The sequence below is a fragment of the Nipponia nippon genome, unplaced genomic scaffold, assembly GCF_047370975.1.
Source record: "Nipponia nippon isolate SJK-2023a ecotype South Korea unplaced genomic scaffold, ASM4737097v1 scaffold_3, whole genome shotgun sequence".
NCBI classification, from domain to species: Eukaryota; Metazoa; Chordata; class Aves; order Pelecaniformes; family Threskiornithidae; genus Nipponia; species Nipponia nippon.
Window position 1 is genome coordinate 70,135,504 of NW_028262347.1, and position 288,358 is coordinate 70,423,861.

Sequence of the window (288,358 nt, forward strand, 5' to 3'; positions counted from 1 at the left end):
ATATCAGTCTAGCTTGAGAACTGCAAGCCATTATCTCTTTATAGCAACTTGTATATTTGAGAGTGAGCAGAGCTCAACTGAGATTTCTAGTCTCCAGTATTTACCACTTTTAGAGTCAAAACTAGAATATTATTGGAGAAATGTTCACATTTATTAAAAGTTTATTTTTTAAAATAAGTTTTTATATTTTGGTAAACTTTGTTCAAAGCTGTTGTGACGTGAGGTTGATCTGATCCCTTTTTCATGCTGAGCCTTTCCATCTTTCTCTGCCATCCTATTTGAACACACTCTGTCTTAGCACTAGAGGTTACCATTTTATTATGAAGAGATTAATAGAAAGATCTGTTTTGTAGATTTTGCCTTGTCACAGGTTTGCTGCTGGACTGTAACCATGTGTAGAGGCATTTAAATTGGCACATGTTCGTGAAATACCGTACTTCAGTAGTATATTTGCCATTTGGATGGCTGCTGCATGATCAGTTAGGTGTTTTGTAGGGTTAGTTCAGTTTGTGGAGGTAGTGGTGTCTGTCAGACATCAATGAGCTCTGAACAGAAGTCATGGTGATGGCGACTGGGTAATGAAAGTCATTTGCTTAGAAAAGCACAACTGAAGTCTGCCGTATGTATATGGATATTTTTTGATGGCGCTGCCTAGTAAGGCTGTGACCATTGGTATCTTTAAGGCTGCTGACCCTGTGGAATTCGCTTGATGTTATGTGACTGCTGTGTGCTTAGAAGACCAAACATAGTTGAAGCTATCTGGTACTTGAGATAGTATGAACCAAAAGTTCCCTTTTTGTCCTGGAGCTTCTGTGTTGCAGCAAGCTGCCAAGTGCTAAAGGGAGAATTTGACTTGTGTTTTGTGTGTATATATTGAACCACAGTAACTGACCAAGCTGGGGAGACCCAAGGAACTTCTCTGTATGTTGTCCTGGTCTCTCTCAGGGGATGTGATGGCAGAGATTCCCAGGGAGGCTGGCATGGCTGAAGTCTCACGGTCTTGCTAGTGATTTGGTTGAAGTAATCGTTTCACCTTTTTGGAAGGGAACTTTGTCTCTGAAAACTGATGAATTCTGAATACTGCCATTATAACGAGCTTTTGAAAACTTACAGGAAGAAGATATTAGTGTTATTGCTAACCAAACATTCCTACCCTGGGTGACAACTAAAGCTGATTCCGCTGGCCCAAACTTCATGAAAAGCAGAATAACAACTGCCAATATTTTCCAAAGTCAATAGTGAAAGTTATCCTGATGTTCAGAGGTGTCAAGTGACCCCAGGTCCAGTATTTTCCACCTTTCAGACTCTGATCTCACAGGTGCATACCACATTTTCGAAGATAGTGGTGGCTGTACTTATATTTTGTTGGATCCTTCCTAGAGTGACTAGATTACTGGAGACGTACGTGATCCCCCTGAGGGGCCATAGTTGCATAAAGTGCTCATATCTTATGTAACCCAGTCTGGATTCCAGCCACCTCGATGGTACTAAATACCTTTTCTTATTTTTTTTTTTAACTTGGCACCACTGAAATGAATGTGATTTATTTGTGGACTGAGGTAAGCATGAAATCTGGTATCAGAAATCTGGCTCTTTCAGTAGTGGTGAGAAATGGAAAGAAATAAACATTGCCACTTTCTCATTAATGCAATTACCATACCCCATCAAACGTGCTGATAAATTTGAGAGACTTATACTACTCATTAGGCATATGCATTCATTAGTGTAGCCATCATAAAATAAACAGGGGAGTGTCCAGCATGAGGAAAATTTCGGAGAACAAGAGCTCACATTATACAAAGCTATGATGATAAATGTCTCCTGTGGTATAACTTTAACTCTTACCATCTGTGATTCCCTGTTGCTATAGCAACTTAAAGTAAATATTAAAAATAGTCTGAAACCAGGAAAAGCACAGCAGGGAACGTCTGTCCTGAAAGAAAACAAGCCCTCAATGTGACCAGGCAATGGCAGGAAAAAGGACTGATGAGAACTTCAGGAGTTTTAGCTCAGAGAATTTTCAATATGCAGGGATGGGTGAGAGAAGGATCCCACAACAGTATTTATAAGCGGTTTTAGCTGTGCTACCAAAAGGTTATCAGATGCTCAGTGCTGTACTTGTCATCTGTTTTCAACTTTGGGCTTGAGAAGTAATTTTACTGTAACTGTTAGGAGGTTTGTATATATATATAACAATAAATACGATTTTACATTTCTGACAGATGTGGTTTTGATTTTTTTGTTGAGCTAGGGAGGGATGAAGAGCCCTTCTGATGCAGTTTTTAAAAGCTATGAGCACTGCAGTGGTGTTCATCAAATGATGCCATTCAAATAGTATTACAGCTGAGTGTTTAGGCCAAAGGCAAGGCTTAAAAGGAGAGCTGCACTTTCATGCCAGGCCAGCACAGGAGCTGCTTCCAGTGGCTCCTTTCTGGAAAACAGAGGAGCTGAGCCCCATGCAGCAGGAAAAACTGACCAGGAAAAGAAGGAAAAAAAGAGTGAAAGACTGCATTTAGTGGGAGGGGCATGAAGAATTGTTTAAATAATTGAAAGTGCTGCAAAATGGTGGAGTGCTTCAAGAACCTAGGAACTTCACTCTTTTTTGGGGGGACTAAATTAACTGGGGATGCCCTATCTGAAGAAATCCTTGGCTGAAGAAAAAGCTTTGCATGGAAAGAAAAGCCCTGCTTGGGGGAATCGTGAACTGTCTGGGTGTGTCCTTGCTTTAGTCTAATTGTAATGAAGATTTGTTTAGCTTCCTTGGTGAGTGTTCCTGTGTGTTTTTTAGTGTTCCCTTTCATTCATTTGGAAGTTGCTTCAAGAGTGATTTATGATAAGAGATGAGAAAACAAACTCAGATTTGATATTAGGCAGTAGCCAGGGAACTTGGATGTAATTGCTGCTGCACAACATCCTGTGCAGTTCTGTGTGCAGCGCGTGCACCATGGTGGACTTAATGTGCAAGATCTCATTTGAGCCTGCAAACCAGCACAGCCTGGATATACAAAACAGCTTGGGAATCCAGGTGCCATCAGCACAAATTAAGGGTCTGTGACTGGGCTCAAGGTACCTGAGACCAGAGGAACATAAATCAGAAATTTTGTTTGGCCCTATTATCACTGACAACCTGATAGGCAGGTTTTTATCTGCAGCCTTGTGGTTTGCTCTGTGACAAAGATAATGAATGCAAATTCTAAAAGGCAGCCAAATGTAGATGCTTTGATTTGTGGGAAAGCTCTGACGCACCAGAACTATAACTTTTGGGGAGAAAAGTCACATGAGTTCCAATTACAGCTACTGTACATCTGAGATTTCCTAGACGTGTCTTTCCTTCCCCTCTTTCATTCTTTGCCTTCTCAGAAACCTCAGTGTAATCTGAGAGTTCTCTATATTTGGCCAGAGTTGCTGATCAGTGCTGCCCTTAGCCAGCTGTATATCTAGAAATTGTGGACACTTCTATGGCACAAAACCAGGCTGACTGCACAGCTTCTGTGCAATGAGTCAGCTGCTCTGGAAGTATTGAGAGCTATTGACTATGTTCGAAACAGCTGCCGTACATATGCAATAATTCTGATGCACCTCAAAAGCCTTAGGCTTACCCCCAAACCCACTTGAGGTAGGTCCAAGATTTCTCACAAGGCTGCATATTCTTTCCGACAAGTAAATCAGGACAGAAATGGGGCATTTTGTGTGTTGTGATGTGGAAAAATCTTTCCCAGTCTTGCTGTGATCTGGGAGAGACCTATACCACTTTTTCCTCACTGATACAGCTTTTCCCTGGCTTGCTGTCCTAGTCGCTAGTCCTTGCTGGAGAGCCCCCAGAAGGCTTTCCCCGAGACCTTTGTTTTGTGAGGTGGTAAAGGGAACCAATGCATTGCCCTATTAGGATATGTCATACGATACAATTTCAGTCTTTATGTTGGCATTCCTAATGTGTCCCTGGTGGATTCCCACACCCACGACAAACCAAAAATTCCCCAAACCCCATCTGAGTCTACTTCAGCTAATCAAATAGTTTATCCGAAGCTTCACCCATTTCGTCTGGGCTGCAAGTATTCGTTGTGCAAAAGGGCTTCTTTGGAGCCTTTAGAAGAATATTGTGCAGTCTTGTGAGCCTCACTCTTAGCCTTTTTTTCTTGTACTCCATTTCTCTCTGCTTAGTTTGTGGGGAATCCATGCTCATACTGAAGTGTTTTCTGGCATGCTGCAGGAAGGAAGGGTTTTCCAGGAGTTCTGGGAACAAGCCAATTGCTTGGAAGTCCTGCTGGAAACACTGCTTGGAAGTTGCCTAGAAAATAATAAAACTTTCATGTATCTGCTCAAAATAGGTCATTATTCCATAGTATATCTAGTTGGATGTGGTAGGGATGCATACATACACATGCTTTGTTTGACTGTATTCAGTGTGCATATTACTTAACACAGACCGTGTGCTTGGCAGTCTCTTCTTACTACAGAAGATAAAATGTTTCCTGCTTTGAGGAATTTACAGCCTAAACGGACACTTCAGGAAGACAGAAAATCCAACAGCAGCTCAAGATGGAAGAGTTCACTTTAGGAAGTTTATCTCCATTTCATGATGGTGATGACATAATTTTTACTTGGAGGAGTAGGATTTATGCTGATGCACTTTCAGCTTTTATGCCAATCTCCTTATGTATTGCATTAGATGGTCCCTGCTGCAAAGGTCCGAAATCTCAACTAGATTAAGATATCTGATCTCTGCTTCCTCAAAATTCCACTGTGTTGTCAAAGGAAAGCAGAAAGCCGATGGAAGACATAGAAGTGTGCAAAAGGCCTGCCATATTTCACCAGGATTTACTCTGACATCTGTATGTAGCTAGTTGATTTTTTCATTTTTCCTTTTGACCCAAATAGCAACATAAATGAGATCAGCAGTCAGCAGCACACATTCTTTAATGTATCTAGAGAATTCAAATTATTGTTTTATGGGGGAAGTGATAGCCATGCAATTAGGATTTCCATCTGTGCGATCCTCTACATTGGAATGGTGGCAAACATGTAGCATTAAATAAGTTTATTGCAGCTGTGGGAGGAGAGCTAAGGGCAAACTTACTCCTTTTATAGTTTTGTTGTAAAACTTTACTTTTTTGGAAACTTTGCAGATGTTTACAAAACTTCCTGCTGCTTTACAAAACTTCCTAGCAGCTTCCTGAAGCTACGCCTTCTCTTTCATCTAAGCATTCAGCTGATCCTGAACTCCCTTTTTGCACAGAAACCTCACTTCAGTTAGCTCTGAACTTGTGCTGTCCCCTTAATGAAAAGCCCTTACTGTGTCTTGTCATAGTCCAAGGTTTTACAGCATAGATCCGTGTATGTTTTCAAGCAAACTTGAGCCTTGTTTTGCATGATTTGAAGTTTAGTTTGGAGCCAATTTAAACCTCTCTAGTTTTGTGTTTGGGCTGTAAGGAATATGTGGTTTTGCGTGTATTTGAGAAACTCATACTAAATTTAGGATTTTTTTTTTTTACTGAATTTTGTTTTGCAGTCAGAAGCCATGCTATGCTGTTTGTCTTCTGTGCTGGAGATGTATTATTAAATTGTAAACCAAGTTCCAAAAGGCATTTTCTTCCTTATTCCGTCCCCATAACTTTCCATCTTGTAGAGGCTGCAATAGTTTCCATGCTCACTGTTCAAGATCCCATAGATCTGGAAAGCTCATGGCAACCATCATTTTATTCTGCTGAGTATTTTAAAAGTTGTAATGAGACTGTGTGGTAAAGTTAATAGAGCCTCCTGGTTATTTTCAGAATACTTGTAAAAAAATTACTTGGTGTCATGACTTCATATCCAGATGACTGTATAAAATTAAGAATACTCTTAATGCCTGTTCTCCGAGATATATATTTTTTTTTAATTTATTGGTGCCATGAAAATGCAATAGTTTTATCAGGGAGATAACCCAGAACTTTCCAGACACTGATGAATAACACACCAAGTCTCTTCTGTGTTCAATAATAAAGTTCAAGGCATAACACACTGGACACATGGGAAAAGATCCTTTTTGCTTGCAGATGATTGATGTGCCAATCTTTCATTCTGCTTCCAACATGCTTGTACTTGGAGATGCAGATATTTTTTTTTTTTTAAGAAAAAGGTTACAGGCCTTTCAAAAATTTTGATTCAAACTATTTAGAATCTTAATGTTTTATCAATTAAAGTTCATGAAAATTAAGTTTCATATCATCTCTTGCAGGATATTCTTAAGGGCCTTGTGGAATAAACCGTTCTGCTCAGAAAATGCTGACCACCTAACCCATTACCTCCTTCTGGTCTGTAGTAATTAGTGTTGTATATAAGTAGTTTTCCTGTTGCATTGTATTTTTTATTAATCAAGAGAGGGGAGGAAATGAAGTGCTAGCATGGTTTTAATCAAAAATGGCTCGTTGCTTTTGCAGATGTTTACTGCTTGCAGGACTTAATACCCTTATATTGTCTTACCAGTTTATTTCAGGTAATTTGTTATGATTAAAAAAAGTGATGGGAGAGGCATACTCCAATTATTTGTGAACCACAGCACTGAGGCATGCACCCGTAATAAAAGGTCTCTTCCTAGCTTACAGTAATTCCTTCCTGTAAGGCCTCTCTAGCCCTCCTTTCACCATCAGCATTCATCCCTTTTTTTTGCCTGAGAAACAAAAAAGGAAAAACGCAATGAATGTGACTTACTGCGCTGAAATAATCACGCTGCAAAGGTCAGCCTTTCCCTGGAGCTGGCTTAATATTCCCACGCTAAGGGTAATATAGCCTGTCCTTATAGAACAGTAATAACTGCATGATCTCAGATACCCTTGCGTGCCAACAGGGGAAGGGATGGCTCTTGTGCCTAATCTCCAAGATGCGTGGCTGTTTCCCTTTAGAAACCTATGTCATCTGGAGCCTGACCATGATTTGTTGGGTAATACTGGGGAAACTGCTTCTTCTTTTAATGTGTTGGTCATTAACTCCTTTGGCAAATGAGAAAGCTGATTCTTTCAAGTGCTTGAGTGATACTGATGAGGCATGTGGCACAAAAGCCAGGTACCACATTTATCTCATAGTGCTAAAATGCAGTGCTTCGTAGAGATGTCCAGTGGTGATGGTCTGTTTGTGTAGGTAAGGTTCCAGGAAATGTGGGTGCTTTAACAAATAGACTTACTGGGCCTGATAATCCCTGATATTTCAAAGTCTATCTGTGGAACAAAGCAAGTATTATATACAAGATCATGCATATATATCTGATATGCAATCATATGTAATCAGAAGCAAGTGTCATATTTGGTCTGAGTAATATGCTGCTGTAGCTTAACTCAGTTGCAAGAGGTACTGAAGTTAATTGAAATTTTTTTAAATCTGGGGTTCTTCCCAGCATGGCTGTCTGGTGCTGTGGCATCATTAGAGGCCTCATGGTACGTGTTTGCCACCTTGCAAAGTATATGTCTGTGTCTATTCCTCATGAAAGATACATGTTTACAAACAATAGGTCTGTACATGTGCAACGTGGATTCCTTACAGATGGGCAGATCCTTAGTAGATGCTTGGTGATAATGCAGTTGCCAGCATCATCAGACCCAGATATAATGGACCGAGTGTCCAGCAACAGACCTACTCAGGGTGGGAATTTTGACTCTACATCGCACATGCCATGGAGTCACCCAGAGCATGCATTGCAATCTTTTGCCTGGACACTCAATGGATCACTAATCAGTGTGAGGACAACAGATCATCTCTCACAAAGTAGAGAGATACTAATAACTGATAATTGAGACTTGTGACTTGTTTTTACTGTGAACAGGAGAAACTGGTGGGGTTTTTGGATGGTAATTCCTATCCCTTAGGGATGCTTTATACCTATTTTTGTCCCTCCATGGTTGGGTTGCTATGCTGGCCCAGAGGACACAAGTACTCTCTTGGCAGTCTCTGGGCAGCGTTAGTTGCTTCAGGAGGAGGTGGTATGCGCTCTGGCCATAACAGCAGCTGCAGAGTTACTCAGCAACTTGACTGTCTGAGAGGCCCAGGTGTTTGGTTGTTTTTTTTTTTTCCCCCAAGAGGAATAACTTTATAGTAAATGGGATAGGCTTAACATTTCCACAATTTATTAGTTGTCAAATGAATAACCTCTTAAGAAAAAAACCCTAAGTTTTTAGATGTTAGCAACATACAATCATGTAACTGAGGCTAAGTACTTTTGCAAAAGGTCATAACAGTGCTCTGCTAAAAACTAGTAGTCATATTTCACTGTAATATTTTGTTGATGCTAATGGTACCAAAGAATTACTGAGCAAAAATAAATGCCTTGGAAAAAAAAAAAATCCTTAACAAGGCAGAGAATACAAATGGCATCTATAAATGTCTGATGTTTCTTCTTTATCTGAAAACCTAGACAGGGTACTTAATCACAATGTTCTCTTCTGGAGATACAAAACAACATAGCTTCTGGACCATCTATCTAAAATATAGGCAAGGGGGAAAGCTATTTTGTAAGGTCAATGTTCCCGCTAACCGACAATTTGGCAAGCTGGTGATGATTATCAACAGCATGAGAAAAGTGACAAGGTGATATCTTCCACCTACACAACTGCTTAGGCTCTTAAGAATTCTGTAAGTATTCTGATGCTACTCCCTCAAAATACCTCCCTCTTGTTTTGAATTTAAACCCTCAAAGATATGTGAGAGCTGCAGAGTATTTTACTACTGATATGATGTGCCTGTAAGTTGTATTCTATGCCAAATTATGCAGCAATACTTCTGTATAGCATATATGGTAATTAGATATGGAACCCAAGCCTAACGTTTGGCCTTAGGGAGTTCAATTCAGTTGATTGTAGTGTTGGTGGGTAAACGAATTCCATAATTGAGGCTGAGATCTGATGTCCCCCACAGTATTTGAGTATTCAAATACAAGGTTTTGGGAGAAGTCCATTTCTAATATTCACACTAATTTATCATTTTAACCAACATACTTGGAGCCCAGTACAGTTGTAGGTTAAACAAAAGGAAAACAGGATATTAAATGATCTGATGGGTCGTATCCAAGTTTGGTGTGAGTCCCTCTCTCTACTGGCTTTCATGGAATGCGGCCCACTGTAGAAATAGTTCTTGAATTCTTTTCATTGGAAACACTGACAAAAATTAATATGCCCCTAAAGTGAAACAGACCTGGGAAACAAAACAAAACTCAGCCTCTTATAATTGTCCAAGCCAAAGGAAGTGCAGAAGCTAAACAAATACCATGAGAATGTAAGAGAAGATTTATGCTTTCAGTTTTAAGATTTTAACGTATGAATAACAAAGATAAGGTAATGGTGGTCTATCTGCTAATTAGAATAGTGCTGGAGACATACTGAAAATGGAAATTTTAAATGTTCAGAGCCTTATTGGAATTTAGACAGTATGTATTTGAAAGAGGTGATTTTTTTAGAATGGTCCTGGAATGGCCCAGGTTGCATTTGGACCATGGTGCTGGAGTTTGTCTGGTTGCAGCAGTTCACCCCTAAAAGCTGGCTTCTTCAGAGCTGCGGCAAGTTCTGAGTGTGCAACCATGAGTAGCAGAAATAAGACCTTTACGGATTGAGTCTCAAAAGAAAAATCTAGTGGGATACACCTCTGGTGGGGTAAAGTCACCTTAAAATGGATGTAACTATTCTTAAGGCCCATTTATGGATCCATTAATACTCCTTTAAATATGTTTGCTAGCTGGTTTGGTAACTTGTCACACTTTAACAAACCTGTCATGTTCTGGAGTGGGAGGATAAGTAAATTGAGAGGTTACTGAGGTGTATCTCTTGTTGAAGTAACAGCCCTAAATAAAACAGAAGTGTGAAAAATTCACTGTGAAATGGTTTTTGGAAAGCTCAGCGCATCCACCTTTCATTGGGAAGGAACTGCTCCTTAGTGAATGTCGTTTTCCTTTGCTATTTTCATTTGTGTGGAGCTGTTTCCACTGTGAAAGTACAGTGTGATGTGATTTTTGTAGTAATGTTGCTGGTTTTGCAGTGTCATGCAAATGGCAATTGTCAGGATATAAAAATGGGATCCTGGAAGTCATCCTGAAAAACATCGTGAAAAATATTTTGTCTTTTTGTATGCATTAACTGCAATGATTCAATTGAGGCTGAATCCCTGCTTGCAGGCTGATTCCCCCCCAACTCCCTCTTCTTTCTTTAGAGTTGAAGTTATTCTGGGTACAAATTTATTGTGGGAAATCCTCACTTTTCAAGATGAGAATAGTTTTTCTGCTGACTTAAATGGTGCCAGTCAATTTAGCTTTAAATGTAATGGGCTTAATCCTGCAGGAAGACAGTGCTTTGTATGAAAGAAGACATAACTTCAATTCTTCTATGGAAAAAAGTACTGGTTTAGGTGGACTGTGATAGTAAGTATTGAAAGAATATATTTATCTATTTGAGGAGCAAAACAGCTTCTAGAAACCTGCTTTTCAGAATGCAACAATGGGCATCTACATATATTTTTTTAATTTTTTTTTTTTAAACTTGAATTGTCCTCTGATTTCCACTTAGCAAAGAGGGCCTGAAAATGTTTATTCTGAATTCCTCTCCAGCTGTGATTTGTAGCATAAGGTACAAAGTCCAGAACTTCTCTTTGAACAGGTGGAGGCCTTATGTGCACGCTTGCCCTGGTAAGTAATGAGCACTTAGACCTCTCAGTACATGGTACTATTGAAATTGTGCTGGAAATAGTTTCTGGACAAAACCCAAAAATCCTGAGGGTTTAAGTCAAGGAAAATCCCTCTTACCTTGCAAGTAACTTGCAGGAATAAGTGTAAAACGAGGTCTGCATTAGATCATTCTAGCTACTTATTGCAGTACACCGCGGTTAGGAAGAGGAACGTATGATCTATTCCTCCACTGTATACATTCCAGAAAAAATGTATTTGTTGAGTTTATTTATAGGCACTTCTGTGGTGCTCACCATCACAGTATTTTTTCATTGCTCTTAGGGCATTCATGCCTTTAATGGAAAAAGACAGCTGTTTTTCCTCATTAGAGTTTTGCAAGTGAGGGCACAACACTGAAATTCAGTTCAGGCCTAAATTGTTACTCTAAAATAATTCTTTTTTTCTTCAGAATGCCACTGTTTTGCACAGTTTTTGGCAGGTTTCTTAACAGAAATGAAACAATGAATATATTCTTCACATTTCTTTAAATGCATTGAGTATTAATTGTGAAATCAAATTGCAATAAAACTCTGCTATGCATAGTTTTCCTGACTTGGAGAAGTGTTTGTTTATCTAGACATTTGCTTATTCTGCTTTAGGGCACATGTGATGGTGACTACAGCTGCTTGGAAAATATTAGTCCCTGTAGTGGCCTGCTCTTCTCCCAGTCCCCAAAATGCTGATGACAATGAAAAGAATTTCACTTTTAACAAGGAAATAGTTTTGAAAGTTCAATTCAGGAAAAAAAAAAATGTTAACCATAATTTTTCAAGTGAAATAATAAAAAATTGTGCCAAGCAAAGTTCTCACTTAAAATTTGACCACTGCCATCTGCCCCTGCAGTCCTTTGGAACCCTAGGATGTAGTACAAGCTTTTTGTTAGCTGGGCCACAGGGCAGTGCATCATGAGAAAGCCCAGGTCAGTTGAAAAACTTGGCCTCAAAACAGCAATGTTTTGAGGCATTTGTCTTAGAAATCTTAAGGCAATGTCTTAGCATTTCTGAAGGGAAGTCTTCCAGATGAAACAATAAGTCTATTTTGATTTTGTGATTATTTTGGTCCAAAAAATTATCAGTTCTCAAAGAAAAATGTGATTTTTTCATGGGGGGAAAAAACAAGTCTTGCTGACACCCTATTTTCTGTATCAGTTTCTCTAACTGGCATTTTTACTTAGGCCAAGAGGAAAAAAAAAAATTGAGACGCCTGATGCCCTTATCCCTCTGCTGCTACTAATTTTGCTGCTTAAAATAAATTTAATTTCTCTTATTTTAGATAATACGATTGAGCCACCGACTGGAGAAAAAAGTATTTATGAAGATTTATATAGTACAAAGTATAAAGGTTTAACTCTTGATAGAACTTTGCATACTTGAAACACTATACATAATTTTTAATGTTGTTATCTCTGCTAATCCTTTGGGCCAAAATTATCTCTGGAATATGATCCAAAATGAGAACAGGAAGCTCATTTACAAAAAATGTTGTAACTGTCAAGTCTTTCATCTACTTTATTAGTACACCATGTGTGGTCTTGCTGGAAATTTAAAAGCAAGCTGAAAACTTTGACTCTTGTAACTCATATGTACAATGAGTATGTCTTCTGGTGTATGTTTCATAAAGTGTTTGCCAGTCTTGAAAATGTTGCAGCTTGCAAAAGAGCCTGAAGCTAGAAAGAATGTGCTAAGTAAAGAATACAATGGAAATTCAGAGAAACTCACAGGAAGAGAAGAAATCTGATCCTGCAGAGCTTTCTGCAGACTTCAGTCTGAGGAGGTGGTATATGACTCCTCAAAGCCATAGTTGATAGAAATCAACTATTCAAAGTGAAATTCCACTGAGCAAAAAGAACAGGAAGAGAACTGACATGAGGGGAGAAGGAACTTTTTTGGTCAAAGAGGTGTGAGGGGCAAAGCTTGCCCTGGCTCTGCTGAGCTGTTGTGGGGACACTGCCTTTGATCAAGAGAAAAGTTGCAGGAGTAGCTGGCCCTCCAAGAGCAAGAGATGGGAGAAGTGATTGCCCTGTTGAAAGGCAGCTGAGATGAAACCGCCAAGGATGAGCTTTTCCCATAAGTTTGCTCTGAAGTAGATTTTTTTTTTTCTTATACTTTTGTTGTAGTGTTTCCAATTTTGTAATAAGGTTGCTAAGTTTTACTCTTTTTTCAAAGTGAGAACTTTTCTATAGTGAGAATTAACTTTGCTTATTTTTGTCCTCCCTCTACTGTAAGAGAGGTTTCGGAGGAACCTGGACACTCAGGGGACAGTCAGACTTTGGAGTCCTGAGAACTCAAAGTGCCAAGTGTAAGGGAAGACTTCCTTGACACATGTAGGCCTGTGCCCTTTTGGCTAGCAGGAGACAGTGGGAAGATTGCTTGTGACTGTCAAGTAGACCTCACCACACTGTTGGCTCACACAGGAACAAACTTTGTTTATCCCTAATGAAAATATTCTGTTTCTAACCCTGGGCAACTAAATGATAGCAACTATCATTTGGCCTAATCTTTGGAGTTTTGATGTATTTAAAGACAAAATGAGTATCACAGATGTAATGAAAGTTTATATTCCCTTCCACATGCTCCATTTGATGCTATACTAGTGAGAAATCCCTTCTGAAGGCAGAAGGTTTCTGTGTCTGGATGTTACAAGAAGTTCATGTGCATTGTTTAGTTATAGGAGAAAAAAAATTCTGCTCATTGATAATATCTCATGAGCCAACTCTTGTGTAGCAGTGTTGTAAGCACAGAAGACAAGTACATTAGAATTACAAAGTAGAGCCTCTCTGTAAAATTGGTGATACTGGTTATAGTGCTCAGACTTAAAAGCTAGATGTTACTGATGCTTATTCATTCCAGTTGGGTGGGTGACTCTAGAAGTCTTGATTGAGTCTGATGCACTGGCTATTGAATTCAAGCTTCAGTGGAGCAGAAGTTTCTTACTTGCTGTATGAGAAACTTTCTTGGCGTCCTAAGAATTACTTCATTTCTAGCATACTGGATGCCTCACACAAAGAAAGAAAAACCTGCTGCCTAGCACTGTGTTCTTTCTCTATGGAAACAGAAAAGCAAGAGACTGTTTATGGCTAGAGTGATATGTCCTGATTATTGAAGGTTTTCATGCATTCATCTACCTACCTGTAAGCTGCTGTTACAATTTTCAGGTCTTCAGAAACTCATCAGAAATGGGCTATCTGAAACTGTTTGGATGGGAGACATCAAAGTCATAGGAAGCAGTCTTGGTCAGTAGAAGATACTCTGGTTTCCAACTCGGAAATAAATGTCTCGGTACGTTGTTGGGGGGCAGACCAAATCAAATTGGTAGGGGATACGGTGCTCAGGGAGAAACAGTCTGTTGGATGAGTTGTAAAACTGAGCTTATAACATTTTTCTCTGACATAGCAGTGTAATGTCTCTATGAAGGAGAAAATTCCAATTCACTGACTTATGCTCCTCCTAGCTAAAACTATTCCTGCGTCTTCTTTTGCTCCGCATTGCATCTCTTTCAGTGGTAACTGAGGCGATTCCTATATGTGTCTGTGAAACTCACTACAAGGAGAGATAGTGTGTAATATAAGATCTGTTTAGAACAAGGGTTTATGCATGTTTTCAGTTCAACAGGTAACCTCTCCCTCTCTATCGCAAAAAATCCATCAATTCAAGCTTCTATTCTGTTCAGTGGTTTTTATTCCTTGTCTTCCAAATTCATCCTCTCTGCTAAGAAACAGTAATGTGTCCCGTTATGTACCTCAGTTACACTTCAGTGATTTCCTTTTGGAGTATTTGCAGAAATGTCAAACAAGAAAGTCAACTGTAACATCAATATGTGCCTTACCGAGACCACCAGCTCATTTCACAAAGGTCATCAAATCGCTTTCAAAGCACCCACTGCCTTGGACTGGTTTCGAACCATTGACTTAGGGTGGAAATATTTCATATCCATTACTAATCCCCTGAGCCAGCTGGCCTCCCACCCATGTGGTCATTATTTTTTAAGGAAAACCAATTAAGTGCAGAAATTCAGCTTTGTGTTCTTTCACTTAGGTCTCCAGTGTTCTGTGCTATGTCAGGGAACCTTTATGAAATCTGGGAAAAACGTAGAATAGTCAGGAGACTGCAAAGGGGTGAAGCTTGCTTTTCTTTCTAACTGCAGCAAAAAAAAAAAAAATCATACACTTAACTAGCAAAAATGACTCATAATGTCGCACGCTAATTACAACGTTCTCGGCGCTGCTTGAATTCTGTTGCTCCTCTCCAGGCTTGCTGGGCTATTTGGTTTCAAGGGTTTTCCTGGTTTTGTTTTTTTCATTTTTGTTAAAGTGTAGAAAGAATTGTGCTCTGCAGCTGAGTGTGTATAAAACAACATATTAACTCCCTTTGAATCTCATAGGGAGCATTTTAATCTGATGAGTCGGAGGAGCAATAAAAACTTGTCAAAGGGTGTGGATATCTAATCATTGCAAAGTGTAGAATTCAGTAAGAGATTGACAGTCAGGGTGTTTTTGATGAAAATAAAATTGCTGAAGAATGATTTAATGGTTGGAATAAGATTCCTAGTGCTGGCAGGTTTTTACTGTGTTCAGTAGTACTTAGTGTTAATGTAACTCTTCTTCAGCCCAGAATGTTACCATGTACTTGCAGAAATGCCAGTGGTGATTTTGCTTCAAAGGATTATGTATTTCTGACAGTTGCCATCTTTCCAGAGATGAGCAGGTCTGACAAATAACACGTGCATTTATACCTTGAGTCTCCCTGCTGCTACTTCCACATTTTCTTCTCAATAAAGGTCATGAAGCTGGCATTTCAAGTTACCTCAGTATTTCAGGTAGCTACATCCTTGAATATGAAGGTAGAAAAGGAACTGCAAAAGTATGTAGAACAATATTACGGGAACTTGACATGCTGTCTGGAAAATACGTCTGGAAAGCTGTGGGTTTCCTTTTTACTCATATGCCTCTAAGTGGCTTTGCTTTATTGCAATGCCAATAAATAATTTAAGCCATTTATATTAGCTTGCGATCCCATCCATTAGGCTAGGATTTTTTTCTGTTATGATGGTAGAAATTTCATCTTTTTTTTTCATCTGGCAATTCTCTCATGCATAGCATTGCTCTACAGTTTTTTTAGTCTTAATTGGATGGATGTCTCATGCCTTACCAATGCTCTTGTAACTTCTGCTGAGCAGAGCACCCATAAGTCTGTTACCATCTGTAGTGGAAGAGATGAGTAGTCTCACTGCCATGGTACACAAGTTAGGAAAGTGATAACTTGTTCCCAGTTCTAATAAAGACTTCAGGAGTAGTCTTTAAGCTCTTTCTGTATCTGAAGCTCTTTTATTTGCAAAATGTGTATAGGATCTTTACTTTCTAGAGATATTAGAAAAACTTTCTGGAGAGAGGTTAGGAAACTGCTGAAGAATGCTCTTGAGAATCTCTTCTGGAAATTGCTCTATCATTGCAAAATACAAGTTATTTTTCAAAATTGATATTGCTATATAGTGACCTTCCAGCATTTTATGTTGTTTGATTATATTTTTTTTCTTTTTTTCCTTGCTTGTAGCCTATTAAGGATCAAGTGATAGCAGTATCATCCCCAGCATTCTTTTTTGGTTTTTTGCTTGCTTGTTCTGTTTTGTAACAGTTCAAAAAAAAGTTTCTCTACCAACATCCTTCTTCAGTAATGAATAAATGTTGGGGTGGTTGTAATCATTTCTTCACCTCACATAAACTTAGCTCCTGTCTAAAGCAGGATCTTTCACCATCCAACAAATGGTCTAATTTGTTATGACATATTTTATATTTCTATCCAAGCTGCAAATTCACCGTTTTCCCCTCCTTCACACACCCAGAGAGGAGTTGTCTCTGGAAATGCTGGAATAATCTATTCTGGTTCTGGGATGGTGAGGAAAGAGGCGTTTTATTAGCTCTTTTGAGTGAGAGACAATGCATCAAAGTTGTGTTGTGACAATAAAAATATGCTAGAATTCCCAGTGGCTCTAGCTATGTCTAAATATAGCTTAAAAGCCTATGCAAGATTCGGGGCGAGCTAATTAAAGACAGTATGGTAGAAAGCGCTAAAAAGCTACCAGTCCTAAGGGAAAGAAAGTTATCTCAGTGTGTGCAATGTTCTTTGGTACTCCTGTTTACCCTGTAACTCTTAATTACTGCAATTAGGGAATTGTTTGAATTCTGAAGACCGACTTTAGGGCCTGACCTCTCAGCGAGCTTTGTGTAAGCGGATGGATCCTGCTACTTCACATGACTCCCCTGAAGTCCACAGGCTTATTGACAGCTCAACATAACAAATTCATTGGCAGTTCAACACTTTGGTTAGTCAAGCAAGTTCTAAAAGGCCATTGCTGTGTTATGCTGATTTATAAGCTGTTTTGTATTTTACTGTCTTGGAGAATCTTGTTTTGTCTATTTACCTTCTAGATGAGGTACAAATATGTGCTCTTACCTCCAGTAAACTCTCCTGTTGAGAATATTTTCCTTGTTGTTTATGTTGATAAGTGTTGTTTAGATCTCTTTGACTTTTAGCTGACCAGGAGAGTAGCTAAAGTGTGATCAGATCTCTGACTTGGTAAATTCAGTGTGTTGCTGTGAATTTGGATTTGGAGAGGGATATGAATGCAGTTGTGATCCCACAGTCTGTTCCAAAGCTCAGTGAAGACAAAAAATTTTGAATCTTTAGTCAGCTTCTGTCATGATCAGTGGGAAAAAAAAATTAAACCTACCTTCTTCTGTGAGAGCAAGACCTCTTCTGTAAAGACTGTATTTCTACATTTTTTCTTTTTTTTTTTTTTCTGACTTTCACAGTTAAATGCAGTAAGATACCCTTAAGGTACCTACACATTTTTTTTAGACATTGGATAGCTGCTAAAATAATAAAAAGCCAAAATACCTGAGGATAACCATTTTCTACTCAGGGCAATATGTGAATAAAAGAATAAATGAAGTAGGAAGGAAAGGTTGTATATCCATATAGAGCTGCTTTGGTCATCACATCTGATTTCCACAGGCAAACCAGCGTCTTCTCACCCTTTGCACAGTTTCAGGTTTGTCTCACATGTGACCAGAACAAGAGTGAGCCACTTCCAGCTGTCTCTGCTGCAAGGAGGCAGTGGGAAAAGCTCCAGCCTGGCTTCAAGAAAGCATGCTGTAGATATGTCAGTTGTCAGCAGCTTCCTTCCCTCTGATACCCTACCCCTTTCAGTCCTAGAAAGCCCTTTCCTGAATATGCGATAGTGTCTGTTCTCTCTCAAGCAAATACAAATATTGTCAGAAGCCCTGGAAGGGAGATGATCCTGTCTGTCTCCTTGATGGGCTGTTGGGATAAATGGGGGGAGTTCCTCTGAAGTCACTGTGGCTTTGCTGATTTACATGCAAATAATTTGTTGACATATTTTCATAGACCATTTCCATGTTGTGTCTGGAAATGAGAATGATTAATATGTGTCTCATATTTCCTGCTGATACTTGCTGACTTGACCTCTTCTGTTCTAGTTATGCTAATCTTCTCCCTGCAAGACTAAGCTGTTGTAACAATTTCCCTTTCCTCTTAATTTTTCTGAGTTAAAATGATCACCCATAATAAGGGCATTTTTGTTAGCACTGCAAAATGTTTTATCCCCAGTCTTATCTTTTTCTTCCAGAAGATGCTTGTTCATGTTGTTTCTTACCCTGTTGCCTCTTCCCTTCTTGGTTTATGCTTGCTAAATCCCACTTTGCATTACTGTCATGAAACAGAAGAAGCCATGCCTCTTCTCAAAATCATCCTCTTTTATTGTATCTTCCAGAATACTGAAACAAATGGTGAAAATTTTTTGGTTGATATTTCCCTTCACTGGGTAGCATAGGTTCATTGCTTACTCTGATGTTCATCTTGCTGAACTTCAGGGCCCAAATAAGTATCTAGACTGACTTTCCTGTTCCAGGATTCCTCTACAGTCAGTAGTACTTCCAGAGGAAGTCTTTATCCTAAAGTAGGATGAATAATCCTCAGGAGGTGCTGTATCTTTCTTTTAAACTAAAATCTAGGACAGCCCTCACCCTATGGGAGGGGGGAAAGAAGGACACATGTCTGGGACTTCACAGGGTAGGAAAATCCTGTGAGAGCTGTTGCCATAAGAAGTGAGTGAAAGGCCATAGGGTGGATCAGGATGCACAGAACCATTTCAGCCACTTTCCAGTATTGAAATACCAATGTGAGGCACTTCATTATCTTGGGGAAGGTACTTATAAGGTTTCCCTGAATATAAGAGTTTATATTGCTCTGCATGTAGTCTTGCTTATAACGAGGATAAAAATGCAGGGAGAAATCACTGATCACATACTCTGGAGTTAAGGCATGCTATGAGTGCTGAGCACTTGGGTCTCCTCGGTCTGCTCCATGTGAGACAGAAGCACTGCCGGCTCTCATGGCCAAAGGGTGTTACTGTGTTTGAACAGAGCATGTAGTGTGAATAATAGTGGGAAATTAGGAACAAAGAGCATTTGAACTTCTGATAAGCAGTTCAGCTATGCACCAAAATGTAAACATTTGGCAAAACTGTCTGGTGCACATGTTTCATATTTCAAAAGATGAGTTACAGTTCCTGAAAGCTTAAGGGCTTTGATGTTCTCCAGTTCCTTCAAGATGAGTTCCTCCTAAATGAATCTGTGAGGAATAGATTCTCTCTTTTAAGAACTTATGAAATGTTTTGGAATTTTTTACTTTTGTCTTTACTAAAGCAAAGTGTTGGGATGTGTGAAATGAAAAAATAGAAATATACAGAGAGTATCCAGGTTAAGGCTTACCAAAAGTTCCAGAGTTCTTGGCTGAAGACAGTTTTCATACAAACAAAATAAAATTAAAAAAGAGAATATTTACTGTACAGGATCACTGGTCCTTGTTCAAGTAAAACCACATGTACCACAATTTTGCTGATAAGCTATGCATGCATAAAGTCCTTGCTGTCCTTCATAGGAGGAATTGGAGAAATGTCTACCCAATGTTCATGGAAAAAACCCAACCACAAGAGTATTTCATATCTGTTATTTCCTCCATGAGGAAGCACTTAAAGACTAAAATAAAACAATGCCTGACTCTAGTGCTAAGCAATTAGGAAAGACCTTATATCCAGGAAAGATGTGGCATGTAGAAGTATAGGCAGCTTCTGCTCTGCCAGCATGATGGATCTGCCATCTTCTACAGGTCAGTCAAATCCAATAAATTTCGGTTGGGGTCCTTTCTCTGCCTGTCACCTTGAACCTCAAGGAATAGCCCTGAGAAAGAAGTTTTCAGTACAGTCTGCTAGTCCAGACTCTTCCCTTCAATATATTTCCAAATGATAAGGCAAATCAGTTTGACTTTGGGCCTGGGATGTTGACAGTTTCCCTGAATCTCCAAAGTTGAATATATATGGAGGGAAGTCTATATGTGGACAGCATTTTGCTGCGTTTTTTTTTGGTGATAGCTGTGCAGCGGAATTCAGGGGAAATCTATCATTATCGATATATTACAGTAAAAATACATTGCAACCTTATGTTTTACCCCTGATCTGGAGACAACACAGCATGAGACACATACTCTGAAGGCTGTAGTCCAAATATTCAGTGCAGGTAAGCTGATAGACTGAGGTGTGAAAGACTAGGCATGCCTGAAGCTTTAATGCCAGCGAAGATGTGTGTCTTCCTTTGGCGGAAACTACTAGGATCCTCTTGTGCTAGAGATCATCTGCTACAGACTTACTTAACTATTCTAGTGCTTTTAATCACTACTTGAAAATAACTCACAAAAAATACTCTGCCTGCCTCTGTAGCTTGGAAATGATACTAGTTCTGTGTTTAATGATAGTGAAAGGTTCAGGCTTTCTGTGGAGAGGAGCCACTGAGGAGTGTCTGTGGTCACACAAAAAGATGTCTGAGGTCACTCAAAGACTCCTGAGGACCCTCAACCAGAAGAACCACCCTGTCTGGCATCATGTGGTAAAGTGAGAATTGTGGTTCAGGATCGAAATGGGTTTTTTAACTTGTACTGAAATCTATGGATAATCTGCCTAGAGTAAAGGAGATATAGAAGGGGATATCCACAAAAAAGTCCAGGTGTTTAAAATGCTTGTCTCCTTTTTTAATAGGTGTGTTTTTTTGCCACAGACTTTGTGTTATATGTAGGGGACACTCAGAAGAACAGCATAGAGCTGCTCTCTTGTACAGCTTGATATGTACAATTAAAAAAAAAGTACCTCTTCTAAAATTTAAATAGCTCTTTTGCTTGGGAAGTAAGTACTCGTAAGCAGAACCCCTAATATTTAGTCAGTCTCAACTCCTCAGCAGCAGTGTCCTCTGACCACAGCCCAGGCTCGCTTTGCAGGCCTGGCAACAGAAGCAGATTCCAGAAAATTAGTTTAGCATGTCAGTCCAGCATGGACCTCCAGGCTTTGTGGGGAGGAATGAATGGAAGCACAGTTCTTGTGTGGACCACGTGGATTCAAGACTGCCCTCTGATTTACACACAGGCTGAGCTCAGGGGAGCTGCACAGGTGTATGTGAAGGCAGAAACAGGCATGTTTGTGTTTGTTTTAAAAGCAGTGCAGATCTGGACTATGCAGCCAGGTCTGTACTGCTCAGACGCATGCTTTATGTCCACCCAGTAGCTAAGTTCATACCTGAGGCTAGATTATAGAACGTTGTTAAGTTCAAAGTGACTTTGTACTGTTGCCAAACAAGGAACAGGCTCATTGCCTATTCTCCAAATCAAAAATATATTGTAAAAAGCAACATAACACAGAATTAGAGTTCCATGGTTTAAACATTAAACAGTCAGCAGAAGCAAAAGGAAAGATTTCTGCAGCAGTGTTAGCCCTAAGCCAGGCTATTTCTGTTACCGTTTTTCCAGCTAGATGTGCAGCTTGTTACCTGCACTTGCTCTTGGTAAAATCAGCAGTGACATTTTTGTGTGGTGGGAGGCAAATGGAGCCTTATAATGGGCTGGTATGAAGCAATGCCAACTTGTGATTGTAAACCTCACCAGTGCGTCTGGTTTAAAATGTAGCTTGAACTGACCTAAAACCATTTAACAATGATGGGTGTCTCTAGAGATGGTGTTTACTCTGTATGGCTGGACACGGAGGCCATGGCTTGGTTTCCTTAGGAAGATAATGCTTGTAATGTCTGAATGACTGAGCCCAAAGTATGTGTGCAGGTCTGTCTGGAAGCTACAGAAACTAATTTTTTTTCCTGTTTAAGTAGAGAGATATAACTTGGAGGTATTGAAATGCAATAAGTATGGCTCCCTGGTAACGACAGCTGCATCTTGAGCCCATCCCTACTCTTTGTCCAGCCAGATAGCTGGCCTGGCTCTGGCAACAAGTTAAATTTGAGCCTGGCAAAAGCCAGGCTGGCTGGAAGAACTAAAGACTGACTGATCTTCTTGTTCGCACCCAAGAAAGCTCATAACTGAACTTCAGGGCCTTCAGTGAATTGAAATGTACTTACATATGTTAACACAACTTGAGACACTGACAGTTCTTTTAAGTATTTCAGGTTTTTATCAGTGAATAGCTAGCTTTGCCATGAATTATTTAACATGCTTCTGAGACACATGCTCTGTAAATTGATTTAAGAAGTGTGAGCCCGCAGATTGTAGATCTTTCTCCCCAGTCACTGTAAACACTGGTTTAAGTATGCAGTCCTATAGATTTGTGGCCCTGTAGTTGCAGCTGAAATGGTCTTGAAAACTGGTCAAGAAGAGCAAGAGCAAATGCCTATGTTTGGCAAACACAGCTAAAGGCTCCACTTCACTGTTGTTTGCAGATCTTATCCCAGGCCCTATGGGTTTGACAAACTCATAATTTAAGACTCCTGATTAATGGTCCAAGAAATAATTTTTTTTTTTTCCTCTCTTCCTGTTCTGTTCCATGCTGCTTAATTTTCATTTGGAGCAGATCTTTGTCTCCTGGGAGAAAAAAAATAAAATCCCCGGAAGAGTGATGGCTGCTAAGCTTGCACAGTAGCTCTTGGAGAGGGGCTGATGCTGCAAGACTGATGTGGGCAATGTAAATGCCTTCGGGAAGCCAGCAGGCGCGTGTTGGGCTGTGCTGCTGCCCAGAGCAGCCTGTGGTAGGAGATCAGGAAGGGACAGAGATGGGAAAGTGGCAGCTTCAACACTTTCAAATCTCTGAAGATGGGATTTATTAAAAGATCTCAAACAAAAAAATCCCCAACTGTTTTGATTATCAGCCTGAGGAGATGGACCTTGAGGATAGGTGTTGGGGTAGAAGATATTACATTAACAATCATAGCTTAAGCATATCAGTTTAGGAGCAGTAGGCCTTTTCTGAGACTGGTTTGATGAGTTACCATTTTTTTGCTTTTTCTGTGCTTGCTGCAGCTTGGGCCAGGTTGTCGGAAGCCATGCCTTGTGCCTAGGGAAAGTGGTCATGAATGTTTTTTCTCTCATCACTTTCACTGAGACAATTGGAAGGAACTGCTGCATGTAGTCAGAATGCCTGTTAGCACCATGATAGTCAAACTCTCACTTGCAAGATTTTGAGTGAATTAAACTGGGGTGATTGCCCTTGTGGATGGGAAAAGCCCTGATGCGGAGTCTGACTTTCTGTCAAATGTGAAACTCCTTCTCCGAAGCCTGGAGCTTCTCCCTGAAACAGCTATAACACTTTTCATGTGGTTCAAACATTTATTGTGGTCCAACGTTTTCCTCTAACTTTTAGAAATAATAAAAAAAAAATTTTTAATTAAAGACCAAAAAACCTCAACCAAACAAAAAACCAACCCCAAAACTGTCATCAGGTAGCATGACACAAATGCATAGCATGGAAACTTCTACTCAAACAGTTAACACTGAGCAAAGTTATAAGCTACTGAAAGGGGGGTGTCCTGTGATGGAAAATGTTATACAGGGTGAACTAGACATGAAGCTGCAACTGGTACATAGAACTATAAAGCCATGGGTGGTTTGTTTTTCCTCTGCCTTCCTATCTAAGTTGTAGAAACAGCATTTGCCACCAAGGTTATTTTTGCATGAAATTTCAAACTAAAAGTAGAATTTACAAGCTAGTTTTTGGTTGTGTGATTTTTTTTTTTTTTTTTTTTTAATTACAAATATATATACTTTCAAGTGGGACCTTCTAAATTTAATGTCAGGGGAAATAATTCATACTCAGATTCTGTAAAAGGATCTTTGTGGTTTTTTTTTTTTGATGCCGTATGTAAAATGTCCACTCTGATTCCCTGATGTTGCTCAATCACTGGAATTACTCTCAAAGGATGGTCTTATCCTTTCTACCTCCAAGAAGATGATGAGTGAGAGACAGACTTTACATGGCCTATTTTTTTGGGCTACCAGTCTGCAGTTTTGAACTCTTTAGCTCTTGCCTGTGAATTCTGAGGGGGGGGGAAACAATCAAGGGCTTAGGGACCCCTCAACCCTTTCTGCCTTCCCCTCAGCAGCTCCCTGCACCACTGGACAACGTATCTAAGGAGATGGTGGCAGAGGAGCAGCCATTAGAGAGGGGGAGGAGGTCCTGGGGTAGAGCAGAGGGGCTGAGTATTTTATTTGCCAGGGAATCCAAACAGGCTTTCAGCTGCCCTGCTTCTCCCCTCTTCTTTCTTTCCCCTCTCCACCACAGAAGATGACATAATTTCTCTGCAAAGTGCCACAGTGGCCATTTCTCCAGCACGGTTCCTTCTGGGGATTTTTAGACTTTGCTTGAAGAGTCATAAAGGTTCCATTACTCTTCTAATTAGGAAATAAAGAAGGCTTGTTATTTTGTAAGGGGCAAAGGACTTAAACTTTTAAAGCAATTATTTCCATGGTGCAATGCTACCCATAATTGTGAAATGAAAATTGAAGCCAAAGAGATTAAGATCCCAACAATTGGTTTGACATGAAAAAGAAGGGAAAAAGACCACAAGATTTATGGTTGCCCCTTTTGTAGTAGTCCTTGCCAGAATGCAAAACCTCCCAAACATCTGGAAGAATTAGGTTAGCAAGAGTGAATGAAAGAATTTAGACACACATGAACAGTTACAACAACAAGCAGAAGATTATTCATAGAAACTGGATGTGCAAAATCCCCTGTGCATATGAACTGGGAAGGAGAGGAGTAAGAAAACAATGATGCAGTTTTGCCAAAATCTTCAAATTATAGGAGTGAGGAGTACAAATATTGCTTAATATCAGAGCTTTCCTAGCTTTTTTCTGCCACTGCACTAGATAAGTGTGGCTTTATTCATCTGCTGCTTCCGAGCATAGTGAGTTACTTTCATAGCAATACAGTGACTCTCCCTGACTTTAAGGGCACAGGAGAATGTAGAAATAGGTAAAAATCTGCAGGATGTATTCAAGCCTAGATGAAAGCTTGCTTTTTGATTTTATCTTTTTTCTTTCTCTGTACAACTTCCAGTTCTAAAAAGAGCTGATTTAAAATTGGTCATAATAAATTGATATATCACTAACAGATTGATTCAGGAACTAGCCTTCCCATTTTACTACATGATAAAGAAGGGTTTGGGGGTGAAAGAAGTTTTTTCTGGCCAGCCACTTCACAGTGCAAGCTGGACGGTAAAAGCTGTGCATCCACTTAAGAGAATATGGCGTAGCCAAGCAGAAACTGCTGCCCAAAAAAATCTGTAGCTCTTTAAGCTTGGAAAGACTTCCAGTTGTCTCTCTTGGGTTCAGCTCATTGCTGGGTTCAGCTCATCCTCTGGGTTCAGCAGAGCTTGAAATCCCCACTGGGGTTTCACATGCCTATTAGTATGCCTCCTTTCTTTTAGATGGCTATACTTCTCAGCACTATATGTTCAAGATAGTAAAATAAGTTGGTCCAGTAGTTGATTCTGTGATGCAGTGGATTGATGTGAAAGAGCTAACAACGTTGTTGGCATTGAGCAGAAGAAATAACATGCAATTTTATTAATAGGATACGTTTACAATAATTAAAATAATTAATCCAGGCTCTGCAAAGTCAGTTGGAAGCTTTATCTTTGCTTTATCTTTTCTTTGCAATCTCAAAGTATAGACACTTTTTTCCTTAAAGAGAGACTTGCTGAGTCTAGAGGATGGCTCTTTGTGAGGTCTGAATGATGTCCTGGAGAAATTTAAATTCATGGTGAAGTCCAAACTTTGTGGTGCATAACTCCAGTCCCTTCCATGGAGTCCTGTTGCGGCCCGCACTGAATATAAAGCGGTCTGGATGCAACAGAGGAGGAGGAGGAGGAAGTGCAGTGAGGATGAAAAATGGTGGCTGGGACACAATAAAATTGAAGGTGTGTTAGAGAGCTAATCTTTGCCTGGGCAAGATGCACCTTTTCCTAAAAGCCAAACAAGGTTTCAGTGTGGCTAATGTCTGGATGGGAGACCACCTGAAAAGTCCTACAAATCACAGATGCTCATCAAGGCGAGTTTCAAAATTAGAGTAGGCTTGAAAATCTGCATTTGCTGTTGATTTAACAGGAGGAGGAGGATATTGTATCTAGAGAATTAGAGTCTGTTTAGTTGTCATGTTTGTGTGCGTGTCTTATATGGAAAGAGTTAAAGCTGAAAATAATCTCAGGAGAATCCATGCACAGAGTATAGGGGAAGACAAAAATCCAGCTTTCCCTTCACTTAGGAATATCCTACACCTTCAGAAGAGGGAATATAAATGTCTTAAAACAACAGGGAAAGAGTTCAGCCAGTTCCTCAGAGTTATAAAATCCTTCGTCACTCACTACTGTCCCACTTGATTTACACTGCCTAAGTGTGGGCCAGCCACACTTGAGTGCTATGATAGCCAAATACATAACAATAAAAAGCTAAAAAAGTCATAAAAGTTTTACACAGAGGATGTGACCAGCATAAACAGCTCACAACATGTGTCTAACTCACAGAATAGGTGTCTGGGTCTGAGCAATCAGCGTCTGTGGAGCAAGAAAATAGCCATTGTTTTAAAAAAATAAATCATATGCTACACTACACAATCTAAATGCATAACAGTTCTGACCCTGGTGCCCCCCTCTGGTTATGTACTGGGCTCTAGCAGCACAAAACAATTTTGCGCCAAAATTTTGGAGTATTTCCATTTTGGCAAAAAGTGCTGTTTGGGGGAGACAAACTGGGTTGCTAAGGTACGGGGGAAGTGGGAGAGACTGGCTCAAGTCTCTGCTCCTCTCCTCAGGTCATAGTTTTTCTTTGCAGATTTCTCCAAACTAATTAGAACAGGGACTGGACTCTGCTTGTCTACACCGCAGCTCAGGTTTAGAGGTTTACTTCTGCTGTAGTACAGAGGAAACGCAACAACATTAAATGGAAATACAAATTTAAGCTTCACTGAGTGAAGTGATATTCATCTGAGAATTGCCCTTTTGTGCACATTCCCACTGAAATATACTATATTTGCAACCCTTCACCCCTTCCCTTGGACACTCCTTGTTGTAGATGAACTTACTGTTAGTATGTTTGGGGAGCATAAAAGCCTTTATGGGGGGAATTAACCCCATTCACCAATGTTATCTGTTTACTTGCCTGGGCAAAGCTTGCTGGCTGTAGGATCTGCTGCTGTTCTCTAGGCAGAAAATATTCACTGGGTAGAACTGGTTTATGAACAAGTGGGCTTTGGCCTGAAGTACTTGATGCCTGAAGTACTTGACACCTCATTAAGGACTGTGGTGATCTAAGGCACAGTGCTTTTTACATGTCTTCATTTACAGTGCTGTATATAGAATACCCTTGGTCTGGTTTGGGTTGCAAGGATCTCTCAGGCATTTGTCATGTCCAGAGGACAACATAGAAGAAGCAGAGCTGTGCACTTGTAAAGGGTTTAGGTAAAGGCTTTGCACCTCTGTGGAAAGAAGGAGACATGGTGGCTTAGTAGCGATGACAGCAGGAGTAAAATACTGCACTTTTATGTACTTTAAGAAGTAGAGATCAACTGTATTAAAAATGTAAGGCTTTGAAAATTGCCTGACTTGATTGACGTATTCCTATTGTATATGAGGTCTAAGGCTATATTTGTAAACACTCTCTTGTATCCACTGGAGACACTGTACAACACTATACTATGTAGCTAGTTAGTTCTCAGTAATTGACCTACAGTCTTAGTGGACCTCTTCCATCAATTGGGATATGCATCTAGCTACTATGTTGAGCTTCAGCAGCCCATTGACCTTTAAAATTATTGATCCTGGGTGATGTTCAGATTTGTTGGCTTATATGTATACATATGGTCTTTCAGCAAGTTTCTGGGGTTCAGAATCTATCTCCAGTTCCCTTCTGGGGAGCTATGACTCTGACATGTAGTTTCCTCCAATTTTGTACAAACTCATTTCTCTTATTTGTGCCATCTCCAGATGTCTACTGTTGTTGTTGTTGTTTTGGTTTTTTGTGTTTTTTTTTTTTATTATTATTGTTTTGTCCTGTGGAGACTTCATGACAAATAGTCAAAGCAAGAACCATGGGTATTTTGCAAGGCACTTTCAAACCACATATATGCTGTACTCATGGGCACAGTTCATGGTAGATGCACAACTACAGAGAAAAGCAAATACTGCTTTGCAAACCTGTGTTTGTTTTCTTCCTACTACTTGACAGGCCCCTCGAAGGAGTGTGGCTGCCTTCTTTCTCTTCCTTCTCTATCCTGATTTCTGTTAGTTTCTGGTCTTTCATGTAATGGTTTCTCTTTTAACAGCCATAATAAGACTTTTTTTTTTTTTTTTTTCCCATCTCCTCTGGGGATTGATCATGCTTAACCTGCTCCAGCCTGCACCTCTTCCTTGGAGCTTTGTCATTACTGAGTCAAGGGCTCCAGGCCAGCAGGTTCTTTGGGGCTGAGACAGAAGGACAACAGCTTTTGACAACTGCTGTTGCTCTCTAAAGACTTAATGACTGGGCCATCTGCACTTGTCATCTACCTTTCCACAAATCCTGGGGCCCAGATTAACTCCTGTGCCCATGCTGCACACATCATTACAGTAATATAATGGACAGGATGTCATTTAATATCAATAGTCTAGATGTCTTCTGCAGCCTTAGCAGGTGCTAAGGTTTTGTAACTGTCTTTTTCTATCCATGCACCCCTGGTCATATTATATGTAAACTTAATATCCCTGATTGCCATACAAGCTAAACAAAGATCAAGAATGATTTATGTTGGTGGGAACCCTGATGATCCTGTCTCCATAGAGAGTGGTTGTTTGGGAATATTTACAAGCTATAAAGCCAGGGAAGGTAACAAAAAAAGATGAATGAAAACTTAGTTTACAGAGCATATTTGTGGACACATGGATGGATACAACTATAGTATACAGTTTGGGCAAGTTTTTTCCAGAAAAAAAAAAAAAAAATCTGTAATGATGTTTGGAAAGTGGCATTGTGCGTGAATTATCAACACTGTTTAGAAATAATCAGGAATGGGTAAATCCATGCTACAGAGCAGATATCTATGGCTAAGGCATTGCTTATAGGCATATGGTCATGTACCGAAGTCATTACTCTGAGTCAAATGCCATCTCCTTCTAAGGCTGTATTACAGGCCAGCCCTCTGTGCACATACATAAGGACTGCCCAGAGTTTGTGTCTGAGCCTGTAGCAATGTGGCAGGAAAGGATGCTTGTGAAGACTTTAAGCAGGGAGGATGCACAGAAGCTGAGTGGAAACCAAGGAAGCAAATGGCATTGGAAGTCAGAATGGTTATTATTAGGGAATATAATGAAAAAGGGTAGACTCCTTTTCAGTACTTGATGCTCATAGTTTTTCTTTATGAATGAATCAGAGGGAATAAAATATAGCGAAAATGAGCAGCCCTATAATAACAGAAAAATTTGTATAACAAGACAGTAAAAATAATGATACCAGAAAATTCAGAAATGGCTTGATGATTGAACTATCCAAATACTTGGACTAGCTCAACAAATTATGTACTTTCTGTATTTACACATTCCTGCATCTAATATTTATATCTCGGAGAAAAACAGGAAAAAGAGGCTGGAGAGGGATCTTGTGAGGTTGGGATTTTTTTTTTTGAGATTTTTCTATAGAATTCGTATAAACTTGCTTACAGAAAATGTGAGGAAAACATGATTTTTTTTTTTTTTTGGTAAAAGTAGAAAGGTGGACATTTAAAAAATATCTGACCTTTTTAAAATGAAAATGCTTCTATGTGAGCAAAGACCTCTCTGATGGCATTGCCTTGTAACTGAGGAAAGCACAGCCATCTGGGTTGTTTTTGTTTTGTTTGTCTGTTTTCACCAGTCTCTCATGTGATATATTCTGAATGCTGCCAAATCCTCTGAAATCTTGGGTGGCCTGGGCCTGAAAAAATAAGCAGTCCAATTTCCCATACTGTTGCAGTATGTAGCCACTAATATATTTTTTTTTCCTGATTGAATTTGGACAGAGATTCTAAAAAAATATTCTCTTCCTTGGAGAAAATGAATCAAAATGTCTTTTGCTAATCCTTCTGAGCATATGAAGTCCATATTCATAAGCCAGAACTTGTACTGTATGATTTTTATAATCAATCACAACTAATCTGGAGGATAAGTTGGAAAAGCAATGGGGAAATCAGTCATTGTACCAAAAAGCTTAAGCAGAACACTTTTCTGGGTATTTCTCTGTTTGTGCTTCTTCACATATCTTTGGTGGCTTCAGAAGGAGACTGTGGTAGTAAACAATGAATAGTATTACTGAAGAAGCTAAAATTTCTTTCATTGCAGTCTTTTTTTTTTTTTTTTTTACAGATTCTCTGAATTTCACTGGAATGTATTTACAGGAGTTGATTTTTGTCTCTGTGATTTAAACATTATTGAAGAAATTTTGAAAGCGGCTGGAACATGTTCCAGCATTCATCTCTATTTCTGATGCTTTTACTTCAATAAAAGGTTCAGCAGGGATCTAGAAAGGATGTCTGTTGTGGTTTAACCTGTCAGCAACCAAGCACCACACAGCTGCTTGCTCACCCTCCCCCCGGTGGGTTGGGGGAGAGAATTGGAAGAGTAAAAGTGAGAAAACTCATGGACTGAGATAAAGACAGTTTAATAATTGAAATAAAATAATAATAAATTGTAACAAAAAGGAAAATCAGAGAGAGGAACAAAACCCAGGAAAAACAAGTGATGCAATGGCTCACCAACCACTGACCGATGCCCAGTCATTCCCAGAGCAGCAATCACTGCCCCCTGGCCAATTCCCCCCAGCTTATATACTGGGCATGATGTCATATGGTGTGGAATAGCCCTTTGGCCAGTTTGGATCAGCTGTCTTGGCTGTGCCCCCTCCCAGCTTCTTGTGCACCTGGCAGGGCATGGGAAGCTGAAAAGTCCTTGACTAGTGTAAGCACTACTTAGCAACAACTAAAACATCAGTGTGTTATCAACATTATTCTCATACTAAATCCAAAACACAGCACTGTACCAGCTACTGGGAAGAAAATTAACTCTATCCCAGCTGAAACGAGGACAATGTCCTTTGATGTTGTCAAGAGAAGGTACATCTGAAATTTCATTTAATTGGAAATTTTTTCTTTCTTCCAATTAAAGAATGAACTCAAGGATAGTCCTGAAATCTTGGAATTTCCTGTGAAACAGACATTTGGGACTTTGACCAGCCCAGAGAATTGTTTGAATAGAATTTTGCCCCTTCATGGTATTGTACAAATATTGTTTAATGCTCAGTGTGCCTCTGGTGCAGGTGGGGAATGGAACAGTTCACATCCACTGTGAGGGAGAGTACGGATTCTTTGTGTTACTTACATTTCACAAACAGCTCTTCATGGCTTCAGGCGGGTGCTGAGCACAACAAATGCTGGTGGGATTCTGCAGCTGAGTGCAGTGCAAATTGAGGAGTAAGCCCTGCTTATGTGGGCTGAGGAGAATGAGCAAATCCTCTCACTGTGATTTTATGAGCTCCTGATGTATGCTGGAGGCAGGATGACAATAGTTTGAAATATAGAGCTATACATTCTGGTGTCTATAGCTATCCTACTGCCTAGTTATGCAATCAGCAGCTTAATTGTTTTATAGTCTGGTTCAGGGTCTGTCAGGAACAGGTCTGGTATCTCACTGAGGGCCAGTGAATTTAACTGTGATCTGCTTAAAAATGGGAAATGTCACCAATCAGACTGTGCAGGGACTTGCGCAAGTGGCTTGTTTCTTTGATATTTTCATTGCAGGCATCTGTGTAAGGAAACCCCTTGCTATTCTGAGGAAGCATTCAATTGTGTATAACTGCTCAGAAGTCAAGTTAACTAAGTCAAGTGTCAGGTTTTTCAGTCAAATATGGAGTATATGAAACTTGCTTTGAACGCTAAAAGATGGCAACCAAACGCAGGACTGTTTCTGACCCACAATCAATTTAAAATCTCTCTAAAAACTAAGGCCACTTAGAAAACTGATCAACTATGTTGTTTGTTTTTTTTTTTTTTCTTTTTTTTGCTTGTGGTGTTATATTGTGCTAAGTTCTGGAAAAAGTCAAACTCATGATATTTCTTCTAATGAATCCAAACCATAGCTGTTAGTTAGGAATTCATGCATGCATTCTGATGCTCAGAAGCAGCTCTGACTCGAGGCATATGGTTTTTTATCTTGATGGTTATGATATTATATGTGGTAGATGCTGGCAAGGACATCCCTTTCCTTTACCCCAAAATATTTAACAGTGATGAAAAGGCCTTTTTAAAGGCAAGTGTAATTCTTTCCATATTTGTGCTTAGAAAAAGTTCATTGATTATTTTTTGTTTATGGAAGTTGTCTTTGTGGCTGAAAATAATAAAGATATTAACCATAAGCTGCTGGTGACTGGTTTACGTCATTGGTATTTAGGCTTGCAGCATGGGGAATTGCTCTTAATGGCTTGTGAGACAGTACTAGAAATGAGAAGAATGTGGTAATGGTGTTGCCTTAATAAAGGGTAGCACATGATAATCTAGAGAGTTTCATGGAAGAATAAGTTCTTTTCTTTATAGGATGTCATGTATGCTCAGCCAAATGTTCTCAAAGATGTGTCCTTTCAGTCTCTAATATGAAATAGTGCAACCTTTCGAAGACTGCTTTTTTTTTTTTGAGCTTTGTATCCTGAGATCCCTATTTTATCAAGCCAACTGTGAGATCTGCTTTGAGAAGGATACTCCGAATATGTGTTGCACGGGCATCCCCATGCTGATTTTTTGTGGTAAAACATAAACGGGGAATACAGTGCTAACGGGCATAACATGATGGCAAAAACATGCTTTGTACCCATAGAAATCTGTGACCTGCTTGCATTACTAGGTTCCCATTGATGTTGCTAAAGAAGATAAGCAGTGCTTCCTTACAGCAGTTATTCAAGGTATCTGGAAGCAATTCTTATGTCCACTGTTATGACTGCAAAAAGACAGCAGTATTGCAGTCTTCCCTGACATTGTATGGCTTGTCTGAGGAAGTGGTATCTGAGGAGATACCATGACTTACAAAAGAAGAATTCCAGAAACCCAGTAGGAACATTAGTATCACATTTCCATTCCTCCTGAAACAGAATTGGAGGAAGGTCATTATAAGCACTTAAAAAAGCACTTCAAATATAAATTCAAATGAATAAATAGGGAAAAGATGGAATTTTTAGTTGATATCAGTGCACTTCATACAGCTGGCACTTGGTGCTCAATTGCTGGGAATTATTCTTGAAGGAACAAATAAGAGAAACTTTCACTTTTTGTGATTTTCATCTGTTTTAAAGAATAGGAAAAAAGATAAGCTGTTTGCACTGAATGTGCAAGTATCAATATGCTGAAGGTTACCTTACACTAAACTTCAGGGGTTCAGAACTTGCCACAGAAGGTGAACATGGGTCATTCTTGAAAGGGAAGGGACAAAAAGAAATTGGAGCTGCTCAGGAGATCAGATATTTTAATGAGTATTTGATGAATGCTGGTCACGGGAGAGCCAGAAGGTCACAAAGTAATTTTTTCAGGTAAGCATGACCCCTGCCTAGAGAATTAAACCTAGTACTTTCAATTTCACCTTCTGACCAAAGGGCAGGCCAAAGTAGGTTTGATATAGTGTGCTTAAAGCAGAAAGCTACATTCTACACCAACCTTAATTTTGCCATAAACTGTGGCTACACCACTTGCAGAGCAAAGCACAGGGAGTTAATCTCTTGGAAGCAAAATAATTTTGAAGTGCGGAGGAACTGGAGACTGGAACTGTGAGAAACATATGAGCTGTTACTCCTCTTTCCTGTATACTTCTGTAGTTACCTCATCATGTGTTATGCCAGTGATTGGGCTTATATAGACAAATAGCATACCTGTTTGCAGTTCAAAGCCCCAGCTGCCCCCTGATACCTTCCCCTTGAGAAATTCTGTCGTGCTACTTTGTCAATAAAAACAAGTGAGACATACTGGGAATACTGGAGGATAGGAAATGTGGAATGAAATGTAATTTCAAAATAAATAGCATGGAAGCTTCTGTACCGGTCCTATTGTTTAATTCATATTTAACTTCTTCTATTTAAATGAAGCTGCTACAGGAAATTGCCTGTCAGAGGACGTTACCCAGAGCTCTTAAGAGGAAGCTGGGTGTGTCTGGATTAGGAGAGGAGCAAATGTCGTGCTGGATAATTAGCAAAAAGGCCACTATCCCTCTCTTTCCATATGAGAGGGGGCAGGGAAAGACATTCCACTACGTCCACTATTGCACTAAAAGCCATATCCTTCAGAGAAACTTGTGCTGGGGTTCACACTTTCTTAGGATTGTTGGTGTGGAGCCCTGTCTGTGCACAAATGATTGTTGGGTATGTGGAGATCACACTGGCCCAAGTGTCTCCCACAACCTGCTGCTGGGGTGTAAGGGACCACCTCATGGGAACTTGAATCCTGACTAAGATTATTAGGCAATGTTGCCATAGCAATAGTCATCATTTCAGTGATGCCTTTCTCAGCTTTGGGACAAGATGGTTTGGCAGTATGTGCTGCCAGATGAATGTTAGGGACTCGGTGCACTCCTATATCCAGTTATCAAATTTGGCCCATGGCATTATATAAGCCATATTGCTAATGTTTCTTCATTTGCTTCCTCTTCTTTCATTTCTTCTGAGGCAGATATTGCAGTTACCCTTCCCTCCACTGGATAAATCCAAGGGCAGATGGTGGTTTTGCCTTAGCAAAATGCCTGGGACTGCTGATGAGGCTCTGTCTGCTGTGCCTGCTCCTCTTTCCTATAGATTCCTTGTCCAAGGCGATGACAGAAATTTGGCTTTTCCAAGGAAATGGCAAAGGCTTGTTCTGTCCAGAGGGATTGCATGGCTGGAAGATTGAGTGAGGGGGTGTACTTTGACTGATGCATGGCTCCTTCCACAGAACGACTGAGTTACTTTGGCACAGCCACAGTCTGCTCTAGTGGGCTTCTAACTCTGGCTCTGCTATTGCATTGCACAGGCTGACAGGATGTGATGCTGTGATGCAGGGCATGAGAGATCTCATTTTAAATGACTTTGTTCACTAGCGCTAGTAGCGCTTGCTCAGCACGTGTGTGCTTGGAGCATGATACAAAGCCACAACTGGTTTATTTGTTCTGAGCTGGGACAGTGCACCTCTGCCACTCTGTGTAATAGCAATAGGAGTATGAAAATGGGGACTGGGTGCTCTTGTGTCGTCTCCCCCCCCCCCAGTCTTCACCCTCTAGTTCTGCTTAGTGCTGTGTCTGCTGAGGTTTCCAACAAGTTTCATCTTTTAGTTGTTTGCTATGCACCCTGCGTAGCAGGTTTTTTTCTATGTCCCTTACAGTGCCATATCTGCTTCTTGCCTGACACACACAGTCCTTCCTAGCCTTCTTTCAGCTCTCCAGCTTGCCCTGCTCTCTTGCTGTGAGTGAAGATGGAGAACTTCTGGGTTCCTTTCTTGGCTCTGCCAGACACTGCCTGCAAGTCACTGAGAGCCGGGTCTACATTGGAGTGAAGTCTTAAATGATGGGGGACTTTATTAACTGTATAAATACCAGCTGAATGTCTGAATACCTGTGTGGATCTAAGCTGGATCTACATAGATGTCTTCAGTATCTTGTTTCCCATCTTTAAAAAGGGAGCAATACTCCTTGCTTTCTGTCATTCTGGTTTTTACCTGTTTGGAGCTGAAGCCTATTACCATTCAGAAACAGAGGTCTGGTCCTCTCTATAGGCATACTGTGTGGCCTGAACTGGTTAGAGTTTCTTGGGTCTGGAGGAGATATGAGGATACATATGACAATAAGATATAGCATGAATAGGCTATAGGAACAGGAAAGTGGTGACTGTATTCAAGGTCTTCCCCTTATGCATGTGCTGCATGGATAAAATGGGGGCAGTAGCAGATTCACTGTTTGAAGCAAACACTACTGGAATCGGGTATTCTTGCCAGCAGCCTGCCAACTATCTCTACTTGATTTTGTTGAGGAGGCACAGCCTTCAGTTGCCTGAGGTGCCTTTCTTTCTCTGTGGCTTGCCATCCCTAGGGATATGGCCATGGAGAAGCAGCTCCAAGTGTTGAATTCTGTTACAGCAGCCAGAGCTGAACAAGGAGACCTAAGTGAAGATCAAAAGTATTGTTTGCAAACATGGGTGTGCATGGGACTCAAATAGACTTTGCCCGCTAAAGTTGTGTTTTTCATTTGAGGCCAAGTTAACAACTGAGACCTAACCTTCGCTCACTGCCAGAGCCAAACTGCTGAAGCTGAATAGTTTATTAGCATCAGAGCACAAAGGGGCCTGGTTCTCACATTGCTGTAACAATAGGATACGTCAGAGAATATTGATTTGATTAGGCTGATACTTGCTTTACCCTGGTCTAAGTGAGAGGAGAATCAAGGCCAAGGAATATGCCTCACCCTCAAAATGCCCGTACCAGCAGCTGTGCAATTTGTAACTTGGTTGCAAAAGTAAATGATGGCACCATCTCTTCTGTCTGGAAAACAATACTCAAAATAAAGCCAAATTTATAAAGGAGGAGTGTGTACAGTGCAATTGTTTTGAGCAAATGCACGGATTTTTCTCAGGCAAAGGCAAATTGAGAATGTGCACAAATTTTCTGAGCACTGCTAAATTCGTTGCGTGTAATCTTTCGTGGCTGGCAATGGAAAACAGGTGTGTTTGGAAAAAGATACACAACTGCTGTTCATAGTTTGTACGAGAGAAGTGGGCATGCCCTTCAGAAAAAGGGGTCTCCCTGAGGGCAGAGTTCCCTTACCATATGTTAGCCTTCAGAAAAAGCGTATAAAATTCCTACTTTCTAAAGCAATCCAGAAGAGCTTTTTAAAAATTATTTATTTTCTGCTAAAGAGTAAAGGTGCTGTGAAGTCTCTGCTCTTTGGGGGGCACTGTGTACTTGTAGCTAGGCTTAGTTTTGTAGTGGAAAAGTGCAGGTATTCTGTTTTCTTTGGAATATGGGCTGCTATGTTGTTTGTTTTGCTTTTAGTAAGGTAAAGTCACTGTGTCCGCGATTAATTCTTTCTTATTATAGGTAAAGTGTCTCTTTCCAGCAGGTTTTGGGATCCCTTTTTTGTTTTGATTATTCTTTTTAGTATATAAATGTGCTTTGCATATATTTATCTGGCTAAACCAAGAGAAATAAAATACCACACCTAGTAGAAATGGACAGATATGCCACACCAAAATGAATGGCAAAAATACATGATTATACACCTACTTTTTTGTTTCTTCCAAGGTGAGGGAGCACTGCTCTTGGAAACGTTGGACTGATCCCTATTCTCAGGGTGCTAGGTAAGTCTCTGTCCGCATAGCGCGGGTGTGTGTGTGTGTCTCTTCTTTCCCAATACCTTTATGCAAGTTGAATCTGGTTACCATCTTCTGCCCTGCATTCCTTGCTTGGTTATCATGGTGTGGACTGATGTGTAGCATGCTTCTTGATTCCTGCACCTTAAACAGGGTCCATTGATTTTTTTCATTTATTGCTTTTATTAGCACCCAGAAGACTCATAGTGCCTTTCAGGAAGGAAAGAAGACAGAGTCCTCGCCACTCATGGAGGATTTGTAGCACTTTGAGTGGGAGGCTGGGTGCCTTGGGTTTCCTATTTGTCAGTGCAGCTCTTCTGGATGTGCTAAACATCCGTGATGCGAGTAGCTCGTTGGAGGGCTCTGTCTCTTCCACTGGATATACGCAAGTCTTGGGGAGATTGAGGCTCGCATCTGTGTTAAGAAAAGACGTGCATCCCTCTTGGTATCTATGTTCTAGTCCTTGTTACTGTGTCTAGGCAGCACTAGCTTTTTATTTCCAGCTGACTGACATTATACTGCACACAGCCCTGCATTTGAAGAGGTGGCCGTATTCCTCTGCTCTCTTTTGTGGTCGGTTTTACACTCTCTTTCAGTTTGCGGGTGGCTTTGAAGTCCTATGGATTGTGCTGTTCCAGGCCAAAAGATATGGCCTGAAGCAGTATTTGTAAAATTTTCCTAAAAAGTTACCTCTGCCTCCTCTCTAAGAAGAAGTTTGTCTGCCCAGGAGGTAATCATAAGGATGACCAAATCTGCTCATGGTGTGTGGGCTTCTCCCTCGTGCACTTCGAAGCAATCCCCCAGACAGACCTGCCAGCTGGGTGGCTTGCTACAAATCAAGGCTTACTCACCTTCATGTCAGATGTGCACAGCTGTGAGCACCACCATCTGGGCTGTATCCTCTGTATATAAGATTAGGCTGATTTCAGATGAGCTGTGGAAATGGCATAGCCATAGCATCATTTAGAAATCATGTGCTGGGGCAGGGGGAACCCACACTGTGCTCTCTTTATGTTATGAGGGAGTATGAGAAAATGTGCAGAGCCAAACCATGCTTTCCACTCTGGCCTGGAGCAAGAGAGGAGGTGTGAGCTAGCCCAGGGTGCACGGCACATTTCCCGCCCGCTGCTCTATTGTACTAAGGGAGGAAAAAAGCAAAGTCTGCTGGAGAGAGTGCCCCTGCCTATCATCCCGTGTCTGACCAGGGTACAGAGGGCAGAGAGCATAAGTGTGAGTTGGTGTCCCATCTCCTCAGTTGTTCCTAGTGCTGACTTTTCTCTGGGTATGCTTCTCATCTGACCCATTTCCTAGGGCAGTTGTGTCCCTTGGGGGCCAATGGAGGCTTAGTCCCCCTTCATTCCTGTTCATGCAAGCAACACAGGTCTCACCCACCCTGGTATATGTAACAGGACTTCCTGCAAGATCGTGTTAGCCTGGGCATCTTGTGCAGTCTCACAACAGTTCCCCTCATCTTTGATCATGACATTCCACTTAGAGAGCACTTATATTCTGGAGGGGCTGAAAGTGAAGAATGATGCAGTTGTGACCAGTATTTCAGGGGTCCTTGGAGATACTCAACACTGTTTTGAATGCTCCAATATACAATGAGGAGCAGAAGAGGTTTGTTTAATGTTGCCAGGGAAGGCAGTCCTACGTCTCTTCTCAAGACATAGTCTTTTGATACCTCCTTTATCTCCCTAGAGAGTTTACAGGATAGGACCAAGGCTCTTCCCTGACATACACAGTCATGTGCCCCTCCATGGGCACATGATATATATTGTCATTGGAAGTGTTAAAACTCCTTTCCCTCCCTGTTCTGCTCAGAGACAAAGAATGGCAGACTTCTATTTACAATAAACAGTTGCCCTGCATAGCTGTGAAGAGCACTGTGAAGGGAACCCAAACATGACAGATAAAAGTGCTGCTGGTTGGGTCTGAGGGCGTTTGCCAGAATGAGAGTGACGTTCAGCTGTAGCTGTGATTGCCAGGGCTCAATGGATGCCGACGCTTGTTGCTGACAGGATTATAACCTTTTGTATCTGTGACCCACGCCAGCGCTCCAGTGTGTCACACCTTTGTTACTGGTACCAGGATTGCCCTTTCTTGTCAGCAGGGCTGAGTGACACATCTTCATTACCCTGGTGCAGGAGGAAGCCTGCCTCTTTGTGTCCATCTCTGCACTAGGGAATAGAGTCGGTTACTCCTAGCACAGACCTTGCTACTGTCATGCTCCTAAGCAGAGTTTTGGTGTCCCCACCTAAACACAGAGCATCCATGCTAGTTACAGGATGGAAGCTCCTTTCTAAAGACTTCTATATTTATGCTGTGAGCACTAGGACAGTTTGACCCACTGTTAGCTGCACAGACCACCGAAAAATTAGACACTGGGGATGTGAGGCAATAGCCAAATTGATTGGGTACAGATGGGAAGAATGGCCTTCTCCATGGTGTGTTTGATGCTCTGTATGCATCTTGCTGTATTGTGGGAATGTGCAGCGGTGGGGAACATATTTCCTCTTTGTTTCTGAAATGGCAGCTGAATACATTGCAGTGACAGTGGTGGGAGACTCAGTGCTACTCAGTAATGGCCACGTGCACCACGTCAAACAGAAGAAAAATAATTTGGGGAAGCTCAATAATAAAAAGCGACTTCATTTTGAAAAGCAAAAGCTTATCCCTCCTCAAATACCCCAAAGACTTTTTCCAGGCAGGGACCGCAGCTCTGCTGTCGCAGCTGCTTTAGGAAGACGGCACTTGCAGGGCTGGAACAGCAATAATCCAAGTGGCCTCTTTGGCCACTGCTGCCTGCTGAGTCTTGACGGCTTTGCCATGCCAAAATGCAAGTTCTTCAGAGTGGCTGTACGGAGCAACCAGACCTGCCACCTAGGGGATGATTTAGAGTGTACTTTCTAGAGTACAGACTTAGCTCAGCTTTAGATTGTAAATTTTGTAGGAAAAAGTGATAAACCTGTGAGAGCCACAGTCTCGACAGAGATTTCCAGGTACTTCTAACATGATTCTTCTGAGGGAGTGACTGCAGGCTTAGGCCTCCAAGAATGCTCCAACAGCCCAGCATGTACAGAGCTTTGGCTCTTATCGCAAGCAGTCCCACCCTTGCCCTGAGTTATTGAGCTCAAGAGCTTAGTGATGAGCACTTGCAGGGCCCTTACTTACCACGATAAGGTATCGATACTAAAATTGTGCTTGGTTTGTGGGGGTTTGATTTCTGCATATACTATTTTTTCTGTGTCTTATATGTGCAATCATAAACCAGGAGTTGGGTTATTCAGCCCCCCAAAATGTTTTTAGCTCTGTGCTATGACACAAAGTCTCTGATTGTCAAAGCAGAGGGGATAGGAAGCTGTGGCAAGAGTGGCAACCCTGGTGATAAGAGCAAGGACTATCATGATAGTTCCCTAAATTCCTGCTATTGTGGATTTAGGCATATTGTAACTATGTATTTGAAGCAGGCATTTACAGGTGGCTCCTAGTCATAGGATGCAAAGGAGCAGCCATTAGAAATTTAACTCTGCATTCTTCATAGCTCAGGTTTCCAGTAATATCTCCAGGAAAACTGTGGTATCTGTGCCAGTTCATTGGCTTCAAAGTTTCAAGTCATGGAATTAAAAAGTTTCTCTAGGTGAAATTCAGCTCAGCAAGAAGGATGCAAACTTTACTTTTCATGACATCATTTCCCCAAAGCAAAATTAGTCTTTTTTGCAGAATTTTAATGCAAAAGTGACTTAGAACACAAAGAGTTTGGGATGCTTTGACAAGGGAGCATCAAACTCATGGTAAGCCTCTTAAAAAAAAAAAAAAAGTTGCTTTCAATTTAACATGGTGTATAGCTGCTTGCTCCCTGTTGCAGTGGACACTGAGATTGCAGGGGTTGATGGCTATGCTGGAACGAGAACCTCAGGGTACTTCTAACATTCAGTTTTCGGCTCTGACCATCAGCATCCCTTAATCCTGTTTACTCTTCAGCCTGTATTCTTTGATGCTTTATGTTCTGAAAATCTAGGGGATGGTAGGATCTAGTAGAGATTTGTCATTTCTTCCTAAATAATGTCACTGCATCTTTTTATTTGGTCATTGATATGTAAGGTAATAATTTCTATAGTTAACGGAATGACTGAGAACAAGGATTTTGTCCTCTCTTGTTTAGTAAATCCTAAAAACCAAAGTTATATATGTATTAATATTTAAAACCAGCACAGCCACATCATGGGAGACATCTAGCATTAGATGAAGTTTCCAAAGGGTTGTTAAAATAAAGAAAAAAGTTAGCTTCCAAAAAAGTGGTGTTTGTTTTTACTTCACCTAATTAAGTTGTTAAAATGATACTAGAATAATTATGATTGCTTGCTGTAAATCTGCATAGATTCAGCTCCCTTTGATTTTTTTTTTTCCATGTTATAAAGATTAGTTTACTGTCTGTGGGCTGAGTCCTTCTTGCATTACACATGTGACTAAATCCATGGGGCCCAGTGACCAGAAAGAAAGATGGAGAAAGGCATTAAAATAGTTTAGCCCATTCAGCTGCAAAGTCATCTTGCACATATTTTCCCCCTAACTGGTTTTGTGTATATTATTGTCAAATATGAACCTGCAGAATATCTCCGGGTCTGGAATCCTGTCCCCTTAGAGCAGTCAGCAGTTCTCCTGCAGCCTTGCTTAGCGGCTGGTACATGCTGGTCTATGTATTGCGCTGTTTTCCTAAGCAATCATTTTCATATTTAGTTTCACACTTTCTTAATTATTTTATATAGCTCATTTGTTTCCAGTATCAGCCTGCATCTGCTCTTTCATTTTTTAAGCTGCCTGCACAATTTGGAAAGTTATCAATAGTATGCAATCACTAAAGCAAAACAAACAGATGAAAATTAATCTGAACTTACTTTATGGTATTGAAAGACAGTGAAAAGTATTGGTCATAATATGTAGATGTAGGGCCATCCTCATACTAAATGAACCAGTTTTAATGTCTGGATAAATAGCTGTATACTTATAAACTAAACCTTTTCATCCAACTAGTCCGACTTGCTAAGGATCATTGTCAAAATTTTGAATCCCTTTAAAAGTTATTTTTCAGAACATGGATATTCTGTATATAACTTCTGTTGTACTATTTGAAATGGAAATGGGCTGCAAAGCCTGCCAACTCATCTTTCATGTGCCTTTCCCACTGGTGTGTCTCTCTTTCTGCAGAATCAAGCTTGCACAGCAGAGAATTTCTGTGTTCCCTTTTACACGTGGTCCTCGTTAAAAAAAAAAAATACAATAAAGTTTAGCTGTGGTGAAATTATTTATTTGATTTTTTTTTAACTGGTGCAAAAAGTAAATATGTTTACTGTGCCTCCATTCAGTGTATTTCCTTTTTTAAGCTCCATTTGTGTTCAACAAGACAGCCTCTTTCTCCAAGATTAACATTTCTTATGATTGTTCCTGACAGAGGATTTACTTTCAGAGGCCCTGCTAAGGATAACCAAAAAAGGGCATGTAGCAAGACAGTTTTGGCAGCTTGCACGAATTTTCGGAGCTTTTTAGGTCTTGGTTTTCTGATGAGTGGCTTCCTGAGCATGCCTAGGGAATGACAGGCATCTCTGCAGGCAGGCTGGACCCACCTTGGCTTGTGCGTAGTCATTGGCTGCCTATTAGAATAAATTGAGGACAATGCATACCGCTGCCTGCCAATTGTAAACATAAGGGATATGTATTCACTTAGCATTGACTGTTGGGAGGGGCCAAGGAAAAGCTGTAGTTTTATTGAATAGGGCTGTGTGTGAGGCTGCTGGTGTGCCTTTCTTGCTGTGCTCCTGCCCAAGCAGCCAGTTATTCATTTCCTTCCTACTAGTTGAAAACTTTTCAGCCACAGAGGTAAGGGCTTAAGATATCTATTTGTTTGGGAGCGAGCCGGTCTGACTGCATTTGCGTTATGGCTAGAGATTAAGCAGCATGCGAAATCTAACGAGCCATGGAAATCGTGCGAAAGTGTCGGATAGTATTTTTTCCTCCCCTCCTCTCTCCGTGCCCCCTCCTCTTTCCAGATGTTCATGGGGAACTAAGGGAGATATCTGTGCCGGGTGGTGGAGGGGGGTGCATGCTCGCCCACCCCAGCAGACCCTAATGCGGAGGTGTGGGGGCAAGGCTTTGGGTGCAGGGCAGGATCTGTGCTGGTTCCGCTCTGTGTGAGATCCTGCAGCAGGCTTGTTAGTGGAGAAATAACCAATCTGTCCTTTATTTTTTCTTGTTTGCTTTTATTTTTTTTTTTTAAAGGAATTGCAATGAAAAAGTTTTTAGTGTGGTAATGGCTGGTGAATTGCTTTTAATTTTGCAACTTAATACCTGGGCTTTCAGGCAGCCTGACTGTAGAGGCAGTCTCCCGGCGTAACTGATACAGATACAGTAAAGCTCTGGTTAATGTAACTGATCCGATACTTGCTGAAGCAGATGTCCGTCATGGCAGCCTTTCATAGAAGTATTGTTGACAATAGATGGCATCCGTTTTTGTCTGCAGCCTTCAACATGCGCAGCAGCGTATTGCCAGAATGTTTCTTGTGAAGTTGTCTTTCCTGTTAAAAGGGGGAGAAAAAAATGCACTTGGGTGGGACCGGAGCTCTTAAAGGTCTGGGGCTGTGTTTGTGTCAGTCAGAGGACTGCTGGGGAGAGCCAGCGAGCAGGCTCTCCTTCCCAGCTCCTTTGACATGCTCGGACAGTTTGAAAGCCTTGTGCAAGGCTGGCTGCTGATAGCATGATATTCTGCATAGCAGGGAATTTCTCAGAGAAAAGGCTGGGAAAATGAAGGGAGGGATGGAGTTAGCTGCAGATGGATACTTGGGAGCAGCAGACATTGACCAAACTTGTAACCTCTGGCCAGACCTGCAGCAATAGAATTGATTTTTCTCATATGTTATATATTGTTTGGAAGAATGGGCAAGATAACTGTTTTAAAATTACTTTTTGTGGAGTGTTTGTTTTCAGAGAAGTATTTATTTTCAGAGTATGCAGTTTTTATGCAATCTTGCCTAGCTGAGAAGGCTTCTCTTGCTAAAAGGCGTGCGGGAGAATAATTTATGAAAAAAACACAGTCCCTCCCTGGCAGCAGCTCAAAGAAAATAAGGAGGCAGAGTGTTTCTTCTGTGAGAACTGTGTATTTATTGCAATTTGTCTATTTTAGGTACCATACTGTGAATGATTGTGCTGGTATGGTTTGCCATCAAAGAACCCTGGGACCCTGCATCCATTCTTTCTCTGTCTCATTAAATGTAGCAGTAGGTTCTGTGTGAGCGTATGCATCTGCAAACAAGTTTCGTATCTTTCTCCTGCCATGGAGAGACAGGATGGGGTTTTAAAACTACAGACACCAAAACCAATGAAATGGACTGTTTTAACATAAATTACAAATGGGGTGATGCTTCAAGGAAGTAAGTGGTCCATTTGCTTAATTAATTTGCCTTTAAGATAAAGCAGGTCTGAACTATTCTCAACATATTTGAAGAAAGTACAGGTCTGCCTTTCTTTGGGAGGCTTTCTGATAGGCAGGTATCTTAGTCAACAAAACCTGCACATGTTAATGTAATATCTAAATCATGATGGTAGGGGAAAAACACCAGATAAGGTGCCTGTGAACAAGAGACTAAATTGAAATAACTTGTATTTCCCAAAAACTCCTCTTTGTCACAGCGTGCAATGACAAAAGGATCAATTCCACAGCCTTCATTCACAGGATTAGTCTTGGTGAAATCAATACCATCATTAACGGATGCAGGATCTGATGCAAGGGGAGTCCTGTGTACTCTGAATACGCTTTGACAGTAAGTGATGTAAACACGTATTAGGTGAATAAGGGATTTTCCACAATTGCTACTTCATATGCTCACAGCATTATTCTGACACGGAGCAGCCTGAGAAAGGGGTGACTTCCCTTGTGCTTTTATTTCTTGTCCAACACTGGTATGCAATGCAATAGTGACAGTGAAAGCTAGGTGATTTGAAAGGAAAAGGGGGGCGTAAGTTCCTCTGGCTGATGTTAGAGGGAAAATTAAAGTGCATTAAGATGGGAAGACTTCTTATTTCTCAGTCTTATTCATGGGGCCACATGTGGCGTGGAGGCATGCTGGTCAGTATCCATCTGGACCCGCATGGGGTTAGGGTGCAGTGCTACTGATTTCAGGTGGTGAGACTAGAAAGATAGAGCAAGGCTTTTTTCACTGGCTGCATGCTGGGAGGTAGCCTCTGTCACATGAAAAGAAAGATGACAGGGAAGGTCTATCAAGAAGGTACTCCTTTTTTCACCCTTCCCTGCCTGCAGCTGGAGTGGCCTTGCCTATGGGGGTGATCTTTTCATTGCATAAAAGTGAGAGCCTGCAGGTCTTCCTTGCTGCAGGACAAACAGCATGTGAGTGCCCTGAGACTGTTTAAAATACTCTGATTTCTCAGTTGCTTACATGAGACCTATTCTGTTGGCTGCCTGAGTTATAATTGGTATTAAAGATCAGTGGAGTTGTTAACCCCTATCTGCCAAGGGTACAACTTGAAACAACTTGGATTGCTGCAGATGAACAAAGAGGGACAGGAAACCATATATGCATAAGAAAGAGAGGGCCAAGAGAGCAGTGTTAGCTGTCCATCTGCAGTGCTTGTATGGACTCTTTTGGGTACCAGAGAAAGCACCAAAAAAGGTAACAGGGCAGAATGGGAAGCATGATCCTGTGAACATTTTGTTGCCTTCAAGAGGAGCTTTATAGGGAGTTTGCAGGATTGGGCTCCAGGTGTACAAAGCCTGAGGCAGACAGGCCTGTGACTGAAAAGGGTGGGAGTCTATCTTCAAAGCAAGTTTTCATTCTTTAAAAATTGTCTCGTAACTACCCCCTGGCAGCTTGTAACAAGAAAGCTGCTTCCTTGCTAGAGCTCTCACCTTCAGAAATGTGCATGTGCAGAGGCTGGTTTGCTGGCTTTGTTCGTAGCTCCTGGGTGGTTTAAAGCCCCATGACCTGGTGAGAATGCATTTTGGGGGCATCTGTACTGGAAACAAGGCACCTACCTACACGCTGGCACTTACAGCTTCCCAGAAAACACCAGTGCCAAAAGAGTAACTGTTGCATGCCTCCAAATGGTTTGTCAAGGATTTGGCTAAGGCTGAAATTTGACTCAAAGGCATTTGAAGATCAGATTAGATCTGACCTTTCTGGATGAAACACTGAGGTCATAAGACAGCTGAACTATGTAACAACTTCTTTTTGCCTTTCCTGATCCTTTTGTACAGTTCAGCTAGTCCAGCAGGGAAGGATGCTCAGTACATTGTAATTTGGGATCCCTCCCACCCCCAGGGGAGCTTGCTCCTACTTTTCTTGAAACGGATTTGATTAACCAAAAAGGTTAGGGCACGTAACACCGTTACTTAGTTGCTGGCCCTGGTACGTTAGTGGTATGGCTTACATCTTGCGTAAGAAAGTGCTTCTTTTCATGTGTTTTTTCTTTGGAACTGTGCTTAGTGCTGATAAATGGTGTGGGGCTGGCAGCCTGACTGCTAAGCAGATACCAGCATTAGCAACATGGTGCCTACCGCGTCCCTCTCCCTGAGCATCACTAACTGGCCCTGTGGGGAATGCAGCCTTCTGGACTTTCTCACTTGCAAACCTCCTGGCTTCTGTCTTGCAGCAACTGCTGTGCATCCCGCTATAGCAGTGCCCAGGCTTGCTGGGGTCCCCGGCGGTGAGGTGCGTGGGCTCTGAGCTGGGGCACTCACCTCCTCCACTTATGATCAGGAACCACCACTGCTAACTGATGCCTCTTTCTCTCTCCCTGCCCCTTGTCTGCCCCTTGAGAGGGGGAAAACTGTCTGTGAAGCGTAGGGCACCTCCTGATCAGAAGATCCTGCCTATAGCAGCGTTTATGGGACTTTGGGTTGAAGCCAGGAAGAAGTGCTTGTGGGGACTGTCCAGCTGGCTTGCAGCAGGGTCAGGAGCAAATAACTGAGGAAGCAGGGGATAGAGAGAAAGGAAAAAGGCAGCTATATCTGAAGCCAGTGGAGTAGTTTTGCCTTTGAATTTTTTCGTGTGGTCATAAATACCTGGTGAGTCACTTAATGACTGTGTGTCTGTTTCTGTATCTGCAAGTAAAAGATAACCTGTGCTTTTTTATATTTAGCCCATGGGGCTGCTGGGGCTTAATTCATTAGAATTTATAAAGAATTTGTAATACCAACATGCCAAGTTTAAGCACTGGCTAAAACCTTATTTTTGACTGATTTCCCAGCAAGAACATACACTTTTTTTTTTTGTTTGTTCACACAGATATGTATTCTACTAGAAAGTAACTTTTTCTAGAGTGTGCATGTAAAACCACTGAGGCCCAGCGACTGAGGTGGAAGATGGGCCAGGCTCAGTAGTGACACTGTGCTGACATGTCTGGAGGGAATTTCTTGGGTGCTTGCAGATTTAACTGCTCTTGCTGCATCTGAGATAGAGCCTTCCTGTGAAGTTGTAGTGCATGTACCAAAAATGTGGGATGACACCTTTTACTTACAGTCCTGCCACAGTGTCATAAGCTTGGAAGAGAAACTGCTAAGCAAGCTGCTGAACCTTATCAGCTTGTCCAGTTTCATGTTGATGAGAGCCTGGGGCCAGGCCAGGCTGCAGTGGGGAAAATATTAGGGAAAGATTTCAGGCAATGGAAACAACATTACATGTTTCCACACCCTCTTGTGTACTGAATACAAAGAAAGAGCATTTCCCTTGAGACTTGCTGTGGAGGGTGTGAAGCAAAGTGGAACCCACCCGTTTGCAAATTTTCTGCTTTATGTCCTTAAATGGCAAAAAAAATCTTTGGAATTTAGCTCATAGAAGGGTTATAAATAGATTTGTGGAGATAAAGTTTTGCTGTAAATACTCTGGTTTCGGATCTATTCAGAAGAGTAACTCTGTAAGCCAACAAATATGAAAAAGGGGGGGTACTGCTAAATGCAGGAAGATGATTTCACACCTCTCTACCCGCATTGACCCTCCCATTCTTCCTTCAAGTATGTGGAGATCTAAGGGGCATGGAAATTGGTGTGTACACTTTTAAAAGTTAAGTAACTTGGGATAAGGGAGAACTAGCATTCACGATTCATCAAATTGCTAAGGGAGCCTGAACCTATGACAGCTCTGTAAACAAAGGTCCCGAGATTTGTTGGCAGCTTGTTTGATGTCTTCTCTGAAGCAGCTGGCTCTGGCTAGGGAGAAGCTGTGCGGGGCTGGACGAACCCTTGCCGAGTAAGCACAGGAGCAGCAGTTCCTGTGCTCCTTCAGAAGTCAAGGTCCGGTCCTGCAGACTCGTGCCAGTTGGATTCCAGTCATCTTCAAAGGGAGCTCTGCCCAAGTGAAGGAGTCTGTGATCAGGCCCTTGTTCCGTTCTTATTTGCAAGGCTTTGATGTTACTGTTGTCTTTCTGTGACTGCCACAGGGCATGTTACTACCCTTTTCCCACTTCATTCTTTTCTTTGACAGTAAGCTCCCTAATGGTGAAATGGTCCTCCTTCCTTCCTCTTTTTTTTTTTTTTTGAGCCACAGTGTTCATGCTGGTAAAATCTCTCTCTCATCCCAGAAGCAAAGGCAGGACCTTTTCTAATTCCTCACCTTTTCATAGGACCTAGCTGTGCTTGTTCAATAGCTCAAAGCATCACCTTCTAATACCAGTAGTTGTTCCGAAGACAATTTCTGCTCAGTCTTCTGGGATCAACTGCAGATGAAGCAAAGGCTAAGGACTTTCTCTCTGCATCTTCCTAATGACCTAGTGATAACTTGCTTTCTCTCAGCAATTTCAAATGCTCTTGAGCCAGAAGAGAATTTGGCTTTGTTCCGGCCTAGTTAAAGCTTGTATGTTTGGAAAAGAAATTCCTAGAGCTTGGCTGCAATGCGTATAAATGGGAGCAGGCTGGGTTAGTTCTGAGATCCGGGGAAGAGTTTGGTCAGCTCTCATTTACCTGCATGGTTTAAGCAGCTGGTGCTGCAGGATGCCTCTAGTCAGCATCCTTCATGGGAGGCTTTGGAGTGCTGCACCCCTGGGTCTTCAGAGAGGAAAGAGTTTGCTTCATTTTATGGCTTTGGGAACAGCTTAGCCCCATACACAGAGCCACACCCCTGCTATGAAAATGACGGGTTTCATTCAGATGTCTGATAAGCCACAGCTGTTGCTTTGCCACTTCAAACAAAACTTGGATTAAAGACTGAAGTGCAGCATTTTAATTGCTGTAAATATGAATGAGTGTTTAGGCAATCCAGATGATACTGAGCCAAGCATTTCTGTGGCTAATGTATGTTACACTGACAAAAGCAGGCCAGCTGAGAATTTCCCTAGCGCTATCCCCAGTAACTGGAAACATCAATTGTCTGTTTTCTGCTGCATTGGTGAAAATGAAGGAGAAGTTTTAACCTGGGCATCAGTTGGCCTGAATCTGATCTTGTTTTCAGCAGCTATACAGTGATATAAACTGTATTGTTAGTTTAAAAAAATATATATTGGGTTTGATCTTGGTTATCTTAGTGTAAATCTGTTTGATTTCCTTAGGTTACTCAGAATTCACAGTGGGCTGCTTGCTATCAGAAGCCGGCCCTTTTTGTTTGGCTTTCTACACATCCCCTAAAGGACAACAGCAGCAGGAAATTGGGTCAAAATCCCAGTAACGAGCATTCACTGGGAAATGATATTTCATACAAGAGAGGGCACTGCAAACCCAGAAAGTCAGGAAAATTCCATTGCTCATTTGCTCCCTGGTGATTAAAAGGCCCTGCCATATATGGGAAAGGTCTGAGCTTCATTCACTCCAACCACAATAGTAAATGGCTTATTCACTGGACACAGTATGCAATCAAGGAGCAATGCCTTATGACAATAAAAAGGAAAAGCAGCAACTTCTGCTTGCAGTTTTTGTAGTTTTCTCTGCTGTGTGTTATTAAAAGCTCTAACTTTTTTTTGTTCCTTTATTTAGATCCCTGTAAACTGCAGTCATTTTGGTTTGCCACTTAGCCCTCCCCCCATAAAACCAGACATGCCAGCCTATTTCCTCTCCTTCCCTCTATACAAACCAAACAAGAAAAAGACATTTCCTCTACCAGTATATATAAATGTAGCTCCTGTCTTCAGTGCATCTATTGTGGATTTATAGGACTAGAAGCTGGGATTAGTAGACAAAATCTTATTCTCACCAGGTATAAAGCACTAACTTTAACAAAAGCAATGATTAAATGCCAGTATTTCAGAGACAGTGATGGGACCACAGGAGTGAAGCAAATAGGAAATGTGTGTGTGTATGAATAGGGATGAGTTTTGGGGGAGGAAGGGAGCAATGTGCTTTGGATGGGAGTTGCAGAAGGGGTCCCCAGTATGCCACACACCCTTCAGGGATTTTCCTTCCACCACATAAGTTTCTGCAGTGAAACCCTACACAGATGACATTAAGACACGAAGTTTTTGGAGCACAGTTGTGTTTACATTCTTGTTTTTCAGTCTATTTTGTTTAGGGATCATACTTTCTCTGCCATCGAAATCATGGGGATAAAGTAGTTGGTCTAATTGCATTTTATTTTATAAGGAGAAAGACAGTTAAGTGACTGCAGCAATGGAGCTACATAGGGTGCTCTCCTTGCTGGAGATTTTCTGGAGTTTTTATTGTTTGTTTGTGTTATACTGAGTACCTTAGAAATATGATGTTTGTGTCATATTGGTAGATTTAGAGATGTCTGGGTTCCTACCCCTATGTAATTTTGATGAAAACCCACATCTTTGCGGCCAGAAGGGCTGATTGATCAGTCAGATCTCCCAGGCTACATGCCTCATTGCACACCATACAGTCACTTGTGTTTTGAGGCCGCTTAAGCTGACACGATTAAAATAGATGTTGTAGTCAGCCACAGGACAGGCTGGCTGGATTTGAAACTAGTCTTCTGCTCCTCCAAAATGTTGTTGTGCCTCCCAGGAAGGACCACAGCTCTGACAGAGGTGTGTGTTCAGCTTCTATTTTCATATACATCTGGGCACCTCTACAATTTTCAACAAGTGTAACTGATAATATGAGTTTTTGTCCATGCCAAGAAAGCAGAGTTTCTTGCAGGTGACCTGCCAAGATGTGATAACGGATTTACCTGGCGGTTTAGGCTAGCTATTGACCAGCAGCCTTCAAGTCGTTTGGCTTCTCAGTACCAGAGAGTTGCTTTGTGATACATGTCACTGCTTCTGTTTCTAGTGTTGAGGAAAACTGACCTTTATGTTTGGTAGTCCTTTATGTCTGATACCTCTCTTCAATGAGAAGAGGTGGGTTATGGGTTTTTTAATTATTATTTTGCTAAAGGTGAAACTGGCTCCCTTAACTGCATCTGAAAGGTCAAGATCTTTTAAGTCAAAAAGAGAGAGGATGCAAATTAGGCCTGCTTTGAGATGGTGCTGCTTTTCATCTCTGGACAGCAGTACTTCTGAGGAGATGTTATTTGACCATTGTCATGAAGTCATGCTAAGACATGCCCACTGAGGAACCCTAATGTGGCCAAAAGAAGCACTGTCAGGTTGTGACAACTGGGTAATGCAATAGTAATATATGTGAATACTTCTGTTTTCCAGCTCTTAGAAGGACCAGCGATAGCCAATTTGGAGACCAAATAACTAGATATCTAATCTCCTTCATATTTCTTCATTCAGGATTTGGACTGTGAGAAACCTTGCATTATATCAGCTTTTTAAATGGCATCTGGAGCCTCTGGAAAAAGTCCTTGAATAATAAGCACATTGAATGCAATAAATATTATTGCATGATTGAAAAAACTTTTTATTTCTTCTGATTTTACTATCTTTGGTCTTCCTGAGCCCAAATGGAAGATGTGAGTGCTTTGTTTTTCCTTTTTTCCTCTTAAAAGAGGAACGTGTAAATGATGCATGCTTTGGAGTAATTTTTCCCCCGCTTTCCCCTCCTCTAAGTGATTTGTGGCCAAGCTTGGTGTTTGCACAATCTCGTTCTGGCTACCTGTAGAGAAGTTTTGCAGAAGTTCGTGTTGTTCAGCTCTGCTGCTCTCACTGTCCACAACCAGGAGTTCCCCTTCCCTTTGTTGGGGTCCTTCAGCAAAGGCTGTCAAAGTAATCATTTTGCAAGATAAGGTTTTTGATTTGTGTTAATGTTTTTTTAGAACAACACCCTTCCCTGTTGTGCTGCTTGTGAACTGCCTTAAAGCTTCAGTCCATTGTCTAGCAAAGGACTTCAATGGTCAGTAAAGATGTTTATTGCTTCGCCTGTCAAACCAAAAAGTTAGTGTGTCATTCTTGGGCCATCTGCTCTAACAGCCCAATTATTTTCCCAAAATAGACAGTTTTTTTTTTTTTTTTTTTTTTCCTGTTCAATACCTTCTATAATAGAACTGAGCTCCTTTCTTGGAGTCAATATATAGCAAACTTAATACTAACAAGAGGGGAGGGAGTAATGGTGTGTTTGCCTTTGTATCAGTATCTGATAAAGATCAGTTCATCTTAGTAAAAAATGAAAGGAATTTACTATATGTGTAGGAAATATATTTCGTTATAAAAGAACAGATTGAAGTGGTGACAGGCTATGAATCTGACTTATATGACAAAATACAGTTATACAGTTCTGAAAGTCTGGAGACTGGTGTGATGAACTGGAAAAAACATTATAATCTGAGTACGTTATTTCTGTCTCTCCTGTGACCCTTCAAGGCAATGGAAAGGCACTGATGGAAAGGCTGTTGGCATTAGCAGGCATAGAACCGGTTTCATCGATCTTGGTTCAGTGCTTAAAGGTCACTGAGGCTGAATTTATTTACATTCATGCCTTTCCCTTGATTTAAAATTAAATACCAGAAGCTGTAGGCTTAAAAAAAACCCAACCAACCAACAACAAAAAACCACACACAAAACCAAACACAAAACTAAAAATGAAAACCTGGGAAAGAAATATTAGGTCATCTTGTCCCTTTCCTCTAGGCAGTGCAGGATGATTCCCTAAAGTATATTCAGACGTGTTTTGTCCATAAACACCTCTGTTTATTAACAAAATACAATAAGCTGTAGTTTTTCAGTGAGGATTGGGATAGTTTGCTGCACTTTCTAGTTTTTAGCAAGGGGAAATAGCTATCATTCTAAAATGTGTTTCTTGGCCCATGGATATTGCTCATGTGAATTCAAGCAAAAAAACCCTAATGAATGGAAACTTGTAGAAGAGTTAACGGCAGCTGGTTTTATTATGGACCATGGCTCTGACATGATCTCACATGAGTTTAATACAAGTGTTGCCTCACTGACTTCAATGGAACTGCTTTTCATTTGCAAGGGAGTAAATGAGGCCAAAATCAGACAGAGAGCTATGGAGACTCTCTGGGAGAGGGTTTTAGTTTGGGGAATGTGCTTTACATACATATAAAATATATGGGCATATCTGCACATTGCAGTAAATGTGTCAGGCCACCTGGGAGAAAGGGGCCAGATTCTGCTTTGAATAGCACCTGTGTAAATCCAAAACGAACCGTAGGGGTAATGTGGCAGGGAGGGCCAAAGTAATATCTGATTTTTCTGAGTGCTGGGCTGAGTTACTTTCTCATTGGATTTCTGATGTTTCCTCGATCAGATGGTTAGGAAATATGGCAGAATAAGACTATTCTGCAGGGAGCTTCAGGTTTTTTTTTGCTGCTTAATTTCAACCATATCAAATTAAAAGAGAAATTGTGTTGACTATTATGAAGCCTGCTCAGACATAAAGCACCACATGTGCAGTTATTCTGCCTTGAAACTATCAAAGGAAGCAGTGAAATAAGAACTGTATATTTCTTGAGTCAAACCTCTCTTTAGAATTGTGCAATATTACATCCTCCTTCAAGCTCAGCCTTCAGTTTAGCTAAATCTTGCAAAATTGTAGGAAGGCGACTGTACTCTATTGGTGGTGTAGCTTTGGTTTCAAAAAGGGAAAAGAGCTTTAAAACTTCTTGAAGTCCAGCAGAGTTGTTATTTAAAAGCAGGATGCTTGGGTGCTACAGCAACAGTCTGCAACTGTGAAGTGGGCTTTGCTGTTGCTCTGGATATGAGGAAACACAGTTGAAGGCGTGTCAGGTATTGATTAAGAGTGAAGAAAGGCCAGGGAGAGAGGTTTTGTCATCTTGGTTTCTTGCTTGATGTGTTTTGGTGGTCTTGCTGCTCTCTTGTACAGCAGCACCTGAGGTACAGGCACATCTAGAACCAGAGTCTGCAGCCTCTTCAGTGTGAGCTTTGAAATGTTGTGTTTTAGGGTTAGAGTTTAACACAGCTCCCTTGATTTTAGCAGGATTTTCCACCAGTGTAAACACTGTTTTCAGATGCTTTTTGCTTTGCTCAGTCTTTGGAATGGTGACGTTTACATGTGCGTGGCATAAACGTTCATTGTAATGTGGTTTGCAGTGTGAAGCTGTGCGCTCCCGGTGACAGAGGGAAAATATTTTAACACTACGGAGTTACGTAGCATTAACTTTCATTTTTACTTTACTTGAGGTCTTGAAGGAAAGCAGAATGATGGTAATTAAGCTTGATCTGTAGGCCAAAATCAAGGGGGGGAAGGCAGTAAAGTATGGGGAATGTTTTAAATGGCCCTATCCGCTTGTTTAAAAGTAAGCTCTTATGGAGTGGGGTTACAAGTCTCTTCTCAGTCTATTATAGGATTCTTACTGTTCGCTATCCGAGCCAAAGCTAATTATATTGTCCACAGAAAAAGCGCAGCAGAAGCTAGCGTCCCTGTGGTTCATACAACTGCTAATTATTCCCAGTGGTGATGCAGAAACATGGTCTTACAGAATTGGTCTGAGATCACCAACTAGTTTCACATAGGATGCTGTTCTGCCATCAGACAGAAATGACTTCTGCTAGGTGCAATGCTTTGCCAGATTCACAGTGGTATGCATGAAGTAAAGGCCCTATTGCTCAGAGGATTTGTTATGAGATTTTTAGTCCTCTCCGGATCTTCCTCCTAAGCAAATTAAGTGCTGCTGAGAGAGAGAAACTCCAGTGGGAGAGCTCTCATTTGAATGTATCACAGAAAGGTTTTCTACTGCTTGCTTCCAGCATGCTTCTGTCCTAAAAAAACCCCTATATTCCTATTTTAATACTGTTTTTAGCTGAACAGACCTTGTCAAATTCAACCTGACCTGTATATGCTAAATAATATTGTGCATGTTGTAGGTCCCTTCACTGAGACAAAATTGGCTGAGGTCGCATGGAGAGGCAGTGAAGGAGGTAGGAGCAGAGACCAGGACTTCTGGCTCCTGCAGCAAGGCACACAGGTCTAAACTATGCTGTCAGTCCAGGGCGTAATATTCATAGGCCTACTGTTTACTTACCTTTTTTTTTTTTTTTTTTTTTACATAGCTCCTGGGACTACCATATTGACCACAATGGAAGAGATAAGTAAGCAGGGTAATGTTTTGCCAGTGAAGACTGATTAAAATTTAAGAGCAGTTTAAACACATTTAGAGGTGTTAGAGGAGGAAAAAAAAAAAAAAAAAAGCCCAAGATATTGAATACAGGGATATCTGCTGAGCATTATTCTGTGTGAAGAGGACTGAAATAGATTTTGTCTAGTGACTTGGATGTCATGAGATGTGATGTCTTTTAATATATGCTGAATTTCCCCTTTACAATTCAGTTAAGTATAAGGTTATTATGGAGTCTTATGATATTCTGTCCAAAGTAGTCTGGCCGTCCTTGATCAGTTTTATTTTTGATCAGTAGAAGTACAGGGTAAGAGATGCTGAACCAGATTTCTGCTGCTGGGAATACTAAGATGGTCTACATCTTAGATGGAGTTGTATTAGTACCACATTTATTGTATTGGACTGCTTTTAAGCAATTCTTTTCTTCATAATTTCCTGAGGTATTCTCAGCAAATGGGCGATAAACTCTGTAGGCAGTGCATCTGTCATGCTGCTTTTAGAAAGCAGAGGTGGTGCAAAGTTCTCTGGTGCTAGAACTGGACAGTGCAGGAATGAAAACTGTGGGATGGAGAGGTAGCAGCAGCTCAGACAGATGGTGTTGCATCCATTTTTGCCATGTCAAAAAGTGTTGCATTAGTTGAAATGTGTGTGTCACAAATGAACAATTGCAATTTTATGCTGAAATATGTCTATGACAGAGAAGGACAGGAGGCTACATGGAAATAGCTGTGTTCCTCATACAACTTCGGTGCTGTCTGCTGCACAAGAAGCATAAAAGTATTTCACTGAAATACCAGAAAGAAAAGCTTTATGATGTACCACATGTGACTTTGCATTTATACAGGTGCAACTGGCTTCAACTGAAGGGCCATTTTGATGAGAGACGCAATGTCTCATTTATATCATTGATATAAATTACATTTTGACATTTACACGAGTGGTGGAAAACAAACACCCTCCACTTCTCTTGGTGTTCTTGTTGTATGCATAAAAGAAGACCTGTCCTCCTTACCCATATGCATTTTCTGTAAGGACATAATGCCCCTATTCAGTATTCATAAAGACGGTAGTGGCTACTCAACTTGGCTGCTTGATGAAGAGAGGCAGTTGCAGAATTCCACCCAGCTGAAATCACTGATTTTTGCAAACGGAAATTGTTTATACATTTTTTTGTTCATTAAAAAGAAATACAATTGGTGGTTTATAATGTTTATATGGATAGCATCAGCTAAATCTTGTTCCAGTCCCTTGCATGCTCTTTTAACATGACCTACAATACGCATTGTGCAAAAAATCTGACTGGGATGCCCAATGTTAAGTGCAAATTCCCAATGCAAATATGAAGCTTTATCAAACTTAATTAAGTTCCTTAGTTGATATCAGGAAGGGTTTTGTTGGTTTGTTTATTTTTTTTGTAAGGGGTAGGGATGGAGGAGGCTGAATAGAAGATGGTATGCTGCAACTCTGAAGGATTAGATCTTGAATTAGACTGTTGTATTAAATCTAAAGACATAAATCACTGCCCGACGTTCACCTTTCCAATTCCATGATCCCTAGAAACTCTTTTGGGGAGCCAGCTGTGCTCTCAGCAAATTTCTTCCTAACAAGGCAAGGGTGTCAATTCAAAACTTTTGGGTGTGCCAGCTGTACTAAGAGAGCATCAGGTCTCAAACATGCTGGTTTGTAGGAAACTGAGTCACCAACGCTATCCCAGATTGCTTCCTCTTTTACCTGATTACTTTATTTTGTATGTTTTTTGCTTTACTTCAGCTTTATTGATCAGATATGACTTCTGGTTTAATAATATTACAGCAATATAAAGTTTCTGGACAATTTATTTAAGTATCTTTTGGGCAATTATACTGTAACATTTTACTGCTTATTACATTGGAAACCTGAGCAACCTCAGGCCACGTTTACTTCTGTTGAAGCTTATTTCATTTCTCACCACATGTCATGCTACAGAATACATCTACTGGAAGTGATGCAAAAAGAGCAATTGTTTCCCCTCTCCCTCAAGATTAAAACAAGCTATTGTGTTCCCTAGAGTACTAAAGAAAGAGTTTACTAGCAAAAAATGCCTCTTCTGAAAATCCCCAGCACATTATTCAGAGGCCATCCATACAGACAGTGAAATACCTTATTAGAGGTGTTGCACATCAGAAGTGGTAAGTACTCTCCTATTTATACTCTGAGGCACGGTATTTCCAACAGCTTTTGGAAGTAATCATTCCTATTTTGGGGTGTCCCATGACACATGCACAATAAAATCTGAATTGCCCCAATACAGTGCTTTTAGGAACTTTTAATTGTCATAGCTTGGATTGGGAGTTACTCTCCTTAAAGAGCAGTCCTTTGGCTGTTGTGGGGGTTTTTGTCAATGCCCATTCAATTCTGTTTCAGCATTTCTTCTCCTACTAGTAGCTGATGCAGACTGCTCAAAGCAACATGTGCCTGGCTTTGACTTTTACCCATCTGAATGTGGTCAGTGGCTTTACAGTTCCTAGTTTGTAGTTGTGCTCACTGCTGGTGACTGAGGGGAATGGGACCTGAAATTTCATTTTGAACGCTGCTTTGCCATCAAGCAGTTCAGTCACTGCTCTATTGCCAGAAGTACCAGATTTTGTTAGGAATCTCAGGTGTTGACTCAGAATAACATCATTGTTGTGCATAAAATTGTGGCTTGGAAAAAAGCTTCATTTAAAGGAGACCAAAGATTTAGACATTTAGGTAATTGCTATCTAATTATCATAGCCTTGTTAATGTGATGAGGAAAGAGAGAAAGGAATATAAGGTACTTTGAGCTAGCAGATAAGAAGCATAGATCCTGTAGTACATGCTAGCTACAGTATTTCAATTTTTAAAATGTGTGTATGGTTAGCAGCTTTAAGCACTGGATGCTGTCTTTGATTATAACAGTGCTGAACTTTATCTGCAAAATTGAACCCTCTGATTTTCTAGTACATCAGTAAGTGAAACCTAAGCACTTGTAATCTGTAAAAATAAATGTAATTACTTTAGCAAATGTATTACAGCTGGCCAGGTTTAACATTAAGATACCTGTTTCTTATAGCTGACTAGTGTCAGAAGACAGAGGTGATGGCTTGAGCTGTGCTATGCAGACAGAATCGAGGAGAAAAATTATTGCCTTGCATTCTTCTGCGTGTACATTAAAGTAAATTACAATGAGTTGCAGTTCTGACCTTTGACATTTCTTCCCACTATTTTCTTCTGTTTAATGCATCTTGGTGAGAGTAGCTTTTTTTTTTTTTTTTCAAAAGGTCTGGTAAAATTGTGGCTAAGTTGACAGTTTCAAAATTGAACACTTGATAAAATCTTCAAGAACACCCAAGGCATCTGAAAGCTGTCACTGATCTCTTTCAAGGTGGTACTGTGCTAGAGCAGGAGATGGGACTCTGCACTCCATTTCTGGTGCTGCTTTGGTTTTGCTTTAGCAGACTTTTTGGCCTTGTCTTGTTTACTTATCTAGAAAACACATATTTCAGATTTCTGTAGTAGCACAGGGGTAAAGGGCTGACTGCAGCAAAGCACCTCAGTGTTGGTCAGTGATTGCTATGGTGATAACGATAAGCTCATGAAAGGCTGTGGAAGACCTCTCTGGTCAGACCACTGGCACAAAAAGCACTGCTTGCATGGGTGTCGCTCTCTGTTATTCTCCAGGTTCTCCCCAACAAACTTTGGTGTCATTTCCTATTGTGAGTAGGACCTTATTAATCTGCTACAAAAGTATACTTATTTCCTGATCTCCTGGAAATTTCAACAGCTAGAAATCCTGTTTCTCACAGGAATGTTGTGACTTGAGACTTAATTAGTGTCTACAAAATGTTTAGAGGTCCTTTAATGAAAGGTGCCCTGGTAGTGATAAGTGCATTGTGATATTGTTAAGTAAAGTGATGCCCACAAGAACTAGTGGCTAGATAAGGCTATCATCAACTGCTAAGCTTTTTCTGTTCCTGCTCTTTGATCTTGCAGGTTTCTAATTCCTCCTTTTCAGCAGTTTTAAATTCCCCTTTGCAAAGTATGTGTGTTGCTGAAGTAATGTGGACCAACTGATTTTGGGTCACCAATCCAAACAATTGGAGCAAATTATTAGGTTTACAATTTCAGTCTCAACTTAGAGCACTGGATTTTTTATTTTTTTTTTTATTTTTTTTTTTTTTTTAGAATTGCGCTCTGGGAAGTTTAACATTTGGAAATTACAGCCTTGAGTAGCCAGTGTAGGTTACAGGACAAGACTACTAATAAAATAACTAAGTTACTCCATCAATCAATTAAAGTACTCCCCTCCTCCCCCTGCCCCCACTTAGAAAAACAATGTCAGATTTAAAACAGTCGAGGATCTTGGTATTACAGCCAGGTCCAGCTGAGGTGTGACAGCTACAGGAAGAGAGGACTCGGAGGGACTTCCTATGCATTTCAGACCACTGCAAGAAGCAGCTGTAATCTTAGCATTTGTACTCCTGTGGACAGATGTGTAATCATCCCTCAATGTTACACTGGGAGGGGGAAGCATCATTCCTGGTGTGTGGTCTGTACTGAGGATTGGGTGCAAGGAGCTGCAGCCAGTTCCTCTCCCACCCCTACGGTAATTCTGTTCCCCAAGGAGGCTTTTGTGGCAGTAACATAAGAAATAACAGTCCTTAGGGGTCCTCCATCTCTGATTCAGGGATGTATAAGTTGCTACCTCTCTGTCTTTGCTCCAGTCTTGGCTCTAGGACCAGGATGAACTTGGCCTCTGGTGCGTTAGAGTTGAGGTGTGTGTGGCTCATCCCTCTTTGGGCTACTCTGTGGGGAGTTACTGGAGAGACAGTACACATGGGACCTTGCTGAGAGGTGACCTCATTCTTGTACTCACATATTCTGGTCTTTCCAAGAGTCGTTTTCCTCCTGTGAGATGTTACTGGGAGTGTTTGGTGACGTTAGTAGCAACTCTGTATCTTGATCTTAACGCCCCTGCCTCTCATGCAGCATCTGGAAAGAAAAGCTGCAGTGGAGGCCTAAACTTTGTGAGTATGTTTTTTTTGTTGTTGTTTTGTTTTGCTTTAGGTTGCCTTTATTTTAGGAAGGAAAATTGTAGGTTTTGAATGACCTGCAGACATGACATGGGCAAAATTCCTGCTTTGAATGGTTCCCAGGGTACCCTGCATTGTATATAGCCCCTAACACCAAGCAACTTGTGGCTGAGATTTGGTTTGTTTGCTTGCAAAAGAAAATTAATATATCATGATGGGCAATGCATGGCACATAAGTCAAACTGCACAAACAACTGAGGATTTTTGTGTTCTTATATTTGTCCATGGATAATATTTAGAAAACAAAGTTTTTTGAAAACATTAAGGAATTTTGGCTCCCTTTCAGAAATGGTAGATTTAAGTCAATAAAATGCTCAGTAGAGATTGTATGTCCCCAAACATATTTTGTCTTGACAGGTTATATACTATTGAGAGCTGCAGCCATGATTTGAAGCCAAGTTAGGAAAAGAACACTTCTGTTACAGGGCTGCATTTGATGGGAATCTGAGGAGGGGAAGGGAGAGAATAGTATGTGCTCTGAGAACGCCAGATGCAGAAAGCTTCTCTAAGCCGAACTCCTGGGTTGTATAAATCATTGTAACTCCACTGGCATCAGTAGGTCTTCACTGATTTACATTACTTGGGCATCTGGTGTGTTTTTTATTTTACACAAACCTAATTGCTCTGGGTGCATGAAAGCATGGGTTTTAATAGAAGTTATATTGAAGGGTAGTAGCTTGGAGTCTAAATATTAAAGTTTCTAATCGGTATCATTTGCCTTAAAAAAAAAAAATTCAATAAAATGGGCAAATGGGGTAAAGTCTAGCCTCCCAGACCTCTGCCTGAACCAAATCCATACATTATGTTTCTCTGTGCTGATGTGGCTTTATTGAAGTTTGCTCATCAAAGAGCTTGCTTTTATGCACAAGTATGACTGGAAAGAATAGGCTTTCTGGGTAGGAGACAGGGAGTTACTAGTTATGTGACATTAGAACAAATACTTTATTGCCCTTGGGGTCCTTCCATCTGAAAGGAACATGAAGAATTCATTCTAATAGCAGGAAGGATAAAGTCTGACTCTGTGATACTTGTTGAATGAAGCTCAATATGCCTAGTCACACTATTGCATGATTATAACTCTTTGGGTGTGTAGAGACAGAAAAGTGGTGTCTGTGTAGCAACAAATTGCCTAATCTCTGTTTTATTATACCTATTCTGCAAATTAGTAATGTGAAGGCCTGCTCTTTTTTCCCCAATGAGAGATTTAATGTAAAGGTTGTAGTCTGACACTGGGTGTTGCATCTGTTGATGGGAAGGTGTTTACTCATCTCTTTTTTTTAGGAAGATGGAATTAACCTTGCAGGTACTATAGGAAAATGATATGCAGGCAGCACAGAATGCATATGGGCTACAACAGCTTACTGTTGAGGGTAGGTAAGAGTAACTCTGAAGTGAATTTGGGTGGTACCTTTGACCCACTTAACTAGCAGAAAATGGAATGGTTTTGGGTTAAAGTAGTGAAAGAATTACAGAAGATTCACTTCTCGGTCATCCTATATGAATGTTGGCAAGATTTTTAAGAAAGGAGTTTAAAAAGTCTGAGACTGTGCTCCTGAAACCCTTTGGTGCTTTGGGAAATCTTCAGTATTTTAGATCTTGTAAGAAGACACAGTGGACCATTGGTGGTTGGAGACTTCTCCTTTTGCCTGTGCCCTCAGAAGCCTGACTTCTAAAAGACTCGGAGCACTCTTAATGTAAGGAGGAGCTACAATATGAATGTCTATCAAGCTGAGTGTCTTAAAAACAAGTATGACCATAAGTGACACAGCAGTATGTAGTGCCTTATAGGGTTATTTGGAAAAGTTTGTATTTAAAAATTAGTCAAATGACACTTACACATGTAGGGTGAATTGGTTTTCCTTCATAGAAGTACCTTGAGATGACGTGGTTTTTGTTGCTACCATTAAAATAGGTATTTTTGACTGTTATACTTTATTTGATTTAAAAAAAAAAAGTTGGAGGAATGTTTATTTTTTCCTCCTTAGATATTCTGTCCTTGAGGCAATGAACAGTGGTTTGAAGCTAATAAGGGATGCAGTTGAAAATGCAGCTGTTGACTACAGTGTAGAGGCAGCTGTTCAGAATAAAAAACCTTCGAGGGCCAGCATTTCAGCCAGTATAAGATGACAATAGATTTTGTGGTGGTTTTGCAAGGGAAGTCCAGTGCTCGGTAGAAATCCCTGTATTTTCAGTTCTCTCACCTTTTCATTTAAAGTTATCTTATGATTTATGTAATTGGAGGAACTTGGTTTCTTTGGAAATCTGCTGGGGAGAACGGTTGTAAGTTAGAAGCGCCTTTGTCTGCTGCAAGTTTCCCAACAAATAACCTGAAGAATTGCTAAAGAGTGTGTTTTGTCTCCTCCTCCCCCCCCCCCCCCCCCCCCCCTTCCCCACCATGGCTATGCATGTTGGGCTGATAGAAGGCTTCATCTTTCCCTAGAAGGCTTCCTTTATCCACTTAGGGTCAGTCAGGTAAATTATGTTGTGGGGGAAAACTTGCATGTAAAGTGAGACTGACCACTGTGAAATTATTTCTTCCCTATGCAAGAGGAGAAAGCAACACATATAACCTGGAAATGTATCTGAATTAAATACAACACATGCCCATTCATTTTTTTTGGTGGGGTCGGGGGGGGGGGGGGTGGGAACGCATCCAAAGCTAGTGGTGACATTGCTTACAGGGAGATTTTAACAGGATGCAAAGGGTAGCTTTCTCCAGCTTCCCTAAACTCAGCTAGTGCTGAGTGCTGCATGGCATAGTGTGCTCTCTGTGTCATGAGGTAAGTACCAGATAACCTTCTCTTCTTTCTTTCGATGTTTATGCAGTGGGGGCAAAACTGGACTATGCCAAAGCCATTTCACAAGGGCTGGGGCATTTGTCTTGTACTATATTGTATTGACTTCAGCTAAAGCAGGATCAATTCCTTAAGGTCCAGAACTAGCAATTATAAAACATAACATGTTCAATAAAGTAGAAGCTTTTTTTTTCTTCATGACGTGGTCCTACATTTGAATTAAGAACTCTCACTAGCCAAAGACTTTATTGAATCTTCATTGGGGTTTCTTCTTCTTCTGACTCTTGATCTTGAAAAATATTTAACTGAAGTGGGTAACTAAGACATTAAAACAGACCAGGAGCTTGTAATTAGATACTCCTTTTGAATTGTGTTCCTGACTTCTACTTGGATGGCTCATTTTTAGAGACACTGCTGAATGAGACTACATGATCTGAAGTTCTGGGGACTGAATGGCACAGTGTGATGAAAAATTGTAAGGTCAGATCCAGCTGGTGTCAGAGAAACTACCAAAAGTTGTTGCTGTCTGACAGCTCCACAGTGTTTTAAGGCATGCAAAGCAATATATTCCAGCAATGTTCAGGAAATGTTTTTCAATTGAGTTCTTAGGACATATTCTTCCACTACACCTATTTATAGTCATTCTAATCATTAGTAGATTATAGCTCAGGATTTAGTTTTGTCTTTAGGGAAGCATATTGAAATCTGCATTGCTTAGCCTCTGCCATAACTTTTTCTAAATAGAGGACTTCACCTTCAGGTCTGTCTATCCAGCATCTTTCATCAGCACTGAATTCACGATTTGTCATGCTGCAGTAACCTCTGAAGCATGCATATTCAATGAGGTTGTTTTCAACATTGTGCTGAAAGAGTGAAACCTGTAGTGCTATGAAACAGTGATATAAAGTCAGGCAGGTCCCCCAGAGAGAAAAGAGTTTATTATAATGCATATACTTAACAGACATGGCTATGGTTGCATAGGACATGACTGGCTTCTTTTCTTTTGAAGGAACTTACTGATTTTTGGTTTCACAGTGCCATTCAGACTAGTTCCTCTAAGTGCAGAACCTTCCATTGTTGGGCTAATTTTGCACTCAGCTAAAAGTGTACGAATATTATCTGAGGCCTTCATTCCTTCACATTTTTTCTTCTCCCTAGTTGTTGAGAAATTGCGTGATGGTGACTGGCAAGGTAAAGAAAATCTAAAGCAAAAAGGCTGCAGTGAATGATTGGTATATGATCGGTACAGATTTTTAAATGTGAAAATTGCCACTATGAGCCAGCAGAAGGTCGTGCTGTTATTCCTGAACGTACTGCTAAAATCATGAACCAGTTTAAGTGAAGTGGCAGTTTGGGTGTGGAGTCAGGGTTTTTCAGAAGTCACACCTCACTAAAAGCAGACATTCTTTTTTTGCTTTCCCTGGTAGAAATCCAGATGCATGTTTTAAAACTCGGTTTGCTCTGGATCTGTACTCAAATAAGCAAAGACAGAATATTGGTCCAGATGGGGATGCTTAAATCACCAGCCCATTATCTTCATTTGTCGTCTTTTCCTTCAGTTTATCCTCCCTTTGAAATCCTGGCCACCCAAGAAAGTTTCTGAATGCTGTGATCTGGAATATTCTCTTAAAACAATACCTGCAAAGTTATTTTAGATTGCTGATTTATTGCCATGGTTCCTAGGGTTTTTAGCTTTTCAGTTCTTTCTGCAATGATTCTTGATGTTGGCAAGCCCAAGCCAGTAATAAAAAGAAGCAGCTAGTCTCTTGCTCAGTACTTGGTTGTCCTATATCCTCTGATTTCCCTCATGGCAGAACATGCTAATGGTAAGGTACTCGGGTACTCAGCATGATCATTCATATCATGTTTCTTTAAAAACATAATTTCATGGAAGCTTGCTTATAAGAAGTGCTGGATGCACTGTGTTGAAATGAAATTCATTTTCTTTCTAGAAGATAGCCTAAACAGAAGCTTTTATCAGACTTCCCTCCTGCCCTGAACGAGCCCAGCTGTTAAGAAGAAGAAAGGGATGCATGCAGACTTCATACTCGTGCAATGACTGGCCTTTTTAACACAGACTGTCAGTAGGGCTGCTCATTTATGACAACTATAGCTGTTTTTCTGGTCAAGTAAAAAACTCAGGGTCATGTCTATGGAAATTGCATTCCATTGGTGCAAAGCATCATCAGGTGTCATGAGGCAGATTAGAAAAAATAAATTTGTAAATCTTTCCAGCTATTTAGCCCTTGACTGTTATTGTAAAAAGACTAAAGATACTCAAAATACACATTCCATTGGGTTCTGTTTCCAAATCTGGAAAAACAAATAGTCTATCTAAAGCCTCTTTAATGGAAAATGATTCCCAAGGGAATAGAGAGCTTCTGGTTCTTTTCCAGTAACTAAAAAGTTAGCATTGAAACAGGAAGTGCATATAAATATCTACTCGGCAAATACACTACACGTTTATATAGTTAAGAGTGTAGAGGTTAAGAGTGTCCAGTTGGCACTGGGAATGCTCCAAGTTCTCCAGGCTTACAGTTTCATTATTGTGTTTGAAACCTTAGGGAAAAATATAAGTACTTATCAAATATTTGCATTTATCCACGCTCTTGCCAAATCACTTGCAAGAATGATATTTTAAAGATTTCCTTGAGCTTACTTGGTGGTTGTGGAAATTCTGTGGTCTGCCCTGTCCCATACCTACAAGTTTTGGGGTTTGCTTAGTTATTACTTTTTAAATTTCCAAAATAACGCATTAGAAAAAGAAAAATAGTTAACACACTGGAACTAGGAGAGGAGCAATCTCCTTACCATGTCCTTTACTGAAAAAGGTTTTTACAGAGTGGGGGTGGGGGAAGAAGTGCGCCTTGGAAGCTTGGTACATAAAATCAATGGTGGGATATATTCCAAGGTCAACAAAATATACTGTGCATCTACTTCTGTAACCCATAACTCCCATAAACACTCCTTTCCGATATGAAAAGTACCACAGCTCTGGTGGGATTATTCAAGTGAAATGGGTTAGCAGGGGAGGCTTGGCTCTTTCTGACAGTAGTTCTGTTCGGTAATCTTAAAGCAGATGGTCCCCCTGGAATTCAGACATGATTTTGGGGAACGTGTATTGGACATGCTAGTCTTTCTTGAACAGTTATTATGATAACACACCAGAAATGGGAAACCTCAGGAAAAAGTGAAATGAGGAGCAAAAGTTAAGGAGAGCTACTACTGGGAGATACTACAGCTGCTACTACTTATAATTCAGATAAAAAGCACAGATGATACCAGAATCAGGACGGTGCGGGGATAGTGAGCAGTGATGAAGATAAGGCAGCTGTACAGTGCAATCTGTATCACTCAATAAAGTGAGTCTATTCAGATAAATTGTTGTAATGCAGCCAAAAGCAAAATCGTATATCCAGGAACAAGAAAAACAGAATGAGGAATTGTATCTTCTGTGTATGAACAATATAGAAGACTAATAAAAATCAAATCTTGGTACCTCCTTGGGGAGAGATATTGGCTACTAACAGGCTCTATGATTCTAGCAGAGAAAATCCTATCTAATAACTGGAATCTAAAGCCAGACAAGTAAATTAGACACATGTTTTTATACTCGGGGTGATGAACCACTGGAAGAATAAGGTTTGGTTGGTTCTTCATCTTGTGGTGCCATTAACAAAACATGACATCTGCTTTGTGTTGCAATGTCCCACAGTGGTTTTTTTTTTTTTTTTCTTTCATTCAGTTCAGTAGCCCCCTCAAGAATGCTATGTAAAAACTGATTTTGGGGCTACATACGCACTACGGTCATGAGTCCTGCCAGACAAGTTAGTCTTTCCGATCATGCCTGGAGTGTGAGTGTGCTGTAACAAGAGTGTTGAGCTTGTTTAATTAAAACCCCAATAGCAATACTTTCTTACAGTGATTAATAAACTGTGCTATAGAGTCTGTCTGGAGGAGTTCTCACAGAAAAGTTGTTCAGAGACATCTGGAAAGACAAGAAACACACAAAATACAGCGGATGGAAGATAATGAGTTCTTACAGAAGAAACATGAAAGCCAATATTGGCCTACTGCAAAAGGGGTTGGAGGTCCTGTGCCTTACGGAACCAGAGACTGGGAGCAATCAGTAAGGTACGCACTAGAGGCATCCACTAGAATGGGTGCTTTCATGGAAGTTTTTAGACTGGAATTTATTGTAGGTTTAACTGTCACATTAATGACTCACTAATGCAAATTAGAGAACGATAACACGATATAAGTGAAATGTGCTGCTCTGCTGCATCTCCAGAATGAGAGCAAGCCATTTTAATAGCTAATAATGATATAAACCCTAATTACAAAATGCTTCAGTAGACAGTGGGTACCTTGGTGACACAATAGAACAAGAAAATGTTATTTACTACTTACTTTAATCTACAGCTTATACAGAATGGAATTAATTCACTTTGAGCTGTGCCGTTCATATTAATTTTGCTTTTAGAGTTTTAGGAATAAATTACTACTATCTTGCACTATGTATTTATCACTAGACTCAATTAGTGACTGCTGATTAACAGCTCTATAGCACAATATGGGCATGACTTAAAAAAAAAAAAAACAGAAAACCAAACCCCATTCTTTTTAGAATCTTTATACACAGCCTAAGTTTTCTGCAGAAATCGGGGTGGATGTGGTTTTCGTAGGTTTTTTTCATGTGTGATATGGTCAGAAAATGAGGCGGGGTGGTGGTGGAAGGAAGGCTAATTCTGCTGTGGTGTTTATAATCCCAAGTAACTGGGAAGGTTGTAAAGAAAAGGAGCTATTAAGGAGAATCAGCAAAGTTTGTGTATTTTTTTTTTAAGTTTGCATTCATACTCCTAAGGAGGGCTAAGAGAAATGTGAGAAATGGCAGTGGAATTTAGTAAGAGAATGTTGAATTTGGGAGGAAAGGTGAGGAAAAAATGAAGATAGGATTGGATCTGCAAATTTGGGAGAGAGGAAGGAGGGCAAAGCTGCCAGCAGTGATAGAGAAGACAAGCAGAAACAAGAAAGATGGGTTCAGTTTTTGAAGAATCAGTCTGAAATAATTCTGTGTAAAAGAGGATAAGAGGGAACAAACAGAAGATGAGCAGGTGATCGGAATGATACAGTCATGGAGCTGAAATCAGTGCCAGCTCTGGGCACTGCTGGAGGTGACAAACTAACACAAATTTTGAAGGCTGCTGTATTTCAGTTTGTGTGATATTATTTAGTATGTTGTATCCTAGTAGTGGCAATTTTGTTAATTGTGGCACTGTTCCATCTGGTGGAAAATATATTTTTCATGTTTAACATGGACTTTTCACATATCTGATAGTAAAAAGTGACTGAGTGGGGGGAAAAAAATCCAAACATATTTTAACGGACAAAAAGCAAGTAACATTTTCCAGACCTGGAAAAAAAAATAAGACATTTATGTGCAAGTAACTTATATGATGTTAGAGGTGTGTTTTTATATAAATTACATGCCCTCTAGTCCAAAACTTTTTGATGATTATACATACTATCTTCCTATTCATCATCAGTTTTTTGGTAATGTATGTTTGTGTCTTGTACTTTTCTGCAAACTCCAGTCAATTGCCAGTGCACTATACCTGCATGCTTTGGCAGGAGTGGAGGCAATCACTTTTTTTTTTTTAAGTCCAGGACAGACTTTGTCCAGTGAAGTGAGTCAGTATTTGAATGTCAGAATTTCCTTTGGCATCAGCTATCTGGTTATAACTTGAGTGTGGCATAGTGGGCTTGCATTGCAATATCATCTCCAGTTCCTGCTTGATGATAGCTTGCATGCACAAGAAGTTGGAGCAAATAGGCTTTCAATGAGAGAAGCTGGATATCATCAGTTCTGTCCTTATATGTCCTTAGCATAACAGAGCTCTGATCCTCTGTTCATTGTTATCTGTTACTGCATGCTTGGTGGATGTAGGCAGCATTAAGACTTGCTATTTTCTGTGACAGGTCTGGTTGTAGTTCCAGTGTTCGTGCAAGCTCAGAAAAAATTTGTTGATGATAACACTTTCTCTACCAAATGTTAGGGCTTTCATATTTTTCTTTCCCTGAAAAGCACTAAAAGGTGTACAGGCTAAAACATTTGATCTCTATGAAACTGGCCCAGGTCAGAAGGTGGATCTGCCATCACATTAGACTTCAGAAGTAAGTCTTCATCAAAGCGGTTTTTGGTTAGCTTGAGGCAGACGATCCTATGTGTAATGTAGAATTTGTCATCTTCTTTGTATCTTCAGAATTTTTGCTTCCATTTGTTGCCCAAGAATTTGATGAGGCTTGACTTGTCAATAGGACTCCGTGACCTATTTTTAAATTGTTCTCTTGTGACTTGAAGCCATATTTTCAAATGAGTGCTTGTGTAGGCTTCTCTGTTGCATCTTTCATCACCTTTTCTTGATGTCTCCCTGTAAATGTCAGGCACTTCATCAGTTCTGTGACTTCATGTACCTTCATGCAGGGCTGGTGACCCGGGATGTTCTACAAGTCTGCATATATCTTGTCAACACCACTTGTGCTTTGGACTGGGCCTGCTCCTATGCAATGCAGATAGATGGCTGGGAGTGATTTCAACAGGGCCCTTGTTCCATGGCATCCCTCTGCCTAAACTTGCCTTGTTTGTTTTGCCTGCTGTTGGATCTGACAGTGCCAGTGTCTCAGGAACAAGGACAAGGGGAATACTAGCCCTCTGTGACTGTTAGATGGAGAACATGTTTCTAAAGTAGTTTCTGGCCGCTTCAAGTATGATATTGTCTTGACTTCTTTGCAAGACCTGTCTCTCTGTTGAAACTTGCAATGTGTTCAGTTTTCTGTTTGGCCACCTTGCTGTAAAATGTCTGTTTATGAGGTTTATCATCAACATGATTCATCTTGAATTCATTGTGTTCGTATTCCTCCATGTGGTTTCAGTGGGCCATTGCACAATGATTGGCAGGACTACCTGAGCAGTAACAGTGTGATAAGATCCATCTGATCAGCACTGCTTGGGTGTGTGTGGTCACTCTCAGCATTTCACGCAAAGCTTTGATGTCTCTGTGCTCTTCTTGAATCTTAGGTAGCTGCATGATTTTAACCAGTTATGGGTCAGTTGTACTCTACCAAATTCTTCGCATTCTCTTCATGTATTGCCAAGCAATACATGTAATTTTGTTCCCATCTTCCAGTTTATGTGTCTGGGCCTGTGTATGATATTGCATCGTAGTATATATTACAGACACATATCTTTCCAAGCTTTGTAGTCTGGCTGAAAGAGTATTGTGATGTGGACATGTTGGTGTTTTTTTGGGTTGGATGTAATGAATGGAGATTGATCATGTGAGGTAGTGTTCTTCCTTACAGATTGTCAGTCAGGTTTGGCAGTGTTGTCTCAAGTTGAAGTAGTGGGCAAATATTTGCTGGACCTGAAGTGAGTGACTGACGCTGTGGTATCTCCCATTTTTAGTGTACATTTAACTATAAGGGGAGAAATGGAGAAAGTAGTAAGTGTAAAAGGTATGATTTCCCTCTACTGTGGTGGTTTTCTGTTCACGTAGGAACTGTACTTGATGCGGACTGGAATTAAGCCTGGATTAAAATTTGGGCACTAACTGCAGTCCACGTGCATGGAAAAAAATAGAGAAATAAATTCCTTCTTGATAGCTGATTTTTGCAGAAATGCCTTTTGGTTGAAGTACTACATGCGTTTTACAAAGTTCATGTACCTCTGCAGTTTATTTTAAGAGATCTGAATTTATTTGGTGTACATTTATTTCAATTATCTAATCAGAAGCAGACACATAAGTTCTTAGGCTGTCAAAGGTATTCAGGAATGTATGACAAACTTCAAAGGAATGCATAAGATCTTGCTACACATCCTACCATACATTTTTATAGAGAAGAGTTAATTAAATTTTCTCTTTCTGCCCAGAAATTACTTTTAGGCTAAATTAAGTATGTGGGGTTGTAAGGCTTTTGAGTGTTCTCTTTTTCTGCTTTAGCTTTGTGACTGATTAAGCAGCCAAATGCTTATCTGGATCAAAGAAGTAATAAGCAAAGGGGCATCCTTAGGCCAGTTATCAGCTGAAAACAATCTTAACTGTCATGTATCCAAGTTTTAAAGCACATACTCAACTGAATGGATTAAGCAACGGGGACTATGTGTAATACTGTTTACTTGCAATGAAGAAAATTCTAGGGGAAAGAAGTGCTGTTTCCTACTGCGTGTTTCTGCAGGCATGGGTTTGCTTGGGAACAAAAGGACTGTACCACCCTTGTGAGTCCTGCCTGGTGTGGCATGTGGTCCCAGTCAGATGAGACACGAGTTTCCTTGTTACAGTACGGCCTTCTTCCCTGCCTCCAAATTGGAAATGCAGCTTATTCTTGGGTTAATTCCTGCGGAGACTTACTTTATGTTCACTTGCTGGGAGGGAAGAAAAAAAAGAGCTCCAGTTATCTGAATATAGAGCATTCAAGTATGTTTGCAGGGACAATATTTCAAGTTATTAGTCTCAGCAATTTAGATAAGAACATGTACTTTCCTACGAAAGACAAGGCATAGTGTCTTAATATTAATACCTGACACAGAGTAACCCTGTGTGATAAAGTACCTAGATAGCTCAACAAGGGGTGAATTAGAAATGCCTGGGAAGATATATGATGCCATTAGTAAAACATATAGATTTATGTGTGACATTAACATCTCTAAGGCAGCAGAAGCAGAATTGTACTACTAAAGCTGCATAAATGTTTTGCTTCCCCCAGGTGCAACAACAAAGAGATGTCAGAGAAAGTGTTATCTAATGGGTAAAGTGCTGCCTACAATTTGGCAGACCTACCACTCCCTTCAAGTTTTCCTGTGTATCCTCTGGCAAATGACTAGGATTCAATTTTTTGAAATCTATGGCTGATGGCCATAATATGATAGTGGCATTTTGGGTGTGATTGAATACAAGGGTTGGGTTGCCCTTTCTTGACTTTTAAGTATCTCAGTACCTGATAGGAATACCTATGTACATAATGGGGGAGAGTTAATCAGAAAGGATGGCCCCAGAGGAACAGGACTGGCCAACAGCAAGTACCAAGCATAGAGGTCTTCTGAAGTCCACTTCTTGAGCTCTTCCACACCAGTGCCAGGAAACAGATGAATGTTAACTCTGCTAGTTGGCTTTGTGGCACACTTCATCTCTAATGGCTGTGCAGGATTGGGGGATGAGAGAGTTGCTGCATCTTCTCTGGCTGATCCCTTTGCTGTTTTATGTTGGCTACTGCTGCTGTGAGTTACTCGTGTTCTTTTTGTCATGCCTGGTCAGGCTCTGTTTTGCGTGCACATAGAGTGGGTCAGCAGTGACACATCCTCATTCAGCCATGGGGCAATCCTGTACCTCCTGCCAAGAGGCAAGTTTCATTGTCTTGTATTCATTATAATATAGAGAGATGTAGCCACAATTATAACTCTTCCACAGCCCTGGAGTTTGAAAATGTTCTCTTTCCTGTTGGGAGTTTCTTGCTGTACGAAGTGAATTCAGTTGAGCAACAACTTATTTTTTGCAAAGATACCTTTTCTACAAGGCAGAGAAGGAGTTAATCATCTAGAATTGTAGCTCTCACTTGTTGAGAGACAGTGTGAAAGTCGGCAGTCAGTCTGTATTGTCTTAAAAGCACAGAAGTAAGAAAAACTGTCATGGTGCCTTGAGTATGAAAAATCTGAGGAATAGCTCAGTTTCCAAGTAAAGAAAGCAGGTTTCTCTTGAGCAAACCATCAATGTATGGTAAACTGAGGCATAATTATCTATTGAAATTGCTTTTTTCTTTCTCTTTGAATCAACTGTTAGCATTTGTATATAAATAGAAGTTTTGCTGGTTTTGAGGTAAGGCAGTTTAGTTTTGATACAAGGTATTGGTCATTTGGGGAAAGTAGGTGCTATGGTAGGTGCGCAGCGTATTGAAGAGTTTTGTTGAAACAGTTGGTAAATGTGCCCAGAAATTTGGGGATCATAAGTCAAAGCTGACCACACCCTTTCAAGTAGATGGTTAGTTTGCTCAAGGTGGAAAAAAAAAACCCAATAAAAAAATGCTGCTTATAGCAAGTAAGAATAATCTTCTGGCATTCAAATATGGAGTCCTTTTACATTTGGTGAAATATCATTAATAATACATTACATGTAAAAGCACTTTTCATCTAAAAGGTCTCAAAGACCTTTACAAAAGTGAATTTTGTGCCAAACCTCATTCAAAGTATCATTCAGATTACACAGAAGAGACTGAGGCATAGTGAGCCTGAGGATTTTGTCCTAATTTACACAAGAAATGGGAAAGGGAAAACTAAAAACCTGATTCAGGACTAGTAGGCTAGTTACATGACAATCTTTTTTTTTTTTTTTTTTTTTTATTCTGTCAGCTGGAAAACAACCCTACTATGCAACTGCTGCATACAGAAAGGGTACAGAAAAGTTGATAAATATCAGAAATGCTGACTTTGCACATTTCTGATGCATTTTTCATCTTTTATGAGGAAAGTGGACCAGAAACGGCTCCATGGTGCATAACTCTTTATTGTTTAGGGGTTTGTAAGTTCCATTTTCTTGTTCATGGCATAATTTTTTTAATCTTGTAGTTTAAAATGGAAAAAACCCTCACTTTTATGATGTGTAAGCATATATTTTACATTTATTCTTATAACTTCCAATGTAAAGAAATCCCTCCAAGGAGCTGTAGTCAGGTTAATAGAGCTGGAGTCAGAGGCTCCATGCAGCAGGGAAGTCCTTTAGCTCCGTTCCATAGCATGGACGGTCCTGGCTACTTTACAGAAACAAAGATGTAAGGGTGTAATTTGGCAGCACTTGTTCTTAGTAGTTGCAGGATGAAGGGCCTGATGGAAGGTCTTCAGTAAGTTTTGGATCAGATTGTGAAATAGTTTGCCTGTGAAACATCACATAATTTAGATTTAAAAATAGATTTTATTGGAGACCAAGCTTTTTATATATATAAAAAAAACCAACCTTCAAAAATATGGTCAGAATAAGTGCTTGTGATTCCTTTAAAATCAAGAAATGAAATTATTCTAGTGATTTCTAAGAAAAGTGAGAGTTAGCATGTAAGAAACAGATGCTGAGTTTTTGGCCCTGTTGAAATTGATGACGAAGCTTCTCTCCTATCCAGTTGTAGTTCATTCTCAGATTTGGCAGTCGCACCGGTTTTTGGCTGTTGACTGTTTTTAGCAATAGTCTCTGGCTGTAATACACCAGCTTTCTGGATGTCTAGTACCCAAGGCTACTGGATGTCTCTGAATCCTGTATGAATATTTAGTGCATAAATGCAGGGTGTTTCCATTTCACATCCTAGTATACCTGATGCTTGGGACTGATTCCAACTGAATGCAGTGTCAATCAGTGCAGTAGACAGTAATTCTAATATAGAAACATTTCAGACCTACTTATTTTGACTACTCATTGTTGGCAGACTTGAGAACTCTGCAGAGAAGTTGCAATGGTTTACTCAAAAGTCACCATTCTTCTAGAGTAAAATTGACCCTGTAAAAATGCTGTAAAAATCTTGACCCCACCAGAATGAGTGTGTGTGCATAATTTAAAGCTCCCAGTCTTGTTAAATTCACATTTTATACTGTCACAGTCATGGGATGTAAAACAATAGTCTGGCTCTTGTGATAGGTCAAAGGTCCGTTTGCTCTTTCATGTTTCTCCTTACTTAATTTGGCAAGTGGACACTCTTTCTGTCAAAGAGAAGAGGCCAAAACAAAGGGCAGGTTTTTGTTTTCCAAGTTATTTTTTAAATGCCTTGATTCTTGGATGTCTGATTAAGATATTTTAGACCTGGCTGTCATTACTCTGGAAATCAAATGCCATTACAGCAGCTTAATGCAGGCAGCCAAAATCATTAAAAGGTTTTGAAAAAAATCATCTAAACATACTTGGGTTTTGTTCAACTGCACAAAACAACAAGGCACTAATTATAGCTTAACGGAGGACTCATATGTTCTCTTACATATCAGTTTTTAACCAAAATTAAAAAGTGTGTCCTTTAAAGAGCTAAAGATGGGGTCTGCTGTGTTCTCCATTCTGTTGTCCTCATGCACATCCGTACACATTTTTCTATATCAGAAATCTGTTTCTGTGCTTGGGTTATTTCCTCTTTTATGTGCATATATAATAAGCCTAATAATGAAGAGCTGTGTACTATGCTTATCTGACATTCACGCAAGACGGGAATTGAATTCTGTGGGAGCTTGAGCTGCAGGATCTAGCCCACCGTAACAAGCTGGGCTGTGTACTTCACCCACCACCCAGTGATGAGGAGTATTTCCACTGGGTGGAAGCACCTCATTTGGTGTAAATCTCATCAGTGTTGTCAGGACCCTAATGGAAGAAGCTGCTGTGAGCTCAGGTCTGTCTGATGCTTGTAACATGTATCACTGGGTGACCCATGAGCAACGTCATTGTATTCAGAGGAGGAAGCTTTCAACAGCTCATTTGCTTCTTTTTTTAGCGATGGTTCTCAAATATCAGCCTGGGATTATTCATGACTTGTCACAGATCTGACAATATAGTCCCTTCCTGCATTTTAAAGCAAAGGTTGTTCTTTGAATGTATTGTTCCACAGAAGTTTTTTCCTCAGTATTTCTGCAATGTTTTGCTTTCTTATCTGCCCTTGGTATAAAAACATTAAACTAAAAACTCTAATGAGAATTATTTGTTGGGGAACTGACAAAGCAACAATTTACTTGAGATATTGTATCAAACTCTCTTTTAGTCCGAAAGCAAGTGTTGTTGCAGTGCATGTCTTTGGGTTTAGAAAATTTCCTATATGCTGATGCCAGTTTATCTCCCTTTGAACTCCAGTAGGTCATCTTTCCTGGACTCTGGTTATCTACCTGCAGAGAATAGATGGTTATTCTGAATAACTTTCAACCCTATGTAGCCATAAGATATTAAATAGCTTTCTTATTATTTATTTTTAAAGAAATCTTTAAAAGATACCTTCCTTCTATAGTGTAAAATGGGATTAAGATCAAGCTGCCAGGCATTGTTTTTTCTGTGTTGTTCTCAAAGTCCTTTACAAAGGAGCTTGGCATTGTTTTCCCTTTTGTCAGTCTGAGGAGTTGAAGCCCAAAAAAGAAAAATTACTCCTGCGACAGCACCAGACTGGAGTTGATGCCAGCCGAGTGCTTTGTCCACTGTGTCATGCTGTGCTTTGAAGGGCACTAATCTCTCAGTCCAACTAGTATCAAGCATGCTACTAAAACCATTGAAATATTATTCATCAAGCAGATGGATGGGGTACAAAAACAGGAAAAATATTTTTTACAGTAGTTCATGGCATCATAGAGCCATAGCAAATGACAAATCTTTTGAAAAAATCTGGCAAAGGGCAAATTAGATTAACTTTTTAAAAGAGATTCAAGTAATAGCATAACTTGTGCTCTGTCACACGACATTTTAGCATGCACAAGTGAGCCAGACAACTATGTTATTTTAACCCACATTCAACATTCCTATCAGTAAATCTGCACAAAGGGTCCCATATCCATATCTTGTGTGGTACTATCATTAAATCTTTTTTTGCTACTGCCTGGAATTTCATTATGAACCATTAGTGATGTAATACTAAACCTACGGAATCTTAAACATGTCTTAAAATCTGTGGAATAAAGTAAACTCCTACGAAATAAAAAATGAAGTACCAACAAAAAATGTTACATCTTTTTCAAATGGCTCATGCCATTTTTTTCCCCAAACATTGTTTTAACTAAAATATCTTAAAATAAACTTGCTTCAGTAAATCTGCTTTCCAATAAATGTTGTTTCTCTTTTCTTCCCTCCCCTGTTCCCAAGACACTATTTGCTTGTTCATTTAAATACAAAATGCCTGTTATATGCTGCCCTCTTTTGCATGAAGAGTGTTTGAGTTGCTTCTGGTTGCTGTAGGAGCCTGCCTTTGAATTTTTCCTGGAATTGAGGGATTCTGTGAGAGTCTTTCTCACCTTTATATTCAGAGATCTCCCAATGTTTCATTAATAAGTTATGTGAACCATACCAGTCAGAAAAGAACAGAGTGAAATTTGCATCTTTGAGAAGCTCCTCAGTTTGTAAAGGAGGGTATGATTTACACTGTAGCCACTGGTGAAAAGAAAAAAGCTTTCAACTCTAAAAATTTACCTTTAATTATATGGGGAGTGATTCAGGGATGTTCTGGATCCTCTGTGAAATGTTTAGCTGGCACAGAATCATGCTTCTATCAGAAATAGGAGTAAAAATTGAAGGGTGTGCTTTTTAAAAGCAGCAGACCTTCAGCAGCTAAACAAGGAAAGAAGTGCCTGCTTCTGATTTTTGGTCTATAGAAAGCCATGTACCCATGTTTTTTTTTTCTGGAAGTGCGACAGAAGCTGTTGTGCTGGAAGTGGTGTTCAGCATTGAACCAGTGCTGGCTGGAGCTTGAAAAGCGAGATGGAGGGTACTGGCAGGAGCACAGTGTGCTCGAGGGGTGCCACAGTCCTGCTGACTGTGGGGAGATGCTGCCCCATGGGCCTTCCTTGCATTGCTCAAGGATGTGACAAAGGATGGACCGTTGGGCAAGGGACTCTGTGCTGTGAGCTTGTCTATATGCTTGGCTGCTAGGATCGATCAGGAGCTATGCTTAGGAAAAATGACTCACTGCTGGCTCCCTTACTGCAATGCGTGGGAATGAACTAAGGGCCAGAGCGGTCTCAGCCAGAGTGTGAATATCCATTAATACTCTGTCTTCAGTGCACTCGCTGCCATGTCTGCTTGTCTAGCTGTCCTCCTCGCTCTGGAGCAACAAGGTTTAAGGCTTTGCCATCAGTTCACTGCCTTATCTTGGGATGTGCTTTTATCTCTAGATGTGTGGCTTTGACAGCTTAGTGACAGTGTTATGCCTTCATATTGCTGACACAACCTTCAGTCCCATCCAACTCTTAGCCTGTCCTGAAGCTGTGCTGGGTGCCTGCTGTCAACACAGCATTTGTTAAAATTAAACATTTGATACTCAGTACATTCCCCACTTGTAGAACTATAATTGTCCTATTGATGCCTGTAAGATGACCTTTGCTTCAAAAACCTTATATTTTTATGAACAAAGGCTAAATTTCAGCACTGTAGCAAAGTCTTAGCCTAGGCAAAATGTTGTTTGGCTTGTATTTTATTCCTTACATCAACACAGATTGAAACTCTAGAGAATTAAGTTATGAAAATGAGGGGTGAAGTAAAAATTATGTGTTTTATAATATAGCCTAGCAATGATCAGTTTAAATGTGCAGGGAGCACTCATTAGATCTGCCAGTGTGTACCAAAGTAAGAATAACCCCAGGGACAGGAGGTGGAGTATGGGTGAGGTATTCAGCATGGTGTGACTGGGTGCTAGAGATCCTTCAGAGCAGGTGATGCTTTAAATTCTACTCTTCCTTTGTGAGCCTGATGACAAACTTGTCAAAAACAGCTTTGCAGATTTAAACAACAAAACCAAACAAAACCTCCCTCCCACAAACCCCTGTCTCTTCAGAGTTTTCTTTTCTTTGAGCTATAAATTCACTGCTGATATTGGCTTAGGAATTGGCTGGCTGCCCAATACAGTTGTCCCACAAAAATTTACAGAATCTCTGTCTTTTAGTCTCTGATAAACAAAAAAAACATGGAACAAAAATGTCAGGGCAAAAATGTGTAAGATAGGACATGACCTTCTTCAGAGTAAATATATGCAAGACTTAAAGGATCCTCAAAAAAGCCATTCTTTTCTAAAATGCAAATATTTCTGTTGATGATTGATACCAGAATTGATAGAGGCAGTAGGATAGATGGGTAAGTGGTGGGAATTTTAACCAAAAATGTCTGATCAGAGATTTTAAAACAGGGTTCTGCCTATATGTGCAGCATTCACACGTATGCTGTGTTTTTGTAGGCTGACAAGGAAACAACAGATAACCTGTATTGCTTTTTTTTTTTTTCCTGTTCTATAATTGAACAGCACATGTTGAGTTGTCATCAAATTATTGTTAATGCAAATTGTCATAAATTCAGCTTCATGTTTGAGTTATGAAAGGGACTGTACTTTGAGCAAGGTTATGGCTAACTGCTTTTTCACATTGGTGGTGAAAAAATAAGTACTACTCTAGTTCAAGTAACAGCCAAAACTGCTTTAGGTCTTTTTTTAAGTGCTGTTAGAGAAGAAATTAAAGGACTTATTTTAATAGGTAAGATAAAAGAAGTTACCTTGCTGTGGCAGGCAGAATTATTGTTTTGCCATTTTAACTGTCCCTTTCACCAGTCACACATACACACACAAACACACACAGCCCATATATATATATATATATAGCTTGTGAAAAATGATACCTTAAGGGAGATTTTCAAAAGCACCACAGAATTCAATAAGCTGCAACCTATTACACCGTTCTGTCACATTTGTCTTCAGCGTGGTCAGCTGTAAGAGTTGGGAATTTGCATCTGAGGATGACTACCCTATCAAGTATTTCAGATGTGGTTGTATATATGTGTGATTCTGCACTGTGGGTTGCTTGCTATTAGGACATCAAAGAGGAGCTGCTGTCTGTGATGGGTGGTGGTTTTCAAGTTGTCTCTTCAGGTGATTGTAAGTGGAAGATGGTGTTGCTGGTTGCACTGAAAGATATTTTTGCCATTTGTCTCCTTTAAAACATCGGCAGCCCAGATCCACTTGGGTTGTGATGTCTTTTGATCTTGGGAGCTGAATAAAACCAGGCCAAGTAATCCCTAGGAACTTCTGCAGCCAGAATTGCTGGAAAACAGGGTAATTCAGCACATATAATGCTTTCCTCTGAATCAGTGCCATACCTGATATGGTTTCAATGAGTTGCTTGGCGGCTGTTCATGCCTCCTGCTTCAATAGCCCCAAGCCAGGGCTCCAAAGATGTTCAGAAACCAAAGTTTGATTTCTATAGGTTTGTGCCATAATGGGGGGAGTTGTCCTCAGCATTTTGGCCAAACAAAACTTCAAAGGGTATGGCATTTCATGGGTGTGGCAATATGAAGTAAGATATTTTGTTTCCTTATTTAGGTTATAGAAAAGAGGATCAAGCCCCTTCCAAGAGAATGGAAGTAGGTAGCCCTCGGTGCCATCATTTTTATTTGCTAATGCAGGCTCTACCATCCAATTGTTCCCATGTTTAATACCACGAAACAGGCCTACCAGGATTGCCCTGCTGTGAGAGACTACAGTGCCTCAACCCAATTTCCAAGCAGCATGTACCATCCTGACACTATTACTTACTGACATGGGGAGGGACCAGTCTGTAGGCCCCCATCTTTGTGAACATCTTGGTTGTTCTGCTTGACCTACAAAGAATTATGGTACTATATCATGTTTACACAAAGCTTGCTCCAGTATGCAAAAGTAACCCACAGAATCCAGCTTGCTTATTTTAGTGGTCAAGTTAAATTGAAGGGAAGGAATTTCTCAAAAATATTAAACTAATGCCTTGTGATCTAAGCTGTAATGACTTTATTTTCTGAAAATGATCATTTACTCCTTCCTACGGAGAACAGAATTTCACCTTGGAAAAGAGCAATGGAGAAACATGCTTTAGTTTGCTCATGGAAATATAAATGGTCTGCTTCTCTGTTTAGAAGTAGCTATCTCTAGCTATAAAGTTATGAAACAAAGATAGTACTGATAACTTGAAGACGAAGGGAAAGTTTATATTTCCACAACTCCTTGGGTTTGGCACCTATACCTCCATTTCCCCAATGTGGTAATTTGTTGATCAATGTATAAGTAAATATAATGATGAGACGATCTATAGGAAAGATTAAAGAAATAATAAGGTAAATGCATTTGTATCACACTTTGGCCTCCTTTAGGAAAGATGTGCAAGATAATTAAGTCTCAGCTTTTCTCTAGGTGTGGCATCCAGAGATTGCTTGAGTATGAACCAAATAAATTAGTTTTGTACAATCTTTTTAGTTGTTGGTGTTCCTCGACTTTTGATATTTTGCAGGCTATATGGTATAAAACAGTATAAAAGTATATCAACATGTGGATATTTTTTTTTCTTTTGGTACTGTGCTTTGGACAACAGAATAAAACCAGCCCATGAAAGAAAAACATGTCCTTGGTCAGGTATGTGTGTGTGCATGTATGTTTTGGCTCTGCCTCGACAAATGTGTGCCTAACTTTCAAGTAGGTGAGTAATCTTGTTTGTTTGGTGAGGAGCATGCTTAACTGCCTTGTGAATGGAAGCACTTAAGAATGACTTGATGTTAAGGTATCACAGGACACAAGGCTAAGTGAAAGCCTTAGAATGGCAATGAGATGGTGTTCTGATTAAGACTAATGTCCACTTTTGATGGAGCTTTATGTCTGAAATATCTCAGCAGTCAGGAAGTTACAGAATTTAATGCTGCTTAACTCTACTATATTGCACCTTTGAATTTTTATTTTCCTCATCACATGTAAATGATAGTATATTTATTTTTTTCATGGCTACAGTAAGTTATGTAGCGTGAGCAGTGTAAAAGCTGAATTCCTACTTTAAAGAGCTGGATCACCTTATGTAGCTATGTGACTCCTGAATAGCATGTCGGTCATTGGATTTTATTAATGACTGGAGCAGTTTCGCATTTTATTGACGCAAAGTTAGATCTAGATTTTTCTCTGGATTAGAATATTCAACTGCTATTGACTTTAATGGGAGTTTTATTGAGGCTGAGATAGTCCTGAAACCTGGACCCCTGCAATGCTCAGAGGGAATCTGTATCCCTTTCACCAGATCTCCTGGGTTTGGCAAACCTCAGAAAAAGTGGATCTCTTCAGCACTTACTGACATGTAGTCTTAGGAAGGTCCAGAGTAGAGTTTCCTGTGGGAACTGCAACATCAGCTGGACACAGCTGTAATTTTTCACCTTGGTAGTTCTTGGGCCAATGAAGTTGTTTCTTGTTTTTGTCAAACAGCAGGGAACAAGTTTAGCCAAATGTTTAGCCATGGTGGAGCACAGTACTGCATGTGTTGTGGAGACTTTGACTCCCCCATCATCTCATCATATGTAGGTCCTCATTTGGCAGGCAGTATAAAATTAAAACAAACCCCTCAAAATTCCTTAGGATAAGCACCCCCCCCCCCCCCCCGCTGAAAGATTTAGAAGAAATGGCTCAAAAATGCAGTGTCACTTGCAAAAGCATGATATAATTTTCCAGAGCTTTATCAAATCTCCTGCTCAAGCCAGTTAGTCTAATGAACACTCTTAAACACATTTGCTGAGTATATTGATTATGTAGAGAATAGCGAAGGTAAACTTCGTATTTGTCTAATTAAAGGCTGATTGTGAAGCCAGCTCATTTTTGAGAGACCTTTCTTCATCTGGTTTAACAGATAAATAAAATTTCTCTGGACCTTGTGATACCGCCTTTTGTCTTTTGAGTATATAGACATCTGGAAGCTTTGTCTTTTCACTGCGTCTGTAGGTGAAAGGGGATGGAAGCCACCAGAGCCCCTGAGCAGCTTCGCAGTTGGCTTATGCTACTCCAAGTGGGGATGTCCGAGTCTATTCTCCCAGGACCTCCCTTCAGTTCTCCTGCTGAGGCATCGCTCAGAGATAATTTCCAGTTACACCACACACTGCCCAAGCTGTGATCATTTATGTTGGCTATTACTCGAAGGTAGCTGTTCTATCACTGTAATAGTTGCAAAGTGCCTAAATACATGTAAAGGCAGACAAACAATGTGCCACCAACAACTGTGCAAATGCACTCCAGCAGCTATGCAGAAATAGCCAAAAGTTTTTGCATCTTTGACTGGAGGAAGCCAGCAATCAAGGAACTGTGCTGGTCTACAGCCAAAACAAATAGGGAATTCCCTCAGATATTTTTTGTGAAGTGTAATCATGGGGGCATAATCAGGTTTTGGCTCCATATTAATTGGTGCAGTTTGGCTATTAAAATTCTCAGTTCTGTGGCTGATGCTTCTCAGGCTGTTCTCAGGATTGCATTACACTGTGATTGGGTTACGGTCATGGCAGCAGGATCAGGTGAATGGAGCAGTCCTTGCAAGTGGAAGCAACTCTTTTTCCCTTAATGGGACTTTGGATGCATAGTGCAGTCTGCCCTTTCTCGCTTGGGATTTTCTTCCTCACGGAGAAGTCACTGGAAAAAGACAAGGAGCTGCAAGTCAGCTTAGTTAGTGGTGCAACCGTACCTAGCAAACTGCAGAAAGGATCAAGAACTGGTCTGCTTTCTAGATCATCCTTACTGTAAAGTTCTTCTGCCTTTGGTGCCCTCTTCGTTCCCACCCAGAAACGCTTCTGTCTTTCCAGTGCCTGTGATAACTGTTTGGTTACTCAAAGAATCCCTTGGGACCTGAAGAGGCAGCATCTTCCAGGCTCAAGGGCATCATAACTGGTGAGATATGCTATTAATGTTTGTATGTATATTCATTCTTTTTCCTGGAGGTATTTTCTGTTCAGTTGAGAAAATTGCTATCAGGAGCAGCACTTTAGTGTTAGCTTAGTTCTCTTTGAGACACTGCCTGGTGTGGAAAGAGGCCATTCTGGGTGGTTAGTATTCAGCTTAATTTAACACATTGGAAAGATACTTTATGGCAGTCCTTGACTGAACTGACTGTCAGAAATTGCTTGGGTATTTGGGAGTCTTCCACCTTCATGTTTCCTTTTTAGTGTTTTGTGTGCAAAGGATTATGAGTGAGTATGTGCATGGTAATCTAGCTCTCTGAAACACTGGAGAAATTCTTCCACGTTGTGGCTCCCATGGCCCGTGGACATTACCTGAATCGGAAGGGAGCATTTCTTCCCTTGAGAAGGCCTAACTCTTATTTGTCTTTGTCATTAAACCTATATGTGGTCATCTTTGCACACACACATCAGTTATACACACAGGGTACAGACTGAGGTAATTATTTCAGCTCAGCAGCCATGCTAGTCTTTCTCCTAGTGAAAGGTTATGAATATGGAGACTATTACATGTCATTAAGATAATATTGTTGTTGAATGTGTTATCAAAATCAATGACTATATTCCCTAGGTGTTCTGGTTTTAGTTTGATAAGGACATGTAAAAAAAATTCTGCTTGCCAGGTGGGAGGAAATTTGCCTTTCAAAAGATTGTTGCTTCAGCACTTGATAGGAGTCTTGTTAAGCAATGATAATAAAAAATGTTCCCAGGCTACACTTGTTTTATAATTGCTGCTTAGCACAAATTGTTCCAAGTGAGGGAAGTCCATCATTCTGACTGCTACACAGGTGGAGGTTATGATGTCATGCGTAGCAAATTCACTGATCCAAAAGGATGGAATGCTTACGTAAAATAGTAATACAATACAGAGTTACAGTAGTGAAGACTAAGGAAAACAATTAAAAGGGATTTAAAACTTAAGTGAAGAAGCCAGCCTCGATGAGGAGGTAAGGAAGGCACCTTCCTTGAACGATTACCCTGCTTGTTGAACACCTCTCTGAAATGACTGGCCACTATGAAGGGCTGTGTCTTGGATGACGGATATCACAGATCTGATCTTGACTTTTTCCATGAGGGTAATGTTCTATAAGTGTCCCAAGAAGTCATGGTCATATACATGGCAGAACTGATGGCTATTGTGTCTGCATTAACTCTTAGTGTGAATAGCAGATAAAGGCTTGCCTTTGAGTCGTATTGCCTGTCACGTACCATTTTTCTAGTCTGCATTTTATGATGACTGGTGTTCATCAGGCAGATCCAAGAGTCCCAAGCAGGGCAGAGTGCTGAGCGCACACTGAGTTTGTGTGGTCAGCTGTACCTTGCCTGGTCTTCTGGGCTCTGGTTATCACAGCTTGTGTCAGGACATGAGGGAAAGGAGAGGCAGGGTGAGCTGGGCTAAAGCCAGGAGTAATAGAAAACTAAAAGTGATAGTTTGTTGGACAGTATCGGCTCCCAAACACTTCTTTTTATTTGCACATAGAAGTGTGAAGGCTCCAGTTTCAGTCCTTGGGATTAATTAATCCTTAAGCAGTGGAAAACAATGCAATATGCAATTGGTGAGCTGTCCTGACAAAGGCACGTCAGAGTAAAATTATTTTTTTGAGGCTGTTAACTATGCTGACTAACAGAGAGTTGGTTAATTCTGTAAGGATAATGTTTTGGGCAAATTCCCAGCCTCCAAATGCCTGCAGGCAGACTTGTCCATATTTGTGGTATATTTGAGGTCTAGTGTTCCTCCTTTGGGCCATATATTTTAGTAAGACATTTTAATGGAAGGAAACATTGTTGCAGAGTAACAGCCTTCCCTGAAGGACTTTCCAAAGAAATGTTAAGGCCAAAGGTCTTGGGTTTTTTAGGGCAAAAGATGTGAATCCTCTAATATTTACTCAGTTATAAATAGCAATGGGCAAGGCTCTAAGGATGGATTCCTGGGAGATTGTATCAGGGGTGGTTATTCTCCAAAATGAGCAAAGGCAACTTTGGCACAGAGAACAGCATTATCATTTAACAGACAGCAAATAGTTGTGATAAATGTGTGAGTTTTTCATTCTTCTGCTCGGGTGCCTCTTATTTCTCTTCAGTACCAACAAGAACAAAAATGTGTCTTATTTCTAATAAGAGATGGCAGTTTGACACTGGGTGAATCTTCATTCTAAAAGTTTTGGTTCTCCAGCCATGGCGGAGTAGAGATGCAAATTATATTAGCATTAGGACTGTGCAGATTGTAGGGGAAAGTGCAGCCTGGTGGAAGAAAGCACTTAACTGGGATGCAGGAGGTGCTGCTGTTGAATGAACAACTGGGCTTGGGCAGGTAACTGCATTTACCATGCCTCTCTTCCTCCATCTGTAAACAGAAAGGAAGATTATTACTTTTCCTTTGAGAGCTGCTGTTTGAAAATTTTGTGTTACTTTCAACTGAAAAAAAATCTGCTAATATCATTGCTAATAAACAGGTGAATGTTAGCTAATTCAATTAACAGACTGGTTTGCCTCCCACAGTGAAATTCAGCCTCTTACAGTGCAGGTCTTATAAAGCTCAGCAAGCAATTTATGTATTGACAAAGAGTTAATGTGAAACCCAAGTGATGCGTAAGCCTTGCTAAAGAGGTTGAAGGCCAGAGCCTTCATAACACCTTGACACTTCCAAACAGAGTTACAGCATTTGAGGTGTGTTTATAGACTCCTGGGTCTGCCTGGGACCACAGGGCAGTCCTGGCGCATGTGAAGCCTCTGCCTCCTTCATATTCACCACCAGGAAAATAACGCCTAGATGTAAAATTTTGAAAATAAGAAAATGCACAGCATTAATTCTTAGAAAAGGAGTGCAGTTGCTGGTTTGATTTCTAATTTTCTATATCAAGAATTAATGTATGGTAACTAAACTGACTGGAAAATGTGTTTGGTAGTAAATACATTAGCTAAGATCTCAAGTAGCAAAAAAAAAAAAGTATTTTTCAAGCACTGATGTGTCTTTGTGTAGATGTATGTTTTTCTATTAGTACTTACTGGAGAAGGAAAATCAAAATTGGCCTCTAATGGTAATTAGGTATCATTCAAAAATCTTGCAATGTAGCATTTTTTTTTTTTACCTATGTAAGACAGGTATTTAACTTTTTACAAAGTTGTGGCTAGACTCTGTAGGATGCTTTAAAGTTTAGGGAACCTAACAGATATCCCATTGTAACCTGTTGTATGCTATCCCCACCCAGAAAAATACAATTAATACCCAGTACTCAAAAAAAAAAAAAAAAAAAAAGTCACAGGGATTAAATGCCAGAATTGCTGCTTTTTTTGGTGGTTGTTGGTACTATCATATATGCTAAAGGCATTCCAGCCAAGGGCATGTGGCCGTAATGGAATTTGATGTACAATCAGTTTTAGGGAACAGCTTGTGCCTTGTTAACATAATCCATAAAAGGCTTCTAAACGTCCTGAAACCAGTCCCTTCTGTTTCCAAGTCTGCATATGATCTCATAGGAAATGATCTGGGAGAGGCCAGCTAACCCTTTTGCATAACCAAGGTAGCATTGTTCTTTTAATGCCTAAAGAGACTTGTTTCACTTATATAAGCTCAGCGATCCCTTTTTCTTTGTCGCCAAATCCCTGTTATCAGACTTCCCAATGATTTCAGTGGCATTAGATTAAAGAGTGAGAGGACTGAAGCGTGACTTAAAGACTGGCCTTGATAATATCATTCATTTGCTTTGTCACCCTTTTTTTCTTACTGGTTTAAAAATCCTAAACCGCTTGCTGCCTGGTGAAATTTGGAAGATGGAAATGCAAATACATAACATGAGTGGGCAAGGTTTATTTTGCAGTGGCCTCAGGGGCACGTAAGCAATCTGCACCTTGCCAGGTTTCATAAATAGCAGTAGTAGCAAGACAGATAGTGAGGGAAATACCTGCCCTGCATATAGATTTGATATTGTAAAACCTCTCATGTGTACATTAGCAGTAGATGTAGAAAGTGTGTTCTTGTATTGGAGCCCTTTAAAACCTCCACTTTCTGGGATGTTTACACAAATGTAGAGTGGCTCGTACAGTGCATGTTCTTTTATATCCTTGGGATTCCCAGGATTTCCTTAATATATCTAGCTCAAGAAGGGAAACACTCCAATGAGCTTCTATCTCTGAAAGCCTTGTACGGCAGCTAGTGTTAATCTTAATTGGCAGGGGAGAGAGAACAAAAGTATTTGGGTTTTGTAACTGCACAGAAGTACAATTATGGTCTAGTTCATGTGAATAGGTAGTAACTGCACCAAACTGAAATTACAGTGAGGCTAAGCAGAGGGCTCTGTGGCACTCTGCTTACTGCGGAGTTGTTAAGTTTGGCACTCTGCTCTGGGCTCCAGTCAAACATTTTCTTAACCATATTAGGCTATATGGAAATTGGCCAACCAGCAATAGGCTTTTGATGTACTTAGTGTTTGTGCTCATATTTTATGGAGTAGACAGCCACTGCTTTTCTTAAGAACTAGTCAGTTTAATAAAATAAGACAAATAGAACCCTTCAAGACTTGTCATTAAAGTCTGGTAGCAAAAGAAGAGCATTTCCCAAGACAAAGGAACCCAAAGGTGACATTGTTACAACAAAAGTTTGTGGTTCCCTCATGCTTTTCATCCATAGATCTTGATCACTCTGTAAATCAGATCCTAGTAAAAGCCCAGTACTTAAATATTATGCTGTTATTTAGGTGAAAAACAGGAGTGCAGTGAACCTGACTGGCTAAAGCACAAGCATACCCATTCACTTCGGTGGACTCATCCGAGGCATGGTAGCCCCCAGCCGAGGGGCATTGTGAACAACGCATCAGTGACTCTCTAAACTGTTGCAACAAGGTTTGCTTGAGTTTGGCAGATGGAGCCTTTTGTGTCCTGATGGACTGTCAACGAGGTCCACTTATGTGCCTGTCCTGTTTCCTGGAGAAAACAAAGAGGAGAAACAGAAAATACTAAATATTGAGTTGTTTAGTTCCGTCATCATTGCAAATTGTCCCAAAGCCAAATAGAACAGGACCTGGCATTTATTTTCATGATTAATCTTCAGGATGGTTAGACAAGAGACAGGAGTCACTGGTGAATGCCCCATTTGGGACATTGTTCATCAGTACATGCAGGCTGGTCTACTTGTGTCAGGGAGTTCCTAGTCAGAGCTGTAGCTTATACCTGGGGTAGTGCAAAAGCAATGGGCCTGACGTGTCTGTGTTGCTTCAGGGTTAAGGATGTCTGAAATTTCCCCAACCAGGGATAGAATACTCCACTGGGCAAATTTCAAAACTTATTTTCAACCTAAAATTTCAAAATAGAAAGCTTTCAGGATTTAGCTGACAGTTTTTGTGTTCTTATAGGACAAAAAATTGGGAAGCAGTCGTGTTGGTCTACCGCATACTCTAGTAGATTTTGCTATTAAAATTACTTTTTTGATCAATAAATGTTTTCATAATTTTTAATTTAGTACTACTCCCTGTAGCTGTAAACTCTTGTTTCACTAAAATAATTCTTTGCCCTTGCTAATGCTCTTCTAATACTTGCAGACAGTTGTCATGTCCTCTTCTTAGGATTTAGTCAGTTGATGCATCCTTAGCTCTTTTAATCTGTCTTTGTAAATCAGTCGCTCTCTGCTCACTTAACATTTTTATGGCTCTCTTGTGGTCTTCCTCTGGGTTGTTATTGTCGTTCAGGAAATGAGTTCTCCAGAGCTGAATGAAGTATTCCAGGTGTGATCACCACAGAGCTGTGTCAGGGATATTACCTTTCTGCCCTGTGAGGTTGCCTTTGTATTTCATTTAATATTGCTTGGACTCTTTCTGCTACCACATCATGCATTATTTGACCTGCACTCCTAAGAAACGAGATTAAACAAGGCCAACTTTAAACCATTTGATCCTTCTGATTGCAAATTTTGGTAACATCTTTCAAAGATGCAAAAATGGCTGAAGCCATGCCTGTGGTTTGTAGCTAAAGACAGCACTGTACTGCCAGGAGGCTGGAATAATTTTGTGAGTTCTGACCTTGCTTTTTGCTGATGTTGTGTATGATCTTATACAAGTCATTTGACTTCTTGACCCCTGGGTCTGTATGTCTTAGAGCACTACAGTAGCTGTATTTAGTAAGGCTGCTGTGAGGGTCGGTTCAAGTTTGCACATGATCTGGAAAATATAAAGAAGTGGAAATGTAAAATATTTGGGCAAAAGGCTGCAGCAAACCACATTATGTGACCTGTAAGCTTATGTTGTCCAGGCTTGTGGAAATTGAGGAGGATCATCATTAAAAATTCTGCTTGTGCATAACCATTTGTCACCTTGTTTGCTAAAAGAGGAGGGAAACTAAATCAAACGAAAAGGGTGAACTTTTATATTTACTGTAACCTCTGCAAAGTTCACTAAAGACCCATTGAGAATATGGTTTTAACATGTCCAAAATGGCTTTGTTGTTTTGCCCAGCTGTTGATTTTTATTTTGAGACCTGCACAAGCAAGTATACAATCAGCTGAAAATCTTGGAAAAGGAAGTGAGCCTGTCTTTTGTTTAGGTGTGTTTATAACAGAGCAAAATGAGTGCAATTTCATCCAAAAATGTAGCAGAGCTAAGAGTGGAGCGTGGAGAGAATAAAATATTATTTTTACATGTACTCTGAACTCATGTAAATGATGACGCGGCACAATGCTGCTTCTGAACCCAGGCTGCTAATCCACTCGCTGGCACAGCATATGGATTTACTGGATTAAAGAAAACTGTGCTATACCCTGTTGCATGAAACAGATGCAGCTGGAGGCAGATTTGTCCAACTCTCCTCTGCCCATCGTCTTTTTGAGATACAAAGCTGGTGAAGTTTTCACTGCAGAAATATCCAGTTGATGTTAATTTGTGAGGAGCTGGTGTTTATTGCTGGTGTATACCTGGTGAGGGGTTCTCTGAGTATTGTAACATATCTGAGAGCCAGGCTGACTCATGGGCAGTCTTTTTAATCGGGTCCAGTGTTGCTTATGTGTGTTGACAAACCTGCAGTAATTGTTCCTGCGGTTTACAAATACATCCATGATTTGTAGTTTTAGTAAGCTAAGTTTATATTTGGAAGTGAATGCTCTGAGGTGGCTGAGGATAAACATAGTTGAAAACCAGTTTTCTTAGCGATAGTTGAATTTTTTACTGTATATAGCTGCTTATAGAGTTTGGTGATTGAAAGATTACAAAACCACTTGTGTGAAAGTTACTGCCCAGGTGAAGGCTTTTGCCTTAGACTGGAGCCATGGATGAGGACTGAAAGGTGCATGAAATGTTTGAAAATTGCAAGAATGTGCAAATATGCATGAGCTCTTGGGGCAGGAGGGAGGAGGTTCTAGGTGACTATTTGTGTTCTTCATTGCTACAGCACATCAGACTAAGACAAAATAGATGGAAATGCAGCCTCAGTGCTGAATTCACTCAAGGGAAATGGGGAGGGTGGTAGAGAGAAACACTTCTGTTGGTTCCCATTTTAAATCTAGCACAGAAAGGAGCTCTGCTGTAGGGCTGTAGTTGATATCTTGCAAGAAGCATTTCTATGGAATTTTGGCCTTAGGTGGACTTCCCAAGAACAGCTACTGTCCAGAAGATATTCCAGCTAAAATCTTCTGAGAGCAGTTTGAAAATGTTGGCACTGTTTCATCTGAACTCTGATCCAACTTTAACTATGAGAGGAACATGAGAGGTTCTGATTTGGATCTAAATGTCTCCTCTCTACAGTGTCCAGCTTGCACATAAAAAGTGCAAAAGAAGAACACCCCAACCAGGCAACCCCCCCAAATGGCCACTTAAAGAATGTGAAAGTAAAAAAAGTTGTACAGAATTTATATTTGACTAGACTAAGGCATAGTTTTAATCACAGATAGTTATGAGCAGAGGACAGCATCTCTTCAGCAGTGAGAGGGGAGATTGTGGCAGGGTAACATGGCACAGAAACCAAAGTGACCCACACTGCACTTGCTGAAAGTGTAGCCTGTGTTTGGCTGGTTTTGACTAGCCTTAGCAGATATCCTTCCTGCCATAGTATTGTTGTCAGCACCACAACTAATTCAGTTGTTACTGGCATCTGCACGTGGACCCTTCCTTGGCTTAATCCTAAACCACCAGGACTGGGCTAGTGGATTAAGCTGTGTGAGCAGAGACAGAAATTCAGCAAGATGCCTTGTTTTTGTGTACCTCATTTTTTCTATTGTGAGTAACCTGGCATGGTAGAACCAGATTAGGCAACATATGCTTTATGAGGAGGAATATTTCAATGTCAGTGACACTATACAGCTCTGTTCATGTGAATATTTAGTGAGATGCAATTCCTACCTGAAGTGTTTCCAACTTACAATAGACAAAAATAGGCATGTGTGGAGAGGGAGCAGAGATGTGGACTGACTTATCTAGGGGTCATAGAGTCTGTTTAGAGGAGGACTGGGTTTGGAGCCTGGTCCCCAGAAAGGTCTTCCGGTGGCAGACTCAGTAAAACCCCACTATGGCCTAAATATTAACTACCCATATATAGACAAAAGATAGTTTTGATTCGAGCTAAGGGGATCTCAGACCCTCAGAGCTGGTCCCTTTTAAGGCTAGGTGACTTTGCTAAAGGATTCACCTGTATGAAATGAATATGCCTGTGACCGCAGGAAGGCTGGGGTGGCTGGGTTTACAGAGAATTCAGGTCTTTCCCAAGCTTGACCATGGGTGTGGATGAGCTTGCTACAGCCTGGACCCAAACTTCAAAGTCTTCAATGAACTTCTAAATAACCCAGTAAGAGATTTTTGGGTTTGATTTGCTTTCCCGGAGGTGAGCCAGCAGTATGAAGCTGAGATCTGGATGTGTTTTGGATCCAGCCTCCTATTTTATGTGTATAAAAGGCAGCTATTTTGAAGCACTGATTGATTATGGCCCACCTGTGTTCTTCTTGGGACAGAATTATGGTGTTGCTTTTTTTTCTGTATGCCTCGTTCCATATGCCAGTGGCAGGTAACAGTGTGAGCTAAAGAGTTACTACTACATTTTCTTCTGCTTTGGAGAGAAAAGTCTTCCTATTGCTGTTTTTTCCCCCTCCTATCTGTTCCAGAATTTTAGTTAATCATCTTGCCAAGAATTTGGTTAAGTAGCTTGGATATAAAAAAAGATTTTGTTTTATGACTCTTAATAAAATGCGTAGATGTGCCTGAGAAGTTAAAGGTAAGCAGATCTTACGCTGTAGAGTGTAGCTTAAGCTGAATGCTGAGGGATTAAAAAAAAAAATCACCTGTTTTATCCTGCTCATTATTGCGTGACTTGATAGGTGAATTGTGGATTTGTTTCATCTTCCTCTGCATATCTTATAGCCACTGTTGGAGGTAGAATGTTGATGTTGGTAGAGTAGCAGCTGCAGCTGGTGTCACTGATGTTATGCTTATGATCCAAACAAAAATATCAGATCAGAGCTCTATAATAATAGGAAAAAGAATTTTATAAATAAATTAAATATGTGGGGAAATTCAAGTGAAAATAGTAGTGGTTAGGGGAAGAGTTTCAAGGACAGGAAATAGGCACTCAGTGGAAGTCAAAGCTAGTAACTGTCCATTGTATCTCTTTAAAATCTCTCTCTAAATTTCCAGGTTCTGATTTTTTTTTTTTTTTTTTTTTTTTTTTGCTTTAAGGAAAAGAAATTGAATTAATGGACTTTAAAACCATATGCTTGGCAATAACAAAAACCCAACTGCATCTTGAGTTCATTATACAGCTATCCCACTCTGGCTTTAGATTGGGGTTTTGTATGTTGATTTGATTGTTATCTATGGTTAACAGAATGTCCATAGTCAAAGTATTTTGGGTTCTGGTTTTGTTACATCTGTCATCGATTTTTGATACCTTTTGGCTATGAGGATATGCTGACTTGCCAGTTGAATCCTTAGGAATCTTTCTTTGCAAGTGCTTCTGTGGAGAAGGAAATGACTCTGCACTTCCTCCTCCTTCCTGTGGTCTTTTGATGACATCCAGCTTACTGCTGTTCTTGTTGAAGACACACATATAGCACTTATGCTGAAACTCACAGGTAGTATTACAAAATATAGAAGGTAGGCTAGAAAAAATGTTGGCAAGTAATCCAGTCCATTCTGTTGGCCCAAACCAGAGGTTACTACTTAAATAATTTTTGAGTGGTGTATTCTGTTCTGGAAGTGTCCCATGCAGAGCTTTGCAATTTGCCTCAGTTGACCTGTAACAATGCCTAATTATCCTTCTTTTTACAGACTTTCCCCAAGTGTCTTAATTGGTAGGGAAATTGCTAGTGTCAAGGGAGAAAATCAGTCTCCATTGCTCCATCTTAAGCATGTTATGTCTTGTCCTGCCCTCAGGGGATATGAAGAGTTTATCATTCTCTTTAATATATGTGAGGAGAATTACCATGTCTTTTAGGCTCAGCAAACCTGATCCTTCCAACCTCTCCATGGACACGATGTTTCCTAGATTTCTGAAAACTTTTGTTGCCCTCTTCTGGACCCTCTTCCAATTGGTGCACATCTTTTCTGAAGTGATGTATACCTGCAGATGGACTCAGGACTCTAGCCAGGAACTGACTAGTGCTTGAGAGGAAGGGAGCGCTATTTCTAATTGCTGTGTTTCCAACCATATGACATTGTTCCTACAGTGCGATTCACTATCAGCCCAGGGTGTTGGTTTTTTTTCCCTTTTTATTTTTAAGAACTGACAATTACTGCCTCATTTAGTAAAGTACTGTCTAGTGTTTCTAAAAGCAATTACCAAACCACTGTCGTGAATTTTGCAGAGATTTAGCCTGCAAGTTTAGAATGCTCAAAACTGAAAATTGCCTGGTTTTGCATGTTCTGATACTAGTCAATAGTGCCTTCACTTGTAATTCCCAAGTTTTTTTTTTTTTTTTAGGTATTAATAGCAAAATATGTGTCAGTGAAGAATCTTGATCTTTTTTATCAATGACTTGGGCTGCCTACTATATTCAGCCACATCATGACCAAGTGGCTTCACAGGATAGGTCAGGCTGAAAAACAAAATAGGCTGAAATAGGGAGGCAAGCCCCAGAGCAATGAGGGAAATGGAAATGCATGCATGAATGTTTCAATGAGTTTTTGCAAGTAATTAGAATAGCAATTAGAGAAACACTTCAGGAGAGTAGGATGGATCTGGAGCCAAGTTTTTTCAACACCTATGGGTGTGCTTCATATTCATTTTTAATATCTGGTTTTAGAAATCTTGGGAAAGAAGAGGCAATGCTGTGACAGAAAAGCTAATGTATTTTGTTGAAAGTGGAGTGAGTCCTGTGGAAGATGTCATGTTATTAGAGTGGAAGCCCCACTCTTTCTGTATCAGCTTAAGGTGGGGTGCTTGCTCCTCTAATCCTCCTTGCTACCTTATGACTGAAAGACTCTAGAGTCTTTGAAGTGAATTTACCATAGTAGTGGGAGAATCATCCAGGTCTGCTCAAGCTTGGCCTCCTGGAGGTTTCCTAGATGCTCAGATAATTGTTAATGAAGAGGACAGCTCTTATCACATACATCCCCTAAAGAAGTAAATTGAGAACATCTGCATTGGTAACAAAGAGATTGTCAGTTCCTAACATCCATTTGCCATGGTTCAAATATGCTGAATTCAGAATATCAGCCTTGCAGGGAAAGGTCCATATATATTCTTTCATGCTACTGAGCCATTAGTTCAATTCAAGCCAGCCTTTTCTACTTTATAAAAGAGAGGGGGAATGAAAAAAAGTGTCTGTCAGTATAACTATGCAGTAGAGAAAAAAGCTTTGGAAATACAAGGCTAAGGAAATATAAAATTGGACTTGTTATTGTAATGAAGCATAATGGTAAGAGTTCACAATGGATCTGTTACTATAATCAAGCAGAGAAAAGGCTCTAATCCTTTGAACAACACAAGTTTTTTACATTATTTGCCCAGGTGTGGGTGTGATGGATGAGGCCAGATGTCCATGGTGCAACGCTGTGGGCTCTGTGTGGGTCAAGCTGAATCTGGCCAATATTCTCAGAAGAGACTTACTAAAGGGATAAGCTTTCTTGTGTTGGTGACTGCCTAGCTACAGTATTCACCTTTAGAAATACCAAAATTTACCTCTTAGGGTGATAACTGATACACTGTAGACTTTCACTGTGCTAGGAATAGGAAATAACTGCTGTTTCAAACTTTCCCATGCACTGAATGAATAAGGACATATGTTTTTAAGCTCACCGCTTTGTCTTTCTTTTTGAAACTGTGCTAAAAGTTTTCTGTCTGAACCTAGGAATATCTTGTGTGCATTACTGTGGTACATACGTAGACCTCAACTGAGTGCTATGTATTGTTAATAAAATTCCATTTGTGTATTGCACATTTAGAAAATGTTGATTAAAATCCACGGAAACATGAAATAGGCTTTCAAGTAGGTTTTGAGCCAGGCTCTGAATTAGAATAAACATACGGGTAACAGTCAGTTGTGCAAAGGTAAATACTTGTTTTCCTCTTCACAGTGTAAGAGGAGTGTAAACGCAGTGAGCATTTACTTAGTAATGTAATATCTTATTTGTGTAGACCTATGAAGAAAAATCAAGTGTTTTCCTTTTCCCTCCCCACCCTTTCCTCTGGGGCATTGTTAGAGTGTGTGCATATTTGATCTGATGCAAACCTAGGGAACTGAAACAATTTTTTTCCACTGACTTGATAGGTTTTGGTCGTTTCCCTAAGGCTCAGGCATGTTAGTCATGTCACTTTTCTTTCCTCAGAGCTGCCTTTAAGAGTTCGTCTCTGTTACAAAGGCCATAATGGATATTCAAGAAACATTCAAATAAAACTGTGGAAGCTGAGGTCCCCATCTCACCAGCAGGTCATGGTTCAGTGATAAAGTGAATTATGCATTAGGGCTCCTAGCAATCGATAAGAAACATTGTAGCTGGATGGTGTAATGCAACTGATTCTCTCTACTGTAATGCAACTCTCTACTCGTTCCTGTTACTAGCAAGCAAACTGACAGGTTAAATTCATACTGGCCGGGTTTTTGGTGGATTAGGTATTGCCTTTGCTTGCAAAGCAGTCACAGAGCTGGTACAAAGGTGTAATGCTAGTGTAAACTCCATAAGCTAATAGGACAAAAATGTGATCACAGATGATCAGATTTGCAGGCTTTGGTGGTACGTTTGTGCACAAACCTAGTGATTGTGAAACCTCAGTCTAAGTGTAACTGGTCAGCCAGTTATGAATTCAAACTACCTTAGTTATCCTTAGAATTACAGGTGACTAGTGCACTTTCAAGAAAGAGTGTGTGAATGAAAGAAACTAACTGCTCGCTGTTAGCGTTTTGTATGAAGGCCACTTCCATCTCTGCCCTTCAAGCACTGTAAACACCCATTAAAGTCTTGCTGTATGGCATCAATAGTATATTTTTAATGTTATTTTTCACTGTGTAGCATATGTCTACTCTTGAAATCTGGTTGAGATGACTAAAATATACAGGCAAAAATAGAAAAAGGGAGAACCATTTTAGATATCTTATGAATGATAACAATGAGACTTCAGATATTGGTGTCCCTGTCTTGTAACTTATGATCTTGAAGTTTCTAGGTTCACAGTATCAACATAAGTGATTGCTTTTGTCATACTGGAAGTGTTGTCTGTGCTCTGCAATAATAATGGTGCTAGGAAAAACAAGATGAGCTATTTAATGATATTTAGGTAAGATTGACATTAGACTTGAATGTCATGGCTCCTGTAGGTGTGCCTTGGCCACAGAATTTTCCTGTCTCTAAATACAAATAAAGTGAAGTCAGCTAAAACACATGGCCAGTTAAAACACCTCCACGATGAAGTACAGCTTGGCAAATAGAGAGCTGGATTGCATCTTAGAGGACTGAGGTTATCCTCTTGCTGTTTCGGACCTTTTCTCTCTCTCATGTGAGAGGGCTTGAATAGCTTGTGTTAATTCCCTGGGATTTGATCCCATAATGTGTCTCAGTAAGAAGCAGCTTGAAGCAGGTTTCAGCACATCATGTTACTGAGCTCTTCATTTCTAGGTGGATCGTACAGTGCTGGCGTGATTCATGCTGAAGTTTATGTCGCAGTCAAGCAACCTTTTGGTTAGTATGTTAGATGCTGCATATTTCATGGTTGATTTAGTTGGGTTCACAGAGCTTTCCATAAACCATGCAGTTCTAGAAAGAAATTTATGGGTTTGAATGAGTAACTAGTTACATAGGGCAAATGGCACTGTCTCCGATTACCGTATGAAAGGAAGTTTGGGTTTACCACTAATTGCAGATAAAAATTAATATTTGCAAAGGAGACATGTATGATTTATTTATAAGTGTTTTCTCTTTCCATAATGAAATTTCCTTCGGGTTTAAGCACAGTCATTTGGAGGAAAAAGCGGAGGTCTGTGGCTCATTAGTTTCTGGTGGTTGTCAGAAGCCATTAATCAATTGCCCCTTTTACCAACACTGGTCCTAATTCAGCAAAGCATTTAGGCACATGCTTAACTGTAAGCATGTGTTTCAAAGCACTTTGCTAAATCAGGGCTTTAACGTGGTTCAAGCTTGCCACATTTCTTTCCAAGTCTAAGGTTACCCTGAAATGACAGGAGTAGCTAATACATCAGCTAAGGTGCCATGGACCTTCCTCACCTGTCTTTCTAAAAAGTCATATGCAAGGGGGAAAAAATGGGTCAATTTTTCCCTCTGCCTCCTTTCCGTCATCTTCTTCAAATCCTACCTCAAATGGAGGCTTCTGTACCGATTAGTAGGACACGTGAAATGGTAGCAAGTCAGGAGCAAGGAGAGTGAAATGAGGGGAAAACAATTTCCACTTGATTGTTTTGAACTCTCTGATCTCTGTTTTTGCTAAAGCTCACTTGACTATGTGGAGGAAAGGGGAAAGCAGCAGAGCTCTGTTTTGATATGGCCAGATGAATCGTGGCATGCAGTATCTCATAAGTCTAGGTAGGGCATGCATATGTCTTAATCTACAGAGGAGATGTAGAGTGAAGGGAACTTAATTCTCCCAAGCACTTCTACTCTTGTGAAAATTACAGTGGGACTTTTGGTGGTGATGAAACGTCAAGACTGAAGGTTATGTTCTCAGTCCCAGTCTTGTCCACTTCGGTGCAAAAAGGATGCAATCCAACCACAGCTATCCTGAAGAGAAATTCCCTGGCAGAAGCAGCATCTCAACTGGCACAATGCTGGTGTATCTGGCCCCCATGTCCACCCTTCCCATTTTTACTCCAGTAAGAGAATCCAAGGGACCCAAGGGTTTTTTTTTCCCTTATGTTTATTCATACATGATTCATAATTTAGTAGAGATGATTGAGAGCTGTCAGAAATTACAGCAGTTACTAGACCAATATGATTTTTAGATATCAGCAGGAGGCTGGGTGCCTTGAGAGTAAAGGGAACCAGTCTTACAGTCCCTTCAGGATTTGTTTGGCATGGGAGAGAGTATAGCCCTTACACTTTTTTTCCCCCTGCTCTATGAAAGTCAAAGCTCCCCAGCGGTGACAGGCACGTATCACACGAAGATCTTGATTCATTACAGATTTTGCAGTAGGAATGCTGCCTGTTGAATCATCAGCACCGCTTTTTGATGAACATAGGTTTCCTTTGGATTTCCTCCTCTCAAATGTTGCTGCCACTCAAACTTGTTTTGCTTGTGAAATCTGACATCATCTCAGCCTGAGGTTGTAGGTGGGAAGGAAGATGACTTCATTGATTCATGTTTCCATTTTCTTCCCTTTCTGTTTTTGACAGCAACGAGAACACATGATGGAACGTTGCACATAAACCTTTGCTATGTACATTACAAAGATGGAAATGACAACTGAGCTTTGCATTTCAGACTGAAGCAAAGTCTCCATTGCTCATAATGGACCTTGACTCTGCAACATGCAGTCAATGGATTAATGTGGAAAACTGTGTGCTTCCTTTGACTTTCTATCAGTATTTTCTCTATCCCAGAGATACTCAAACACTTTCTATTATCTGTATTAATAGTTTTATACCACACTTGTGAGGAGTTCAAGCACTGTTTATGTTGAAAAGCATTCCAAGACCTCAAAGACTTAAAATCTGACCAGATGAGAACCAAAGGGCAGCAGGGGAAGAAGAAGCACTGAGGCAACCTCTGCCCCCAATCTCACCCCAAACCCTTTCCCCAAATCATGTGACAGAGTTAGGCAGATAAGTCTCATATTGAGCCTCAGGTCACAGCTTTCTCTTGCTGGTAAAAGGGTGTCTTTCAAAGGCTCAAACTGTTTTCTGTAGCTTGACTGATAATGGTGGCAGTGGCTGTCTCCTTAGCATGTTTTCCCTCTGTGACCCTAAATAGAATTGTCACCCATGCCAGTGGTGGAATCTTTTTGATAAAGATTGTTTTTTCCACTGTAGCATGAGTTACTGAGGCAGGTAAAAGCAGAGACTTTCTGTGGTGCTTTTTTTTTTTTTTTTTTTCTTTTTTTCAATTTGGAACATGTTTCTTTGAATGATTTTGGTTTTGGAAAGTCAAAGCAACACTTACGGAAGTTTTAAGACAGTTCTCAGTTTTCCTTCATGCTCTGATCATGTGGTTGCTTAGAATTGCTAGTTGCTTTGTGCTTTTTTAATGTGCAAGAGGTTTAGGGGGGGTTCACATCTGATACCTCTGCTCTATGGTTTGCTGAGCACTGTGTGTTTGGGTATTGCAGATCTGTCAGGAGCAGAAGTTGTGGGCTCTGTGCAAAACTGCACAGGGCAAGTCAGTCCTTTAGCCTATAAGTGTATACAACTTTGAAGCAGTCACTTGTTTCTACTCATGAATCCTTGCTCTAGAGAAAGTGACACACCTGAGGAAAGTGATCATAAATAGTAAATTGATTAATTATTTGTCAAGATAAACCATCCAGTCCTGACAGATACTGAGCAACTATAGGTGGCCCTGGAAAGTGTGAATCCTTAGCCATCCATAAAGACACTCAGCAACAGCAGAGATGTGATCTTGAATAATTAAATAAAATGCCTGTATTTGTTTCTAGGCCATGAAGTTTAACAAAAAAGAAAAGGGAAAGGATAGAGAGGGAATAAAAGGAGAAATGGTGGGATATGTGTGATTCATACAGATTTAACTTTGCTGTCTGTGACAACGGCATGCAGTGATGAAGTGGTTGTGTTCTGTGATTTATTTTCTTATACTTTAAAGTAGTGGAGCTCTAAAAATGACTGATGAACCTCTTTTCAAGGTTCATATCTATGACCTAATTCATCTGTGCAGGAATCTTGTCTTCCCCTTAGCTACAGCATGAGGGTTGCTCGTCCAAAGAGTGTTAGAGGACAAAGCAGAGACCCTGGACAAGATCCAGCACAAATAGCTGCATTCTGGTGAAAACAGGAATCAGATGTACAGTGCACATGATAGTCTAATTGGCGGATGCTATTTACCGTATGTTAATTGCAAGTTGTATTGTAAGTTATGATGTTGATTAAGACAATAATTAAAGCAGTTCCATGTAAGATGCTGAGTTGTTAAAAAAAATTGTTCCGATTGAAGCATTTTTATCAGGGTACTATTGAAACATATTCTTTAGAACAAAACCTTGTTAATGTGCATTGTTCATAACCTCAACTGATGCAAGTTGGAATACATAGGACTAATTTCCACAGAGAAGTTATTGCATAAGGAACTGGCCTGTTGTACTTCTATACTGTGGAAGATAGTATGGTTTGCATGTTTACACACTGTGTTTTTGTGCTACGTGTATTGCAAGATGTATCAGTGTATAGTTATCACGAAACTCTATTGTAATTGCAGAATCACAGAACAGCTGAGGTTGCAAGGCACCTCTGGAGATTTTGTAGTACACCCCGCCCCCCCTGCTCAAAGCAGGGTCAGCTGGAGTAAGTTGCCCATGCTTGTATCCAGTTGGGTTTTGAATACTGCTAAGGATGAAGACTCCATGACATCTCTTTGTTGAACTTCATCAGGTTCCTGCTGAACCATTTCTTCAGCTTGTCGAGGTCTCTCTGAATAGCAGCATAACCATCTGGTGTATCAACCACTCCTTCCAGTTTTATATTGTCTACAAACTTGCTGAGGGTGGATTCTTCCATCATCCAGGTCATTAATGAAGATGTTACACAGTATTGGTCCCAGTGCTGACCCTGGTGTACACCACTAGAGACTGGCCTCCCACTGGGTTTCATAACACTGATCTCAACCCTCTGGGCCTGACAGTTCTTCCAGTTTTCAATCCATCTCTTTGTTTTTCCATGTCGATGTTATATGCTATGAGATAAGTCTCAAAAGCCTTACTAAAGTTGAGATAAACAACATCCACTGCTCTCCTGATCTCAAAATAATCTAAAAAAATTAGACTAATTTGTCCATGCTTGGAGTGTTATGTCATGTTTAAATGTAAATGTAACTGGGAGTAAAAATCAGGTTATCTAAACCTCATTCTTTTCAGTCTTTGTTGAAGGTGATAGACTTTTATCAAAGAAATTTTCAAAGATACAAGGTACATAAATCCTATTAAAACTTCAGAGGCTTGGCATTTAGCTGTTATTTATGCCTTCAGAAATCTATATTTTGTGTCTCCCTAGAAACGTGTATGTTGGCCAAACCAAGTACTTGTCTGTCAGAACTCATTTTGGAGCTTGATGGCAAGGCAAGGGTGGGCTGTGATCTTGAATAACCTCTTCCAGGGTTCTGCCATCAAAGCTTCTCCACTAAGACCACTTTAGTACTTTATTTCCAAGTTTATTTTATAAAGGGCTGGTAAGTGATTGGGAATTTACAGTCAAGTTGCTGATGTGAATGATGTATCTATAAGATATCAGTGGAAAAGAGTATTGCTTGTTAGTCATGGTAACTTAGAACCCATTAACATGATGATTTCTGTTTAAGAATATATTCTATCCCATTGTAAACTGTTGATGACAAGAACCCTGATAATTCTTAGTAACTTGTTTATTAATATTTAATATTAGCATTATCTGTGTTTTGCTTTCTATTACATTACCCTGTATCCAGAACAAAACTCTTGACATTGAGAGTTTGTATTTACACTGATGAAGTATGTTGGACTCAATGATCTTAAAGGTCTTTTCCAACCTAAATGATTCTATGATTCTATGAATGGTTACCCAGGTTTTGGTCTCCTTTAAAATGTCTAAATTACTTGATGCAGCCATCTGTAGGCATAAACAGGGATTGTTCTCTTAGTTACTAGGAGTGAATATTATAATATATAGAACAACATACCCCCAGTGGGAATGCTAGTACATAAATGGAGCTCAGGTTATGTCTTGTAGACAAATTTCACTTATAATCTGGAGGCTGAAAATCAGTCTTTGGACTGTGCAAAGCATGTGACAAGCCTCTAATGTTGTATTGTCTGTGTGGTGTTGGGTATTTCATAGTAGAGGAAAGAGCAGGGGAAAACCATTGCAAGAAAAGGATCAAAATGGTCTTCTCATCCTTCAGACCAATCCAGCAGGCACAATGCTCTAGTTCCGTTCTAGTACAGAGTGGTCCCAGGATTTCTTTTTCTGGGAGACCAGCTGCAGCTATGGCCATGGTAGTTTGTATTGTTAAGGCTGAGCGGTGCTTCAGCTGTATCTCACTGCTCATATTCTTGAAATGACTTCTGTTCAAGTAGCTGGACTGGCCACCTTCACATGGGACATATAAAGATATCCTAAAGGGAACAGAACTAATCATCTGATTGCACTAATGAGCATGGTGAGGAGGTAGCAGAAAGCAGAGAGGCAGAAATCTCATGTGATTTTTCTTTTAGTGTATAATTTTGTTCTCAAAAATGTACTGAAAACCCCACTGTTGGCACATGCTTGTGGGTACAAGAGTACTTGTCGTGTGTCACCACACTTCCCTTATACCACAGTGCTGAGGTTTCCCTCTGCATTTAAATTGGAAAGAAGCTGACTTTCTATGTTCTGCAGTCAAGTAGTCACCCAGCACCATGTCATTATAACAAGTTTTTAAGCTGTACCAGCAGACATGAGGAAAAAAGCTCCTTTTTCTCTCCTTAAAAAAAATAAAAAGAACAGTATATCACACGATCTAGTGAACAGTGTGTATTGCTTTGAGAGATTGATTTATAGCCTTTCTCTCAAAGTGGAAGGAGTTCCCCCCCCCAAGTAGGGGAAATCACCATGTTGAGGGAGAGGCTACTTTGATTTACATCATCTTCAAAGTGTTTGGCCTTCCAGTCACACTCTAGGCTCTCAGACTGAAATAACTATGTCTACCCAGGGATTTGTAAGGGCTTAGCTGCATCTGTTCAGAATTGTATCTCTCATCGAAGTAGTGCAGCTTTCTCTTCCTAGAAGAAGCTGTTTGCATTTCAGCCAAAGGCTGCAGTTGTAAAGGCAAGATTGAATTGGTGAAATTTTACGTGGGTTTTTTGTTTTTTTTTTTTTTCTTTTCTGCTCTAGCAAGAAAGTTTACCTAGATGATGTGGTCCATAATTACTTGGCTGTGGACATGTTACCAGGGATGTGATGCACGGGGCACCAGAAGAGCGCAAACAATGCTATGTACAACCAAACAGTCTTTGTATTGAGGCAGGTATTTGAAAACGGTAACAAATAAATCCACAGAGAAATCTGCACCCTTGAGAATGGAGTCATTTTTATGAGTGTTTATCCTAAAATGGGGAGAGCTTGGTTTGCAATTGGTTGGTCTGCTCATGAGTCTTAGGCCATGGACACCTCATGGAAGAAGTGCAAAAAGTTCAAGACGACTTGAGATTTCATGTCACAGTGTAGATATATATACCACTTCTGAACATACTCAGGGAATATCTTCCTCTTTAAAAGAATGAAGAAAGTAAATAAGTGGTGTAAATAAAATAAATGAATTGTGTCCTGATTTCAAGAATCCCAGTGAGGCAAGAACCCTTAAAACTGTGGCACATAAGTAGCAATTTTTGGTTATAGACAATCTTTCAGCTTTCTCATGAATGTCCAGCTGAAGTTTTATTAAATCTGTCTTGAAGTCTTTACATTAACTATATAGAGATTTTTAACCATGTATGATCTTCACAGATGTTTGGTCAATTACCAAGCACAGGTGATCCTACTTGCAGTTCTCATAGGGCACTAAAGATATTGCTGCTGCTTTGTATGCTTAGAACAAGACAATACTTGGGGCTCGTCTGAAGCTTCCTCTCTTTTCTCCTTCCTCCTCCTCCCATTATTTTTAATGGTTTGGATGTCATTTATGGATGTATAAAGAGGCCCTTCAATCTGTGTAACTTGTGTGCTCTGGTTCTGGCTCAAACAAGGAACTTGACAGCAACAGAAGTGCTATTTCTAGAGAAGACAGCAGTTTATTATCTTCTGCCACATTTGTCACTGTCCTCTCTCCCTTTTCAGAGCATACCACTGAAAGAATTTGACAGAAACTAGTTTTGTGTTTCTAGGAAATGAAGCATTTGTTCCTTTCAGGGAAAGTTGCTTTCCCCCACACCTCCAGTAAAAAAAAAAAAAAAAAAAAAAAAAAAAAAAAGATGGTCCACTGTTTGATGCAATTGGAGGTGCCCATGTAAGGTCTTCATTCACAGAACATGTTTGTGGCTGTACAAGTTATTTATCTTCCCTTTGTTACAGTCAGCCTATTGTAAAATGAGAACAGAAATGGATACTCCTTTTAGGTTTGTTGTGAGATTGAAAACTGTGAATCACTCAGTATTGCAGTGGAAATCATATGCATGCTGTAGACAGAAACAAAAATGTTACTGTGGTTGAACGTTGACTAAAAGTGATTAGAGATATGTTTGTGCTTGTGTATTGCAAGAAACCATAAAAACTTAGCCAGGAGAATAGATAACGTATTACCTGAAGCCTTCCCTGTGTGGATTTTCAACTATGTTCCTCTCATACTGGGATGCAGCTCTTTTGATTTCCCATAGATATGCAGAGGGCAATGCTGCGTATGAAATCGGTGATTAGCTACTAGAAGGACTGCTAAAGCTGCTGTCCCACTCTGGCACTCTGGATGGAAAACGTAAAGTAGCCAAACATTATCTGGGAGTCAGTCTGTGCCTAGCTGGGCTGACATAGCTGTTGCTGCTGTCACCAGTACTCTGTCAGCTTTGTAGATCAGTGAAAGACTTCATTCTGTGAGACTGCTAATCCAACATCACTTAGAAAACCTCATAATTACTTATTTGGTTGCCCCTCCTCCCCTTCAAATTCATCCTAGAAACAAGTTATCACTCAAATACAGAAGTGAGAGCATACTATTAGTTTTTACGGTCTTGCTGCCAAGTGATTGAATTTGACATTGTCGTACAGAAGGCTAATTTCTGCAGCGTGGACCTGGCATTCCAGGCATTGCACTGCAATAGCGAGGTCTATGGGAAAAAGTCAAGGAGCACTGTCTGAAGGAATTATGTAGGCCAGTCCAAATTCCAGCTGAGGAATCCCTAGATGATAATTATTTAGAAGGTTTCTGCTCTCTAGTGGGTAGAAGTCAAAATTAGAAAAATATCTGAGATGATGAATGACTTGGAGGAGAACAATCTAATTGTTTTGACAAAAACTGTTTTGTAGATCAAACTCGGAGCTACAAGACTAGCCATCTAACTTTGCAAACCTTCATTCTTATCTTTTTTTTTCTTCTTTGTCTTTGATTATCTATTTTTAATCTCCTGTTTCTAGAAAGGTAGGTAGAATGAGCCCTGCTGCACGAAGTATTTGTTATCATAAAGCTTTTTGTGCAGTCCTCCTATCTGACAGTAAATCAACACAGATTCTTTCTCCGTTGATGTGTGGGCCTCTTTTATAGATGCAAAATCAAGCAGTGCAGATCATCTGTCTTTTTGGTGTCTGTAGAGGGGACAAGCACCACTGAGGATACTATAAATATAAAAGAATAATGTCATAATGTCTTGGATGTGACACCATGCAGCTGCAAGATGCCCCAGCCTTAAACTGGAGGAGCTGTAAGAGTTGCTTTGGGCCTCTAGTGTAATGCACCTCGCTCAAGCCTATTGCTAAACTTGTACCGGCTAACCAGTTTTCAGGTTGGTCTCATTCTCTCTGTGCCAACTGTTCTCCCCATCTTTTTCATGTTCTTTGATGCTTCTGTATCACTGCTGATCTTCCTCTGTTTTTAACATCCTCTTTCCCATCACTTTACTTTTCCACATCCCCTTTTCTTCTGTGTTGTATGTTTTGGGTGTGTTTTTTTAATCTAAAGCACAGGGCAGATTTCTTTCTTATAGCTATTCTGTCAGCTTCTTTCACTCAACCACTAGTGGTAATGTTATTTTTAGTCTGCATAAAGTAGATGCAAATTGTGATAGGTAGGGTGGTCTAATAGGTTTAAAATCTTTGGGACTGTAGAGACCACAGTTCCTCTTCCTGACTTATAACAAAATAAATGAAACTAAACTGGTGCTAACTTCATGTCATTGTCATGATGTGACATTTATTCTGACAGTATAGGTCTTTGCTATTCCAGCTAAAATAGTTGCTCTCTGATCTGGGAGAAGTCATAACTTGGCATGCATTGAATGGATGAAGCTAGACATCATTTCATGTATGAACTACTTCATTCCCAGATTTTCAACAGGACCAGGGAAGGAAGATGGAGCATATTTAAATGGGAATGCTCTTTAAACTGTGGTTTTGTATATTATGTGGTAGGAGAAAATAGTGGAATGGGAGACTATTGTTTAGTTTTTGCATATTTCTACAACTTAAAGATCAAGGAAATCCTGAGGCTGACAAGAGGGTTCTGTTTTAAAATAAGAAATACATAAAATTTAAGCATCAGTCTCCTTGAATTCCATTTAGTGAATGAATCCTGATGTCTGTATGATACTTTGCTGTTTATTAGTCTAATGTGACCCTTATAGAAAGGTTGCTTTGGACAAATGGCATCAAGACATAAAATTAATAAACTCTCCATGAGTGTTGTTAACAATGAGAGCTGACAATAGACAACATCAACTAGTTTCCCATGAGAAACAAAGAAATATCAAAGGGCTGTAAATAGCATTCCATTTTCTGTTTGCCAGATGAAGATGGGACATGTGGATGGTCTTAAATGTTTTGCCTATTTTGGCACATGCTTGCATTTTCAGTGGCCTAGCTTCTTGGTCTGAGATTTAAAAGACAAAATAGTGCTATTATCATATGATGAGAAGAGTCTCCCAGCCTTTTGAAACACAGCAGAATCAGAGTTATTCTTCACTGATATGATTGCTCTTCTGAATAAAAAGGCTGATGGCATTTCTAAGTGACTTTATTACAACTCTTTCCTTCTAGACTGGATCTCTTATCTTCTATTTGCATTTTTGAGTTTCACTTTGGTTTCTCTGTCCTCCTCGGTATTTGTGTGATTGTATGTAACTCTCTGCCATTATACAGGCAAGGGAACAAACTTCCCAAAGCTTTTGCTTTGTTTTGGTTTTTAGATTGAGCTGTTGCAGATCTTGAAGAAAAGCAAAAATACTGTGGGAAGAATAGTAGAACCCTCTTCAGTAGTCAGAATTAGGAAGCTCCTATTTTGATAGTCAAATAGTCACCCTATCTGGAAAAGGAAAAGTTTAACTGAGAAGCCTCTCTGACTTTTCTATTTTCATGTAACCCTTAGACTCAAGCAGCAAGTGACCATCTGAAAGATAAAACCATCCCTCCAATCATGTTTAATTCAACTAAACTCTATTCTTAAATGGAAATTAGTGTAAAACTCAAGGAGGCTGAAGCATAGCATGTTTAGGTTCTGCCAGTGCCAAGCTATTCTTTCCCCCCTCCTCTTATTTTCTAATGCTGAGTCCAATTTTGTGTTGCCACAAAAGAGAATTAATGTTCGTAGAATTAGTTTCAGCTCTGCTTTGATGCTTAATTACCCAGAACAGTCATTCTCTGTTGTGCACTCTTGGTCACTAAGCTGCTGAATTATTTACATTTGGTTGGAGTGAGGAATAACTTTTGAGTTCCAAAGGCTTTCAAATTTTGTTGTTGTTGTTGGTTTTTTTTTGTTTTAAATATGGTTTGGGCAACAATTACTTGAACTCTCACTGGTTGCAGCAACGTTTCTTTGTGAGCCAATGTCCTTGAGACAAAACAAATATGTTGCTTTGCCTAATGCGGTTTTCTTTTCTCTTTGAAAAAATATGCAAAGCATAAAGAAAAACATTTTGCAACCCAGTATCCTCTTTCTCCTGTGCTTACTGTTGCATCACAAATAATACGCATTATGCTATTTAGTTAGCTAACCTTATGTTCTGTGGTCAACCACAAATTTTCTCTGGAGTCAATGGAAGATTGAGATACTAGAGGAATCTGGATGTGAGTCAGCAGATACTGACCAGAGCTGGGTGAAAAATTATTTCTGTCTTTATGTTTTCACAAATTCAGAATCTGTCTGAAAATGCAATGGGATGCATAGAAAGACCTCATAAAGTGGAAAAGCAGACAGAGATACTTCCGTTCTAGTCCATTGGCTAGGTACTCTTGCAAGACTGAAGGCTTAAATACCACTCTGTGCAGCTGGGATGGAGGTTGGGTCTTTCTCTTTTGAAAATTTGGGTGCATTGGTCATCCTGTACTGCACTGTTTGTGTTCAGGACTCTTTTTAGAGCTCCACTGAATAAGTAATTAAATATTCTATTCCCTTTGTCAATGGACTTTTTTAATGCAAGCTAGAATGAGGCCAGATAGATGCAAGCAAGTCCTACTCCAGAACAGCCCTTAGGCTGGTGACTTGCTGTGCATGATGGTACGTATCTGAGATGCAGGAGGGATATGCAAGTATTTTTACTTCACCTGAATTCTCCTTTCTTGCCAGTCAGCTCAATGACTCATCATTAGATAGACCTTTCTTTGATTCAACCAGAACTGATACCTTTACTCAGTTGAAGATGGATATTTCTATAGAAAAATTTCAGTTTCATTGATCTGTTTTGGGGGAGGTTTGCCCCATCAGCTCCTACATGTTTTATCAGAACAATTGCAACTGCCTCTGGATATGTATTTCATATGAATTATGGCTTAAAACATCTTAAACAAAATGTAAATAACAAGTAAAGCAGATGGGGAGAGAGAAAGTAGAAGTTGATTAAGCAAGATAAGATTTTGAAATGTGATGTGGAAGTAATATGGAGAAATAATTCCAATAAGGCTGGTCTGTGGCTAAGACCTTGGTAGCAGAAAGCTTCTCTGAGGTCAGGCATAATAAAAACACACAAGAAATGTATAAGATAGATGAATGAAAAACAGGGGAGAGACACTAGTGAGGTAGTCAGCCTTTAAAAGCAGTTAACCTTTGAGTCCTTGGAATGTATGAAAAGCCTGAACTGAGTCTTTGAGTTCTTTGGTTTTTCTCTGCTAGTGAGTTCACACTCCTGCTTGTGAAGTGAGGACTGCAAAGAAACAGTGTAAGACCTTTAGTGATCTTGGACACAAGTAAATTCCATAAAAAAAAAAAAGGACAACCCCCTATCCAGGCATGAATAAAAGCTACTTTAGTATTTGATTGAAGAGAAGCAAGGCTGAACTTGGAAGGATTAACCTGGGTCTGCTGAAACCTTCATTAAAAGGACTGTCCAAAGAGGGCCTTTATCTTTTACACACATGCAGTCTCAGGCAGTGCAGTCATGCATACTTGTATAGCTAGCAAGGAGGTCAGGAGTGAAGATGAAATAATGAATAAAATTAAAATGATAGTCTCTGACTATTTTTAATCAAGGAGGTATTCATGTGAGAGAAAAAGAATGCCTTAAAAATAGGTGGCTCTGTGGTACTGCATACTGACCTAAATTTTATGACCATGTTTTTTCTGCAAAATCTATAAATACTTTTTTTGGGAGGGGGAGAAGAGGGGAGGGAGGTTAGGAGGGGAATGAGAATGAAGTAAAACAAAATTCCTTTTTTTTTTTTTTTTCTTTTTAAATGGAATGCTAACCAATCCCTTGGCAACAAAGCGCATGTTTATTTTTAATTAAAAAATAACATAGCTGGGTTGACTTCAGTTTTCCCAGCTGCTATTCTTCCATCACAACAGCTCTCTGGCCTCTTTCCCTTGCTGATTTCTTTCATCATTTGCACTTAGCTTGTATGTGTTACATGGATTTTATGTAATATTTCCTACCATTGAAAGCAAGGCTAACAGTCTAAACAAGTAGCTAGGGCTCAGTCATCCAGATTCTCATCTACAGTACCTGAGCATGCCCTTCCTTTTGGAAAACTAATAGGTATGACCAGGATAACTTTTTTTTTTTTATGTGCACATTCCTTGCTATTTATATGTCTGCCAAGCGAGGAGAGATTTAAACTGTATATTGAATTTATGAGTCGTAGTTCATTAAAATAAATGGAGTGGGTTTGCCAAAGCTCAGGTATCACTGAGCACACAGGTAGTGTTTGAAGGTTGACAAGCAGCCTTGGTGGTTTTTCTTTAGATGATCGATTGCAAACTGCCAGGTTTTGTGTTTGCATATTAGGTGAGAAGTTAGAAAATAGATAGGCTCACCATGCCTTGTCCAGCAACTTCATTTCCTCCATCTGTGGGAAGAAGTCAGGGTAATGATCCATTTTGCAGCCTGTCGTGACAGAGCTGATTACTGATATAGTGGAGAAGATGGTGTCCATCTGTAACAATCAATCTGGTTTCCTGAGTGGACTAAAATTTAAGTTTTTTGGTGGACATTTAGAGGCCCTTGAGTATTTGGGAGTTCCTGCTACTTTCTGCAGGCATTTTTAAGCTAGTTAAAGTTGAGATAGCAATGCTGTAGCCTAGAGGTTCACGTACCAGTCATCCATACTAAACATTGCCACAGCAGTGGGAGCTGACAGCATCAAAGCTACAGCTATTCCCAGACAGAAATGTAGTAGCTAGAATAAAAGTAGTGGTTTGTTGGGTCACTGGAACCATACCATGGAATAAGGTATAACTATATGTATTAGTCACCAATAATGTTACGACTGGGACACTCTTTGCGATGTGTGATTTGCAAGCTTTCCATATATAATATAGCCGCTTTAAAAAAGTTATTTGCACTGGTTATTCCTGAATAAGTGGCAGAATTCTGGTCTACTATGATATTTTTGCTCTGTGGAAGTTTAGCTCTGCTCGTCTTGCCTCAGTTAGAAGCCAGAAAGGCAAGGGCAAATGCATATGAACAATTATAATCTGAAGAAATAATGTTATTCAAGTATTTTTCAGGGCCAAAAAGGGTTTGAGAGAGATTGGACATTTCTGGAAAAACTTCTATGATGACTCTTATTTTATCTGGACCAGTTTGCTCTTCCCTTGTATGCTTCTTGAGAAATGCATAAACAGGTGAAATATAAGATGGTATATGCCAGTCTGGGCTAAGGTGGATCTGTCATAATACACGGAATGGTTGACATCTGTTGTGATGCTACTGTGAGCCTTATGATGTTTGTTCTGAGAGTTCATAAGAAATCAAGGCTTCTTATTGATTTCTGATTTTTGTCTCATAGTATTTGTAAATATTTTCCCTGATCCAAAATGACCATGGTGGGACTGAACATGTACATTACTTAGGAAAATGTGCTTGCCATGTTAACCTTTCATAGGTGATAAAGTTTGCTGTCATGATGAACTATGGGATGAGCACAAGAGTCTGAGAGGTAGCAGATATCAGGGGACTAGCAATAAGGAGTAGGAAGAAGCAGGGCAATAGGATCTGGGGCAAGAAATCGGTTAAAGTCTGGTGTAGAAAGAACATGAGCAGGAGCAAGCAACGAAGAAGCTGGAGAAGAGTACAGTGGGGGAGGCACGATGGATATGAAAGCAGAAGAGGAACAGGGAAAACATGGGGCAAGAAAGTGAAGATATGATGCAAATGAGGTGCCTGAAAACTGCTGGGAAGAAATCGCTGTATCTGAATTACTTTGTTATCCTGTCTGAGGAATGTGATTGAGAAGGATGGAGTAAGTGGGAAGAATCACCTTTTTTCTTTTTTACATTTCATGGTTTTGGGGAGATGGTTCAGCAAACTGGTGGTGCTTCCTGTGTGAACTGGGATGCTATGGTCCTTCCCTTGCTTTTGCAATGGAGCAGTATTTGCTTATTTCCAGTTTCTTGTTTTGGCATGTAACACTTTACCCCTTCTAAAAGATGGTTTACTTGGGTTAGTACTTAAAGATTTGATGATAATCAAATAAAATGCAATGCTTGTGGTCAATTTAATTATTTTTCCCAAATCCTTATAAGAAATTAAAGCAGTGAAATTGTGTTTTGGGTTGAATGTCACTAGGAGAATACTAGAAGATTATCTTAGTAGGAACGTGGTAGGAATGGGAAAACTAAAAGAAAAAGGTATTCAGTATAAACCTGAAATAAATCCTGAAGCAAAGAAAGTGGAACCAAATGTTACCCTCCACAAAGTTTGGGAACATTCATTCTTAGAGTTTCATTTTTGCTCGTTATAGAAATGTTCCCTAAGGACTAACCTAGAAAACTTGAATCAAACCTTCTGCACCCAGGGGAGAGTGTTCTCCAGGGACTTTCTGCTATCTGTCTCCACAGAAAAACCCATGTGAAGGGAAGCCACAGAAGAGGTTCACATGAACTTTCCCTGCTGAGGGAATGCCTTCATTTGCACAAAGCTCTTTTCTAAACCATTTTATTTTTATGGGAGCTGTGAGCTCCAGGATCCACAAATAGTAACTTTTAGCGCTGGCACTAATCCTGTCAATCAGAATTCTTCTCAGAAACACCATTAATTAAACTTCCCTGAAAAGTATACAGCTCACAGAATTTTCCCTGCAGCTCCCTCTCTCCTGACACCTGTTCCAGCAATGTGTTTACGTTCAATAGCTGAAGAAGACACAGGAGAGGAGAAAATCAGAGCTTTCACAACAGACAACCTTTTTGTTATTACAGACTCATTTTAGCTGCCCTACTCGTTTTGAGCAAATTCTTTCATTTGTCGTGTTGAATGATGCTAGCAGCTGTCAAAATATGCTTTAAAGCAGCCAGTTTCCATTTGCTGCCTTTTGCAAGTGAGTATTTTCTGAATTATTATGCAGTATTCTTTAGGAATTATTAATAATTTGGATTAGAGCTCTAAGCTTTCTGTAACCCTTTTCTGAAAGAGACAATGAATTTGCAAGGAATTTGGGACTTCTTATTAGCAGTAAATGGTTTCCCTCAGTATCATGTTCTATAGCAAATATGCCTGTGATGTAGGGGAGCTTATGTTCAATCTCCAGATGATCAAAAAGGAATATGACAAGCTTTCATTTTTGAATTTTAAAATGTTTGTTCTTCCAGATCACAATTTGAAAGGGTAAAACCCTCCTTGAATTGTCTTTTCCTTGCTGTGCATGTCACTGCTCTATTGGGCAGACAGGTTTACGTGAGAACAAATGGCTATTCTGGGACAGTCGTGGCCTGTTCTTGCTGCCACTGATGTCCATGTGAAAACAGCAAACCCTGAGAGGAGCAAGTGAAGAACACAACCCTCTGTTTTTTCCTGTGGGCAGTAACTGCTGATCAAAGCAGGAAGAGACGAGGAGTCTGGTTTTCTGCTAATGTGAATGCCACTGCTGTGTGGTTACCAAATGGTTTCTGCTTAGTAGCATGAACGTCGCCAAAGAAGGAAGCAAGTGCTATATTTGCAGGGCTGAGCACATCTGCTCAGATACATACATACTTTGCTTATTTGTTAGCCTCTACTTTCAAGAATAACCATGCAAAGATCTTGCAATCTACTTCCACTCAGTATAAGCTGTACCTAGTCCTCCTTTTGATTGTGTTTAACCTCAGGAAGCAGTTCTCTTTCTTTCCTGTCTCATGCCAAGATGTGCAGAATGAAAGCTTGTACATAGCGCAGTCATTGTATCCAAAAGATGTTCGCTTCTATTGAGGGAGTATCATTGTGCGTGTGAGAGGAGTGACTGTTCTCCAAAGTATTAGGATGCTCTACTGTTGAGGTCAGTGTAGGGATAACTGGCATTTTAAGATGGTGGAGAAGAAATATGCCATTTTCTGAAACTTTGTAGGTCAGATGAGTTGCTGTTTAAAAGGATATTAGCAGCTTGGCTGAAGGGAAAATACAGATCTTTCTCCTTCACAGACTTTCTCCCCTAATGTGTATGGCTGTCTGGCATTATTTTAAAAGACCAATCATGATTATAAACTCTGATTCAAATTTGTAATTAAGAACATTCATTGAGCAGCTTAGTACATGGGAATGGGGTGTGCTTAGGGTGCCCCCGAGTCCTGCTCTGGAGAACCATTCTGTGTACTGCTGTGTCCATGGCACTGGGAATGGATTGAAAGTGAGGTCCAGTGGGCCCCCAAGAGGTTGAACTGCAAAGGGTGGGGGGATGTTGGAGAAGGATTTCTTTCCTCTCTGCCCTTCAGATCTCCAATATATTCTGCAGCTGGGCTGGAAGAGGCACTGCTGATGGCATGCTTTGCCTCTCCCTGACTCTTTACCTCTAGACCCTGAACACATCTGGACAATCAGGACTATCAGCCCTGTATGTAAAGCAGCCTGTGTGGTTCAACCAGAAAATATGATGGGGTGGTAAACTTTTTCCTACAGCTCACATTCTCCCTATGAATCTGTACTTATTGATACTTTCCTGTATCACTGAAATCCTCTTCAGATGAGGCCACAGAAAGATGAGGCTGTAATGGTCTGAGTGCTTCATAACATTTGAAAACTAACAGTGCTATGTACGTGTATCTATGTGTTTGGAAGATGAAAGTATTTCCTTGAAGACCTGTGGGCAGTGCCTTAATGGTCATTCTTCAGCTGAGATTAAGATGGCACTTGAACTCTAAACCCTTCCTTTAATAATATATTAACATATATAACATAATGTTACATTAAATTCATCGAGAGTAGCTATTAGATCAGAAATTTCTAATGTGTAGCTTCATCCCTTTTGTACCTGGATAATGAACTCTATGGGAGTAAGAACTACTTTTTTGTCCTACTGTTTGTATAGCACCCAGAAAACTGAGGCTTGGTGATACTACTGCACTCCTAATATTGACAGTCCTAACACTGACAGAAAAATTGTTAACTAGGAGATGGCTGCAGCCCTCTGGGAAGTAGAGCTCAGGTACAGCAAACTGTCCATGTTCAGCAGAGCACGTAAATGTGTGCTTAGCCTAAAGTCAATGGGCTTTGACTATAGTTTTTAAATCAAACTCTAACTTAAGTATATTGCTGCATGAGAGGTGTTTTTATTTACTTTGAATGCTGATGTTTTGCACTGATAAGCTGCTTGTAAGTGGTTAGGCAAGAAGTTCACAGGAGGCAACACACCTCCCCTTTTTAGGTCATCCTAGAAAACAGATTCCTTGGGTACCTGTTTAGATAGTAATGGATGAGTTCAAGGCTTCCTGTTCCCCTCTTATGTTGGCAACACCTGTTTGCCAAGCACTGTAATGAAAAACCTTCTTTGTGCACATATCACATCTGAGGAAAAGTTGAAAAGTTTTACTTACATGCTCTCTCTGTAATGTCTTCGTAAGTAAACAAACTACGCGGCAACCCTGACAACATAAAAATCAAAAGGAAAAAATGAGATCTGGAAGAAATGGGTAAACAAATATATACTTCACCTAGACCATTTTTTAAAAAGGTGGTTTCCTGCTCTCATTTTCATGACTCGAGGGGGGAAAAAACAGATTGCACAAGAGCCAATACTGAAATCTATGGGTAAAAATTCCTAGTTATAACTGGAATGAGATTCAAGTTTAACAGCCACTCTATGGCTGTCACACACTGTGACTCTGTGACTATGGGATGGTGGACAGATGACAACAAAAAAGATGGAACCAGACTCTTCTCAATGGTACCCAGTGAAAGGACATGAGGAAAGGGACACCAACCAAAATACAGAAAATTCCATTTAAATGTAGGGTAAAACTTTACTACTGTGAGTGATCAACACTGAAACAGCTTTCCCAGGGAGGCTGTGGAGTCTCCATCCTTGGAGATATTCAAACCCCAACTGGACATGATCCTGGGCTGCCTGCTTTGAGCAGGGAATTGGACTAGATGATCTCCAGAGGTGCCTTCCAACCTGAACTGTTCTGTGGTTCTGTGAAATGATTTGCTATTTTTAAAGACTGGAGGAGGAATCCTTCTTTTAACTAATAATTACTAACTCAGAACCCAGTAGGTAGACTGGGTTACGTTTTATCCAAAAGAACTGTAAAGTGCACTCTCCAACTATTCTTTATGGTACTCCCACTCTTTCATACTGATGTTATTTCACTTTCCTAAATGACTAAATATGTAATTGGGACTGAAACCCAGGTGCGCTATTTCCAAAACAGCTTCTTAACCACCTTTCTGTTGGATAATTTGGGTTTGCTCCATTATATGTGATGCAACGAGGAATACTTCCTATGTGCATACCACACCTAACTGTGCATTAGGTGAGTGAGCCTTCAGCTGGGAAGTGGCATAGCTGAGTCCTAGTGTCAGTTTGAAGGTTTAATTACTTGTCCAAAGTGAACTATATCTTCACATAACACATAATTAAGTTGTGGGACTCTCTGCTATGGGATTTTGCTGAGTGTTGGCAGCTACTGGAAATAATAATGGAAAAAAGCTGCCATGGAGATCAGTAAATACACAGATTCCACCTTTGACTCAGGCATTCTGGAAGTCACAAGCTGTTGTAGAGTATTTGTGGGAAGCATCATTATATGCTTTCCCTTTTCTTATGTTCTACACTAAACATCAGATATTAGCCACTGCTGGAGACAGGATACAGAGCTAGTCAGACCTTTAGTCTAGTGTGTTACAGTTCCCCTTTTACTCTTAGCAGCACTTGTAGGAAAGGATGTGGAAGAACATCCTAGTGTTAGAGTGTCCTTTGGAAGATGGAGGCTAAAATCCCTGCAAGAAGAGATGAGATCTGAACCCTGTCACAGCCCTAGCTGTTGAGCTATTGGATAAAATGGAGCAGCACATAGTTTTGGTAACTGGACTCCATAACTTTATTTCCATTCAAAGCTACCTGGTATAATGGAACCAAATTCATTAACAGAGTAGAGGGGAATGAAACCATGTTTTTCTTTGTGTGTACATGCATATACTTTTAATAAAAAAAAAATGCATTTAAATGTCACAGGTCAACTTCTGAATGACCTTGGATGTGATTTGTTTTCCCTAGTTTCCATAATCAAAATAGTAACAACTTCCACATTTCTTAAGCCACAAAGTACTTACAATAAAAGCATTTTCAAGAACTTCTGATAAAAGCATTTCTGTTACTGGAATTGCATTTAATGGATACTGACCTATGTTAAGCTGAGAATCTAGTACCTGTGTTAGCTGGAAACCGAGTTCCACTGTGTGTTTGAATGTGCAGTACTGGGTGTGTGCCTAGGTCTGCAATGCTGTTAATGCCATTGCGTGAATGAGAGCAGAACATGAACCCAATGTTTATGGTCAGGGGAATTCGAAGGACTGAAGAATCAGTAAAAATTGTGCCAATTTTACCAATGAAGATTACAGCCCACAATGTCTCCAAACCCTAGTGATGTTTCTTGGATTGGAGAGTTTAGATTTATGGAGTCTGGTTTTCAACCTGGATCTGAACTTCCTTCATGCTTAAGTCATATGGAAATTTCCTGTTTGCTAAATTGTTCTTAGCCCTTCATAGTCAGCTCGCAATGGAATTGTGGTGTGATAGAGGTTCTTTTGAACAGCAAAGAGTGAGAGAGCATATTTCCGTCATCTTATTGATATTACAAATTATGTTGAGCTCAATTCAGAAAAATGTTGCTTTAGGACAGAGCAAATACAAGGAGAATAGCAGAAGAAGGCTTTGTAACTGTGGGAAAGAAAAGGAAAATCTTTTGGGGGTTGTCTCCATTTTTAAAAAAAATCTTGAAGAGATTGAAAGAGAGCAAATGGTCTGAAGCAGAAAAAGACTTTTATACCCAGGATCCTCCTAATGCATGATCTGAATGTCATGAAGTTATGCTTGCTGAGGGTCAAGCGGGGCCCACTAAACAATAGAAATGGGCAAAGTCAGCTTTTCAAGTTAGTGAGAAAGTTTGAATGAATGCAGTGACCTGGAAGGACTTTCATGCTATTCATGAGTTGGAGCTCTGTGGACTGATAGAGCCCAGTCTGCTCTCACTGTAATCAGTGAGAGGAAGATGACTTGAAGCTCTTGGTTGCTCTTTTCAGACCTTGATGATTAGGGATGTCGTCTTACATTGCTCTTTTCTGCTATGTGATATATGCATAGTAATGCTAAGCATCAAAAGGGAATTGAGATCTCTTTTGAGTCTAATAATGAAGCTTCTAATGGAACGAATCAAAATCTTGGCTTTGGCCATCCCAGAGTTTTCAATAATATAAATCACTGACAGGTGTCTATAAAACCTAGAGACCAGACTGTAAAATTGTTTTTGAAATTGCTGAATAATCATTTACATCAAGAGTCATCACAAGTCCATGAGTTTCCAGTGAATAACCAGAAATTAGTACAAGTAATGGCCCCACACTATGATCTTAAATTACTGAAAATAGGCTTCAGTGATTTTTAAAGAATCCATTTCCTCTGGCATCAGGATGTTCTGTATGAAGGTCCTTGGGTCTAAAGACAATGGACCATGTGAGGCTCTCTGAAGAAAGCTTACAGTTTTTATTTTTACTCTGGTGGGTCTGTATACTGTGTACTACCAAGTGGTAGCTGAATGCAGGGTGAGTCTTCAGGGAAAAATACCCCATTTCAATGAAGCTCGTTCTTCCTGTATTTCCTGGTATCCATTATGAGTTTCTACTAGATCACCCACAAATTGTTGTACTGTCTTTGTATAATGGTGGCAGCTCATTTGTTCTGCTCTCTGAATTGACATTTATAGAATTGTTGTCATGATGGGTCAGAGCAAGGGTCCATCTAGGTTAGTATCCTATCTCTGACTGAGACAGTCACTTACAGTAAAGCAAGTGAAAGCAGATGAGTGTGGAATGGTTCTTCCTTTTATGTCCTCTCCCAGAGTCTGGCAATCTGCTATGGGACTTTCTAAACCAGAGGTCACATCCAGACTATCATATCTCATAGCTGATGAAACTATCCTCCATGATTTTTTTTTTTTTTTTATTCCTTCTTGAATCGTAGTTTTTATACAACAATAAACAACATTTACTGTTTAAAAACCATTCAGGACCTTTCTCATATCCTGCCTCAATCATCTCTCTTTTTCAAATGGAAGAGTCATACACTAGATAGCCTCCTAGATGGGAACGGTGCCATAGCTCTGATCATTATTGGTGTCCCTTCCTGGGGCTTTTCTTGACAAAGGGTAACCAGACCTTCATGCAAAACTGAAAACATAGGTTTACCATATATTTAGATGTGTAACCTAGATGGAACATAGATTTTCCCCTAGTGATTCTTAACTTGCCTTTTGACAACTGCTGGCTAGTCAGCTAATATTTTCAGAGAGCTCTTCCTCAGGCACCAAGGTGTCTTTACTGAGTGTTATTTGCTCATTTAGAGTTGACCATTGTGTGTATACAGATGTAAGTTCCCCCCCTGTACCTTTACTTATGAACACCGAATTTAGTCTACGCATAGAAATTCATTACTATGAACTCTTTCCCCAGTTCTTTGTATTGACTTTAGATTTTATTATAATGAATAGTTTTGTATAGTCTACAGACTTTGTCTTCTCACTGTTCATCTGCTTTTGCAGAGTGCTTTTATGAATATGTTGAATACTACAGGTCTTTGTAGAGATCCTTAGGGAGCTATGCTGGAAACCTTGCTCTGTTAAGAAAACTCACTGCTGGTCTGATGCTTTGCTTCATCTCTTACTAATCGCAAGAGAATGTTCAGCTTAGTCTGTATCAGCTTCGCTTAAAGAGGTTTTAGTGAGTGACTTTGCTGAGAGATTTTGGGAAATCAAAGTTTGCTTTGTCAAACTCTAATTTATAGTGCTGTTGATAGTGGGTTTTGTCGGTCTCTTGCAAAATTTTTCTGGTTTATTCCATACTTTAAAAAACCTTTGTAGGGGTGTTGTTAAAGAAGACTACCAAAGAAAAATGAAGAGTGTGCAATAATTATGCCATTGCTAAACAATGTTCTTTATTTTGTACTTCTGTACAGTGATCACCTCTATTTTCTGGAGTCACCATTTTGAATTTATCAGCAGCTGGTTTGCTACTGAAAAGCTCAGAATATTTCCTCTGGTTGCCTTCCTGTGAGTATGATTAAAGTAGTTACCTCAGATTTTCTTGCCTGTGGTATTCAGAAGGTTTTCCTGTATTAGTTTTTTTTGTATTGAGGCTTTTATATTGGAATTTTTTTCCCTGTGCGCTTGCTTGCTGCTTTGGGGGCTGAGCCAAATGCCTCTGAAGATCAGTGGACATTCCTGCAGTCAGATCCTTGACTCCTATTCCTCTGCGACCGCTGTCACCAGAGATTACTTTCTTCAGAACTGATAGTAGATTTGAAGGATTTCATCTTGAATTTTATCTTCAAATCAAAATCTTTGAATTTTATGGTAATCATTTTGTGGGTGTATAGCCATTCTTTTAATAGCTGTATTTATTTCTCTGCTGGATTTCAACAAGCGTTTTGTTTGCAATGGGAGTCTTAAATCATATTTACTTGCGTTGAGATAATGTGCTGGTGTCTGGTTTTGTCTTCTGTTCTTTTTTAGAGCAAGCAGGCTCTGAAGAGTCTGTGAGAGTCCAAGTAACTATGTTTACTGACTATTTACAAAGTGTAAGACTTAAACATTTTTTACAAACATTGTTCTTTCACTGCCAGAACAAGTGAGGGCTCACAAACCATTTAAAGGAAGTGTTTATAATATATGTAAACTTCAGCCCCTCAATATACGGAAATTCCAGACTGGAGACAAACCAAGGACTAGCTCTAAGTTTAAGCAGCGCCTATAACAGCAGACTGATGGGGTCAAAAATACTGCACCACGTTCAAGGCAACTTCCTTAGATACCATCATCTTCAGTTAATTCAGGGTACAGCGAGCTGCTTATTCTCACTGATGAATGACCATGTTCTCTGTGTGCCTGTACCTCTGCTCCATTTTTCCTCTTTTTGGCAAGACCAGCGTGGGGGAGGAGCGAGACGTGGCAGCAGGCTGAACACTGGTTGCATTGCCTTTCTCTCCAGCAGCCTTCCCCCCATCAGGAATGCTGGGTCTGGGCCCATTTTAGCTGTTTTTGTCATTGTCCTTGGGGAAGCGAATTTAACTTTGCCTACACTTCTGAGAAGGTTTGTGCAAATGCTGAATGGGCTGATAATTGTTGCAGGCTGTTTTCTGCCCTGGTTGCTGTTTCAGAGTTCTGCATTGCTTTTGAGCCTTTGTAGGGGGAGTATCTAAGACTGGAGCCAGATAGAATCTGGGATTTCCAGTTTGTAGGAAATGGCGATATTCCAAAATTAGGATTTTTTTGTTTGTTTGTTTTGCTTCAGAACCAGTCTAAATGTTCTAAAATTTCCTATGGAACACTTTGTCAAGTGAGATTGCTGAATTTAAGTTCCCACATGCTTCCTTGGGTGGTGCATTTATGAGGTACCTAAATTCCTTACAAATTTGAGGTACCTAACTTCCTCCCCCAAAGACAGGGAGGTCATACTGTCCAAAAGCAAATGGGATCAGAAATGCAAGTGTTCTCCCCCTATCTCCTTAGGATAGGGTAGTCAAAGACAGCAGTGACTGCCCTCCAGAGTTTTTCTGACAGCTCAGCAACTGGATTTGTATTTGTAGACATGTCTGAGCATGCAGACTGTGGTGTTGAAAGAAGGCACTTCAGTCCCTCAAAACTGAGACTCTGCTTCAGTGTATTTTTGAGTTGGTGTTGGTGCCTTATTTTGATGCATAAATTGCATCTGAAAATCTGTCCTTCAGGGAGTCATTCATCTCCTCTAAGTGTAGGATGCGGGGTGAGTGTCAGCTGTCTCATGCTGAAGTCCCTATGGTGCTTGCACAGCACTTGTCAAAGTGGTGGAAGAATTCTGTCACCAAGAAGGAAAGGCAAAATCTGATAATACTTTCTATACTTAACCTCCTTTTTCACATTGTAAAGCTGGCCGAATAGGAGGATGGTCTTTAGGGGACATGAATGAAAATACAATGAAAAAGGCCATTAGTTGCCTTTAGAAAATCATTAAAGCACATGGTGTGGATCAATACACTCATTTGGAAAGGAAAAAACAATCATTATGTCTGGAAAGTACTGGAAACAAGGAACATCTCTTTATCTGTGTATAAAAAGCAGTAATATAGTTTAGTATTATCATGACAGTCCTATAACTCTTCTGTTAGTTCTTCAATACAGCTAAATCTGGCTTTGGAAGACAATCTGAGACATGCTTATAGAAATTACTTTCAAAAATAAGTGATACCCTATATAGTTAAGATTCACAGTCACTGGCTAGTGATGATTGTTTTTTATCTTCCTTGGAAATGTACATTTTTGCCTCTGAAGACATTTTTCCGTGGCTTTATTGTGATGAATTAAACTGAGATGAGTGTAGGGTCGTCTTTCATCTGTCCTCTCTGCTGCTTGGAAGAGGAGGTGCAACACTTAATCTTGCCCGAGTTTCCCTGTAGCTTCTGGGACTTCAGGTGACCTCTATATGCAGCCAGGACACTTTTTGGTAAAAGTTCTTTTTGTGAGAGATGAGAACCTGCTGGGTTTTGTGTTGCATTGCATTCCTGAAGAGGTGTTAAAGATAACTATTTGGACTTTTGTTTAGTTTAATACCAGGGGATCAAGCTTGGAAAGTAGTAGTGTCGTTCTTCCTGACGCAATTCACAGTCCCATGAAAATGTGACGGCTGTCTTTGGCTGCCGAGCCCAATTGGTGGGCATCGTTTGCTAGAAAAATCTTATTGCTTGTCAGAAATTTGGAGCTAACAGGCAGCTGAAACAAAGAAAACCAGAGCATCGTTTAGATATAGAAAGTTATGCTTCATTTAAGGGTGAACCAAAACAAGTAAACCTGCTGTGACTCATCCAAAATTTTGGATGAAGAACATTTTTTATTTTCCAGGAATTATACCACCTAGGAATTGTAAAACTGACACACTGAGCAGTTGAAGAGAAATCTGCTTCTAATAAACCGTGCCTTGCCAGACAGAGGTTTAAGAACATTTAAAAAAACAAAAAAAAAAATCTGAACAAGCAGAAGGATCATATGTAGGGGCAGAGTCACTGCTGTGCTTGGAGTGAAGGGAGTGGAGTTGATTATCTGCATCTTCCCAGTAGGTAGAGAGCAGATATAGCTCGCTGGAGAGGATGTGGCAGGAGCATGCTGCGCTTTGGCTCTGTTCGCTGGCAAGGAGTCCATCAGAGAGCAGTGCCAAGCACAGCTTAGGCACAGCAGAAGCTGCATCTTACTGTCTTCTGCGCAGTATTAACCTTCTAAGGCAGGAAATGTGTGTGCTGAGGGAAAGATAGGCTGGGATTCTTCAGTCTTCATTGACAACTGCTCTTTCTCATCTCAGTCACAATAAGCTCTCCTGTCACTTTAAAACTGCATTACTGATACTGCTGCTTTGAACTTCCCAGGGATGTTGTTCACTTGGTGTATGTAAGCTTAAGGAGCAGACCAATCTCTTTCTGATAAATGGGGCCAGTTATTCAGAACCCTGATAATCATTATACTATGCAGCATTAAAAAAAGAAACAAAAAGATCTTCCCTGCTTCCCAGGATGTTGTGAGATTTTACTTTTCTACATTTTGGTGATGCTTGCAGGTCGTAGGATGAAAGAGCCTTGGTCAAATACTTCTAGATCATCTGGAAGTGGGAAGTAGCTGAAATCTCAGAAGAAAATCTTGTCTCCAGCTAATATTGTAGACTCAGGTGCTGTGGAGGGTAACCTCAGAAGCACACCACCACTGTTAGATGTTTGTCTGAACTGAGCTTGAACTCCCAATCTCTGGAAGTTCCTCCATGCCTGTTTTCCAAGAAGAGCCTGATCTTTGCAGCTCTTTCTCACACAAGCGCTGCAGGTTTGGAGCTGCTAAGTCTTTGGCCTGACTCTCACTTTCACTAAAGTCCCTTTACACAGCTCAGGCATTCTTCTTTGGGGGTCTTAAAATGAGAGTAGATGACATTTAATAGCATAAATGAGAAACAGGTCCCTTAAAAAAAAAAAAAGGGAAATTGGCATTCCCTAAATTGTTGAGTGCTGACCTTAAAAAAGCCCTTAAAGTCTCTGCAGACAGATTGAAATTTTTTTAGGAGAACAGATATCCCAAACTGCAAGAGATTACCTGAGGCAAGTAAGTTGTGGGTTTTTTTTCTTTTCTTTTTAAGAGAAAATTCTTTTCCATTACACTTGTTACCCACATATCTGTCTTAAAGCACTATTTATTTGTCATGGAACTTCAGAACAGCTGGCGTAATTTTCTCACCCTTCTTTAGGATTTTTTTTTTAAATTTACTAATTTTAAACATTTTCATATATTCTGGTTATGTGAAACATGTTAAAGATTCTGTTTGTATTTTGAATATTGGGTTTGTTTTTTTTTTTAATGTGGGAGGCAATGTTTAAATATGTTTTGAGAAGCGGGGGAGGCAAGAAAAGCTGTCATCCATCAACTGGTATTAAGTCAAAATTTGAAGGTTTGATACAAACTGAATCTGACTGTTAGTGCAGACGTGATACAAATTAGCTGTGACTTTGTGATACCAGCTGTTTCTCTGACAGGGTAAAAGGGCACATAACTAGAATAGCATCTTTTGTTGAAAGCAGTGCTTCCCTTTGTTAAATGTGGGAGCCTCAGGCAAAAAATTGTAGTCCTTAGTTATGTGACATGTGCAGTCTGCAACATGTTTGTGGAGCTCGGGGGCTTTTTACTGATGTTTTTCAAAGACAAGGGTTATCATAAGTGTTCTATTTTCACTAGTTTTATCACTGAAAGACAAATCTCTGCCATGTTTTTGCCTTGTGTTAAAACTGAGGATAGTCTAAGCGCTATTTTCCTTATAAGTACAAAGAAGACACTGAAAGCAAAACCTGAGAAAATTCTGCAAAAAAGAAATCACAAATCTCAAAGTAAAATTTAATTTAATGAATTATTTTTAGTAATTGATTCCCTCCAGTTATTTTTTTATTACCAGAATTTTCAGGGGGTTTTATTCCATACAAACTGAGTCTACATAGTCTTTAACAAACTAACAGCCAGGGTTAACTGAACGTAGTTTATTGAGGCAGCAGATTCAGGGACACCAGAGCCAGCTCTCTGTAGTCACTTCTTGGGTCTTGACTCATTTCTGGTATTAGGTGGCTGTGCGCAGCTTCCCTACTGCATCCAGTGCCTGATGAGGAGGGTGCCAGGAGCCTAGGGGACAGAAACGCAGAGTTGATGCACCTGAGGAGCTTTGTGTGGAAGCAGGTGGGGGGGGTTCCTTTGTTATCGGAGCTCATAAAGCCTACTCGTAAACTGAAATGGCTCTGAGGAAAGCCATTTGGGTGACTTTACATCACTATACATCTGTGTCCCGCCTGTGTATCTGTATGACCTTAACACATCCCCTGACTGCCTCAGGCAATATAAAGTTGGCTGTAGCATGTAGCTAAACTGAAACAATGTTGATTTATTAAGCAATCAAATTAATCTTACTTCTGCCACTTGACTAAGAGCCAGTAAGATTTCAAAATTACCACAGATAACAGACATACTCTATTTGAATCAATCAGGAAAGGGGCAATATTAAGAATGGAGTTATTAGTATATTAGTGTCTAACTAGGAGTACTACAAGGAAGAACATTTAGGCTAGAACTACTAGGAGAAGCAAAATTTAGGCTGAATATCTTATAAACTTGCTTAGGTTAATGGTTATCAGTATTGATGCTAAACTGAAACAGAAAGGATCTCAAAAGAGAGACCTTTCAGAATTGGATGGGTTTTTTTAAAGGGCCATGCAGTAACTTTAGGACTATGAGCAGTGTGAAGGGCATTGCTCCTTCCAGATTTTAAGTGGTACACCACAAAGGAATGATGCCACTGCTAAGGTGAAAGTGGGAAGCTTCTCTGCAGAGCATAACTTCTGTTTCAGACAGGTGGAAGTTAGAATGTCTTGATGATATTCTGGACATAGCAGAAATTATCACAAGAGTCCTGCATGTCTTTCTACGTGGAGTAGAGGAGCCTCTATACATGCCACTATGTGAGATGGTAGAACAGACAAACCCAAATCCTACTGAAGGTGCAGCAAAGAAAAAAATACGTGGACGTAGAATTGTAGCAGGCACATGAGTGAAAGGTCAGAGTTAACACTGTTGAAAAATACTAACTGCTACTCAAACTTCTTGGAGTAAATTTAAAAAATAAATACATTTCAAGAGGAAAGTTTAGGATGTAATAGCTGTTGTGTTTTTCATGCGTTGCTGGTGATAACGTGAAGCACAAAATAGAAAATTCCAAGCACTAATAAATAGGTCTTGGCCATTTCTGTTGCAAACATGCAATTTTACTATCTAGCATCTGTTTCTGAAATTATGTGAAGTATTTATTTAAAATGTTTTGCCATGATAGTTTAAGTGACTAGGGAACATCTTGTTTTCATGAACATGTAGAGGGGTACGTCAACAAACAAAGGTCCATACATGACATTCGAAGAACAAAACCCAACCACAAGAAGTTTTACATTCTGAATTGATTTTTTGATGATGTAAAAATCCCCTTGGCCAGCTTTCTGGTTATGGTTATATCCCTGCAAACCTGGAGTATCTCCAAAGAGAGCTTAATGTATCCCTTCCATTCATGCAACCAGGCTGAATATGGGAGCACAGGGCTGGTTATAGATGCAATCAAAGTAAAAATGTGCAGGAGATGCTGGAGAACGTGTTTGTCACTAATGTACAGTAACCATCAAGAGGAAAAGGATCACATGGAAAACTTAAACTGGTAGCATTGTAGCAAGCCAATGATGTGCTATCAAATGTATTATAGCTGTAGAAGCCGTCACTACAGTTGAATTTTATGGCTATAATGTCAGAACCATCATAGCCTCTTGCAATATCACATTCGGAACATCTCATAACTTCAATAAGAGAAGGGATGCTAGCCCTCAAATCCCAGAACTTAAATTAACATTTTTATTCTCTGAAAGTACATTACTTGTAACGTAAATGATATTTTTCCTCATTTTATATTCTAAACTGCTGAGTTGTATTGTTCTGAACTTCAGTCAAGTTGCCATGTTCCTCTCCAAGATGGTTACATTCAGTGGTGAAATGATGTTGTTTAGGTATTTGGGAGAGAGCAGACAATATATTGTCCTCGGCTGGGCCAGCTGCCTCATGTCCTCCAAGGGGAGAGGAATTTGCATGGTGACTGAGTTACGGTCAAATACTTGGGTACCATTTCAAGAACTCAAGGAAGCCTGGGACTGCTGGAGAACTCTCTTCATCCACATGGCAGATAGGAGGGTATTCCTCATGTTGAGTTGCTCTGGGATTAATGGTTTACGATAAGGAAAGTCCCTTTACTTTAAATGTCCACTGTTTTGTAGATGCTAATCATGCAAAATGACTCACTGTGTGTTTCATGCTGTTACCCCTCTGGCTGGATCACTGCTACCCTCATATTCCTTTGTGTCTCAACTTGATTAACTCATAAGCATCAGCAACCCTATACTTTTTGTGGTTATTTAGTACCACACTCTGACTTGTCTCTTTGGAAGACTCTGCAGGCAAAAACTCTATTCTGTGTGAGTAAAAGGGGCAAAATTTGACCTTGAAAGTGAGTAAACATTAAGGACTTGTTTCTGAGACAGTGGCACGCTGAACATTAGGTTAGTCCTTATATAGTTGTGTTGATGATACGGGTTCTTTTCTTTTTCCCTCTTTTCCTTTCTTTCCACATCTTACTTTCCATTTCCTTTCTTCTTTTATTCCTTCTACTCAGCTCAAAGCAAAGATCTATAAGCAATGGTCTTGTTCAAAGTATGGAAGTTGGCTCCAAAACCAATGAGATCTAACCTTGCTTCAGTTTTAAAACCTTGCTTGAGGGAGCCGGAATCCCTTTACTTAAATGACTTAATTTTCAAGCAGTATGAATCATGCAGCAACTGCACAAGCTCTGGCTAGAATATATTGTACATATGTTTGTTCTTTAGGCAGTAAGAAGAGAATACAGAACTGGAGGTCATTTGAGTTACAACTACTTTGGGGGATTTTTTTTTTTTTTTTTTAAAAAAACATTCCTTCTAACAAATGCAGTTTAAATGGGTTTGTTTATATGGCGTGGAATTGGAAAGGCCCAAACTAACCAGGCTTTACACAATGTGGCCTTCTTCCAAATTAATCTAAAATATTTTAATCCCTCTGGAGTTTCTTTATCCTCTGCATCTGGGCTATAGTGGAGACACATTTTTAACATTTCTTTGAGGAAAATTACCTTTCTTTCCCTCCAACTGTACTCAGCAAGGTCAATGGAGCACTGTTATATGCTATTTAAACATCTGAGATTCATCATATATCTGCACACCAGAAAGAATCATCGTAAAAGGTTTAATGAATCCCGACTGCTAGCCAAGCAAGGGAGTCCCCTTACGGATACCGAATATTAGAAACAAAGAATACATGCAAAACACAGTTTTTACACTTCAGCTTTATACAATTAAGAATTAAACTGCCCCTTCAGAAAGGGGGAAGGGAATGTTTGTGACCCACAGAACAATTTTGGCAACTCAAACTCTTTTTGAGCCAAATTCTGAAGTCATTGCACGGGCCAAAATTGTCGCTGGGTCTGCCTGGGACTAAGGGGCTCGCTCACTCTGTGGGACCAGATATGGCCTGAGTGGGAGCCTGGAGGGGCTTCTTGCTCCCAGGGAAGGAGATGCTCCGTGTCACGGTCAAGCTCTGGAGCTGGCTATCTCAGCCTCTGGCTCTGTCCCTATACTTAGTTTTAAGGCCTTTTTGTTTTCTAGTTCAGTAGCAAGTTTATGGGAATGAACTCATTTTACTACCCAGGAACTGAAATATTGTGGGAGGCCTAGGTGGTGGAGTTTTTTTATTTCAATTTTTATAAAATTATTTTCCAGGCATATCAAAAGTCGGTGCTCTTCTTTCAGCTGCCAGTAGTTCCAGTCAGTCTGAAGCAGCCACAGGGAGCAGACACAACTCTGACCTTTTGGAGGTTTTATCTGGAAAACTGTTATAGGGGGCATTTTTATCTGAAATTCTGTTATATAACTGTTATATTGTTATAGATGACACCAGGGCTGGTTTAATACCAAAGTTTATTCTAGACTCATTCTTCCTTTGAATACTGCTAGGTCATGAAGTTCAGATAGTTTTAGCAAAGTTCAAATAAGCATTTGAACCTCTGATGGAAAAATGATATGCTTGAAAGCCTCTGTTCTGTGAAGGCACAGTGTTTTACCACAGTTTTTTGTTTTTGTTTTTTTTGTTTGTTTTTTTTTTTTTTCTCATCACTGAAGTCCTGCAGGGGCTGCAGAGAAACTTGTCTGCCAACCTGCTTCAGGCTGGTGTTGGCCTTGTCCTTAATCCTAGTGTACTCCGCTTTTCCCAACTATAATGTGCAGGCAACAGTGCTGGTCTCCTGCACAAGGGGCTGCAGGGCATGGGTTGTGGGGTGGCATGCTGGGATAATGATGGCCTTAATGAAATCATCCACTAAGATCAATCACCCCAGGCTGTCCCTGCTTTTGAATGAAGAACCATACCTACCCCAAACACACTTTCCCCGTCTTTTCATACAGTCAGAGGTATTTTGGGACCATTGCAAGCCATACAGTAATGGAATAAATTCCAAGTGCAGCAGGAGACCACATTGGAGGAAAAACTCATTAAGTGCCAAGGGCATTTCTTCTACTTTTCTTACTGGGACTGGAAAATATTCCCTAAATAATACATCTGGATGTAGAGGAGTAGAGAGGGAAAAGATGAAAAACAATCCTTTAAATTCAGTAGGAGCCTACTTTAATGGCTTGTTTAATCTGCCAGCTGGCACAGTGTTGACTTCTTGCTACACATACTTTAAGGAGACCTATGTAGTTCTTGGAACGAAGTTTATATTAAGTTGTAGAAACTTAAATATTAATAAATTGGCAGGACTGCTTTTTGGTACTTAATAGAAATCAAGAAACTGCTTAGTCATCTCCAAAGATATTTCTCTTTCCTTTTTAGTGTAGATACCAAAATAATATGGACTTAAAGCAGTAGCAAAGATAGTAAAAATTCAGATCTGTTCTGACTATGTGCGCTCTCTGAAGTGTGTGCACATCCTTCAGACTTTGCAATCATGCGTATTCCCTATACAACGCTTTGCTTTGAGCAGAGTTTTTCTAATGTCATTTGTGACACCATGTTGTTTGAAAGAAGTACGTTATGAGTTTGTCTTCTCCAACGCTCCTTGGCCAGAAGAAGAACTGTTGCCGTCTTTATGTGGATTTTTATTTGGTGTGTCTTGCAAGTGGTATCACTTAATAGGTGCTCTAGGGTATATTGCACATGTATTTTATATGACTGTAAGCGTTCATGCTTTTGTTTTTTTACCTGGCTTTGTGTGAAGGTATATGGGTGCAACCGAGTGCAGCCTTGAAGTGCAGCGTCAGCTATATAGATAACATTTATACTTTCTGTTCCTAAAAAGTTAGGCTACATCAAGAAGCATGTTTTCTGTTTTCAATTACTTTCAGCATTGGAGAAGCAAAGGAGAAAAGGTTTAACTGCAGACCAACCTGTCTGTTATATTTAGAGAATCCTTTAATAATATCTGAAGTGACACTTGTCAGTATTTACAAGTTGTAAAGGTTTGATTTGGTCCAGGTAAGCACTGAAAAATCTGGCTAGTTTACTCATGTTCATTGATGATTTTCAGATCTGGCTTTTATTTTTTTTGTTCACCCTAAGGGTGCAAGCTATTTTCAGGATTTTTATCTGGGGTATGGATTGTAAAAATCCTCCAAGTTTGCAAGCATTATGATCTGGGATTTTAGTTTGATCCTTCTCTGTACATCTTTTCCAGAGTCTATTTCTTTTTTTCAGACCTCTTTTCCCATTCTTGCCTCTGTTCCCTTGCCTTCCTAATGCTTTTTTCCACCTATTTAATAGGGTATCCTTGTAGAGATTGTCTCTCTATTTGTATTCCACTCCTGTAGAGCCATCAGATCTGGTGAGTTGTGAAGCATCCGCCATCAGGAGGCCTCAGTGCACACATGCCAGTCATAAGTGCAATTATTTCTGCTTTCATCATTTTGAAGAAGGCATAAGATTTGAAGGCCGAGTTCAACGATTATTTTTCCAGCTAGCCCATAACTAAAGATGAGGTGACTGAGTTATGAAACACAATTTGCTTAGTAAACATAGGCTGCTTTCCTATTTGTAGAGCATTTACAAACAGATTAGAAGCTGTCCTTCCTTCCTTCCCCTTCCATCGTTGTGTTTCTGGTTTTGGCCAACACTTTGTACACATAAATCCCTGCTCTGTAGGTTGACTGTGAAAAATGTGCTTCATGCGCCTTCTTAGACTTAGACTGTGACCAGCCACGTGCGCTCTGTGTCTCGTTCTGAGCTGGGTGGACCTAACATGGCAACAAGGGAGGCTGGAGGAGACACCATAGGGGTTTTGGATCCTTAGGGAAGACGACTTAGGGAAAGGTAGCAGATAATGCGTGGTACAGAGATTTATTTCCACCCACCCCCCCCATTCATTTTTTGAAGGAAAATGAAACATTTTCTTTTCTGGACCACACAGACATTGTCTGAGGCACTGTTCCTAAAAAAATTAAACTGTAAAATTTATTGGCTTGATACAGTGCTCAAGTGTAGCTTTCCTTTGTCACGTTAATACAAAGTAAGTATGTATGTCTGTGTGCTCTCAGTATTAAGTGCACAGGATACTGTCAGGCCTCACCTGTCTTGTTTAATTGACTCTGAGCCAGGGTCTGTTGAAAGTTTTGGCAATGCTGTTCCCCTGCACAGCGAAGCAGTGCACAGTTGCATACAACATTATTGATACGTTGCTGTTGTGGTATTTGCTGGCAATACGTGTTTGTGCCTGAATGTCTAGATAGCAGTCAGATTATTGTCAAGATTATTTAACAGCTTGTCTGTGTGAGTCTTATGAGGGTAGCTGGCAATATCGTAATCTTGCTGTGTCAGGTTTTATGCTGGCTCATGCACAGCATGCAAGCATGTCATCTTGCCTATTGTTCTTTTGTTGCCACAGAGCCGCACTGCTGTCGGGTCTTCTGGTTTGGTGACGTTGTTGTGTTAAGTGTTTCCTTGTTTTCAGCTAAGCTCAGCATAAAGTGGGGTCTGTGATGTAGACTTCAAATATGGCAAATGGTTTGAGGGGCATCTATTTTGTGGTACCCTGTTTGAGTTGTCCTGTTGAAAGGCTTTGTATTTTTGCTGCCCTGCTTTACCTCTTTAAAGGTGGCACTGACCTCATGCTTCAATTTTCAACCAAAATAACACAGAATTGCCGCTTATTAGAGAAAAATTTATATAGCTACTTGGCAGGAAACAATCTGGGTTTCATTTGTAAAGATGAATTTAAATGTGTGAGCTGGAAAAGCCCAGTAGAAATTTCTGCAGCTAGATCCATTCCTGGTGGAATTCCACAGATTTCCATGATGTTCTGCCATTGAGTAACCGGACTTTCAGCTGCAATGTATCTATCACGGTGACATGCATTGTGTCTGTGCAAAGTAAGTGTACAGGTACTGGGAGGGAAGATGAGTTAATTAAAGTTCAAGAGCAACATGCAAGACCTTGAAAATCTATCATTAATTTCTTCTGAGGAACTCGTTAGATTCAAAATACTTAGTGTCTCTTAGGGCACAACTAGTAAGATCAGCAAACCAAAGAACTTTAGGGGTGGGTTTTTTGTAGTATATTTTTTTCTTTAAAAATGCTGGGATCACAACTAAAGCTTGGTATTGTTGCTTATTGCTGGTTCCATAGAGCAAGGAACAGAGACCCCTCAACTCTCATTAGTTTATGATGCTCAGCATTAGGCAGAGCTGGATCCTAGGGGCTGCATGTTTTAACAGGAAAAGAAAAAGGGTTGAAAATACAAAAATGAAGCCACAGTAAGCTGGCTGCATTGTTTCTTCATATTATTTTCTATTACTTTTTTATGACTGACTATGTAGCTTAATATATCACGATTTTGTATTTTGAAATGCGTTCCAGAAAACATGTGAAGTCTGGCTGAGTGGATGTTGCTGTTGGAACCTTACCTTAGACTTGCTCGAACATTTTATTATTTTTAACGGCATTACCTTAGCTTTTTAATTCAAGACCTGAGAGATGCAGATAAAGAGTGTGAATAGAGTGCTAAAACATTCATAAAACCTACTTGGACACAAATAAGTTCACACAACGTATTGTTGGAATATTGCATGTGAGTCTGAGGTCAACAGGGGTGGTGCAAGGGTAGGACACCAAATGAGAGGGGTGGTGCAAGAGTAGGACACCAAATGAGAGGGACAGGAGCAGAGTAGCAGGAGGCAGGGAGGCAGAGAAGCAGATAATTCCCATCTCTGATGAGGTCTTTGCATGGAGGTGCAAACCCTTCTCTCTAGTGGAGAGGCAAGTGTGGAGACCTGCACTGCTACTGCTGGATTCCTTGCCAATTCTGGTGCAGAAGAAATGCTCCTGCACTTGGACAAAGCAACATCTTCCCTGGATGATGCCTACCCTGCTCCTAGCCCAGACCCTTTGCCTACTGCCAGAGCTGTGACTGCTGCTCCCAGTGCGAGCCTGTGCTTGTCATGATGGACACCAGACCACCCTGTCTAGTGTCATGCGTGCCTGCATCATTGGGTGACTAACTCCACTAGGCAAGAGCCCCCAGCATGCTCTCTGCTCTGGTGGCTTGTCCTGCTTCACACCACTGTGGTGGCACCTCACCACATGGGCTCGTTGTGGCTTTACACATTGAGAAGGGACTAACAGCATCATGGTGATTAGCACTCAGTGCATGGTCGTCAGCTGCTGTGGGTATTTCTGTCCCCAGCTGCACCTCCACTGCACCTAGTTCCAGTTCAGGGTCAGCCTCTGCCCCTCTCCCAGATGGTTGCCATCTCGGCTGACACTCATGTCACTACGTGTCCTGATGCACACTCCACCAGCCACACTTACAGCTATGCCGTTTCCCTCAGAGAGGAGGCAGCTGGCAGGATCAAGGCATGCAGTGCATCCGTGACATCTGCCAGCTGGGCTAGTGTGAGGCTCCCTCTCCAGAGGATGTGAAGTTAGATTGAGAGGGCATTGACAAGAATAAGTAATTTTTCCTTTAAAGGCATAGGGAAAAGGCACGAATTGAATGGATACAATGTGGCAGTATTATTTGCATAGGCCAGAAACTGAAGACTGGCTTTTCCATAGTTGTGGCAGCTTCTTGTGCCTGTGTGATGTTCTTTCCCATGCTCTGATTATTTGATTATTTTCTAATAGAAATCAATGGGAGAATTGGCATTGCCATTTATAGGGCAAGAGGAAATGCATTCTCCTCTTTAATATGGCTTCGTCATCTGAGCTGGACCTAATCTGTTTCTTAGTGATGTTTGTCTGTTCTTTCCTATTATTAAGAAAGAAATAGCTTCTGACTGGAAGGTGTTGGCACGGGCACTGGTTTTCTGCTCTTAGAGGTTTCAGGGAGAGATGAAGCTGGCCAACAGCTGGGGCATTGCCACACTTTTCAACAGTCAGGCCACAGATCTGTGACAAAGTGCGCAGGAGGACTAAATGCATGATGTGGGTATTCTTGTGATTAGATTAATGTGATGAAGCTGAAGGTCTTTTCTGGTAGAAGCAGATAAAAGACAAGGGTAACTAGTGAATGATATCCCATGAGCCTGCTTCCCAGCGTTTGAACGCAAAGAAAAAGCGAATGCAAGTCAGAGCTCATTTTGGCACTAAGCACTTTTACAAACTGTTTTGTGAAGTATAAAATCCCTTTGATTTCAGGGTGTTTTGTCCTTTGAGATGGGGGCTTCGTTGTCATTACCTGAGATATCTTGACTTACGATTGAACAGTAGTGAAGGACAATGCAATTTTCAGCTGCCCTTTGTATCTGCAGCAAACACTAGGTATTTCCTCAGTGATAGTAATATGAGTAAAAATAACTTGTTTCCCACAAGTAAGCATTGCAAGAGTAAAAGAAATTCTGCCTTTATGTGTGTGTGCACAAAGGTATGAGAGGATGAAGTAGCCTGTATTGGCATAATCTGAGACCCCACCAGTTTCTGATGTGCAGGGTAAACTCAGTGACCTTTCGTAGTGTATATTAGATGAATTTGGCCTGCGAGGGTAGAATGCAGTCCTGATTGAAGTCTCTGGGAAGTTTGCCAGGGATTCCAATAGGACCAGGATTTCAGCTCTAGTCTGTATACGAATAATATTTCAGTATCTTCTGGTCTTTGGGGACAACATATTTGAAATACTTCAGAGGACACTTGAAGTGGAGAGTCAAGGGTCAATCCTTCTAACATGAGAACCAGCGGCTGTGCCAGCAGCTTCCAGCTATGTCTTGTTTCTTCCTTTGTCTGCTAATGGGAAATGATAGACAAATGTTACCGAGATCAGGGGTGGGACAAGCATATGCAAATCGAAATGTCAAGAGAAAGCTCTGCCTGGCCCTTATGTCAATGTGCAGTAGGGGAAAGATGAGGAAGGAAGTGGGAGGAGGGAAACGGCACACCCACGCTCAGCCTGCCCAAGGGAATAAAGACAAACGAGGACTTCCCATTGCAACTGACTGGCTCTGGGATGATAGGTCCTACTGCTGCATGCTTTGAAGTGTGTTGCAGCGTTAGCAGCAGCATGCTAGATGTTTGCGAACACCTCTGGGATGGTGCAGCTCTGTAATGCTCCTTCCCTAGTGCTGAATTAGATCATGGATATGAGAGATGGACTTCAGAAGGTATTTAAAGCTGTGGATTTTTTAGTTGCAGACCCAAGAAGTGAGCTCTGTGGCAGGGACAACGTCCTATATAAAGCTCCCTGTCAACACTTCCATGTGGTTCACCCTGCAGCAGCAGCAGCTGACAAGCAAAGACATGTGTAGCATTCACTGTGGTAACCTATGCTGCAGTCAGGGTGGGTGAAACTTGTTCAGCACCTATTTGAATCAAGGGTCTGGACCATGGTGTGGTCCTGTGGGCCATCAGTAGTCTGCAGAGCACCAACTGGGAATTTCTGTTTTATGCAATCACTACATAGTTTTGCTCAGGATGCCACAGAGATGTTAACTAATATGTTAATCAGGTTTAAAAATGTCCCACCAATGTACATAAGCTTTTTTTACTCCTGTGAAAGAGGATCTAGAAAATGTACCCTATGCCACAAGCAGAGATTTTAACAGGTGAGTTTTTTTACTTCCTTGTTGAAATTCTAGGTCATTCTCTGTCTCCTTCTCACAGAGTCAGTCATTTGGACATACGCATGTAGATGGAAGTGAAGTGTTTTGAGAACAGAAATTGTGACACTGAGAAAGCTCCAAAGTTTGCTTTTCTGATGCTAAGTATGAACTGCACTTGGTTGGTTTGCCATTGATGAATTTTCCTTGGAAGTCCTAAGAAGCATGGTCAGATGAAACAAGGTACAGGCTAGATTGGAATAAAACTGTGTGTTCACATGACCTAATACGTTTATTTTGCCTTGAGTCCCAAATGAGCTATTCTGTTTGGGAAAGGAATAAAGATGCTTGATATGAGTATGTATATGTGTGTGTATATGTATGTACAAGAGTTTATCATCTGCAGTCACCATGAATACTTGGCCAAGTTTATAGTAACAACTGCAGATGTGGTTTTACGTGAAAGGAACATTAAAAAGGAATTTATAGAGGAAAGAAGAGCCTCTTTAAATGTAAGCTTTATTATTGGTAATATATGATTGCCAGCAATATCCAACACCGCGGATTAAAGAAAGAGCACGCACGAGGTGTGACAAAGGACAAATCAATCCATTGAACTCTACCTTTTGACTTCAATGAATTTGCACCTGTTTCTGAAAGATCTGAGTGGCACTGAATGCTTCTAATGCAGAATTAAAAGCAGAGCAGTGAAAATAATTTCCAAATGTTTTCTGACAGATTTTCATAGAAAAGAGACTTGTTTTGACTGAAGATAGATTAAGGAACTCTAGTTCTCCCATATATTGCAGTAGAATGCTTGTCATACCTGCATTTCGTGGGTGTCAGATTAAACAAGTCACACAGACAATGAGTATTGCTTGCTGAGTTGCTCTCAGCTGCAAATGGGGCAATGAAGAGGTTCTGTTTTCACTTCTGAGGTGGACGAGGTAGAAAGAAAGGGCAATGCTAGTCCTAGGGATACGGTGGATATCATGACATGTAGCCAGCTGGAGCAAAATATTCTTCATGCTTCTCACTGACCACTGACATTTGAAAGGTCTACGCCTCCACAATAGGGCTGTGGGACAACTGAAGTGGGGTCAGATGGGAAAATGGGACATTTGGATTAATGGGGTACAACTTACAAAGCTGCTTGCAGTCTCAGTTTGTCAGGCTTTAATGAGACATTAGATCCTTTTTGTGGGAGTATCAAAAAAGAAAAACAACAGGGCAATGACAGAATAACTTAGGTCTTGTGAGAACAGGTCACAAGTCAGAGGTCCAGCTGCATGAGTGTAGAAAGCCTTTGGGCTTGGAAGCCTTCCCTTTACTACCCCTCTGTAGGAAAGGTTCAGAAAGAATTTCCCTTTATCACCTTTGTTCAGCCCTTCTCTGCAGCAGACATTTCTATTTGTAGGATATGGCTTTTTTTAGTACTGATGTTAGTTACATGTAGTGGCCAGGATCGAACCTGGGGCCTGGATTTGCTTTAGCCTTCTGCAAATGTGCAGTGAGAAGAATTTGCAATTGGTGGAGATAACATAAGGACTACGAGGCACAAAATTGATTTAAGGCTCAGTCTCTAAGGCTACAAAGTAAATCAGAGGCAGAACCAAGTAGGAGCATCCCCAGTTGCTGGGTTCACCTCAGATGCTAGGCACTGGGCTGTGATATCTCATTGGCCTCCTTATTCTGCACTGTGTTACTTGAGTTCTCCTGGAAATCTTGAAGCTGTTTCTCTTTGCCCTGTTCCTGCCTCCTGCTGCTCAGGATGAGGGAGGGAGAGGCTAGGAACTGGTAATGGTTTCTTTCATGAAGAAACCCGCTATTATCCTTTTTACCGCTCTAGTCCTTTTCTGTGCTTCCTGTGCATCCTAAAATTTCTACCAGCTCCCAAAGAACTGGGGTCCTGCAACAGTGCAGGATGGGTCTGTGCTGGTACCCCACTTCAGTCACCAGCATGAGAGGCTTGTGGGGCTAAGGAAGGAAGGGGAGGTACCTGGTGCACAGTGCATGCAGATGTCTTCAGGTAAGAAAGGAAATTTAGCAGAAAATCTCTCATTACAAAGAAACTGAAGGCCAAATCCCCTCACTCCCCTTCAGGTGACTGAAGCTATGTTCTGCCCTCATTCTTTAATGTAGAATAGGCCAAACTGCTGAGAGGGGGTCTGGCAAGAGCTCTGATCCGTGCTCTCTTGCACAGGCAGTCATCACAGCTTGCAATCTGCCTAGCAGTTGTCTGCGTGAAGCTTGCCCTGGGCATTCATGACACCGGAGCAGTAAGCAATCCCACGTTAAGGAAGCAGGCCTGACTTTCAGGCTTTTTGGACCCGAAGGTCACCAAGAGGAAATCTGCAATTGTTTCGTTGTACTGGGAGGGAAGGAAGATGGCATGTGCTCGCACAATGCTGCCACCAGACATGGCCAGCGTAGAGCCCTGTGCAATACACAGCCGTCCTATATTAAGGAATATGCTCTGTCTTGAAGTTTCTTGGCTCAACTAGGCTGAAGCTGGTGAAGAGGCTCAGCGTAAACATCACAGTCTGGGAGCTCGTTCAGTGTAATGGAAAAGTGACTGGCAGGTCTTGACAGACAGACATTTCTGTTTGTTAAAGACCTGAGTAGTAGTTTGCATTTTCACTTGCTTGTTACCAGTTTAGTTTATCTGTTTTTAAGGCCCCCTGGGTGCTGAGTTGTCTCTGAAATCAGTGCTGGGAATAGGATGAGGGCAGTATTAAATCTGAGCCAGAACAGGAGTTTACTGTATAATTCCATACTGGAATTATACAGATCTTGTGGCTGTGCGTGTATTTCTACCTAGCCAATTTATCGTTCGCTTTCAAAGAGCATATTCCCATTAATTGCTGTTAAAATATTTTGTCATATATTTACAATTACTGTGCGTTCCTCTCATTTTTCACCTTGATGAAAGCTGAAAGAAGACAAAATTTTAAACTCTCTTACGGGATGAGACATAAAGAGGAGTGGGATTTGCATGCATGTGTGTTGTAGCAGGACGGATTAAACGTGGCTGCCCTTGAATGACACACTTTTTAGCAAGACAATGAAAAACACAACAAATTTTGGCAATAAACCATAGTCAATTGGAGATCAAAGGCATTATGTGAGGTGCAGAGATGAAAAGGAGAGAGAGAGAGAGACTGGTACTGCTTTTGAAATGAAGAGTGTTTTTTGAAGAGAGATGGTATTTGCAGAGCACATACTTTGCTATGATTCTGATTCAAGTAATGTGGCAATGCTGGTAAATATTGTAAGTAAGTTACTTTGCTTATCTGTCTTCTCTTAATCTGTCTTAGAATGTCTTCAGGAATACAACAGGGTTCATCAGACATCCCATGATCTAAAGGTTCAGTCTCAGAATCAAATGAGAGGGACCCTGAGAAGACCCTTGTATGTGAGGTTGTGGAAAATCTGAGGTCCTGAGCAAGAATTATCTTCAGTAGTTTCTGAGAGGTATTTCAAAAAAAAAAAAAAAAAAAAAAAAAAAGCAAGGACAGAGATCTTCATAATATTCTTCCATAGGTCCCTTTTCTGAGTCTGGTAGTGGAAAACTCCCGAGAGTTCACTTCAGATTCTTTCAGTGTTATTTCAGTTGTGTAAAGGTTGAAAAGATGCTGAGGGTCTTGTTTTAGAGTTAGAAGCAACAAAATGATAATTCTTGTGGTGTACTCTTTCACAGTGTAAGAGTAGCCCCATATTCCAGTAATCTGCGTATGTGTGTGGATGTCAGGGGAATGGAACTGGTCAAATAGTTTCAGACATCTACTTCTATTTGCTAAAAAAAATATATATATTTCTGCTTCTTTAAAATTTATTGATGACTTCTGGTTGAGTTAGGTGAAAAACATACCTGGAAACAACTCAGAAAAAAATTGAGATATCAAAGCATTTTCCATCATACTTTGAAAACTTTTTTTTTTTTTTTGAGGTTGAATGAAACATTACTTTTGATTTTGAAACAGTTTCCTTAGGGATAGTTTTCCTCTTTTCAGAAAAATGAAACTTTTTTGGTTTGATACCAAATTGTTAAAAATGTGTAACAGGAAAAAAAGAGACACTACACTCTAATAAACCCTAGACATCCTCCCAAGATGTCCATCCATCTGATCTTCATCGAATGACAGAAAAGCACCCTGTAGATGGAGAAAGGTTGTTGCATCAGGGAACTTCTTATGGCTGCTGTGCAATCTCCCCTATGCTCCTGGGAAGGAAAGAGGGGAGGAAGAACAGAAATAGTTCTGGGTTGTTATTAACCTCCTCAGCTTTCCTCATGAGGAAGAGAACTTGAGCTTTTGGAAATGAGAGACAGTGCTGAGGACCATGTAGGGAAGGGAAGGGGCAGAGATATTGGCTGGGATATTTGGGGAGGGGATGGGAGAAATGTGGGTGCACAGAGTCTGGTGCTGGGGGGAGGCGAGGAGTATACCTTAGTCAGGAGAGGTGGAGAGGGGGATGTACCTGCCTGGGTAAGAAGTGAAGGTGCAAATAAATCGGATGTCAAAGCATGTCTGCTTTGGGGAGGTAGAGTGGGAAAAAAACTTTGGGATTCTCAGTTCTAGCACATGAGGTGTCAGCTCTTTATATTTTAAATCTCTGATGGTGACTGTATTCCACAGACTAAATGCTGCTGCCTGGTGCAGTCTTAGTTCCTGCAGATGCTGTCATCTGCCCTCTTTGTGCAGAAATCCAGCAGCATGCTGCTTCGAACTTGCTCTCTGTAGTGTATCATTCCTCCTTTGATTCTCGTCTCCCAGCCAGGGGGAACCACATCAGTCCTGCAACGCACGGGCCCTCTAGCAAAGGAACTGAGGCGGGATTTATCAGCACGCGTAGGCTGTGATGAAAACACTTCTTGGGAGAAAACGGCAGATTTTCTGTTTTGTGTTCTTCAAGGGGTACATGGTGGTAAGAGTAAACAAACACAAGATTTGAAAAAATGTCTTGTTATAACTTGCTTTTTATAGATATTGTCTAATTGTGCATTAAAAAAAGAAGGAGCAATTGTAAAATCACTATTGGATTTGCAAAATTAACTTTCCCTTTGAACCTCCACAAAACAACCCCAGCCAGCGAAACACGAAGAAAGTTGCAACAACAACAACAAAACTTTAAATCCCCCAATCCAGGAACAAATCAGAAAGAAAAACACCCCCAGGAAAAGTAAACTAATAAAATAACCTTCACAAAACCCCTGCCCTCAGCAGTGTTTTAATCCAAAAAAGGGGGCAGAAAAAGCCACGGATTCCCTTAAGCCATGAGAGGCTTTGCTATTGCCAGTGATTTTATAGGGAGGGCGCTTGGACGCTGCACTGGTGGGCAGGAATATAAAGCCACAAGACAGATCTGCATCTACAAACAGAGCACTTCAAATAATTTACAAATGCACCTTGGCTTCGTTTCCCTTAAACTGCAAGCGGTTCATAAGCCACCTTTGAAAATTTTAGTCTGCATCTGCACGCTGGCTTTCTCTGCGGCGTAAATGGCCGGTCTTGTACTAACGGGCTGGAAAACGTTTTTTGGGGGGGACGTGGGGGGGGTGGAAATCCTCTGAGTGCAGCGCCTAGGCTAGGATTGCAGAGGAAGCTGAGGCCTCCAGCCCTGCACAGGAAGCAATCTTAGAGCAGGCCTTAAATGCCAGATTCCAGGCAGAGTTTAACTAACCACTGACAGCTCTGTAAACAAAGCAGGGACAAAAAGAGAACAGCTTTCCCTTTTCTGGTAGTCATTTTTGGTTTGGGGGCTGCAGGGGAATTCTGTAATACTCGGCTTGATGGGATATAAACCAAGGCTGGAAAGGCTTTGTATATGAAGAACTGTAAAGGGGAAAATATTTCATGGACTAAATCATAAAGAAGGTAGGGCACAGGGAAAACGTGTGGATTAAACTAAAAAAAAAATATATATATATTGTTACTTTTGATTCTTTGAGCAGGATTTATACATAGTTTGGCTTCTCCTGGCTGGCATTTAAAAGCTGCGGCTTATTTTCCTTTTTTTCTTTCCTCTTTTCTTTTTCTCTTCTTTTCTCTTTTTCTTTTCTCCTCTTTTCTCTTTTCCTTTTCTCTTCTTTTTCTTTCTTTTCTCATTTTCTCTTCTCTTTTCCCTTTCCTTTCCCTTTTTTTGAAGGGGGAGTGGGAACAGACAGACGAGGACTAACTTTTGCAAAACTTTCAATTATTTGTGCAACTAAAGAAAATAAGAAATCTCTTGTGCAGCGTTTTTACTGCTTCCAGTAAAAAATTGGAAGCTTAAAGTTAAAATCCTGCTGAATTGTTGCTTTTGTTTGTAGAAAAGACCTGTGACGTTACAAATAGCTAGTCTGCGGCTAGCAGATGTATACAGTCCTTACTTAAAGCATGTTGATTTAATTTTAACTAGGAAACTGAATGCAGGCATGGGCTATGTTTATCCTACAAGGCATTTCATTAATCTTGTTTATCTCAACAATACTGAAGAAGTTAAATTTTTTGATGGAAAAAGAAAATAGTTACAGTGAAGTTAAGAAAGCAAAACAAAACTAAACAGACTCAGTTAGTTAAACGCATGCATTGTGTTTTCTCTCTCATCTAAGTGGTCATCTCCCTTTTAGATTTGGATACTTCCAGAGCTCTGAACGCTTGAACACCCACCATGGATGACTTTGAACGCCGCAGAGAACTCAGGAGGCAAAAGCGTGAGGAAATGCGCCTTGAAGCAGAGAGGTGAGGTATTATGTATGGAAAATGGTGCCGGTGGTTTGCCTTTGATTAGCAGTGGCTTTGAGGATTTATGTCTTAAATTCCAAAGTATGCTATAGCTAACCAAAGGGTCCTTGCTAACAATATGTGCCGTAAATAGCTTTAGTTAATATTGTAGGAGAGGCTGGAAGTCAGAGGTGTCTAGTGTCTAATTCTCCTAGGCTGTTGTAAATGCCCTGGCTTCTAGTTATTCTGTTATATGGACAAATGTAAACAGTGAAGGTGGACTATGTCCCCATGAAATTATTGATAGGAACACTCATGCTCAGATGCCATGTGAGTGAGTGCTGTGCAGAAGGGATTGTGTTTGTCTTCTCAGACATAGAGCTAAAATTCTAAGATATCAATTGAAAGCTGAGATACATTTGGTGTATATAATATAGCATATCTGTGAATTGTCTGCTGTTACTGTGCAATTGCTGTTGTATTTGTACTGCCTGTCACTTTTTATTCATTTACAGCCACTTTATGTGGGCAACGAGGGCAGCATTTGCTATCAGTTATTATAGATTTACTTTGGTTCAAATGAGAACAGAACTTGATGTGGGTACGATGATGTCAATTTATGAAAGAAGCATTAACTAACCCCATTTTACACCTGTACAGTTCTGTTTGTTTTAATGGAATTTCCCATGATTTACACTGGAGTAAGCAAGGAAAAAGTCAGGCTCCATTTATTTTTGAAATGGTTTCTCTGATACAAAGATTTTATTTAGTTTATTAACACTGCAGTGATTTAAAAAAGATGGAACTTAGGTTTAAGCACATTTTGTTCTCATTTTTATATTTAATTTTGAATATAGACTTCATTTTTGTTTCTGGTCTTTCCCGTGTGCTGACAAAGCCATGGTGTTTCAGGTTCTGAATGTTGTGGGAGAAAATACATTTTCAAAGCAGTTTAAAATGGAAGTCAGCAGAATGCAATACCAAATATATTTTGTGTGCCTGCTTTGAGCTTTTTAATAAGGCCCTGCTACATAAGCAGGGCTCTCTGATGGAAGTTGATGATACCTGGGTGGGAAATCCCAGGGAGACGAGATGCAATAGCCGCCTTTCTTTCCGAATGGAAGAGTTGCCATGCAGAACTGGGTATGTGAGCTCTTGTCAGGCTATAAGCTGAACCCGTGAGCTCTGGAAAGCAGCAGCATTGCCTGCAGATAAATAAACTCATATGAAGCATGGTGGGGAAATGAGGCAGCAGCCTCCCTTTGCAAAACGCAGCTGTCACCTGGTTGGTGACCCCCCCAAAAGGCAGAGAAGCAAATATGCCAAGGCACTAAACTGCCTTCTTGTTCCAGAAGGTTTCCCCTCAAGCCTGGGGCAATAGGGTTTTGTTGGGCAGTGTGGGAGGGATTGCAGAGCCTGTGCTAGTGCGTGGTATAGTACATGGTAGTTATGTATTTCTGCTTTCAGAAAATCTTTTAAGGAAAGGCTGAGACTTTAGAGTTTGTTGCTAATAGAGGCTCTGGGTGGCCTGTGCAGGATGCTGGGGGGTGTAGTTCGGGAGGCGTTTTCCACTACGGAAAAATGTCACTTAAACTTCCCTGTGAAGGCATCCAAGCCCTTACTTGAGTGTGCAGAGGCTGTGGGGTGGTCTGGGCATCAGCGATGTGGTGTGGCCGGCTTGCAGAGGGAGTGACAGATTCAGGGGGTTGGGAATAAGGGGCTCTGCCCTTGCCTCCGTGGAAGCTGAAATCCAGGACTTCAGGTGTACCCTTAAGTCATCGGTGTGGCCTGCAATTTTACACATGGGCCCAGCTCCAGTCCCTGAATCACGCACGGGGAAACTGGAGCCCTGGGGAGGCAAAAGCTGGGCTGTCAGCTCACTGGTGTCCCTCGAAGGAGCCCTCCCTGGAGAGCCCTGCAGGCCAATGGCGATGCCTGCCCCTGTGCGATGGGTAAGGCAAGCAGTTGGGCCAGAGAGCACTGACATGGGAAATAGCCTTCTCCCCACCCACCCACGCCTGCTTTTGGGAAGTGTTTTTGCCGCATCTGGGGCAGCTTTGCTGGGATTTTGTGTGGTAACTTTTGTGGAGGAGGTGAGCTCGGTGGCAGGCCTGGCCGGAGGAGAAGGGCTTGGGCCTGTGTCCCTATTTTCTGCCAAATCGCTGCAGAAGTGCTCCATGCCCTTTCCCACACATTTGAAGGCTTTTAGCAATAAATTGCTGTGCGCTGAATCTTGCTGTACTCCTTCCACTGCTGCCAGCTTCAAGCATCCAAGTATCATGAGTCAGACTGCTTAAAAGTCACAAGCCTGCTTTAAAAATCTTGAGATCTTAAGAATAATTTAGTCTGGCCTTTTTATTTTTGGTTTGCCTTAACAATAACAGATCGTGATTCTCAAGTTCAGATGTGACTCTAGGAGCTGGAAAACCTGGCCCAGCAGGGGCAACACCAGGGAGGAGCTAAGCATCCGCCCCTGTTGCATTGCACCACTCACGTCAAGCTAAGGGCAGCAGCATTTGGGCAGTTGTTAACCAATTAATATATCACACTGAATTGTTTTTGGTGAATTCAGATTTTTAGGGATTTGGGGATCATCTTCACCTTTAAAAACATGACTATAATGTGTTGGTGTACAGGTCTTAAGCCACAGCAATCTGCTTGCTGGACCTCCCTCTGTCTGAACAACTTCAGGTGTTCTGTCAAGTAAATCATGCGGTCCTAAAGAGCGGCATGGAGGCTGAAATTGCTCCATCAGCTCTGAGCACTGGTGCCTGCTGCTTGGGAACAGGGCATTTCCCTGCACCCTCCCATCAATGGGCTGTAGCCTTGCTATGGGGAAACCACCATTGCTTGTAAGCATTTCTGCTCGGAGATTGACAGACAGATGATTATGTGTAGGCTGTAACATGTTTGCTAGGTTTCCCAGACACTGTTTAGGCTTCTTTGAGTTGAACAGTAAACCCAGAAGTGCAAGCAGCCATATCAAACAGCAGTATTTGTAACTCAGCCAGCCGCAGTGACGCATTTTGCCATTTCCTGGGATAAAGGCACGCAGAAAGCCTGTCTTCCCAGCCTGACGCCTGTGCCCAAGAGAGATCGAGGGGTGAAGATACCTTGTAGCAGCATGGACTCATGCACCAAATGCCTGAGAGGGAGTGACTTGACCTTATTGGGTCTTTCCCAGGGGCCAGAGGCCATGTAAGGACTGGGCAGGATACATGTGCCATCAGCTTCCCAAGTATCTGTCATACTGGAGCCACTGATGTCCAGCCACTTATGTCTAATCTTTGGAGATGCTTAGTGCAAGTTCGATCCTTGAGGGCTGATGTTAGGCTTTGTTTTGTTTTCTGTTTGTTTGTTTGTTTTTCCCCCCATTAGAAAGCTGTTGGAAATGATGCTTTGTTGTGCTGTGTAGCTCTGGCATTCTGGGTTGATATGCTTAGGATTGATCCTGAGGAGAGGCTGGCTTTGTCTTTTAAAGACCAACAGTGCAGTTCATCCCTGGCATGTGCTTTGGCTAGTAGTTCATGCTGTGGCAACTCAGCTATAGATTGCCACCAACTCACAAAGCTAGTGGGTTCTTTTGGCATTTTAAGCTCTTATAATTTCAAGGTATCCCACACATCCTGCATTCCCCATACGAGCTCGCTGCACCCACCCAGAAATTTTGTCCAGCCAGGATTTTTTTACTATTTGTATTTGTCTGGGAACCCTGGAGGCCTATCAGCATGTTTGGAGAAGCAGTGCAGACCTGTCTAGGGGGCATGTGGCCAACAGCAGGCATATGGGGCTTTGTCCAGCTTTATCCCAGGCTGTCAGATTTATTGCACGTGCTCAGGCTGGCAGGGACCCAGCAGCTCTTGTACCTCATGGGGAAACAAAGCTATCCAGGCATAGCCTGGAAAACCCAGGACAAAGTATGGCAGCATTATCTGTGCCTGTCTGCTAGCGTTTTGCATGCGACTTGTACTGGTCAGGTGCGAGGTCAGGGAAAATAAGACCCTACCAGCCATTTGGGCGATGGGATGTGCTACGTCTCTGGCTGCTCTGCAGCAAAACCAAGGCTTTATCCTGCTTCTCAGAGGCAGAGGGAGTCCTGTGCCTGGGATGGTGGTTTTATAAAGCCCTGAGGTCCCTGTCCAGAGCTGGCTGAAGTCAGTGGGAAGCTTTCCACCAGTTTCAATGAGCTTTGGATTAAGCCCTACCTGAGTTATTCCAGCCAGATGATTTATGAGGCAGTCTCAGTGGCAGCCTTGAAGGAGCTGGATGAACGCTTTGCCTTCCCAGCCACAGGGTACATACCGTGCTGGAGTATCAGGGCCATCACAGAAATGGGTTGCACTTAACTGATGGGAAAAATCCCACATGTAATTGAAGCACAGGGGATTGACTTCTTTCAAGGGAAAAAAAACAAATGCCACCTGCTGCTTTGTGCCTCTTCCTCGGCAGTAAAAGATGTTCTCTTGAACAAAACCATCGGGTTTTGTCATTTTGATGTTGTAGCTGACACTGGAAGAATTAAGCCGGGGCTGGGTAGAGTGTGCGTGTGTGTGTGTGTCTGGAGGCGTGGCGCTTTGTGAATATCTTGCTGATGCACTTTGGTCTGTCACAGCTGCATGCAGCCGCAGTGAAAAATTGAGGTGAAATACTTCTTGAAGTGACAATAGACTTACTTCCTTGACTTCAGCATAATTGAGAGCAAAAATTGGCCCCTTGAACTCTCTAAAGAATAGCTCTCAGGTTAATCTACTTAGCACTTAAGCCACAATTTTGTGACTGTCTGACTTGCCATTGCCCCAGCAAGGTACTTTCACCTCTCCCTGGTGTTGGGGCTCTTTTAAAAATTATACTAGGAAGCTGATCCAATTTGCTTCATTGCCATACCATCACTACTGCAGACTTCAGGAAGGTCTTAGGGTCATTGTCAGACTGGTCTCCATTTAGCTGAAGCTTGACTTTGAATCTGAACCACAGCTTTGCCCTGCGTGATGCCTTTCCCTAAGGGATTGCAGGTCATTTCATGGGGAAGGAGAGGTCTTGGTCATCCTGTTGTAAAAATACAGCAAAGAGAAGTGGCTATGTAACATCAAATTACAAGTCATTAAAAAGACTCTCTAAAACCACCATACTACTTTGTAGGCTGTGTAGGATCTCCTGACAAGGGGCCACAGCTCATCTTTTTGCAGGCCAGTCAGATATTACTAAACATACCCTAAAAGGGGTATGTTGGTAGGGCATACAGAAAAACACTGCCATTAAGCTTTATGGTTCCTGATAGCGTTAATTACTAAAGGCAGGAGGTAAAGATTCTTCTTTTTTAAAAAAAGCATCCAACAGTTCAATCACAAACTCTCTCCAGCCTCTTATTTAAACAGTTTAATAAGGCAGTGTTGTTCATGTTCATGGGCTAGGCTGGGGAATGCTCATAGAAATAACCCAGCTTGCAGATCAGGGATGGCAGCAGCTTGCAGCAGGCTGAAAGTCTCCTGGGGCGGTAACTTGCTCAATGCAACTTCAGTTAAAAGAGGACACATGGTTAATCCCAAAACTTGTCTTGGTACAACTGAAAAAGTCAAGTGAATTTCAGTCCAAGCCTGTGAAGGTAAGTACAGAACCAACAAGGCATTTAATATGCCTTTCGCTTTTCTAGTGCTCCCGTTGAGGCTGGTGTAGCTCAGGTAAACATACAAAGGGCTGATGCACTGAGTTAAGAAGGTAAAACCATCAGGATCAGACAGCGTACATCTTTGCAGGACTTAACGAGAAGCATATTGCTTATCTTCTGGATGGGTAAGACAGGACACATTTGTTGCCACAGTGTCTTAATGCTTCTGGAGAGCAAGGAAAGGTCATCCTTGTCAGCCACAGAAAGTGGACAATTTCCATTCTCCTGTCCAGGACAGTGAGGGTAAGTGAGTGTTCATGTTAGATCAACATTGACCACAAATAGCTTTTGAAACTACTTCTCATTCCTGCAATGGAGTTCTCTCTGATATAGAGTGTACATTAGTGACAAATGTTAAACAACGTTGAGAGTTTAGGAATAAACATAGATGGTTCCTTTTTAATTATCCCCTACTTCTTGAAACACTAGGACTTGCCCATGTCTTGTTCCCAAATGTCTGGTTATATTTTTATTAAGAGTTTTCAGAGACCATGCTTCGATTCAGGCTTGTGTAGCGGAATAAAGAATATAATCTTAATACAAGTTTTCAAAGAATGCATGTTTAAACATAAGAGAAGCTGGCTGCATATGCCTAACATGTTGTTTCCCAATGTTCATGATTTATTTCAGAACAGTGCTTCCAAAAATGTTCAGCCTCTGTCCTCTTGAGGGCTGTGCCCTTGTCTGGTCCAAGCCTCCTTTGCTACTAAAACAAGAGCTACAGTGGTTTTATCTCTCCATGAACTTCATATATCCTGAAGTTCCAAATACTTTGAGAGTTTCCACTTGTCTTTCTGTAAAATACCTTCTGGTAGAGCTGAGACATGACATCTTCTGCCCAGGAGTTAAATATTAAGACAATGAATAAATAAGATTAGAAGTGTTGAGAGGGTTGAGAACAAATTGAGGCAAAGTGCTCTAGCAGTTAACCTGTCTTCACAGCTGCCTCAAAGTCTCTCAAGTGAGGGTGGATACTAGACAAAGCTTTGCTACTGTAGCATTTCAGATGCCCTGGAGGAAATAACCAAACATATGCAAAGCTGAGTAGAACCTACCACTTAATTTTACAGCCATTGTGTGTTTTGCAGATTATATTTTCTTTAAAGTCCTTATGGAGAAATGTTTTATAAAAGAAGCTTTGTTCTTCTAAATAGCTAGACATACAGAATATAAACTTTACTGAGCTAACCTCACTGCAATTCCTAAGCAGACAACAAAATCAGCTCCTTAGTATTTCAGATATTAATCCCACATGTATGTTAAAATAATTTGTAATCTCTGTACTACATCCACTATACTAGCCAAGCTTTTAGGAGGACAGCTCAAATCCAGCACCCAGACAGCTGGCAAAATGCCCCACCTTTCACCTCTTTCAACAGAGTGGCAGGTTTGCTTTGGAAGCACCAAGGAGTTTAGGAAATTCTTGGGTGAAAAGAACCCCCTCCAAGCCTATAACCAGGTAACCCACCTACCGCCAAAGGGAAGTCTGCCCTTCTGTTTCCTACTGTATTTTTATTAGCTTTAACTAGACTGAAGTCCTTGATGAGCTGGATCTTATTTAAATGCCTAATAAATATAGGCATTGAGGCACAGCTTTTGGTGCTTGTTATTGACAATTTTAGCATGCGTATTTAAAAGGACACCATATGAGGCATAATACAACACGGTATTTTATCATGATTTTCAGAATTAGACTGAAGCATAGGCACTGCACAAAGAAAATCATGAGGCTGAAGGAATATAGCCGGTATAGTACAAATAAGTGTCAATGACTGTCCTGTCCCATTTAGGTTGAAAAATAACATCTCTTTAATACCTTATGTGCAAATTGGCAGCATGCAGTCAATTAAGCTAGGGTAGCCTGCAGTGCTCTTGCAGCTCTGTGCATCTGTCATTGTACCTTCAAATGGTGTAAATCATATCTGCCATCAGAATTTTCTCATACAAAAGACTTTGGAAACTTGAAATGCAAAAAACTGCATTAACTGAACATTGGCCTAAGGTTTGTGAAGGCACAGAGCCTTCAGCCTTCCTGTACCAGCCACAGTGGAACAGTGTAGTGCCTATGACTATAGGTATGTATGCCCCTTGGAGGCAGACACAGCACCTCATTTTCCCTAGCAGCATCTTCTGTTCCTTGGCAAGGAGTACATCAGCCCTTCATATAGGTTACTTGCAGGTAGCTCAGTATGGTAGAGACCAAAGACACTGTCCTAAAACAACACAGAATAAAGGAGGTTCAGTTCTTGGGCCCTAGGTCTACTTTTGTCGATCTCTTTCTTGGGCAGGGCAATCCCCCATCTTCATTGATCTGGACAGACAGTGTCAGTTGTCAGAAAAGCCTGCATGAACCATTGCTGAGTCTTATTAGATTCCTAACCTAGTCTCTCTTCATAAATAAAAACAGTTGATCTATATTTCTCTCTAGACAGTAAGTGTATGATTGAGCTCTCAGCTGCTTAGTCACTTCCCATGTGCCCAATATCCACAACTATCACAAGAGGCAGGGTTAATTTAGTTCATTGTATAAAGCCTTCTCAGGCCATAGGATTGTGCATACCTCGCCACACAAATGTATAGGCTTACAAATGAGTTGGCTGAAAATTCTACATTAACCCTTCTTCTCTTGATTAAAAAAAGGCCTTCTTATTAATAGTAATGCTCTGAAAAAAAATCATTTAATTTAAAGAGCAGCAAAAGGAATACTGCTTTGTTCCCATACAAAAAAAGTTGACGGTTCAATATCCCTGTGTCTTAAAAAATGTTCAAAAAAATATTTTCAGGCAAATATATTGTGTATTGATATAATGACCTGCAATATATTCTATAGCCAACATGTGCTTGTTGCAAGTGGCTGATGGCATACATCCTGGTGGTCCAGCCTGCCCACTGAGATGGGCCATTTGGGTTATTGATGCTTTTTCAGGTAGAGGGTCATCAAGTGACTGGTTCTTTCTCGCAGCCCCTGCCATACAGGTTAATTGCTAGTGCAGCCCTCCTTGCTGTTGCCTAAGAGGGAAGGTGGGAGCAAAGTGAGCAGGGCTGCCCTGCGCTGCCTCCCTGCCTCAGCACCTGTGGCCTGGCCCCAGAGGCTGAGTAGCTACTTCAGGGTAGGGCACTTGGGGCTGGACTTGGGCTGGGGGTTCTGAGCCCAGCTGCTGAGGTGAACTGCCCTGCGCACGAGGTGACACAACATTGTCTTTGGAGGGGATGTTGAGTAGAGGCTGCTGCGGAAGGAGAGCATTGGTGGTGTTTAATTTACTCTTTTGCTTTAAACAGAAGAGAGTAACTAAAAGCAGCCTCTAAAACTGCAAATTTCCAGACTTGGATGGGTATGATCTCTTAGCTGTTACATTGCAATGCCTTCTTTTTGGTGAATAAGAACATTGTTGAACTTGTTGCTTAATTGTGTCACTATTCTTCAGGGCATTCTGGGCTCAGAATGGTAGAAGTTATTACGCGTGATAGAAACTGCAGTTATTACCCTACTGTGAGACTTTTTAAGGAGTGACATGAAAATGAGTTTAGCCAGTGGATTTCTAGGAGCATCTGCTTCTCAGTTTGAGTTTGCATTTTATTAACATCTTTGTGATCTAATATCTGAAATTAAACCAGATAATCAGAAGATTAGATTTCCCTTTAAAAAGCGGAGGCCAATTTGTTTGCAGAGATAATAGATTAAATGAAGTCAAATCCTAACAAGTTTTACACACGAATAAGCATAGTATGTAAACACTATCAAATTGCTGGCAGCCTGGGCAGTTACTCTTTCACAGCTCAGTTCAAAGAACTATAGGGGAAAAATGTGATTTGCAAATGAAACTCCAAACTGATTTCAACTTGCAGAAGAATCTCATTTGGTCAATTAGCTCCTGCATTTTTGGCTTTGTGCCTTTAAACAAAGCTTTAAGTACTGAAGATAAATGTTTATAAGCAGCTTTATTTCTCTCATCATAACCTATTTATTAGCTCGCGCTAAACAAAGAAAATCCTCCTTGCCAGCAGATTGTCCTTGTGTGATCAAGGTCTTTCATAGCATGAAGGGAGACATCAGGTGGCTGTGCTTCTTGGGCAACTTAATTCATCAGCGCACAGCGGAAGAAATATTCCTGCCCAGAAATAAGGTCAGTGGGCAACTGCTCCTTAGACAAGGAGTCTGGTGACAGCCCAGTCCCCAGGGATGCTGGCATGCAGCATGACCAGAGGGTTGGGTTAACGGAAGTGATACAGCTACAGATTAGAAGGAGCAATGGTTGTGCCAGCCTTGCAGGTGAGACCTCTTCCTGGAGAGCATCGAGGGTGATGGGAAGTGGAAAAGTAAGCAGGATGCTTTTCTTTTCGTTTATTGGAAAGTATAAACTAGTGGGTAGTGTATTTGACAGTTAAAGGTTAGCCTCATCTTGGTTGACATTAAGAAAATGTAAATAGAGGTTGTTTTTCTCCCCTTTATGTCAAAACCTGTTGGTTGGACTAAATAAACTTGCTTTATTAATAGTCTTTGTTGGATAGTCTGTTGAGAAAAGGCCAGCAAGTTTATCATGCTTACAGAAAATCAAGGGAAAGCTGTAACTCAACAGTAAATTGTGACTGTTATTTTGCTTTTTTAAAAAATATTTATTCAGGTTTTTTTTTCCTCTGACATTTGCTGGTAGTAAATGCTAGTAGCTCATGACCCATTTTCAATGTGGATATTATTTAAGCCAACAACAAAGACTGCTCTAGCAAGATGTTATCTTCTAGGCAGACCGTGTTCTTCTTGTGCTGAGGCCATAAGAGAGGTGCTGAAAATTGGTACACAAAAGCAGGGCTTCTTCAAAGGTTTTAAGTTACTTCTCCATACTAGTACTTCCCTCTTCCACCAGCATGAGACAACATCTTGTCTACTGGTGTTTAAACTGATTCACCTGAACAAGCGCTCCCTTCTTTGTGAGCTCTCTTTGTGTGATTTAAACCTGATGTATGGCATGGTAAATTTTTAAGTCAATTAAGTACACACAGTGGAAAGTAATGAAGTTGCCATAACTCAATTTACTGTTTGTCAGCTGAGCCTCTTGCAAGGAAAGGTATCTTATTGTTAAACAGTGTGAGAGGGTAAGCCCGTTTACGTTTGGGCGTTGGGAGGTTTGCAGAGATGTAATGCACTTAGTTTCAAACCAGGTTTGAGGTAAACTTCTGCAACTTCTGTGTACTGCCAAGGTCTGTGACTTGCATGTCACAATGTGAGGTGCGTTGGTGCTGGACTCCCAGGTGAGGAATCTCTGTTGATCTTCATTTTCCATGCAAATCCTGCCTCTTCTTACAGCTGCTTGTTTCTGCTCTTAGTGTGGCTCTGTGGAGAGTTGGGTGGCACATATGATGATAGACAGGGAAGCTCAGACACTGACCTACCTCCAATCCCTTCATGTTACCATGCTGTATGAGGTCAGGTATAGATCAGGGGAAGGCTGATATTAAATGAGTGAATCAGATGTTACACACATCCACCAATTGCTACTGACCACATGTCAAGAAACAGAGAGCTCAGAGACTCGCTGTAAGCCACTGTGGAGTCAGCAAATGACGACAGCTATTCTTGGTCCTGGCAGCTGCATTCCTGCAATAGCTTGGACTATTATAGCAAGCAGTTTCAAAGGAGTATCCTGCAAAGATGAACACAGAGAGAGTGACTAGAAAGAAAAATCTGAGCAACATCACTTTTAAAGTGAGAAAAGCTCTTCAAGATTCACTGAGAACATACACGTTTGTTCACAAGACATACAGCTTCTTACCACAAGAGGGGTTCCTATGTGTAATAGTTTAATTCTCAGAAATATGTCTTTTTGGGTTGGTGTGTGTGTGTGTTGAGCAAATTTCTGACTTCAGCAAGCAGACAGTACTTACAGGAGCAAGCTGGTTTCCTTTATAAAATTGCCAGCCCTCTAGTGATAAGGAGAAAATCAGATACTCTATGTATCGCTCCTGGGCATTTCTGAAAGGCATTGTTATAATACAGAGGTGAGAAAGATACAGGGGTGAAGGTGGTCCCAGAGCAGAATGCCTCCTTAATATAAAGAATCTGTCTGTATTTTTGAACAGAGAAAAGGAAGAAGGTGGTATAAATGGCTTTTAGTGAAATGGAACTTTTGGTGGAAAAAAAAAGATACCTCATAAGTTTGTGACCTTCATGTGAATTCAAAAGTTTTTCAGCAAAAACTAGCTGTCATATTTTCACAAAAATGCTTACAGTTAGAAAGTCAACAACCACAAAATACTGTCTCCACTCCTCCCACTTATCATCTTCTGATGATAAATGCTTATCGTCTTGTGAGAGGACCAGAGCACAGTAGAGACTGGAGAGAAAAGCCCTTTTGACTACCCATATATAGATGATTTTTGTCCTTATGCTCCCTCATGAGATGATTATACCTTTGGCACATCATGCCACCCCTGGAGATGAAGTTCTCAACATCCAGTCCAGTTTTCTAAGTTTTCTCCATGCAGAAGACTTCTATGACTGGATTGAAAGAAGAAAAACAAAAATCTTGTGTATTTCCACAGAAGTAGCATGACTAGTTTCTTTAGAATAGGTTTCTTTTACTAGCCTGCAACTGCTAAGCTGAACAGTACTCTCAGCTTTTTCAAGTTAATCTTGAGCCCGTACAATATGATGAGCTTTTTCTGGGTGCTGTTGCTCAGAACATTCCTGAGATTCTCCAGCGGCTATTACTTCAGTGTCTTAATAAGGCAGTGCCATAGCTGGGAAAGACAAGGCGATGGCTTTTCTAAACACTGGCTACACATGGATTCCTTTTATGGTCCAGCTTGCACAGTGGGGTATTCCTCTGAAGGTCAGCAACACAGATAACAAAGTGCTTCCCACTGCAGCTTACTTATTGAGCGCAGGCATCATGTGTCTGGTGCCACATGTTCAGCCTGCTCTGAGAAGGAGGAGAAAGAAATAGTTGGGTAGGGAAATGTAGATAGAGGGGAAAAAAGCAGAGCGTTAAGTGCTGTGCATTTTGTATTGCTGCTATTGCTGTGCTCCTGTGGCTGCAGGATGTAGTTGTGAATACCACATACAGAATATGTGTGCATGTGCTGGGCTGATATTTTGTAAAAGATGCCCCTAATAAACTTCTCAGTAGGGCTTCAGGGTTCAGGTCATCCCACAGAAATACCAAGGGCAAATTTTCATGTCATGCTCATGAATTTGGCTTTTAATTCTCCCAACAAAATGGGATAGAGTACTAATGACCTTTTCAAACCAGTGAGTTATGATGGCTGGAAGGGTTGTCTGTACCGGAATGCCACAAGATTAATTTGTTTAAGCAAAAGGTTTAATTCCTGCCCCCCCCTTTCTTTCTTGCACAAGCTAGTGAGTCTTTTCTCTCATTAGCATGTAATCATCATCTTATACTGGAGGGTTGCATAAGTTCCTTCATTGTCTTATTTCTCACCAAAATTTTTCATGGAATGGATGAGTCATTTCAATATTCTAAAGAGAAGGGATATATTGGTGATTGATTTAATATGAGAAAACCCCCTACTAAGTAATGAAAATCTCATCATGTTTTGTCAGTCCTGAATATATGTACAGGATATACGTAAACTGAATGAAGAAAATATATCTTCAAGGCAAACCAGAAACGTTTAGGCATATTCAATGGGTCTGTAATCTAATTTTTCATTTACTGATTATTGTCAGATGGACTGATACAGTACCTAATTAACCATGAAGACAATGAAAGACTTTGTGTCACCAGCTCTGACACTGTTTGAGAAAAGAGAAGTGCTTGAAGGTGTTGTTCTGGTGACTCACATCTTAAAAGTCTAACTTTCTTCATCTGTTTCCCTGTTGCTTTGCTGGCTCCATCCTGATTTCACCTATCGTGCTTACATCATACTTACAATGAAATCCTGATGTATTGACTTTGGTATCATTATAGGTCTTGCATGCTTGTGGTTATGCTGGCTTTGGAGGGAATGTGAATTCTCAGTCCATTGGCTGTATGGTTTTGCTAGATATAATATCTTGCTTTGAGGAGATAAAGGCATAAATGCACAGAAGTGGAGCAAAGATCACAAAGCATGCAGTTTGGTTGATGAAAGCTTTTAAACTCTTGTCAGTGCTGCTGATAACAGAAAAATTCTGAAATAGAAACAATTATTAATGAATATGTTTTAAAGCAGGATAGATCTAGGAGGAAAGGGTTGGCCCCCAGTTAAACTCAGAGGACTGTTTAAGAGGCTGTGTCATACCTTCATAGCTGTTCCACGTTATGTTGCATTTTAAGGCTTGCTTTCACTCATTTTAGTCTGAATCCTGTTTTCAGTGGTTGTGCATGTTTAGCAATTACTCTGGATTTAAGGGATTGGTATAACTGAGAGCAGAGATCATCTGTCCTGTCCTCATTATACTGCTGGAAGAAAATATTGGTAAGATGTCTTGGTGACTAGAAATGACTTTTCCGTCACCAGCCCATCTTCCTTTATTTATTGGTTGTTCTTCCCTCAACTTGGGCTGTACGCTGTCATCAGTTTTTAAGCCAAATTCTTTATGGAAGTCAATAGGGAGTCCTGCGCAAAGGGAAATGACATAATGTTGCCCTTTAGTCCTACCTACAGAGAAGCAGACTTGGGAAACATGCACGTTTTCCTAATTACCAAGCACTGAATTTACAGCATGTGTTCATTTTCTATCGACATCCGGCAGCTACCCAACATATTGTAAATTGGGCCATTTGTATTCAAGACAATTGTTTTTAATAAAAATATTCTGAATATCGTCTTTATTTGGATTACATATGGTAAATGTTGAGGTCTTCACTGCTTTGAGGCAAAGAATGTGCCATTTTTATGAGCAACATTGAGTGTTCTTAGCTAAAATGTCTCCTTGTCCCACTGGAGTGTATGATTTTGTAGGCTGCCACCTTTTACTTGAGCAGTAACTGCATTTTACTAGAGATGTGTGTCTCTATAGTTTGTAAAACACTTTTGATACAAAAGATGTTTCTGTAAATATAAGCTATTATCATGTGAACTGTCAGCTTTCACAGGGGATGGGTTGCAGGTTCATGGCCCACTTCTATAGGGCCTTCAAGTTATTCTTCTGCAGGGCAGGATAAACAGAGTTGCAGAAGGGGTTTAAAATTAAGACTTTTAAAATAGAATAATCTCTTTGCTAGTTAGAATTCAGGCTCTTTAAACCTTAAGTACTTAATTAATTAGATGAAGTAAAGATGTAAGTATAAGGGCATAAACATAAAGAAATTTGGCCAGAGGAAACTGCTTGAAAGGTAGGTGAAAGTGATTACTTCTGTTGGGCATAGTAATGCCATTTTAACTATTTTTACTCCTTCTGTTAGTACTGTAGTGCCTCTCGTAATATAAGCTGCTTTGTACATACCCATAACCAGAGCATCCGAGGTCTTGTCAATTATTTACTAAATGTATATATCCCTGCATCATCCTTGTAATGTTGTAGTGCTGTTCCTTTAGCTTTGCTAATAGGGAGTGAAGAGGGACTCAGTAGCACAGCCAAAAACCCGTCAGAGGGGATGTATGAATCCTTTTTGCTTGCCTATTTGTTTATTAGATCTTCTTCAAGGTGCAGCTGCAGAATTTGGGGAATGATGTAGAAACCACCCAGGCCCACAGTTTTTAGCACCATCATTTTGGTATGGGCCATTTTTAGAAGGAGAAGCCATGAAAAGCAGTTTTGGCAATAGGCTTCAAGAATCTTTCTCCATAAGTTTTAAGGTCTTTAGATTGGAGGATGGGCCAGCTCTGTTGATTACATTTAATAAGAATTCCATGTATATATATATTTATTGCATGGAAAATTGGTTGTAGAGCCTTTGTTCATCTCTGCCACTCACTTACTGTTGACATGGAGATATTGCAGTGCATGTGCTGATGATTTCCCCTGGCAAGGGAGGATGATTAGGTTGACAGCCTAATACTGGACTTGTTAGCTGTTGGGTGGCTGGCACTGGGATGGCATGAGCCGATTTGCATAGCCTATAGGGTTTTTGAGGAGCAGCTCTATTCTTAATTCAATAAACACTTCCAGAAGCTGGAGAGGAGTAACAGCACCTCCTTGTAGCCCTTTTCCACTGCTTTTTGAGGGATTTCACCTGGTATAGCTTTTGTGTGAGGTCAGACTGAAGAGTCCTTCAAATGCCTGTGCAAGCTTTAGGGTCACATCTTGACCGGTCAGCGGATAGAGAACTTTAATGTGTAGCCGAGCGTCTGTGTGAGAGAGGGACTTGGAAGACATCTGGAGACTTGTTCTGGCCAAAGCTAACAAACATGATGCTGATTTTTTGGGAAAGTAATCAGAAAATAGGGCAGGAGCAATACCAGACCCTTTGACTGAAGGTACTTTTCTGCCATTTGTGAACTGGATTCATCACCTGGGATAGCAGCTATGGCCATATCAGATTATTATTTTTTCACTGGTTTTGTCTTCCTTTTTTTTTTTTTTTTCCTTAAACCAGAACCACATCTCTGTTTCTTGTAAATGTGCCTTTGTCATCACGGGTTTAGGCTGTCATAACACATTTTACCTCAAGCTGCATCTTTAATCACTTAGTGGCAGACCTGGGAATAGAAGCCATGTCTTAGCCACAGGACCAAATTGTCTCTCTAAGGCAGAGAACTGCTGTGAGCTTTCTTACAGAGCAGCCTGCTCTGCAGTTTGCTTGCAAGCTGTATTTCAGGCATCTCATAAACTAGGGCAAATGCAACTTCACCTTTTAATAAAGAGTGGTATGAGTCTCAAAAGATACAGAACTGCCTGCAACCTTGTTTACACAGAGGAAGGGAATGTGGCAGTTGAGCCTGTACATTTAGTGAACGTTGTGAACAAATAATAAATTAAGACTTTTAGGAAAAAAAAAAAGTCACTTATGTAACTCAACTCCATTTGCTAGACTTCTTCCTCCCTAGCCCCACTCCCCGTTATTTACTAATTAAATATGCTAGGAGTAGTGAGCTGCTGACCACAGAATTGGGGAGGGGGTGGGATAATAGTTATTATCCTGTTCCAAAAGCCATAATACTGGATACCAGAAAGAATGAGAGTCAGATGTAGATGATGCTGTTGAGTTGCCATTGGTAGAACAGAATGTACTGTACTATCCAGCTATGGCCGTTGCTGTGTCTAAAACCATATACTATGACTGAAATGTGGATGTCAGTCTGTAGCACTTGTGTGGTTTATAGGCTTCTCATTACGTCGCTAAACTGTGTGCAATAGATTAAACTACCATTTAAATTCCATGTCTCAAAATGGCTTATTTTGCTGTGCTAACTTTCCTTTGCTTCCACAGAGAATTGCATGCAAGTGAAGAGAGTTGTCTTATTTAGGCACTCAGAGGTTCCCGTTTGTTATTCCTTCTGTGGGCAAAATCCTTACAAAAAATGGATTAAATGCTTGCATGCTTGTTTTTCATGAAAACCTGTATTGTTAGAAGCTTTTGGTGATGGGGAGCTAGAAAAGAGTGCTGAAAACTGGGGAAGTTTATCCCAAACCCATTTACAAATAAAATTGGGGAGGAAGGGGAGGAGGTAAAGTTCTATATTTCCTGCAAGGCGACAATGAGCAGCTCTGGTTTTCTCCAGATGGTAATTTGTTCCATTAAGAAATAAGGGTAGCAGCCTCACATCCTAATACTGAGCTGTGAACCGTGTGTCCTGAGAGGGCTGGGGAGCAGGGCAAAATGCTCTCTTTCTGGTGGAGGAGACAGGCATTGATGTTATCACTGTGAAATATGCGCTGCTGCGATGTGAATTGCTTTGCTGCTTGGCTTCTCTCCTCTGCCTTAGCTAAATCTTGCTTAACAACTCCTTTTTTTTTGCTGCTAGATGTATTTAACTTCAAATCAGTGGTGTTTCAGCACTATCTGGAGTCACAAATTAGAAACCAGCACCAAAGATTTAAACTGAACGTGAACTCAAAACTAGTTTGACCTGTTATTCTTTTCTTGACTGCAACTCAGTCCAAATCATCATTTTAAAAAGACTCTTTTTAATTCAAAACTCAACTTGAATTGAAGGAGCCAAACCGAAGCCAAACCAAAGCTGAGCTGAAAAACATACATTAGTTGAACTTTATGATCAGAACTGTATTGCAATACATACACATACGCAGTGAAGAGAAAGGCCTCTGCTCCGAAATTCTTGCAGTCTTAATTAACACAGGGTGTGCATGGCTGATTGACAGAGAAACGGCAGAACATGCAGTCAGGCAATTACAGATAACACAAATTGTGGTCACAACTCAGCGAATTAACTGTGGAGTTATTAGCAAATGTGACCCAGGCACAGTGATTGCACTGAAAGACAAGCTTTATAGGGACATCTGAAAAGGGACAAAGCAGGATCTCTCTCACCTACCCTTGCACCCCAAGATGCAACTGCTTACCTGAGACCAGGAGGTAAAAAGAAAGGATATAGTTCCTAGGGGTATTTGAAGTGGGCTTTGGTCACCCTGTTAGACCCTTTTAATGGGACACATGCACTTTATCAGGTACAGGTGGTGGGGGTACAGGCCCCTTCCCCCATTCATATCACAGGTGTACCTGGCACTAAAAAACCATACCAGCAGTACCTGCAATCTGATATCATGGGGTATCTCAGCAAAGCCTCCTATGGATTTCAAAAGTATATTCATAAACAAATTGCCTTTTATTTATTTTTTTTTTTGCCTAGTTCAAAGATAAAGGCAACCAAAACAGTAAGAATATGTGTTGGCAAGTACTGGGAGTGATCAGCCCTGTCTTTATTTCAAACTCTACATGTGATCCCTATCCTTCCCTTCCTCTCTGTTCCCATTCTGTTTTGAACGTCAAAAACACTTGGGACTCTCAGGACTGGGGTCAAAGCCCTCCATGTGAGCCAGCGACTGCTTACTTTTACAAGGCCATTTTCACCTTTCTGAAGATGTGTGGTGCTTTGGGTTCTGTTTTCTTCTAAATTAAACATGTTCCACATATTTCTTAGTCCCCCCCAGCCCCCAAAGACCGACACTAGTGAAAAGATTCAAAAGTGGAAGAACAGACTAGGAAAAAGAATAAATTTTTAAAGTGTCTCCTGTGTGGTAATTTGCTGGCAAACTGTGCCCCGTGACTCTGCCCTGGGTGGTTTCCTAGTGGCGCAGGATCACACCCACAGCTCCTGGCTCACACGGGGGCCCCGGCACGGTCCCTCTCTGGGTTGTCCCGCACAATCCTGACTCCAGGTTCTTGCTGTGCAGGAGCCTCTGGGTGCCCACGGAGGTGCTGAGCAACTTGCACGCTCTTCATTTCAGCCCAGCACCTCACCTTGCAGGCACTCAGGTGCTGGCTTTTCTGATAATGGGTATTGGGCTTGTGATAAATATACCAAGGAATTTTTCTTCCATCCCTTTAGTATTTAATGCTCAATTGTCAGCATCCAGGAAAGCAGTGTTTAGACTGCATTGGAAACGGGTACCAATATGGCTAGCTGACGCAAGAGTGCTTTATTTTCCATTTTAATAGCTCTTTAAACAGGTCTTGCATTCGTATACAGCTCCTTTGTTGGAATAAAAATCTTTGTCATAGGCTACCAGACAGCTATAAATAGCTGTCGTGAGTATTTATGCTGAGGATAATCTCAGGAGAAAGTATTTTTAACTTTGCACATTGTTTAGAATAGGAAATTCTTGTAATGCCCACATTTTCCATTCCCGGTGCCATTAGCTTTTCCCCACCCCCTCTTATGATGTGTGCCTTGCTCCTTCTCCCTCTCATTTCCTTTAAGGTTCAAGGTTATAGCCAATCTGCTCCAGAGGCAGACTTGAGTTTATTATTTTTTTTTAAGAAAAATGCTAACTTTGGCCTTTTGCGACTGTGTGGGAATTCAGTTCATTTCATGGGGCTATCAGAATGTAAACGAGATATCTCACTAGGCTGTCACCACAAATTGGGTAATGAATGAGCACTTTATTTCTCTTGCACATGGAACTAATGCGCTTGTTAGAATAACAGTGGTCAATCTATTTTATACTCCCACAGAAAGTATTCCACTTTTTTTGGCAAGTTTGTGAGAGCTGCTACTTGTACCAATACTCAAGTTAATGCTGGACAAAAAAAAAAAAAAAAAAAGTATTATGCTGCACCATACTTGTAACTTAAAAATATGGTCCCCAGCAAAGCCTATTCTCACACGAGTCAATAAATAATTGCAATCTACAAAATCATCAAATATTGTGTTAACTTGAGAGAAAGTGCTGTGTAGACTGTGGGCCAGATTCAAAGCAGGTATAAACTGACACAATTTAAAGTGCAGCCTTTGAGAGAAATTCACGGTTGATCTGTGAACAGTTGTGCAATCTAGTCAGGCCTTTTTTTTTTTTTTCTTTCCAAAATTTTTTTAAAGATTATTTTTAGTCTTAAAAGAGACTGACACATGCAAAGCCTCACAGTTAATGGGAATTAGGTAGCTTCTAGGCAGGGGAAGCCTAGATCATCAGTATGAAGTTTTAGCTAATTGACACCTTAAATTAGGTGAGATATGTCCTGTCCAGAGAGTCAGATTTTAAAAGCTATTTCAATACCTTGTGAGGTTGTTTTTGGAATCTCTGTTGATCTCTAATGGGGCTACACAGAAGCCAATCTGCGCATGCTCTTGAAAATGTCACCCAAGCTCCCTGCCACTGCCAGCAGCTCCAGAGCATCCTTCTAGCCCCTATGAAAGGGGATGGTGTTTTTGGAGGTGAAAGATGGATGTTTCAAGCCTCACTTTCTCTGCGGAGTTGATAAGGATAGAATTTGTGGCCTGTAACTCGCCCACCCTGTTTGCAAAACAGTACTGTTGACTTCATGGGAATTGTGTTTGTGTGTTTGACAGCTCATGTTACTGTTAATTTGGCTATTATATTTGTGTTTGCTACATAAATATGTAGGTAGAAATACCCTGAGGTTTTGAAATGCTGCTCTGTCTTGAGGCAAGGGCGGGTGGCCACACAGCCCACTTGCTGTGAGTGGTAAGAGTGATAAGAGAGGAGAAATCGGGAGGACAGGAAAACCCACACAAACCCTTTTTGGTGCAGACTGCACCTTGATTTGACCTGCCGAGCGAGCAATGTAATGTTCACAAAGATCAGGGCTTAATTTCACATCTGTAGTGTTGGAAGATCACAAGTTATTAAACGTTACTATTAAACAGAAAATTTGACCTTCAAGACTATGTAAATGTTAGGGAAACATGCTTGCTGCTTGGTGACTGGAGAGAGGCTGAGTGCTTAGGTATGCCTCGCTGGAGAAACTGCGGTATACTTCAAGCAGATAGGCAAAAGGGCTGGGGTCTTCTGCCCAAAGGCAGCTGATGACCTACCCCAGGAAGATTTTTGTAGTCTTGGAAGGTCTTTGCTGAAAACCATCAACAGTCCACCTGGGGAAGAGCCTTGGGAAGTACAATAATGAGCATGCAGTAAGCTCAGCTACCCTGTGGGGACTACTGCCCCGGGCAGGCAAAACCCAGGGGGAACAGCAGCAACCAGCTAGATGCAGGACTTGGTTTCATGCCTTACCCTGGGGTCAGTATTGGCCATGCTATTCCAGCAGGGAGGCCAGAAACTTTTGGATGTCAGCAAGAAGAAAGGTGATGGATCACAGCTGCATTGATGTCTCAACTACCAAGCCAAAGATGGCAGGGTGCGTCATGAATGGAAGTTTTCTGCGTGTGCCGTAGCCTTGACTGGGAGGTGGCTTTGCTGAGTTAGCTTGCAAGGGTGCCTGGTGTAATGTGTCCACTAAAAGCTGGCTGGAGACCACCAAGTTTCTCATATTCTCAATTTATGGCATTTAGTCAAATGATTTCTTTCACAGTTACCTTGCCTTTCTTATCTGATGAAACTGTGGCTTTGTTCAGTCTTAGTATTTTTCTCCTTTCTCTGTTGTCTAGAATGTGACTAGATCAAATTTCCTCCTTCTGTCATGAACATTAGTAGCTTAATTTTTTTTTACATGAAGCTTTTTTCAACAATAAAATCTCTCCAAGACTGCTGTTACATAATATTCAAGGTCACAGTAATCATAACAGAGTCCGTCTCACTTAGTAGGACTGCGCTCATGGAAATTAAAATGGCCCAGCAGGATTTTTTTTGCAGGATTTTGCTACTGCACACATAATTTGGGAGACTTGATCCGTGAAAGATGACGCCATTTTTAGGCCCATTGCATTGAGCTGTTTCGTATCTTAAATTTTTTAGTTATGAGGCAGAAGTAAAAGGCATTTGGTCTGTTCTCTCAGAGCATAAGGGACAACATTGTAACTGCAGAATTTCTTTGATATTGCTGTTTTACACATATTCTTAAGGGGCTTTGAATCCAAAGTGGCATGAAATTAAAAATTAACGTATCTATAGAGGTACAGGGTCTTCTCAAAGGTGTTTTGTGCTTTCATTCCTTGTGTTCCCTCTATTTCCTCCCCACTGTCTTCTCAGCACTACAGTCCTCCACCTCTAATTCACAATCATCCTCCCAGGAATTATTCATGTCAGAGAAAAAGCTTTAATGTGCCTTTGGTGGCTTCACTGTGGGTGGAGGAAAGGCAATCTAGGGGAAAGCTGACCAGCTGTAAAACTCATGGTGTTTCCTTCATTCATATTTTTCTATATCTGATATTCTTTGTCTATCTAGAATGGCTGGGAATGTATTTTGTCTTTGAAAATTGTGAGGCTGTATGTGACTATTTTCAGAGAACATCAGGACAACAAATTTGGTGCAGTTTTACTGAAAGAAGAACCTGTTGCTAAAGGGACCTCCTATTCAAGTGAGACATGGTCCTTTGAACATGAAAATACAACTAAGTCCTCAGTATTGAAAAGCACATTGTAAACAAAGAGTCGTGTCCACTCGCTTGCTGCCTATGGGCTCCCCTCCATGAAGTAAACACAGGATGTGATTGCCTGGGGACACTGTCATCAGTGAAGCTGCACAAAGATTGAATTTGGCTTGATTTTTGTCAGGGACAGTCTCACATAGCTCCTTGCTAAAGGTGACTTCAGCAGATACATGGAAGCTCACAAAATATAGTCACTACTTGATTAAACCTTTTGTTTAGAGTCTTCAAGAGCAATTAGGGCTGGTAATGGTTGATATAAGACTTGTGAGGAAAGAATTTGTGCTACAGATATTCTTCTGTGCCCAGGCTGTATAGGTAAGGGGAAGGAGAACTCCGTTACTTGGTCAGTGTTATCTCTTTAGGATGAGCTGTAATAGCTTGTGTGGTTATCCCTGCAATCCTTTTGTGTTCTCACTGCCAACATGGTAGTGGTCCCTTCAGTACAGTCTAGAAGTCTGTTAGAAGTTTTCTGTTGCTGTTGCTAATCCAGATTGAGCCTTTTACTCTTATAAAAATACCAGCACTTTCACAGCAGAAGATGTGTGCATTTTTGGATTGCAGTGTGTCATGAAATGTCAATATCATTACCATGTTTTCCCTGGATGAGGATGCCTTCAAAATTTATGTGGTGGCTTGTAATCCATCTATGTAGGCTACAACACTTGGACGTGTACACACCTGTTGCTGTCAGCAGGATTTAAAAAAGTTTTGAAGAGCTTTGCTGTGTTGGGACCTGAATGGTTTTGAAGTGTCCCCTTGCATTTCCGCAGGAAATCTGCGCGAGATTAGAGTTAAGTTTTAGTCTGTTCAGCCTATGATCAAAACAGGCACTATTTAATTCCACTGATGAAAGTATGGAGGGCATATGATTTCTGGCACTGCACAGATGTGCCAGAAGAGGCGTAAGGCGTGGGGAGTCTTCTTCCCCATAGTACAGCAAGGTGACAGCATATTGTGCAGTGGATGGAGATTGCTAGAGAATAGAAACATTGCCAGAACAAAAGAAATTTTGCCAACGGTCTGTGTTGGAGGGATGCCTGGCTATGCTATCCAAGTGCTAGTGCATTGGTAAGATATTGCAAATTTCTTAAAATTCTGGGTTAAATTCTGAAAATACAATCTTGGTGACTACATTTTTTTATAACATTCTGTGTAATTTGATGGTAATTTAAAAATCATTTTAAAAACATGTTTTACATCAGTAAAAATGCTTGGTTTTATTCTCCCTTCAAAACTTATGGGTAGCTTAACTTCAAAATTAAATGCAGGATCTTGTAAATATAGACAAAGGTAAAGGCACACTAGAACATCACAGTAACGGACTCAAGACTGTGCCAACAGTGGTTAATTTTGAAGGAAGCATTAATTTCCTTTTCCTGTTTTTCAGGAATTTTTTATGTGTAGGAGAAATGCCTCTGCTGCATAAACATCTTTTAAAATAATGGCTTTAAAGGGCATGAACAAGAGCCTGAATCCAAATGTTTTTCTAGTACTTAAAGAATCTTTAATTCTTGCTTCATAATTTTTTTCATGCTATAGTATGGCTGGAACCAAGATCAGTACAGGGCAGATGTAAGCAAAAACCAGTGATGAAATTATAATATCTGCCTGTCCATCATAACCTGTTCTGTTTATCTGGCTAGCACTTTAGCCAAAAAAAGAGCCAAAGCAGAAGGATGATGACTTTTTCTTTCTGCTGCAAATACAAGAAAGCGAATTAATACAACCAACAATTTGAGATCCGAGGCTTGGGTACACTTCTCAGAATATTTACTCTGGGTACATTTGTCATCCAGCTTCAGAGGGAATAGAGACACCAGGTGATGTTTGTTTCTGAGAATACCATTTGGAGGTAGCAATCGTGTGCTGGGCATGTGGACTGCATCTGGTTGCCTGGATAAAGCTAGAGGAGCACAGCGGTCTAAACTGAGGCTGAAATAGACCCACAGACAAGAGCTGGGGCACCAGATTACTGCACGGTGATTTGACACCACTGGGTGTGGAATATAGATGAAACTGGAATAACTTTCTTCACTGTTGCTCTTCACCATCAATAACAGCTTCTTAAAACAGTTTGAGAGAAATTGCTCGATTTGGTGGAATAAACGGAAGTAACAGAATTAATAAAATCCTTTGTGTGCTCTTTCAGGCTAGCTGTTGGGAAGGTGATAAAATCTATCACCCAGACCGGAAGAACTTGATCCACCTGGGACTGCTCTCAGCAATACCATTGCTGGCAACATTTGAGCTGATGTGCATGTTTGTGGGTGATGAGGCCATCCCTCTGCTTTCTTCTGCTGCAGCTGGCAGCAGTTCTTTTCCTGCCACGAATGCAAAGAGCTGGAGAAACCCAGTTGCTATTCTTAGGTCTTAGTCTGAGTCTGCAGAGTGGGTAGTGGACTCTGAACATGAGCTCTAAGACTTGATTGGGACAAACTGTGCATGTGTGTGAAGATATCCTAACTTTTTAGTGTCATAAATTTATTCAAATAATAATATAAATAAATAGTCCAAACAAATGATGTGTGCTAAGCTGTGAGATGTATCAGTTGTTTTCTTTTACCTCCATTAGGTATGTTGTTCTTGAAGGGGGCTGTTGTCAGATACAGTAGTGCACATATGTGGAAATAAGACATGGCATCTGACTGATTCCCATCACTTTGTGGAGAGGTGGATTGGAAATGCCATTATCCAGCCTACCTTTGAGGGACAAGCCACACCACATAGAAGGGGATAGCTGGTAATTTGTTTTGATTTACTCAAGCAGTCTCTCTTTTCCAACCCATATTTGTGAGTAAGCTGTTCACAAATGAGGAAAGGTTATGCTTATTGTTTAGATCATGGTCCTGTCTCCTTTAGTCCTGCTTCAGTGGCACAATTCCCACAACTGAGGACACTTAAATAAGTAATGATTAAGTGACCTCTTCATTGCAGGCAGATGTGTGAATAAAGAAGGGTATAAAGGAACCTTAGAGTCCTCTGCTTGGCTGTAACCATATGCAGCCAAGATCTTGGGGTCTAGGTGCATTCAAAAGATGGGAACAAATCAGTTTTTTTCCATGCAGAGTTCCTAGTTTTCTTACCAGAAGTTTAATTATATTGTTAAAGAATTTGATAGGTTTTCCTCATTTGGTTTCAAGATCTCTGTCTGCCACTGTTTAGTGTGCGTTATTTTCTGATCCCAGTGTTGTCTTAAAGTCTATAGGAAACAAAGCTGTTGCTTTGGGGCAACTTTTGTGAAAGAACAGCCCTAAATGACACTGCCATAGAAAGGCAATGGATAGAGGAACTATGTCTGCAGCTGTGACTTTCCGTTATTACTGATTCTTCCAATCCATCTGGGTTCATCGGGTAACTAAGGACTATAATGCATAGGGCCAAGATTGCAGAACTAAGGATGCTCTGGCAATCCGATTTTGGCATGTTGAAGGTATATTCTTACCATAACAGGTTTTTCTCCTTTGCTCTGTGCTTGATTTTTGTAGACAGGCATGTACAATGACGTATTCCAGATTGACAAAATAATATGGATTGTATGTGCAGGGGCTGCTATTTTAAGCATGGATCATATATGTATGCATGGATCGTATATATGTACATGAAAAGAGGTTGTTATATCTCTAGCCAGCCACACTGTGCAATAATTTCTGATCTGTCTGATAGTTGTACGTGCAAATTGCACTTGAGCTTTGTGTGTTTCAGCTCTGGATAAAAGGTACCCTTCTTTATTCAGTATTAGCAGGCTTAACATTACTAGCCTATGCTTGTTTTCATTTTGGTTGTTTTGTTGGGCAGGGACTAAATATTTCTATAACTTTCAGAATTTTTGCCTGTAGAAATTTTTGGACAGAAAACCTTTTTATAAGGTTCTAACTCCTACTTTTGAAACAGTCTGTCACTTCTAAATGAGGTAAGTGCTTTTGGAGAATTTCACGTAAATAATTATCCTATTATATACTAAAGATAATGGGAGAGAAAGCTGGAAGTAACATGCTGGAAGTGGTGTAGGTAGAGTATGCTGTAGGTTGAAGTAAACCACAATGCTCTCTCTAGGCCCTTCACCTGCTGTTTACTTTTTTTAATAATGTTTGCTCTTCCTTTCATTGTGATATTTTGGCACATCACACAGATGGGGACCACAATAATTACTACTTAATTTAGCAGGTTTAGGTTATAAACTGTAGCTTATAAGGTGATGGGCTAGAAAAAGTAGTCCTTTGGCCCTCTTTTCACTGGGGCAGGGAACTTCTGAGAATAAGGGAAGAGACCACTGCCTGTTTGATGCCGAGCATATGGCTGGGATGCTGCCTGGTCTTTACGTAGACCATGCAAGATCGGGCAAGGCTCTGTACGCCCACTCCTTTAACTGTGCTTTTAAGGAAGGATCGTGAAGCATCTGGCCCTCAGCTAGAAAGTCAAAACGCAGGAAATGCCTTTGAGCATAGCATTTGCCAACTGTGGTTTCTGGTATGTTGGTGGGTGGGTTCTGAACGTGGCCATCTTGATAAGAAAATGCCTAAAGCCAGACCCTGTTCATCAAAGGATCGTTTTCTTTATCTCTCATTTCAATTAAAAGTAGAGTTTCTAAAAACAAAAACCGCATCATACTCCTCTCAGAACCACATTTAACCTCTTAAGCCTTGTCATGTGCCTCAGGAGTAGCCAGGTCACAGTTAAGGATCAGGCTTATCTTCCCAGTTGAATCAATTTCCCTTGACTTTCTCCAAAGAATTTTGTATCCTCTGAAATTCTGCATGTCATGTCTTATCATAGATCAGAGTTTTTTCTGGGAAGATTTTAGAGGAAAAAATAACAAAAAAGGTTATAATGTTTCAAAAAGTGTCCCTATTTTGATTTAGTAAATTATAAAAATGTAAATATAAAAATATTCAGCTGTCTAGGGATTATTATGATTCATATTTTTCCTCCTAAGGAAGAATGGAGAAAGAAAACATCCCATAATTTGATTGGGTTATTTGAGAGGTATATTGTCTAGGTTTCATTTTTTGAGAAGTACACTTTTAAAAAATGTATTTGGGATTCAAATAGAAGGGTGTGGATAAAGTTGGGTTTTGGAAAGGGATTGTGTTTAAGAGGAATCCATGTTTAATAACACTGATAGGAATAAAACTCCAGTGAAGGATCACACTATGCTTGTTTCTTTTCTGTACGGTTTCTTACACTCCCAAAATGTCTGCTATCTACTATTCTTTGGGCTCAGAACTGGTCTAGGCCAGCTGTTTTTGTATAAGAGTGTTACAGATGTTCATTTAAATCCCATCAAGTGATGCAGAAGGAGTCTTTGTTCACAATGGTGTTTGGAGAGGTGGGATCTGCTGTTGGTCCCTTCCCAATGGCCGAGTCGTGGTATCTCCACTGGGGCTTGCTTAAGGCCCATGGAGTTGCGGTACAGAGCAAGAAGCCCACATGGCCTTGTTTCTCCCAGCTGTCTTGGTTGCATGAATGCCCTAGCTCCCACCATGTGGGGTCAGGGTGCTGTTCTCCTGCCCTGCGGGCTGCACACACTGCTACCAGGTCCTCCTTGCATGTGAGGACAGGTGGCTGGGACACGTGGGTGAGGAGGAAGGGAGCAGGATGTCCTGTGGGCAGCATCCCCTTGGGATTGCCACCGTTGCCTTCAGACAGGCTGCCCAGCCTGGCTGTGAGGAAGGAGCTTGCTCACCTATGAATCCTGTGCTATCACAATGCTAGACATGAACGTGTTAAGCACCCACCCAAGATCTGTTTGGCTTTGATTACGCAGTGTACTTTGCACAAGTATCAGTGTCCCTGGCAGTTTTAATGAGCGTATCAGAAGTATCTATCTTGGCACCCCTTCCCCTTTCTAAACACGTTGGGAAAGCCCAAAGATCCTTGATTGATTTCAGAGGTCTTTGGAAGCTTCAGAAGCCCTCGCTGAGATAGCATCTGGCTTATCAGAGCCTGAAACAGTCTTTTCAAGAGCTTCAACGTTAAAAAAAGAGCTAAGTTTTATGGCAGAACATCTCATCAATAGTTGGTTAGCTTACTTGTTGGCAGACTGTGACGAATTCAGTTTAATGCTTCCATTCTGCTTGTAGGCTCTACCTTGGCATTTGGAGCTGATGGGATTTTTCTACTTTCTCAGGGCCAAATCCTGAAGTCTTTGCTTAGTTTTAAGTTCAGAATTTCACAGCAGTTTCAATGTAAATGAACGAATGCTGATGAAAAAGCTGCGAACCTTTTTTTGAAAGAGGAAAAAAAAAGATTGTTCTCAAGTATTAGAAGTGTTTGAAACTCTGCCGAGTTTCTGAAATGCTTCTGATTTCTCTCTTCCATACTTTTCTGAAATGTTTATTGGAAACATGATTTTAATAGTTTTGAAGAGTTTTAGTGAATTAAAATTTCTAGTGGCCATTTTAGTGAGGTGTTGCTAATTATTACTATGAAAACCTTGAAATGTTGGTAAAAAGCTCTGTAAGTGCAAAGATGGTGCTCTAAGAATGGGTTTGTCTCCAAACAAACCCTGTGCTTTGGAGTGATAGAAAATGCTCACTTTCCGAATGTAAGTTGTTTAGACTGGAAGCGTAAGTTCCTGTTGTAATGACTTATTTTAGGAGGAAAGTTGTAATACTGCATATGCATTAATCTCTCCAGAACCTCTAAATCCCGTAAGAGCCTGTGGAGGAGGAGTTCCTGGAATCCTTCCCGTCCCATGAAGTTTATTCATGAAACGTGACACTCTGAAGCCTTCTCTCAGGGCACAAAACATCGTTATGGAACTATAGCCACAGCTCTATAGCTCAGGCTGCAACTTTTGGCAGATCTGGAGGGGAGGTTTGCCATTTGAAAATGAAAATGATTTTTCTTTGTAGCCAGCGGTCAATATTTCTCTATGCAAGTTGGACTGCTACTGACTCTTTTGATAGCTACATTATTTAAATCTCCTTGAAGACAACTCTGCCAGCTGTTTTTGGGAAAAGGTTACATTTGTCTTAAGCTGCTTATTGACAGTTTTTCCATCTTAATATGAGGAATTGAATGGAAAAGGGAGACTACTGGTTAGTGGCAGATTGCAGAGGATGCAAGACCATCCCAGGCAGTGAGACCTGATAAGGAATTCTTTTATGTTCAGTAGTGGCAAAGGGGATTTGCCTGTTCTTTGCCTAGAGAAGGAACAGCTGACTTTCAGGCCCTTTCTTCACCATCTTGTAGCATGCCAAAAAAACTTTACTGGCTAGCGCAAGTTTGGGGAAGGTGTGTTTTTGCACCCAGATCTCAAGTCCCAAAGAACACTGTGGAGTAACATGGGAGATCCAGTAGAATTGTACAGGGATGCTGGCCTTTGTGAGAGTGGTCCAGTAACTGGGTATTAAAGATAGTGGGAAGGGAATAATTCTGTATTTATCGGTTTCCCTTAAACACAGACGAACACTTACATTTGCTTTTCCTGCTCTCAGATCTATGAGGCTTTTCTCTGTTACCCATCTGGCTGACAAACTGCTTGGATGCTTAACCTAGGCACAGGGTTAAAGTCCTTATGCAAGCTTCTGTGTTACGCCCACAGAAAAGAAGAGGTGAGGAATGCATGCCACCCTATCCCTGCTCAGGTGTCTCTGAGTTTACCCTCATCATATGACCCATCTCTCCAATCAACATTAAGAAATCTTTAGGGTGTTGTCATGATGGGTAGGTTTTGAAGGAGGGACGTGACTCTGCACAGGGAAGCATGCCTGGGTTGCACTCTTGCAGCTTCGGGACTTCACCTGTCACCCACATGGTGCCACTTCATCCCTCAGTCGCTGGCTGCTGGGCTGACGGGGATGCTTTCCTAAGTCCGTGAACAATGGTGAAGAGTTGAGACAGACTCTGTCTTCAAACAGAGAGCACTGCACAGATGTTTGTTTACAAATGCATGGATACCTTAATGGATAAGATGTTTAAAAATTAAAATCAAAACAGATGAAGAAAAAACCCAAAACAACCCATGTACAGTGTAAAGGGTTGCAGCTGCCCCTCTTCTTCCTTCCCATGGGTCTGCCTCCCAAACAGCTCATGGTTTCATGCTGACAGGGGGGACACAAGGGTATGCATAGTTGCTGGAGGCTCAATCGTGCTCAGCAGAAGATCAGAGCTGAAAGGCTTTCCTCACATGCTGTTACCTGGCTGGTGAACAGTTCAGATACTAAAGTGTTTAGACCTGTGGTCCCAGTCTTCCCATCCATGATGCCTGCTGCTGGCCATGCTAGGCTGTGCTCAGGAGGCGCTGAGCTGGGGCGGTCATTTGTAAATGTGCTTGCACTTGTCTCCACCCAGGGCATCTGGGTAGTGTGGATGAGGTCTGGAGCCTTGAACACATTGGACTGTCCTTTTGCAGACAGATCAAGCCCCTTAACGTGAGTTTGAGGGCGTACAGTGTAGACAGGAAGAAATCATGGGCTTAAGAGTTTGCTCAGACCTGGCCTGTCCTGGTAGTATAAGGTGTGACCCGAGAGCCATTTTCCATGAGAAGCTAGGAAGTAGATATGCAATGCCTTAAAGAGTTGATCATATGCCGTTGTTACTAAATTACAATAGATTTCAGGTACTTCAGTGCAGAAATAAGTATTACCACTTGGGTATGCAGAGAAATAACAAAGAAAAAATATACTTGGGTCTTTTATTACACTGGAGTAATTTAAGTCCCCAGATCACTATTTCCTGATGCACATGCTGTGATATGAATACCGAACATTTATGGTGATTTCATTTTAACTCCTTGATACCCTTTTATGTGTATTACCCTGCAATAAATTGGTTGTGTGTTTTTTTGTGGTTTTTTTTTGTTTTTTTTTTTTTTTTTTTAAAGACCCTGCAGTGCAGACAGCAATGCCTGTACATGGCAGAGCCCCAGCTGCCTGCCTGCATAGGGCAGAGAGGAATTTTGCTATGCAGGGAGAGCTTTGCTCAATGGACCAGGTGCAGTGTAGTTTGCCTTTTTTCTTTTCCCATTGCTTTCCTCTAAAACATTAGGCGTGAGCCATGGCTGGAGGCAAGAATCCAGCCTTGACGGAGTGCCGTCCTGATCTGATATGACAGGCCTTGTGGAAGTGTTCAGCCTTGACCCTTTGTTGCTTTCAAGAGGGAAATCCCATTAGATAACAACTGTACTGATGAGACTGGAAGATTTTGTGTTTAGATTCCCCTAAAACCTGAAGAAAGTAAAGAAAGAAACTTTTTCTGTTTGGTTTTTCTATTTGTTTGTTTTGGTCCCCTTCAAAAAAGGTGAAATGTTGGAAAAATAGATGTTGGACGTATCCTGTTTCTTGAATAGTCCACAAAGTGTTACACTTCTAACAGTGTTTAATTTCCTACTCAGTTCCTCCCTGGAAGAAGTTGGAAAGGCTTGCTGCACAGGGAGAATAAGTTTCATGGGTTGCCAGGTCATCTTGGAAAGTGAAAATGGATTGGGACAGGAGTGCTAAGGAGATTTATCAGACAGCAGGAGTTATGAGTGAGTCTAAAAGTTAGGATAGAGATTAGTGCGCTGAAGAAACCTCTGTTGTGAACCACAAAAGTAAAGGGATAACGGGGACGGTTCAGTTCCACTCCTTGCCAGTTTGCTGAAGTGGATTTGAATGAAATTGAATGTATAACTAGCCCCTAATTTCCAAAGCATTTTTGTGTGGGTTTAGCAATCTGATTCCTGTCAAACCCAATGACTGTCATATTGACGCAAATACCAGGCAATATTTAGAAAATTTGGGAAAGGTATTTTGCCAAGCAAGAAAAAAAAACCCTCTCTTTTAACATGCATTCCTATAGGAATCAGAAATACAGAAGAAGGGGAAAAAACATACTGATGTGTTGACCATTCTAACAAAAATCATACTGTACTGGTCTTTTTTTGGAATGTTTTTTAAAGTTTTCCACTGGCTGGAGGCTTTTGAAGGAAAGAAAAGAAAAGACTCATCTTCTGTCTTCAATTAGCTTTGTTAATGATTAACAGAGCAGTGCAGTATGTGTGGTGCATTTTAATTAAATCAAAGGAGACATGATTTGGACAAGATTTTAGTTTCACTTTGAAAGTTATTAAATAAACTGACACTGTTTGCTCTCCGAAAGTTCCTGGGAGCATCCGGTTAGTCGGTAATCCCCATGCAGCTAGTGAAATAAAGCCCCTTCCAAAACACCTAAGGGCCGTTACCAGATATTAAAAATGAGCACTCCAGTCAGACAGGGGTATAACTGATCATTAACCTGCATAAGGCAGGGTTCTGGTTTGAGGCTCTAATTTCATATTTTTAAGCTAAGTTCAGGCATAAGAAAGGCCCAAACTGAGTTTTTCTAGTCAAGGTTTGTGTTTTGAATACCTCTGAGCTGTTCAAGTGGCATAAGCTGTTCAACAGTTGCTGCCTTTGGTGGAATTCGGATGGCTTTTGCTAGCTGAAGTTGTTTGTGAAGTTGAGATCCCGACCAGGGCTTGGATGTTGTTCGCCAGTAAAATTCAGAGTATCATAAGATAGGAGCTTTTGGTACAGAAACTTCTCCATAAATTGGCCCAGCAGGAAATGCTCTTCTCTTTCCAAAGCTGCATGCGTGCCTGTGCACACATTTATATAAACTCTTCTAGCAGAGAAGGATGAAGCCTGAAGCCTGGACTCGGACCATGGCTTCAGACTGAAGCAAGACAGTGGATACTCTTGCTGGTGTGTGGTGGCACACGAGGGTGAATAGTTCCCATGCTTCACACTTCATGAGTTTACTGTTGTTTACTGGGATGTCTCTTAAGGAGCTTTGGCTTAGGCTTCCACCCACACCTGCTCAGCAGTAAAATCAAAGCATAACCTGTTCTGGCTAGAGGTGCATCTGTCCTCTATATTTGTATCACACCTACCACATTGTGGCTCTTTCTGGCTAGAGTTTGAAGTGAATAGTGATGTTTGGAGCATGCCTGTTAATATATTAAGAATAACATTAATAGTTTTATGTAAAACCTGCTGTTGAAAGTGTTGTTGAAATTAACTATTGCCAGAAACAGTTCAGGTGGAGAGAACTTGCATCTACATTATTGGCAGCTTATTCAGCTTTCTGTTTTGTGGACAAGTGTTATCCTACATGGCTGTAAGCAGAAGTCCTACAAGTCCAATCAGAGGTTTCTGGGCTTTGAGTACTATGCTTCTCACTGCTAAAGCTGAAATTTATTAATAGCAGTCATTGCTCCAAGCAAGCTACAGTTCAGGTATAAATGAGAGACAGCAAATTTTAAAATTTGCCAGCCAAAAGAACAGATTGCTTTTTATTGCTGTGAGAATTGGCATGTGTCCCTGAAATGTGTAAAGCACAAAAGAATGGGTGCGGAAGTGAATGGGGAAACGGTGGCCCTTCCCTCTGCTGCTGCTGGTGGCTAGAGAGAAATGGGCTCCTGTTCAGAGCAGGCGGGGACCCAAGTCTGTCCCTCGCTAGTGACAGTGCCAGGGCATAGGGAGCGGAGGTAAAGATAGCCTTTGTGAATGCTTCCCTCATAGGGTTTCCTCCATTTCAGTTGTTCAAATGACCAGAAGGTAGCTATATCCTGGCTGTTATATGGAGACCATTGTTTGGATCTTAGTGTTTACTTGAAAGCAGTGAAAACATGACATAAAACAAAAGCTATGCTTTGGTGGAAATAGTCTATCACACCCGTGAAATATTATGCTTCTTTATTTCTGGATTGTGCATTGCCCCATAAGTAACTGATAGAGAATGCAAACACCAGCAAATATGTTTTTCTAATCAACTTTCAATTTGCAGTGGAAGTTCTCCTTGGAATATCATTTTAACACTTGTCTTGGAGTTTGTTTTGTTTACTGCTACAGCCATATATGCAGTCAGTAACTTTTCCGTGTGAGAAGCAGGATAATATTAATACCTCAAGAACTGAGGACAGTCAGAGAAAGTCAAATTCTCTTCCCTGCAGAGGACCAGACTCCTGCCTGCGCTATCCAAGGCCAGCCTGTCGCAGCAAAGCAGGCATCAGATCAGATTGAGTGCTGCATGGGCTCTGTATGGGTCTTCAATATCTGGAAGAACATTATTGCAAGTGTTTACAATTTCAGGCTTCAGGCTCTTGCATTTTGATGTACAGGGTTGTGTTCCCAATCCTGCAGAACTTGTCTATGCAAATAGTTCTATCGTCTGCTAAGGCGTTAGCTGCATGATAATGTGTCCATGTGAGCATGCAAACTCTGTTTGCATGTGCCTCCATGATTTGCACATGCATATGTCCAAACCCAAAACTACATATTCCAATCTGAGTATGTATTTTAATACATATACCCACTTACATGGCTGGGTAAGTATTACTCGCAGGTTTCACTGAACACGTTAAAATTTTTGGCACTGCTGCTGTTTATGGGCATCCAGGTAGATATAACTACAGGTTATGGTTAAAAAATAAGGGGACGAATAGATGTCATAACCGTAGGATGGCTTCTTAGTACTGAACCCTGTAAGAGTGTGGAAGACTTACCACTGGGAAATGGCAGAACCTCCATTACTTGAGATATTTAAAGCTGGACTGGAGAAAAAATACATAGTAAGAGACAGTGTAGCATTATTTGATGATGAAATACATAGCCTTGTTTTTATGAGTACTCAGGAGATTTACTCCAAGACCTTATGTATGGGTTGCCAGACTTTACCTACTGCATATGATTTAATATCCCAAGTGTTGTTCATCTGTGAAATGAAGTCCCTGCTCACATGCCAGTGTCCTAGAGTGAAATCTCATAGGAGGGTGAATGCAGATCCTTTTTGCCCTATGAGATGCAAACACAGAGTTCCCTGCAGTGAACTGTATTGGGGCATTTCAGAACAGACCTTAAAGAAAAAACCAACAGAGTTTGTCTACTCCGTGAGAACATGAAAGAGACTGTGACATCTTTCCTTTTCCCAGGGAGGGAACAGTTAAAAATATTCTTCAAACAAGAAGCAGATGTTAATGTCATTAGAATGGATTTTCATAAAAAACAGAGTTCTGTTTCTCTTGCAAAATGCCAGTAGCTTTGCAAAGTTCTCTACAAGTCTGCCTACTTATTTCAGACTAGTGGCACAGAGGAGAGGCAGTGCAGGGTGAGCTATTTACTGTCTCTGGAACAAATCAGATATGTTTCTGTAAGTTATTTGCCTGCCCGTTTTAAAACTGCCTCAACTTGGAAAAGGGCTAAACAAAGAGCTAAAGAAACATGAAGGTATTTGAATAACAGGACAAGAACAGTGAGCAGCACAGCAAATCCGCAGTTGACAAACAGGTACAGAAAGTAATAGGTTACATATGGAAAGGCATGGTCTGGACGGTGTGTGTGCCTCTGTCAGGTTCTAAATTCACTATAATCTCAAAAGAAAAAGGATTCACAGGCTATTGTGATCAGTTCACTGAAAACTCTGCCTCACATGCAGGAATGGTTAAAGTAAAAATAAACAAAATATTAAGTGGCTCTCTGGATGACCTCTGGACATTCCTATTGTTAGTATGAATAGACGTTGGAACCTCCCAGTAATAATTTCCTTTTGGAAAGCTCTCACGTCTCCTTCCTCCTCCTCATTTTGCTGCTTTTAACGTTGAGAAGCTAGGAAAAGCCCTGTGGTTCCTTTCATTATTGTAATAGATGAGCCTACACTCTTATAGAGCCATTTGACTTGAGTTCATTGGCGTGAATGACACCTCTCAAGTGCCCTAGTTTAATTAGTGTTTGCTTGCTTAGTTTTTTCTCTTTCTAGTGTCTTCCTTAGGGGTCTTGGTGTCCTAGAGCCAAGTAATAATCTTTGAAGCATCAGAACATACAAGGAAAGCAGGTTGAGACAGGCATCTCCTGCTCCCATCATTTTTCATGCTTTAGGTGCCCGTGTGAATTTTTGAAATGACCTAAGGGAAGGTGATTTTCTTCTTGCTGCTCCATATGCAAGATCTTTACCTCAAGGCCACAGTGTACTGAGAGTATCCCTCTCAGTTAAGTTACTGAAGAAAGTAAATAACAAACATTTGGCTTTGAAATAATAAAGGGATTATTTAAGTGCAAGTATCTATAACTGACTCAGATCCTCCTCCCGCTTATTTTTAAAGGGGTTGCAAGCATGGCAAAATCTTGGCTGTGTCAGCCTCTTTCAGGGGAGCCAGTTCTGCATTGCTGTAAACTCGTGGAGCCCTCCTTTGTGTTGCAAACTGAATCACAAAATGTCCCCATAGCTCTTGATAAAACGGTGATGTTCCTCAGCTGAATGGCCTTATGACTTAGACGATGGGCACAGCTCCAAGGATAGCTGAAAGTGAAGCATCCTGGGCACTCACAAGAGCAACAGTACGCTGTTCATATGGGTTAGCCGAGGGCCACTTGGCAGTATGCTTGTTGCCTGTACACAGTGGATTAACATGCCTGCGTCCAGAATTGCACATTTGATCTGGCACCTTTGCAAGTGTGTCAAATCATGATTGTAGCAATTTCCGTCTGGAAAAAAAAATAATCAACACTAGTGCTGTCAAATTAAAAATTAGTATGTGGGACACCAACCTGCAGAGCATTTCAAGTAGTTGTTGACAAGGATACCTCTCACAGATTAACACTACAGACAGCTGGGCAGAGAGACTGATACCATTTTGAAGTGGGTTTTGCTCACCTTATTTATCTTAAGTTCTTCATTTGTAGGCAAAGATTGCACATGAGTTCATGATAGACTTGTGCGGCCAGCATTGCTTATTGCTCAGTCAGTAGGCAAATGACATCTATTCTCAGTAGTGCTGTAAAGGTATGGGCAAGAAGACGCAATTTGGTGTTAGAAGTCTTGCTCCAAATAAAAAATAGGCTGACCATGTGAATCATTGTGTTTCATCTAGAGTGAAGTTCTCTTCCAGACTTTTGTAATTCCAAACATTATTTGGAAAAGCAAAGAAAAAGAAATTGGGATTCTTCTGACTGTCCTAGTCTAAGGGGGACATTTTAAAAAGGTTCTGGGTCTACTACAAGTGCAAGAGGCTTCTCCTGTTCCTAATGACCCAACAAATAGGTCAGATTTGCCATCTAGAGCCAGGATCTGCATGACAGTAGGGGCAGATTTTTGAAAAATCTGGAACTGTTCCTCGAAGATGTAGCGTGTAATGTTTTAGAGGACAGTCAATTTGCTTTTATTTTTGTCCTGCGTGGAAACAGTTTTGTTTGTGAGCACTGCAATAACCTAACTATTCCATGATGAATTGAAAAGGGTGTAGAACTCACTCAACTGGAAAAAAAAATGTTTCTGTGACACAGTAGTAAATACAGACCTGTATTAGAAATGTGTAGGGCTGCTTTGGAACCCAGTTTATAGTTTCATAAACATTAACTCTTACATCTGGCATCTGATTAAAATGTATGTTTTGGCAGAACAGCGATAAAATCTCTGTTTAACTAATGCTCTTCCAGAGGGAAGAATTCTGCTTCTGTAATTCCCCAGTAGTAGAAATGACTTTTCCAGGAAGAGTAAAGATGAATCCCTTTTCACCAGCATTTTTTAAGGACTTTATGCATTCAGACTGCCTTACATGCCCTCTTTCCCTTGAGGACAGAGTGAAAGAAATGGAGATGGCCTGCCTGCTGCACCCTGATCTCATTTGCAGATCTCTCTGCCATCACAGAAATGGAAATGTTTTTCTCCCTTTGCAATCAGTACTGTTGGCCTTTCCTTGCTCTAGACCAGAATTCCAGTGTATTTTATATGCTAAAAGATGGGGTTTTTTACATGTATTTTAGAACACAGGGCTGGGTCTGCAGAAGCAGTGTGTGAAGAAACAGCAGCTTCTTGGGGTATTCCAGACATGTTTCTGAGTGTGCAGAAAACCCTGAGCCTGTACATTCTTGCACAGGAATCCTTGACCTATCTATAAAGCACAAAATTGTTACCTTCTCACAAAAATCTATCTCCTTGAAACTGTAGAGGGAGTTTTTGGGAGGGGAAAAAACCCAATTGTAGAGTGTAGGATTTGAGCAGAATGTAAATGAGTATCAGTGCCCCATGCAAAGTACAGTCGTTGGTTTCTTGCAAACTATGAGGAAAAAAAACTGTCAAGGTTGATGCCCCCTGGACATCCAGCATCCTTCGTGGCTTCACGCAGAGGATTGCCTCAGTGCTCACTCCAAGGTAAGAGTGCCACCTACTGAACCCCCACGCTCCTTCCCACAGAAGGGTAAGCTTGCAGTAGAGATTTCCCTTCGGAGTATTAATCCATCCACACCCACCCTTGTAATTTATGAGGTTTAACGAGATCAGAGCCTGGGGTGGAATGGCTGCAGGACTGCACAGTAAGCTGTTTCAGTTTGCTCACATATGCGGGCTTAAAGGGGTATGAGAGCTAAGCATGTGAAATCATGGTAACTGATGGTGCCTCCATTTAAATCACCTTGTTTGCATTTTTATTTCCTGCCTCACTCACTGGATTAGATGGAAGAATGTTGAGGAGAGTGTGTTAGGCTGGATTTAGTTCCAGCCCTGATTTGAATCCCTTTGCTAAACACAAGGTGGTCTTAACCTGACAGCAGTTGAGCTTGCAGCAACTTCCTACCTCCCCGGATTTGTTCCTGTTTGGCAATCGCCCTCCAGTCTTCTGAGCTATCTGATCCAGCTTGACCTTTCACAAGTTAGACTGGATGCAAGTGCCTGCAAAATGCTTAGACAATGATTTACGATCAAAAGGGAGGACTTTTTCCTGGACCATTGTTTTATATTTGGGTCCTTTCCCCTCATCATCTCTTGGCAGGCTGGAATGTGACTTTCCTACAAGCAAATACTTGCGAAGGCACCTCTGTGCAGTGCTCGGGCTGCTCAGTGCTCAGACAAGCTTGCTAAACAGAAGCACTTCTTGTGAAAGCTGAATGGGAAGCAAGCATTTGTTGGTCAAGTTGAGCAGCTGAGAAATCTGCAGGAATTTCTGTAACTGGGGGCCCAGTCATAGCAAAGAGGATCTATTAGAGAGAATACAGTACAAAAAATAATAATCATATGATCACAGAGCAGAGGGGGGCGAAGGGAGGGGAGGAGGATACAAGATAGATAATGAGCTTGACAATAGGCAAATACAGTGTCGTTACGGGAGCTACAAGACCAACCAAATGGTTAACCTGTGGGGTGGAAAGAGCATCCAATGAGTCTCGCATGCCTGAAAGGATAATGGCATTTTTATTATCTCATTCCACGCCCTGATCATCCGTCCATTTGCTCCCTGGAGCTGGCAGCAGTTTACACTGATTCATACGCTGCAGACATGATCAGCAGATCATACTGCAGGCAGAACTTGTCAAGCCTTTCCAAGTGAGTTGCCGATTTATTATGATATCTGTATGGATTTAGCCTTTTGGTGTTGTGTAGGAAGTGCTGGATGGTGGCGATGGGAAAGGGAACAGAACGGTGTAACAAGTTGGGAAGCTGGTTGAACTGGGGACTAAGCACTGGATGCAGACCAGGTTCTTTTGCTCTGCTTTTTGCTATATTGTGCTCTATTGTCTAAAGGAAATGTCTTTGCATTTATGCATTTCTCTTACCTGAATTGCAGAATTTAAATTGCTTTGTTCAGTGGAAGAAGAATATGTTGGAAGGACTAGTTGCAAATCGGAGTTCTGTTAATGGGAAGCTTGCAGAAGTTTCATAGTTTGTGTGAAAGCTTTCACGTAACTCAGATTGCTTAATTCACTGAGTAAATGAAGTCCTCATGGCACATTCATCCCTGAATGTGGGAGGGAAGCGAGAGAAGAAAATCAATTAGCTTGTGTAATATCACCAACGAAATGATCTGCTTTATTTGGGTCCTGTGTTGTTGTTTTGTTTGTCTGCTTTGTATGTTGAGGGGTGGGAAACAAGGCACTAGTATGTTTCTAAAACACTGTGATTTATATAGGAGTTTTGTTTAAAATTTTGGAGAAGTTTTGAAAAGCAACTGGGATTTCTGGGTGCATGTTTTTGGAGTTTTCAGCATGAAATCTTGTGCTTCTGGAGGGAGAGGGAGCTCGGGGATTTCTGAAACTCAGCCCCTCCAAGAAGTCCCTTCCAGGAATCTGAAGTCCTTCATGGTGATTTCAGAAATTGGGCAATAAATAATAATTTAACTAAGACTGTGTCAGATGGGTTTGTTTTGAGTTGGTCTGTGGTGGAATACCGCTACAAGCTGCAGCAGCCTGCCCTCCTGGACTGCTGTACGGGAATGGAGAACAGCCGTGGCGTGGCGGAGCACCAGTTTATCTGCACCCAGCATGAGGGGAAAGCAAGGGAGGGGGGAAAGAGCAAAGTGGGTGAAATTTGGGCACTTTAGTGCTGATATAACTGGTGGAAACCTTGACTCTTGATACCTACTGTGGGGAGCTGGCCCTAAGGGCAGTGACCCAGACTGAAGTCCCTGAGGCGACCTTCGGACCCTTTCACTCGTCCGCGTTGGGGCTGGTTTACCTAGATGTCAGGGTCTGGCTGTTCTGCTTAAAAAACTACAAATCATTGGATATGCTTGCTGAGAGAGATTCTCCAGCACTCCCCTTTGGGCAAGAGAGGAAACCAGCAGTGTGCTAACTTTATGCCTGGCGTATCTCTGAAGTGTTGGGCAAGTGCTGGGAGGAATGTCCTAGCTTGCGTATGCTGTAGCACCCGCAATTATGTTATGTGAAGTGACTTCACTGCAGTCAGTGAAATTATATCTGAGTGAAAACAATTCAATCCCTTTCTCTTGAAGCACGATTAGCTACTATGCTGTTTTGCTGTATCTTGGGAGATTTGTATCCTGTAGTAGCTTCCAAAAAAGTGCAGACACACCTTGACAACCAGACATGGGTTTTGTTTTGTCAAGACTCACAGTAGCATACTTGGGGAAGAAAAGTAAAGCTCTCTTTGGTGAGGACTCTTGAGAAATCAAATGTGTGGCCAAAATTTGGAATCTGATTTATTCCCTTTTAAAAAATATCTCCCTGACCTCAGGCCAAAAGTGAGGAAGACACCTTTAGCATTACCCGCAAAGGCTTCTTCAAAGCATTGCTCAGTGAAACACATGATGAAATACTGCCCTTCCCAGGCTGAGGCATAACGTAATCATTCCAAGTGCTCATGTCTTCTCAAGAGATTACAATGGAAAAGAAAAGGAGTATTAAAATCCTTATAAGTTAACTCTCTAGAGACTCTCCAGGGAAAAGGAGGTGGCTGTTATTGCACTGTTTTGAATGAGGTACAATGTGATTTTTAACTTGTTGCAAATGTCCTCTAATGGCCCCTTTATATGATTGTTTCAGCTGCATCGTTTAAAGATACTCTCTATGCTCTCAGTGTACTTGTAGTATTTGTAGAAAGTTTTGTAATTGCTAAATAGATGAATATAATCCTGTTAGCTTTTGATACACTAGAAATTAAAAGCAGAAGCTCTCATCGTAGCCAAGAAATCATTCCGGTTGGCCTGAAAATATAGACTGCTTAATAAACGTATAGGGATTGAATTGGCTCACTTTGCTGGATGCTAAAATAAGTGTTTACTGTGGAAGTTCTTAAGGAAAGCAGAAGCCTTCCTTGGTAGAATGTTTTCTTCCAGCAAATTATAACTTTTATTCAAACTTCACAAATTGCTCATGGGCAGTTTGGTCATGGAAAGTTCACTCTTTCACAGCATTTTCTGGTTGGTTCTTCATACTGTAGGTTATCTTTTCTGTTTCTTAGCTGGATGTTCAAGGCAGATAGTCAGCTAGTTTTGTTAAGAGAAGAGAAGGGTGGAAGAGGACACTTTTCCACAGACAGCAGCAGTGTTGGTGGCACTATGTTATCTGGTTAATTCTGCTCCAAAAATCGATGCTGTTAATTTTCACTTAAAGCCATCTCTTTCCTTCCTTTTGGTCTTCTCTGTTGGCCATGCTTTTCATTCCTGTTCTCCAGTGGGCAATGGCCTGAATACTTAATTTATAAAAGCCTTTATATATTACTGAGTTAAAATAAGGTGGACATAACATAACTAAAGATCAGATGCACAAAGATGTTACCCTGTAGTGAGCCTATTTGTCTCCATTTTGAAAGCTAAGAATACAAGTCAGCCTCTGAATGTGGCTCTTGTCCAACAGTGACAAGTGTACCACAGGCTAAGAAATAGGCATTTTTCTTACAATGTCCTATTTATTTGTGAGCTGCACTGTTTATATCCAAGTTGTACTTCAGTGCCTGATGTCTGGGAATGAAGTCCAAAACACTTGGGATAGCAGGTGAGTGCTTTTGATGCAAATATATTTCTGTGGGTAGACCCACATCTTTATGTTAAACACTGTGGTAACAATACTCTGCGTCTACAGAGCATTCTTGACCTGTTAGTTGTCACCACCTGAATGAAATACATGTGCTTTGGTGTCTGGTTTACACATCAATAGGGACAGTGGCTATGGAAGATTGAATGTCCAGTTCAAGATTTTGTAGCTGGGTTTAGGAACTTTCCTCATAGCGGGTCAGAAGAAATTTACTGGAAGAGCTGAAACATTTTTGAGTGAGATTATCCTTACTGGAAGAAACATTATGGCAGAGAAAGGACAGGTCTATAAGGAAACATCTCTGAGGTTTCACAGCCTTCTTGCCTCCGTGAAAGATGTTTTCTTCCTCCAGCATAAGCAAGGCATTGAGTGTCAGGAGCACAAAGCTGGATTAATTTGTGTGGAGTTTTGGGCATCCACCTGAGTCTGAAGTCATGTAACTCTGTGAGAATCAAATTTCTAAGATTTTGTTGGAGAACAAGTGACTGGAGAGTTTCATGAAAACCCTGAGCTGAATTCTCTACCCTGTCCAGGCCTTGGTTCAAGCCAGGACAGTGGTGAGAGATATCAGACTCAACCTGGTACTGCTCTCTGGGAATCCAAATGCCTGAAATGAGCTGTGAGAATTGTTTCTGATGAAAGATAAATTTAGCAAAACCAAGAAAAATTGGAAGAGTACTGGGTGGAGCAGAATTGGCTGGGAGTTCATGTTAGATTTCCGAGATTAGCTTTGTCTAAATGAAAACTGGAGGAAATACTTTTTTAAATTAAAATGGGGTTTTTTTTTTGACACTTTCTAAATAAGAAACTACCAAGGGTGCATCTTTGCAATATTTTTTGAAATAAAACATTCTGATCTTTTTTTGAATCTTTTAATTCAAACTGACCTACATTTTAAAGAAAAAAATTAAAAGAAAAAATCTTAGATGAAGGATTTGCTTTCTAGTTTCGGGCTGAATTAAAATAAAACAGCCCTGAACATTTTCCATATCACTTCACTCTGATAAGGGTTTTTTCTTCTGCTTCAGCAAAATTAGAAAAGTCATTGTTAGTGCAGATCTTAAGTCCAGATAGCTCCTCCGCAGCCACGCTGTTGGGCATAGGTGTTCAGGCAGTGGGATGGGGGTGGCAGAACTTCATCCTGCTTCTTCATACCCCTGCCTTTCCCTTTCCTGCCAAACCTGCAGTCCCAGGCCTCCCCATCCACCCTATTCCCAATTCAGGGTAAAACAAGAAGGTTCAAAAGAACCAGGGGAATTTTCTGATGATTATTTTATGCCCTCTGTGGTCTTCCGTACATATATATGCATATATGTCCATATAATGCAGATGCAGTAAATTAGATAACCTAAAACCATATGTTTAAAAATCCAACCAAGCAAAACACTTCCATGAATCGTTGAAATAATTGAAACATGGAGAACTAACTGACTTTGTAACTTTTCACTCATTTCGCATTTTATTTTGTTCAAGAAAACATTAAAAAAAACTTTTTGTGCTATTTTCATGTATTGACATTTGGTTTATGTTTTGAGCCATGTAAGCACTTAAGTGTAATAAAAAAGTCTCCTTGACTTCAGTAAGGCCGTTTACATGTACAAGTAGCTGCAGGGCCAAGTTTATAATTATATATCTGTATAATGTTAGCCTTCATACATTTATCCATTCCAATTTTAATTCTCCATTTCATAAAATCTATGATCAAATTCTGGAGCCCGAACTAAGCTGATGTCGTCCCTTTTAATTTAGGACTCAGCCCTTTTATTCTCCTCCTGTGTTTTATTTTTATTAGTTGCTTTCTTTTTGTGCTGATGTGCAGCACATATTGTTAAAGCCACTTATTAGAGCCAGAATTTTACAGCATAGAGACTGTCCTAATAAGGGAAAAAAACCTAGCCCTTTATTGGTGAGGTAAGAGAAATCAGGCAGTGGATAATTTTTTTGCTGATTGAGAAGGATAAGGTGCGGTTTGGCAGGTATCGCATTGGTTTGGCATTTGCTGACATGGTTCCTCTTTTCTGCAGTTCAAATCCTTTGCAGAGTAGACAGTCAGGGAGGGCTTCCCCCGCGCCCCCCCTTTGCCCTTCCCTCCCCTCTTCCTTCTCTTTTTCACAAGTGTTCAGCATTGCTGTGAAACCTTCCCCTGACACACAAACTAGATGTGGTAATGAGAAGTTTGTGCAAGTCTAACAGTGCCATACTGTAATCACCTTTTAGGGAACAGCGGGCACGTTGGAACATAGTTTTCCACGTGGGCTGTTCTACATCTAAAGCCTTTAAACAGTTTGTGAAGTTGTCAGAAAAATCACACTTTAGTCCAAGGTATTATGATCCAATTTCTCTCTTCTCAAAAATCTGTCACTGAAGGAAAGTACAAACTACAAAGTTTAGTTGATGCTTTTAAATTACTCAGCTGTTTTTTCTTTCAAATTGTTTTGAAGGTTCATACTGAATTCCAGAGATGAGTAACACAACCCAGGCTCAAATACAGGCTTCAGATCTGAAGTCAATATAGTTCCTCAGGTTTTAAACTGAGTTACGATGAGCAAAATTTCAAGCAAGGACAGAAGCTGGTATCTAAATTCTTTCCTTCCTCAGTCTCTGTTTGTCTCTTGCTAACTGAAATATCAAGCCAAGTATTGGCACTGCTTAAATTCACTCTGTGCTGCACCAGGAGACCAAAAGTGTCTGTCTCCTTCCCACCTGGTGCCCTGGTGCGACTCTTTGACTGTACGAGGAATAACGGTTAACCTAGTCACTAAATGCCCAGTTTCCTCTGTCATTTGCTGCTTTATTTTCTTCTGAGTATGGTAAGTTTGATTGTGTCACTTTTGAAGCAAATTTTTCCTCTTTTTGTTCCCCCCATCATAGTAATTCTAGAGTACATATCCTATTATCGTTGAGGTTAGCTTACTGTAGGCAAAGGATGATAATAAAGCAGAAAAGAAAAATAAACAGCATTAATATCAGCGATTGGATGTACCAGTTCACATTAAACAAAACATACAGATGCACCCTTAGGAGCAGGCTACTCCCAAGAGCTTGCTGCACAACCACTTTTTTGGGGTTTGGTTGTGGGTTTTTTTTGTTTGTTTGTTTGTTTGTTTGATGCCTATTTGTATTCAGATCCTTCTTCCTCAAAGTCAGAATCTCTCTTGAAGATCAGGGACTTGGCTAACTTTGTTGTCTTCTTTTTTTTAATTTCCATCCACTGCTTTTTCATATACCTTGACTAAGCAACAGTGAGAAATATTCAGATTCTTGTGAGCAAGAGTGACTCCAGCAGAAACTGGCATGCCAACTGGGGAGGATTAACTCTGTGCAAGCAGCTGTGATTCCAAACTCTGAATCTTTTTCAGATCACTTTCAATCTGCTTTATACTTCTGCTTAGGAGGATCTGGTCTTGCTGTCTGTCCTCCAGGTAAAGGTTGCTGTATTACAGAACAAAAAAAGGTGATTCTTGTTCCAGACAGCTTAAAACCTTATTGAGAAAATATCTCTGAACTGGTGTGCTGTGCATTTCCAAAATTTGAGAAAGCAGCCCCTGTGGAAGCAGTCCATGTGCACTTGTTTTCCTTCCCCTGATAATCTAAGAAAGGTGAAGGCCTGTCTTAGAGGTGTGTCCTTGAGACCAATGCACTTGTCACTACTGGATGTGAGATTTTGGCTTCTGTTCAGTTTGTCATAGCCAAATTGTCTGCAGATTTTTTAACCATAAAAATATATTACATGTTTCTGAACAGGAGATTTTTGGCTTGCCAGATTCCATCTGCAATGTGTTCAGCACTGGAATTGCTTCAGTGTAATTACAAAAGTACCTTCTAGCATCACAACTGTTGCTGTCCTGGACGAACCTTACTACAGTTTTTTGTTGTTGTTTTTGTTTGTTGTTCTTTTTTTGTGTGTGGGGGTGGTTTTTTTTTTTGTTTTTTGGTTCTTTTTAGTGGAGTTTGTAACTCAGCAGTAGAAACACGGGATGGGTGAGCCTCACAAGGCTCAATACGCTGTCGGTTTCAGCATCCACAAATGATGGGGACTGTCATCACACACTGACATGGCCATGGTGGAACCTTTATAGTCTTTGTTCATTTTCAGGTTATTCCTGGCTTTCTAGCTCCAGTGAGCTAGTGACCTCTCCTTTGCCATGTGCTTCCTTTCCCTCTTTCATTTGTTCTTCCCTTTCTTGCTACTGTTACACGATATGTTGCAAAGCCCGAATGAGATGTGTTCCAACCCTACAGTATTCTCTTCCATACTAATTTCTTCAAAAGTAGCCTTCCATTTTTAAACTAGTGTTGAATAATAGCCTCATGTATTTTGCATAACACCCATCTTTCCTCTGTGAAGCAGGAGATTTTTAGGATTGCACTTCTCCTGCAGGAAGGAAATCACTGGCATGCATTCTGGCTGTGTACGATGGTGGTGTGCATCTTGGCCTCAGTCATCTGCCTCCTCCTGGAACAGGAGTGGTCAGACACATCGTGTCAGCAGTTTTCTTTCTCAGGATTTGAAAAAGCCCCAAAGCCTAATTAGCAGAGGTCACATCTGGTTCCAAAGCTAGCTAAACTTTTACTTTAGTTAGAAAGATTAAGGGTGAGGACTAACCTTCTTCTGGTTCCTCTGTTACATTTGCCATCAAGGCTGTAGCAAAGCAGTTTTGAAGTTCTCTGCAAATGCAGCTTTTCCTCAAGACTTACCAACATGCTAAAAAGCTCTCTTAACACTCTGGCAATGCTATCTTGGTATTCCCACCAGTCCTTATCTATATGGCCATGAAAGCTTCCCACTGACAGCATGTGCATTAGCGATAATTTGCAGCCCATCCAGTTGAGGACGAATATTGCTGTCTTGTGCATACCTGAGAGTTGCATTTGGTCCTTTGTCATTGTGGGATAGCCATGGGGTTAATTCCTTATTGATTTCTTGGATTCTTCTCTGTCTTTCAAACTCACCCAACACCCTGTGGAGTGATCAGGTAGGAGACAAAGTCTGGCTTGGTACCTCCCATCCAGTCCTACACTTATAGCCCTTGAGCTTAGAAAGGTGAATGCTCTGAACCTATGAAACAGTATTTGTTTCTGTTACATTCTCTGTGTACTAGTTGTTTCTTGTGCTGTTCTGCCCTGGCAATCATACCAATGTGTTTTCTTTCCCCCAAAAGGATATAATTATGGTTTTCACAAGATTATAGCAAGCAAAGGTTTTGCTGTTTAGTGCCTAGTGCCTGGCTTTCCGTCCCTTCCAGCACTTCTCAAGATGCATGACATCATTTCAGTGAGAGGCTGAGTCCTGAAAAGGCTGACAGTGTTGCAAGGGTAGGCAGAAGGGAGGTTCAGGCTTGGGACAATTTAAGGCACAGGGCTCACAGGTGTGGAGGAAGAAGATGGAGACACCCATTAAAATGCCATTAGGTGAGGAGTGACAGGAGCTGCCTGGAATGTGAGAAGAAATTGGAGAAGGAGCTGGAAAAGCTTCTGGGGAACTGAAATAGAGGAGAAAACCATTTGGAAGTTTTCTCTGTAACAGAGGCAAGTAGGTAGAGGGGCCTTCCCTGGAGTTTCCCAAATCTTTGGTAATTTTGAGGGAGTATTTTGAGCCAACTTTGGGAAGGGTCCAGAAAAACAGTTTGTATATGCTGATAGCTATGCACTAACACTGACAGTTACTCTGTCTCATACTTATCTTGAGCTGGCATAAGCACCCATAAGTACATCCAAGATCACCTCAGTGGCAGAGAATTGCTAGTGTTTAAGTTTTATGCCTGTGTTTGCATTAGACCAATTGGTCTTATAATAACTTATTGATGTAGGTAGCACCTGTCGTGCTAGCCTCTGGATCCTCCAAATGGATGATTTTTTTCACTGAACGTTCCTGTGTGTTAGATGGGAACTGAAGCACAAGGGAGTTTAAGCATCTCATGCAGGAACTTGTAGCAGAGAGGGGGCAAATGAAGCCTTCTAAATCCCACATTTAGCATCTTAACTGCCAGCATGTTACCTTAAGTTAAAAGCAGGCTTAACTTATTTTTCCAATTTGGGGGACTGCTGATACCCTTTTGTTACCTCATAGCTGCTAAAGTTTATCTTCTTCAGACAGATGATTACTATACTCTTATTTACTCAGTAATCTTAGTCAACTGAGTTGTGGTAACAGGTTGAACCACACTCTTTGTGAGCAGGAACTCAAATTCTCTTATGCTTGTCCTAATTCTTTATTGTGCCAAATATTCTGCAATTTGCATTGCCAAACCCTTTCTTGCCAAATGTTATATTTTCACAAATGTATATTAAACATAGATTTGCTATCCAGTGCTTGGTTTTTGGCCCCTCCCAGTGCCTTTTAGGATGCATGATTTAAATTCAGTGAGAACTTTCATAAAAGGGTAAATTGAATTGTATCTCCCTTGCAATGGGCTTGGTGTGCATATGTGAATAGTTACTATGGATGGCTGGGAAAAGGATACTTGCATGAACCATGGCGTGTTTGGATCAAGTCTAAGGTCTATTCTTTGGTGGTGTTATTTCTAAGGATCTGTCTGCTGTGGAAATGCCTTGTTATAGGAGTCTCAGTGGCTTCCTAAAACACTCTTCTGTCTTGCAGTGCAGGTGAGACAGGAAACATTTTGACTTTGAATCAAGACAAAGTCCTGCAAGAGCCAGTGTTGGAAGGGTTGACTGACTGCTAGGTTAACGGTTGGACTTGGTGATCTTAAAGGTCTTTTCCAACCTAAACGATTCTATGATTCAGGCCAGTGCTATCTACACTGTGGGACTGAAGAGAGTGCAGTGAGAGCCATGGTAAACAGAAATCTTACCATGTGATGTCTTCTACAGTTTCTGTAGGACTAAAATCTCTCTGGTGTAGAGCTGGTGTTTTCTCACTTAACCACCTTTTGGGAGTCCTACCTCACCAAGTTGGCTTTCTGCACCTGTTGAAGCTTGAGAAGCAGAAGGGTTTGGCAGCAAGCTAATTCCTTGTTTCCCAATGGTAGGATGGGGACCCTCCACCCCATTTTCCATACTTTTCAGGCACTTAAGTGTATCTCAGTTCCCAATCCAGTGCTTCAAAAAGGTGACAAGCTGTGTTGAGGCATGCTCACCCCTGTGCAAAGCCTGAGGGGCTTTCACAGTGACATGGCCACAAGATCCCCTGGGCTAAACCAGCTTTTCTCCCTTCCTTTCCCATTTCCCAGCAGGCACAAGTCTTTTTAAAATGTAAACTACTGATTTGGAAATACCTAGCAACAGAAGGCATTACGCAGAGGAGAGGCAGGCTATCACTTGCACAGAGAGAGCTCAGGGGAGGAGGTCTCTTTGTTCCGTATGCCAGCAAAAAAAGGTCCAGGATAATCAATTCTGCCAGTGGCTTTCACACGCTTTCAGGCACTGTGATGGAAGTCAGCACGGTGCAGCTATTAGAGATGGGCCTCGGAGGGAGGAGTCCACATACCTGCAACGTTTTCCTTTGGAAGTTACCGGAAAAGCTCCTGGTAGCTTCAGCAGGTTTTGAAGCAGCGGTGAAGTAGTGCAGCCAAAGCGAGAATCTTATCTGCTGCATGGTTTAGGCTTAAAAGAAGTATGTTTGTCCATGTCTCTGTTTTTCCATTCCATAAACTGGCATTACAGTAGTAATAATACCCACCACGCAGAAGTCAGAAGGGGTTGCAAGGATTAATTAACATTTGTAAAGCACGTTGAGATCTTTTGATGGAAAGAAGTTAGCAAGTGCCAAGTACTAATATAACAACGAGGGGAAAATAGCCATTGGTCTACATTCAGTCCTGGAATGTAATGGATTATACCAGAAGCCTTGGCTTAAACATTTGTGTGTGTGTGTTTAATGATGATTTTTTTTATTACCTTTTCTTTAAAAATATTAGTTGAATCTGTAAAAAGGCTTTGCTTCTCGGTGATGGAAACTTATAATCTCTTCTCTCCTCTCACATTTGGAATTAGACTCTCTCTTGCCTGCACTTGCAGTCTGTTCCCGTTAGCCGTATAGCTTTCTTACCATGGCAGCCCTTCACTATCCTCCCCACCTTGTTGCCCACCTCCTCTCACTTTCCTTCTACTGTTGGTCACACTTCTCTCTTCTATAGTCCTATCTGCTTTGCTCCTTCACCTTTGCTGCCCTGGACCCGCCTGCCATTTCTTTTAGCAGTATGATGAAATGCAGATAAAAGAAAGTCTATGTTGTGTGGCATCAAACCGATGCTTTGTGGACCAGTGCTTTGGTCATGGTGTGCAGAAGCAAGGACAATCACAACACAAAGTAATGCCATGCTCTCCAACAAGGGCACACTCGTCACTATCTGGAAGCAACCCAGAGCTCATAGGTCCAGCCCAGGCTAGTGCTGCTCACCCTCTCCTGCAACCCAGGTGCCAATGCGGGAGGAGTGTGAAAATATTTTGCCTGTTGGACAGGCTGGAGCTTGGAACAAGGACTGAAAGCTTGGGGCCAGGGTTTTTATCTGATGAACATGAAGCACAGCAGGGGCTGGGGTGGAGGCTGACCAGTTAGGTCAGAGGATGGCTGTTTGGCAGTGGAAAATTTGCCAAAGCACCAACAGGACCTGATAAATAACTTGTTGTGAACGTACAGCTGGCACTACCACTCAGCTCCCTGTGTCCATGCAGAGCTCATCTGTGTTGGGGATGCTAAAGTATAAAGTGTTTTGCAACGGCTATTACACACTGGTTCCCTATGTGGAACTGCTATTCCAGAATGAAATTGAAATTTAATAAAAAAAAAAAGCGCACCATAATAACTGCTGTGATTTGGAAACACGCTGTATATTGCAGAAAAGCCCCTTACTCGGGCACAGTACCTCCACAGGGCAGTTTCTTTGTGTTAGGTGCCTTAAGCCTCTAACAGCTGTGTATATCCCATTGGAAGTCCACAGACCATGGGCACTTCTAGGGCAAGCAAATTGTTTTCTTCTTCCATTTCCTCGTTTTTATCTGGGTATTTTCTGTGAATAACTCATGACTTGCAGATAGTTTGTTAGTGAACATTTGAAATGAGAGAGGTTTTTGTTGAACTTTAGAGTTCCATGAAAAGTTCTCTGTTTTCTTTTTTTTTTTTTTTTTTTTTTTTACCCTCTTTAAAGAACTGTGGCTTTTAGATTTGTATTTCCAGTGTGATTGATCAGCTCTCATGAACTCAGCTTTCCACACGCTTTCTCCGATAGTTTACACTGAGTTGTTTGGTAGTTTCTTATGAGTAACTTCTCCTGGAATAAGGATCACAGCGGACCAATGTAAGGGGAACAGGCACATCTAAGGGAAAGCTAACTGAAAGGATAAAGCCAGAATATTTTATTGTGTTTATTCGGGTGTAGTTGTGATGGCTGCATTTCAAACTTCCAGCTGTTTAAATTGCGCAGTGCTGTTATACGATGTCTGCAAATGATTTTAACATTAGCGTGTTGTTCAAAGTGCTGTACGTGACCTTTCATATCTGTACAGGCCTGTTTTATGGAAGGGTTTTTTACCTTTCATGAAGGTGAAAGACATATCAGGATTAGCTTTTGGAGAGATGCATGGAATGTATCTGCCCCTAATCCTGTTAGCAAATGACAGGATCTGCACTTGTAATTCCTCTGCTGTCTCGCTGAAAATGTCTCCTAATCACCTTGGCTGTTGACAGTAGGTTTCTTAAACACCTGAGAAAGAGACAGATGCTTGTCCATGTTAAAAATGAATAGCCATGAATTTCTATTGAAACCAAATCCACACCTGCACAGCATACGTGAGTTGTGTGCATGGGGAATCGGTACTAGAATACTTTGAGACATCTGATTTTCATTAATTTTTTTCCCAGTCACCATATGTTGTAGCACTGAATGTATTTGTAATGCCGTATCCCCCCTAAAGTGGTTTATTTCAGTTAGCATAAGGCTTCACAGTCTGCTCTGTTCTGCTTGTTCTGCTGTTACATTTCAGATGCTTTCCCCTTTGCAGGGTGTATTTCAATATTTAGTCTGTTGCGTTATGTTAAGGCTGTGTCCTCCTCTTGCATATTTTGTGTCGGGAAGAGTGGATGAAAAAAAGATTATTCTACAATTATCTGAATGATTATCTGGGAAAATTATTTTTCCAGGCTCCCTGTGTGCAAATACATGCCTTGTACTTTATGCTCTGCTCCAGCAGACATCTTCAGGGACCTGTCTGGCTCTGAGCGATAGTCATTTAGTTACAATCTCTAATCCCCTGGGAAATATAGAGGGGTTTTGACACTTCACAGAGTCCAGGCTAATGCTAACATTCATATTTTTTATGAATTGAGCAATAAAAACAGCGTGTTCTGACCCTTTGTAGGCATTTCAGATCACATAACATTTCAGGCAAGGCTGAAGAAGTTACCAAGTGATGTGTAGTCTGGGTAATCATGACCCACTGTCTTACAGTTTCCATTCTGTCAGTCATGGTGGATTTTGGCTTTCCAGGCCCTGGACAGCCGTGTGAACTTGGCCCAATGCTGAATGTTAACGGCAGAGTCACATATCCAGTCCTGGTGCTTTCGCATCCCAACAGATCTCTTTCTCTCTTCCCTGTCCTCCCGGTATTTCTCCATTCTCCATCTCGTGCCCTGCAGGGACAGCGGCTCCTCATCCATTGCTGCTGTCTGTCTCTCCCTTTTCCCAGCTCAGGGAGATCTCTTATTTCAGGCCCCTTCCTACAGCCCAGTCCTTGTTTGATCCCTGCTTCCACCTTCCTCCTTCCTCCCCTAGTCTTGTCCAAATCCATTATCAATTTCAGTCTTAAATCAGCGACTGATGTTACAGTTACAGAGCCATAGCTGTAGCCTACATGCTGATAAACTCTAGGTGTGGCTGTATTTCAGTGACAGATGAAATAACTCCTTTCAAGATGGGTCCAGCAGTATAGGTGGGTGTTGTCCCTGATATCGATCAATGTGATGCTGTGAACGTTCTTCCCTTCAGGATTCACCCATGGTAGAGCCCTGGTTCCTTACCACACCCTGCAAAACCTGACATGCAAGTGAAGAAAAAGCATGAATGCAAAAGGGGATTCTGCTCATAGAGAAGATTTGTCATCTTAGAAAACCAAAGCCATGTTTCGTCTCAAATTTCACATCTTGTTTTGGCAGGATGGATGGTGAGCAGATATATGCTGGAAGTTGATTGTGAGTAGGTTGGGTACAGTGATGGAGGATTAGAGAGTGTGTGATGAGATTGGTTTGGATGTTAATGAGTCCAGTGATTCTCTGAGTTAACTTTTTTAGCATTTGTCCTTAGGTGATATTCAATGGAGTATGTACAGGTTGAAACTAAAGAAGCTTCCCATGTATGAGACTTACCCTCATGGTCCTGCACTTCCGTTGAAAATACAGTCCTCTTAAAATGCAGCAATCCTGTTAATCTTTGTGGAAGGAATGAAACGCAAGCATCAGTTTAAGAGGCTCTCTATTTCCTAGTGTGCTGCATTAAACAAGCCTTCAAAGCAGATAACCAGGGTGAAAGTGGAGAAGCAGATTAAATTGATAGGCCAGAGGCTGGGTTTCCAGGTCAGTGGTACATACAAAATTTATAATAATTCAGTTTGTGCTTTCCTGAAATTGTAGCTTTGTTCTTGTTTGCTAGTTTGGGGGGATGCAGCATACTGTTTTGGAATAAAAAAATAACACCAGAAATAATCTTTTTTTTAAAAAAAGTTTAAACTTTTTTCTTAAGAAAACATTACCTGCTGCAGTTACAGGGCTGAACGGGACAATGAGCAGAGAAGAGTGAAAGCCAATTCTCCTTCCATCCAGTCTCCTTGCCTTTGTCTCTACAGTGAAACCTTGCTAAAATATCCCTTGTTTCTGTCACTGCTGTAGCTATGTTAGGGTGGAGGTAGCCTATACTCTGATCACCATGAGTGCTAAATCTGCTAAATCTGATTTTTACCTCACCTAGCTGAGGTGAGCTTACAGTTGCAGGGCTTGCCTGGAAGTTCTGCTTTATGCCATTGCTGCCCTCAGAATTGAACTGTTAGGAAGAAACACTGGGATGCTGGAAAAAGCCTGGCATAAAAAACATTGAAGTTGCTATTGCACCCTAATCCCAAGTGTAAGAAACCCAAAACTACAATTCAGCTGGAAAGTACTTGTATCAGTCTGACAAATAAGCATTTTACCCCCTCTTTATTCATTAGTTTACCCCCTCAAAGTGTATCCTCTAGGTACAGGACTAAGACAGACCCTGTTCTGCTTAATCTGCAACTTTGATTAAGTTGTATTTTGGGAGTCCAAGCTGGAGGAGATACAGCTTTTTTCAATAATAGCACTCTCTTGCATTGAAAGGGAGGTGGTTACATCGTAAAACTTGGCAAAAACAGACCATTGCTATAGGTATAGGGAAACTGAACAATAGTAATTGGGAATCCTCTTGAAATGGATTATAACTATTGTGCTTAAATAAAAGAAAAAACTCCACTTCCTAATGACAACACAATTTCCACTCCAGCCTCTGGTGGAAAAAATATATTGCATGTGATGTGAATATTTTTAAATAGAAAGAAAAACAGTTTCTCATGTTCATTTCTGAGAAAATATATATATATTTTATACGTGTATGCATATATAAAATATATAGAGAGAAAAATTGTTGTTGGGCCATGAAAAATGGTCCTGTGCTCTTGTTCATGTTCCTCCCCATAAGGCTGCAGAGTTCCTTGTGTGCTTTTGCTCCAGATTCCCCACGGCCTGTCTGATGGGACATCCATCCCTGCCTGCACAGACCTCAGGGTCATAGTTTGATGACATGACTATTTAGGAAGAGAAAATGGCCCAATAACAAAAATCCTCCTCATGCCTTCCTTCCCTCCCTTGCCTTCATTTAATGATCTCTGATAGGTATCACAGATGATGGCGTGAATTTTTTGTTAATTAAAAAGATGTATGGAGGAAATACAGAACTTTGTAGCTTGAGCATGACACATCGGAGACATCAGTTTGCCTAAAGGTGCCTGTAAGAAAATGTAGGTTTCATTCCTCAAATGTTTTGCGTATTTTCTAGAAAGACCACAATTCTCAATATGCAGGGGAATGTTTTAAAGTTACAAATGCTCATGTTTGTCTTCATTTTTAATTCCTTCTGTCTTGAGTAGTAAATATCTCAATCATGACAATTGGAGTTTTATTTGCAATGAAATATAAAAGAGGAGAAGTTAAGGTCTTAACTTTGTATACATTCAGTAAGCTAGCAATTTGAGGTATGAAAGTGCCTTGAAAGCCATACTGAATACAGGGGCCCAAAACCACAAGAAAGAAAATTTATGATTTGGCTTTGTAGCAATTGTGGATTGTATATTCTGGGGCGAATCCTGTAAGTCTTTACTTATGCCTCAGCTAGGCAAAATGCCCATTATTCTCAAGTCATGTGCCTGAAATATTACTGGGTAAGACTGTGGCATAAATTATTTTGGATTTTATATGCAATAAAGCACTACAAACTAGAAGTGGTGGCAGCAAGCAGAAAGCAATTTGCTGCAGAGTCAACAAATACCACATCAACCACAGTGGTATGCACAGCAATTGAGTTTTGCTCCCGCTTTTTTAAGTTTGAAAAAGTAAGCTTGTTTTGTACAGTATTTTGCATGTTTGTCATCTTCCAGGGAAACAGATTCCTGGGTGAATTCCACTAAGCTTCAGGGAAAGCAGTAAAAAAGTAACAGTTATCAGCTAGAAGACACTTGGCCAATTATTGTTTTCTGCCCAGTTATTTTTTTTTTTCTTTTCATGTGAAACTTCTAAATTAAAACAGATTAAATATACTGCACTGCTCACTGACAGGTCAACGTCAAGTCTGTTGTGGATGAAGTAAAACTGCAGAGCATTACAGACTTCACATATTGAGAGAATTACATGCTTTTCCCTGGGACATTTCCAGCAAGTGCTTTTATCTAAATATAATATATGTCGGAGGCAAATTTGACATTGTTTCAGTAGCTGAAGGTTTTTACCCTTCATGTTAGCGGCCCTGCGTGCGATTTATGCTGAGGTACTCAAAGGCGATTTACCAGAGTTATTTGAATGTGGTTGGAGAATCTGCTTGCATTTCATATTATGAAACAGATCATCAGTTTTCAGCCATGAGGAAAAAAAAATAGACGCATGCATGAGTCATTCTGCCTTTGTGCAGAATGATGCAGTGATGTTACAGACTGGCTCTAACTACAAGGCCCAGGTTTTAGGGCTTGAATCTAAAACCCCAAAGTAACAGTGTTGTTATGAGCAGAAAACTGCAAGAAATGAGACAAGGCATTTGAAATCCTGGGCGTCTACGCAACTGAAACTTACATTTTCAACAGAAACCAGTAATTTGGGAAGCCAGGATCTGTCCTAGAGGCTTCAGTGCCATCTTCAGCAATGAAATAAAATCTCTGGCTACTTTAGGCATGAATTACTTGGTAGTCACCAAGTATTTTTGTTGTCAGTATGGAGTCATTTTCCCTTGTGGTTATTGGCTTGCATATCATTTTTTATACTTAATTCTTCCATGTGGATTGCTTGCACCTTAGTTTTTTAGAATCAAATTGTTAAAGGGATGAGTGTACCTACTCTTTCCTTACCTGTGAAAAATCCTAAATGCCAAAAACATCAAAAGGAAAGAAAGCATAAAGAAGAATGTGCACAAGCTGGACCTCTCAGAAGACATTTTCTTTCCCATGCTGAACTGTTTAGTCATGCAAGCAAAATAACAATCTCATAGCCAGATCCTTAACCAATGTAATTAATTTAAAGATTTTGCTCAGCTGAAACAACAAATTAGTTGTTAAAATGCACATTGTTTTATCTTTTAGGTATTTTAGATCAAGGTTTAAAGTAGGAGAAAGGTTCCTAAAGGTATGGTAGGAAATTAAGGATGCCAGATCTGTCAGAAAGAACGTTCTTCTGCTAACCCATTGAATAAGTGGTTACCCAGCTGAAAAATAATGATCCTTGAACTCTTTGGAGCTGTGAAAAATCAGAAAGGATATTAAAAACACACAGTATGAAAACGATGTAAATGAGAAGAGAATACATTGAAAGGTGTGTCAGTCTCTCTATTCTTCCCAGAGAACTATGTGGACACCTGGGTAATTTGGCTGCTCAGGAGTATAGGCTGTGTAGCTCTGGAGAATGTGTGGGTGAAAAGAGCAAAAATATTTGTGAGACAGAGATAAATTGTAAGCAGAATGAGAAGGCATGTACCTTCTGTAAATGGAAGACTGTAGTGTTTAAGTCCAGCAGGTGCCACCATATAATCTAGTCTAACTTCTCATACCTGAGAGAATGGAATCTCACCAGGTTGTGTCTATAATGAGCCCAAGCATTGGTATTTTACTGTAGTATAACTTCCAAAAAGGCATCCATCCTACTGTGGAGATGCAAGAGATGGATGTTCCATCATTTCTTATGTATTTAGTCACCCTTACTGTTAAAAACATGTGCTTCATTTCCAGTTTTAATTTGTCTGGGTTTAATTTCCAGCCATTGGTTAATTTTATCCACTTGTCTCTCCTACATTAAATTTGAAAAAAATGGTGCATGTCAAATTGAGAAATATGTGAAAAATATGGGTGTTAATAACAGCATTCATGCACAACATTGGACTGAGAACTGTGGTGGCATGTCTGCATGTCTCCAGCATAATCCCCTGTTTTCACTCACTACATCTTTTTGAAACATGAGCGTTTTGGACTGAAATTCTGATCGTTCCCTCATAAAAAAATGAATCTTCTTGAGCAGGTCTAAGCAGTATGCTGGCAGCTCTTGCTGAATTATGGAGGAATGATTAGAAGAAACAGTTTTCCCCACAACTTCCCCCCACCATTCACCACATTTTTAGATATGACTTGATTGAAATACAGCTGACATTTGACACGCAAAGCTTGACAGAGGCATAATCCTCTGGAAGCATGTGCATTTGTTATGTTTTTTTTGAGGTGAAGATTGATCAGTTGTTTGTATCCACATTTTGAAGTGTGCCTATCATAACACAAATTAAATGAACAATAAAAAAATTAAAAACATATGTAATCATAAATAAAAGGAGACCAAATATCAACAGTGACACAAAGAGCACTCCCCAGTGAGTATTATAACAGAGTCTATCCTCATCCCACCCATCCTTTCAGGAAGAGCCTGGGTAAATAGAACGGCTTTCTAAGAGCACAGAAGGCCAACAAATGCAGTTTCTATAGACTGAGTCTGGCAATGAAATTTGTCATCTAGGACGTTTTACTGATGTCCTCCATCTGCCACCAATTTGGAGATACACAAGTCAACAGATGTCACTAACTGCTGTGGTGTTAGGTAATGAAGGGTGAAGGTTTTAGAAGTAGTTTAGATTGCAAGTGGAGGTGAAGCAGTTTGATACAGGACGAATGATCTCATTTCTTGGGGTGGACCACAGGAAAAATCAATCTGTGATAGATGTAAAGGCTTCTAGATAACAAAGTTGTGTGGGAAAGACCTTGCTGAATAGGTACAGTTGCATCTAATTGAGGTGCATGTCGGGAGGGCAGTGCTATGAATGCAAGGTGTTTTCGCAGGCAGCAGAAAGGGAAGACAGACTGGTATTTAAGTGAATCATGGGGGAAAGAAGAGGCAGATCTGCGCTTCCTCAGTTAAAAATTTGGCCTTAAAGGCTTTTGTTCTGTTTGGAAATTTTTCATGTATTTCTGACACCTGTGAGGTGGAGTCAAAGCTCAGATCCACAGCTGTTCTTTCTCCCTGCCTCCTATAGAATGGAGTAGTGTGATCCAGCTTAAATTAAGCATTGGTTTTTTTTCCACCCATGTGAAAAATGAAAAAGAATTTAGATTAATCAGGTTTAGCTTACGAGTCACTGAGGGCAGGTAGTGCTATAAATTATTAAGTTTCTCTTTAATCAGAATACACACTGTTTAGAACAGGGACCCGATCTTCCCCTGTCTTTATAAAATGCCTACTGTAGCAAGCCCCTGAGCTTGATCAGGAAATTTCAGTGTTGTCATAATTCAGACAATAAATAATAATGTAGTAGTACTGGGCAAGAAACTCTAAACCCAAAGTGCCTCAGATAATGTTTGAACTGATTTGCAGATTCAAGTGGAAACCAGTTGCAGCTGGATTGTATGAAATGGTTTCAGCCCCGTAATCATCCTAGCTATTGCCAAGTTTCTTACTGGTTTATAACTTTATTTAAACTCTGTGCTTGACATAAAATAGAGAGGGTGCTGAATCTCTCTGAAGAAGTTCTGAGGCAGATGGCCTCATTTCCTATATTCCCAATCCAGCAGAGTTATTTTCTGTTCTAGACGGTAGAGTCCCCCCATTCAGTCCGAGAGTAATGTTTTAGACTTACTCAAATAATCAGGAGATTTCTTGTTGACTTCAGCAGGTTTGGGATTTCAGTCCTGAAAAAAATCTGTCCTACCCACTCAACAGGGCAGAACATCTGTTGTTACTTGTCATCCCTACTGAGTGTGATGGGAAGTGCCCTCTCACATAGATGAGATGCTCAGTCTCCTGTGCTTGAGTTGTGCTGCGTGGGAAGTATGATAGACTCAGCACTAATGCTTTACTGGAACAACTTACCAATAACGCAGAGAGGTTACACTGCTGTTTCTCATGTCAGAAACATAGAGAAGGTAACAGGAGCAGCAGCCAACACTCTGCAATTTTTTTTTTTCTTTTAGTTGACATTTAGACCAAGAGTGTGTTATCTTTGGTAACAAGGTGTAGGATGGTTTCCAAGTCATCATCTTTTCATCTGAATATTTAATAAGAGTTTTTGTGTATCAGAAGGCTTGGCATACCTCTTTGAGATCATGCTGTGCTGTGCTCTCGTTGCCTGAGATAGCTGGAACAGCTAACTGTAGAGAGCGACTTGCCTGCAAAGACTTTGAACAGTTATGGTGACAAATGGATACAAGGTTAGTTTAATTTAGTTGTGGGGTGTGTATGCATGCTGGGCAGCAAGGCTGTTCTCCAAGGGTGGAGAAAAAAACACAGGCCAGTGTGGATCATCAGATTTGCATCTGTCTGATATACAGAGCTGAAATCTTGGAGTCATACTTTTTATTATTTGTTTACTCTTCGTTTAAAGACTGTCAAAAGATGTAGGCAAGTGGAAGATAAGCTCTGAAGAGCTCCCAAATTGATTTTGCTTGTGATGAGTAGCTAGGGAGAGCTGTAACAGTGGGAGAGTGAGGGTCAGGCTTCACACTCCCAGTGGAGAGTGCATGAATTCGTGTGTCTGCCTGTGGTTTACTTTCTGTGTGAAACTTGTTTGACGCCCTAGGCAGCGGAGGAGGAGGAGGAGGTTACTTAGATAACTAAGGAAAAGACAGTGGTGTGCCAGCTGACGACTTACGGTGAACGAACTCAGTGCATGATGATTGAGACAATGGTGAGATGAACACTGTAGTCAGAAGAGCATATTTTTCATGGGCAGAAATGGCATTTATCTAACTTGCACTCTCTTTCCTATTTCTCATGAAAAGTCAATGGTAGTTAGGGTGACTATGTTGAATCATTTCATAAATGATCCTGCTGTCAGTTTGCTCACAGCGTGGTCATTAGCCCATTAGCATAGCCAAGCTGAACCTGCATTTTCAGCCTACTCTACTGTCAGTCTGTAATGGCTACTCAGGCCCACTCCAGCAAACCTTGTATTTCTGAGGCAAGCAAAACAGCCTGTAGAAGTACAATCTAGGAAGTATCATTAACATAACTGTAAAGAAAATATGATGCAGATCTATAAAATACTGCTATTAGTTGTTGATATGACTATTTCCAGATTACTGGGGATGTTCCATGTATCCGTGCTGGTGAACAGAATTGAATACTTAAGGTGATCCTTATGGGTGCAGCCCATATCTGGTATACTTGCTTGCTGTAGGAAACCGGTGTGATATGCAGTGAGGCAGTGGATATACTTAAAAGGATATTGAAAGAGATTGTCAGCTTTCTTAAAAGATGATCTATGTGATAAGTGCCTAAGGACAGGAAATACATATCTGTTTTCATTTGGCTTATTTAATGGGTACCATTTGGTGGGATTTTTTTGCTTAGGGTATTTTTTTCTTTCCTTTTTTTTAGTTTTCTGAGCAACTGGTGGTTTTAAAAAGGCATTTTAAAGAGGCTTTTAAAAGTGGTTGTTCTTGCTGTGTAGGACTGTTCTGTGTGGATACAGAGAGTAGGATAAACTACTTCATCCTCCTGTGGTCTCATTGCAAAGACAAATCCTGAGCCATAGGCACTGGGAATCGACTCAGTCATGGCCATTATCCAGCTGCCACAGGCTAAGAGCAGCATGCCCTCTCCTGTGCCCTTACATTTGGAGTTCAGAGCTAAAAAGATCATAGGCTTCTTGCAGCCAGAACATCTTACTAACAAGTGGGCTTTCTGTGGTCAGTTTGCTAATGCAGTTTTATCCCAGAGAGAGTCTCTTTCTTCTGCAAATTAAAGACCCCATTGGTTTATTATCGTGTTTATATGCTTTCTATTCTAGACCTAAATGAAATGTTGATCCCCCTTTAAATTGCTTACAAATGACAGGAAGTGCTTTTCCTTGCCTTCCCTGCGTCACCTCTAGTGTTTTTAATTTGTCTCCTTCCTTTCTTCCTCTTCCCCCTACTATGATTCTTCATGGCCGTGCTGCTCATGGCTTTCACCCTCTTTGAGAGGAGCTATTTCTACAAAGAAAAGGTTGCAAGCTCTTGAAGTGGAGCATGAAAGTAGCAAATCAAATCCTTCATGCACTGAGGCCAAGAAAAGTTGCATGGGATGAAAATGATGTTCCAGGTCTGCCAAGTGGCTCAGCCATGTTGGATTTTTAACTTCCATTTTTAATTTTTAAAGGAAAATGGAATGGGGATAATTCAATCTCTGCTGAACCTGTACTTTCATCCTTCTTTCAGAAAAGGAGAAAAGCAGTACCAGAACAAGGCAATGGGAGAGGCTGGGATCCAAAGAGTCCAGTTAATGACTAAATCAAAATGTTTCAGTGCTTTTAATGTTAAAATATTCCTTGAAACACAAGTTTAACTGTGCTTGTTTTTACTCGGTGCAGAGCTCTTTTTTCTCTATGTGCATTGCTGTTTAGCTAACTTAAATGGGTGACTACATAAGAACTTCTTAACCATCATGTATCAGACCACTGCTGGAAGCGAAGTAAATGAATGTCCTGACTGGGTCTGGCACATGTTAGCTTCATATTTCACTTTCCCTGCACAAAAAGATAAGAGGAATGCAGGCCTTTCCCTTATCTCACACAGTAATAATGTACCTCAGCAAAGATTTGAATGGGCTGCAGGATTATTAGGATTGTAATGTCTTGCTTTCCTTTTCAAGTAGGATGAAACTAAATGTAATCATCTGTTGGGTTAAATGAACACAATGGGTTCTTAGCTGTAGGCTTTAATCATAGTGGCGATCTTGTATGATTTGGCTTGGCAGGGCTCCGGGCTCACAAAAATTTTGTAGGTGTCAGATGTTTGGCACTCAGAACCGAGCGCTGAGAGCTGTTGTCATACTTGTGTCTCCTTGCTTTCTAGTCTTTCAATTTTAGAATACTGTCACCATTTTAAGCATGTTATATTTAGAGGAGGCTAATGCAAAGCTGCTTGGCTAAGTCCAGTTTCAGTTACGTGGGCTTGAGCGATAGTCTGCTCAAATGCTGTTGTGTGCATTCTGGCAGGATCATGGTGCTGTCTAGTAGGATGTTTGCTCAGCTACGGAGCTGGGCTTTTATGGTCTTGGTATTTTCTAGGAGCAAACTGAGAGTGTGGTGTGGCTGCTGCCTATAATATGACTATTTTGTCAAGTTCATTTCTAAAAAGAAAACAAAACCAAGCTTTGAAACTATGCATCTCAACTTGACAGCTTATTTTCTAAACAGCATATGGAGCAGCCACTACAGCCGTGCTTACTGTGCTCTGATCAGCTGCTTTTTGTAATTTTTCAGTCACAGTGTCCTATATGCTACAGCCCCTTTTTTTCCATATCCCTAATGCTCTGTTGCAGGCTTTCCTACCAGAGAAACGATGACGATGAGGAAGAAGCCGCCAGAGAACGTCGCCGACGGGCTCGACAGGAGAGGCTGCGGCAAAAGGAAGAAGGAGATCTATCAGGAGAAGTAACGGAGAAATCAGAAGTTAATGCCCAAAACAGGTAAAGGTCTGATAATGTTTACTGACAAGTTAACAGTAATTTTTGTTCAGAGTAGAGAAGTATCTTGAAGAGATCTGTTTTGCTACTTAAATTTTAAGCACCAGGTTTGGCCATCCTTGCTCTGAAGAGGACCTAACACTGTAAGAAGCACCACTGGCTGTGTCTACACAGTGGGGTGTGAGCATCACTGAAGCTGGGCTTGAGGCCATGCTCATGACCCATTCCCAGGGTGTCCTCAGGGCTATCTATGGGGTAACTCAGCTGGGGCTCATGAAAGGAAATATCTCTGATGCATCCTGCTGTCAGATTCCCTCAGGCATGACTGCCTCTGGCCTCACAAACCTCCAAATCTTTTGTCCTGCTTATAGGGACCATGGTGTCATGGGGCCAAGTTGCAGCTGAAACATGCCTGCAAGGTGGTGGGTGTGAGTGCTAGGCCTCAGCCTTCATCTGGCATTGTCAGAGTCACACAGCTATGAACAGCAGAAAAGTTTATGGAGTGAGGTGCCACTTGTCACAAGCTGAGTGGGCAGAGCTGGCCTTCCAGTCTGTCCATCATTTATTCAGCTTCATGTAATCACAAATAATATATCCAGATTTCCAGTAACCATAACACAATTGACAGAAGAGACCAGAAATAAACATTGTGATATCATGGTAATAGATATTAATCACAAGTAGCATTCTATTAAAGACAAAGAGAATGGATATAGATAAGAAAACAGCAGCATTTCTGATTGTAGATGATAATATTTTTCCACAATAGAGGAAAAAAAAAAATCTAAAAAGAAGGAAGAAACCTGCACACAAGAGAATTAAACAGCTGAATTTTGAAGGAGGCAAAAAACCTCCAGGGGCTGAGAGCAAGATCCAGTCCTGATACCTACAGGTGTTGAACAGCATGTCTTAAATCAAGTGCTCTGCTCACTCCACTTCCTAACAGATTATTGTCCCTGTACAGACAATCACAACCTCACTGCACCCTTAATTGCCAGACTATCCCATTACGGACTGTATCTATGGATGTTGTTGCTGAACAGGAGTAGCTTCTTGTTGCTAGAGACGTTCACTGAAGTCAGAAAGTATCTTGCTTGTGTAGCATCTTCAAAAATTTTGCCTGGTGGGAAGACTGCGCATAAGACATGTACGCCTCAGGCCAAGCTGAAGCGAGCCTTAAAACAAGCTAAGGTCTTCCAAATATTCTGCTGCACAGTGCAGAGGGAGAGGATGAATTTTTCAGGGTTGTTCATGTTTCAGCTGCCCCAAGTGTCAGGGACCGTTTCAGGGCCTACTGAGGTCAGTGAGACTCCTGGGGACTTTAGTGGCTGTTGGAGCTCACCTAGAAGGGAACCTTTCCAGGCTCTGACATTGTGAAACACCACATTCTTATACAAGCAGAAATGCCAAAATTAATCCCCAGAACCATTTTGCTAAATTTTGAAGTATGCAACCTGTTGTGTTTTCAAACCATGGGATGATGTCGTAGTAAGCTTTCTTCCTAGAACCAGTTAAGTGCATATGTTGTTAGAAAGATTTTTTTTTTTTTTTTAATGCAAAATTGTCACTTTTATGTAGCGTGGCAGAAGATGAAACCAAGCGTACTACAACCACAGGGGGAACAGATGATGAAGCTGCATTGTTGGAGAGGCTGGCAAGACGGGAGGAGAGACGCCAAAAACGTCTACAGGAAGCCCTGGAACGTCAAAAGGAATTTGACCCCACGATCACAGATGGAAGCTTGTCACTGCCCAGCAGGAGAGAAGTAAACAATGTGGAAGAAAACGAGACCACGGGGAAAGAGGAAAAGGCTGAAACACGCCGAGGACGCTATGAGATTGAGGAAACTGAAATGGTTACCAAATCATACCAAAGGAACAACTGGAGGGAAGAAGGGGAAGAGGAGGAAAAAAAAGAAGAAAAAGACAAGGAGGAGGTACAGGAGGAGAAACCGAAGGAGGTCCCCGTAGAGGAAAATCAGGTAGATGTGACAGCAGAAAAATCCACAGATAAAGAAGAGGTAGCAGAAACAAAAAATCTAGCTATAAATGCAGAGGAACAGAAAGCAGAGAATGATACAAATGCTGTGCCGGAAGGGGAGCAGAGTATAACCAATGCTGTAGATAAAGAGAAGCTTAGGGATGAGGAAAAGGCTGAGGAAGAAAGGAAGAAAGCAGAAGAAAAGGAGAAACTTGAGGCAGAAGAAAGGGAGAGGTTAAAAGCAGAGGAAGAAAAGAAGGCAGCTGAGGAAAAACAGAAAGCAGAGGAGGAAAAGAGGGCAGCTGAGGAAAAACAGAAAGCAGAGGAGGAAAAGAGGGCAGCTGAGGAAAAACAGAAAGCAGAGGAGGAAAAGAGGGCAGCTGAGGAAAGAGCGAGGGCTAAGGCAGAGGAGGAAAAGAGGGCAGCTGAGGAAAGAGCGAGGGCTAAGGCAGAAGAAGAGAAGAGGGCAGCTGAGGAAAGAGCGAGGGCTAAGGCAGAAGAGGAAAAGAGGGCAGCTGAAGAAAAGGCTAAGCTAGAAGCAGAGAAAAAAAAGGAAAAACAAAAGATGGAAGAAAAGAAAATAGAAGATAAACAGGTAAAAGAGAAGAAAGTACAAGAGGAAAAACCTCAAGCAGCTTTCCTAAGAAAACAGGTACAGTAAACATTTTGCACCAAAATAAGACACCTGTGGTTTGTGAGAAATGTAATGCAAGAAAAAAAAAAAAATTGGAATTTCCTCACAGATCTATTCCTGCACTGAAATGACTAATACTTGTGCTTTCTCCCTTGCTCTGTCTTTTTAAAAATAAAGCTCCTTACTTCTGCTTACCAATAATGCAGTGCACAGCATGCCTGACCTCACTCCATCGTTCAAAGAAAACCTTGCATGTTCAGACCTCTGCATGTGTTTTGCTGCCTTTTTTCTCAGCTGCTATAAACTGGCCTAATGCAGTAACACATGAGGTGGAGGCAGACACATCTTGGCACAAAATATTATGAGCACCTGGTAAACTGTGTGAGGAACATGTGTGTTAAATGCAATCACGAGAGAGGGCTCTCTGCTGGGACATGTGAGCATGAAGCCACGCAAGGGAGAAAGGCCCAGATGGGGGAATGGGAGCATTTGGAGAGGGTGGAGGGAGCACAACTGCACACGGAGATGTGGGCACAGCAGCATATGATGGAGATGTGGCTGCACACAGGATTGATACATGAACACAGTGTGGAGATACAAAAGTGCAAACAGATGTGATGTTTTCATATTTAAAAAAATTATTAAAAACCCAAAAACAAAGGGGGAAGAAAAAGAGGTTAAAGTGGAAGCTAAAAAGGAAAAGTTACCAGATGAGAAGCTCCGACCTACCTCCAAAAAAGATCAGGTAACTTGTAAACCATTGATTTAGATGTTGTAGGGAAATTTGAGATAAGAAAGTAAATAAGAGGCCTATAACTGAAAGTTGCTTGTTCAGCAAAGTACTTAAGTATGTGCTTCACTTCAAGAATGTGGGTAATCCTGCAGAAATAAATAGGGATGAAGCTACTTATGTGCTTAACATGAGGTAAATGCTTAAGTATTTTGGTCTTTCGGGGCTTTAGAACCAAGTCCTCTTTGTCTTAGAACAAATATTTCAGGAAACTCAGTTCGGTCAGTAATGCAAGGATGGTTTGCACCCTAGGGATGAATTTTTCAGGACTGGATCAACTAATCACCCTTCCCTGGTTTCCTCCCACTTTACTGTGAACTTTTTCCCTACGTCTGAGACTTACTGTTGCAATCCTAATAATAATAATCTAGGCCCTTTGGCCACCTGACTGCCTTAACTAATGATTTTCCCCCAAACTGCAACACCCCATGATATAAACCATGAATACCCAAGATTCTTCTTTTGTTTTAAAGAGAAAATCTACAAAATTTACTGCATTGCATTTCCACTGTAAACACAGGAGCTGGTGCCATGGTGTTTTACTGTATGGTAAGTAAATAAGATTTGGGGACCATTTACTCTTCAGGTTACACCTGGACACAGGGAGCCAAATCAATGTTGTGTAGCAACTGTGCTTTTGATTCAGTGCAGCAGGTATCAAAATACCCCCAATTCCACTCAGGCATCGAGACTGGTCAGGGCCTTGGAGGTTTGGACCCATTTGGGTTCGGCCAGGTCTGTGTGGCTTAAAGGGAGCAACAGAACAGAGATCCTAGTAATAGGCAGCTTGCTGCCTGTCTAGCTGATTGGGAGCACTGAAGGTTGTAGAGGGTCCGGTCCAGGGTCCTTAGCTGTTGGATTAATTCGGAACATGCTGTAGATGCTTAGCTCACCCTCAGAAAGCGATGGAGGCAGATCATGTTACAAGTTTTTATGTGCAGTTGCCTGGCTTGATCATCCAAGGTATCATATTTTGAAAAAAGTACACATGAGATTGGAAAGGCAAATGAAGTGATGAAGATGGTTAGATGGAAGGTTCCTAATGAATGGGGAGAGAGATTGGCAATACTAGGATAAGTTACTCTAGAAAGGAGAAGAGTTAAATGAGTCCTAATGGAGATGCTTCAGAATAGTGCACTAGAAAAACTGATCACTCTACTTTAAATTAACCCAATTGCAAAAGCAGAGGAAAGAGCTGCACAAAAAATAAGGGATGGATTATATAAAAATTCTTATAAGACAGAATCAGCTTGTAATATTCACCGTTGCACACAATCTCTGAATATTATAAGTAAATGTAAAAAGGAGGATGTAACTGACCACAAATATTGATTGGGGGGGGGGGGGGGGGGGGCGGGACGGGACTTGAGACACAGTTGTCCTGCTAGTGTTTGTGTGGAGGTCAGTCAAGTCTCACTGGAGCTCTCATCGTGCCTTTAAACCATAGCCACAGGGCTAGATTATTCTAGGAAATTGGTAAGACTTTTAAAAGTGACTTGCGATTTTATTGCTTCCATTTTTGGATGCTCAAGCTGGGACAATTTAAGAGAGTCCCACTTTTAGTGCAATGCTGAATACCCATCCACTGAAAGGTAAATCTTTTGCAGGTCTATCAAGCTGAGCATTCAAAGTGTTTTGCTCAGGTTTGAAAATCTCAGTTGTTACTACTTGGTTTGTGAAGAAAAATTGACAATCTCAGGCTCCAAGTCAAGATTAGGCTCCCATCTCCACTCCTTCCCCCCCTTCAAGGACATACAAATTCAATGAGGCCTTTTTCTGAACTATACATGCAGTTAAGAGGATGGGAGTATATGATGAACAAGATCCTGAAGGAATACAGTGTATCTACATAATCAGATTTTGCTTTTGCAGTTGTGCAACACAAGCACATGTCTTTTCTTAATGTTACCAAAATCTGGCCCTCAAAGTTCAGGTTGTGATCAAATTAGCAAGCAAAATCTGTCTATTTCTCTGAAGTGCCCCACAATTTTTGGTTCTCAAAAGTGGCCTGGAAAATTCATAAGAACAAGCTTTCTCATGATGTGAGACTCCTGGTATTTCCTGCTTCCAGTTTGGCTAGACATGCTGCAACAGTTGCTTTTCTCATGGTATTTGGGTATGGTAGCTGGCTCTAAATGGAAGCCCTAGACCCAGATGCCCACAGCTTTCAAGTCACCAAGTAACTGAGCCCAAATAAGGAATCAAATTTGCCAAATGGCCTCAACCTCAGTAACTGATTCACTGCGGTCTGAAGGTGTTCAGAGTCTAGATTTAGACATCTCAACTCTTAAATATTAGCATAACACCCTAACAGGAAAGAAGCAGTGTAGAGAAAGATTAAAATAGAAATAAATAAAGCTGGAAATTAGCTAAACATGCTTTTGGTCATGTTCTATCTTGACTTGATGGTCAAGATTTGTGAGAGCATGTGAACTGTTTTCAGTTCAGGTAATACCACCTGTCTACTCCAACTGGAGGCAGTGTAGTCCTTTTTACTGAATTCAGCAGAAGCTGAATTAACCTGTAATTTAGGGAAGCCCTGAGAAAAGGGAAAGTACTTTCTCTTTTGCCTGCATTTGGAATAAGATATAATGGTTTCTGCTTCTGTGCTAATCAATCTCTGTTTTGGCATTAAAATTAGTAGAAGGATTGGGCCCAAAAGCTGTGAAATGTTTCTGTAATATCTTGTTTTATCGTCTTTTTGAATAAAGAGGCCAAGCTGTATTAATGGTTTTCTCAAGTGCAGACACATTATCATAAGTCCTACTGGCTTCTGAAATGCTATTTCCTAACCTATTAATTTTTAAACTGTATTATTTTAATATTAGTTTTCTCAGCAATTTCAATTAAGATGTAAGAGATATGAACCTCCCCAGTGGACTTCAAAATATCAGGCAGCTGGAAGTATTGGCTTTTTAATGAGACTTAGAAAGGTCTTGATGAAAATCTCAGCAAAGGAAATCCTATGCTCTCAAAATCCCAACACAGACATCCTGGCATGTGAAATCTTGCAACAATCAACATCGCTGGTTTCAGTATCACCCTGACTGGGACTGAAGGGTTAGGAGATTGCTAGCAGGCAGCAGAGATTTTTGCTGTGAACATGATCGCTAGCTGCAATCTTGCTCAGATTTGGGAGCACCCAAAAGATGTTAGTGTCTGATGGCATTCATTAGGGTCAATGAATAGCCCCGTTTGTCTCAGTCCAGATCCTAGAAAACAGAAAATGATTCCTTGAGGCTGCTAGCAATAATGGCCTTGTTTGCTAGCAGTCACAGCATCATGGCCAAAGAATGCACGGTCATGGAAACTGAACTCCCCTCTTGTCCGTCAGGGTGCTTCTGCCAGGTTGTGGCTAAAGCCCATTGGCAGGAGAGGGTGGGGAAAGTCTGCACTGCCGCTGCCTGCTCTCAGGACAGAGCAAATGTCTCTCAACATCCCTCACCAGTGGCAAATTTGCTCAAGTACTTTAACCACCCAGTACTCACTTGTAGTATGTGCCACCTTGGCCTTGTCCATCGTATGAGTTTCTGTGAGCGAGCAAACTGGCCTCAGGTAGTCAGAGGCAGACTTTGGGACTTCACTCAGCAGCTCAATACAATGCCTTAGGAGGATCTTGATTTTGAAGATTCTGAACTCATCCTTTATTGGTAATATTCCATCTCTGGAAGCTCTTCTTTGATGAGGAAGGATAGAATTTGATTTGATTTGGGGAGGGGTGTATGTATTATTTTTTTATTTCAAGGTGTAGCTTGGAATGCCATAAAAGCAGTTGTGTTGCAGACAGAACTGTTATGGTAGTTCTTTTTCTTTCTAGTTAGCAAATGGGATGGCAACAGGCTTCCAAGGGACAAAAGTATTTTTTTTCTAAAGGTCTTCAAATGAATTTTTCACAGAAGGTATTTCTTGTTTGTCAGCTAGAATCTTCCTCCAATGTGGTAGAGCTGGGGAAAAAAAAAAATATTTTGGAGGTAAATGTTTCATCTGCTGCTGTTGAAAGTTTATTTAGGCTGGTAGTCTAACTAACTGAGTTGGAATAATTCTACCTGAGGATAAAGAACTTAAATCAGTCCATATCCTTCTCCTTTTATCAGCATCTAGCCATGGCTCAGCATACTGGGATCAGGCCATCTGTGGTATTGATAAATACTTCAAGCTGATAGCTCTGAAGGAATACTGGAGAGTGAAATCCACGCACTAAATATACTTGATTACTATTAAGAATTACAGACAAAGCTTTGTAAGGATAGAAGGAATTTTTTCTCTAGTGTTTCTGGAGAGAACACTTGCTTCTTCATAGGATTAAATATTCATGTCTGATGACACTATCCATGACTAGCCACTGGTAGGACTGTGCTTTTTGTCAGAGTAAGTTTTACTCTGATACAAAGATATTTTTGTGTTTTGGCCATTATTCCTGCAATACAGAACTATCCCTCTGCTATGACACTGGAAAGAGCGTGAACTTTGTCGAGCAAACTTGACAATCAGTGACGGTTATGTGTTATTTTTATTGCTCCAATGCCCTAAACCTTGTACCAAGAATGTATCAACGAGTCTAGCCCCAAAGAATTTGCAGCCCAGAATCTTAATAGACAACAGGTGAATGATGCTGCAGTGGGAGGGAAGAGAATTGGGGTGCCTCAGTGGCGTGCAGTTGCAGAATGAAGAAATGTGGTACTATAGTCTCATGGCCGCAACAAACTTTCACAGAAGACTGATAATGTTGTTCAAGATGTTTTCAGCAGAGTGGCAGTTGGTCACAGTTTAGAGCTTTACAGACTACTTCTGCCATAAAGGACATAAACATTTTGAAGACAGTTGCTTAGTTAATCATTAATACCAAGAAATCTGTGTTCCTCTGCTGTTATTTAGAATGCCTCATTGTGACTTCTTTTTTTTGTTTGTTTGTTTTTTTGTTTTGTTTTGTTTTTGTTTTTTGTTCTATGATTTACGGTATCTTCTGAGCAGGTAAAAGATGACAAGGATAAAGGAAAAGCACCCAAAGAGGAAATGAAAAGTATCTGGGATCGTAAGAAGGGAGTTCCTGAACAAAAGGCGCAGAACGGAGAACGTGAACTCACTGCCCCAAAACTTAAACCTACTGAGAGTGCTTTTGGGTAAGTTCCAAGTGAGCATTGGACTTGTTTATGTTACGGCAGAGCAGGGGACTATCTCTGGGTCTCTCTTTAATAGCCTTGTAGCAGCTGAGTAGAAGACTTCGGTTGGCAATGTTGGCAGAGGCTCTAGCATTCATTGGGTTGTAGGTATGAATTAAGGCTCCTGGCCTATTTTCTAATGAACTGCCCCCACATTGTTGCAGTAACAAAATGAAGTACAGAAAGCAGATGTAAATAATAGTCTTGCTCCCTCAGTAAAGAGGAGTGGCTTATTTTTGCTCTGCTGGGGTTTTCCTTCCTTGAAGGACATTTATTTCTAATATCTGTACAGAGGCCAGTAATCACTACATCCCAGATTTTGTGTTTTCTAATTTTTGAAGTCAGATCTCAACCTTTACTGATGTAACCTATTTCCAATTACCCACCTGCTTTTAATCAGACTCTGCTTATCAGTATGGAGCACAATCCAGCTGGTAACTCTTCAAAGAGCTTCTCTCTTGATTTCAAGGCAAACCTTGAAATTAATGGCTTCTCCAGAAAAATGATATTTCAGTTAGGTGAAAACCTCTCCTAGACAAAATGTTCTATTTTTTGTCTTTTTATAAGCTGTGTCACAGTTTGATTTTTATTCTTCTTTTCAAGGAAATATTTGCCTTATGGCTATATTGGAAAATTCAATGAAGGTAACAAATTTCTAGTGAAAAGTTTATTAAAAAAGGATTCTGCCTGCTAAAAGGAGGGGATATATAAAGCAGAGCAGTTGTTCTTCCTTTTATCAAAAAAACAGGAATGAATAGGTTAGAAATCTAAATTTGTTTTCCTTCTGCACCTCTTTCCCTCTTTTACATTGACACAGGCAAAGAAAATGTTAAGTTCTCCAGGTACTTTTAGAAATCTGTGCATGGCAGATGGGATTTCTGTTGTATCTCAGCATTCCCCTCGTGATTCTTCCGGGAAAAACAAACTTTCTCAAAATAAAATGCAGTTCAAAAGTCCCTGGAGACACCCTGACCTAAGGCCAAAAGACAGACAGAGATGGAGATGGAATAGCAGGAAATTGGCCTTGCTCAGAACCATCCTGCTTCATGACTTGGGTCACATCATCAATAACATGAGAATAGTTTTCTAAAAATATTTTTGTTGTGTTTTCATTTGCTTTACTTCCTGTGGGAGACAGGCCTTAGTGGCAACATTGTAGATTTGAGTTTCCACTCCTTTTTTCTTTTTCTGTTATTCTTCTACTATTTCCCAAATGTGGGAAGAAGCCTGTTTAATAGCCTTTTATCAGCTTGAGTAGAAGACTTGGGTTGGCAACTTCAGCAGAGGCTCTAGTGTTCATTGGGTTGTTAGGTATGAATTAAGGCTCCTGGCGTGTTTTCTAACAAGCTGCCCTCACAGTGGTGGGCTTTGTTTGGAACTATCTTTCTTCTTGTTTTTACATGAAATATCAGATACTAGTTAGGAAGCACGTAACTTGGCTAACTCTCAGTGGTGAGGATTGAGAATAAAATAGGGTAGTGGAGGCTAAAGAAAAATCCTATGTGTCTTGTTTGTCTACGTCAGTCAGTAAGAGAAATACAGAATAAAACCCCATTTTATGGCTTCCCCTTCCCATCTCCCCTCCCACCTGCCTTCCTCCCTATTCTCAAACAGGACTGCAAAAGTCCTAAATATGATGTAACATGTTTTTTCACATTGTTCTGACATTTTTGGCTCCCACAAACCACTTCTTTCCTTTTCCTCCTTGTCTGAAAGCTGGCAACCAACTCCATTTCTTAGCACCAAAGAGGTGCTTACGAAACTCTTCCTCCACCCAGCATCTCAATACTGATTTCCCAATGTCGACAGTAGGGAACAGAGATTCCCAGAATCTGTTGAAAACAGAGGAGTTTGGGAGGTGGAGGAAAATAAGGGGAATTACTGCCAGTTTATTGTTTGCTATTTTGGATTATGCAGAACTAGTAGGAGAAGTCCTGTAAACTGCATGAGAATTAAATAAGCTAGAAACTTTAAATGACCTTCTTTGTAAGGAGGACAAAATAGTCACCTGAGGTCTCCAAACAAAAATGTTAAGACTACGTTCTACCTTTGGCTTTTATCAGTTGAAAGCTGAGAGTAGCTGTTAATTTCATTGAGGCTATCTGCACCGAAGTCACTGAGGACTAGCCTTTCATCTGTGCTGATATAAAACAGAGTGGCTATTTATTAAGAGAATCTTGGCAAATGTTATGTTCTTAGTTCTCTTAATTCTGAGGGGTGAGTATTTGCCCTTGCCAGGGATATCATTATGTCTACCAGAAGTGACCTCTTGCATCTTCTTTGGACCCGAACCTTGCTGATCTGGGTGGGTTGGCAACACAGACTTCAGAGACCAAGAGGGGAAAAAAAAATAATAAAAAAATAGTGAGGTTCCTGGGATGTTTGCTATAGAAGCTACAACCTTGCAATGAAGCAGGAAAGCCTTAAAATAGCCAGGAATTTCTCATGGCCTGTGCAGGATAGATGCACTGGATCCTTAGAAATACTTAGTGCCTTATTAGAGGCTTGTGGAACATTCTGGGTTCTCAGTACCTCTGCAAACTGAATCAGAGGTATTTCAGGCTTAAAAAGTCATACTTTCCCTGGAAAATGTCAGTAAAAGATCTGATGAACCTTTCTGTTCATACAGGCTAGGAGAATTCAAGTGATACGTGTTATAGATGAAATAGGAACATTTTTAGGTTTTAAAACACTGTAAGCGGTAAGATTCTGTCCCCTTTCTTGTCTCCTTCTGTTTTCCCCGAGTCAAGTAATTTATTCTGTCCCCAAAGATACTTGTCTTTTTCTAGAGGGTTTATAAAAAATACTTGCCTTTAAAAGCAAAGGATTAGTGCATCTTTTATTACACAGAACATAGCATAATATTTTTGCTATTAGTTTTTTATATGTATATTTATCTCATTTAAAATCAACAGAGATGAATTAGTTATGGCTTTCCATTGCTTTGTTTTCTGTATGAAGTACAATATGTTTTTGGAAGTGTTTCCTCTGTACACAAACTGTAGAGCAAAGGTGTGAAACTAACAGTTTACTGTATACCATAGAGGTGGTGATGAGATATGATACCTCATGCTGAAGTTACAGATGTTAAATATTTCAAGCTCAGTTACTGAATTTTCTTAAAAATGGAGGTGGCCTGAGTTCTCAGGCAGGGTGGTGCAGCTCCTGAGCACACAAGCACACGAGAGACTCTTTCCTCATTGGCTGTGGATGGGAGAGGTGCTCCTTGTAGTCTCCCAGCCTATTAACTCCTGACGAAAATGTTTCGGGCCTGTCGTAGTTTGCAAGGAGCAAAAAGCAGTATCTTTGAGTGCCGGACTCTGATGTTGCTGGTGAGCACATGGCAGCGGGTGGCTCTGGCCAGGAAGGGAAAACCTGTGGTGCATCACCTTCCCTTTCATTTCTTTCCCAGCCGCTCCAATTTGAAAGGGACCGCAAATGCCGAAGAAGTGAAGCCAGGGTCTCAGTTTGAGGCTGGAAAGCGGCTAGAAGATCAGCGTCGTCGTCGAGGTGAGAATGAGGAATTTGAGAAGCTGAAGGAGAAGCAACAGGAGGCGGCGGCAGAGCTGGACGAACTGAAGAAAAGGCGGGAGGAGCGCCGGAAAATCCTGGAGGAAGAGGAGCAGAAGAAGAAGCAGGAGGAGGCTGAGAGAAAAGCCAGAGAGGAGGTAAGTGTAAAATACGAAGTACTGGGCTCTGATTTTATTCCCTTGTTGTTACTACTTTACTTCCATTGGCCTTGCACTAGTTGATAACTCTTTACAGCAGTGTCTGCACAGACACTTTGAGGCAAAGAAATGGGTGGGGCTGGAGGTTGATGGGTCTGTATTTAAGAAGAGGGCAGAAATGAGGCCACGGAAGATTGGCTCACAGGTGAGGAAGGAGCATGCAACAAGGAAGGCAAGACCAAACCCAAGCATACAGGCCAAAGTGTGCTTCTCCTTCTTGGATCTGATGTTGCTGTGTGGGGAACTGCTGCTGTGACTTCGCTTCAAATTGCATCCTTTATCTGGACTCTCTGGGTTGTATGCTCTTGTGGCCATCGCTGTTTCTTAGCATCTGTCAGGAGATGGTCTGTTGCAACAGACCTTGATTTCAAATATACTACCCTGCATTAAAATCATCCCATTTTCTGACCTTCAGATTTAACTGCAAGTATGCTGTATTTGATATCAAGTGATCACATCACATAGATGCTGTAGTGACGACCTGAGGTAAAACACGTAGTCATCCAGGGTAGAAATGTTACAGCTCTAGCCTCAGGAAAGACAGGGCTCTAATGAATGTCTTCACAAGTCGGGATTTCATCTGCGATAGTTGCGAATTTCTTATCTTCTCGGGGACACAAATGTTGGGGGCAGTGTTATAGCCACAGAGTTCTTAATTTATTCAGGGTGTCTTTTTGACATTGCACAAATCAAATTATAAAGTGCATGTCAAAATTTGTCTGCTGCAGATGATGTTATATATCGTTACAATGGGCTAGATCTCATTAGGAAGATATTGTTGTCTATTTAAATATTAAGTACCCAAGCACATCTGTTTGCTTGTACTTTCTCTGCCAAGGGACTCTATAAATAGGATTTCCAAATCTCTGGTGCATCATTTAGGAATCTTAGTTGTTTGGAAAACAGATGGTAGATGACTAATAATAGTGTCTGGCAGCTGAATGCCAGTTGCTTTAATATACTAAGCTCTTTACAGAAGAACTCAATAGATGCTGAGATTGTCAATACCTTGCTGGTTAGACCCTGCTGACCAGTGCTTACAATGGTTGTGCTTTGAGGGCTTCTAGTTTGACTTGTGGCTTATGAAGTAAAAACTCATGTTATCTCTTTAGAAGGAAAACTGTAAGCATTTAATCTTCACTTTTCTGGGCACCTATTGATTTTTCTTTGTGAAGTATTAACCTTGGCACAAAAAGTGCCAGAGTAGATTGACAGAATAACAGTACAAAGAGCATATGTGAGGATACAGAGAAACTGAATTTTACTATTTTTATAAATGTGCTTTTTTTTCTCATTTTAAGTGGCGCTATACAGCAATAAATCTGGTGACCTCACTGGGAGGAGACACTAAAGCAGCACAGACTAGCTGTCTTCCCTGCTTCCTTAACGCTGTGATGGATTAGCAGCAATACATTGCTAGATTTCAGGCAGGTCACTGAACTTTTTTGGCTGGCATGAAAATCTGTTCTTAGAAAATTTGGTAAATGTTTGCAAGACTGTAAAGCCCTGTTATGGTGATGTAGTTTCTGAGCGAGTAAGTGACCATTCATATTTTTTTAAGGAGGAAAAGAGGAGGATGAAGGAAGAAATTGAAAGGAGAAGGGCTGAAGCTGCTGAGAAACGTCAAAAGATGCCAGAAGATGGCGTATCTGAAGACAAGAAGCCATTTAAATGTTTCAGTCCTAAAGGTTCATCTCTCAAGGTAACCTCCCCACTAACATCTATATAGTACATAAAAAGTAATGGGGGTTGCAATCCAGACCAAGAGCCAAACACCAAAGCAGTGTGGAAATATTTGAAATCAGACCTGGGACAATCCTCTGAAGTAGGCCTTAGCCTGAGAACTTTAGCTGAAAGACTTCATTCATTGGCATGTTTGAAAACTAGAGATCTTTTCTAAAAATAGAGTCTAGACTGGGAGTTACCTGTTCTTGTTGATGAAAAATGTCCAAAAAGGATCTTCACCTTCAAACCAAATTATTTTGGAAACCTAGAGCTGTATTACTGTGTTGATTTTCAATGTTAATTTATTATAGGAGTGCTTTGTGAACTAGAGTAGATAAAGATCACAAATGTTCTCTCTCTCCTTCCACATCCACAATTACTTTCTTCCTTGCCAGATTACTTTGTCTTTGAGCATATTCAGCCTAATCATCATTAATTGAAACTGCTCCATATGGGAGTTCTAGCTTATGTCTAATCCTCCTAAAAATAACATCTAGAAGTACTGCGCTGGATTTAATTTTCTTACATAACGGGGAAAAAAACCACATTCTGTTGCTGCAGGAATTTCTAAGTGGTCTTCTGTGGCCTCTATTATACTGGAAGTCAGATAAATCAATTAAATGGCCTTTCAGCATGGAAGAGGAATCCTGGCCCACTGAAATTATTGGGAACTTTGTTTTGGTATGCAGTCCAGTTGCTTTCTCAGCTCAAGCTACAGATCTACTAATCGTTTTCAACTATCTTTTCCTTTTCTCATTTTGTGTCATTAGTCATTTAAAAATCCAAAATGTTTGTCAAAAAAGTCCCCTTAGTGGACACTAGAAGAGAAAAGAACCAGGCAGGAGGTTATCAGGTAGGAGTTTATTGGACCATGAAGTGGATTTCCATGGGATTAAGAACTGTATTTGTTAAGTGACAAACTGCATTTAGTCAAAATTACATTTTCGCTCACAGAGAGCTACGCTTTGAACTGATCTGGAGCTTCAGCCCTATACTATTTTGGGTCCAGTTCTAGCAAATATAGTATCCAAACACTTTTGACTGGACTTGCCTTTGACTTCTCAGACACATCTGAACCTGAAATGCAAGGACAGAATGCATACAGCTGCAAACGAAGATTGCCAAGCTTCACGACTTGCTCCTATTAGATAAACCTGGTCTTGCCATTTTGGTTTCAAAAGACCATGTCAATAATAGACACTATAAATGTACAGCTTCTTCCCAGCCCTCCTGGGAGGGCTTCTTTTTCTTTTTTCTGTTTATTGGGATGCCTTTTATGACACACATTTGGAGCTTTAGTTCACAGATGACTCAGAAGAGAGGAAATTATACTTGAAAACGCATAATAGAAAGATACACATCATAATATTGGGGAGAGTGGGAAAAAACACAGGATTTGGCAGGAGGTTAATAGCTTTCAGAGAACTTTTGGACTAATGCTATGCTATTCTACTAAGTGTATTTTTAGAGGAAAGCTGGAATTTTCCAAATGTCGTTAGGCATTTAAGGTCCAATTTTTTTATGCTGATAGTTGCTGCTGGTTTTTATGGCTTGTTAGGTATATGTTGTTTGTTACAAAAACTGATATATGCAATTCTGTACACATTTTTTCTCTTTCTCTGTTTCTCTCTCTGAGAAATTGGTGTTACTGTACATATTCCAGTCCGGTGTCTGCGGGTGGCCAGAGTAGATATGTAATGCTGTTCTGAACTTCACACCCTAAACTATTTCTTGGCCTTCTGTGGTCAATAGCTGAGGGGAGAATAATCCAATTTTAATAACCTGATGTCAAATTTTGTGTCAAACTCCAGTTTTTAGAAGACACTATATTTTCTTACCTTTCATTTGGACAGACTTCTCAGGCTGGTCTAACCTGGTTGGTACACAGCTTTCTCATTGCCTGTTATGCACTGCCCAAGTTATCTTTTGACTTGTAAAGCATCTGGCACGTATTTTCTCCCTTGATTAATGTATCATCTGGTTACATGTGTCATGAGTCATGCGAGAACCCTAAATGCACAATTGTGGGTGGGCGGTTGGAATTAATAATGAAAAAAGGGAGGCTCAGTATTAAAATACTGTATGATACGTGCACATTCTGACTTCTCCTAGATTACAATCTGGCAAAGCATCTTTTTCTCCTTCCTTGTCATTCCTGATGTGATAATTTTTGGGGAAGAAAAAGAAGTTCCTGGGAATGACTTAGATGAGGAAAATAGGGCATGCTGTTTACCAAGTGAACTACAAGAACAAAGGAAAGAAGGGAGATAAACTGAAAGGGAGTGTGGCATATTACCATCTTATGGACACTGCATTTATCCATCAGGCAGGGCATGGACTAGCATGACATGCAGACTCAGAATTGAGAGACCAAGACGTGCAACTTATCTCCATGTATTACATGGAGATGCACATATATAAATGTATGTACAAATACAGACATAATATACATACATGCTTATATTTAGAAAGAACTACTGTGATTATCTAGTCTGGCCTCTAATATATTACAGCCTACACAGTGTTGACAACTCCTCTTGTTTTAACTGTTAAATACAGTATTTCCCTGAAACCTGAGACATTACTTCATCAGAACAACTACTGCAGCACAGAGTCCTCCCAGTGACAGCACCAGGGCTGATCCTTTCTGAGGGGACAGTGAAGAGGAAGGATGCAAAGTAAATACAGGCCAAGTTCATCACTAGCTCAGAGACAGAAGCAGCTTGGATTTCTCAGGACTGGTGGAGTCCCTGTGGGCAACAGCAGCAGTACCAAACCTCTGTTCAGCCTCTGCCCTCTCTCTTGTTTGTTTGTTTGTTTTTTTTTTGTTTTGTTTTGTTTTTTTTATAAGGACAAAGACTGGAACAACCTCTGCTGCTCTCCCATCCTGCTCTAGCTCATGCTTTCCCTAGTTTAGTTCACACAAATGGTGCTGCAGTAGAAGAATGAGATTTCCTGCATAATCTTTGTTCATTTTCCTTTTTAGACAAGTTTATTCCTTAAGTTTTCTTTGGGAAGGACTGTTATTGACTTCTTGCATAACTATTCTCTAGGTTAATTAGGAGACAAAGGGATATTTCAATACAAAGTCTCCTCTTGGGGGTGAGCTCCACCACTACAGAAATGCAAAAGCTGTTAGGCATTGGGGGAGGAAGCAATGGCAGGATTCTGGGAGCCTGGAGTATCTCTTGTCTTCGCAGAAAATGTCTCCTCAGAAACATGGGCTGATGTGGCAGCCTGCACTCTCTGCAAGTCAATGCTGATGGTTAAGCCAGAAGGTAGGACTTTTCAGGGCTTGAGGTTTTTTTGGTTTTGTTTGTTTGTTTCTTTCTTTCTTTCTTTCTTTCCTTAAAGACCTGTCTTGTCCTATCTCATTATTGCTCTCAATACCTGACAGCTGGAGCAGTGACTGGAAAGAATTAGACTCCACACAATCAGTTCTTCCTAGATGAGCTACTCTGGCAGCAGAGGGAAGATAGAGTAGTAGGAACAGGATTCGTGACAGTTGTTTTTCCCTCGTCTTTGACGCTGATGGCAGCACTCTAGTCTGGCAGGTAGACTGGAGTAAATTGGTGCACTCTGCGCAGATGCTGCTGACAGCAGGAAAAAGCCTAACTGTGCTTAATGAAGCAAAAGAACACGTGAGCCACTCAGGGAGGATAAGGAGAAACCACTTTACTCCCAGGGACTACCACTCAAAATGGATTTCAGCTAGGTTCTTCCACCTGTTGGATATGAGGCAAAATTATAATACAAGGATTTGTTTTCTGCATGCATTTCTTATCCCCCTTCCTTCTTGACCCATTTTTTGAGAAGAGTTTTTCTATATATAGGTTTACAACACTTTCAGTCACATAATATCTAATACACAGTTTAAAATTCCTAAAAACCATTTAATACTTTTGTATGAAACAAGTTTTACTGGGAATATCTAGGTGTTTTTTGTTTCTCAAGTCATTGGCTCAAATTGTGTGTTAACTCATTCCTCCTCCATTCTGTTCCTGTTATTGGAGAATGTACAGATGGAAGACAATGCACTTTGACACCCACACTTTAACTGCATTTTTAATAGGCAAGACATTTCTTGCACAATCAGCGAACAAAACATGTCTATACAATATTGAATGTGGATAAATGTATACATATATCTCTGTATAACATCTTGCTTAATTTATTCCTTTCCACTTGTATGTGCTGACCACCTAATCAGGTGTGAGACTCCCCATGGTTTTGATTTATGTCCATTGGTTTCATTTCATCTGACTTGACTTTATCAGCAGAAGGGTATGTGTCCATCTAAGCATTTTGTTGTCTAATCTAAGCTTTTTTGGTAGTTAATAGAGAGAGCGAGAGCCACACTCAGTGGACAAGGTATCCCACCTTTCCTAGGGTGAGGTGAAGTCCTCTGCCTCTCCACTGACTATAGAGGGAACCAAAATGAGTAATTTTGACTAAATGCTTAACTTGCAGGCAACTGAGTTTAGGTGGGAGAGATGCAGCCTGAGATCCTGTGTTCTTTCTCTCTGGTCGTAATTTGAGGCTGGCAGGTCGACTTTTCGGAGTACACGTGTGTTCTGTGTCAGAGGCTTTGGAAAGTATTCCATGGTGACAAAACATAGTCCAAGCTATTTAACAAGATCCTGTTAAAATGAATGCAGCAAAAAGATTATTCTTATTTCCTGGTCTCAAATTGAGGAAATATCTTGCATTTTGTGCTAACCACCTTGCTTTGCCTATTTTTCTTACAGATCTATTTTGTAATACTGTTTACTGTATGTGCCAAACATTTTAAATTCTTTGCATGCAGTTTGTGTGGTGTGCAGTGGATAAATGACCTTTAGATGTTGCTGTGCAGTTTAAATGTATTTGACCTATATGTTGAATATATGTGCCTATACAGGTGTTTGCTCTAAGTGTATCCAATGTACGCTTCTCTTCCATGCATGCTGTTTTGAGGAAGATGCTCTAGAACAAATTCTCATGTAAATGTGCAGAAAATATGTTATCCATCCACACAAGGCACCTGCTTCCTCGGGAAGAGGACCATGTTCAGCTCTAAGGGTCGCTTCCTAACTCTGCTTTCCTGTTTAACTTATTTTCTGGTTTGCCTCCTCACTCTCCTGGTCTGAACAATCCCCGACTTATTCCTGATACCACAGCAGGTGCTCTGAGAACTGCTGTTTCCAGCAGGTAAAGAATGACCCCGTGTCTTTTTACTACAGCCCCAAGAATACATGTCCGTCTTCTCCCCAGCCTATCCCCCTCTTACACCGGTGACTGCTGCTGCCAGGTTTTCCTGCTGTGTAGAAACGTCTTTCCTTCCTGAACACAGGAAGACTATAAAGTGTCTACTGGTAGCATCTTTTAAGATCTGTCCCTTCTGTAAGATTTCAAGTGGAATCTTAGTTCATCTGAACTAGAAGATGCTGTAAACGAATTATTAGATGGTTACCTTGAGTCCTGGTTCTTTGAGATAGTCCATGTTGTTCGTCCTTGCTGCCAGCCAGGGTTTCAGATTGATGCAGTCGGGGAATTACCTGTTCATGCAGAGCATGGGAGAAACCAGTGCCTCTTGCTGGTATAACTCATCATTTTGGTGCATTGCTGGTTGTGACCCAGAAATCAGCGTTGTGGGAAACTTTTCCTTACTGTACCATGATTGAGGAGAGGTGACATATTTTAAGTTACCATCGTAGATCTAGTCACTTTTAACCAAATAATGTACTTGCTCGTTTTATGGCAATGCCGACCGTATTTCCCCTGGGTGAAGCGAAGCTGTAAGCCGTGAGGGCCGGCGGAGGGAGAGCTGCGGCCCCGCCGCCGCGGGGGTGGGCGGGGCTCTTCGGCTCCTGCCTGGTCTATTGCTGCCGCCTTGTGGCAGCCGTGCGGTGGGACAGCGGGTACCCGGCCCAGCAAAGCCCGCCTTTCCACCCAGGACTCTATTTAGATCATATATTGGCAACTAAAACTGTTAATGTCAATTACTCTGTAAATTGTATCTATTTTTTTTTTTTTTAGCGGTGCCTTTGAGCTGGATTGATGCTAGCTGGAGTTTCTCCAGCGATCTTGTTTGGCAAATTCTGCACTGAAGTGAACTGCCTGAGTTTTTGCTTGTCTGGGCTTGAGAAATACAACATGCGTGCCCTTTGATGGGATTGCTGTGGGATTTAGTATTCTGGGTATAGCCTGGATGCTATACCGAGGAGAATCTTTTAAAGGACTGGCTGTCATTGCCTTATTTTGAAGGCCAGCAGTCACTGTTAAATACTTGAAAACGAACAACCCATACTGAGACCAGGGAACCCACAGGAATCCAGCCAGGCTGATTAACAGCCATTTCTATCCCCTGGAGCTGCTTGTGTACATTTTACTCTTAAGTGAAACTGTAGAGCCTGGGACGAGAAGTGGAACAATGCAATGTGGAAGAGACGTGAGGAAGTTGATTAAAGTATTTCTTGATGCAGAGTGCAAATAGACCCCCCCTGTCGTGAAATGTTTTAAAACTTTATGCAGGGATGGAGTCTTTTTGTTTTCAAATTATCAAGAGATTTGGCGTAAGTCTTATGAGATCTTCATGGTTCTTTCTGCCTGGAAACATTACAATATTTTCCTGCACAAGGCATAGAAAATAATGATGAAATGTAAGATACCAGTTTGTATAATAACAGCTGGTAGATACTGACTGAGCAGTGGCCTTGCTGAACATGAGCAGAGTATACTCTGATTGGGTTTTTCTGAGCTCAAATTATCAGTGTCCTGCAAAAACATTCATGAGATTGGGTATGTGGCTGAGCTCCAAACCTGGCCTAGTCTGATGTCTCAGCTCAAAAACTTTTATTAGATTTGCCTTCTGTCTCAAGAGATACATGCTTGCTCTTATGTGGGAGATATGAGGAAATCTGACATAGATTTTGTGAATATCAACCACTTTCATAAGATAAACTTCTTCCCTTTTCTCCTTTCTGTATTGGTGGTTTATTCTCTTGTTACAAATGAAGCACTGAAGAAATATGCAGAATGCAAACATAATGCAGAAAATATATCCGGCCTTATGAACCTGTAGCATAATGGGCTCCTAACTATAAAACCTGTGTGTGTGTCTGTGGTGATTTCTGTTGGAAGGCATCTCTTTCAGATTGACCTTTTGACATGTAAAATGCCATTTTAGCCTGGCCTTGTACAGGCTGCTTTTTTATTAACTTTAAACTTATAGGTCTTATTTTTCTCTTTTCTAGATAGAGGAGCGAGCAGAATTTTTGAACAAATCCGCTCAGAAGAGGTAAAGCAATAAAACAGTGGGTTCAGTCAAAACAGCAGTGTTTAACTGGAGGGAATAATAATTTCTTTCTCTCTTTTTTCTACTTCCTACAGTGGTATGAAACCCACCCACACGACAGCAGTTGTCTCAAAGATTGACAGTAGACTTGAGCAATACACCAGTGCAATTGAGGTAAGCTAATTCCAGGTCATGATCGCTCTAGTTACTAATGGCTTTTGGAACTTTAATCAGTCTAAGTATACTGTTCAAGAATTGCAGGGATTTTTGGTCACAAACTCTTTTTGAATGCTACTTCAAGAATAAAATGCTCGAGGCACACCTATAACCAACATCTAGGTATATATCTAAAAGATCCTCAGATTCGTGTCTTCCCTTTCATGCTACAATTTACTCTGCTTTGTAAGCTTGGAGTAGCTCTTGAAGGACTCAGTCAGCATTTCTTGGGTGACAGTCGCATCCTCTTCTTGGCTGATGAGAGTACTATCAGCAGAGAGCTGAGAGTCACCCTGAGCAAAGCTGACTTAGCAGCTTATTTAGGAGAGCAAGGAACTGGGCCTGTGTTGCTGGCTGCCGCTTCAGAGTGAAATTCCTTGGCAAAGACAGACACTTCAGTGAACTAGGCAGTTAAGTAATGACAAAGGAAAAACAGAATCAAAATAAAATGCAGAATTTGACCCCAGGTGATTTTGACAAGTAGTGGTTAATAATGTGCCTTGAAGCCAGAATTGAGGGCTTTTTCTTTTCATAGTCCAAGGTAAAATAGGTGTTTGGGTTTTTTGTTTAGTTTGGGGTTTTTTTTAGCTGTTTTTATAAATCAGTGAATACAGGCAATGTGAAAGCTACTGGCTAATATAACAGGCCAACTAGACTGGGTTAGTAAGTGTCACGGGAATAGAATAGTATAAAATGGGATATTATCTTGATAGCTATGATTAAGATCTAACACTTCTTCATTCCCTGCTGAATTTTTTTGCTCCTCTTGTTCACATATAGAGTCTAAGCATGTTATTCCATTAAGGTATTAATTGGTTAGGCTTTATTTTCCTTTAACTTAAAGGAAACTTTAGTAATTAAGGATCAATTAACAAAGGCTTTTTTTCTGTGACTGCTGTCCATTTAACCTTTCTGCTAGGAAGCCTATCAGTGCTGGAGAGTTTTATATTGTGTGTCAGTTCCTGACGAAAAAAGCACATGCATGACAGTGCTGAAAGCTCAGGCTTGCCTCCAGCACCCATGTCAAGCTGAAGGTAGCTCAAACCCCTCCATTAGAAATGAATGTCAGCATGGCACGCAGTAGTCCCCATGTCATCGAAGTAGGAGCTTACAGCTTCTGTGTTCGCACTTCACCATGCACCTTTTCTGGAGAAGACATAACCACCCTAGAGTGACCAAGGGCTTTAGTTTGGCTCTGGGGTTTGATGTTAAACTCCTTAAAGTGAGTGAATGGGTTGGAGCTACAGCTCTGTCTGTCATTAAGAAATTTATGTAATAGTGAAGTCAGGGTTTGTCAACCCATAAACACCGGACCAGCCCACCCACCAGCTTATATTAGATTCTCCAGTATTTTCAGTAGGGCTGTGCTAAGGTCCTGAGTCTTTATGCTCCATTTAGATATTAAAAAGCAGAGCTCTACAGCAAGGGGCAGGCAGTGCAGCTTCGCAGCTGAAATGATTCCTTTGCTGAGTTTCTGATTTTTCCAAAAGTTGTCAAATCTGACTTACTTTGCAACTAGAGAAGCAAAGCCTCAGCTCATACAGGTTCTTTTTCTTCTCAAATCTGTGTTATGTAACATGTACAAGAATTTTGAAAAGAAGGAACAGGAGGAGTTGGGTCCAGTGTTTTTGGTAACCATGCAAAAGACACACTGCCAAAAAACCCTCAGTCCTCCACTCTTTAAAACACCACCTCATTCCCAATATACCATAATTGCTGCAATTTACCCCTAGAATCCCGAGTTGTGAGGTTAAGTTGTCTGGGACAGATGGAGCAGAATCTGATGCTGAATGGCAGAGCAGCCTTTCTCCCCTGCCTCTGCATAAGGATTTCCTTAGCTGTGTCCCTGAGAGAGCCATGCTTACAGGATGCAGGTGCTGAGACTTGAAAGAGGACAAATGAAAGCCTTGGAACAGTTGTGTGCAGAGCTGTGGTTTGCCATGAGCTTTACAAATGTAACAAATGCAAAAATCTAAGTGACTTTGGTTTTCATAGCCAGTTGTGTCAACGGTGCAACTGCAAATCAAAAGGGCGAGAGTCTCGGTGGCATCTCTTGAGCTGGGTACTCCTTTCTGTCTTTGCATGATCATCACTAGAACCCCTTACAGCTGCTGCATTCCCCAGCACTGCCCCAGAGTCAAACCACCCTGCAACTGCAGCTCTTAATGGCAAACACGAACTGGCCTCAATTTTTCTGCAGGGCACAAAGGCTGCAAGACCAGCTAAGCCAGCAGCCTCTGACCTTCCTGTTCCAGCCGAGGGTGTCCGTAATATCAAGAGCATGTGGGAGAAAGGGAATGTTTTTTCATCACCCTCTGGGACAGGAACACCAAATAAGGTATGTGTTTAATTTTACACAGTGATTATAAAGAATTATGTTATGGACCTGACCTTGCCATTCATGTTCCCATGAGTACGCCTGGCTGCTCCTGTTGACATCACCGGTGAAGAATATCCCAAAGGATCCTGAGGTCCTTAGAAACCCACAAAATTGTGTGGCTGCAATATTGAGTAAAACGGAAGAATTTAGTGACATACTGAGCTAAGTTATGAGACATTCCAGAACCACATCAGATATCTTAGACAAATATATCTGGGTAGTTCAAGCGGAGTACAAAGAAATTCTTTGTGTTGGGAAAGATTCTTTTGGGAGGCAGAGGAGGGTTAAATAGGCAAGATAATGATGATGTTTTATAGATAATGCATAGAAGCATTTCTGAGACCTTTATCTTTTCTATGTAAATCCTTAAGGCAACATTTCCTTTCTATAAATTGATGTGAGCTGATGAGCATTCATCATAGCCAAAAAAATGAGCCATGGATTGAAGGGTTTTATTACAGATAGCCATGAAATTTCTGTAATTTGTTCTAACTTTTTAAAGATTTATTTTAATGATTTAAATTTTAGTCTACTTAAATTCTCTATTATATGCTTTTTTGAAAAAAAATTAGTTTAACAAAACAAAAATGGAGACTTAGACTGGTGTCTCTTCTTTTAGACTAAAGATTTTTTCTCCTTGGAGTTTGGGGTTATGGCAGAAACAGCAGGTGTATGTCTAACATTTACTCCTGGGTTAGCACTAAAGTAGAAATGATTTTGTCAGCCCATGTTTACCATTACTGAAAATTAGAGGGTAGTAGTACCGTGTAGTTCATAGGGACAATATCGTCAGAGCACACAGGATGACTCTTAGCTAGCCATAGTCTCAGTGAGGACATCTATATTAAACTCAGGCTTGGCTTTGTTTTTAAATCTAAACCATGGGAAACATAGCAAAAGCTATTCTGAAAGTCTTCTGATTAGATTTTATTATTTTGCAGGAAACGGCTGGACTGAAGGTTGGTGTCTCCAGTCGTATCAACGAGTGGTTAACCAAGACCCCAGAGAGCAACAAATCACCTGCTCCAAAACCTTCTGTAAGTAAACTTGCAACAACCATCTCTTCAGTAGGTGGGTTCTCTCCTGGGGCAGAGGTGGTGACCGTGCTTCCTTAACCAGCTGATGGTCTTTGGAGGAACCTTGCTGCATGTCCTCACTTGGAAGCTCACAGAGGCCTTCTGGCTGCTGACTCCTGGGGGGTCACAAAAAGGCAGGGATGAAACAAGGCAGTTCTCACCTTAAAGCGTAGGGGTGCTCTAAAAAGACAGTGCTCAGAGAAGCACTTCTCTGGTAGAGAAGGACATTAATTTACCACGGGTGAAAAGCCTACCATTAATTTAGAAATTACCAGCCATAGACCTTAGATGAAGCACTTGTGCTTTGGCCCTTACTCTGTAAAAATCTTCCAAGTATATTTTTAAACACAACTGAAATACTTTAATTCTTTAAGAGCTTAAATGTCATTTCTAATGAAGGCTTTTTAGCATGCCCATTACTTCAGCAAGAATCAGAGAAGAAAATGCTATCAAAGTATTAATCTGGGAGTGTGAGAAGCAGCAGTGTGGATGTGGGAAGAAGCAGAAACAGGTAATTGTGGGGTGGGGAAGGGTAAGGATGAGGAACTGGAGCTGTAGGTGTCCATACTAGAGAATGGCAGGACATCACTTATGGTGATAATAATTCAACTTTGGGATTTTATTAAAGAACTGGTTTCTTCCCATATCCTTGTGTAGCGTTTTTTCTGCCAGTCCGCTTGCCTTTTATAAAAGGTGCAGCCTGACAAATGCTTTCTCAATTCACACTCCTATTTGTCCCAAAGAGGAGTTTGAAATTTGCAGTGTTGTCCCTTATGTTAGTATTTACTGGTAGCTACATGCAGATTGTGTCCTTATGGACATGAATACAAAAACAGAAGAAGTCATTGTGGTCACTGTATTTAATCACAACCACTGAAAACCAGCACAATTTTTCCTCTCTTTCTTTTAAGTTGTATGTTTTAGATAATGTAAAACTAACCTCTTGTTTTCCCCTCAGCCAACTGTTTCTATCTGTCTTAATTTCCTTCTTTCTCAATAGATTGTTCTTTCTTCTTTCAATATCTCTGCTTGAAGGAACCTGCCCTCCTCCTATTCTTCTTCTTTGGGGGTCTGTTTGCTAATGTGGTCAGGTAAACCTGTTTATAATTGACTATGAAGAATGATATAAATCTGTAATGTGTGATTTTTACTTTTTTCACCAGGATAAATCAGAGAGAAACCTCAAATTTCTTAGTTGGCAAACAACTTCCTACCCCCATCACATTCCACCAAAACAAAGAACTGTTCGAAGCTTTTGTGACCATAAAGATTCTTGTGGTTTTTGGAACAACATTCAATTAAAAGTAGAGGGAGCAAAGATCTCAATTAGTTTAATGGTGAACCTAAAATCACAGATCCCAAATTTCAGGTTTATGGAAGTGGTTTTGTGATAATGTCTACTGCAAGTAGTTTTGTGATAAGGTCCACTACAATTTTGCTGTTTTCTTTCTTCCTCTGTTACTGCTGAACTCGCTTTTTGAAGTACAGAATTGGCTTAAAGTCTTAACCATCAGCAACCTTCTTTGGCTGTAAAGGATGATCAATTCTAGAGCATCTCTGTTGGATGCATATACCTCTTGCAGAAAACACATTTCCATTCATTACTGGGCATTTTTCTATCCCCAGTTAGAAACTCATGTGTAGAAAACTACCTCACTATGGATGGCAAGATCAAGATTCTGGAAACTGTGCAGGACTTGAACACTTTTTGAAAAGGAGAGTACTTACGTCCAAAATTGTTTCAAGAGTCTTTTGTTTGCCAACCACAGAGGCAGATACCCGTCCATCTGTCCTTAAGCAGGTGCATTGCTACTAGCCTAGCATATGTCATCTTGATTTGTGGCCCTGCTTTTCCCCAAGAAACGGCTTGACATTTTGACTGAGTTTTGCTTCAAGTCTCCATATACATTCATCTTCAGAGAATATTATTATTTTTTAATGACTTTACCTCACCTGTTTTTTTCTGTCAGGCTAGTGATTGGTACATATTAAGGTTTTAAAGGATGTAATGGAAATTCAAATGGATATGAAATGTTAAATCCTGAAGCCTATATTTAAGGATGCAGTTGAGGATCTGCTTTTCTGTTGCAGTAGAAGTCCTACTCTATTTTTTTTACATTTTTTAATGAAATATTTTGATCCTGATCCGAAATAACTGAGACAAGCTACTTTTGAATTCCTCCCTAATAGAAATACTGTTTCTGAAAAAATCTTTTTTTTCTCCAAAAATTGGAATTCTCTTTCTTAAAAACCCAATGGTGCAGTAACTTTTCACAGTCCTCCCTAGGATGAATGTAATAAGTTATGGCCAGTCTGTGAAATAATAAATAGATGCAGCAGGATTGTTTTTTGTTGTAAAGCATATATATGTGTGGAGTGATTATGTGAGGTGTCATTCTGAATAGCTTTATAATTGATAGGCAATGTAATATTTACTACTGGTGGATGCTCCTCAACTTCCCTTACGAGGAAGTAATGTTCTAACTTTTTCTCTCCCAAATTAAAATAAACCTGAACTAATATTGGTTTCTGTTCTCTGACATTAATTTAAAAATACAGGATTTAAAACCAGGAGATGTATCCGGCAAACGTAATCTCTGGGAGAAGCAGTCAGTTGAAAAGTCATCTTCTTCTAAGGTAACAGTTCAGTGCGTTGTTAAAAGGGTAATACCTCTGTGGGAGCCTTTCTAGGAGGAAGGTGCTGTTTGCCTTCATATGGTCAGTTAGTTGGAACTAGGCCTCTACGTGTTTTTTGTTACTAACCTGCCTTTTTATCTATAAAAGAAAGTACAATGAGGCACAGAAAGCCATGGGCAGCGTGTAACTTTTATATTCCTATTTGGCAGAGCTGTGTTGTGCATGGAAATCTGTCCTTTGCATGGAGTTGATTTTTTTTCCTGTTATAAATAGCTCTATTTTCCCATATTTGACTTAATAATGGGTTATTACTTCTTCAAACAGGTATCAGCTATCGGGAAAAAATCAGAGACTAATGGTAAGTAATTCTAATAATACACCTGCATATTAAATAGAAACTTTGCCACATTTTTCTACAGGCACGTCTGATTTTTAAAATTCCACGGCTGTTAATGTTGATGCAAAAAACCCCACCTTTTTGCCTTTACCTTTCAAAAGCTCCCTTGCAATATCATCAAAACATGAATGTTTGAGAAGTAAGCCCAAATCATCTTTCTAGGAGGACTAGCAGTGCTCCAGCCATGTTTGCAAAGCCTTGTTTGAGTGACATGCGTAGCATGTTTGCTGTAGCTGGAGAGCATCATTCAACTGTGTGAGGTCTGAGGAATGGGATGGTCATTTAACTAATTACAGCAAATGCAAGGCAGCTGGGAAAGGCTCTTTTAAAGGCTGCAGCAGGAATGGATATGCCTTTCATGAGTGAAGAGGGGAAACCCCAAAAGTGAGGCTGTTGCAGCAGCATTATTTGAGCAGAATAATTTCAGTACTATGGAGAAGGAGCCCTGCATCTGATTTTAAACATTGCTGCTGGGTAACGGTGAAGCCTGATGAAAATTCAGCAGTGTTGATTTTTAAAAATAATTCCTCTGGCTCATTGTGAGTTTCATGTGCTCCTGCATACCCAGACTGGAATGGAGTTCAAACACACTCAACAAACTCTGCTTTTGCTGGAGCTGTGCAGTGGTGTCTTCTCAAGGCAAAAAGAGTCCTAGTACTGTCATTTTGAAACTACTAGTTTGGGAAACACAACCTAGTTGTACGGAAAGAAATCAGCAAAGTTTCCCTCCTAGCTTTGTGCACTTTTTAAATTTTTATTTTAATCTAAAACACTCCAAATAAAACCAGTTAAAATAAATATGTGCCTAAGGACCAGAACAGAAATTTGCTGATCAGTTTAATAGCTTTAAGACGTCTTGCAACATCCTTTGACTCTTCACTAGCAATGAAATGATCAAACATAGAAAAACTTTTGGTTTTTTACCAATTAATATGTGCACACATTTTTCTTCACTTTTGTATGTGAAGCCAGAGCTACGGTATGCCTGTGAACTTTCCTTATCAGTTTAGAGTCATGCAAAATGGAATTGTCTTCCTCCTGCTCTTAAGGTTTTTCAAACCGAGCTGTTCGGAGAGGGGTTTTCAGGCTTGCTCAGCACTAGCACCGCTCTGCTCCCACAGCAGGTGTTAGCGGTCGCGCATCATTGCCTATGGCAGCAGACCCCGCTGAGTGGTTCAGCCACTGCCAAGCCTCTCCTCTAAGGCTGAGTGAGATGAGGGCTTCAGCAGAGGGGTTGCAGGAGGGGGCTCTCAGCAGCCAGCTTTCAGTCTTGCCGTGGACTTGAAGTGCGCACACCAAGCACTGCAGCACAGCCTGCTTCAGCGTGGCAGCCACCCCAGCGTGGCTGGGGAGAGCGCTGGGTGCGGCACCCCCTGCAATTCCGGGTGGGAAGCTCCTGAGCTCTCCCTGAGCTGCTTCCCCAGGGTGTCAGAGGCGAGAGGTGAAATCCTGCTTGTCCTCTTGGAGACCACCTCTGAGCAATCCCAGTACACGAGCACAGCAGCATCCAGGTTGTGTCCTGTCTTCTTACATGCTGTGCGTTAATCTAGAGCCATGCCTTCTCTATTTTAGAGATACTTTTGGGTTATTTCAAGCCATCTTTAATCTTTCTCTTTCTCAGCAGGTTTGAGACAATTTGAGAAAGAACCGTAGAAGGCCACGAAAGATGCTGGACCAATCAGTTGGGGGGAAAAAAAGAAAAAAAAGGAAAAAGTGCTAAATTGTTCTTTTTATATTTATGTTTATTTACCAAAATGTCTTTTTGCATTATCCCAGTTAAAACCATGTATATTAGCACTGTATTTAATAATCAGTCTAGACATTCATCATAATAGTACTGCCTTTGCACAAGAGCCTTTATTCCTAAAGAAACCCATGCTGTGAAATATAGACTCTCCTACTGATAGTCATAACTAACTATGTATCTGAACAGTGATTTCAACTGGCGTAAGAGGTCAACCCAAAATGCATGTAAAGTGAAGTTGCTTAAGAAAGGTGTGCAGTAAACCTATAAAAACAATGGTTACTTTTGTAATACAGAAGTCTTTCTTTCTGCACTTTAGACTAAGGCATGGAAGAAATATCTTTAGTTGACAATGTAATATTTTCTGTAAGTTGCCCATGTCATGAGAAATACTGCATCAATAACGTGTTTTAATATTTTTGTTTTATACTTTAAGTATCAATTTCTCCATTCTAGTTTAAGTTAATACCTAAATTTGGATTATTATGTTAGCTGACAGCGGTACTGATATTTCTTTTTGTTGTTAGTGACTAGTAATTGAATGCAATTTAGAATATATACACACATAGCTTTACAAAGTTTAGCCTAAAGGCACTACTAATGGTAGAATGCTTTAATACGTGCTAGAGTATTATATTCAGTAATAAACATACATAATTAGCCAATATCACAGCTTAAAAAAATAAAGACAAAATCACACACTTTTCTGTAGTAAGATTTCATAATTGCCATTAGAGGTATGGTGAGATAAGTATTAAAAAATTTTAAATGTCAGTTGCCCAGTAATGGGTAATTAAAAAGAAAGTATAGTTTTTAAAAGAGGAAAAGGTAAGGGTATAGAGGGTTAAAAATAGGTCACTTGTATAAAACGTTGTAGTTTAATTTATATAAAACTACCATAATTAAAAAGAAAAAAAAACCTAAACAGAGTTGGAGCTTGTTTCAAATGACTGTACACTAAATCTTGCCATTCATCAGTGCCATACACTTAAGTCCACCTAAAATGAAGTAAACCTCTATCTTTATAGTGCTTCTTTTTAACTCTCTCTCCCGAATATCTTATTTACAGATGTTTTCATTTGTATATAGTAAACATATGGCTATAAGACGTCAGCTTGGTTTGAATTTACATGCCATACAGTTTAGCATTTACATCCTACAGTGTATGGGTGGCATAAACTGAGCAACCGAAGTAGCCCCTGAGCATGTTGTTAACAGCTTTGTTGTGCGTTGGAACTACCAGGATCTCCCTTTTCACCACGTCCATCTCTTACAGCATCTGACTTCTTCCTAAAGAGTAATGTTATATTTCAACCCAAAGATGAGCTCCCCTGCTTGGCTGAAACATCTTGTTTACATATAGAGGTGCATGTAGTTATCTGTAGGGGGTGAAACTGTGCCTGACATTGTCTCTGAGTTGTCTTGTTTTTTGTTTGGGGGTTTTGTAAACACTCCTTTGAGTCTTTCAAATACATCCGATAGCTGCAATAAAAATGATTTGTTCAAACAATGTATTCTGAAACTGCATCCACAATAAATGGAATATTTCCATCAGCAGCCCTGTGTTTGTTAATGAGTAGGAATGACCCAGTTGTTGCAACTGGGATAGGAATCGTGCTAAGGCTGTGTAAAATAAGGTATCATTGTAAAGAACCTCAAAGGATGTCTCTCCTGATGTACTATCCTACACCAGACAGCCAAGTCATAAAATCAGCAGCTTTCACCTACATATTCTTAAGGGAAAAAAAAAAATCTTAATTGTCATGCCTATCAGTACAAGATGGGAGCTGTGCATCATCCAGAAGTCAGCATGCTCAATGAGGTGCTCAACCTACCTCGTTGAGCATGCTGTGACCTAGTGGCACAGCTGTCTGCTTGCCTGCTTTGAAAAATATTTTCTGTGTGAGAGCTGTCATATTTCTTCTGTCTACCTCGGTGGGATGTACTTCCAGGCTTGGATGATCATGGGGACCAAGCCTGGGGAGCTGCTGGCTTTCCCGTTGTCCTGTCCCCTTCGTTTTTTCTCTAGTGGCAGCACAGCATGTAATGCCCTGCTCTAACCAGGTCGTGGTCATCCAAAAGAGGCCCCCCAGGCTGCTGCCAGCTCCCCGGGAAGCACTGGGAAGGCTGCAGCAAGCACAGCTTTCTGAACTACGGGGGGAGAAATAATCGGATGCTGCCTCATTTAACCTGAAAAGAGCTTGCACGCTTGCAAGCATGCCTGTTCTCCTGCCTTGTACTGACCAACTACATTGCTACATTTCTCTGCAGTCTTTGCTGAAGTGACGCTTTTCCTTGTTGATGTAGGTAAGTTTCTTTTGCTCCCGGTTATTGCCTTTTCTGAGAGCGTGGAAGCATGCTGGGCACAATCGGTTTTACCTTTAGGAAATACCATAAAGTGGTGTGGTCGTGGTTTGTTCCCACCAGCTGGCACCACCTCCTGGCAGAATTCGCCAAAGACAAATCCCGGTGGCTGAGTCAGCAGCACTGCAAGTTTTTTTGGTGTTTTGATACCATTATGAGGTGATGATTTTTCAGATGATACCAGATTGTCACCTTAGCTTCTCATCATGCTTTCCTGCAGCTCACTCGGCATCCTAGCTAGACTTTCTCTTGTCAGTGTGCAGAATGCCACAAAACAGCCTTTTTTAAGCCTGCCTTTGCTTTGGCCTAGCGTTATCTCTCTGAAAATACTTTAAAGCAACTGTGAGTCTAGCTCAGGGTTAGCTTTGTGTTTATAAAGAAAAGTTTTTCTATGTTTTCCTTAGATAAAGCCAACCCTTGTCTGGATACATTGTTCTGAATGCTGCCAGCAGAGGTGCAAAAAAAATCTAATTTTGTGTATGAGACTTCCAGAGCAACTCATTCTGATTTTGTAAGTAGCCCTTATGTTTGGCTGGGTGTATTTTGATGTGTGTTATCAAAACATATGATAACATACGATGCTGTCCTCAATGATGTGTGTCAAAACATATGCTGCATATGATGCTGTCTTCAACTTTTCACCTCTCATCACAGAAGAGTTCAATTTCTCACTGTCCAGAGGGCAGGCTACATGGAATAATAGGTACAACTTTCTTCTTTAGGTTCTAGCTAGAGCATGATCCTGTCTGATGCATAAGTCAAAGTAGTTTTTATGTATTGTCCTTGTACAAGAATTATAAAAGCTCATTTCTATCTGTATTAAAATTAAAAAAAACCCCAGACTTCAGGCATGTTTTATAACTAATTGTATGAAACAATTTAAGCACTACAGTGATTTTGTTATTCAAACTTTATTCATATAAAATATTAAAGCATTACAGATTCACACTATAAAAATCACAACTATGTAAAAAGCAAAGTAATTAAAGACAGCATTCCTTGACAGCAACTTGTGAGCCAGTATGACTGACCACACTGGAAATAACATATAAAAAAAATCTTGTAACCCACCCAAGTGTTTTGTTAAACATGTCTTTAATTAAGGAAGACAAGAAAAAAAGGAAATGAAGAGACATTGTCTTTTTACTACTAATCAAAAACAGATTTCTGTTAACCATCATAACAAAAGACCCATCCTTATTGATGCATTTTTATACCAGCTAGTGGTCTACCTCCTAAAAAAGAAGGACAAGTAACTGCTTTTAATGATTGTCAAGTTACAGAAGAACTCATCAAGTCTAGGCTACAGCATACATCTTCTAATCTGGAAGGAGTTACATGGAGGTCTCACAGAAACCACTGGCATTAATATTCTGCTTTGAATGGGTAGTCCTTGTGATTGACAGCTCTGAGAAGAGAAAGAACTGGTTATTTAAGTATTGTAGAAAGTATCTTCAGCGGCATTTCCCTACTGCAGTCTCCCTTCCCCACTGCCAACGTTCTCGTTTTGCTGCTGCCATAAATTGGAACAAGCACATGCAACACCAAGATGCTGAAGGGAATGCCCTGAAAGAATCTCCCTCCTGACATCAGTTCCAGGACATGTCTCATTACCTGGTGACCAGGGTTTAAGATAGGAGCACTCCCTGGTTTTGGTCATGTATGTTTTCAAGATATGGGGGATGAAAATACAGATAGAGATAGGCCTAGTGGATAATAAGGATCATAAGAAACATACTGGAGCACTGGAACTGCCCTCCAGTTCCTGTTGAAGCTGAGGATGACATCCATCTCCTTTTCAGACAGTTCAAAGTCAAACACCTAGCAGGGAAGGAGAAAAAAAAAAAAAAGCAAGCCATTTTTACCTCAGTTCACGAGTAGTTAGCTACTAAGTGTGCTTCATGCATTTATGACTTGAGGTAGGAACATACTGCAGCCACGCTAAGCATAGTTAAGAAATCCTCTTATTTGTCAGCCAAATACCAACTTACCCTTGAAGTAATCAAGATAGCCCTTTTCTCTCTGAGGTGCTGTTCATAGCAATGTCTTATAGTTCTGAGTGGTTGAATGCAAACACCACTGCAGTTTGTGTTGTAATGCACAGACGGACAGAAAACTTAAGGTGCTAAGGATGGATTACTTGATGCATCACAAATACTGGAACTAGCAATAAACATTTCTGCTACAACAGAGGACTACTGGGTACCAACTGTCTCACAGTTAATTGATCATCTAAGAGTTCTTGCTGGTGGTTCACAGAAGTAACTCCAAAATGCAGCAGCATGAACTGAAAGTAACACAGAGATATTATTTAAGATGCCAGGCCTTATGAGCAAACATCCAGCTGAACCTCCCTGCCAAGGGGAACCACAGCCTCAAAGTGAGACATAAACCATAACGGGTCTGGTGTTTACAATTTGTTCCTTTACACTGTAAAGAGGGGCTCATTAAACACCTCCCAGAGGGCAAGTCCAGAGCTGGGATTCCCCTTCCAGGGCAGCAGAGCTCAGACCACCCTGGTGTAACCCATTTTCTCTGGGGAAAAGCATTTTGTTCCTGCCGGGAGAGAAAAGTGCGGATGGTTAGGTAGGGCTGAGCTCCAGTCTTTGCATCTCTGCGCTCCCCTTCCGATGTCTTTTAGGTGCTGCTTGGAAACACAGGGGTGATATGGGTGTGGGTGCCTATCCTGTGCAAAAAGGCAGCAGCAATCCCAATGGAAACTTCACCTGGATGTTTTCCTCAACACGCTGTGGTTTGTCAGACTTGGGAATCACAATCACGTCTCTTTGGATAAGAAACCGGATCAGAACCTAGGAAAGGGCAAGGAGGAGCATGAACGCAGGGGTACCAAGAAATCTGTTCAAATGCATTTTGTGTTCTCTCTTACCTTTTTTTTTTTCATGCACAAACTAATTTATCTTTCTACAACCATGTTCACTCTTTGGAAGATTCTACCAGTTTGCATACAGAAGTTTGATGTGCCAGTATTTGCTTGCAGTCTACTAACAAACTGTAATTGTTTCTGGCCTATGTTGTTTCTACATCCTGGCTTCTCCAGGATTTGTTTTGTTTTCATTTAGGGTAGGAGAGGGGGAGAAAAAGGATGATGCTTCTGGCTTGCGTTATATCAGTGCTCAGACCAAATAAGCATAATGATACTGCAGATTATTTTGGGCTCACAGGTAAGTACCTCACCTAGGTTAAGCTTTTTGAAGTCCTTAAAAGGAAAAACATATTTATAGATTTCAAAAGTTTCCCCCGCTCAAAAGAGGACTATTGCGTACAATTTTTTGTCCTGCTCTGGCTGTCTTAGAATATGACTATGGTTGATTGCCTGTGAACATGTGGATTTGTTTGAAGTGCAGTTTCTGCACACCCTGTGCAAGAACTCATTTGCATGACTAGCCACTAATAGAGAAAAAAATTTCATCTTGAATAATCAAGCAGCTTTCAATGATTCTTTGTGAACACGAGCCAACAGGGAGCAATCAAACAGGTGTGCAAATTACAGGGCTTCTCTGAAGAATAACTTGCTAACTTAGCTGGAGAAAGGAATAACAAGTTGGCTTGATGATTTGTAACTAAACCTCAGAGGAAAGGGTCTTCTCAGGGAGCAAGCACTTCTCTCTGGGAGCAGAAGAAATCTCCCTAGGAAGGGGGGCACCCGAGGTAAGTATGTACTGCTGCTGATCAGCCTCCCCAAAGCTCAGCACTCACGATCTCTTAGAAAATATCTCATAATTCGTATGAATGCTGGTAAGAACTAGGGCAGTATGAAGAGTCAAGTGTAGTTCAAGCCTGTTATACTGTACCTTTAGAGAAGGCAGCATCTGCTAAAGCTGGCCATCAGCTTGTAAAATTGTCTGAGGAGGAGGAATAGTTTGCCCTGACAAGCCCACTTACCTGGGCAGGGGTTTTATGATGTCTAACTGCAATCTCTTTAATCTTGGGATCATCCAGCAGCACAGGTTCTCCTGGCTTGGCCCTATTAAAAACAGAAGCCAGGATATGGATGGTAGAAAGGTATTAGCTTCCCTGCAGGAAGCCTGACATTTTGTGTCAAATAATCTGTAACAAAGCAACGGCACTTTTCTCATTATACCTGCAATATTTACATCATTTGCCTCAAAGATTCAAGTTGCAAATGCATTGTTTTGTATCCAGAGAGGCTGCAACGCTCTCTTACCATGGGCGGTTAGGAGAGCCAAGAGGGCTGTACGCAGTCACAGCAATCCCTTTGGATTGACAGTACTTGATCAACTTTTCCTGGGTTAGGTATGGATGACATTCGATCTGCAAGCACAGTTAACACGGTGGTTGACACAGAGGAAGACTGCACTGAGCTTCAGAGAATAACTAACATTTTAATTCCTCTTGGCTCACAGAAGATGTGAAGAAAAGACTTCCAATATCGTGATTAAAATCTGTCTTATAAAAAAGTTATTCATGTCACAGCAATATCTAGAGGTCTGGCACAGAGAACAGGGCTTCCTCATGCTACATATTACACAAAGATAGTGAGAAATAGATGGGAAGAGTGAAAGTGTTATCTGTATCAGAAATGGGGGAAATCAGTCTTCCTGGACTACTGGAGAGCAGGATTGCATCTTCAGAGGGGCAGCTCAGAATACCTGAAGTTTAGTTTCTGCTCTGAGTCACCCAGCCTCTCCCCAAGGAGTCTCCCTGACTCCTGAAGAAGCCTGGGGAGATGAGCTTCCCCAGGTTAGCTCAGATCATGTTGCGACCAGCCATTCAGGCAAGATGTCCTTTAACTGGAAGCAACAGGAACCTACACGGGGATGCTGCCCAACTTTCCACAAGCCATAGGATGACCACAGGGCTATGTCTACCCTGCGTAACGTGGCACCATGCACATACCTAGCTGTTCCTAAATGCTATAGCTTTGCTACCAGGCATAGTGACATGAAATTCATGTACAGTAGTTTATTTAGACCTGAGCTAGACTAGGCAACTACTGTAATGACGGTATGTGGCACAGACACACCCATGGAGAAGCTAACTGGGGTAAAAGCCTGAAGTTCTTTAAAGTGTTGAAGTTGGTGCAGCTTTTAACATGGGGGTACTTGGGTCCATCCCAACCAGAACTTCATAACCCTCAATAAAATCTCTTCAAGTCTTATGTGCCCCTTATGCTAAGCTGGGTTAGCGCACATGCTAGCCCCAAGCCCGGCACTGCAACACAGCAGCACACGCAGCACCATGCCTGCACAAGACCCAGTGTGGGGATTTCCCTGGATATTCCCAAGCCAGCAGAGATGGGCATTCAGCAGCCTTGGCCAAGTAAAGAAGTCGCATATGGAAGAAGGTCAGAAGCTCCTGATGCCCCTGCTGTCCTGTGATTTTATTCATGAGGTATGTGGTGAGGATTTGTTATACAGTTGTATACTTCAACCCTCCTTTTTATAACTAAGTTTAGTGAAATGTCTTATTTTATGTTGAAAAATAAATAAGTTCAGTGAATGAGCTAGAGCATTCCTGTACATTCCCGTGCCCGTGCAGTAGCTCACAGTGGGGATTTTGCTGGTTATCCCAGGGCTGGCAGAAATGGGCCTGTGGCAACTGGGGCTGTGACACTGGGAGTGTGAAAGAGGACGTGTAGCAGAAAGTTGCAAGGTGCATATATATATTTTATGCAAGGTAATGGATATTTTCACTTTTTTCCAATGCCTAAGAAAAAGTATTCTCATCTGTTTCATATTACTGTGATATGAATAATCCATACTGTTTTGTACAGTATTGCTCTCAAATCTCCTCTGCATTATATACACACAAATCTACAAAAGAGTTTTATGTTGAGGTCCCTGTCAGATAAAACCACCAACACTGACACCATACCAAAGCCTTGCATATTGCAGGCAGTACTGACTTGAAGGGACTTTCAGACAACCAGAGGTACCTAGTGCTTTGCAATATCTTTCCATGGCACCAAAACTATTTAAAGGTTATGGCACAAGTCAGTTTTAGAGCTGAAGTGTAGCAAGAATATATTTAGGAATATTTCAAGGTTAGTTGACATCAATGGAAATAAAAATCTTACCTGGTTATTTACTGGCTTGTATTTCAGTCCTGGCTTGTTCAAGATTCTTTCAATCTGCTCATGGTTAAAGTTGGAGATACCAATGGCTTTTACCAGACCACAGTCCACCAGCTCTTCCATGGCCTAACGAGTAAGGACAACCAATGTGTATTTATGAGGTGGTATTACTGTCAACTACACTGTTTTTTTTTCCATAAAGCTAGTGACAAACCAACAAACAACCCACACTAAATTAAATAATAGCATCTTAAATTAAAAAAAGAAAATCTTTGCACCTTGTATTACCTGTATGCTTTATGTCCCATTGCAGATGGGGAAGTCATATAAGAAGAATGGCTTGGCCAACCCTTTTGTAATGGGAAGCAAAATCTTTTGCTTTGGCTTCTTTGGGGATCATTTTGCCAGAGCTAAAAAAGCAAGGGAGACCCCTCCACCTCCTCCTACGCCAGCACACTACCTCTGAGTTGGCAGAACACAGCAGGGAGGATGTTAACTTAAACTCAGTTACCTCGAAATACTTTCTTGCAACTGTAATCTGCTATTGTAGAGAAAACTATTAATTCCAAGAGTTGTAGCATCACAGAGGTGCAGGTAGCAGGAGCAGACCCTCAGTCTACAGGGAAAGGAGGACTGAAGCACAGCCTGAGATGCTGATGCCCAACACAGAAAAGTGAGAATTTCCTATCTGTATGAAACACCCAGTAAATTAACAGCCACACCCGGATTAATCTACACTTCAGTTCTACCATTGTGCATATTCAAATATTTTAGTGACAGCACTTACAGTGCTGATAGTTTCCTACTCTTTAGTCTTATTAAAGACATCCCCCTCTTGCTCCTCAAAACAAGGGGTAGCAGCAGCACTGCTCGTTCTGGTCATGAAATACAATTTTGGGTGACTATCCTCCATACCCAAACCTATCCCTTCATTTCATCATGCACGCAGATCTCTGCTCCATCTTTAGTGCTGACACCTGCTAAAAAGAGCAAACATTAACTTACCTCCCATGTGTCCAGAAAATCGGTATCACTGGGGATACTCATACCCTTGTCATCCACAGGATGCAGTTCTTCACCAGCCTGTTATTTCAAGGCAGATAGTACATAGACTTTTAAAGAGAGTTTAATTTCCTACTGTTTACTAGCACTTCTGACTGGAATTATAGGCAGTAAGTTAGCAGGTTATTTAAACATATTGCATAACTAAAAATTATGCATGTTCATCAGTATTCTCTTTTGGATGGGGGCCATATTTCTACAAATCAATCCCTGCATATAAAGAGTGGGGATTAGTATCAATTATGTGAGTAACTTAGGCAGATCTAGACAGAAGGGAACACTCCCCTACCTTTATTCTAGAGTTTTTATTTATTTTACACAGGTGTAGACTGAGGAAAAAAAGCAGCACATTGTTTCTGCGCTGTGCTTCATTTTTCACTGTTGGTTACTCCAGATCAAGCCAACATCTCCAAAACCTGAGATGTTCACACTGTTCTGGCCCAGCAGAAGGCCACGATCCCAAACTGCACCATTGCGTGTTGGTTACAGTTTCCCTGAAGACCCGGGGGCTCATTAGCAGCTGGCACACCTACAACTATCTTGCTCCAGCAGGCATGTAAAGGCAGACCCACATGCTAAAACATACCACTACCTAGTTAGCGACTGAATGCTTGCTACCACCAGGTTCAGGGAAGAGCCAAATGAACCATAGCATATCCCAGGTGCATAACGAAGATGGCCACAGCATAGATGAGAGAATACACCATGTTTCTAGCCAGGTGAGGAGAAGAGGAATGTAGAGCAGGACTACCTTGAATCCCATGGGGAAATGTATCAAGTAGAGGTCAAGGTAGTCCAGTTGCAGTGCAGCGAGGCTCTTCTTGCACGCTACCTTAACCAGGGACTTCTCATGAAATGTGTTCCACAACTGTGGGAAGAAACCAAGCCCAGCTGTGACTCTACAGCTTCCACAGTCCAGGCCAGGGGACAGAAGCTTCTCCCTTGGTGGTCTGGGAGGAAAATTCCCTCCCCACCTACCTACTGCACACTGAATGGATGCCAATCCAATGGATGCCAATATTTTAATAGTAAGGTAGAACAGAAATACCACAAATAAGGAGTCAGGAGTGAAGGTGGACAATCAGTATTCCTACTCATGAAAAGAGATTCTCAGAACTAAATGTAACACTGCCAGGTGTATCTGACACAGCAAAGCTGTTAGCATTAGAATCTTCTTTTTTTCAGCCTAAATTTTGAGCCTTTAGGAACTCATAGCTCCCCTCCTTCTGTCCCTTTTAACTGTCCATAGTGAGAACTGTTGTCAATTTTATTTTATTTTTTAAATGAAAAGTCAAGTTGTTTAAATAGAAGAACTTGCAAGTATTATTCAAGTTAAACCTGTTCTTTAAACAAAAACAAAGAGTATGTGGAAAAGCTTAGTTATGCTCAATGTTTCCTGGTTTTGTTTGTGAAAACCCCAAGTCATAATTTTTTTACTTGGCGTTTTCTCACTTTTTGGTAAAGGGCAGTGATGAGACAAGTAGATGAGATAAAGAAATGAGTAAATACACAGAAAATACTTCAGGCTGAAGTCCCATACTTTCATTTCTATTCCCTTTCAGGCTTACATTTTGTACATGACACCATTTTCAAATGTCTTGCAAACCAGTAAGTAGCACAGCACCTCTGAATTGAGAGTCTTTTTTTTCTAATCTTTCTAGGGTACATGCAAATGAACCTTCAGTATAATTAAGTTACTTAATACATGCAAGGAAATTATTAGATCAGCAACAGCCATGCTATCTTTCCAAAGTTGTCAATGGTTCCTTAGGTAAAGCTCAGTCCAAATTGCAAATAAAGGATGGAATTTATAGCACACAACAAGACAACCATGAAATGAATATTGTAGAAGGGATTAAGTCCTTAGGTTACTTTACAGATAGAACAAGGGTTTCTCTTTGAGAAAAGCTAAATGCCCCAATAATCCTGCATCCTTGTACCTTAGTGACAATGAAGAGGTCTTCCCGTTTCACAGCCCCCTCCTTGATCTTCTGCTGGACTGCATTCCCTATTTCATTTTCATTTTGGTAGAAATAGGCACAGTCGAAGAGGCGGTAGCCTGCATCAATAGCAAACTTCACCACCTCTTCTACCTTTGCTGGAGGAGCCTGAAAGCAAACACAACCAAACCATGAGCTCTTCCATGGCCTTCTGCTGGCGCTTGCTGCTGTGACAGCTCCGCAAAGTCTCCCTTTGCAGCTGCTTCTGGAGCATCCTTGTCACCTGCATCTAAACTGAGTTTCAACTTCCCAGCCAAACAGCATTTTTGTAAGGAAAGGGAATAGAGCAGAAAGGAGTTGGTTTCTGTGAGACATTTGGACTCTGCCATTTCCAGCACTGTAAAGCCCTGCATCATTTCCCCTTATTTGCTCCCAGGGTTGCCCAAGCAGTTTTGCCAGTTTACCTTCCCCACGAAGGCAGTTTCGTGGCACAGGGCTCCCAGCAGCCACTGACCCCATCCCAGGGCTGCGAGCCGCAAGCACCGGGCCAGGCAGCCTTTCACAATCTACTTTTTGTTCTTTTTTTGTTGGTTTCTTTTTTTGCTTCCCCTCCTCTTTATTTTGCCTCCCTCCACCTTCTCCAGCCCCTATATATTTGGTTTTTTTGGTCTTTTTTTCCATTACTTTTTGCTCCCCGAGCCCTCTTCTTCCCTGCACTCCCCCGCCGCGCCTGGCAGCCCGCCCGGTTACACAAGTGGCCGCGATCGCTGCAAGTGGGCGGCGAGACCGATCCCCTCCCCCGGCCCCCACGCAGGGACGTGGCTTCCGCGGGCGCAGGGCTTTTGGTGGTCGCTGTTTTTGGTTTTTTTTTTCCACATCTTGGCAGCCTCCTCCCGCCCGCCCCGGTACCTGCCAAGTGCCCAGCCCCACGACAGGCATCTTCATCTTGTTGCTCAGCTCCACGCAGGGGCTCGCCATGCTGCCGATGGCGGGGTAGGGGTGGGTGTCCGTCCGTCCGTCCCCGCGGCGGCCCGACGGCGCTTTAAGGCGCGGGGCCCGCCCCGCCTCGGCCCACGCCCGCCGGGGCCGCCCCCCCCCCCCCCCCCCCCCCGCCTCTGCCGGGCTTCCCTTGCACGTGAGACACGAGATGCCCGTGATCTTGGGATTTTGGTTGGCTACAGAAGCCTGATGCTAAGATGATTTGTTTGTTTGTTGTTTTTGCACTGAACAAACTAAAAGCAAACGCCTTAGTGATGGACTGGGCACTTTGCCTGTGTTCTGCCGTGGAGAGAGCCTGACGGGTGCCAGGAGAATTGCTGCATGAGGGAATGGGCGTCGGGGCCGGTGAAGGGTTTTCTCAGCTACTCTCAAGTGGTGACAAATGGACTGAAATTTCCATTTTTTATTCTAGAAAGCATTAGACTCACCCGCTGTTCACAGAGGAGTTTGTTAAAAGGGAACATGGTCTTACCTTGACATAGGTTCTGCATTCCCTCTCTTTGCAGCGGGGTGGGATGCCGCCGTGCTCCCCTCAGGACCGTTGCGTCAGTCCCTGTGAAGGCATCGGTTCCCTGTGCTCAGTGAAAATGTCAGCCAGCATCAGCAGGGGGTCGGAGGCTGCAAAAGGGATTTGCGATCACAGCTTGTCTACAGGTCGGGCTGTAGTCGAACAGACAGACCCCCTGCTTTTCATGTAGGGTCAAAATGCACTCAGAGGGCTGGCATTTAAAGGCTGCAGGAAAGTTTATATGAATGGAGTGCCTCAGAAATCAAAAGCCAGGGGCCTGGGAGGGCTGGGCTGCGTAGCTGACAGCTGTTTTGAGGAAACAGTTCCTTCACATTAGGAAGCTGAGGTGAAAGCCAGGGCATCAAACTCAATGAGAGGGTTGCTACAGGAGTAAATAACAGGAGGGGTTCACCCTGACTCTCACTTTTATGACTCCAGCTGGTTAATTTTTTTTCTGTGGAAACGTGCTCCCAGCCTTTATGCACTTAGCCAGTCTGGCGTTCTCAGTCAGGTGAAACAGGTGATGTCCAGATTTGCCTTAAATATTATCTGTCAGACTAAATTGTGCTTTCTCTTTGATCTGATTTTTAGCTATACGATATATGTGTGTGTATTTTTTTCTGACACTGTGATTGGAATTCTACTGTAGCAAATCACAAACCTTCAGCTGGTGTGAGTATCATCTCTTTTCAAGGACCCTTTTGCATTCTAATCCACTTCGGTGATTGACCTCTGTGTTACGTGCCCACCTCAGCACTGTATGAGGGAGGTCCCTCTTCTGCTGGGGGCTTGTTGCCCAGCCAAATATTCTTACATAGTGCTGACTGATTTCTAAGGGCCCTGTCCATCAATTCTGTCACTAGCTCGACCAGAACAGTAGCTAGCTCTTGTCAGAAAAGCTGGACTGGAGAGGGAAGCCATGGAAATTCCCACTCTGCTAAAGAATTACATTCCCAAGAGCATCAAAGACAGTTTGCAGTGGAGAGAGGGACGTAAAATTGCTGACTACTGTGACTACTGAACAATCAAAGGAAGGAGGAGAAACAAGGAATTAAGAACTGCCTGGATCCCAGGCCTTCAAAAGAGAAAGGATCCAGCAGATGGATGTGCTTGCAACAGACTTGTGTTCATTGAGAGGGGCTGACTGGGTGAAGCTGCCAACAACTTCTCGTGGCTGTGAACCTTTCACCCCATCGGACACCCACAGTCAGCAGGACAAAGTTCAATTTGCTGCTTTCCTTAACTAATGCATTTCATCACACCAGTTTGTACACTTTCTTCTTAAGATAAGTCTGTGCCCACAGATATGGATGCTATAAGATATGAGTACACGAGTCATTCTCTCTCTCCCTCCTGCTTGTTTTACACTGGGGCCAGTTGTTTCCCAGCCAAGAGTTGCCTCATTGGTACTAATACAATGAGCGTGGGGAGGAGCACCCATGGACATGGGTGTCATGTCTCCTGCTGCTGCTCCCCAGCCACGCTTCCTGCGAGGGAGCTGCAATAGGTGCTGAGCCCTTCCCCGTGCTTGTTGGGGGCTTCCTGTGGGCAGCTTCAGGGTGCAACCTGGGAGGTGTCTGGGGGCATCCAGAAGACATCTAGAGAGCAGGGAGCGCAGTGACATTGCCTCTGGAGAGAAGCAAGGTATGGCCAGCAGCTGGCCAGGACTTAACAATTTTGGAGTGAACTTCCTGGGGGCCAGGGAGGAGCAGGGAGAGATTTTGGCAACTCAGCCGCAACATGGGCTGGCGGGGCAGATCTGCTGGAAGGACACAGTTATTTGTACAGGCTTTTCTGTTTAGGCATTTCTGCTGTTTTACATGCTTGCTTTATCTGCTTGGAGAAAGATAACTATCATCATTTATAGTCATACAAAACCTGACTTTATGGGAGTTTAAAAGCCTTCCTATTCCTCTTTTTTTTTTTTTTTTTTTTTTTTTCTTTTTCTGAAAGCAGTATGGGTGATGACTGAGGCCCATCCGCCTCAACGTTTTAGCTGAGTCATGGTGATTTTACTCCCTGGACAGCCTGGCACCTCCCTGGAACACCCTGCTGTGCTGTTTCATGAATCACGGTGCAAATGGAAGAGATGGCTTGTCCGTAACCTTGTTAAGCATGGCCATGGGTTTCACAGTTTTTCAATGCTATCACCTGACTGGATGTTTACAAGTGTCTGATTTTGAGTTGTCCTTCGTTTAGAGAGACTCTTCCAGAGAGCAATGGTGCTTCTTTGTGGTCAGCTTTTGCTAAAATACCGAAACGCAAAAAGCACATCTCTTCTGTGGCTAGTCTAAAATTATCGGGAATGGTTTTGTTCAGATGAAAGTACTTAGTTAGAAAGCCCCAACATGAGGCAGCCTTGCTGTTAGTGTTCCTTGGGGGAGCAATGTGCGTTATTTTCCTGAACTAACCCTAAGGAGCCTGTCACAAATGTCTCCTCCTGCAGAGCTGACAAGTGAGTAGCCACACGCAATAAGAGAAGGGGATAGGAAATGTGTTGAGGATGTGGATTTGGGTTTGGTTTTTTTTTGAAGAAAGACTTGGAGAGTCAGTTGTGTCAGAGAGAAATGTAAAAGGTGGTGCAACACTCTCTATTGCAATGTATTGATTGCAACAATAATGAAATGACAAATATGAAATAAAGAATAGTAGGAAGATAAGTATTGCCATTTATATTTTAACAAAACCTACTTTTTTTCTGTGAGTCTAAAAGCTTACAGGGCATCTTTGCAGAATTCAATATGGGTGAAGACTGAGACATATCCACAGAATTACAGAAGGACGAGGTTGGAAGGGACCTCTGGAAGTCATCTTGTCCAACTCCACTGCTCAAGCAGGGCCACGTAGAGCAGGTTGCCCAGAACTGTGTCCAGACGGCTTTTGAGTATCTCCAAAGAGGGAGACACCACAACCTTTCTGGGCAACCTGTGCCAGTGCTCAGTCACCCTCACAGTAGAAAAGTGTTTCTAATGTTCAGAGGGACCTTCTTCTGTTTCAGTTTGTGTCCATTGCCTCTCCTTGTGTCACTGGGCACCACTGAAAAGAGCCTGGCTCTGTCCTTTTTGCACCTTCCCTTCAGGTATTTATATACATTGATAAGATCCCCCTGAACCTTTTATTCTTTAGGCTAAAGAGCCTCAGCTCTCTCAGCTTCTCCTAATATGAGAGATGCTCAAGTCCCTAAATGCTCAGCTCAATCTGCCTCTGTGTTTTAGCTGAGTCGCGTCCCCGTCACGCCCTGGGCAGCCTGGCAGCCCTCCCAGGGCACCCCGCTCTGCTCACCTGCAGGCTGCAGCATGTGAATGCAAGCAGGGCCTTATCCGCAGGAACAGCAAACACGGCAGTGGTGTTCAAAGCCTGGCTGTCACTTCACGAGGTGCTCACCAGCAACTGGTTTTGAGCTTGTTCTCCTGACGAATGGCTGCTGTAGTCCCTTGTGGCTGGCGTTTCAGCTGTGAATTCAGCAGGCGTGCACTTTGTGCTCATTTGGAAATAACGAGTACGTTTTGCTAAACTGACAAGGAGCAGCCTGTTTCAAATGCGTTCTGCAGCGAGCGTGGGGAGGAGCAGCCATGGACTCTGAAAGCATGTTTCCTTCTGCTGTTCTCTGGCCATGCTACCTGCATAGTAGCAAGCAGTTCTTTCTATCCTCTCCCCATGTAAGGTACATCTCTGCCTGGTGTGTGTGCAGAGAGACCTGGAGGAGGTCAGCCTTTGACCATGGTGGAGATGGTAATGTAGTTCTCTGTGTGGTTTAGGGTATCCGTTGCACTCCTTTTAGAAGAGCCTGAGCTGTGTGGGGGCAGGTGGAGCTGACTGTCCCTGATGGTGGTTTGGTGGCTGATCAGCTGGGGCAGGCTAAAGGGGCTGCAGGGTTGCGCTGAGCACCATTGCCGGGGATGTTGCAGCAAGACAGGTCTCTGGGGAGAAGCAGGGTCTGGCCAGCAGCTGGCCAGGCCTTGGGGGTGGTGGAAAGTGCTTCCTAGGGATGACAATGCAACATCTAATGTAACTCAGAAAGCTACTGAGCTGGCAGGGAGTGGCACAAACTTGTTTATAAAGCCTTGACACTTACGTTCTACCTAATTACTTTATAGACGAAGATAAATATTGTTGTAAGTACCCTAATAAAACCTGTTTTTATGGGAGTCTAAAAGCCTTCCAGGCTTCTTTTCAATACTCAGTAGGGGTGAAGATCAAGCCACCTCTGCTTGTGTGCTTTAGCTGAGTCACGGTCCCGTCACATGCTGGCAGCCCTCCTGGGGCACCTGGCCCGGGGCATCCCCGAACTGCAGCGTGTGGGTGCAGGCACGGTAAACGTGGCAGTGCTGTTCAAAGCGTGGCTGCCGCCGTGCTGGAGGTGACTGTTTTGCAGGTGGCCTTCCTGTAGGATGCCTGTGGCAATGAGTGAAGCCAACTTATTGCCCTTTTATGTTACACTCTGACACTCCCAGTCTTCAGTGTGTTTTTAAATTGTTGTATACTCTCAGCCGTTCTTTAAAAACAAAAGTAAACAAACACCAATAACTTATAGCAGGAAACTTCTGTTCTAACTGAGACAGATCTACTTCCATTGGTCTTATTGACACTATGTCATGTTTATGGATCTAGCAACATCAGCATGAAGTAGTACATCAGCAGCGATGAAAGTTGGACGTGTGAGACAGACAAATATAAAATGCTTTGATTGAATCTTGCCTCCTTGAGTGCAATGGACAGTACACAAATTTAGCAGCATGTCATGGATTTTCAGTACTCACTGAAATCATCTACCTGCAGCAGCTGCCTTCGGGGTGGTTGCAAGACACCAATTTTACCAACACTGAAGTGAAACTTTTCACCAAAACCCTAAGACCAGGGTTAGAAATTCATTGGACCTGAATCACCAGAACTCCACTGAATCCCGAGCCAAGTATGTTGTGTTTCTCCAGAAGCATGTACTTTAACTGTGTGCAGAAGAGCCTTGAGTTAAATCCTGTGAAGGCTTTCTTCAGTTCAACAATTGTGCAGTCTGATTACTGCGTATTCCTTGCTTTTAGGGCCCTTCCTCTCTTCTTTTCCTCTTTTAAATTTTGGAGCTCTTCATTGCAATTCACTTTAGAAAAGAGCTGAGACAGCATCTTTGATCCGGATAAATACCTTGATGGCTTTTACTGCCTGAGCTAAGCAGTATGAAGGGAACAGCAGTGGCTCGTCATGGAGGAGAGTGTAGGAAAGTGGCGGTCTGTGACAAAATGTACTCGTGTGGCAGCGATCCAGCTCTTCGCACTTTGAAGCATTGATAGTGATTGTCAGATACCTGTCAGCTCAACCTCATGCAGTTATTTCTCAATATGAACAATCAGATATGCCAGGATGGCATCCAACAAATTACCTGAGAAGATATTTACATTTAGCAACTGGAACTAATTGATTTTTAAATGACTTAGATGATGTCTCATTGCTGTCATTGCTGCTACAAAAGAATTGACAGTCGTTTATTTAAAGGTCTTATTAAAATGCACTTGTGTCAAGAAGGGGGTATACTTAGAAATGATGAGTTAACCACATTTATGTAAACAGAGTTGTTTGCTTTTATTACACTGTTACACTCTTAATTTAAATTTTTGTTTTCTTGTTCTTCTACAGACTTTTTTTTACATCAGACTTTTCTAGAGTCTTAAACATGGTTGGTGTTTATGGGTAAAGAGGAAGGGTCCTGTGACTCTCTGCAGATCAGCTTCCAACTGCAATTTTACAACCTCATCTGGCAAGAGAAGACAACCATGTGCTGGAGTCAATTCAGGATAGGTATTATGACAACTTTATTTTCTTCTATTCAAGAAATCAAATTATTTACAAAGCTGGACTGTGCTAACAATCCCATTACATAGAATCCATCTTTTAAATAGCTTTAGGAAGAACAGCCAACTTCACCATAGTTTAAGTAAAGAGAGAAAAGTTGGGATTTTTTTTTTAAGGAACTTATTTTACTTGGTCACTTTGGGTGGCTTTATGTTTCTTTTCTATGTCAGAAGTATAAGAAAGCTTGAAAAACTCTCTGATGTTATGAAGGAGTGAAGATCACAGGCCCTACCTTTCCCTAGACCGTTGGCAGGAGATTCTGCCATTTTTCCTTCAATTTTGGCATAATTTATTCTTGATTTTAAAGATATTTCTTTAGCTGGAGAGATGTTCAAACCTTCCTAATGTCTTTATGTGGCCCCTATAGCATATTAGGATTACATGGATGTCAACTCTGAATTTTTAAAAAGAAAGTATTATACTTCGAGGTCTTTTGGTTGTGAGAATTAAATTGCAATGTTTACACCTAGTCCATATTGTCTTCTATGTTTTCTGTACCTGAAAGGCATAGATAATGAACTCTTTATTAGCCTGATGATCTATAAAGCTGATAACAATGTCTTAATAAAATGACTTTATTGCTGATCTTTAGTAAATTGGGAAGAAAGTGGAAGCGTAACTGTTGGGGAAACCAGAAGACGACTTAGGAATGGCTTCTGTGTAGGAGGTGTAGGGTATGAGATTAGACATGCGAAATGAGAGATGCAGAGGGAAAGGAAAGAGGTAGGGAAAGTAGGGTGGTCGTATTCTCAAATGTAAATATGTTTTTCATCTGAGTCCCACTGAAAGCAACAAAGTACTTTAAAAACGAATAACCAAAAGCGCAGTTGCTCTTAAAGCTCATCATATTTTATCTGGATCTTTTGCTGACATTGTTTTCTTATTGACGTCAATGGAGGTTTCAAAATCAATTGAAAGCAGCTGTCTGTTTTAAATACACATTGAAGTCATCAAGAGAAGTGGTATATAGTCTTTCCCTGGAATACACTTGATACTAGTCCAACATGTCTTTTCATCACAAATTTTTATCATCAATCATTGACTTTGTTTATATTTGCTGCAGTGCAACATGTAGTAGGGCACATGTATTAGATAAGGGTGCACTGTAATATATAACTGGTTTAACCAAATACATCAAACTCACTTTCATCTTAAATACAATATTATTTATTTTCCTCTTTTGTCAGTCACTGTCAAGTTTTTTCTCTTTTAGTATTTTAGAGGACAACTATCTTTTGAGGAAGTGAAGTTCAAACTTGATTTAATTTCTTATATCTATTTATATTGATTTTTGTGCTACTGCATTGGGTTGATGATTTTTACACAGTGAATTGTCATTGCATGATTACATTGATATATTTGTTTAGCTTCCAATATTGACCCCTTTTTTAGAATACAGAATATCTTTTTATTGAATCCTTCCAAAGTGACCCTGGGAAAAGGTGTGCTTTACCTGAAATCATCTTATCTCTACAACAAATTGTATGATTGCTGCTGTTTTTTCACTCTTATCATGTGTGGTCAAAAGTGTCTCATGCAGAAGAGTGCAAAGAATATGAACTAGTACATGAAGAAAAAGACTGTCTAACTTAATATATGGTGAAGTACAAGGTGGTTATGTTTAGGTGAGGCTAAATATGTTGTAGGTTTTGGTCATTTAAAACCCCTTTCTTTTAATACTTCTAAGTAGTGAACAAAAGAACTTTGTCTAAAGAAGGCTTGTGGTCACTGCAAGTGCCCTGAACCCGGCTAGCAGGGTAGCGCTTGGTAGTCAGTTGGAGTGTAAAGGGAAAAATAAATATCATATATGGCTTGATTCTTGAAGGAGGGCATTCAGGAAGGTCTGAAAGGGGGAAAACAACCATTCCCCCATAAATACAGCACCCATAAATACCACATTCAAAAACCCCACAAAATCTCTGTTGCTGGAACTGGATATAGCCTATAGCTGTTGTATTTTATTATAGGATGGGTATATTTGTAGTTTCTTTATATCTTCCTGGACCTGCAGAGGGTGCAAAATCTCCATGTAACATGGCTTAGAAGAAGCTGATTTACTCCTTCGTTCTCCTTGTATGTTTTGCTTCTCTGGTAACTTGTAGGAACACTTCACCAGCAGCAAGATCCTTGCTAGAAACTTAATGGTAGAAAAGACGGAGATAAAAACATTTATTGTTGCAGGCAGGGCTGTTGCCATTTCATTTGCAGAAGTCTTTTATTCTTCGATGTCTAAGCCTAGTGCCTGAGCCATTCTCTCCAGCCTCGTGCTATTCAGTCCCTTGTCATCTTATCTCTTTCCCTAATAATATAATTTCCTCTGCATTGTCTCTATTTTTCTTCTTTCTCTCCTGCCTTTGATTTCAGTCTCTATATTCTTCTGTCTAACTGCTTCTGTTTGAACGCTTGCTTAGAGCTCTAAGCTGTTTCATTCATACCATAAGCTGTTTCATTCATACCATGAACACAGTGGAGGTAAATGACCAACCACACGGCTTTGGCTACATATTTTATTTTCATGTGATCTCAACAGTATGTAGAATAGCAGAATAAAATATCTGAGACATTATTCTGATTTCACTTCATTGATTTTCACTGATTTAGCAGAGGTCTTCAATGTGAGAAAGTATGAAGCCAATGATTAGGGGAAAGACTTCTTTTAAAGTACTGGAGTTTCTGGGATAAAGTTTATTTACTATCAAAAAAAAGTCATTCTCAAACCAAAACATATGTTTAGCTACCATTCAATTAGAGCAGAATTATTAGGAAAAAACCCTCAAACTTAAAATACCTGGCAAAGGAGGTGCAGGAAAGTTTTTAAAGTATGGTGGTAAAACTCATCTAACTTTCCATTTTCATAATAAGGGATTTTTTTTTCTGTTTGTTTGGTTTTGTTTTGTTTGTTTGTTTTGGTTTTTTTTTTTACTTTATAGTTGGCCCCATTCCAGCTTTGAATGGGTTGGTTTACAATATGGTTGGATATACAGCAGCCTTTCAGATTGGTAAGATTTATGTGATGAGCCTTTGTGTAGGAATGAATGGTCACTTAAATTTGGGTCTCTGTTTGGTCAAGGAGAGACTTCTGCGGGTTTTTTTTTAAGCAAGTCACATTAGTTTTCTGGCTGTAACAAAAATTTGTTTTGCAATGACCTGCCTATATGTCATCTTTGGGTTGATGGAAAAATCAACATGGATGTCAAGAGGCAACATGGGTATCCTTATGCTAAGGCCCAGCACTGTTCCTCATGTTCAGTGTGGCTGTGGATGATGGTGATACCAGAGAGCATAGAAAGAGCTCCTTGGGGCTAGTCCTGATCCCACTGAAAAACAGCAGAAGCTGAGCCATTGCATTGAAGGGATGGAGCTGCACAAACTGATTTTAATAACAAAATGCTGGGTGAAGGGGATAGACTTTTTTGCATCTTTTATACAATATATTCAGTTAACAGTTGTTTGATGTCTCTGTTTGGCTTGTGTCCTCTGGTGGGCAGTTAAGAGGTGTTTTAGAACTTTACTGAATAAGGGTGAGCACATATTTGATGGTGTGTTTCAGCTCCAGTTTCAAGGACTGAGAAATAGTTTGTTACATGCAAAGGGTTATTTACCTCTCAGAGGCCTAACAAAATTGTTTCTTATAAAACTGTGAGTTGGTGTGAGAATAGCAAACTAGAAGGAAAATTTCATCTTGCCTCTGGTACTTATCCAGTGCAAGTAATTTTGGGCAGAAGTTTCAAAAGTAGTTGCTTAGCATAGTATAATTTCTATCTGAAGATTTTTAATAACTTTGACTAAGTGTGTACATGCAGTTTTCTAAGATGAAAATGATCAATTGTAAATAAGATGTGTGATTTAAAGATATTATTTGGATAACATCGTAACAGCTGCGTTAACATCATAATGGCAATTTTGTGTTCTTCATATCCAAGAACCACAGGATTTAGATCCGCTAGGAAGAACACAGCTTCAGTAATATAATTTGGTAGGGAAGAGGAGTACTACTATTCACAAATGAAAGAGGAAGGTCTTGGGGCCTATTATGTACCCATCTGCAGCTTTCTTATAAACCAGCAATACTTATAGTTGAATAATTCAGAGAAAGATCTATGAGTAGCTGCCTACCCTTTGTGCAGTGTGGTGGCCTTCTCCTAGGATCAGAAAGCTGGGGGGTCCCAGTAATCCCAGTAATAATGTGCAATTACTCAAAGGCGCATGCAATGCAAGGCAATATCACGAAGGAAACACTAATGATACAGCTTATTGCAATCCATGGCACATTAAGTAATAGAGGCCTTAGGATGAGGGAATTATTTTGCAGACTTCTTTGTTCATTAATCATAGATATAGGGGAGTACATGACAGAGACTACATACAGCCTAGGACAAAGCTACAAACGATGAAGAATAAAATAGTGCCTTTAGATTTCTTTACGTGCTAGGCTGAGATTGTAGGAGAATCACCTCCCTGAGCAGCAAAGTGTTTCTTTTGGTTTGTGCCCCAAATGCAGATGGCAGGGAAGGTTGGTTGAAAGGGATTGGTGCAGCGCGGAAGCCTGGCTTGGACCCACTCACAGCAGTGGTGAGGCATGCAGGAGCGGTGGGATGCCAATACCTGAGCTGGATACAGCTCCAGGACATGATTTTAAGGACAGGCTGGCGTGAGTGGAGAAGTTTAATGTGTGATTGTTTCAGCAGTGTATTAACTAATACTTTACTAAGCTCCGAGTGGTAAGAAGGAAGCCATAGGCATTATCTTCCCCCTTGGGAAACTTTTCTCTGTATGTAGCATAATTTATTGTTTCCAAATGTTATCATAATGTCCTTTATTATCAGCTGATATTTTTAGAAATCTGGCTGCAGTGTTAATTTTATTTTCCATGTATCCTAGGGCATGAGAATTGATGGAGAGCCTTGCCAGGAGAAAAAAAAAAAAAAAACACATCAATTTTAGTCCTTTTTGCTGATGTCTTTGATTCTTTCATTTCTGTATTAAAAACTTACCATTTTAATAAAGAGGGCTTCATACAAATTTGGCAACTTGACATCCATCAAAAGTGGAATTAGTAACAGGGATAAATAAGAATTTTTAAATAAACATAGATGTATGAGGAATTGCTGAAGAAAGGCAGAGGAAAATAAAGGTCTTAATTTGCAATCCATTCCAAGAATGCTGCTTCCAAGGGACTTTATTATCTAAACAAAAAAGCTCTTATTACAAGAAATGATTTATAAAAGCAGGAAGGTTTCTGGTACTTCAAGTGGTGTTCCTGCAATAAATTTACCATTTGAAAAACCAGCCAATGTTTCACATTTACTTTTGTTTATGAAGGAGAATAGGTGGGGAAGGGCCCTGCAAAGACAACCTTATGGTAAGACAGGTGCTGCTGCCACTGGAGCCCTGGTGTTATTAATGGCAGCTGTAAGCACAGACATGTAGCAATGTGGATTGTTAAACTCATTTTTTAAAAACCCATCGACTAAAATGGGAGTATGATGAAGCTCCTTAGGTATAAGATTTTTAACAGATTTCTTGCCTGCATAGTTTGTAATGACACAGAGATGCCCCTAATCTATGAAGTTCATTTCCAGAACTGGATCTGGGCACTAACTCTTTTGGACTCGTGGAGGGCAGTACATCTGGGACTCAGTTTGGTAGGTGTAAAGCACAAGATCTGGACAGGGTTTTAAATGCTGCGTTTCTCTGGCATTATTAAGAAATCTTTAGCTTTTGTTTTTTTCTCTCCTCTATAAGCTACTCAGCACTGCATATGCAGATAATGTCAATTCTTACAAGGCAGTAGAATCCAGTGAAAAGTGATTTCCTTTCCATATGCAACTGCTGCCTGCAAACTGCTGGCTCCATAAAGAGAAGACAGTTTCACACTGGCTCCACACTCAGGAAGAGCTGGTTTAGAAAAAAATCCAGGTCTGTTTATGGCAAGAAGAGCCTGTGCAATATGCCATGACTGCTGGGTAAACTGAGAGGATTAAATAGCTGAGGGAATGCATTTTAAAAATGACATTTTTCTGAATGAGAAGTGATGGAAACTCTAATATTAGTTTTATAATTAGGCAAAACCAGGCTAGATTCCAACCAGGACCCTGCATTCTGCAAAACCAGTATACGGTTAGAGTGAGAGAAGGAAGATTTCTCTTTTGAATGCCATTGGATTTTCAGTTCATTTCTCTTGGCAAACAGGACACTGTTAGTGTCTTAAACAGCAGGAAGAAAATACTTCCCTCTCCTTTCTAGACAGTTGTCTTCCATACGATCACTAATTTTCGCCACCTTTTATTTTCCTATAACAATTTAATACCTATTAGGGCAAGGGACATTATATCAGTGATTTAACCTTTTATCAAAGAAGTTGTGATGTGTTTTGAAGATTTGTTGGTGCACGTACAGTTCCTACATCAGAGAGTGGAACAGGGGATCATCGTTTCCAGGCTCTGACCACACGCTCTGGAGGGCAGGCACACACAGCAATCTTTGTCTTGTGAGGCAGAAAGGCCTATGGAGAGCTGATAGAAATAGGTCAGCTTCTCCCCATACATAGCTCAGAGGTCTGATATAGCCCAAGCTTAACTGAAGAGTGGCAGTGCAGAAGTGCATTTAGGGATCTCCACTTTCCTACTGGATCTGGAGCTTCGCTTCCTTCCTTCTGCCTATCTGTCATTAAACAGTCTTGTTTTGCCACTTTACTATCTCCTCAGGGTTTCACAAAGAAAAAGAAGATCAGCTGATGTATTTTAGAGATGAAGGAGTCCAATTCAAAGCAGGATTGCCTCTTCTCTTTGGTGTAGCTGCTGTGATTAGCTTCTGGCTTACAAATGGTACTAATAAGTCACCATGTTTCTAGGAGCTTTCGGTTTCATTATCTTTTAATATTAAACAGAAGTCTGGTACATCCCTTTTTGTTTTTTTAAACAGCTTTTATTGTTTGTGAAAGAAATTATGTTGAAAGCTCTAGAATTCTGAAATCCTTTCATCAACTTCAGATTAGATACATCAAGTCATCCTCAGTGTGAGCTTCCAGTTCGATCTGGGACAAGATTTCTACAATGACCTGACTAAGCAGAGGTAAATATATTCCCCAGCCTGGTTTTGTTTGGGAACTCAACACATGTGGCATAAAATAAAGCATTTTTTTGGGAACCTTTTACGCTGTTTTTGTGATAATCATTCAGTCATTATCTTTTTGCAGTTCTTTGCAAATACAAATGAGAGCTTTAGTCAAACTCTCATTCAAGAAGGCATCGTCTTAAAGTGAAATATATTGGTTCTTTCTGTAGCAAAGAACTAAGTGTAGAGAAGGACCAAACTCCTGATTTATCTCTAGAGACATACAGGGAGAGAAAGAAAGGAAGAGTTTGTCTTCTCTAAGTGCAGAATCCTTCTCTGGCTATGCTTTTAAGTGAACTAATAACTCCTTGTAAAGGGAAGTTGAAATCCTTGTAAGGTGTTTCTTACACACAAGAAGTGTATGAATTTTAATAATATCAGAATACACAAATTTTCACCAAGTAAAAAAAGGACTTAAGTGGGGTTTCTCATCAGAGCTACAATAATATTTTTCAAAACTTTCATTTTTGTTTAACTTTAGAATCCAGATGTTCTCTGAAATACCTCTTGAAAAACAGATTCACAGATATCTGAAGCTGAAATACAACAGCTCCTAAACACCTGCATTGCATTTGTCATAAGGCTTATCTGAGGCTGATTTATAGTTCTCCCTGGGCCTGATCGGAACCCTGTGAAAATCAGGGGAAATGTTTCCACTGTATTGAGTATGCTTTGGATCAGGCCCAGGAATGTCACTTGTTTGGTGACTGTAGCATCAAAGATGGCTCAAACCAGCCCAATTCTGTGGTAATCTGGTTCTTTGAGCTTTTCTCTCCACCTGCATTTCTTAATGCACAAAAACATAGCGCTGGTGAGTTACATCATGGTGCCTGTACTGATGCCCATAAAGTGTCAAACCCCCAATGTGCAATTTGACCTTTTCCTAGGAAAATTTTGGAGGGAATAGTCTCAAAAATAAAAATTGGATTATGCGTGATAACTTTTCTCTAAATGTAAAAGTGCTTCAAAGAAGAATTTTAATGTTCACTATCTCAAGTCTCTGCTAATTTGGAGACCCCTTGCTGGCCTTCTGCTGTATGGTCTATGCTCACTGGTACATTTTGGCTTTAAATAAAAGCTGTGATGTATTGGGTGAGGTATTTTCATTAAAATTTGAGGGCGTATTAATGCCATTAAAAAGCACAGCAAGCCCTTATCTGAAACACTACGTACACATTTAGTCACCCATATCTGGAAAGGTGGAGTCCAACTGGAATCAAGTTGAAGTAGATATGGCTTGTATTACTAGAGGAGATTACAAGAGCCTGTCTTTGAAACCATCCAAAGAGAGACAAATAAAATTGAGGGACATGCCAGGGAGGGAGTAAGAGCTATTAATTGAAAGTTGATTTGAGGACAGCTTTTGAACAAAGTAAATTTTTTGGCCTTTTCCCAACAGCTAGTTCAAAAAACAAGTAGCCCAAAAGCAAGGAGGTGTCAGTTCAGTTGCAATGATCAGCTGAACTAAAACATACACTCAAATGTACGAGCTATTAGCTGTTTGACAGACTTGGCAGAGAGTAAGTAAACTGGATTAGAGCAGAGAGAAAAACACTTTGGCAGTGGATTTGCTAATGAAAAAAATAACTTCAGAATGACTGGGTGGTAAAACCCTAATGCAGATCAGATGGTTGTTTTCATTTCAGTCAAGAAGTCAATATAAACTCTCATGTCCTTTATAGATTTTATCCTATCTAAATAGCTCACATAATAATAACACAGGTTTTAATTTTCATTGAATTTTTACACTGAATTGGCTATCTAGAATGAAGCATATTTTATCTCTTTGTGAAGATAAACTGTTTGTAGTGCCTTCAAATAAGGGCAAGAGATTTGGCATGTTTATTTCTAACCATCACACACAGTACCTTTTATTTCCAGCAGAAGTAACTACCAGTTTCAACTGAGAATTTTTCTTAAAAAAAAAACACTGAGAAAACTTTAGCTATTGAAGGAAACTCCCATCACCCATGCTGGTACTTTACGTCCTCTCATGGCCGTCAAGTTTTGAACATTGTACAGGAATCAACTTCATTACTTCTTAAAAATAGATTTCTGTTACTAAAAGGGTTATCATCTTTCTCCTTTTCACTCTAGGAATTCCAAAGGAAAAGACTATTGTGTGAAAGAGAAGCCATTTGCTTGGTCACTTCATGTGCAGCTCAAGGGGGAAAACCCAAAACATAAGGAATAAGCAGAGTATAGCTACTGCAAATGATCTGAATATTTAGACCTGCTTGGTGTCTTGCTGATCCCCCTGACGCTCAGGAGACCCACCTGAATGGGAGATCTCAGTTGTGTGTTCTGGCAGGGCTGAGAACTTGTCTCTACTGAGCTGCTGCCATAGGATGGCACTACAGAACTCTGTGATGGCTTTTCTTATATGATCTTGCCTTGGTAGTGGAGACAGTAACTTCATCAACACTAGCATCCTCATCAAACTTCCATTTTGCTATTAACATCTTATAACAATTAAAAAAAAAAAATCACTTACAAGCCTCCTTACTATCAACTGCTGAAATTCTAATGACTTTCAAAAATGTTGCTGGTTTACGCTCCAGCAAGCTGAAGGAAGATTATGCTGTTCACATTTTATCAGAGCATTATAAATGCTATTTTGCTGAATTCTTGTGAAGAAGCTGGTCTCTCTTTTCCGTAAATAATTAGTTTCCCCAAATGCTGGATGCAGTTTCATTAAAGCTTTGTTATACTGTCTCTTTTATTTCATACTAGTTGAGTTTATGTATGTGTGGAATGCATTTCTTCTGTATCGCTGATTTGCAAACAAAACAGATTGCCAGTTTGACATGTTCAAGAAAATTGGAAACTGAGCTGACATAAAATACTTGACTGCTTCCAAAAGTTTTGTTGTACATGCTAGAAAAGATCCATATAGTAAGGTGTGTTAATCAGAGACTAGTGTGTCATTTTAGAAATGGACCCCCTTTTAATGTGATTCTGAAGTACTGACCACATCACCACAATGGTGCTTGTTATTCTGTTGTTGTAACTCACCTGTAGTATACATTACTACGTTTTCCATTTCACTGACTTTCACAGCCTGGTTAGCGGACTCATTCATAGTCACATGAAAATATACACACAAAAGAAGATTTTGGATTTTTAATTTATGGGAACTCTTGAAATTGCTTTTTTCTTATCTTCCTTTCCTATTGTTCTGGTGAACTTACTGTTTTTAAATTCTTGCCACGTCACTTCAAATCACAAATCTTCTCTCTTGGATAATCCATATGTTCTTTGATCTGATGTCATATAGTTTTGTAATATTTATATAGTCTGCCTTACAATGGTCAACTTCAGAATGATTCCTCTAACGCCAACATCTCTCCATTGAAAATCACGCCAAGTTTCTCCAGCACTCCTGTAAGAACTCCTAATATATGCCAGCATGTGATTTTTTTTTTTTTTTTAGTCTGGTCCAAATCTTTTCAGGCTGCAGTCAGACCCACAGAGAGTAGAAAAAATCTGTGCATTTTCATTTCTGATGATGGCAACTTCGATTGTGCTACCCAACACAGCTATCAGCTATTTGCAGAGATGACAACTATCGATGTGGTAGATGGGTAAGGAAGATGAGGGAGAAAATGATTCTTAACTAGCCGAAGTCAGTAAAAGTCTTTCTTGACCTCTAGATCCATAATACTACAAGCTCAGCTTGTAGCTTCCATTCAAAGCATTTCCCTTTTACACAGGAGGGTTTCCTCAAACCTATTCAAATTTCATTTCAGGGTAGGGTTGACTATAAATGATTTTTGTGATCAGAGTCCTTTCTTGGTGTTCTGCTAGGAACACAAACCTTTTTCTTGCCACTTGAAATAGGCTACATTCATCCTGGTTTTTAGCATCTTTTTTTCCTGTTGATTCCTTCTTTTGCTTAATGCTTTTAATTACGGGCTGTTGTGAAGATTACACAGAAAAGTAACACAGAATGATCTGTTATCTGCGCTTTCTATTAAATAACAGCAATCTGTGGGAGGTCCAGTCTGTAATTGTTATGGGGGAATTGTACCAAGAATGAAGTATTTGTCTAATTTGTTAATGACTAGGCGCAGAATGTTTCTCTGTCTTATCTTCACCATTTCGTATAAACACCAGACTAAAATTTGAAGACCCTTGTGTAGGGCATTGCTTGCAGGCAGTGGCTGGCCCCACAGCTGTGCATTGCTCTTTCTGTTGTTTTATGTTCCACGAGATGCGTGGCTGCGGTTCTGGGAGCTTTCTGAAAGCTGCCACAGCTACAACTGAAAAAGAAGGTTTTCCAGCCAAAGGACCTTCCTACGTAGAAGATTTCACAAGGGGGCATTGGAACCAGCTGTGAAGAGCTTGTCAGGTGGCTGAATTAGATACTCACCTTTGGAATTAGACTCTCTTTTGCCTGCACTTGTAGTCTGTTCCCGTTAGCCGTATAGCTTTCTTACCATGGTAGCCCTTCACTATCCTCTCCCCCTTGCTGCCCACCTCCTTTCGCTTTCCTTCTCCTGTTAGTTGCACTCGTCTCCTCTACAGTCCCATCCACTTTGCTCCTTCACCTTTGCTGCCCGGGACTCGCTCGCTGCTTCTTTTAGCTTTATAATGAAACACAGTTAAAAGAAAATACACATTGCGTGGCATCAAACCGAAGCTTTGATCATGGAGTCAGTCTTCTCTTCCTACCCACAATGGAAATCTGCCTGTCATATGCTTTTCCACTGATTTAATTAAAAGCAGCAGTGCCAGAACTGGATACCCCAGTTTTGTTTTGTTGTTGTTGTTGTTGTTTGTTTTTTTTTTTTTTCTCTTTTGCCTGTTATTGTTTTCTCCATTCCAGTTATGAGCTCTTAAGGGCAGGGACTCTGGCATACATAATTTGAAAAACAGTAGCAGGGAGATGGCCATGTTATGAGCCTGGCTGTGAGAGAGTAGGTTCACACTTGGAGGACTCAAGTCATGGGGAGACCAAGGCCTCTCCTGTCTTCCTGCTCAAAGCAGCCAGTGACTTCTCTTTTCTGGCATGTTCTTGTTCTCCTTCTGTCCCTGCGCTTCTGCAAACATCCAAGAAATTAATCACTTTCTAGATCAAATTTACTTGAATGCTGAATGTTTTCTAAAGATTAATTACTGGCCTGGGTCTCCAGTGGGCATCATTTTCCTTTCATTTGGCTGCTGTGGCTCTGAGGATCCAAATTGCCTCAGCATATGCGTCATTTGCAGTCCCGGTTATGAGTCACTAGAGCTGAAAAAGTGACTTAACATGTAACATGGGTGTTTTTTCACGCAGCACAAGTAAAAATGTGTTCTTTTCTAACTGTGACACTCAAGTAAACTCCTACATCAGGAGAACGCAGGGACTTCTCCACTGTAATACAGAGTGGATTTTGTATTTCAGAAATATGAGGGAATACACTACTTGTTCCTTTGCAATTATCTTAGGATAAGCCAAACAGTGGGAGGACTGGTCATTTGAGATATTTAGGTCAGGGTCCTGTGGGCACAAATAAGTCTTAATGGCTCTGACCAGCCTCACCTGGGGCCTTTCTTACACCCCCTGCCCATTAAAGCATAGGGCTCCTGGGGACTAAGGTTGCTCAGGGACAGCAAGGTCTGCTAGTATTATCAGGACTCTGACAACTCAGTTAAGTAACTTTTTTTTTTCTTTTTTTCCTCTCTAATAACAGTTTCTAAAGTAGCTGTACCTTTCTTATACTGTGTGCTGACTTACTGTGTTTAAAAAAAAAAAAAAGACACAGCACAAACACCCTGCCATGCATGAACTCGGTATTGTGGATGTTCTAGGTGGTGATCTTTTGCAACTATTGCTGCAGAGATCCCGTAATCGGAAAGTAGACAAGCCTTTTCAGCTTATATTGGACAGTAAATAAGTCTTTTAATTGGTGCATAGCTCAGGGACGATAGAATAGATAAGCAGCCAGTTTTCTTGTTAATGCTGGCATTTTTTCCCCTATTCTTAAGGCCCGTAGCTAAATGTGTCTGTGTTTTATTATGTACAATCTGTTGCAATAGGCTTATGAAAGCACAGTTTAGCATTAAGAGAACATTTAACATTAACACTTAGAGTTATCAGCAGCAAATGTGATACTCTGATTTTTTTGCATCCAATCTGTATTTTAAAAAGATAAGTAAGTTATAATGTTGTACCTGCAAATGTTTTTTTCTATGCTTTTCATGGACTATGATTACTGTGGCTATTTGTTATGGTATTAATATAATGACAGCATGATATCTTCTGGCCACAGCTTTTGTGTTTTAATGCTTTTAATTTTCTGGTCTGTAATTTTACCTATTGGACTTTAAAGTGTAGACTCTAAGGAGGTGGTGAATCAAGAGGCTCTTTTCGGTTTTGTGTCTTCCATCCTGTTGCCCAGTATTCTGAAGAGGGCATCTCTTGCTCGCTTTCTATGTTAGATGATGCAAGGTATCAAAAGTAAGGATTAAGCCTGAGTTTGAAAAACCGGTCAGATTAGAGAAGGAGAACCTAATAAAAACTGTTCTGTGCTCCCTATGCAGTTTTAGCTATTTTGGTTATCTGGTAGTAATGGTAAGACTGAGATGCAAGGGAGAAAGTGTGGAAGATGTATTGTTACGTTATGGGTCTGAGTCTCAGAAATTAAAGTCTCTGTAAGTTTTCCAGTTCCTTAATCAGGCTGTAACAGTGGTACCTTGTCATTAGCTCCTATCTAGCTACAGAGTTGTAGGTTTCTGTGTTACACCTGAATCAAAGTGTACCTGTTTCATGGTGGCTGTTTGAATGAGTGACACAGCAGCAGCTCTCTGGGCTGGTTTGCTAATAAAATCCGTTTTCATCATTGTCTCAGTCTCATGTGCTATCAGCCCTGCTCCTCCGTGTGCTCCTGCAGCTTGAGAAAACGGCAGACAGCAAAACTATCTACCTTGCCAGAAACTGCTAGGACAAAATAAAATGACAGCTAGAGTTTACTCCTCTCCTCTCTTCTCTCTCTCTCTCTCCTCTCTTCTCTCTTTCTTCGTGTGTGTGTGTCTCTATTCCACCTGCTGTCAGCTGCTGTTTCTGTTTCATACCTCCTGTCTGCCCTCCTAGATCTGTAAGTCTGTGTGTTGCACAATTTAGACCAGTGTTAAGAATGATTTAACCTTAAAGCAGAATCAGTCCTGCTGGTATATAGCCGGTCTGCTCTGTTCTTTAACTGGATGCATCCCGTAACATTCAACTTCTTAATTTTTTTTATTTTTTTTTTATTTTTTTTTTTATTAAAAGGCATCTGAAAGCATCTGCAATTAAATTCAAAGTCCTAATCTCCACAAACTTGGAATGACCTGCAGCTTTTATTACAAATACTTGTTGGGGAAAACTGTTTCCATTGTTAATGGAGGTGGATAGGAGGAAAAGCAGTTGTCACAGTTCAACAGGCAGAGAAAATTGTTTGTTTGTCTGTTTTTCTTATTCTTGTTGTTTTCATTAAAGCAATGCTCTCACTAGAATATCTAAGTAGTTGTAATACTTGCCAAAGGAATGATATTTCTTTATTACAATGTAAATCAACTCTGAGCGCATTTTTGAGTACAAACACAACTAAGATGCTTCAAAAAAAACACTAATGTAAGTTGAATCGTCTAGTGTTACATTTTGAGCAGAGCATATGTGGAAGTCATAAACAGGGGACCAACGTTTATTCCAACTTTTCCTCTGGCTTGAAGCCAGAATTGCTCCTCGTGCTGGGGATACCTGTGCCCAAGCTGCTTGGGCTGGTAGTCGGACATGAAGGAGGTCTGAGAATGCACTTCAAGAGGCTGGATCATGAAGGATGGTTTGGGGAAAGGGAGGAGGGTAAGTCTGCCAGGATCGCACAGCAGCTCACTTTCTTTCTCTTGCAGGCACCTTTTATGAACTTGCAGAAATTGCAAGCAGGCATTCAGATCCCAAGGTTTCTCTGTCTAGTTGACTAGTCTAGTTCATTTTATTAATGGGTACTTCCAATTTATCAAATCTCCCCTTCTGAAACAGAAAACTTTTACCAGTATTAATCCATTTTATTTATCTTTTACTTTGAAAAATTTTGAATTACTGGCTCCAAAACTATTTTTGCAATGTTCCTTCTAAAATGTCCTCATTGCTTGCTGCAAATAAAGGTGTCAAACGCTGTCACCTCCTGTAGGCTGCGATTTTTGATGAAAAAACTTGCCAGCTATTGTGGTGTTGGACTTGGTGGTGTCTGGAAAAAAGGAAGCTGAGGCGAGACCATATCGCTCTCTACAATGACCTGAAAGGAAGTTGTAGCGAGATGGGTGTCAGTCTCTTTTCCCAGGTAACAAGTGATAGGATGAGAGGAAACGGCCTCAAGTTGCACCAGGGGAGGTTTAGGTTGGATATTAGGAAAAATTTCTCCACTGAAAGGGTAATCAAGCACCGGAACAGGCTGCCCAGGGAAGAGGTTGAGTCCCCATCCCTGGGGGTATTTAAAAGGCATGTAGATGTGGTGCTTAGGGACATGGTTTAGTGGTGGACTTATCAGTGTTAGGTTTACGGTTGGACTCTATGATCTTAAGCGTCTTTTCCAACCTAAATGATTCAATGATTCTATGACTTCTGGATCCTAACACTATTGGTAGCAGTCAGACCTGTTGCATCCAGCCCTTGTCTGCCATATTCCTGTAATGGAGCCAGCAATTGAAGTGTTGCTGCAGCGGACGGGCTCAGGCTGGCTCTGGGGCTGTGGTGGGACAGAGCAGCTGGGGAGCCTGGGAGCTTTCTCTCCTTCCAGCACTCGCTGTGCAAGGCTGGGAGGGAGCATGTAACCCCTCTTGCACCAGGAGAGCAAATAGCTGCGATCTGCGTATCTTCTCTCATGTGTTCATAGGTATTCTCTAACTGATATAATTAAAAACCTAATCACGGAGGTTCAAGATAGAAAAGATATATTAGATAATATTGTTCACTGCCTTGGGGCCAGCACGAGATTGTTTCCTGTAAAATAGTTCACTGTCTTCAGGGGAGGTTGAGGTCTATAAGCAACACGCAAGCTTAGGCTCTTATTGAAGAGCTGCAAGGCTTGTATATACATCTTTATTAAAACTTTTATTAAAAAAAAGAAAGGCATTTCCATGCCCACTTGCTCTTACAGATTTCAGCAGTGCTACCTTACTTCTTTGCGATAAAAACACATTTATTAGTTTTGTGTGCTCAAAGGGAAGTAGAAAAAAATAATAAAAAAAGAAATTGGAAATGAGGAAATACTTGGCCGTATTAAGTCAGTGGAAGCCTTCAGGTGGTTTGCAATTTCACCCGAAGCCTCATCCTTTTTCCAGGTTATTTCACTTAAACATAATAGCTGTAAAAAGGACTTACTTTGTCCATCTTATTTATAATTTTAAAGAGGTTGCGTATAATCCATAAATATCTCAGTTTTCAGGGTAAATGAGTCTTTTCAGTCATGACCAACATGGAGTCCCAAGCTGGTTTAGTAGTCATAGCAAGAAAAAATAGGCACTGGCTGCTCACTGAAAATCCTTCAGCTAAGTTCACTAAATGATATTTTTACTTTCCTCTCTATCCTGAAGTTATAAATCTTCAGGAAATACACTTTGACTCCCTTTCTGTCAGCCACAATATAAGCTGTGATCCTATATTGTGCTGTCTTTACAGTAAATATTGCTGTGCAGGCTATCCTAGATCTTGCTGATGTGGAGTTGTGCCCAGGCTATGGTATTGTGTCACACCAGACTGAAAAATATGTTCAAATCCCTACTGAGTTCTGGCAGTCCCAGGTGCTCTTTCCAGATCTTGCTTCCACATCTACCCACTCTTGGGTAGCAGTTATTAGGAACTGCCACACCACCTTTGTATACAGCAATGGTACTAAGATTTCTGTATTGCCATAGTCACCAATTAATCTCTGGCCTAAAATAGTGAGGTACTCCTCCAGATGGAAAAAAGATCTCACAAGGCGCATGGAGTCACCCAATGCAGCCTGTAAGTCACATACTGAGAAGCTCTCTCTCATGCCTACAAAGCTTGGTTGTTACTGAAGTTTAAAAAAGAAACAAAACAATAAACCATATCTGCTGTGAGCAATACCAAGGCACCTTGCTGCAAAGACTGGATTCAATGGGTGCAACCACAAAACCCTTTAGGTAACCTGGTGTTGTTAAAGTCCCTGGCTCCGTGGTTCTGCTGAGATGCTCTGAACAGCAGTGCTATGTAGTGCTGTGTGGGTATGTGAGGGCAAGAAGCCTGAGGACTTGATAAGGAGTAAATGTAAGAAAGTCATAGCATGTGTGAAAATGAGGAGGATTCCTCCTCTCCTGAAGGAACCTGAAAAAATTAACAACTTAAAGTATCCATCTTTCTATGCGGAGTGATGCAGGAGAATAATATGTTTAAAACTTCTCATACTCTCAGCCTCACTGAAGCTTAAGAATGATAAATGATTTGCAGCAAATTACTTCCATCTCACTACTATGTGAAGCCAGCAGACTGAAAGTTTGTCTCTTCTAAAGTATTATTGTGACTGGGATGCTAAGTGCAAGGCCAGAGATTTCAGGTTAGGAAATATTGTGGTCAAACGCTGCCTCTAAGTGCTTGCAGTGAGACTGTCTTTGAAGCTAGCAGCAGGCAAACTCAGTACTCTTATCCTTTCCAGCTATGTATGGTGCAATTTGGCATATTGGGTCTCTGAAGCTCCATCGTACAGCAGGACCACAGGAGAGCTGTGGCTCCCTTACGTTCTACAAGTTGGACTTAGTTTCTTTTCATGTTGAGGTAGAGGGCTTGACTGCTGGTGGAGAGAGTTCATCTGGATCATCAGCCTGTAATTCATATACTAAGAAGCTTTCTCCCGTAATCAACAAAGTCTGATTGTTATGAAAGTTCAAACAAGCACCTCTGCTGTGAGCAACAGCAAAACACAACACCAGAATAGCCTGGCACTTGCTAACACTTAATCTGCTATGTCCTGAAGGCGAGTTAAGGCTTAGAAATCAAGCCTATTAACTGAGCAAATTTATCTTATAACCTGGATCAGTTCTTGCAACCTGACAGACTAAAAATATCACAATGAAGCAAGGATTCTCGACCTTTATAATTTGTTGTCATTGCATGAAATTAATAACGCTGGTATACATACAGCACTGGAATTACAGGGAGAGTTCTGATCCCTATTCTTTTCAATATCTTGAATCTCTAAACTAATTAGAGTAACTTGATCCAAACCCATTTTCAGGTTGCGTACAAAAGTAGGTATTAGAAATTACTGCTGTTTAGAGTAACTTTAGCCTAAGTAAAGTCTTTTTGTGGCAGTTTAAATAGTAATGGCCATGCAAGTGTGTTACAAAGTCACTCTCAAAACTTTTTGAAAACACTGCCGGTATCCATTGGAAATTTTCAATGTGCTTCAGTGCTCTTGTAAAAAGTAGCCTGAAAAAATTATTTCTCTGTTCTCAGCTGGAAACTCATAGAATAGTTAATATTGTACTTTGCTTGTAAGGTTTTTGTTTACAAATATGTTGAAGAAAAGGCTCCTCTCTGAGACAGTGGTATGCTGAGTTATATCAGCTAGGAGTCTGGGCCAAAAGGCTCCTGGCTACTTGCATAAGATGCCTTTACAGATGACAGTGATGAAAAAGCAGAACTTTGAGATGCTACAATACCAACAGAACCAAGTTAGAAACATTGAACTGTCCATGTCAGCTGGAGCTTCAGACCTGTACCTCCCAAAGCAGATACAAGTCTAGTGTTACCACTTAGGGTTTAACTGTGCCTTTAAAGTTTAACATGAAAGCAAAAGGACCAAAAATCAAGTCAGGCTAAGTTTTATTCCTGAAGTACTGTCTTTTGGATTGCCCCAGCAATTGTTTTCTGTGCTTGCCTCTATTTGCTTTCCTCATCTTTGCAGAAGACTCCCTGGCCTGTTTTGGGGCTGACCTGACATGCCCACTAGGGTGCAAAGGAGGTGAGTACACAGGAGGAAATACAGTGCCAGGTTGGGGGGAAAGGGGAGAGGGAGAGGCAGGCTTTGAAACCACATGGCTGCATGATATAGCACGGAACAAATTGCCATTTGTTTTGGTCTGGGAACTTTTGAAATACAGGCACATGGTCTCCATAGTATGTGTTTGAGTCTAATGTGAGAGATTGTGTAGGTTCCTGCATATAATGTGCAGCAAACCCAACATATGCGTGTCTTGGCCATCCAGAAACAGCATGTGCAGGAGGTGATAAACAGCGTCTCGTGTTCTCTGTGCATGCTCTACATAGAAGAATGCATGTGGGGGGAGCTTCTGGCTGTCTAACACCCCATCAAAGGTAGCACTGAGAGTGGCCCGACATTGGCGGGGGGGGGGGGGGGGGGGAAGCTTGGTCCCATCGAGGTGCTGGCTATCCTGCCTTTGAGCTTCCTATTAAATCTGTGCCTGCTATATTGTTCCAGTCTGAGGAAACAGCCCTCACACTTCCATGCAGAAATCAAGTATCTTATACCAGGTTAGACCTTGTAAATCACATCCTGTGTTTTCAAAGTGTTTCATCATTGGAAAATTTCCATGAAAAATACTTTTGCTTCAGCCACTTTAGTGTTATATTGTTTAACTAAAGGTCTTGCTATGATTATTTTCAAGACTAAAAAAAAAGTATGAAGAAAATTAATTTTAGAAGGTCTAAGCAAGCTTAAATGATTGAAGAAGTTGTAGTTGGAAGAAATCAGAGTAGAAGCATTTGGGAAATTGCCTTAAAAATAATCCGTGAACCCTGTAGTAGCGTGCATATTTTAGGTACTATAAACTACCAAAATTCTGCCAGTACCTCAGCATGCTTCTGTCCCTGGCATGATCCACACAGTCATTAGGAAGGGTTGTCTGGGGCTTTGCTGAACTCACGCAGCTCAGTCAGATTGTGGGTCATGTCAAGAGTTAAGAGATACCTTAGAAACTAAACACAGAACACTTCTGTCTATCACATACAATACCTAAAAGAAAACGCTTGAGTCTATAAATGCTACTGTAACACCAATCAGTAACAATAATATTAAAGCAAGTCTTTTAGAAGTAATGAGTATGTAAGAGCAAGGAGTTAAAATGAAAATCCATAGGCAGACCCAACTACAACTGACTCTGCCAGATGCATGCTATAATTTACACTCTCCAGGATTTGTTTACATATTTATCAGCTTATGTTGGCACTTAGGTAAATATATATACACACAGAAACATGTGCAAATACACATATATTAATTTAGAACTACAAGGGGGATTTTCATTATGTAGAATAACCAGGAGAGTCACGTGCTGGCAATCAAATTCTAAAACCCTGGCTATTGCAAAACTATACAGGAAAATGAAATTTGTAGAATCATGAGGAGTTGGGACCTTTCTTCTGAGTTATCTCGGTAAGACAAAAGCTGTGGACATAAGACTAGTGTTGCAATGGATCGAGGATTTTCACACCTGTTTTTTGTTGCTGTTGTTCTGTACCTAAATTCAGAAATAAAAATATATTTCTGGAAATTAAAAAAAAAAAAATTATTTTGGGAAGGCCAAGGACCTCTGCACTTCCAGCTTGTCAAACGAGACAGTGAGCTTGTTGCATGCCTAGCTTGCTGGTTAATTAATGGTTTTTCACTTTCACTAATGTGTTACACTAAAGATCTGCTGAAGTGGAGACTTAAGCAGGCTGAGGATGTGGGATGCTTGCAGCCCATGAGATGTGCAGCCAGGAAGCCAAAGGTTCTAGAAGTAGGTATGTTTTTGCCTTAAGCTATAAGCCGGTTTCTGTTACGCAGATCTGGCAGGGTTAAGATAAAGCTTGAATACTTTCATTCCTCTGTGCCCTCTGAAAATGAAGAAATAATTAGATGGAAGTAGATTTGAATCTGTTACCCTTTGAAGAGTACCAGGGTTTGTGCATGTGTTTGTTTTACAGTGAGTTCATACCACTAGTCAGCTTTCTTCCTGACCATAAATTCTTTTTAGAAGAAAGTATATTGCAGGATTTGTTCTGAGCTTCAGGATGCTGGCTGTGAATAGACCATAACAATTCAGACCTGGCACCGAGGCGTCCTGCTTCTGCCACCTTCTATTTTTGGATCTTCAGATTTTTCCATAATATTGGTGGTAAATATTTTACTGCACAATATTCCAATGAAGCAACATCATCGCTTCCTCCAAAGGAAGAAGATATCTCATGCCATGTATTACTTCTGTTTAGACCTCTATGAAATGTGCTGCTTTATTCAGGAAAATAGTTACCTATTTCTCAATAGGTTGCATAAGCCATTTTACATTTTTAGGGTTGACTATGAGGGTCTTTGAACTTTGGGTTTTGAAATGTTGAGAGGTTCAAAACACAATTCACATGCAGATCAGATAATGTTGATGTGCCATAGACACAATCCATTTGCACTTATAAGTAGAGGTGGAAAAAGATATGAATGGTAGCTTGTTTTCTAGTTGGTACTCAAGGAAGAGATGCTATGCAGCTCCTGATATGCTGAAATTTTAATTATGGTTAAAGCCACTAGGCAGTGCTATGTTATGACGACTTTCATGCATTCACCCTCACACTCACTACAGCTTGTCTTTGGGACTAGTCAAGGACTTGACACTACTTACCAGTGTCACTTAACTGTCAGGTGTAGTCACTTGCAAGACCTCAAGCAGGCAGAATGACTAAGAACAAATTGTAGGAAGTAAGGCAGGAAGAACATGAGAAAAATATCCATTTCTTCCCATCTCTGCCTCTCCACAAGAATAAAGAAGCTTGGAGGAGGAACTTCACTTCTGACATGCTTGAGGTGAAATAAGTCATGACACTCCTCCCCACTGCTAACTGCAAGGTGAGCACTCGTTAACATATAGGCTCAAGAGAAAACCATATGTTTTAATAACCAAAGGGACAATTATGATCACCTACTTCACACCTTACAGAGCACTGGCCATAGTGTTTCACGGGACAGTTTCTGCACTGACTCACTGTTTCAGAGTGAGACAACTGATTTTTGAAAGACATGCAGTCTTCATCTTGCAGATAAGCTTGTAGCATCAGTGACTCCCAGCTACTCTTGGTGAGCCCATAGTGCCAATACCCTTCTCTAGTCTAACGTTATACATCCACTGGCCTCTATAGGTATTCCCAAATTAGCTCTAGATTAGGTATTATGGTTACCAGATGTGGACAGACTATAATAGCATGGAGTTTGGTGTGAAGTCTTTACACCCTGTCAGGAAGCAGGGTAAAGACTGCAAGGAGAGCTTTGCAATTGCTATCAATTGCCACAAGCATCTGGACCTTCATGACCTATGGAAGTTGATGTCACTGGTCGTTGGCCTCTTATTAGTAGACTTGGCAGCTACAATTTAAAGACACATTAAGGCAAATATCCCATATCACTATGGTAATTAGCTCAGCAGAAAAATTGGCTGAGTGAGAGGAGATAACAACAAGGTCACATTTGTGATCAAATTTCTATGCTAACATCACAAAATGTAAATAAAAATAATTATAAAGAACTCTCTTTGTCAAAGGGTGGCCAAAGATTAGCTTTCCAGCTCACATAATTTGGTCTAAAGTTACAGATGTGGAAATAATAGGCAGCTGGTTTCATTTGCGAGTCACACGATACAGTTGTTCTGCAGCCTTTTCCCTGCCACAAATTTAGGCAAGCTTTGCATGAAACAGAAATAATACTTGCACTGTGCTTTTGAAGAGATTGTGGGCCAAGCCAAGAGAGCTGGAGTGGAGCAGGAGAGCCAAAGGATAGCACAAACCAATAATGAAAGCAACATGTGATATCATCTGGCCAGAGAAAGATGAGAACGGTGGTGGGATTTAACGGTTCATTTTGAAATACCCCTTGCAAGGAAAGGAATGTGTTCAGGGATTAGGACGGGGTCCTAGGAATTAGGAAAATTGGGGTTTACTTCTGACCTTGTCACGTCCTATCTGTATGATCTTCTATCTGTGCCTCAGTTTCCCAGGCCACATAAGCGCTCACTTCAAAGCTGTTCTGTGGGTTCCTCCATTGAGGCTTGTAGCCTCTTTTGGGAACCCAGCTGAAAAGCTGAATGAGAGGATTTAATTATTTTAATTGACTGTTAAATATTTTATATTTCAGGTGAAACTAAAAGCTAAATAGAGTGAGAGTTCTGTACAAGCCCTTGAAGAAATGAGAAGGAAAAACCCCACCTCTTTATGTTTTAAATAGATTCACCTTTCATTTGGCCCTTCCTGAGCACATCTAGTTCAAACATCTCTGCCAAGCACTCTGTAAAGCTTGATTTCTGCTAGCAAGTGTGTTGGGAATGGATTTTCTCAGATCCATTCAACACTGATAATGTGGTGCCTAAAGTGAATGCTGACATTACTGCTACGCAGTCATGTCAGTGTTTTTTTTTTCTGGTTTTAGAGCCTCTTACGGTACTGAGGCCTGGCCTTGGGGTCTGAAGTGGGGAGGAAGGGGGGAGGAGGAAAACGAAGAAAAAGGGAAACCATTAAAAGATTTTGGCAGTGGTGTAGCAAAGAGACTCCTGTTTTGGATGAAGTCTTTTCATGAGTATGATTTCAAGGTAGGTAATAGAGAAATGATGTATGGCATCCAGCAAAGAAGCCATCAAGGCCTGACAGTATACACAGAAGTTTTTTCTTAAGTGTGAGGAAAAATGTGTATACTTCCCTCACCAGAGGATAGTGTCATCTTTTGAAATGAACCTGAGGAATATTTAGAAGACAGCTTAAGGAATGAAGTTCGAAAACATTTCTTCTGTAAGAAAATCAGACCCTAAAACTACCTTTATGTCTGCTTGTTATTGCAGCATGGTCAGACTGTGTTCCAAGAGTATTGAAAGTTAATCTGTGTTTCTCCATTAGGAAAGACCATTCTTGGATTTCTTTCATACTGGACCGAGAGTGAGGTTGGGCACAACTTAAAAACCATAGACCCTCAAGATTTTGAGGGAAACTGTAGGAAAGAGGAGCTATTTTTGGTCACCAGGATGAAACATTAAGAAATATTAGGAAAGGACTTAGATTAGCTTGTTGTGAAGAAATTGGAGAGCAAATGAAGTTATTATTTCTTCACATTCAAAGAGTCTGTGTTTGTTATCTCAAGGTGTCAGCTACACAAGAGCTTTGCTGGTTAGCTCTTTTGCACCTTTCCTGTGTGAGAGAGTGGGAGCCACAACTCACAACACGAATGTTTTGTTCATAGCCATCATTCAGTTCACCCGACAGCCGGGAAAGAGGAAAATGTCCCATTCACACAGCCACCACTAGAGGCCACCACAAACCTCAATAAAGAACTAAAGCTAATTTCTGGAGTGCAAATTTACAACGAGAAACCAGAAGTAAGGCCATAACCTGTGTCCCATATGAGCATAAATTTCATGTCTTCTGTAATGAAAGAAAATGTTGCTAAGCCTACATCAAGCTCGTGTATCCATCAGGTTTTTAATCTTTTTCTAAAGGGAAATATTCACTGGGAAGAAGGATTGGGTATAAGTAATATTTTTTTATCATCATAGTGATTTTTGTAAGGGTAATACACATTACCTCTCTTTTGTGGAGGGGAAATATTAGGTCCAGAGAGGTTAAGAGACTTGCACAGATTATTAGGTAATGTTATTAATTCTTGCTTTAAAAGCATAACTTGCTCTGGGCCAGAGATATTTTATAGCATTTTTATTAACCAGGCTCAGATATCACATACGTTATAATGAAGAAAATGGACCACAACTCTTAAAATTCAGTCTTTATTTAATACAGTGAACAGCCTTGCACTGAAGTGCTGTCTTTTCTAGAGCTGGCTGCTGACACCGGTTTCCCAATGCTCCCTGAAAAACTTATAAATCGTGTTCACCTGTAACACTGCAGCTGTAGGATCAGGAAGCCTCCTATAGCATTTTCCATGGTTGCATGCAGGAATTTGGCTCAGCCACAATAAAAAGCATAATTAAATAAAACCTAACTGGAGGGAGACACCCATTCCACCTTTCGCCCCATTTAGGAGTGTGCCCAATGTGACATATTTCCCTATGTCCTACATAAGAGGAAATGGATTATATTCAATGTTGTGGCAAAATATTTAATAAAAAGTTGGCTTTTCTCCATAGTAAGCCTCTATCTATTACTTTCTCCAATAAACATTGGCAGAGGCTATCTGAGGTTGTCAACTCAGCCTTTCGTGTTGCTTTGCACATTACTTTGCAGTGTATCCTAGGACGCATTACTCAGAGTCCCATATTGGTACCATATACAGGAGACACATCTGACTGAGGTGTGATCAACACATTGTTAGGTAGGCACAGATTTTTATTTAAAAGGGAGTAATAGTGCTGATCTGAGTCAGAAATGCATGTTTTAGATGTTACCAGTGACTGTTTCTCTTTCTTGCTCTGCCTCATTCTCCATGACGTTTGATATTTCTGATGGGACATTTTGAATGTACAAAACCGTGGCCTGCAACTAAGATGACAAAGCCAGGCTGAAGAATTGATTTGGGAGGCACTTGTGCAATCACAGAGGGCATGATGCAGCAGGAAATACCAAAAGGAGGCAATGACAGGAGTACCAATGGTAAAATAATTGTCCCTGATAGGAAGATGGTTAACTAGTGGACAGAGAAGGAAACTGCTGACTTTCAGTGTATTTGGATTGTGTTGTCCATCCCCATCACTGCTGCTATTGCTGACTCTTCCACCTACCTTTGATATGGAAAGACCCCTCTCTAAGCAGAACAATGTTGTCTTACTATTGGGAAGAGGAACTGCTTTAACTTTGCCATGTGACTACCCGCATAAAAATCCACCAAGTGGATGACATAGCTTTGGGAAGGCCTGTGGTTTGTATCAGGTAATATTACGTGCAAGAGGATTGTACTAACGCAAAACCTTCCATTCTGTCAGCCATGTCTGAAGTGAAAAGGTGGGCATTTGGAAACTGGATATTTTAGAGCTCAGGGCAAATTATGTGGAGATGTATTGGAAATTCACACCAAAGGGGTAATATTTTTTCCTAAGTCAGTAATGAGAAAGGAACCAGGCTCGGTGCTGCAGATGTTTTCTTCTTTTCATGATGGAAGCAGTGGTGAGTGTAGAGCTGAGTGTTCCTTACTAATTTTATCTACCTATATTTCTCAGGTTTTTTTATTATGCCTCTTTATTATTGTTAAAATATATATTAAAACCTAATTGACATATCTCAGGTTTAAATGGTCCATCTCAGGAGAGAGGAAAAGAATTGTACTTCTTCCCTTAGCATACAGCAATGGAGATCTGCTACATACATTATGATGTATTTGTTTTCTTCTCTAACTATATATTGCATATTATCAGATCTGCTCTGGTAAATCCTCAGCTCTCTTAGGATTTTTTGCATGCTAAATAAAACCAACTAATTTTGTGTGTATGTGTGCTGCTTTTCTCCTTTGAGCCTCCATTTGTTTATGTTTAACAAAGGTTTTGTTTGGACTGTAACAGATTCTTTTTGCCAAAATAAGGATATTTTTATCTTGCAAATAAATACACAAGCCCTTACCAAACATGCTTTTATAAAGGGTTGAAGTGGTGCATATCACGGAGACAGACTCTGCATGCTGTCACTGCCTTGTGCTGCTCTGCGTTCCCACTGAAGAGGAACGCTGTCAGCTGTGCCATCTACCTAGGGCTGCTGCTCATGACTCTCTGACCTTCATAAATCACGTCAATCACATAAAGCCAGTAGAATTCTCCAGTGGCCCCTGAAGTGCTGGAAATACCAACAAGGTAATGCAATTCTCTTCCCCAACTGTACCTCCTCCCGTAACTTGCCAGCTGTTCTCCTTAGGTGTTGAGTTTCTCTGTTGCTGTGCACAGCCACCCAAAACAGGTGAAAACCAGAAGTAATGTTTTCAAATGTGCTTTGGTGAAAGGTCTTTTTAAAGTCATTATTCACCAACTTCCAGTGAATTCAGTGGGAATTAGGTACCTAAAAATGTAATATGAGTCTTTAAAAGCCTTTAAAAAGAATGACCTGTCCACAGAAGCACCTTAGGTGCACTGATTCTCTGTAAATGTTAGGCTCCGTAGGTCTGCATTCATCTTGCCTAACTTTAGGTACATAATTGATGCACTTTGGTTAGGAACATAATTGTCATAAGTCTCCCCTGTAGTCAGTAGAGAGAAATAAGCTGCTCGTACCACTAAGATCTCAATTGCTGTCAGTAGGTGCCTCGTTATCTCCTAGGATACTCTGGGTAACTCTAGTTAAGTGCCTAAAATTAGTTAATAGGGAACTGGGGACTACCTGTCTGTCAATCACTTTTCAAAAACATCTACATTGCAGCCTTAAAAGTAACTTGTTCACTTGAAAAATGTTTCTCTCTGACAGTGGACAGAATGAATTTTTTTTTTTTTTTAACTAAAGAACAGGCAGCTGAGACTCTTCTTACAGTAGATACTCAGCCCTGCACTACAAAACCAAAACAATAAAAAAGGGTGGGTTTGATTGTAGGCGCTCACTGATGTGGAATTATGACTATGGTGCTTTGGAAAGGATGGACTCCACACCAAGGAGCTGTGGCACTATAAGGTGTTCTTTCCATGGTTGTTCATGTTGCCTGCCTTTGCTTCCCCGTCAGGTGTTACACACCTGTGGAAAAGGTGCTGCTGTGAGCACATATTTTTAACCATTTATTTCTAGCAAATAATTTCAAGAGGCTGCAGAATTTGTACCTTTAAAGAGGAGGTTTCTGAACAGCAGTCAGTTGAAACATCAGGCCGTGTCACAAACAGTCCCAGGTGGTTGCTGAATGGATTTGCCTATTATGTGGAAAAACAAAAAATTAGGATCTTCCATGAACTGTGTAAAAATACTTTCTTATGGAATCCAAAGGGTACAAAATAAGATGATCTTTTGGATCAGAGGTTCTTTTATTTCCTTTTCTGGTTCTCAGTGTGCACCAAAACGTCTCTACTATTATTAGACCCCTTTGCAGACACAAACACAGAAAGTCATTGGCAGTCACTACTGGATTAAAAGATTTATCTCAAGAAACAGTCTGGCTAATGTTGGAGAATGGATGGTAGATGGCAGAAATAAAAAGTCAGATATGAATAATGTGGTTTCTTTCTTGATCTTCATTTCTGCATATGATCTGCTTTCACACCACGTCATTGGTATTGGAGACTCAAGAAATAGTTGTACAATAATCTACATAATAAATCCTGGCATTTAGTCTGCAGTACTGACAAACACATGTTCTAGTGGGCTGAGGCTCATTAGGCGTAGCTCTTTCTCACCCACTGCTGTTACAGATTTTAAAGACCGCACTTAGTTACATTGGAACTATTCTTGCTCCGAGTTAATGGTATGGAAATGTAAAGACATTTGAAATGGTCCCTCAAAGGCTTGTTTTTGGTTCATAAGAACAGTGTGAACAAATTAGTGGCAAGATCATGAGGAACTGTAAACCCAAAGGTTAAGATGGCTTAAATTAACAGGGGCGTCGTACTGCCCTACAGTGAGGAGAAGAATGTGCGCCTCTGAACTGCTTCCTACCAGAGCTTTTGCATGACCACAAACTAGAGATCTGCTGGAGCCTGCTTGGTCTGCCAGTGGTGTTTTTAGCCAAGCAAAGGCAACACATTTATTCCTACTCCTTAAGAATTTAATGCAGTAGCAGCAGATTCATCCCTGGGATGATCACAGCGACATCTGCAGAGTGAGGATGGGTGCAAGGTCTGTCCTGGAGAGCAAGTAGAAAAGAAGCAAATAAAGCTTTCTTCCACTGGCTAGGGACCTTTGAAAACCATTAAAATTCTTACTTAAGTTAAAACATGGCTTCAGGCTCAAAGAGATTGCCTTACATAGGACCCAATTGTGTGGTAGGTTCAGTTGTTCTTATACGACATTCTGCTTTGTTAGATGGAGCAGTACCTGGACACAGGAATTTACAGGTAAAGAACGTCCTGCAGCACTGGGCACTTGGGCTTTTAATAAAGGACTTTATGAATGTGTATTCCTTATCATGTTTAAAAAAATCATACTGTTTTGCAACAGGGTAGCCTGAATTCCTTATCTGTATGATATTTCTAGAAGCCACAAGCGTTATTCTACTGTAACCCTCCAGAAAAAAAGAAAAAACAAATCTCCAACTCTGCCACATAGCAAGACTTATATTATCAGTTTTGAAAACAGCCTACACTTACAAACAGTGATGCACAAAATACTGTGCAGCATCAAGTTAGCTTTGAGCAGAGCAGGATTAGAATTGTGTATGCTGCACATTGCTGATTGCAAGATGTTGATGAGCTAATTAAAGGTTAAGTTGTGAGTTCCTTAATCAGTGGTTAATCAGTGCATTAAAGATGTCAGGAGTGTTGCCTGACAACAACAGGAAACCTATGGGAGGGATAAGGGGTGCATTCTTTCCCCCTCGCACCCAGCAGCAGGGTCTCGAGCTGTGAGTGAGGAGAAAGAGGGTTTTGGTGTTCTCTGCCTGGGTTCTCATTTGATATTCTTTAGCTAAATTTATTATTTTCTCCATACTTATCATTCAACCTTTCTATTTTAGTTTGGGTTTTTTATATAAAGAATTAAAAATAAAGGTAACTTCCCTATTCCAGGATTTGTGACCCTCTATCAGGTGAGATGAGGGGGGCTTGAATTTGACATGGGTCTCTGAGGATACAAACAGAACAGTGCTTCTCCCTTTGATACGTGTGACCCTCTGTGATTTCTTTGACCCCTATTTCTCAGAGCAACAGAGGCTCTAGCATCCTGATTACCTGCTTACTTTCAGTCTGATGTATCTGTTTCCTTATTTGTTTCTTGTATCACATGGATTTCTGGCTCTTTGGCCTCTTGCAGTTTGAAGGAGGAGACTGTTTTGGTGGACCCTGTTTGCCCATCCAAAGCAGGATTTCTCTGGACAAGGTGTGCCAGCTACTCTTAGTATTTATAAAGTAGGAACTGCTCAGGATTCTCTCCTTGCTATCCTTTGTCTCGTCCTTCTGGCCTTTGGCTGCTTTCAGTGTTTGACTCATATCTTGTCTTTGTGGATAACATAGTTCTGGACTACGTTCACTCACGAGTGTGACCTGTTTTGGCTTTATGCCCAACTTTTATAGGATGTCACTTTTACTTATAATGTTGAATTCCTCAAAATATTTTAAACAGCAAAGCATTAAAAAACAGATTTGCTTTCCTGCCTAAAACAAATGTAAGAAGCTAATTAAACTAAAATTCACATTTTTCTAAGTCATGATGATTTGTTTCAGTCCTTTAGTGTGACTCTTTTGTTGTTTTCTTTCTTTCCTACTCAAGAAGAGGTAGGGCAAAAGTTTCTTAAAAAAATGTTGAAGGTTGCCAACGTGTTCAGACTCTCAAAACTTTTATCAGCCATACTAATGGAAATATTACAATGTCATGCAAATGTGAATTAGTTGGCAGAACATCTTGTTGCAGACAGGGAAAAAAAAACCCTGCATACTGAGTGGCATATTTATACTTTTCAGAGGCCTACTTATTGGTTAAAATGGAACACATGTAGCTGTACTTTGTAAAAATAATGAAGTCAAGGATATAAAATAACTAGGCTTCTCCAGTTTTCAAACACTCTTTCAGATCAACAAATTGAAAAGGTTTTTCAGGATTCTCTTGCGGCTTTATGCACGAAAGATGAAATCATTCAAAGAACAGGGCATACAGATACCATCTGATATGTGGATCACAATAATGCACTCTGTGCTAAGAAAATAAGACCAGTACAGAAACAGTCTTGAATGAGGTTTAGCATCCATTGTTCCCTATAAAATTGATTGACAATTCTTTTCCGACTGTGTAATTTTTAAAAGAGCTACAGGAATTGTTCAGCCCAACCTCATTTATATTTTGAAATAAAGCTTTGTGTGCTTTTATTCATCATGGCAAGCATAGAAAAAATACCAGCACTTATCTGATCCTGGCTTTACATAATGCAGCATTAGTCAACAAAGTTTTACCTGCATTCCTCCTGTAGGTTACTGGGTCGAATACTGAAAGTCATTACCATTTCATGGCTGCTTGGTATCTTGTTTTAAAAGAATTTGGAGAGCTCAGCTTAGCTCCTGACAGGCCAGCAGAGCTGTACCAGAGATGCGTAGGCTGTTTTGGACAAAATGAGAACAAACTCAAAAAACTGAGCTAAACCCCAGCTTTAGGCTACAGTCCAGCAATGAGTTCCATTGATGTTTCCATGGAGCTCAGTGCAGGATAAGGCACAGTTGTTTTTTAAAAAATATTCTCATGAGGCCACAGTGTTTCCTGTCTAGCTGGGAGCATGGGAGGAAGAACAGTCATTTTGTGTTATTTTGGCACCTCTTCCATGCCTTTCAGTGGAGCACAGAATGGAGGCAGGAGCAAAAGGCAGATATATTGAACTATATTGATTCTTTCTTTTATCCCTTTTTTTTTTTAAACCCAAAAGAGGTTCAGACTTGTAGTAAGTTGTGAAGAAAGGATTGAAGCAATAGGTTGAGATGTTTCTTTGGGGGAACACTGCATAGTCTCATTTTGTTTCTTTTTTTCTTGAGAATTATAGATTAAAAATATCCCCAGACAGAAGTCTGGATCAGAATAACCCGAAGTGATGGATGCTGCTGGAGAAACCTAGTGCCTGATTTTGCAGGTGTACTTTAGCTCTACAACTGCTAATCAACATCTCAGATCTGAACATCCCCAG

The 288,358-nt window shown here is 40.7% G+C and overlaps 2 protein-coding genes across 13 annotated transcripts; one reads left to right on the forward strand and one right to left on the reverse strand.

The window, feature by feature from the left end:
- The first annotated feature begins 19,774 nt into the window (after nt 1-19,774).
- On the forward strand, nt 19,775-239,347 carry CALD1 (caldesmon 1). 11 transcript variants are annotated; one of them, XM_087765619.1, is made up of 17 exons: nt 19,784-19,863; nt 37,316-37,371; nt 121,247-121,340; nt 144,075-144,186; nt 207,908-208,054; nt 209,630-210,683; nt 211,327-211,410; nt 216,427-216,575; nt 220,027-220,282; nt 221,904-222,044; nt 229,303-229,346; nt 229,439-229,517; nt 231,760-231,897; nt 232,881-232,976; nt 235,575-235,652; nt 235,977-236,010; nt 237,671-239,347. In XM_087765619.1, the coding sequence occupies exons 4-17, from the start codon at nt 144,116-144,118 to the stop codon at nt 237,700-237,702; spliced, it is 2,403 nt and encodes an 800-aa protein (XP_087621745.1). In that variant the 5' UTR covers nt 19,784-19,863; nt 37,316-37,371; nt 121,247-121,340; nt 144,075-144,115; the 3' UTR covers nt 237,703-239,347. The 11 variants fall into 11 exon arrangements, with proteins under 11 accessions (XP_087621749.1, XP_087621745.1, XP_087621746.1 ...); XM_087765623.1 differs by lacking the exon at nt 121,247-121,340 and having other exon boundaries at nt 19,775-19,863; XM_087765620.1 differs by lacking the exon at nt 37,316-37,371 and having other exon boundaries at nt 19,844-19,863.
- A 1,935-nt stretch (nt 239,348-241,282) lies between these two features.
- Nucleotides 241,283-250,255, reverse strand: LOC104017961 (aldo-keto reductase family 1 member B10). Of its 2 annotated transcripts, XM_087765211.1 has the most exons (10): nt 250,124-250,255; nt 249,215-249,382; nt 248,026-248,142; nt 247,218-247,295; nt 246,216-246,338; nt 244,344-244,450; nt 244,061-244,142; nt 242,884-242,967; nt 241,896-241,978; nt 241,283-241,565 (listed from the first exon to the last, which is right to left on the reverse strand). In XM_087765211.1, exons 1-10 carry the CDS (start codon nt 250,190-250,192, stop codon nt 241,523-241,525), a joined length of 954 nt encoding a protein of 317 aa, XP_087621337.1. In that variant the 5' UTR covers nt 250,193-250,255; the 3' UTR covers nt 241,283-241,522. The 2 variants fall into 2 exon arrangements, with proteins under 2 accessions (XP_087621337.1, XP_087621336.1); XM_087765210.1 differs by having other exon boundaries at nt 241,283-241,978.
- Between the last annotated feature and the right edge of the window lie 38,103 nt (nt 250,256-288,358).

Bases quoted from the DNA above. Each gene is read 5' to 3' on its own strand.
- CALD1 (XM_087765623.1), top strand. From the start codon at position 144,116: ATGGATGACTTTGAACGCCGCAGAGAACTCAGGAGGCAAAAGCGTGAG. The intron at 216,576-220,026 runs GTAAGTTCCAAG...TTTCTTTCCCAG, and splicing joins CCTACTGAGAGTGCTTTTGG to CCGCTCCAATTTGAAAGGGA. The intron at 235,653-235,976 runs GTAACAGTTCAG...TTCTTCAAACAG, and splicing joins AAAAGTCATCTTCTTCTAAG to GTATCAGCTATCGGGAAAAA.
- LOC104017961 (XM_087765210.1), bottom strand. From the start codon at position 250,192: ATGGCGAGCCCCTGCGTGGAGCTGAGCAACAAGATGAAGATGCCTGTC. The intron at 249,383-250,123 runs GTACCGGGGCGG...GTTTGCTTTCAG, and splicing joins TGGGGCTGGGCACTTGGCAG to GCTCCTCCAGCAAAGGTAGA. The intron at 242,968-244,060 runs GTAAGTGGGCTT...GCCCTTTCCTAG, and splicing joins ATCATAAAACCCCTGCCCAG to GTTCTGATCCGGTTTCTTAT.